Raw genomic sequence first — 288,358 nt, forward strand, 5'->3', positions numbered from 1 at the left:
TCGTCTTATTTGATGTCTGTTTCATGATTTTGTAGCAAGGTTGTGCAAAGAACTGGTTTGAATGAGTTTTCTACAGCCACTTCCCTCCGAAGAATGTACACTTTCAAATGGATATAGATTATTAGTATTCTGATGGCACCCTATAAGCAATCCCCATAGTAGCTCTGTGGAAGTTTAGTTTACGATACAATACACTTTATTTTCAGTGAATAGTAATCTACAATCAGATTAAAAGATACCAGTCAATAAATAGAAAACTGTCAATCAATAAATATAGCAATGTGCATTGGTAGCAGGTAATAAATACAAGATAAAAAAACAAAACAATAAAACAAACATATTACTACCCATTAAACATGGCCACATCTATTGCACTCCTGACAGTATTGCACCTGAGCAAATTATAGCACCTGGACGTTTTAAGTCTTTGTTAAGGCTGATGGAACAGGGCACAAATTAATTTTTAAAGCGATTAAGTCTGCATCTAGGCAGGTAAAATTTAGTTTATACACATATACAAATTCTACAGATTAATGTGCACATAATCAATAGGGGTGGGGGAAAAAGTTGGTCGGTTTGTCTGCTTGACGACAATCCCATTTTGCAGCAATAAAATTGAAGTGAGATGAACAAACAGAGAAATGTATCTTTTTAGATAAAACAGATGTTGACAAAGTTTCCTTTTGGGGACATCATTTGAAACTGGGAAAAATGTGAAGTTGGAAAAAAGGTAATAAATTGCAATATATCACAGAATATTGCAATATGTTTAAAATCACAATAATATTGTATCGCGATATAAGTATTGTGATGATATTGTATTGCGACACAAGCACCGCGATGATATTGCATCGTGGCATAATTATCGTGATGATATCGTATCGTGCCATAAGTAGCGTGAGGATATCGTACTGTGACATAGGTATCGCAATAATATCATATCGTGATGATATCGTATCGTGAGGCCTTTTGTGATTCCCACCCTTAGTAATCAATAAAAGTGTGATGTGATGGAGAGATGCAAAAATAAACCTCAGAGGGGCTTAATCTCCAATGCATAATCCAATTAAAAATAGAAATAAGACTGCACAATATATCGTCATTGCAATATCAACTGGCGCAATATACACATTGTGAAAGACACTCAAGAGTTTTTTTTGTGTTATTAGGCAGAAAACTTTAAGGTTCATTAATATTACATTAAAGTACACTTTAATGTCGGTTTATCCCAAGTAATATCGTTATCTCAATATTCAACATTATCTCATATCGCATATTTTCCTCATCATGCGGCCCTAGAAAGAAACTAAAATACTGAAAAGAAAAGAGAAAAACTAAACTAAAATTACACACCATATCAAGTAGCATTGCCTCCCCAGTCAAATGTTTTAAGATGGCGCAGAAAGTGAAGCCTCGGGTCTGCATTCTATATGTATACAATGTATACATGGCTGTATATAGCTGGTGTTGGCCTCCCACTTCAGAGTGTGACATATGGTGGTGCCAAGGAATTTTAAAAGTGTCAACCCTCTCCATTATCTGGTTATTGATTCCCAATGAGGGGAGACCCCTTTCCCCCGTTCTGGAAGGCAATTATCATTCATTTTCTCTTAGCAATGTTAAACCAGCTTGTTTGCCCTACACCACTCCACTAGGGCCCCCACCTCAGCCCTTTATGCTGACTCATCCCTTTCCTTATTATGCCTGCCACTGTTGTGCCATCTGCATCTTTGAAATCTGCACAGATTCAGAATGGAATACACAATAGTAAGTACAGCAGAGGTGAGACAACACAGCCCTGAGGGGCCCCAGTGTTGAGAGTCATAGTCCAAGAAAACATAGTACCTATCTTAACCACCTGCTTCCTGTTGGACAGAAAATCTTCAATCCAGTTGCATTGGAAGAGATCTCGCGAGAGAGATTAAAATGTGACGAGACTTGTTGTCAAGGTAAACATTGTCTCGCACCTAAGACCCTAAGACCACAGCTCCTCGCCGCAGCTTCAGCAATGGAAACTTTGATCATTGTCCACTCGGGTTCAATGCCCCCAGCCTCCACAGAGATGCACGAAAAGCTCCGCCGGAGGTGTGAGTTGAAAGTCTGTCGGACAGTGGCCTCCTCCAGACGTTCCCAATTTACCCGCACTACCCGTTTGGGCTTACCAGGTCTGTCCAGAGCCTTCCCCCACCCCGTGACCCAACTCACCACCAGATGGTGATCAGTTGACAGCTCTGCCCCTCTCTTCACCCGAGTGTCCAAAACATACGGCCTCAGATCAGATGAAACGATATCAAAATCGATCATTGACCTTTGGCCTAGGGTGCTCTGGTACCAAGTACACTTATGAGCATCCCTATGTTCGAATATGGTGTTCGTTATAGACAATCCATGACTAGCACAGAAGTCCAACAACAAACAACCACTCTGGTTTAGATCAGGGAGGTCGTTTCTCCCAATCACGCCTCTCCAGGTGTCTCCATCATTGCCCACGTGCGTGTTGAAGTCCCCCAGCAGAACTGGAGCCCCATACAGGACTCCACTCAAGGTCTCCAAGAAGGCCGAATACTCCAAACTCTTGTTTGGTGCATATGCACAAACAACAGTCAGAGTTTTCCCCGCCATAACCCGCAGGCGTAGGGAGGCGACCCTCTCGTCCACCGGGGTAAACTCCAATGTAGCGGCTCAAAATCTTAATAATCGGGCTAATAAGCGGGTTTTTTTTCTGCCAGTTGCAGATTATCTGTATGTACTAGGGCTGGGCAATATTTATATTATGATGTTATATTGATATTGTGATATGAGACTAGATATCGTGTTACATCATAAATGGCTTAGTCATTATATCTACATTACTGAAGATTATTTATCTTAAATCTCATTGTGAAGATATTTCGTTAAAGCACCAATTGTCAACCCAATAATATCGCCACAATATCGACATTGAGGTATTAGGACAAGAATATCCCCGTATCTGATTTTCTCCATATCGCCCATCCCTAATACGTTTTATTTGTCTGATAACCTATAAAGTTAATGAATTAAAGTGTTCTACTTTGGCTTGGCTAAATCTCTGGGTCCGTCCCTCTGCTTCGGTTTCACTCATAGACTGTTAATGGTTTCACTCCAGTCCCCACTGAGTCTGACTTCATTCCCCCCCACAACATTATCTGAATCTCTGTTACTGGCGATTATGGTGAAAGTTTCTCATCTATTAAGTAATTGCTTAAAGCATTTAAACAAAGTTTGGTTTTGGAGTTTAACGTTAAAGTTTTTCATTTAAAAAACATTTTTCATTTATCTGTTCCAAATATCGGTTATTGGTTTCATTAAGTACTAATAGTTATACAAATAATTAATAATTGAAAAACCAGCATCTGTCGATCCTTATATGATATAGATAGAGATCGATTCTGGATTTTATCAATTGATATTGGATAATTTTTTTTTTTTTTTAAACCCAGCCCTACCTGATGGGTGGGTAGGTAGGTGGCGGGGGGCTCTAAGTGCTGCAGGATACTGTGTAGGAACAGAGACGCAGCATAACAGACCTGTTAGCCTGACAGGCAAACTGAAACATGTGAGAGCAACGGGCCTGTAATCATTCACACTGACCGCATTAGACTGAGTGGGTACTGGGAGGACAACGGCACATTTCAAACATTTGCTGACAATAAGACAAATTTTACAGTAACGCCAACCTTGAAACATCTTAGGAAACTGGAAATTGTAAACAGCATGCATGTATAATGTCTAATAAAGCTGCTTTAAGTCCAATAACAGAAGCCCTAATCCCTAAGCAGCCCTAAGCAATGATGAAGCTCAGACATTATATTTGCTGTCTGTGTTATACATTTTTAAAAGTCCAAGAGCATTAACAGTCAAAGTAAAAAAAAAAATGACTGTAGAAGAAATTTTACTTTAACGTGTGGGGTTAAAGCCAAACTAATCTATCCACAGCTCTTCGATGCAACATACCATAGAGCTGAGCCATACCTACCGTCAACATGGAGTAGATCATCCACACAGAAATCATATCCAGGCAACAGCTTCCAAATAACACAAGAAACAATATAGATCAGATAGAAACAAACTACACAAAACACTGCTACTGTATACTGCCCATATGGTAAGGCTCTGTTGGAGTGGTGAGTGAGTGGCAGGACACTTTGGTGGCTTTGTGTGTGGACACTTGTTTTACACACACACACACACACACACACACACACACACACACACACACACACACACACACACACACACACACACACACACACACACACATGAGTATTGGTAGAACTGCCATTTAGATGAAGTTGGGAGTGGAGATGAGTCTCCCTAAGGCTGTTTCCTATTGACACACACACACACCCACACACCACACACACACACACACACACACACACACACACACACACACACACACACACACACACACACACACACACACACACACAAGTAAAGTATTTGTCCCATTTTTGCAGTGAGAGCCATAACTATAAGCCTAAAAAATCAAATATATATATATGTATGTATGTATGTATGTATGTGTATATATATATATATATATATATATATATATATATATATATATATATATATATATATATATATTTTATATATATATTATAGATTTATGTATTTGATTGAACTAACAGAGAAATAAAACTTAGGACAAGCACAAACAAAGCAAAAGGGTAGAAGCCAGGGCAGAGAGAAAGTACAGTTCCTATGTCCACCCATAAAGACTCCATCACACGCTCCCTACAAGTCCATAAAGCTTATAGCTCTCTCTGTGAAATGAGAGGTTTATGAGTCCTTTCTGTACATTTTACTGTTGAGACCACAACCCAATAACCCACGATGCAGAATGTTTTGATGTAAAAGCAGTCAGTGTGTTCGGCCGGATATCCATCACCTTCCACTTTCTTTGTGTAAGCGTTCATATCTCTGGTCGATTTATGAGTACTATGGTTAACTGCTCCTTAGGTAGCCGTGTGACAGTGGGCTTTCTCTAGTAAGCTGATTTTTTATTTATTTATTTATTTTTTATTTAAATGTGATGTAAATGAGAACCCTGGCTTATGGGATAAGGAAAACCTGAGTCCCCACGGTAAAAGTCTTCCCTAGAACGTTGATCTTTATGCCACGTGTATGAAAAACAGGGTTTTAATCTGGTTTTGTTAAGTATGCGTGTGCATGACAAAGACTGTAAACGGGGAAAGTACAGTTACAGCTGAGTGAATGGATGGAGGGGAAGATCATCACAGATTGATGTGTCTTTGTATTGTAATGATTCCATCCAAAGTCTGATAGACTGAACCTAAACTGATGCCGACTTTACACCAAACGACTTTTCAAGCGAATCACTGTCTCAGACCAATTTCCAATATCAGAATATAATGATGAGAGTCTCGCTAGAGTTGGGGTGCTCCCGTCGTCTCCATTGTTTGGTGTAAGGTGGTCATAAAACTCAGTCCCAGTCAGTCTTTTTACCGTCTGGACGTTCAGTCAAAATCAAACATATTTGATATTATCCTAAGTTTGAATTCTTGGTAGTGAAGTTAAATCACGTGGACATTGTCAACAACCAATGGATGCTCTCCCTCCAGCACCAAACAGGAAGCAGCAAATGGCTAGAGCCAGTGTTGTTTATGGTTGCTATGGTGCTAAGCTAAATGCTAATAGGGTAAGTTGCCGATTTTCAACCCTTCTGAAGCGAGTCATCCAACAGGAGTTTAACCAGCAGATAAACACAGACCTCTGGGGACTGGAGACATTCATCTGCATGTACGGCAGAACAGAACATCTGCAGACTTTCCCTTCAGTTACCAGCTTTTCAAAACCGATCTAGTTGTAGTCTTGCAATGTGTGACCCTGCAAGATCCCCAGTCTTTACATATTATAATAGCCTTTAAAGTTAGATGTAAGATGATTGTCTTTAGATGTGAGATGGTGTCACACTTTAGTCTTTTCAAAGTCTGTTCAGAGTCTTCTAGTGGATGGTATAGGCATAACATGCATTTAGACTACTAAATATGTCTGTTTAATAAGGCTGGGAGCCGAATGCAATAACTTTTTAAGAATTGACCGAATTGCCTCTAAAGTATCCAGTATTTAAAAATGCCTTGTCATTCAATACCCAAAAGGAGTAAATCTAGAGTCAAGGAGTAAATCTCATCAGAGTCAGTGAGCCAATCAGCATGCAGCATGCTTCTACCAAGATCTAATAATGTCTGTGATTGGCTCTCTTACGTTACACGTAGTAGAGACACGCAGGAAAAACTGTGTTACACAGAGACAGCTCACGTAGTAGGATCTAATAAAAAAAAAAATACGAAGATGTGTGCTGTAATGTGTATATGTTTTAATTTCTTTTCATTTCATAATACTGGTATCGAAAAAAAGTATCGTTTAAGAACCGGTATTGAAGTCACGGTATCAGTATCGGTACTGGCATCAAAAAATGTTGAACGATACCCAGCCCTACTTTTTACACAGATGAACATTCAACTATCTGTAAAATACAGATACTTCGAACTGTGAGGAAAAGCTCCACTCTGTCTGTCTGTCCTCTTCTCACTGTGGTGTCCAAAGAACAGTCAGTCAGTCAGCATGGGAGCATCTTCTTTCACTACTGTACTACGGTTAAAATAAATAATCCATGCATCCAAAAATAAGGCTGAGGCATGGGTGGAGAATCTGATTACTGACATGCAGCATATACACAGATTTCTACTGCAGTGCAGTAAATGCATTCTCACTGAGCAGCTCACATCATTGTTTTGTAAAAGCTCTGTTGAGCCCATAAACACTGAAACACCCACCGGCACTAAGATTCATACACTGTGGAGGGCCTTTTGGAAGAACTTGTTGGGCGAGACAAAGGTTATTTTAGTGAGGACGGAGGGTTGAAATGGAGAGAAAAGGATGCGTTTACAAATTCAACCAGGTTAGTGTGTGGATGTATTCCTAATGACCCTACACAGCGTTGTCCCCCCAAGGTTAATAAAAACTATTTGGTTACCATTCGACCACTATTGCGGTCATGGTTGAAAGTAAAACGTCTAATATGAGGATAGACTGATTATGGGTCCTTGCCGATTATCGGGCCATATTTTTGGCGGTTTGCAGATTATATGTATGTACGTTTTATTTGCCTGATAACCAATAAAGTGAATGAATTAAAAAGTGTTCTATTTTGGCTCTGCTACAGCTCTGTTTCTGTCCCTAAGCTTCAGTTGGACTCACCACGGAGTCTGACTTCATGTCCCCCCCCACCACACTATCTGACTCTCTGTTACTGGGTGTTAGGGTTGCACAATATTGACAAAATGTGATATTGCGATATCGATTATGAATATTGCGATATCAATATTTAATTTAGATATTTTTAAACATATGTAAAATTACAAACGTTAAGGGAAAATGCATCAAAATGGATTCATAACAAATTAAACAAGTTTTCTTACAACAAAAGGTTTATTTCAACTGACGGTCCTATTGGACTGGTCCAACATGAATAAATAAATAAGGACCATGTCTACAGAACAGGACATGTTGTACTGGTTGGACAGTATGAAATATATAAATAAAGAGAACAGGACACAACTTTTCTTTCTCTTCTCTGATTCGTTCCGTTTAGTTGTCTCTATCTATTTTTTCACTTACACTGTCACTCTGTCGAAATATGCACACACGTGGTACGCTCCATAGGGTTTGTCACGTAGTGGCCCCGTGCGCTGACGTGAACTAACATGTGCACGTGGCACGGTAACTGGCCAATGAAATGATCATTACAGCGTTTCAAGCTCTAAATCAAACGCAACCAAGCCACACAGCCAACGGACGGGACGCAGTGCTCCACAAAATAAACTAACCCTAACCATTTGTGTTGGAGTTTGTAACATTCCAAAATCTTAATTTTGACTTAAAGATTTTCATTTTCACTGTAAATGCCCATTGCTTCCAAATATCGGACTACTAATAATCGGTATCAGCATTGAAAAACCAGTATCGGTTGATTCCTAATTTAACGTTTCTATAAGATGCCGACAGAGACATCCAGTGTCAAAGTCTGAACAACTTTCATTCATTTGTGTTGCTTCCATCTCTGCTCTTGACAAACAACATTCATAATCCAATTGGCGCTAGAGGAAAATGTCACAGGTTGGTTCAAGTGTTTGAACAAACCACCGGTGCTGTTGTTTTTTTTTCTGGGGAAGAAAATCTGTTCAAGAAATATATAAAGCCACAGTCGACTGTCAGCGTCTTTATTATTACAGCTAATAAAAAAATATCAAAACGACCGTGCTCTGAAATCAAAGCGAGAAAATTGTGAAATATCACTTGAGTTGAATGCCCACTTTGGAAATAATGAATTCCAGAGCTCAGCGAGGAGCAGCGGAGAAGTTAAGCCCTTCATAACGTGGCACGTTGAAGTTGTGAGCCTGGACACGTGCCAACGTCCTCAGGAGGCTTTTATCTGACAAACTCAAAGCCTGGCATCTTTATGAGCAAACAGGACCTTGAAATGAAGTACAAGAGGCACTTCATTTCAGCCATGTGGAGTTTGTGTACAACATGTTGCATTACGCAAAACCTTTTTTTCCGCCTTTGTATTCTGGATGTGGAAGTCCTTTTTCCCCCGGTGAAAGACAGGGAGAATAAGACTGTCCAGCCTGTGTCATTGCTAGGCAAAAGGCATCAGAAGAGCACTCATTTCTGCTCTGAATTTATTCCATCAAGATTTAGATGAGGCTACACAAGGGTGGCAAATTGTATTCCGCCACTGAAAATAATGAATTCATTGAGTGTGTTTACCCACCGTTGAAACACTGCTTTTCTCTGAATGTGTTTCAACCTGTCAACACTAAACACAAAGATGAGGACTTTCAGAAACGCACACACACACAGACACACAGGCCGCATTAACTTGTATATGCAAATCGACGAATATGATGGAGACATCAGTGGTTGTGTATGTGTGTGTGTGTAGGTCTTTGTCACAGCTACACACACACACACACACACACACACACACACACACACACACACACACACACACACACACACACACACACACACACACACACAGGCACTGACACCTTTCTGTTTGTAAAGCCTTGAAATCGCTGGCTCCATCCCTCTCTACAAAAAGAATTCACATGCAATCATTGCAGCGGACTGAGCGAGACAGCCGCAGGTTCAACTGGAAATACAATACCATAATTTTATATTATTAAAATGAGCATCACTGTAATGAGTATTAAGCGTTTATCAAGAATTAAGAAATAAGAATGTCCATAATATGTATCTTCCTCTGTGCCATAGAGCTCAATCGTTGTCCAAAAAACATTCAAAATACATCAGTGAGCCGAACTGCGGCACTGGGTGACATGTTCCTTCATTACCACGACACCGTCCCGCTGCCCAAATACCAAGCACCTCTAGTGTCCAGCTGTTTTTAAAGATTCTAGTCTTCAGCAGGAGCCAATCAGCAACCAAGCTGAGAGCCACAGACAGAGTAGGAAAGTCAAAGTATTGAGGGACAGACTAACACATTGTTGGTTTGAGTTTTTTCATGACAATCAATACAAATACAGGAACGTGTATGTACAATTCTGATACCAAATTCCGATTCTTGCTTTCCATTCCGGGTTCTTATCCGATCTACCTACAATCGATTGTGAAATCTGCTGTAGGGCTGCGTATCAACAATGATTTCACAGATCAATTTGATTCCGATTCACAAGGTCCCGATTCGATATCAATTAGGGACATTTTCGTTACAATGCAAGTTTAACTTGGATATAAAAGAGATGTTCAGAGAACGTATGCTGTAAGTTGTAAAAGTAAGAAGTAGGCGTCAAATTTGAAGCAAATTGAACATAGTGGCCAAACAGGGGAATTGCAACTCCAGGCCGTCACGTGATGCCCTTATAGGCTACATCAAGGGTGAAGAGGCATGTATACTAAAAGATCTATTTCAGGACTTTATTAATCAATCAGTCACTCACTCAAACAAAGAAGTCATACTTTTTTTTTTATCTTCAAAAACCTCATTCCCAACTTTTTGTTTTGTTTCATGTTATCAGCATTAAAGATCACAAACACACACACACACACACACACACACACACACACACACACACACACACACACACACACACACACACACACACACACCTGCTACTCTTCAGGAATATCTTTATCTGGCAGATCTGCTGAAGTGAGCACTCACTAGAGGGTGCATCGTACTGTAGACATGCAAAAGCAAAATATCAACCTTAAAAGCTTGTTTCACAAATACAAAAAATATATCCTCAGAGACTGATATCGCCAACTAGTATACCACTAGTCAGATAAAAACATTTAAATTTGGTTCAACCAAAGGCATTTATTCAATCCATAAATGGGTCAAAAATTGAAAATGTTATCTCATTAAAAAACGTGAGCGTTTATCCACTCCATGTAAGGACAGTACACACACACACACACACACACACACACACACACACACACACACACATTATTAGAGGTGTGAATCTACACTGATCTCCCGATTCGATTATCATGTCAGCGATTCAATTTGATTCGATATCTCAAGGCATCCCGATGCGTCAAATACATTTTTCTATTAAAGCCATGTAGGAGATTTAATTCATAGCTTTTCAAGCTTAAAAAACAAAACCTTCTGCATTGCTCTAATACAAAATAAATTGGATGCATAAAACTACAGCACTGTGCACATGGCACTTCCTGAATGTGCAAAACATAACAGAATATGTAAACAGAAATGTTGTGAGGCCTACATTAAATTGTAAACAGAAATAATCGATTATGAGCCGGCTGATGCAGCATCGTCCATGTCCACGATTGGATGCATCGATTATTTTATTAATTTCAACACCTCTAACACACACACGCACACAGACTACTGCAGCTAGTCGATACACAGCATATTATCAACCCAATAACTACTCTGCTAGGAGGCTGGCGGCATCGCTCCTTCCACATCAATACCAAACACTAGGTGATTTCCATTTTAGTAGCCACGGCAGATAATGCAGTGTGGATCCATACTCAGACACAAAGGCAAAAATGTGAACTTTTAGATGTGTGTGAGTGTGTGTGTGTGTGTGTGTCTGTGAATGGACCTACCTGAGAGAGTGTGGCGGGCAGAGGACTCTGCTCTGTTTCTGAGTGCAGCCTCACACTGGCAGCTCTGCCTGGCTGCTGCTGCCTCTGATTGGACGGCTGGTGAAAGGGGGGGGTGTACTGGAGAGAGCCAATACTTGAGCTTTCTCTGATGAACCCACACACAGGCACAGAGGAGCTCATCGTGTGCTCATTCAAACACTCTGTCCCATAGCGGGATTGATTTGAACCGCCAGCTTATTTCTCTCTGCTAGTAGAAAGAACGTTATAGGCTCGTTTTTTTTCTTTTTTGAAACTACATTTATATTTAATTCAAGAGTTTGGGTTATAGTTGGAAAAATAATTTTGTGTTTCTATAGGGCTGTTTACATTCACCTAGATGCTTACATCTAGGTTACATTCACCTAGATGGAAAGAACCTGTGTGATATCACTTCATTAATTTGGCAATGTCTTTGGCAGGTCTCATATTCCAGACACTGCAATGTTTTGTTGTTTCGTACTATATATAGCTCAAATATGGGCTGTTTTACGAAAATTGATGGCTAATTGCAAATTTGGTAAGACGTCGGACTTTAGGAGCTCCACACAGTCTGACGAGCAAACGGCAACCCGCTTTGCTCCATACCCAGGGCAAAGTCACCGTTCCTGGGGTACTGGACTACCGGGGCTCCCCGGAGCTGGCCGGCTGCCGGCATAACTATAGTATATTTACAGTTTGAATTTCGTCACACCACTTATTACAGCTACCCTAAGGTCCCTTCAATCCTATGGGTAAAGATGGCGGCCAGCTAGCTACACTTTCGGCATAACTACAATATATTTACACTTTGAATTTTGTCACGCCACTTATATTAAAGCTACACTAAGGTCTTACAAAGCTAACACTTGTGTACGATTTCAATTTAAGATATTTTTGTGAATTTCAGAAGTCTCGTTTGGAGGTGGCTAGCTAGCTCTCATTGATAGAGCTCCATCCAGCTCAACGCAGGCACTATCAATGAGACTCGTGGACAAGAGGCGTTTATTTCCCCGATTGTTTGTTTAAATAACTCAACACACATATCAGTTATAAGATTAACTGGAACCTGTGCGGATGTAACAAGCTCGCTGACTGCGCTCTGTCACACACCAGCCATTTAGCAGGAAGAGGGGAGGGAGAACAGCAAGCTGCAGGCCCTGGAGCTCCGTCAGGGCCTCGGCATTTGGTAGTCCAGTAACCCAGAAACGGTGACTTTGTGCGGATATGGAGTGCTGCGGACTGCCGGCCGTGACGGAGCTCCATCTAACTCACAGCAGGCCGGGGTCTGTGAAGGAGGACAGGCTAGGCGGCGAGGCAGTAACCCAGGCAGCACCGGCCGCTCAACTCCGAAACACAGCTGGACAAAATTTGTCATTAGCCATCAATTTTCGTAAAACGGCCCATATACATATTTGACCTCTACATAGTTGATTTCTCGCAAAAAAAAAATCTCAGAAGTGAATTTAGTGGTTAAACAGCAGATGAACAATTTCTGAGATCTGCGCGACCTATTCAGAAGACTACCTGATCTCAGGTCAGTAGTGTTGCCTATGTAAATGTTGGGGCGTGACAAAGGGAGAGACTAGAGCCAAAAAAGGAGGAGCCACCGAGTTGACGTCAATTCGGTGGTTCGTTGAGATTCGCCCATTTTCAGAGGCAGTTTCAAATTGTGAGATTTGCAGAGGAAAGAGGTGTCAATGGGATTTTTAGGTTCTATGTATGTCCTATTTACTCACCAAACTGTCGTTATTCAACTATGACAAGGTAAAATCGGTTTTGCATTATATCACCCCTTTAACACGAAATTTGATGCTCCACGAAATTTGGTGCTCCATTTTCCACTGAAATTTGGAGTCAATGGGCCACTAGGTGTCGCTGTTTTTCTAACTTTTGAGGAGGCACTTTGTGGCACTTTTCTTGTTATTTTCCAAACTACTCTGCTCTGCACATGCAAAATACATCCTGTCTATGGGCATACACCTCCGTCTTGCCTCCAAGGTTCACCGGAGGGCGACTTGCGCCGGAGGGCGACTTGCGCCGAAGGGCTTGGACCCCTTTCACAACTGCTTGCAGTTCTATTTCTTTTTTTTCTTTTTTCGTTTACTTAAACCTGCACTAACTCTTTTTTTGTATCCTCGGGAACAGCAGAAACACGCTGTGAGATGTCATCACCTCTGAAGTTGAAGAACGTGCTAGCTAACGGTTGCTTTCTTACACATCCAGCAGTTGCAGAGCAACATTATCATTCCTTTGGAGCGGTCCACCTGATGAATATCATTAATTAATCATGAAATTCTCTCTCTTTTAGCTATGGTTTTTGGTCTCTACCAACTCCTAAGAGAAATCTCTGTCTCTTTAACTGCTTAATGTTTCAATATGTCCACCAGATAGTCTCGAACTGTATGTGTCTGCTCAGGGTGTTTTCATGAACCATTTGTACATAGCTGCGAAAAGTAATGCACTGCAATCCATTTGTATTCCCCTTATTTTTTGCTGCACGCACCACGCTGACTGCTGCTGTACTAGAACGCTGTGGACCGCATAGGGAGGAGGTCGAGGTGGATGTTTGGGTCCTAAAACACAGGGCTTTCAAGCCGGGGAGCGGAGTTTGCTTTCCTGGGGAAAACACTTTCACCCAGGAAACGCCTGTTTGTTCCTTGGGAGTGTTTCAATCCTAACCGCGATCTTTTTTTCCTAAACTTAACAAATCATTTTGGTGCCTAAACTTAACTGCCACGGCCTCTGAAAGGAACGTCATCTCACGGAACCCTGTCACATCTTGTTGCCTAAACTCAACTTGCAACGGCCACTGATACTACTGACAGCTCTGGAAGCTCTGTCAAAATGTAATTTCCTCTTGCGTGATGAATATATGTCTTAATCTTTACTCTCAATCTCAGCCGGCTGCCAGTAACCTATTGTCTTCTAAACTCAATTACCATTACCATCTGCCACTGATACGAGCGATGGCTCACAGAGCTCTGTAGCTGGCGTCCCGCAATCAGCCGGCGGTCGACGTTATTTAGTAGGATATCATACGAATTGGTGTGCATACATTTTCGTACGATATTGTACGAACCTGTTCATAAGTCCATCCCCATAGACCCCCATGTTAGAATGCCCAACGTTACACTAGAATAAATACAGCCTGGTTTAAAAAAAAAGAACGTTTTCTGTTCATGTACAGGCATAGGCCTTTAATGATTATTAAATAAGTATCTAACCCCAATTATTTTACATAACCATGATTATTTTGTATAACCGCAATAAAAGCATTAGAGCATTTTTTTTAATGAGATTGGTCACACTGTTGTTCGGAATCCATCAAACACGTTTACAATACCGGCATAGCGTCACCTAACAGTAACGTTAGCAAGCCTAATTTGTAATGATATAAGTGATCATGTGTATCACTATAACAAAAGATGTATCCTGGGATTGATTTGAACTTCAATTTGTTTGAAAAAGTAATAAATAAAAAAATAATTTCACTAAAAGAGAAAATTATATCGTTAATCGCAATTATTGCTGAGACAATTAATTCTCCAGCAAAATTTTTAATTGTTACAGGCCTAAGAGGGCATGACATTTTTTACAGCTCACCTGTTTAAATTAGATTAAGTGATGCATAATTAAGGGCGTGGCCGTTTTGAGTGACTGGTAGTGATGTCCAAATGAAGTCTCATGAAGTATTTTATTTATTCTTGGAGCCCACTTGATGTCTCGGTTTGTTCAACGAATGGTTGAAATTCCCTTGGGGAATTGCCATTCCCCAAGGCTTTTTTTTTCTTCTTTAAACCAAGAGAGCCATCTAGTGGGCTCAACAAATACACCTCATGGAAAGGAGGAATAATTATGACTAAAAAGTCATATAAAAAAAGCCCTGTCCAGGCACTCAAGGCTGGTTACAAAAAGTGAATAAAAAGGCCTTTAACTAACAGGGCAAGACATTGAAAATACACCGACGCGTATCAGCTTGAGCCTTCCTCAGGGTGTAGTGACACTCAGGGCCTTATCTTGCACCCGGCGCAGCGCAAAGCCTGACGAAAGGTGTCAATTTCCCGTCCAGCGCCCAAGTGGTTTCAATAACAAATGCACCTGCACACATCTTTGCGCCCATGGGCGTGCTGGTCTTACAGGGAGGTGTGTTCAGGTGCGTTCTTGGCATACTGCTATATAGGCAGTGGAAAGTGATCGCACTATTGACCAAAAAAAACCATCAACATGTCTTTCCAGAAACAATGTAGTTACGCTGGATAAGCCACAAACCCCTCAGTTGTCTTCCAAACTACTTCAGAGGTTGAGGTTACACTTTCTCCTGGATTTGTCTTTGTCCTCTTAAGGCTGTTAAGGAGAGAAGTGCTACCACATCCACAATGTGTGACTGACTCTAGTCCATCCATGATGAGTAAAATATGAGTCATCTTATCACCACAAAAAAAAAATTCAATTAACAAGACACGTGCATTCCTGATAGAGGAGGAGAGAAGAATATATTCACACAGTTGTTAAGTACACTTATTGAGCAAATGGAAAGACAGATTCACCATGAACAATTGATTGGTTCTACCTTTTTCACGTTTCAGGTTTTTGTCTTGCATACGAAATAGCCGTTATATAACTGTATCCTTTAAGCATGATGTCTCGGGTGCCACCTCGGTTTTTTTCCACCCTCCTCCATGTTTCATAATGCCACAGAGAGACGGAGAGGAAAAGAAAGCAACCAAGGACGAGTGTTACAAGAGGAGCGGAACAATAACAGTCCGTCCACCCAGCTGTCTGTCCTGGTCTCCAAGCAAACGCAATTCAGAGCCAACCTGCTGTGCTGGCTTAGACATACACATGTACCTTTTTTATGAGCTTATTCGTGTCCTTTTAAATTGTGATTTAAAGCTGTGCACTTGTTTGGGTCCCAGCATTAGGTCATTTATTTATTTTATTACATTTAAAATAATTCTCAGACGTACGTGTCATTTCTCGTTCTTGTAATTGAACTGGCTTCGGCGCTGAATACAGTCAAATACTTGGTTGCATTAGCATGAAGGAACGTCTTTTCATGCAGAGTCAGGTACCACTGCCAAGAACAACACTGTCACCGTTAGTTGATGAAGAAATATTTTTAATCACAGAAGGAAGTAAGTGCACACAGGCCAGTTAGTTTAAACAGTTTAAGTAGAAATTCAAACAACATCATGTCTTGTTCACTGCGGCATGATTTACACATTCATTTGAAAAAAAAGGCACCACTTTAAAAAAGCCATACTTTATAAATGTTTCTACGTTGAAACAGATATGTTTATTAATAGTGAATACATGATCTCTGAAAGCTTTTTATATACATAACAAAATATGTGGGCTCCTGAACATCCCTCTTATCATTTTAAAGCATAGAACCTAAAAATGGTCAGGTTTGAACATTGTCTGTGCCCATGTTAATATGACTGTCTAATGAAACTAACTTGCCAGGAGGTGGCAATAAAGCTTTCTGAATCACCAATTGGCAAAAAATGTCAGTAGCTGTCAGCTGCTTTCCTCAATTAGGACAGAGCACAGACATGGCAGGATAAGGTTGTTTTTTTGCAACAAATGGCACAAAAGGGAAAAGTTGTTGCCTTCCTATTGCATAAAAAAAGGCAATTTTAGTAAGGCTGAGAAGCACTGTATGTTGGATTGCCAGCAGGTTATGCATTTACCAGTCCATCCACGATTTTGCGATGTCGCGATCGCAACAATTCACACAAATTCAACCGATCACCGTGAATTCGGTGCAAATCGCAATTTTGACCAATCACCAGAGTTTCCCGCGTGCCAGACTTTGCGTCAGTATGTGACTCTGAGAGCCACTGACCAAGCAGGAGTGAGAACGGGTTGAAGTAACACGCACGTCGCCAAATTCATTTCCTTGTTTCTGATATGAAGGTGAGACGAGTGTGACTCGAACATCTCACATTTACCAACAAAACGTACTGTGAAAAGACATTAATGTACGCTGTAACATTATTTTCACTCTAAAGTCAGTGAAAGCTGCTGCTGTTTCAATCCTGTCGACTCTGCAGCTGGCGGGGGCTGACGCACACACGCACACACACACACACACACACACACACACACACACACACACACACACACACACACACACACACAGTGGATGCAGGAAAAACCGGAGATGACACTGCCCTAAATTGAGGACAGCTACGCTCGTTATTGTAAGTGCAATGATAAGTTAAAGTCCGATAGGAATTTGACAAATTTACTGTTTATCAGACCCCAGATGAGACAAGAAGCTAATGTTAGCAGAAGCTACGGTCCTTCTGCCTCTGACACCCCACTGCAGGAGACCCCCAACACGCTGTATTAACGTTACTGTTTAAAACGCTTTCCAGGTTAGTGGGGATGCATACCGCTCCAAACCAACATTGAAAACATAGTAATCTTCCCTCAGCGTTTAGTTTTGTTGCTAAACTGTGTATGAAATGAGCGGTGACGTTAAATCATCTCTTTCAGGTAACGGCACCCTATAGGTACTGTCTATTTGCTGGATTGTTCCGAGGTAACTGTCGGTAGCTAACGTTAGCAGATAAGCCCGTTGACAGCAACGGTAGTGTTCATATTTATATAAATGACAAATAAAGCAAACTTGCTTTTCAGGTAACGTTACTGTTGACGTTCAAACAGTGAGCGCTTGTTTAGCCTGGCTGGACATGTGGCACATGAGAGAAGAAACAGACTATCTGGTGATTGTGAAGAAAAACTTGCCATGGATGTACAAGTGATTGCAATAGGACTATGTGTGTGTTTTGAGAAATATCTTTATACTGCAAGGCTATATTTATTTTATTTTTATTTGTTATTTTATTGCCATTACCTGTTTTCCCTGTTTGCATACATAAGCTTAGTTTGCTAAATATATTAAAAAACAATTGTTGGATATTGGATGTGAAAAGAAGGAAATGGTTCTTCCATAACATTGCACTTTAGATGTGTGTGAATTTCCCATACCAGTAGTAATTTATATAGTTCTATTTTATAGCAATCGATTATCTGTTCAAAACGTTTTCTCTATTCTATGCAAAATGTCAAATGTTCTATTAACGAAAAGATAGAAAATAAATATTTGTGTGTGCTGTAAAGTGGTTAGAATTTCTTTTATTGGAATCAGCTAAAAACGGTATTGGCAGGTCAAACTCAATGAAAAATTGTAATCGGTGCATCTCTATTTTTAAAGAATTTATTTATTTTTTTGCAATTTTCACTGTCTCTCGTAACTTCATTGCCACTAATTTTTTATAAAAGCTCCCGCAAAATCATAGCTTCGTGAGACCGTCCTGATCTGGCGATCTCCAGTTTTCCACTTCAGATCAGTCTGGCATCTTGAGATAGAGAAAATTTGGAGCCGTTCGCCAAATGACCGACCAATCAGCGTTGGTTTTAAGGCGGGTTTAGGTGTGACGCAACAAGAGCGGATGAGATGAGCGTAACTATTGCACAAGTTTTATCCAAATTATAAAGTATTCCTTCAAAAGAAAGAAAAGCAAAAAACGGCACTGGAGTCTTTTCTTGGAGGAAAAGATGTTTTTGCTCTTCTCCCGACTGGTTTCGGCAAGAGTTTGATCTGACTGGTTGATTTGGCCCAACATAGGTGGTGATAGACATAGGTGGTGATAGACAGATGATTTATCCAATCAGCTAACGAGTATTTTCGCCCCTTCCCAAAAGTTCTCCAACGGAAAGTTCCCAGATGGATATGCCAAGCAAATGCGAAGCAATCCATCTGGCAGAGTCAGGTTAGCAAAATCAGGCATTTTGGGCAGCAACAATCTCAAAAAAAGGCCAAAATCCTGGAGGGACTGATTTACACACAAGATATGTTCAAATCTATAAAGACCTATGAACATTTTAAAGGACCAGAAAGAAATCACCTAAATTATATTTGTTCTTCAACAACCTGGTCTCACACCAGTGAAGTTCCATCTTATCTTCCTGTTGAACAGAGCTTCATTTTCTCCATATTAATGCTGCCGGTGTTTGCAGACTCATCCACCCTCTGTCCCTGCATGTAGGGACTTGGTTTCCCAGACTTGTGGGTGAATGTTGGCTTGTGGAGCCCTAAATCCTCCCAGTTTGTGTAGGTATCTTCCATAATGTCTCTGCAGCCTGTAACCTTGGCAATACCCACTTTGGGTTGGAAGACTTTGCTACTGTATCCCTCTGGGTGATATGAGAGACACTCTTCCTCGCCACTTTCATTTTCACCAAATTGGGCTTCGTCATCATCATCATCATTATCGCTGTTGCCTATGATCACCAGCTCAGCTTGGATGTCTTCTTCGTCCTCGTCCTCAGCGTTCTCATAGCCCATGAAGATCATGGTGACGGGATCTGATTCCAGCTCCTCTGGCAAGGCGTTGACGAGGTTCGGAGAGGCGATACTCTCTGCACAGAAGGGTGACTGTCTGTTAAAATCACCGGAGCTCTCTATCAAGGCGTCAGGATCAACGTCATACTTGTGGCTGGCTTGTGAAGGACTGCGGCTATCCACAATCCTGTAGGAGGGCTGTATGGGTGCTGGCATTCCTTCAGACCTGGCTTTGACTGAGACAAGAGTTGCCGAGAGTGGACTGCCCGCATCCATCTTGCTGTTGCTAAATCCTTGTGGAGTTTTAGCACCCAAAAGAGGCTGTGTAATCCGATGCCCGTCACCCGTCAATTGTCCTGGAATGTGGCAGTAGGGCAGTTTGGTTTCTTCCCTAGGTCTTTGGACTCTTGACTCAGAGTCTTGTTGGATGAGGCTTGGGCTGGGTGTTTTACTTGGGGTTTTCCATCCCTCCAGGTCTTGGCTGCACTGGCTTTCCTCTCTGAGGATTTGAGCTCTGGGGCTGGGTGTTGGGGTTTGCCTCGGTGTTTTATTTGGTGTCCTGGGTGTTGAAGGTGTGCTGCTCCCTGTGTAGGGTACGGAGTATACAGGCTGATGGTACTGCACCTCAGTGGGCACACTCTTATCTGTGGCCTGATGTAGCAGCTCTTCTACCTCTGTGGATGACATCTCTCCAACTGCTCCATTGTGCATTTTGCCTCCATCTGGGTGCAGTGCATATACCGACTTGCGGCCATCATCATACACCTTTAACCCCCTTTCCTGCATGGTTTCTGGGGTGATGGTTGCTGTCGAGACCACCTGGCTTTTGCCTGTTCTCTTATCATGCTCCACACTAATCTCCATAGCAAATGTAGCTGGAATGGAGAAAAGACTTAGATGAAGGTCTCTGGACAAAGACTAGAAGGTACATTTAGTTCAATGACAAGTCTTGATACATTGAACATTTCTTGATCTTATATTCTCATTTTCATAAAAAGGTAAAAACAAGGCATGCTTTTAAAACTGGCATAATGCTGTTTTACATAAAATACTTGCTTATACATTGCTTTTTAATTTAATTTCAAAGAGAAAAAGTGCTGGATCACAGTGAAGATTTGCAGGTTGCAAATGGTGCAAACAGACTCATGTTTTGACACTACGTTTTCTCCATCAAATTCAAATATACAAATGTAGTCAACCCAAGAATAGGTATACATTTGTAATTGGCTCAGAGGCTGAACAGAATTTTAAATCTATAGGACATGTGATACTCTTTTTAACTATACTGGCCTTGCTGGAGAAATTTCCTCTAATTGATGATACTAGTGCAATGCCCGTTTGGAGTGGATGCCTGTTTGGAACCGGGCGATTTCTTGGATTCCCAGTATTTTTCTTTCCACAACTTTATCTAACTATACGAGCAATTCAATCAGGCGGCACTCGGCGTAGTCCTAGTTACCCAGCATGCATGTCTTTCATGGTGGAAGGAAACCAGAGCACCTGGAGGAAACTCAAGCATACACGGGGAGAACATGCCCAAACTCCACACAGAAAGGCCCTGCCCCGACCGGGGTTTTAACTCTGCAGTGCCAACTTGCTGTGAGGCAGAAGTGCTAACCACTGAGCCATTGTGCTGCCTGTGTAAGGAGGCAGGTTGGAGTGGTGGATGAGTCAAACCACACAGGACTTTCACCCAGGAAACTTTGTTGCAGAGTCGTTGGATATCTATTTAATGCGAGACTAGCACTTCTTGTTCTCATTTTAATTCAACTTCAACCCACTCTTGAATCCATCACCAAATAGATTTGAAATCCCGTTCAACCTCTTGTATGACAAATTCTAGGTTGCCCTACTGACAAAGACACAGTGGCATCAAAACGTAACTCTGTTTGCACTATTTAGGGCTGCAACTCAGTCAGTGTGCTCCAGTCTTTTTTTTTTTTTTCCTGTGATGAAAACATTGCTGTCTCTGATGATTGACTTCAGCAAATTTCCAAAATGGCATGCATGGATTTAATGCTCAGTTCTCTTCACAGTAGAATCTAATTTGCATCCTGGTGAAATGTAAAATTACAGCTTTTAAAAGCAGCCAGTCTTAACCAGACAGCTGTGCCTAATAAGCACACAATGTTTTTTTCTCTCCCATCATGTACCACTTGTCTCATCATATTTTCAACAGATAACAGGGTTTTCCCAAGAAAAGTTGTTAGGCCTGGTGACAAGTGTCTTTTTGACGAGGTCACGGCTGGGGCCAGTAACAATGTAGCATCAATGTAGAGCCCAATAGTTTCATGGACGGAATCGTGAAATTGAGGATTTAAAGAGCTATGAGACAGATTCCATAGGCGCCATACATTAAATCAGTGCTAAAAGCTAACTGGAGATGTGAAAATATAACTAGGTCTAAGTTTCCGACGAGCCGCCCCACTGTATCTACGTCTTAAAAATACATTCAAAAATTTCCCCCCTGTGGCTTAGTCCTGGTGGGGGAAACTTAGGCCCGGTGGGACACCAGGCTTGCAACACAATGGTAGGAAACACTGAATACTCCTGACAGTCGATCAATCAGCAAAGCTGAAACAGATTTCAGCATATGCAGTAGTAATACCATGCCTGTTTACCTATACCTTTCTTTGGTTCTTCACTGGCAGGCTGATGTAAAGGAGGCTTTTTTGTTGGTGTCAGCGGGATGAATGATGGGATACCTGGGAGTGGTGAGGGGGCATGATGGGTCACATCTGAGGAGACAAATCTGACCAGTGAAGTATAAGAACACACTACAAACACAAAGAGAAGCTGTGTTTGCTAAAAGATCATCAGTAACACGTTCTAATAACCAACATTAACACATTTTACATTCATAGTTAATTGAAGTTTAGTCAATAGTTGTTTTACTGAAAACAAACGATAAAATGTTATTAAATTAATTGACGTATTATTAGTAATGGTATAACGTATGCTATTTTATCATTAGTTTTAGTTATATCAAATATTAGTTTATAAATATACACATTAACACAACAACTTAGCAATCAAAACTTTATTTTAAAATGTATTAATCACACATAATTCAAAATGCAGGGGTGGGTTACTTTAGAGGCACAGTTCACTTTAAAAGTATGAACCATGTTTTAAGCAATTGGAAGATTTAAAAAAATATCAATTGCAACTTTATAAAGGCCACCTACATTTATAGATGTACAATGGTATTTATCGATCTAGGAGTGTGTTCTTTGTGACAAGTCAGCCTTCATGGAGCCATTCTTGAGAGAAAGAATCTTGCCAGATTGTTTTCTCCAAAATACATTATTTAAGTAGAGAAAATCATGATCTCAAAATAATGGGCCTTTAAAAATGTGCAACCAGTCATTGCTGCCGGTGTCTGAATGATAACGTATAAGAGCTAAAGGTGAAATAGGTTAGTAGGCTATATCAACGATAAAGTAAACATTATGTCTATGTAAATCACCAACATTCATTGTTGTAGCTTAATAACATGTCAAATAATGCCCGATCTACTGTGTGTTAATACAGCCTAGTCAGAGACGTGAAAAAGGAAATCTGTTACAGAATCACAACACATCAAAATGCTACTAAAGTGTTTACCTGCCTGGAACTCTGCGTTTAGCTCCTACATGTGAAGACAGAGTAGTTGAGGGTCAAAGTGGTGAGAGAAGCAGGAAGTCAACATCACAGCACTGCTACAGAATAGTGGTGCATCAGCATTTCACAGTTATTTCACTTGTGCTGTGTCTCAAATCGCGCATTTCTGTACTCCCGCTTGCTATTTTGAGTACATAGTGCATTCACACTGGCAAAGTGTGGCCAACTGCAGCGCACTACGAGTTCCTGGTTGCTGCACTCAAAGTGGTCAAACCGTTGAGTGTGGATCGCTGGACACTACTCGCACTCAACGGCCGCCGTCTCTGCTACGGAGCGGAAGCTTCTGGACCACCAATGTATTTTAAAACTTGTGAACGTGACGGGCGAGAAAGCTGCATTGGTCATTATTGAAACGGAAAAAACACAAACTATACAAGTGTAATATAGTATAGACATGTCACTCAATATCACAATCATATCACAATATCATGCCGTCACGACAATAGATGGCGGTAATGCTCCGCTTGGCTGCAATTTACCATTAAAGCTTTAGTGCATAACATTTTTTTTACATTAATGAACGTCCGTTACATTTAAACCATTGCCAAATGAGTTGCTACAAAGCTAATTAAAACTGTTAGCTCCACACAACTCTCTCTGGATTTCTTGGTGTCTTCCGGCGACTTCCGCGCGCAGAAAATCCAGCAAAGAAAATTACCTCTTCTGAAGAGTCCATGTTTTTTTTAATCCTCCATGGCCTCCTTCATTACAAGGAACTATGTGGAGCGGAATCACGGAAGGGTTGTATCATGTGGACGCGCCGAAAGTTTTATTGTCATTACTTAGAAATCCTCATGGGGGAGACCCAAACTACGCACTATAGCTTTAAACAGAAGAAGAATGCATAATGGCTGTGCGAGATTTGAGACAACACTACCCTGTCGAAATGTACGCACTGATGAGTACATAGTGTACTACATGTAAGTGCACTCACGGAAGCATCCGAATTGAGACGCACTATTTGTCTTCCAGTCTAAGTACAGACAGCAACCAGAAAGCAAATTATGCATATTAGTCCTTGTGCACTGCCCGCCCACCATGTGAGAAATCCATTTACCTGCCACCTTATTCACTCAAAGCAGCCTCTTGTGAGCCAAAGCACACCCACACAGTCCTCAGTGAGAGCTTCTTGTTAGAAAACGAGCACAGATTAGAGGAAGAGCCACAGGCAGCATGTCGTGAGTAGAAAACAATGATGCTTGGTTTGAATTCAGTTTGGTATATTCACAGAAAGCGCTAGAATATGTTCACCAAGTTGAAAACCCAAATTCTACCTCCTATAACCCACACATGTGATACAACTTTCTAGAACCTCCGAGAATCACGTTACATACCCATTACATACTCATAGGTACACATGCAAACAAATGTTTAGACACACAATAACCCTGCACACACATTAGCGCTGACAGATGTAGAATTCTATACTGGAGATTCAAATATGAACAAACGTATATTCCAAAAACCTTTGTAATGTAAATACCATTATTTTGCTTTTAGTGGTGATCATGGAGTGGAGGATAAAATGATTGAAGTGTCTTAAAGCAGTGCTGTTGGACTCGAGGCGGGATTTTTTCTTCTTCTATTGTCTCGGACTTGTCTTGGACTTGTTGGTATTGGCATTCGGACTTGTCTCAGACTCGGCCACTGGACTCCTCAAATATTGTAGTTGGTCTCGACCGGGTCCAGCACTCTATGCTCTTTTTCTAAAGTTACTTCCTCCTTCAAGACAAGTAATAAGTTCAAGAATGGGAAAATATCAGTTTTGTAGTGTATTTGTAAATTGTTTTTCATTGGCAGTCCAGAATGTTCTTGTCACACTAGAATAAAAAGACTCAATGTCTAAAATTTAAAGTTGCACGTCAGCTTAATGTGAAATTGCTCTACTTAAGGAAAATAATATTGGCCTAATTTGATCCTACAGTGTTGTTACAGATATACTGTCTCTCAAATGACATAAATTGTGAACAGTAAGTAAGTGGTCGTAAAGAGGATTTCTTTTTTTTCTGTCTCAGTCTTGACTGTCTCTCATTTGGACTTGGTCTTGCAGGGCTGTAGTACTTGAGTCCGAGTCCAGACTCAAAGCCCATTTTCTGTTGTCTCGGACTTGTCTTGGACTCAATGGTATTTGGACTCTGACTTTGGACTCGCCAAATATTCTAGTTGGTTCTTCAAGACAAGTAATAAGTTCAAGAATGGGAACATTTCCATTTCATATTTTAAGTTAATAATATGGCCTAATTTGTTCCTATAGTGTGTTACTCTGCACTTGCTTTTTGATTATTACAAATAATAAAGCAAAATTATTATCTTAAAATAGAAGATATACTGTACTGTCTTTAACATCACATACATTATGAACAGGAGTCTTGAAGAGGATTATTTTTTTTCTGTCTCAGTCATGCCTGTCTCTCATTTGGACTCGGTCTTGACTTTGACTTGAATCTCTTTGGACTCGGTCTCGACTAGTCCTGGTCCTGGACTTGTCTTGGACTCAAACTGACAATCCTCGATCACCTTTCCCTGTTTCTGTACCTGAAGCAACATGGCAGCCACCAAAACGGGTTTATCAGTGTTTTAAGCCCCCTACGTCTCAGTTGTTCTGGTTAGGGTTAGGGTTAGGTGCCTTGAAGTCAACGGTCGCAGCGCTGCCTGGAAGGAGACGTTGGGGGCTTAAAACACCATCAAGCCCAAAACGGAAAAGCCCCCAAAAATTTTATTTGCAGTGCTTTTTTTTTCAGTCTAATCACCCAGTAACACCTACAGAAAGACAACCATTCACTCTCACATTCACACATCTACAGGCAATGTAGAGCTGCCAGTTCACAGTGTGAGGACTATTAATGATTAAAGAGTTCTTCCACAGCTGTTAATTCCTTACAAATGTATATAACTGAATAACAAATGTCATAGCTGAACGCAGTGATACGACTAATATCAGCAAGAGGGAACATATTCATCAGAGAAGCACAAGTTAAACAACCTTTAAGTGCACAGTGTTTTCTGCCTCAGTAACTGTTCACATTCAATTCAGCGAATTTTAGGCAAATGTTGCAAAAAAGAATTAGGTGAGTTTCCATCAAATGAAGCATAGCGCAAGTTCTGGCAGGTCATGGAGTCGAGCTCTGCTCATAGCTGACAGTTCCTAAGCCTTGTCTGACTTAATCAATGTCGTGTCTCTGTCATAGATGCTGCTCTGATCTGTACCCTATGGGGATCCTGCAATGCTGCTCGCTTTCCATATATGTACGTTGAAGGGCAGGGAGGTGTGCTCTCTGCCCCCATCCCCCTCCCCCCATCTATATATGGGCGTGCACTCTACCAGGTGAGCTACCCAGGCGCCCTTGTAGGTCTATTTAATTGCGTCCATTAGTCTGACTGTGCAAGGCTAAGGTTACAGTGTACTTTGGTCAGAAGTTGGCGCTATAGGCTCGGAATGGCTATAATCTAGTGATGGCCAAATGAAGCTTCAAGAACCATTTCCTTTAATTTCTGAGCCCACTAGATGGTACTCTCTCTCTGTTCAACAAAGGGTTGCAAGCTAAATTGCCATTCCTTGAAGCTTTTTCTTTAAACCAAGAACACCATCTAGTGGGCTCAGAAAATAAATAAAATGGTTCATATGGACATCACTACTATAATCTGCCAGTATACAGAGTAGAAGAAGAGGTTACCTACTGGAAACAAAAGTTTCCTTGGCAATTGTACCACATCTACGAGAGAACAATGAAAATAGGTCTTCAGGAATTTGGTTCAATTGGGAAAATTTGAATTGTTCTTTCATGCCAGCTACTATTGTATAGTCAGTCTGCCTGGAGATGACGACACATTATGCAAATATCCCGGAAGAAGCCGACAGCGGAAACAGCTGATCATGTTCTCTACAACAATTTATTCGAAAAAGGCATTTCCATATAAACACACACCTCCTTTTTATCAGGAAAACACCACAAAACTGTAGGAGTGCTTGGAGTGGAACATAGATACTAGCTTAATAAACACCTGATTGTTCTGTAAAGTACTTGTAGAGACCATAAAATCTGCAAGTCTGGCAGCAAGACGATCCGCTTCTGAGACGCTCCCGGTGTGGTTGTTTAAGCTAAAGGATTATTAGATCTCATCATGACTCATTGCCTCGAGATGAGAAGTTGCAAATTGCAGTAGAAGTAATCAGCAAGCAGCACAGCAGCAGTGTAAGTGAAGAGTAAAGCGAGCGCAGTATTACAGTTTTTTCCGATTGCTAAACGACAGTGGGCACAACTGGAGTCACATGTGCAAAACTCAAACTACAGTCTGCACTACCAACAATCACCTGAGCTAAACAGTTCACATCAGCTGCAAAACAGGCTCAGTGCAGCCAAACACTACGCACAATCCTCACTGAGATAACACACACTGTCACTCAGAACACACTGAGGGTAAAAACACTAGCATCAAACACCAATACAGAAATTACAAACTTTCTCATCTTTACAGTTTGAACAATTTGAGTGACTTGACACTACTCAATAGTTTATTTAAGTAAAGAAAGAAAGAAAATATATAGATTGTATAATATACCAATTTTACGTAAGGTAAACAAAAATCAGCAGTTTTCTTCAATATAGAATTTTATCTCTAGTAATTTATGGAATTACTGGGAAAAAAACTAAAGGTACATACGTAACAGTACCAAAGAATAGTGTGACTAATCCTGCCTCTCTCCAGCATCATGTGGCAAGTTTTCTTTATCACATTAGATGTCTGCATCATCTCTAAATACTAACAAATGTGGTGTTTCTATTGCTTTCACCTCCATTACTTTCTGAAAAACAGTAAGAACCCAGTTTTACTATTGTAAAGATATAGTGTTTTTCACTTTTTTTATAGTTGTGTATATTACCTCAGACATCTTACCTGGACATATTGGTATCTTTGCTCTTTTACCTGTTCCTCTCAAACGGTACAGTGTATAATTGTTTCATTCTTATTTGGTGTTTGTATACAAAAAAGTCTTTCTGAGCTTTCGCTATATAAATACCATATATGTTCACTAACTAGTCTAAAACAAGACACCTGCTTAGGCTTTCAGCTAAAATTGCAATCAGCAGTGTTTGATAGGCACCAGACTGAAATCTATTCTGTTTTGAATGCGTGGTTAACAGTTTTGACAGCATTGTGTTAGCATTTGAACAAAGTGCTGTAAAAAGTGTTGTGCACGTTGTGGTTAAAGTCATGGGATAAGTGTGTAGAGTTTTGAAAACTGTGTTCAAGCAATGAAAAACGAACTAGAGTTTGGTCCACATGAACTGCTGCTGTGCAGACTGTAGTTAGAGTTTTGCACATGTGACTCCAGTTGTGCCCGTTGTGTGTCATTTAGCAATCGAAAAAAACTGTAAAAGGCAGCCAGTTTACGCGAGCCTTACCTTGATAATGTCCTCGGCCGTCCTCTCCACCTCTTTTAATCGTTTCAGAACGACTTCTTCATTGGCAGAGATGTTGAGCTCCTGGGTTTCCAAGGCCTCAATCTCCTTCTCTATTCTGTACAGCAGAGTAATGGACTGTGTTGATTACTGAAACAAGCACTTAGCTGGATAGCATTTTCAGCAGTTCTTAAGTTCAGCATCATGGGTAGTATTGCTGTGTTCGCTTGTAACCTATTTCCAATTTAAAACATGGCTTTGTACACATGAATACAAAAAGGTTCTGCTGTGAAGTGAAGACTTGTTGTTTCAGCTTAGGTAATGTGTAACCCTGTTGGCATTTACACATCTTAGATTTGGTTTCTTCCATTTTTAATAGCCTATGTTTAGGGATTTCTTTCCTCTGTTTTACACCTGTTTAGAAACTAATTTCAATTTGACAATAGACTTCTTAGAAATTACAAACCTCTAGATATCTGCAATTCATATTTTTTAAACAGCGGTGATCTGCCTATTTCAGCTCGCCTCAGGGGCTATAAAAGTATCTTACTGCATTATTATGGACAACACAATAACAAACTGAATTGTAATTGTCATTTGCCAAATTAATGTAAGTGTATATAGATATGTTTTGTTTTCTTTTACTTTATCTATTACTTGAACCCCTTTTATAAAAATAAATAAACAACCTCTGCCCTTGTAATAAGAGAAAAAGTATAGCTTGTGTGAAGCATTCTATTTTCAATTAGTTGAAATGTATTTGCTTATGATTGAATTTTTACTTTTTTCCATTTCTACGGTGAGATTTCAGAGACCTCACAAGAGTTTAACAGGGCAAAACAACTCCTGGAACAACAGAAACAGACTCAAATGAGTTGCTCCAAAGTCTGAGTAATTGCTTCTGCAGCAACTGATTTTCTCCACTGGGATCACTGAAGTTTCCCTCAGGCTTTACATGCACCAGTGCACCAGCACCAAAATATAAATGCCTTCACCCACATGACCGGTTAGCTGTGCCAGCTCTCTGCCGGGTTGTGTGTGGGATGTTCTGTGGGATTTACTGCAGTTCTCAGGTTACCTGAGGATGTTGCTCTGCAGGTGATCACTCTGCTGCTGTTCGTCCTGAGCCTGAAGCCTCATGGCCTCCTGTTCCTCCTCCGACTGCTTACTCAGACCATCCATCAGCCATTGCTCCCTCAGGGCTTTCTTCTGTCAATCAAACACACCACCACACAGGCACCGCAGTATTTTGAGTTATTTTATTTTTATTTTCATAAAGGAGTTTATGACATAGTGACAACTGCTGTCTTCCAGACCTTGTCATTCCCCACTAGGGCTGCACGATATGGGGAAAATAACTAATTGCGATTATTTAGACTGATATTGCGATATGATTCATATATATAGAGGGAGTGATAATTTTTGTATCATTGTTCTCATTTTCATTGAAATATGAATATATATATATATATATATATATATATATATATATATATATACACAACGCTGTCCGCACTGCACTGAACGCAAGAAGCTTGAAACACCTTTTGTACAGCGCTGATAATTTTATATATTCATTTATATTCACTTTCACACAGACACACACATATTCCACAGATCTCCACAGTATGGAGTATGGTCTGGCTACACCTCCTATGTATTCTTGTAGGGAAAAAAACACTGGCTTTTTAGTATTTCTTTAAACCAATCACAACTGTCCTAGGTGGTGTAAAGTCACATCAGCGGAGATAGCATGAGCGGAGGTACATCCCGCGTGTAAGGGCCGCATGCTTTATCCTAAACTACATTCGTTAAGCAAGACTACTTCCTAAGGGACTCCAGACAGAAAGTTACTGACTATCTGACTATCTTTTGCAGTGTAAGTTGACCCCCACCACTGGGAATTATTTTTTGATGTATTTTTTAAACTACAGTTACAGCGAGTGGCTCAGTTGGAAACTTAGACATAGTATGCTGTATTTTCAAATCTCCAGTTAGCATTTAGCACTAACTTAATTATAGCCCCTATGGAATCTGTCTTATAGCTTTTACAGTTTTTTTCAATTGCTAACGTGGAGTCACGTGCAAAACTCAAACTACAGTCTGCACTACCTACAGTCACCTGAGCTAAACAGTTCACATCACCTGCAAAACTAATTCAAAGCAACACAACTCTTAACACACGTCTCAAACAGTATGCACAATCCTGACTGAGATAACACACACCGTCACTCAGAACACACTGAGGGTAAAAACACAAGCATCAAACACCAATAGAGAAATTACAAACTTTCTCATCTTTACAGTTTGAACAATTTGAGTGACTTGACACTACTCAACAGTTTATTTAAGGAAAAAATATAGATTTTATAGCATACCAATTTTTACATAAGGTAAACAAGAAGGAATGAAAATCAGCAGGTTTCTTCAATAAAGTATTTTGTCTCTAGTAATTTATGGAATTACTGGGAAAAAAAAAACTAAAAGGTACATAACAGTACCAAAGAATAGTGTGACTAATCCTGCCTCTCTCCAGCATCATGTGGCAAGTTTTCTTCATCACATTGGATGTCTGCATCATCTCTAAATACTAATGAATGTGGTGTTTCTATTGCTTTCACCTCCATTACTTTCTGAAAAACAGTAAGAACGCAGTTTTACTATTGTAAAGATATTGTGTTTACAGTGTAGAATTGTTTCATTCTTATTTGGTGTTTGTATATATTATATATATATATATATAAATAGCATATATGTTCACTAACTAGTCTAAAATAAGGCACTTGCTTAGGCTTTCAGCTAAAATTGCAATCAGCAGTGTTTGATAGGCACCAGACTGAAATCTATTCTGTTTTGAATGCGTGGTTAACAGTTTTGACAGCAGTGTGTTAGCATTTGAACAAAGTGCTGTAAATCTACAGTGTTGTGCACGTTGTGGTTAAAGTCATGGGATAAGTGTGTAGAGTTTTGAAAACTGTGTTCAAGCGATGAAAAATGAACTAGAGTTTGGTCCACATGAACTGCTTCTGTGGCGACTGTAGTTAAAGTTTTGCACATGTGACTCCAGTTGTGCCCACTGTCGTTTAGCAATCGAAAAAAACTGTAAAATTCTCAATTTCGTGATTCTGTCCATGATTCTGTTATCACAGAAAATATTGGGCTCTACATTAATACTGCCATCAGTCTGTGACTCCGGGCCCTATAGTTAAAAAAAAAAGACACTTGCCACCATGCTAAACAACTTTTCTTGGGGAAACTCTGCAGTGTATTAACAAAAGTCCCCACTACACGTTCAGTATCTGCAAAGAGGACGTACTCAGTTTGTCAGTAACAGGCCGGCTACAATGCACGTGCAACGTATGCGGAGCGGAGCTTCCAACACTACGCTTCCACTATAATCAATGAAACTGGCAATGCCAGGCAGAGAGCAGCGCGTAGTGGTGCGTATTCTCCACGAAGATCCGCTCTACACGTGTAAAAACAGGACAGTCTTGTATTTATATTTTTTATGCGAGTTGTGTGCGGTCCTTTTACACAGAAATGGATCATAAAGTGTCATTATTTCTTTTAAATTAAAATACCGATAGACAGGAAGCGACTTAATGACTCTCAGTGAGCGTGTTGTCAGTTTCATTTTGAGAGTTTCTGTTTTTATTTCTTGTTTCCCTCCCCTGCGTCCTCTGATAACAGCTGACAGTAAATTGACATTTTCACAGCTCTGTGGCGGCTCCAAGAAACTGAAGAAACAACAACAATCCTAGAAGAAAAGCTCTCCGTCTCGCCTGTGACTGGCACAATCTTACGCTGTGTGTGCGCAGAAGGTGTAGCCGGTTAAAAGATACATTCACATGCACATACGCTCTGCTAATGGTCCGCATACGTTACTCGTTCAATTTCAGACTTGAATAGTTCTATCACAAGAAAAATCACAAATGTAACATAAGACAGCAATTTTATTAAAGCTAATGTATTGGACAGGTTATTGATACTGTAGTATATTGTAAGGAGACAACATTGGGTAACACTTTACTTGAAGGTATCGACACAATCGTGTCATAAACATTGTAAACAAGTCATAAACGTTTATGACTTCTTTCATTACGTGTCATTCGGTTTTTGTCGTGACAAGTTGACATTGTTTGGGTTGTCTTGATTATGACAACTTGACATTAATCAAAGTGACGTTACCAGAAGTTGTCTTGGTCATGACAAGATGACATTACATTTGTTTGGGATGTCTTTGTAATGACGACTTGACATTAACCAAGATGATATTAGCAGAGGATGTCTTTGTCATGACAACTTGACATAATGTCATCCTGTTTAATGTTAAGTTGTCTTAATAAGGACACTCCAAAGAAATGTAATGTCTGAATTCTGATTCCAATTCCGATTCTTCCTTTCGATTCCGGTTCTTATAAATTCTCGATTCTGATTCTTTGAGGGGTAGAGTTGAAACGGGTCACAACAAATAAGAGGAAAGTTTTATTTTGATTCAAAGGTGGGTTGCAGTTGCTTTTTCAATGTAAAATAAAGCCACACTAGAGCACCGCTTACTGTGCTCTATGGCTGCAACACAACAAGCGCCTGGCCGCTACGGAAACCAAAACTTGCGCATGTTAAATTTGGAACCCATGATCAGATTTGAAACCAAATACTCCAAACGATTCCAATAAAGAAACGATTCCGATGGAATTTTTGAAATGATTCCAAGTAGGAATTGGTTCTCAATGCCCAACCCTACGTGCAAGGTAACAAAAGAGATTGACTGCCAGTAATAAAGGTGTAGAATAGGAACAATATTGCAAAGTTATATAATGCTGATGCAGAGAGACTCCAGTTAATACTTGTGAAATGAAGGCCTGGCCTTGCTCCAGGTTGCGTCTGAGTTTGTACAGAAATGACCCAGAGATTGTTGCGGTGTTATTAGCTAACACTAGCTAGTGAATTAAATCACAATAACTTCATTCCAGAGTTCCTCCTTGGAGGTTTTACAGTCTCCGTTCAGTGTCTGCTGGAGACATATTTCTATAATAAGATTTTTAGAACCACATTTCACACATTTGGTGCAGTACTATTTCTCCTGGATATTAAGTTTTCTTGTTGTCACAGTAAAAAGTACCTTTATGTACTGGAGTTTTAGTTTCTCCTCTTCGATCTGTCTCCTTTTCTTGGCGATGTTCTCCTGGATTCTTCTTTTGTCCTGTGGGGGCAAATTAAACACGTTTGCATCGCATGTACATTTTACAGCATGGAAACTATTCCATCTGTTGTCCTTTCGTGCTGACACTTCAACCATGAGCTGACAGCTGGACAGCCATGAATAGCTAAAAAGCAACACAACCTTTATGTCCTGACCCTACCTGTGTGTGTGTGTGTGTGTGTGTGTGTGTGTGTGTGTGTGTGTCCACCTGTTCTCTTTCCCTGCTGATAAACCCATCTATATAAGCACAAAATAGAATTCATCTTATATAAAGTTAGATTGACAGCAGGATATTTACAGTCATTGAATAATGGCCACATATTTGTCCTGATTGGATGATCACAGACAAACACACACTGCTTAATGGCTTTAACTCAGCATCAAAACACAAGCCCTGTGTTCCCTGATGTCACACTGAGGGGGGAGTCACTGCAGGCTAAAATTAGCCTCTGTGTTTAGGATCAGAGTGGCACTAAGCCCCAGTGAAAGGGGATCTCCCAGATGACGTCTGCTGGTATTTATAGCCCTGTCTCTGTCTGCGTCTGACTGTCAAACTCCTAGAGCCACACAGGTGTGTGTGTGTGTGTGTGTGTGTGTGTGTGTGTGTGTGTGTGTGTGTGATAATAAATTAAAGTATAATTATTTTTAGGGCTTGGCGATATGGAGAAAATCAGATATCACCATATTCTTGACTAAATACATCAATGTCGATACTGCAATGAAATTGTAGGGTTGACAATTGTTGCTTTGCCAGAAATATTTTTTTACAATGAGATTTTAGATACATAATCATCAATAATGTGGTAAACAGCCTCAAGTGAAATTATAGAGAAAAAAAAATTGTTTATCACCTATGTACTGACTATGTTTACATGCGCGCACAAAAATAGTGTGATGTTAAAACAAATCTGCAATTCTTCAAATGATATTCCCTCAAAAAATTCCACAACAGATTTCCTGAGAAAATGGAGTTAATACTGTATGTGCTTGTTATCTTTTTAGGCAACGTAATTGTATATTACGATATCTCGATATATGAATTAATCACGATATGATTTCATTGAAAGAAGATAAACTATCATATTGAATTATTGCCAAGCCCTAATTATTTTATATATAATTTGTAAAATGTACGCTTATGTTAAATAATTGTTAAATATCGCGGTCCAATCAGCCGCAGCGTCATATGGTGCTGTTTAAATTGTTGTATTTGCATGACTCTCTCCAACGTAGTCCCGTTGATGGAGATGGGGTCATATCCTTCACTTTGTCACTTCATTTAGTTCACAATCAAAAAAATATATAACTATATGCTTGTTGCTATATTGTTGTAGCGGCCCCGAAGGACTGTTAGCTAATGGGGAAATGGATTTGGACTGTGGGGCGCAGCAGCTGCAGGACACCGGCAGGCAGTGGATGGAGCGTGTTGCGTGGGCCTGGGGCTTGTCTGGGTCTCCGGGCTGGACCCACCACGAGACTACGGTAGCTTCTAGCTGCCCGGCCCGACTTGCTGCTACACTCCGCACCCGGGACCGGATCCCAGTATAGACAATGGACTGCTGATGGAGTAAGTTTTCAGGTGAGTCAAAGGTATAATGTTATGTAATGACTAGCTGCACAATTAATTGCAATTTTATCGAAATCGCAATATAGACTAGTGAAATATCCAAATCGCAGGGGGGTACAATATTTGTTAAAGGCAGAATATGTGTCCCACAGACTGAAGGAAAAAATCTGTTTGGTACAATCCTCGCAAAAATCACACTATAATTTATTTTTTTATTTTCATATTTTTCAATGAGAATAATATAACAATGATCATTCCCTCCATAATCGTCAAAATAATCGAAATTTTATATTCTGATATGGTGCCGCGCTAGTTATGATTGCTGTTCCTTAGGATCTTAAGTCGCAGAGACTGCAGATCAGTTTTTACCTCTGCACAATTGACAGTATTTCACATATTGCTGCACTGTGTGGTATTCCAGCTGCACTGCTGCCGACTAGAAAGACAAGGATTGTTGGTGTCCCCCCTCCCAAACCTGTGTGACATCTACTAAAGCAGTCTCCTCACACGGGCCACAAACATCCAGCAGGACCCCTCACACTCTGGAGACCTTTTCTTCGCCACCCTCCCGTCAGGTGGAAGCTGGCCTCTGGAAGATTTATTTTATTTCTTTGTTCCAACTTCCAAGTGGCCTATAGCTTACGTTAGTCATGAATAAATTATGTTAAAAAATGTATTCATGACTCATTCTTGGCAAAAGAGCTGTGTGCGTGCACACATTTGAATAATGTTGGGCTGTAAATGGGTTTGGGCTTTTAAAAAGCTGTCAATCAAAATGCAGTTGTCTCGCTCGGGCCAAATTCTGTCGGGCTCAGGCCTTGTCGGGCCTAACTTTTAAGGCCCGATTACATCTCTAGTGACAGCACCGTTTGGCTTAGTTATCAATGCCGTTAGCATCGTGGTTAACACTATTGTTACTAGTTTATGACAAATCATTTTGGCTGTGCTTTCTAACATGATGTCATTGTGCTAACCGAGCACCGTTACCCTTTACAAAAGTGCTGCTTCACTACACTTGTTAGATGATGTTTCATTACAGAGTTCTCTGTTGATTTGTGTCGTTGTGTGCTCGTGGTGAAAATGAATTTAAACAAAGTGGCGTGTGGGAAATGCAATGCGCCATGATTTAGGTCCCCTTCAAGGACAGGCTGATGTTGGAAGTCCCTCTAGTGGACAGAACGTTTAACATCAACCACATGCTTACAGTGGCATTGACAATGCATAAGCATGAGTAGTGTCGTACATATTAATAACAGGCTATGAAATTTGAATGGTTTTATAGAGGAAGATTGACAGCTCTAATGCAGACAAAAAACATAGTATTGTTGTTGCTTTAAATAAGTGTTGGAACCAATAGATACAGAATATGTAATGTTTTTTTGTAGTGAATAGTAAAACTATGAGTAGTTAAAGTTAGCAAAGCAGCTCCCAACATGTGACACATGGATTATTATTACGGTCCTTACCGTGATGGCCTGGAGCCTCTCCTTCAGCAGGTCGGCCTCCTCCATGATGGCCTGCAGGACAGACACATTACAATACAGTTATTCAACTGCAGAAGAAAGTGAAAGGACAAGGCAAAATCCAAAATATGATTTCCAAATAGGCTCAAAGCTCCAACTCACATTACTCAAACAGAAGGAAATGGCAGAGTAATACACATTTGGTGCTCTAGTGAGTGTTTCTGGCAGCAGGACGGTGAATGTGGGATAGGGCTGTCATCATATCAGATTTTCACGATCAATTATCACGGCCAGGTCACGGTTACGATATTACCGCCATATCTTTAGTCAAATTCTTCTTTAACTTTGTTTAGCAAAGGATAATTTACACATTATTCATTACACTCACAATATTGTATTCATATTGTTGGTTCATGCCCAAACAGCACAGATCTACTGACACTAGGATTGGGTGAGTGTCATGTTATTTCATCACGCGTGGCCTCTGAGAGAACTTTTACGCACACATGCCCAGAGAGGAACAAGGCCTTGGATTTGTCATACTTGACTCAGTGCATCATGGGACACATCTTGCCCTTCCATAGGCTTCAGCTAGTCTCGCATTGCCAGACTTTCCTCCAAAGGGCTGCGGAGGAGGGTATGGCTAGCCCACACAGCATTCCTGGATGGGAGAAAAATGTGCTCTGGTGTGCTCGTCTTGGGCCGCGTTAAGCTCCGGATGGAGCCACGGTGCCTCTAGGGATGGGTTAGAAATCTGTTTATCAATTAACTCGAATGCGTAGTTAACGTTGATTTGTTTAAATGAAAATCGGTTTTGTCCTTAACATCCGCCAGCGCTCCCCTCTGGGTTCCCATAGTTCTGAACGGGCATGGTATAAATGTTAAAACTTGTTTTGAACAATTTCTTTGTCATCTGCATATTGATCTTAAGTAGGGGGAGAAATAAATCGATTTAAATCTTAAATTGGATTTTTTGTGAAAAAATTGGGGATTTTTTTCTTAGGCCATATTGACCCAGCCCTAGGTGCCTCTGCAAAATAGCCTCGGGAAGGAACTTGTTTTGGTGTGAATGTTCAAAGGTTGTTTTTAGTCGTGCGAGAGAAAACTCAGATTGGACAGATAGTCTAGCTAGCTGTCTGGATTTACCCTGCAGAGATCTGAGGAGCAGTTAACCATAGTCCTCAGAAATGGTTAGAACGCCAACACAAAGAAAGCGGACTGTGATGGACATCAGGCCTAAAAGAGGGACATCCAGCGAAATTTCCGGCAGCACCGCAGCAATCCCAAGTGGAACGGCGTGGATGTAAACTAGGCTTCGGCTAACAGCTAATGACAACAACTCAGCCAGCTCTGCTGACAAGCTCCACTCCACACCAGCCTGAGCCATGGCGCGTAAGCAAGCACGAGAGCAGGCGGTCAGGACAACGCTCAGCCCCAGCCCAACCCCTACAACTAGAAAACTGCTACAGCATTCTGATGAACGACGAGGAGTTCCCTTTTCTGCCACGTCCCCACGCAGCTCATCCTGGTCCATCCACACAGTCGACGCGCCCATTGAGGGCGGACTCTCCCCCCTCGGACTCATCAACCTCCACGCTGGTCATCGGAAGCTCCATGGTAAGGGACCTCCACATTCCCCCTTTACCTAGTGGTCCCTCCAAGGTCTACTGCTTCCCCGGTGCCAAGGTCCGTGACATCCAGCAAAAACTTCCCGGCATCCTCGCCCACCACGCCAAGGTCGACAACATCATCAAGAATGTGGGCACAAACGACATCAGATCGATAGCACTCCAGGAAGATTTCACCACTCTCCTCTCCACCCTGATGGGCACAGGTAAGCGGATTGTCATCTCTGGGCCTCTACCTACCTACAGGAAGGGTGCAGAGAAATGGTCCAGACTGTTCTGGCTCCACACCTGGCTGGAACTTCTCTGCACTTCCCTGAGCGTTCCCTATGTCGACAACTTCAACTTGTTCTGGGAGATGCCCAACCTGCTGAAGCGTGATGGTCTCCACCCAAACCGACACGGAGCCAGGATGCTATCTGACAACATAACGACCACACTAAAAGGCAAGTATTGACATTACGTTGAAAATATCACAGATTCATGTCCCCCAGGTATTGATCCTGATAGCACTATACAAGTGGATGAATCTGAAAATGTTTTCTGCAGGATAACAAGTAGTACTATTATTATTCCAGTAACGTGTAGTACTAGTGCTATTCCAGTAACATGTAGTACTAGTACTATTCCAATTATAATCAACAACAGACCATACAAAGTGGTGAATAGAGGGGCAATACTTAACAACCTAATTGGAATTAAAACTACCACTGCAATGATAGAAAAGGATAGGAAAATTAGATGTGGATTAGTGAATGTCAGATCTCTGTCAGATCTTCTAAAGCAGTACTAGTAAATGAATTGATATCTGATAGTCAAATTGATTTATTCTGTCTTACTGAAACTTGGCTGGGCCATGAAGAATATGTTAGTCTAAATGAAGCGACTCCTCCCAGTCATATTAATACTCAAATTCCTAGAGGCTCAAGCCGAGGAGGGGGAGTTGCAGCCATATTTGATTCAAGCCTGTTAATTAACCCTAAACCCAAACTAAATTATAACCCTTTTGAAAGTCTTGTTCTTAATCTTCAACATCCAACACGGAAATCAGTACAGCCAATTATATTTGTTGTTGTCTACCGACCTCCAGGTCCGTATTCTGAATTTTTATCTGAATTCTCAGAGTTTTTATCATGTGTAGTACTTAAATCAGACAAAGTACTTATTGTTGGTGATTTTAATATCCATGTGGATGTTGACAGCAATAGCCTTACTACTGCTTTCGACTCACTTCTAGATTCTATTGGCTTCAGTCAGAGTGTGCATGAGGCCACACACTGTTTTAACCACACCCTCCATCTCGTGCTGGCATATGGTATCAAAATTGAAGATGTATTATTATCCCGCAAAATCCTTTATTATCAGACCACTTCTTAATTACTTTAGAATTCTTCATACCCGATTATACGACATTAGATAAAAGCTTCTATACTAGAAGCCTATCTGACAGTGCTATAGCTAAATTTAAGGAAGACATTCCAACAGCACTACAGTCATTACCTTGTTTTAATACAACAGAGGACCTGTATGTAAACTTTAGTCCCTCTCAAATCTACAATTGTGTAGATGGTGTTACGGCCTGCCTACGGACTACTTTAGACTCTGTTGCTCCACTAAAAAAGAAGAAGATGAAGCAAAGGAAACTAGCACCATGGTATAACTCCCAAACTCGTAAATTAAAGCAAAACTCGCGAAAACTTGAAAGTAAATGGCGCTCCATCAAAATGGAAGAGTCTCGTTTGGACTGGCAAGACAGTTTGAAAACCTATAGGATGGCCCTCAGACATGCCAGATCAGACTATTACTCATCATTAATAGAAGAAAACAAGAACAACCCAAGGTTTCTTTTCAGCACTGTAGCCAGGCTGACAGATAGTCACAGCTCTACTGAGCCATCTATTCCTCTAGCTCTGAGTAGTGATGACTTCATGAGCTTCTTTAATGATAAAATTACAACAATTAGAGATAAAATTCATCACTTTTTGCCCTCAACTTCTAATGGTTCACCTTTCAACGCAGGACTGCTAGAAAGAACGACTAGACCTGACATTTACTTAGACTGTTTTTATCCTATAGACCTTCAACAACTAATGGTAAAGGTATCTTCAGCAAAGCCATCTACCTGTCTCTTAGACCCCATCCCAACGAGATTACTCGAAGAAGCATTACCTGTGGTTAACACCTCTCTACTAGATATGATCAATATATCTCTATTAACAGGTTATGTACCGCAGTCATTTAAAGTAGCCGTGATAAGACCTCTTCTGAAAAAACCCACCCTCGATCCTGAGGTCTTAGCAAACTATAGACCTATATCTAACCTTCCCTTTCTCTCCAAGATCCTTAAGAAAGTAGTTGCTAATCAGTTATGCGATTTTCTCCATAGCAACAGCTTATTTGAAGACTTTCAATCAGGATTTAGAAAGCACCATAGCACAGAGACGGAACTGGTGAAAATTACTAACGACGTTCTAACTGCTGCAGACAAAAGACTTGTCTCCATACTTGTTTTATTAGATCTTAGTGCTGCATTTGACACTATTGACCATACAATCCTGTTACAGAGATTGGAACACTTAGTCGGAATTAAAGGAATTGCACTAAGCTGGTTTAAGTCTTATTTTTCTGATCAATCTCAATTTGTTAATGTTAATGATAAATCCTCTAAGTACGTGAGGGTTATGCATGGCGTTCCGCAGGGCTCGGTGCTTGGGCCAGTTTTGTTCTACTTGTATATGCTTCCTCTTGGTAATATCATTAGGAAACACTCAATTAACTATCACTGCTATGCGGACGACACCCAATTATACTTGTCAATCAAACCAGACGAAACAAGTCAGTTAGCTAAACTTCAAGCATGTATTAAAGATATAAAATCCTGGATGAGCTATAATTTTCTGATGTTAAACTAACAAAACTGAAGTTATTGTGCTGGGCCCTAAACACCTCCAAACTTCATTATCTACAGATATAGCTACTCTGGATAGTGTTGTCCTGGCCTCCAGGACTACTGTCAGAAATCTAGGAGTTATTTTTGATCAGGATATATCCTTTAACGCCCATCTAAAACAATCATCAAGAACAGCCTTTTTTCATCTTCGTAATATTGCCAAAATTAGGAATATCCTGTCTCAAAATGATGCTGAAAAACTGGTCCATGCATTCGTTACTTCCAGGCTGGACTATTGTAACTCCTTACTGTCAGGTTGCTCAAATAAGTCCCTTGAGACTCTGCAGCTGATCCAGAATGCTGCAGCACGTGTTCTGACGAGAACTAAGAAAAGAGATCATATTTCTCCTGTTTTAGCTTCTCTGCATTAGCTTCCTGTAAAATACAGGATTGACTTTAACTTTTCCTGACCTACAAAGCCCTAAATGGTCAAGCACCATCCTATCTAGAACAGCTCTTAGTACCTTATTGTCCCACTAGAGCACTCCGCTCCCAGAATGCAGAGTTACTTGTGGTTCCTAGAGTCTCCAAAAGTAGAATGGGAGCAGGAGCCTTCAGCTACCAGGCTCCTTTCCTGTGGAACCAGCTCCCAGTCTGGGTTCGGGGGGCAGACACCATTGCCTCATTTAAGAGTAAACTGAAAACTCTCCTCTTTAATAAAGCTTATAGTTAGGTTAGATATGGGTCTATAGTGGAGTGAGGAGTTGCAGCGTCTGCCTAACCCGGCCCACCTGCTTCTCTTCGTAGTCATCAGATTTATTGATCATATAATCAATAATATAGTGTGAGTAGAGGGGGGCAGGCCAGTACAGCTTCTCATCAATGTTTTTATTTGTTTCCTTTTGTATGCATCCTGTACCAGAACTGCTTGTTACTAACCTAGCTCTGCAATTCCCTTCAACGCCCGGCCGCGTCCTGCTGCGTCTGCTACACCCACCCGTGCTCTGCAGCGCCACGTTTCATCCCGCAACGTCCTGCTGTGACATGAACTACAACGACTACCTTCAAAGTCACTGTTCCACTATCTTCAATGCGACTATTATCGCCTTCACACCCCCAACCAGCCCCGTCAGACACCGCCTACCAAGAGTCTGGGTCTGCCGAGGTTTCTTCCCAAGAGGGAGTTTTTCCTCGCCACTGTCGCAATAGCCATTTATAATGCTTGCTCTTGAGGGAATTACTGTAATTGTTGGGGCTTTGTAAATTATAGAGTGTGGTCTAGACCTACTCTATCTGTAAAGTGTCTCGAGATAACTCTGTTATGATTTGATACTATAAATAAAATTGAATTGAATTGAATTGAAGTTAAAGGAATACGCCACCGTTTGTTGAAATAGTAGGTGGGCCAATGCATTTGTTGTCTCAGTGCAAGTAATTGGGTTGTTTTTTTGTCTTTTGTTGGCTCACTTTTACTCACAACATGCTAACCGGCAACATAGGATTCCATTCACTACGCTAAGCTAACTAGCGGCGGTGTTGCACTGGACTAAAACAATGCATGCACAAAAAATGCATTTTGTTTTATTTCAACAAACGGTGGCATATCCCTTTAATATAAAACTCACTGTGATTCTCTTCCATCGTTATACAACGGCACAGTGTTTAAATTTACACAAATCTATAATGCGACTGGATGTCTACTTGCAGACATTATATAATACACTGTAAATGGTTACACACATACCGTGGTGAAAGTTCAACTGAGGTGTGCCTGCCACCAATGATTTACTGCAGTACATTATAACAACTTTTGAGTGTATCAGCCCTGACAGGAAGAGAAGTAGCATGTGTGTGTCAAATGTCATGTGGACGAGTAATCCAGGCCTGAGGAATGGCACAATGACTGTCGGGAATGTAACATGACTGTGTTGGTGTGCTGTGGTATGATGCCACGGACCGTCTGCAGAGAGAGGGGAGCAACCTTAGTGGTCCCCTAATACTGTTGCTAAAGTCTCTTTTATATAGACTTTAGTGGTCCCCTAATACTGTATCTGAAGTCTCTTTTATATAGACCTTAGTGGTCCCCTAATACTGTATCTGAAGTCTCTTTTATATAGACCTTAGTGGTCCCCTAATACTGTATCTGAAGTCTCTTTTATATAGACCTTAGTGGTTCCCTAATACTGTATCTGAAGTATTGTTTCCGAAATTCAGCCTTGGTGCAGAATTACAGCCACTAGAGTCAGTCCCACAATGAGCTTTCCTTAGGATGTGCCATTTCTGTGTCTGTAGCTTTAAATGCTATTGAGGAGGAGGGAGGGGGGGGCAAGGTGGAGGGTGGGGGTGTGGCCTTGACCAACTGCCGTGCTTCGCTTTTTTAGCTATCGCCATTTCTAGCCACTGGGGGACCATAGGCAGGCTGGGGGAACTCATATTAATGTTAAAAAACCTCATGAAATTTTCATGCCATAGGACCTTTAAACAAGTTGAAAGCTTGTCTCATCTCTCTCTCTCTCCCGCTCCCTGGAGTGACGCCGAGATCACAAAATGGCTGATGATATGACCCTAGTGGTACAGCGCCATAAGCCGATCCCTACAGTGGCTTGTGCATTCGTCGGAGTGTTATGCCGCTTGTGTTCCACCGGCACATACCATTTAATAGCAGGTGGAAGTGGTACGCCATCGTCGGTGACAAACGGTCAAGTCTTTTCTTATAAGTAAATATTAGAGCTAGCCTGAGCTACAACAGTGGCCTACCACTTTCATCTACCATTAGGAAACGATATGTGCCGCTGGAACACCACCAGGTCCGTATCCAGGATTTAAGCAAATAGGAAACAATACCAAGGTCCGGACCGGTGTCTCAATGGTAGACACAGCCATGCATTCCACTCCAATGACATAAGCCGCCAGGGGATCGGCTAATGCCTATGTACCACTAGTGGCATACCATTCGCCACTTTTTGATCTTGGCGCTACTGCTCCTTTGCACTCTGTTCTTTCTCCTCATCTGTCCCTCCCTGTTCTCTTCCAACCCTATGTTGGATCCCCTCTCTGTCCATCAAGTTCAACAAACCCTCAAATACACGCCAGTAGACAAATTATGGATGGGGGTGGGGATTGCCACAAACAAACAGAAGCCAGTCCTGGGCAAAAAAAAATACATATAATGTGAATTCCATATAAAAATGAAAAAACGTTTCCATCGCTTTAATTTAAAGTAGGGCTGCAGCTATCGTTTATTTTAGTAATCGAGTAGTCTACCGATTATTCCATCGATTAATCGAGTAGTCGGATAAGAACTACTTTTGTTTTATTGAAGAGCAATAATATACAATAGTTCGGTTTAATTTTCGGAAATAGCAACATGTTTATTGCCTACGTTGCTTACAATGTCATCTCTCAAAAAACTAAACATATTAAGTGCATTAAAGTGCCATATCACATTGTTTTTAAAGAAAACATTTTCTGAAATGCAATAACAACCTCAAACTACATTAAACATACATAAACATTACCTTAAGTTGTGCAACTTAACTTTCAAAACTAAATTGAGGGAGCAAAAGCAATATCAGCTCCAAATATTGGCTCAAGAAAATTGGCAGCCCATATCAGTCATCGGCTAAGGCTGATAAAAAAAATTTGGTACCGGCATTGGCACTAAAAAATCCATATCGGTCGATCCCTAAGACACACTGTACAGAGTTTTTGTTTTAATTAGATTTGAACTGATTCCAAACTCTGTTGTTTTCTCCAGCCTGTCTCTTCTCTTAGCCCCTCACCATTTACGCTCTTTCTTCGTTTTGTAATCTGCGCCGGCAGTCTTCATGGCATGTGTCGCCTGCAGCGTCAGCCCGGTGTGCGACAGTAATAATCATCCGTGCGGAAACACCGTGAGCGATACAACGTTGGTAACATTGATTAAACGAAGCTTCGAGACAAATCATTTTGCATCAAGGTTAATATATAATATTAATCAAATAATTTGATTACTAAAAATAGTAATCAAATTATTCGAGTTACTTGAGGAATCGTTTCAGCCCTAATTTAAAGGCATAGGTGATAGAGCAAGCTAGAGAGTGAATGAAGAGAGGTTTTACTGAACCATAACCAATATCTATCAATCAATCAATCAATCAATCAATAAATCAATCAATCAATCCTATATTCTTACACAATCCACACAACACTTGTGTTTTTCTTTTCTTTCACGAACCTTATCTAAAGTGTTTTAGTTGTCTCAACTTCACCATACTTTGACCTTAGTTATTTTATTTGTCATAATCTTTCCTTAACCTTTACCATACCATAGTTGCCATACAGAAATATTACATATCATGCCAATTAATTATGCAATTCTAGGGTTGTTAGATATTTTACACCATTGTCCTCTTGTCCTTATCCTCTGCCCCATATTTAACAGCTTATATATCGCTTGTGAAATACATTTTATGTTGTTTTTTTAATGTAGATCCTTTGTGTGTGTGAGCAGAAGAATGTAATAATCTTTATAGAGGGATAATATCTCCACCCTGGCCCGGGAATGCCTCGGGATCCCCTGGTTAGAGCTGGTTAATGTGGCTCGGGAAAGGGAAGTTGGGGGTCCCGTGCTGGAGCTGCTGCCCCCGCGACCCCACCCCGGATAAGCGGACGAAGATGGATGGATGGATAGACAGCACTGGTTTGATTAAGATAGTGCACTGCAACTTTTTATGATTGAAATAATGAGGTGAACTGAGTTTTCTAAAGAGGAAGCTTGCAGATATGTTAATAACATTAATTGTGCCAACATCAGTTGCCTGTGAACCTGTTTATGTGATTTTATGTTTCTAGGCTATAAATAAACCACAGGTGGGGGGGGGCTCACTCTTCACTGGCCTGTTAACACCTCGGCAGCTAACATACAGTTTAGCTGTAGCCGGACCGGCCAAGTGAGTGGGTACACACCTCCAGTTGGTTGTCATTTTTCTCAAGGGTCAGCTTGGTGTGAGTTTCCCCACCAAACATATCAAATACTGTAATAATCTCAGTACAACAAGGTCCAAGCTACAGAAAAGTCTGTATTCAAAAGATCCAATGAAACTGCAGACAGGAAACGTGCTGTGGATATACATATAAACACAGTTTCATATCCCTTCAACTGCTCCGTAACTGTAATCTGATTCTTTCAACAATGTCACCCTGTGCAATGCTGCTGTCTTTTCTTAGATCCACCACACATAATTCCACATTAATGTCTTTTAATGTCTAATGAAATGGCCAGCTGCTGAAAATACATACTGTCGTACATACCCTCAGTGATAAATAAGCAGTGACATGTTTATTTATGTGGTGCTGGCGTTCATACTGCTAGTAGCACCTGAGCTGGGTGAATGTCATCCTGTCCATGTTCACTACTGTCTGCCTCCTCAGTATACCAGAGGGGATACATGGAGTCATGCTCAGTACAACTAGAAGCTGGTGCTATGTACGGCATTTCCTCATCTCCTTGTCAAGGTAATTGTAATGCATGAAGCTGTGGTGGGAAAATGGCAGCTTCTGTCTCACAGCAGTGGTGTAGTTGGTCGGTATGTACAGACACACTCACACACACACAAACACAACATGTATTTGTATAAAATAAGATGTGGGAAATCGTTGTCCTATAAAGAACTGTTACAATAATTAAATACAACATTATGACAAAAGTTTCCCGATGAACAAAAGCATTCTTTTTTAATACAAGCCACTGTCAAACTGGCATCGTCCTTTTAACTGCATCCATGTATGCTTCTTTTTTTTGGTTTAGTTTTTTAGTTTGGTAGCCAACCCGGATACATCAGACTTAAGAGCTGCATTTGAACACACCGGAAGTGCAATGAGTTAAACGTGATGTATACTCGCCGCAGCCGACCTGTCGAGCGCCAGTGTGACGTCATGGGAGCGCCGTAACTTTTTATTCTGGCGCGTGGTGGTCGTGACACTAGTTGCAGTCTTCTCCTGAACAGAGGTGGCGCTAATGACGAAAGGCTACCGACTTTGCTATTTCTATGGACTAGAAGAAGAAGAAAAAGGTAAACAACGGCAGAACTGGCAGCAGCACTGACGTCACTGGTTCGATTTGATTCGATGACCTACTTCGTTGGATCGATTCACCATAAAAGAACTCCTCTTCACCCAGTAAGTTTACATGAGAGACTTGCAGTCACTAAGAGTCTTGGCATCCCGTTGATCTCAATCTCGTTCATGCTTCCTGTTTCCGCTTTGCCCTCTGGTCGCACACTCAAAATCCTGGTGCGCCAGCGAGATCTACGTCATTTTGATGTCACATTGGCCCGCGCGAGCTCGGCTGTGGCGACTGTAAAACGGCCCTTACACTTGCACATAATATGTGCCATCCTACTTCCAAAAATGCACCTATAATCAAAACACAGAAGCGACTGAGTGAACTCACTCCTCAACAAGTTGTCTTTTCACAAGTTGGTGGCGGCTCTCGGCAGACCTCAGTTGCTCTGCTCCGCGGGGAGCTCCGTGCAGTGGTGCCGCAAAGGGAAGCCAAACACTGTTCATCTAAACCAAGAGGCAACCGACAGTGCTGTAAAATGAAGGCAATGGAAAGGGCCAAAAACTGCAGTTTATCTAGTGGCCACTTGAGGCTGGCTCCCAAAAGGGAGTCAATCCACATAGAACCCCATGTTCACTTTAACTTTTCAGCAGAATGTTTACAGCCTGGCTCAAAAAATGGTTTTGAGTGACAAGCGGGAAGCCTTCACAGGAGGCGAGCATAGACTGTAGGCCTCAATCAGCCTGCCTCAGCTTTATCCACGCTTATATGAAAGTGGTTTGGAGCGAGTGCATGTCACTCAAAAACCAGTCCAGCCCATTTTAGGCAATGGTGATGGTTAAAGAACAACAACGACGACTCTGAGTAGGAAACAGGAAACAAACAGTGATCTCTTTTGTCCATGTCACATACTTTGTTGGAATAAGATGCATTTTGGCCAATCCAAAGTATAAACAATAACTTTACTTATTCAGATATGAAATCTATTGATTCAGTTTACTGCTTAAAGGGTAACTACTGTTTTTTCTGATTGGAACAACATTGGTCCAGAATTAAGCGAGATCGCTGCAGTCGGCAGCCGTGAAACAAGCTACAATATAAGTTAATAGGACAATTGTCCAGCTTGTATTTACCTTCATAAAAGTGCTTGTTTTGCCACTGACAGACTCCGATTAATATTCCAAGTGTCTGACAACATTATGGAAAGGATTTCTAAGGAGGTCAACCTTTCTGTTAAAGAGTACATAACATAAAAAACATCCACGATATTGTGTTCGCTAAAGCCACCAGACTCCTTGTAAATAAACAATAATTTTAGCATCGTATAATAAACTTCATTCAAAGTCGACAGAAACTAAATAAAACTGTGAAAAGCCATTTTGGGTCGTCTTTCCACTTTACTGACAATCACAACTCTAGTTTTGGTTGAAATAAATACATAGTTTACCGATTTACATGTGAAAATATGTTGGCTCTATACACGCTAAAAGTATTGTTTTTTACATTATATATATAATATACCTTGCAGCCCTGTCTAGGGCTGCCTGTTACAACCGGACTAATTTAAAAGATTGTTGTTCCTATCAGTTTCCTACACACAAACGCATAGGAATGGGGTCCAGGTTGAAAACAACGAAATTACCCTTAAGCGTAAAGGAAATAACTATTATACTGCGAACACATGCAGACAGGATTAATGCAAATGTCCTTGACAGTCCACACTGTGTCCACACCGTTGTCAGCTGAGAGGGGACGGATGCCATGAACTCCAGTCATGACAGTACAAGTCTGTTCTAAATACCATATTGAATGCGCTTATATTTTTACACATTCATGCTCAGCCCCCTCACACACCCACACACATACCAACTAAAATCAGCCTTTCACCCACACATGGCCCAGGCACAGCAATCATGTCACACAGGGAAGACAGTATGCATTTGTCAGAAAATACTTCTCAAGTACAACTGCAGGGAATTATGTAATTCATATATACTACTTTAAAATACATAATCAAATACAATAATCACGGCATTTTTGGTCACATCTAAAACACCAGTAACACTAATGTTCATCATTGTGTGATTCTGCACCATCACAAACTTTGATGAACCAACCATCCATCCTGACCCCCTTCATTAAGAGGTTTTGTGGTGCTATAATAACGCCACTCTACAGTATGTCCGCCTTTGCTACTGACAGAAAATAGATGTAATTCTCCTTGTCTGGGAAACAATCAGGTATTTAAACAATCAACCAATGCTGTCTTCCTTAACCCATTAGCTGTTCCTGGACTGAAATTAATTTTCTGCATTTTCTGCACAGAAACAAATATACCATAAGTAGGCTACATATGCTATGCTATTTATAGTATGAAGATGCAGTGCCTGGAGATGCTTTACAGTTTAAAATTAAATCCCAAAACGTCAAGTCTATTTACCCTCAAAATAGGCATGAAACCTGAAAAAACAGCTCACACACACAAAGGATCAATTTGATATGAAATCAACATCTAAATTGTCACTGTCCTATTGATCCAGCGTTACAGAAATTATTCTCACTTGTAGTTGCTTTCAGTTGCACAAAGAAACAGAGGAAGGAGGAATGCTGAGATTGGAAAGAAACATGAACAACTGTCAACATCTTTCCTATTAAATCATCCAAGTCATCAACCGCCTGGGATTCACACGCACATCAAACAAGATTCTTTGCAAATGGAAAATGACAGCATGAGTCGTTTATTCAAATGTACAGGCACGGTGGAATGTAACACTTACACTTGAGTATTTCCATAGCCTTCCTGTCCATTGGAAACCATGTATCTCCAAATTACGTGATTTTAAATGTACATTTCTCCTGATAAACCTGACGGGTGAAGTGTAGTTTCTTGTACAAGCAGCGAACCGATATAATCAGGATATGATAGCATGTCTCGTAGTTCGTTAGTTTGGATGAACCACACAACCTTGGCTCCCCCAATAACACCGAGGTAAACAGTACAACCTTAATATTTCGTTACAATTTAGATGGCGTAACATTATTCATCATGTAACGTAGCTAAATTTAGTATAGCAGCACCCTCTCCCCTACAAAATATGTTAAGCTTGCCAGCGAACGTTAGCTAGATACAGTAAATTTTGCTCTTAGATATTTGCTGCTCAATATATAACGTTACCTTACTTTCTATATTACGGTTATTTTGAAATATTAAGCAATAGCAATGTGCTTTCCTCTGCTGTGACAAGAGTGTGTGGATGAAGCATTTAGCTGTGGAATTTGACTTATTTAGTGGCTGGCTAGTTAGCTAGCTAACTTGCTAATTACCCCATGCTTTCATGCTAGAGTGGTTATTGAAACAGGACATTTGCTGATCTGCCTGAGTCACGTCTGATAGATTTATATGGGCAATAAAGGCTACAAGTCATGATCCCACGCTACTTCACAACGTTATCAAGGTCTATTGTTTAGAGACCCCTAGCGGAGGGGGCCGTGGCCTGGAGCTCTGCAGCGGGCCTCTATTGGATTTGAGTGACAGAGGGAAGAAGGGAGGAGGAGAGGTCTGTCCACCTGTTGACACTATGGAGGCCTGATCCTACACTGCTGAAAATAGAGGCGGCCTGGCTCACAGCTGGACCAACCTGACACTGTGTGCATCAGCGAGTCTGCGTGTGTGTTTGCAGCAGGTGACACATTGCTCCTCAAAAAGAGCTGATGGTGGGAAGAAAACCCTCAACACTTGTCAATCATCGGATAAACTAGTGGTCCGACATGCACACCTTGAATATATAATGCCAGGTGTGTCAAACACAACTGGATTTAGACATAATCTGGATGTGTTTGGAGGTGTGTTATCAGTCAGAGTCAACTGGCGAGGACTAAAGAAGGTGCAGTCCAGTTTATTTAATGCCAGAAAACCTGGAAAGCTCTACCTAGACTGATGCAATGCCCGGACCGAGCAAGAACACCCAGGAGAAAAGAGCCAATAATAAATGCTATTGTGCACACGCTGGAGGACAAAGCCAAGGAAGCCAACACCAGTCTGTCGGTGCCATTACAGCACTGGTAGTCAACGTAGACTAATTGCAGTGCTCTAGTAAGCCAAAAGTACAGTTACTGGCATGCACAAACTGTTTGAGCAGTTTCCAAAGCTTTTTGGCTAGTAGACTACCTCTCATTAGATTAAAAATACAAATCTGGGACTTTAATTTTTGGAAATTCTCCAAATTGAAACAGTAAAAATGCTGGCCATTAGACAGAATGCAGGTTTAAGGCACTTTTGCATTAGCTTCACTTTTCAGACACAGAGGTTGCTGCTTGATCCTGGGTGGTTTGAATGCATTTACCATAAAGGTCAGAATACTGGTGCACTCCAACTTTAGTGGCAGCTGGTTTGACGGAGATGCGAGAGACGGCTCGCTTGACCGCAGTCTTTTTACTCTGAACGGCCTCGACCGCCAAGTTGATGGTGTTTGTCTCTTTCAAAGAACTTGAAAGTGTGCCATGCCATATATCCGTATGCTTGCACTGAAGTGAATAATGCGGCGTCTTTGAAAGACAATCAACTATATGAAAACATAAACAATCTAATTAAATAATAAAACCACAACATTCAGAAACACAATACTTGAACTAGAGATGCACCGATAGACCGGCCGGTGACCGGAATTGGCCAGTTTTCACGTGCTCGGCCATGACCGCCGACCGGCAGGTCAGTCTGACGTATGCCGATTTCATGCCGGTCAACGCTACAATTAACTGCCAACATAAGTTATACGAGTTACAGTTCTCAAGGACGCACGCACACACGGACGCAACCACACAGTCTCTTTTTCCTTTCTTTAAACTTTCCCACGGTGTGAAGCGCGTGTCGGCGCTATTCTCGCACATGTAGGGAACCTCGTGAATTAACTTGCAACATGTCAGCTGTTTGGACATTCTTCAGCGTGTGTGCAGAAGATAACAAGTTTGCAATATGCAACACCTACAAGGGAAAAGTAGGTCGTAGATGGATGACAACAAACACCAAAATCAAATTTTTTTTAGTTGGATATTGGATGTGAAAAGAAGGAAATGGTTCTAACATTGCACTTTAGATGTGTGTGAATTTCCCACACCAGGAGTCATTTAAAAATGTTCTGTGTTCTGTGCAAAATGTTCTATTAAATGTGCTGTAAAGTGGTTAGAAAAAATTTAATCGGAATCAGCTAAAATCGGAATCGTGAAAATAATGTAACCCACATTTAAAGGCTTGCTTATTCATAGTACTCGTGTTACGTCTTCTTCTGCCTTTAGAGGTCTGTCCATGATCCATTCCAGACTCCAGTCCCAATGACCTGACCCCAATATCTCCCTGTCTGTCTGGCTTTTCAGCCGAGGTCCTCCTGACTTCTAATCCCTGCTTCTCCTTCCTTAATCTGATCTCTGATGGATTAACAGCACACAGGCTAACACCAGATGCCTTCACTAGTCTACAGCATGGTCTGCTAAACACCAATTTATCCAGGTGATATTGGCCTTTGAATAACACTCAGATGTGGTCCATTTAGTGTTATGGACTTTAGATAGATATCTGGTTCTATCTTGTCATCCTAACAAAGATAGTAATGAATATCCGTTACATTCAAGCCATTACCAAATGAGTTGCTACAAAAGTAATTAAGTATTAACTCCACACAACTCTCTCTGGATTTCTCAGTATGACTATGGTCAGAAGATTGAGTCCTCCGGTGACTTTCCCGCGGAGAAAATTGAGTGAAGATAATGACCTCTTCTGAAGAGTCCATCATGTTTTTTTAATCCTCCGTGTCCTCCTTGGCTACTAGCAACTGTGTGGAGGAGGGGGTGGGGCGTGGTGCGCGGTCACGGAAGGCTTGTATCATATGGACGCGCCGACAGTGTTGTTGTCATTACTTCTATATAACTTTCAAGTTATATGAGAAAGAGTATGCTGATCACTGTTGAACAGTTGCCTATTTAGATATCCAGCAGACACATAACAACATTATCATTCATTTGGAGTTATGTGTTTGTTTTCCTGAGAAAATGATCTGGCTCTTTAGCTGCTAAATGTTGGCGCCTAGAAATAGTTCCAGCACTACCCATAAAACCTTAAACTGATATTTTTACATTTGTGTGTATGTGCCAATTGAACAAATACCTGTTTTAGAGGTGTTATATTTATATATTTTGAATTTTGGATGAAGCCAGGCTAGCTGTTTCCCCCTGATTCTAGTCTTTATGCTAAGCTAGGCTAACCATGTCCTGACTCCAGCTCTGTTCTTAACAGACAGACATGAGATTGATATCCAACTGAACATCTCACTCACAGAAAGAAAGCAAATGTGCATATTTTCCAAAACGTTACCTATTCCTCAAGGAACTCCTGAAGTATGCTATTAAATCTCTGAAGCAAAAATGAATCATGTTCTGTATTTAATCAGTTTATTCTGCATGTAGTTCATATGAAGATAACAGCATTGTGATTTCAGGTCCTGACAGAGGTGTGAAAATGAGCTCTCTACTTCATTAGCGTCCTCGCTCTGCTCTGCCACATGTGCTGGAATGTTGAAATGACTGGGCCGAGTGGGAGGGAAAGGGCACGAGGTGACCGGTTTCCTACAGGCAGCCCAGAACAACAGCATGTATGTGGGAGTGCATAAATGTGTGGCTGTGTGGCATACATTAATTACGCCCAAAAAACTTACAATTTTCAGCGTGCTGACTGACAGCTTGTCAGTTTGACGAGATGTCACGTAGATACTTTATTGACTACTCGACTGCTGTTTGCCTGTGTGTTCATCTGTGAGTGAAAGTCTTGTCATTTGAAGCCGGACCCCTGCTGGGAGGCTGCAAGTGGCCGACAGCTTAAACGAATTAAAAGATTATAGAATCAAAAGACCCCTTGTGGCTAATTTTAGCTCCCGTAACAACAAGTTGCCTCAGGATAACTGACTTATTGTAGAAAACTATGTACAGCGGGTTGACAACACATTGGTAATCTCTGTACATAGTAATCTCTCGGAGCTGAAGAGAGCATCTAACCCCTTGAAAGCCCTCAGCTTCAAATAGATGCACTACTGTACTTTAGTGTGGCAGACGCAAATGCAAACAGGAACAGTGAAATACAGAGGTCTACTCACCGGGTGTGTGCTGTGTGTGTGTCGCCGAGCAGGTGATCGCAGAGCGTGTGAGGAAGGTAGAGCTCACTCTTGCAGCGTATTCAACATTACTGAGCCCGGGGTTGTGTCGGGAGATTGTGTAGGCAGAGAGAGATTCAGACTGACTGCAAGACTTCCCCTCTCTCTCTCTCTCTCTCTCTCTCTCTCTCTCTCTCTCTCTCTCTGTCTCTCCATCTCTCTCTCTCTGTCTCTATCTGTCTCTCTCTCTCTCTCTCTCTCTGTCTCTCTCTTTATCTGCTCCTTGGGAGTATGTCATAGAGCCCAACCATGCGCTTAAAATACCTCTAACAATTGCTTGACAAATGTGCATACACACACACACACACACACAGACACACACACACACACACTTACATGTATATGTACATACATAAATGCTGCAATACACATGATTACAAATCTACCAAAAAAATGCATTCACAGTAACTTTTTTTACACATCAGTATTCCCAATGTGCATGCCATATTAACCATTCATCTTTGAGGGTTGGTGGGGGTTCTTTAAGACTATAGATTTTGCACTCAGGTTTTACTCTGGTAAAATGGCAGTCAGTAAATTTCTAAATTTTTTAATTTTGGACCATTATTATTACCATATCCGTGTCTAAATCGTTGGGAAGAGATAGAACAAATAATAAATATATAACACTCAAAAAGCGTACAGACAAAACTTTGTAATTTAGATACATCCATTTGGCTTAGGTGGTGCCCCAAATTGCTTGGGTGCTGCACCTAAGTCTTATAATGGTAAACCCTGCAACTATGTTAGTTTTAAAATTAAATGAACTCAATAATGGCGCCAATTCATTTGAATGACAGTTGGTCACCAAGCGGATAAGCCTCCCTCTTCCCAGAGATGGGGACTCGAGTCTGAGACTCGGACTCAAGTTGCACTTAAGTCGCACAAACAGCTGATTTCAGACTTGACTCGGACTCGACCCAAAAGACTTAAGACTTGACTTGTGACTCGACCCAAAAGACTTCAGACTCGAGCTTCGAGACTCGTCAACAATTTATTCATGTATTTCTATTTTCTTTTATTGGTGTGCGCACTCGCATATAAAAAAAATACATTGACGATGGCGACACCAAGTCCTCCCGGAGTTGTGCCTTTTCTCATTAGTTTTGTTTTCAATAACTTGGTAAACAGTGGCAGTAAGCCAACAGCTACATGCAAGGTGTGTGGCTAAAGATAAATGATGCCGGATCAACAACATCGGACTTCATCAGGCGTCTCAAAACGCACCTAAATATGTCAGTCACTCACACACTAATGTGAAAGAGACGTTACATTTAGCATATATCATCACAGGTAACAAGCTAACCATCGCAAAGTGTTATGCTAATGCTGGGAACAGGCAAATGATATTTTTATAGTTAGTAGTTGCTGAGGCTCAGACATCCATGGTGCACAGGAGGTGGGACGCACGGATCCATCTCCCCAGGAACAAACGCTTTGTCGGGGGGGAAAACTCATGTGATGCGTAATTGATCCTGTGGATGATTTGTAGACTATTAAGTGTACAAGGTGTACCCCAGTCCACTAAACACTGGGTCTTATTTCTGCACATATTTCTGTTACTGTAGTCCTATATACTATTTCATTATTTCATCCATGCGTGGCGCAGCGTCAGCTGCTGTGGAGACGCTGGCCTCACTAACCTCTCCTCCTCTGAGTCGGGTCTCCCTCGCACTGGACTCAGTTTCACTGAGCGTACTAACACTGAGAAAATAAATGGCATTACATCAATGAGTTCAAACTGCTTATTGTGCATAATTTGGACTGACACTGAGATGCATGTTGTTCTGTAACTGATGTGGCGCTGCCATTATTCTCTTGATTTCCACTTTGACATTAGAAATTTTTTTTTGTGAAAGAGACATTACATTTAGCATATATCATCACAGGTAACAAGCTAACCATCGCAAAGTCTTGTGCTAATGCTGGGAACAGGCACATTGTATCTTTATGGTTGTATCCATATAATGTGACAGACTTAGGTTAATATTTCACCAGGTCCGAGGGCTAGAGGGATGTGTTAAGTAGACCCCATAAAGTTATCCCACAACTGATTTTAATACTGTACTGTCTGGACATGCTTTGAATTCATAAGATTTATGGGACAGATCAGATGAACATAGACTTGAGACTTGACTTGAACTTGCCCCTCAAAGACTTGAGACTTGACTTGGACTCGAGGTCAAAGACTTGAGACTCGACTTGGACTTCCAAAAAATGACTTGTGAACATTTCTGCCTCTTCCTGGTTTGCTATCCACTGCACATCGGTATGAAAGTCTCTCCCCCTGGTCCCACCTGCTTTGTCCCGCTCGGCCCACAGACTTAAAATTGTGATGGCGTCACGCAGATGAACATAACATTTCTAGTCCAAATATGAAACTTTCCTGGCTGAAAACTGTTTGTACATCAAGCTGCCCTGTCAACAGACTAATGGGGGAAATGCTTTTTGGACCCCAGAGGATTTTCTTGTTGCAATCTCACAGTTGGCCACTGGAGCTAATCAGCAGTGAGACTGACTGGCTGAGCCATGTGTAGCTCTCTTAATAATACTTGTAGGATGGTGTGTGTGTGTGTGTGTGTGTGTGTGGGGGGGCTGGGGGGAGCACTGAGTCACAATAAACTACAGTATGTATGTTCATGGTAATGAAAGAACATGTCACCCAGAGCAACAGAGTGACTCACTTATGTGTTTCTAATAGTTTTTGGACAACAATGGAACTCTATGGCACAGAGGAAGATCAGGCTTTGATACACACATATGTTACTTGTGAGTAGATACATTCATTGTTGGTTTTGCATATTATTTGTTTATCCGGCGATGAGTAGTACAGTATTTGTCTCTGTTCTCTGTTTCCAGGAAGCAACAAATTCTCTGAAGAGCCTATCCGAGGGTCCGTTTGGTGGTTATAAAACATGCATGCACGATTCAAACCAAACAGGGTAAAACACTCGCAAAAAATATTGCTCCACAGCCTTACACATCATCAAAATCGGGCTACCTTTAAGTTAGCTTGAAACGGCCAGTACATAGGCTACTGTATATCTCTTGTTTTAACTGTTGGGAAAAACAGTGTTTTAGGATGGTATCTCTTCCTTATTTTGGTGGGGGGAAAAAATAGACCAAAGGGTATTGGTACTTATTTTTTAGACTATTAAAATACAGTTTGAACTGCAGCATCTGGCAAATCTCAATCTAGTATCAATCGAGTATAGGTGTGTGTGGTCAGCTGTCCATGGCCATGATGGACGTGCACAGACATCAGTGCTGACATACAATTAGTGTACCACTCCACCATATTTAGCTTCAAAGAATGTGAGCATGTCCTTTTCTTTGGGACTCAAGTCCACTTATCACAGGCCAAAAGTACAGCCAAAACTGCTGCTACTCAAACAATATAGTTAGGTTGTCAGATGGCCGTACAGCATTTGTTATGCAGAAGCCATGAGTCTATCTGAGAGAACTTCATTGTTAGAAAATGGTGGTTTATTCTTGAGGTCCTTTTTGAAATACTGCTCTACCTAAAAGCTTTAATTGGAGAGGTTGCTGTTGCCATAGCAACATTACCCACTCCAAATTTAGTAGACAGACCAGAGAGAAGGAATGCCTACCATAGATCTGCCTTTCAGGCAGTGTTTCCTCAGAATAGCAGAACGACTATATACGTTTACCAGTCTTTACTGTCACTGTTGAAAACTGTGTAGTAAAGATCACATCCTTGGTTTCTAGTTTGTCCCTTTGGGGCTTTCTGAAATAGGGTTAAATGCATCATGTATACAATTAAATATATTTCATTAGTTTTTTGATCAGAGAACAACATTCATTGAGCTGCAGGTAGGGCTGGGCAATACATTAAATACAAATCAATATCGTAATATTGAGATATTGTCTTACATTTTGGATATCGTAATATGACATAAGTGTTGTCTTTTCCTGGTTTTACAGGCTGCATTACAGTAAAGTGATGTCATTTTCTGAAATTTCCAGACTTTTCTCACAGTTCTATTATTTGCCTTTACCCAGTCATTATATCAACATTACTGATCATTATTTATCACACATCTCATTGTGTAAATATTTTGCGAAAGGACCAATTGTCAACCCTACATATCGTCGCAATATCGTTATCGAGGTATTTGGTAAAAAATATTGTGATATTTGATTTTCTCCATAGCGCCCAGCCCTAACTGTAGGAGACTGTAGACCTGTAGTATTGCAGATGGCCAGCGGGTCAGGTAGTAACAAATCTCCCTCACTAATTTGAATGGAGTCACTCAGATGATGCAGCAGGGGTGCCAATTCGAAAGGCTCTGGCAAAGAAAACTCAGCTGGCAAAAAGTTGCGTTGGCTACAAGAATGCCAGCTTGTGTGTACAGGCTGGCATTCCTCTAGATTACTTACTACAGAGTATTTCTACTGTTAACCATACAATTGTTGCACCAAAAGAAAAATAATTACAGTGACAACCTCCAGAGTTGTAAAATCCAGTCTTAAATAAATATAAATATAAATATTATTATCCTCTGTGCAGTGGTTTGGCATGTGATTTGCCTTTAATCTCATTAATCTTTTACTAAAACTGTAACGCCCTAATCCTCACTTATCCATCCATCATCTCATCAGTAAACCATCGCCCCCACCAGTGCAGTAGTCAATCAACTGTAGTTCCTCGAATGGCCCCTAGTTCAGGTTCAGATGGCCGGAGAGCAAAGGCATACGCATCATTGACAATCTGGCAAAGAATGCGTGGGGTGGAAATGGGCTGATAAATATACTGGCAGGCTGATTAGGGAAATGGGAAGCAGGTGAGAATGCGGGCGAGGAAGGTCAGGCGATGGAAAGGTCACAGGGGTTACTGCAGGGCAGGAGGGACTGGCCTGTATCGGAAACGACGAGGGACTGTGACAGGTGGGGAAGTCTGAGGGCATCTGTTGGATGGATGGAGAATGGTAATACAGGGGGGCACGGGACGTGAGGGAGTCTCAGAAAATAAAGAAAATGTTTAATTTGGCCATCACTAACAAATGCCTATTTTCATTCCTTGATGACATCAATGAAAGACTTGTGCCAGGTGAGGAAAGGGGGGAAAGGGAGGCAGAATTCAGAACGTTCAGCGTTTCCATAACCCAACCGTAACCATCCCGTTCTTCTTTTCCTAAACCCAACCCGTCCCGTTGTTGTCCTGCATATCATGGAAACGTAAGCCCACCCCCGACCATTTTTTTCTCCTATCTAATTTATGTTACGACCGGATGACTAGGGGTTATGCGGACGCAACATAACAGGTGCCCCTCCCACTCTTCCCACTTCCAAACATGGCCAGGACAAAGAAGTTCAAAGTAGCAGTTATCATTTATTTTGGAGAGGAGGCCCCAACACAACAAAGAAAACAATTCTAAAAGGCAAAGACAAAGCTCTAACCTAACCTTCTAATCACAAAACAGGAGAAAAAGAGAACAAACAAAAAAACGGACTCCTCCCTCCTACCAGGCTGCTACTAACAACATAAGACAAAGAAAAGTGTTCCCAACTAAAACAAAAATGGCTGAAGGATAATAACTCAACAAACTCAAAACAACCATCTTTACTCAAAGCTACTAACAGTACTCACAATAACTTGGAACACAACAAACAGGTTACACATGCACATGGTGGAAAATGGCAGGGTGAAGAGACGGAGCGGAGCTCCTGTCTGATGAGGCTTAAGATGGCCGCTGTCCTCCCAGCGACCAACCAGGAGACAGCAACAAGCTCTGCTGGACCAATCCGTTGCTCACACCTGCTCCACACCACATGTGCACCCTCAGGAGAAAAACTGACAGTGCAGGGCAAAACAAATTACAAAATATGACCTCAGGGTCATAACACCTCCCCACCCAAGATCAAACATTTTCCTCAAGAAAATGTTTGACTCAAAACCGAGATAGAGCATGGGAACAAGAGGGGGAATGAAAGGGAACTCGAACGGGAACAAAAGGGAACGAAAAGGAACTCGAAGGGGAACGAAAAGGAACGCATTCGTCCGCAACCGGATGTTCAATCACCTCGGGATACGGCAAAAATTTACCACCAGCCAAATCATTCCCGAGGATTAAGTCTACCCCAGCTATCGGTAACTGAGGACGCTTGGCGATACTAAAGTTGCCCGACACAAATCTGGATGACAACTGAATGGAGTGCTACGGCGCCCGCACTGCACACATGTTAACACCCAATGCCCACACATCTGTGATAGTACATCGGATTTCACACACTTTTGCGTCACCACATACACGCAGATTTTCCACCCCAAAACGCTTGACTAAACGTGGAATAAAAGTGAGAACGCGACGCCACTTTATCGTTTTCTCTTCAGATCGTATCAGTCTAAACATAGCCTAAAGCCAGCTACACATGATCTGCGGTAAAACCGCGAGGTAATGCGCAGAGCAGAGAGTCAATGCACATCGCAGGAATATGTCATCATGAGTGAGAAAACAGTTTTGGAAGATGTGGGTATTGCATGCATTTTGTGGAAAAGTATTGCTCATTTATGTTCTATTTATACTGCTTTGCATGGCTGATGTGCTCACTGTATCTCTGCATCAATGTTGTTTCTCCGTTTTGTTCTTCATGTCTACTGTCTTGTGGACGCTGATTATGTTGCTTTTATTGTAAGTTTTCCTCGTTTGTGGTTTATTGTCACTTCATTGGTTTTTGCCAATGGAATGCAGTTGAACATGATCCATCTGGCTAACACTGTAGCATTTATAGACAGGTTAATTATTGTGTGTTTTCCTTATAAATAAAGAAATAAAATGAATTTTCCCTAATGTTGTTTTTTCACTTCATTTGCAGACTACCATATACAATTGAGCTTTTGTCTTGACCTTGTAAACAGCAGTTTGTGATACAAACTCACCACAAGCTTCACTCAGTAACTAGCTTTTAAGTATCATGAAGAGATGTTGTCTATGAGAATGTGTTGGCTTAAACATTGGGATTGGAAGCTTTCTGGTCCTGATATGCTTAAAATGATCTTCTTGTGAACATGATCAACACAAACCAATCTAAAGGCACAATCATCCAATCACAATCACCCATAATGCAAATAGATAGGTTAACCTCCTTCACCCATTCAGTCATTCATAGCATAGCATTCATAGTCCTTTTCATCATGTCATCATTATGCCGTTCTCATCATCAACTACTCAAGTGCAGTTAGGCTGCACTCCCGTTTCCATGACAACCACTGAAGTGATGTTGGAGTGTCTTAGCTGCTCCAGTCTAAAGATAGAGCCCTTATAAACACACCATTTTGGCAGCCCAAACTCCGTGATCATTTCTTTTTAACAAAGATGGGGAAAGAGTGGCTCCACCAGAGAATAGTGTGGCACACACTGGGCGATACTCCATTGAAAAACAAAAATACTTTGTTTTTCACTACTATAATCATCACCATGGGCTGTATGGCAGATGAGAGGGGGGCGATTAACTCAGGCAGGTTACACACTCCATTGTCCAAATTATGTTTTACATGATGATCCATGATCTACCTCTAGTCGTCACCTCACTCGCGGCACAATACGTTTGTATTGGCAATATCAAAATGGCTGCAGCATTTTGCTCGCTTTATGTAGACTACTGTACAGGTCGCGTTTTCTAGGATGGTGAAAGGATGTCCCGCCCTACTCTGCTTTTGATTGGGTAGTATTCATTGCCTTTGTTGGTTGGAAGGGTTAGGTTTATGCAACCCGGTCTCACGGCAGTTCGTGTAAATGTCCACGTTATTCTTAATCTATTGATACGTGTTCACGGAGACGTTTTTCTCGTTTTTTTACATGTAAATGTCACGTTATTTTCTCGGGGAAAGGATGCCAGGAGGCGGCCGAAAAGGACGCTCCATAAGCCGGGAGGCGCCCGCGAGGCGGCCCCCTGGGGACCCGCTGGATGAGGCGGCCGAAAAGGACGCTCCATAAGCCGGGAGGCGGCCCGCAAGGCGGCCCGCTGGGGACGCACCACAATAACGGGATGGCGGAGGTTGGGTTTAGGAAAAAACTTACGGGGAAAGGGCGCCTTAAACGCCGGTAGAAGCGCCACAGTAACACGTGGCACAAAACGCCACAATAACGGGATGGCGGAGGTTGGGTTTAGGAAAAAACTTACGGGGAAAGGGCGCCTTAAACGCAGAAAGGGCGCCTTAAACGCCATGAGACGCGCCACAGTAACACGCAGGACAAAACGCCACACGCAGGGACGCCATCCCCGGGAAACAAAGCGCCACACGCTGGACGCGATACCCGCTCGCCCGGGTCAAAGTCCTGTGTTGTTCGACCCATCCACCACCCCGACCAACCTCCCTACGCGGATTTTCGGCTTTTTATATCACTCCCTACCATTTTCGTGCTGTGGCCACAAAATATGCTTCCCATTGAAATACATTACTTAACATTTTCGTGTTGTCCGCCACGTAAAAACCGACAAAAACGTCTCTGTGAACACGTATCAATAGATTAAAATAACGTCACATTTACACAAACTGCCGTGAGACCTGGCTGGTTTATGCATAAGGAGTGAGAGTGGTAAGGGTAAGGGTAAGAATACCAGGGCAGGTTAATCAGAGTTAGGCAGCGTAGGGGGGCACATTCCATCGCCATCCTAGGAAACAGATATTCGCGTACAGGTCTTCTGACTGTGGATATGTGCAATCTGGGACCCATCAGACCCTGACTCCATTCAACATTCAGCTTGAGATGAGATGTCATTTTGTGGTTGCTTACTCTCTGTGTCTGTGTCTTTGTGTTGTTAGGAAAAGATGGTTGGTGAAATTACAAAATGTACATGTAAGTGTCACCCAGGAGAAGAACAAGACCCAAACCCCAGTCTCCTGGGTATAAGTCATGTTTTGTTTGACCCATCCACCACCTCAACCTACCTTCTTACATGGATCTTCGGTCTTTCATACTACTCGCTACAGTTGTCGCTCTTCATACTACTCCCATACAGACGCTAAAGGGTTCCTTATGCGTCTGTATCTGACGCTGAGATCCATTGACCAAGCATCAGTAATTGACGAGTTCGAAGTGAAAAATTCTAGTTTTTACAATCACTCTTCATAAAGCTAGGCTAGTAGTCAAACGATAAATAAATGTCTTTAATGACTTGAGTCACATATCAACAACTCAAAATTCCATATCAATGTGGCCAGACCACAGGTTTCCAAAGCAAAGACATCTCAACTCAGCCACAAACTTCTGCTATTCAGCTAAGAACACTGAATCTGGTCACATCAAAAATAGCCAAAACCGATGATACTTAGTTTTAGGAGTTTTATAGAAATAGTTTGGATTCTTCATTTGTATTTATTCAGAACCACTAATGTACTTTGAGAACAGTAAAATCCCCAGAAATGTAGAACAGGAAGAGATTACTTCATCCATCGACTGCAACTCCACTGCAACATAACCACTCCACATTCTCCACTGTGTCTCTAATGATAGAAATATATGGAGCATCTGCACTGGCGTCGGTGAGCATAATGTAAGGCAAAGGCCTTCATAACACATCCACAGCCTCCCACCCACTCACATTCTGTCCTGGAGAGGAATTGTGTGCAGTTATGAACAACAACAAAGCAGAGAGGATATCACATGAGAGATCCACACAGAGCATGGCCAGTGAAAATGAATTATTATACTTTGAAAGAAGGATACTCCGTAGTTGAGGACACCGGCTCAACGTGTTTGTTTGTAACACCTGTTAATGTGAATACAAATCTATCTATAGACTTACAGGTGTGTAAGATGATGTAAAAAAAAACAATTATTTCCTGATCCTTTCTATTGTGAATACAGATTGATGTTTCACAAAACAATCACAAGGTCCACCTACACTTCTTCTGGAGTTCCAGCTAAGTCTCTAAAATCAGCAGTGCAATATTCATATATTGAATCCCAGTTAGTCTCTGTCTTTACACATTTCAATAATGTGTCTCTTTGAAATATTGTCTAAGCTTCTATTGACCTGTATATATATATATATATATATATATATAAAATACAAATTGAATTGACGTTGCCTGATCTGCAACAAACGTGTACGTACGGTGCTGTTTTTCAGCCCCACTGCTGAATAGTTACTGAACTATATTTTGAGTGTCTTGTGTTCAAGAACACAATGTGTCACTGTTGCACACGGTCTAGTTTGATAGATTGTGTGGCTGTGCCAGGCCTGTCACAGTTATTAGCTACAGCCAATCTCGCCTCAGTGTCATTTTTGGCTTCTTACTTCCAGAGCCTCGTGCCACTGACTGCAGTCTCATCGCCAGTCAGTTAGCATCAGCTGACAGAAATAGCTGTGGTGTCATACATTCTATCCGGTGAGCACACATGTCCTGCTGGTAATAAAGTGGTATGGTTGGAGATCACAGCTTCAAATTAGGGGTGGAAATGCTGTACACACACTTCCATTTTAGTGTCTGGTTTCAGCAATGATTAAACACTTCCCAGAGAAGAGAGTTGTGAAGGTGCAGCTAAATAGCTGCACCTTCACAACAACCTGGCTCATATTTCACCTCACGTACAGTTTAAATTTGGACCCATGCAAACTGAGTGGCTGTATGGATGGAAGTGATGGTTCGTCCACAACTTTGGTCCAGACTGAAATGTCTCAACAACTATTGGATAGATTGTCATGACATTTTGTCCAGACAGTCATGGTCCCCAAAGCATAATACATACTGACTTTGATGATTCCCTGACCTTTTTTTCCTCAAGCAATAATTTGAGTCAATGCAGTTTCCACATTTACTTCATCACAGCAACCAGTATGGATAACTCGAAATTATGTCCTTATGGAATAATAATGCTAGGTGACAGGTGGAGAAGAGAGCCTTTTCTATATAAGACTACACACTGTTACCATAGAGTATGTATTTTTGTGTTTTTAATTATATGATACATTATCTAATAAACTAACTGCACTGTATTATATTATTCTCTAACACGCTTCCATACGGTACAAACATCTCCTCCAGGCAGTGGGCACATGCTCTCTGTATTCTCATACCAGCACAACAGGTCAGCTTGTAGACCATCCGTGGGGGGGGGGAGAGTAGATGGAGATAAATGAAAGAGTAGCAGATGGATGATCTGTGCTCTAACAGCACATAGCAACAGGACAGCTGAACACAAAGCTGAGTAGGCTGGCCCCACACAAGCTCCGTCGTGTCATAAGAAGGCTAGAGCTGACAGTGATTTAATAATCGACTAGAAGGGCACTCTGAGAGTGCAAACCTGTGCCAAGCCATGCCATATCTCACAATGTTAATGCAGTGGGAATATTCACAGTCAGGAACTCATTTTTTCTGATTATTATGACACCACATGAATGCAGCACAAATGCCCTATTTCGCAATGTTAACAACATGAAAAATAATTTGTGCATCCGCCTGGTGATTCGGATATGCTCCAAAATGTAATGGGTTCTTCCTTGGCCCATGCTACATCTTTCACCAAAACTCTTTTCACAATTCTGCTAGCAAACAAACCAACCAACAACCAACAAACAAACCGACACACCTAGCCGGAAACATAACTTCATTGGCGGAGCTAGTTATACTTTACATTATCAGGTTTCAGGTTATTCACTGTCCCATCTTAATTGAATTATGTTTTATTAACCTTTATTGAACAGAGAGCAAGGTGGGGGCCTTGTGCCTTGCATAAGGTGAACTGGCATCAGCTACCTGTCAACATTCCATACCGATTCATGGACCCTCTGGTTCCCAAGCCTAGTCCCCACAGAGTGAGCTACTGCCGCCAAATGTAACAAAATATGAATCCATTCATCCACCCACGTGTGCATATATAAGGGCCCTCATTGCATCCCACAGCCCTCCTGCTGTCACACAGCCACTTAATCCCACACCGGCAGTATATTCATGTGACGTGAAGACATTTCAAACTGTGCTTGCATGAACATAAACAGTACAGTAGTGTAGTAGCTGTTGTAGAAGTGCCACAAATGCATGTTGAATTGCTGTGATCCATTCCATTCTGTTAAAAAAAAAAATTGTAGGACATGTCATAAAGGGTCACTCTGACGCCATTATGAATTTTAACAGAGACCCAAAACTAATCATAATGTTGTATAAGGAATCTTTTGAATGTGCGTCAATGCAAGTAAATCACTGCTTAAAGGCTTTAAATTCATTTTTTTTTATCACAAAATTAATATAGAATTGTTCTTTTAAAATGTAATATATAGTATCGGCTTACAGAGAAATCAAAGCACTCTTCTACTGTGATACATACTATATATTGCAGATTCATTATTTATGTTTATTTATGTTGGTATTGGTACAAGCTTAAACTGCTACTGTTTTATACATATAATGTGAATACAGATACTGTCTGCATTTAACTATTACTTGAAGACAAACAGTGCCCTCTATTGGCTCAGATGGTATCTGACACACACACACACACACACACACACACACACACACACACACACACACACACACACACACACACACACACACACACACACACACACACACACACACACAGAGGTTCCCTGATTTAATAGAGAGATAGTCCAATACATTTGTTTGCAATTGCAATTGTAAGTATATAAGTAAGTAAATATAGACATGCTATACTATGGCTTTTTTCACTTTATTCGATATACTATGACTTTTGTCTCGCTTTTTTTCGATATACTATACTATGTCTTTTTTCGACATACAATCCTATGGCTTTTTTATAACTATTATTGACATACTATACTTTGGCTTTTCATCACTTTATCGACACATTATACTATGACATTTTTATAACTTTTTTCAACATATTATACAATGGCTTTCTATATTCCGAGCCTTTTAACAAAATGATAAACTATGATATTTTTCGATACACCTTACTCTTATCTAAGCAGACGAGGTGGCCGAGTGGTTAAGGTGATGGACTGCTAATCCATTGTTCTCTGCATGTGTGGGTTCGTACCCCATCCTCATCGATACTGTATGTGTGTTCTGCAACAACCAAATCTTAACAATGTAACTGTTTGCATTCAAACAATACTCAACGATATTCTTAAAAAACGTTTTTATCAAAATAGTCATATAGTAGTATGAAGTAGTATACTATGACTTTTTTATCACTTTTTTCGACATACTATACTATGGCTTTTTTATTACTTTTTCGACATACTATACTATGTCTTTTTTTCCCTTTTTTTTCGACATACTATACTATGACTTTTTTTGTCATACTATACTAGGTCTTTTTTATTACTTTCAAGATACTATACTATGGCTTTTTTATTACGATTATTGACATACTATATAATGGCTTTTCATCACTTTATCGACATATTATACTATGACTTTTTTATAACTTTTTTCGACATACTATACTATGGCTTTTTTATAACTATTATTGACATACTATACTTTGGCTTTTCATCACTTTATCAACATATTATACTATGACTTTTTTATAACTTTTTTCGACATACTATGCTATGTCTTTTTTATGACTTTCGACATGCTATACTATGGCTTTTTTCACTATTTTCGACATACTATACTATGACTTTGTTATAACTTTTTTCGACATACAATTCTATGGCTTTTTTATTACGATTATTGACATACTATACTATGGCTTTTCATCACTTTATCGACATATTATACTTTGACTTTTTTATCACTTTTTTCGATATACTATACTATGGCTTTTTCACTTTTTTGACATACTATGACTTTTTTATCACTTTTGACATACTATACTATGTCCTTTTTTCACTCTTTTCAACATACTATACTATGACTTTTTTCACTTTTTTCGACATGCTATACAATTGCTTTTTTATCACTTTTTTCGACATACTATACTATGACTTTTGTATCGCTTTTTTTCAATATACTATACTATGTCTTTTTTCGACATACAATACTATGGCTTTTTATTACTATTATTGACATACTATGCTATGGCTTTTCATCACTTTATAGACACATTATACTATGACATTTTTATAACTTTTTTCAACATATTATACAATGGCTTTCTATATTCTGAGCCTTTTAACGAAATGATAAACTATAATATTTTTCGATACACCTTACTCTTACCTAAGCAAATGAGGTGGCCAAGTGGTTAAGGTGATGGACTGCTAATCCATTATGCTCTGCATGTGTGGGTTTGAATCCCATCCTCATTGATCCTGTATGTGTATTCTGCAACAACCAAATCTTAACAATGTAACTGTTTGCATTGAAACAACACTCAACAATATTCTTAAAAAACGTTCTTATCAAAATAGTCATATAGTAGTATGAAGTCACTGGCACATTCTTATCTATACTCTTGCATTTAACGACACACTATATAATAAATTTTTAAACGCACTATACTGAGGCTTTTTCATCACTTTTTTCGACTATGGCTTTTTACGACATACTATACTATGACTTTTTAATCACATTTTTCGACATACTATTCTATGTCTTTTTTATCACTTTTTTCGACATAGTATACTATGGCTTTTTTATTACGATTATTGACATACTATACTATGGCTTTTTTATTACTTTCAACATGCTATACTATGGCTTTTTTCACTATTTATACTATGGCTTTTTTATTACGATTATTGACATACTATACCACGGCTTTTATATTACGATTATTGACATACTATATAATGGCTTTTCATCACTTTATCGACATATAATACTATGACTTTTTTATAACTTTTTTTGACATACTATACTATGTCTTTCTTATTACTTTCGACATGCTATACTATGGCTTTTTTTCAATATTTTCGACATACTATATTATGGCTTTTTTTCAATATTTTCGACATACTATGGGCCCTATCTTGCACCCAGCGCAATTGCCTTTTTACACCAACGCATGTATCATTCCTATTTTGCACCAGACGCACAGCGGACTTTTCCCTCCACAGACGCACGTCGGTAAAATAGGGAATGTATTTGCGCTCCAGGGGGCGGTTCAGCGAAAAGAGGAGGCGTGTTTTAGACTGCCGGGGGACTTCCTTCCTTCCTTTGACACACTGAGCTGCTCTCTCCTCTCCCTTTCTATTACCATTTGTTTGCATCCCGTCCCAGAAATGCTTGTTACTAATCCTAGCTTCTGGGGAGTTTACTACCCGGAGTCCTTATGTTTTTTCACCCAGCGTATTTCCTTGGAGAACGTTGGCACCAAGATCCTGGTTCCAGCTGTCACCGTGGTCCTGCTGCACTCCCTGCTAAGCTCTGCGGTGCCCTGCAATGTCATGCTGCTTCCTGCTGAACCCTGCTGCTTCCTGCTACGTCCATCCATGCTCTGCTGGGCCACGCTACATCCTGTAACGCCCTGCAGCGCCCTGATATGACATGAACTACTACGACTACCATTTGAAGTCACTGTTCCATTATTAATTTGACTATTATCGCCACCGTTCATCATATCCCCAACCGGCCCGTCAGACACCACCTACCAAGAGCCTGGGTCTGTCCGAGGTTTCTTCCCAAGAGGGAGTTTTTCCTCGCCACTGTCGCACTGCTTGCTCTTGAGGGAATTACTGTAATTGTTGAAATTGTTGGGGCTTTGTAAATTATAGAGTGTGGTCTAGACCTACTCTATCTGTAAAGTGTCTCGAGATAACTCTTGTTATGATTTGATACTATAAATAAAATTGAATTGAATTGAATTGAATACTATACTATGGCTTTTCATCTCTTTATCGACATATTGTACTATGACATTTTTGTACCTTTTTTCAACATATTATACAATGGCTTTCTATATTCCGAGGCTTTTAACGAAATTATAAACTGTGAGTGTCAAACAGATGAGGTGGCCAAGTGGTTAAGGTGATGGACTGCTAATCCATTGTGTTCTGCACGCGTGGGTTTGAATCCCATCCTCGTTGATCCTGTGTATGTATTCTGCAGCAATTAAATCTTAACAATGCATATACTATACAAAACTTTTTCATCACTTTGTTTGACTATGACTTTTTTATTACTATTTTTGACATCCTATACTATGACTCTTTCGACATACTATGGCTTTTTTTGACATACTATACTATGGCTTTTTTTCGACCTTAACTTTGTTAGTGGGTGTTTATTAATGGTGTTGTTATTATGACTTTTCATAAGTTGGTTGTAGCCTCGACAGGGCTTATGCGTTTTCATTACTATTCAACCTTTCTCACTTTACTGCACAGCATGTGTCTGTGTGTGTCCGTCTATGTGTGTGTGTGTCTCTCTGTCTGTGTGTGGTCTCTGTGTGTGTATATGTCAGTGTGTGTGTTTGTCTCTCTGTCTATGTGTGTGTGTGTGTGTGTGTGTGGGTGTGGGAGGTGACTGAAAGGTGTGTCAAAAGTTGAGTGACCATATAGATGTTTGGGTTTTTTAATGTTGACGACGCAAGAACATTTTGCGTGAACAGACAATAAAGTTCTATCTTATCTTATCTTATCTTATCAACCACGTTTCCACAAACTTTTAAGACATCATCGTCATTCGGATAAACTACTGGGTCTTTAAACAGAAAAAAAAATTGCTCTTAACTTCACCCCGTTCTCTTAAATTAATATTAAGCACTTCCGAATCTCCAGAAACAAAAGCACACAAATTACTCACTAACCAATAGCATCTCTGAGGTCTCCTGCTCAAGTTTTCAGACTTAGTTTATTTGTCTTCTACTCTGTTCCATTCCACATCCTTCATTAAGTCAGCTTCTTTTCCCACCTGGATGAAGCGGAAGCTACCCGAGAACTTTCAACTTCGCTCCTATTTGTAACTCCCTCCGCTCAGAACTGCCCTCCTCTGACACTATTGGTATTGAAACCAAAATTAACAAAACCCAAAACAATTTGAAATTATACAAATCCCGACAGACTATCTGGCCAATCTGAGTTTTCTGTTGCACGACTAAAACAACCTTTGAACGTAAACATATTTCACCAAAACAAGTTCCTTCCCGAGGCTTAGCGCCGCCCAATCTGATTGTGATTGGTTTAAATGCCAATAAACAAGAGCGCGTTTTTCTCCCATCCCAGAATGCTGTGTGGACTAGCCAGACCTTCCTCCGCACCACTGTGGAGGAAGGTCTGGCAATGCATGACTAGCAGCTGGGCAGCAGACTGATACTTTATCATTCTTTAATCAAATTATGTATTTGTAAAGTATCTCTCTACTAGGATTTCAAGCAGTTTGAACAAACACAGCAGGTCAGTGGGGTTGTTGGTTTAAACACAGATATAATCAAACTAAACTGAACATCTTAAATGACAGATGACAAAGCATGTTTTATATCAGTATAGATTTATTTATATTATAACATTGGTTTGGTGGAAAAATAAATTTACAACAGATGTTTACCTTTAATACTTCATTAGGAAATAAGTCATCGTCTGCATGTGTGTGTGTGTGTTTGTGTGTGTGTGTGTGTGTGTGTGTATGTTTGTGTTTCAGCTGCTCCAGGTGAGTCTGAACCCTGAAGGCAGGGTGGTGTAATTGGCTTGGAAAACAACGTACACGTGATGGGAGGAGGCGGTGAACGGAGCGATGTTGGTTTCCTGAACAAACAACACAGAGAGGAGAAGTCACATTAGGGGGGTTGGAATGAGTCAATGCATGGATGCATCGCGACTCGCACCATTCTGCATCGCTGCAGTGACAGACCATTTTTTAGTTTAGCTGTGTTCAGACTCCGCTACATTCAGGAAGTGTCTGTTTTAAAAGCAGGTACAATAAAAAGGGGAGTTCATATACTATATATCTGACTTGAATTACTAGGCCTGTAACAATTATTAAAAAAATAGCTAGATAGATAGATTATTAGATAGATAATTAGGTAGATAGATAGATAGATAATTAGATAGATAGATAGATAGATAGATAGATAGATAGATAGATAGATAGATAATTAGATATATAGATTAGATAGATAGATAGATAGATAAGTATATATATATAGATTATTAGATAGATAGATAGATAGATAGATAGATAGATAATAAGTATATATATATAGATTATTAGATAGATAGATAATTAGATATATAAATTATTAGATAGATAGATAGTTAGTTAGATAATTAGATATATAAATTATTAGATAGATAGATAGTTAGTTAGATAATTAGATATATAGATAGATAATTAGATAGAAAGTTGATAGATAGATAGATAATTAGATATATAGATTATTAGATATATAGATAGATAGATAATTAGATAGATAGATAGATGATTAGATATATAGATTATTAGATATATAGATAGATAGATAATTAGATTGATAGATAGATAGATAGATGATTAGATAAATAGATTATTAGATAGCTAGATAGCTAGATAGATAATTACATATATAGATTATTAGATAGATAGATAGATAGATAGATAGATAGATAGATAGATAGATGGATAGATAGATAGATAATTATTATATTAACCCCAAATTGGGAAATGTCTCTGTTACAGCAGCAAGTTACAAGGACATGCACATAATGATAATGTATAATAACATACATGACAGTAACATAACCAAAATATTTTTACTAAAAAAGTAATGCATTGTTAAATATGTTTAAAGAGACAATTATATTGTAAACACAATTATTTCTGTATTGTAATAATTGTACAGCAACATTTGGAATACAGCTCTATGTGTAGCAATATATAATAATACCGAGGAGGTGAAGCATCATGATGCATCGTGATATCGAATCGATTTGAATCGCTGACAGGATAATCGTAGTGGAGTCGTGAGACCAGTAAAGAGTCACACCCCAAAGTCACATTATAAAGTAACATCACTGGAGCTCTTCGCTGAGCATCACAGCAATGCAGCAGCCGGTTATTTTTCCCTCAACTTGTTTTTGTGTTCACAGAAATGATATCGTCAGGTCCCAGGGCATGAACATTTCACTGAGGTTTTTTAACATTAATATGAGTTCCCCCAGCCTGGCTATGGTCCCCCAGTGTCTAGAAATGGTGATAGGTGTAAACCGAGCCCTGGGTATCCTGCTCTGCCTTTGAGAAAATGAAAGCTCAGATGGTCCGATCTGGAATCTTCTCCTTATGAGGTCATAAGGAGGAAGGTTACCTCCCCTTTCTCTGCTTTGCCCGCCCAGAGAATTTTGCCCACCCATGAGAGAGAGAGAGAGACATCATGCAAAGCAAAGTGATTCAGATCAGGACAACTAAGGTCTATATAAAAGAGACTTCAGATACAGTATTAGGGGACCACTAAGGTCTATATAAAAGAGACTTCAGATACAGTATTAGGGGACCACTAAGGTCTATATAAAAGAGACTTCAGATACAGTATTAGGGGACCACTAAGGTCTATATAAAAGAGACTTCAGATACAGTATTAGGGGGACCACTAAGGTCTATATAAAAGAGACTTCAGATACAGTATTAGGGGACCACTAAGGTCTATATAAAAGAGACTTCAGATACAGTATTAGGGGACCACTAAGGTCTATATAAAAGAGACTTCAGATACAGTATTAGGGGACAACTAAGGTCTATATAAAAGAGAATTCAGATACAGTATTAGGGGAACACTAAGGCCTATATAAAAGCATCCTAAGAGCACCATGTCATGGAACCTTTAAGATTTTCATGAGATCAAACCCTCTTTGTGATACTATTCATGGTCAGAAAGGTTGAAGTCAACTTAGTTTTTTTTGTACGTTATATGGCTGCAAAATATATTGTCTTTTTTATCATCATCAATGTCAACTGGGGCAATAAACACATCACAAAAGGCTGTGATTTGTGTTATTTGAAAGAAAATATCAGCAGAAAACAGCACTTTAAAATGTAACTGTCATTCTTTTTTTTTTAATGGTGCCTTTTACATTCAATTCAAGCAGCAGAAACACAGCGAGTGCTTTGTTGTTGCAGGAAACATTCAGCCATTGCACAAACTCCCGAGCAGTTCAGTGCTCGTTTCCCATTTTTTACCCTCATAGTGTGCCTGACGCAGCCTAACGCACTACCCCTGTTCAAAATGAATGGAAAGGCCTGCGTTTTTGCTGGAGCAACGGACAGCCGACGCAGGCAGTGTGAATGAGGCCTTACAGGTGAAGCAGTAACAGCTTTCTTGGATTACGTACCACTCCACAGTAAGGTCCAACAGGCAGCGAGGAGGTGTCCGGGCCATCATACAGCTTCAAGAAGTTGTTCTGGCAATCTCCAGGGTCATCAATACTAATCTGGGCAAAGGTGATGGTCACCACACGACCTCTGGGTGCCATGATGCCCCATTCGCAGTGGGTGCCGTTGGGATAGGTGCCTGGGTAGTTGGGACTTGAGAATGAGCCATGGTCTCCATACAGAGTACCACCACAACCTGGTACACAAACATAGTAAACAAAGATGCATCAGCTGAGAGAAAAAGCAGGGCAAGTAAACAGTAAGACATTTCTACTGATCCTAGACAGTATTATTACAAGCAGTTATGACCATGGAAAAAGTAGAAAAAGATTCAATATTTCAAAAACAACTACCACATGAGACACATAATTCAGCTCACCGTGAGGGGAGGATGTCCATGTGGCCTCAAAGCCATCACGAGCGCTGGAGAAGTCACTCTTGAAGCGTAAATAGAGCTGGTTGGATTGTGGGAAGATGGGGCTGGGCAAGGTGCTGCCGCAGAACCGACCAATCAGTGGTGAGTCCGCTGTGCTGCCATTACGGACCTGAGAGACAACAGAGAGTTCTATAAACATACTGTAACTAATACTACCCACATTATTATATATATTTATAATACAAAGTTGGCTGAAATTCGGCAAGGTATCCCTTTATTGTATACAGACTTGCTATATGGCCAAAAGTACATGGACATCCCTGTGCCTATGCGTTTGGCCTTGTAGTGCATCAAAAAACAAATAAAAATAATAAGCATATAGGTTTGTTTAAAGCATATTTTTAGACACATGTAAAAAACAATAATGAAACACCCACAAGTGACTCTATTTTTCCATTTGTACTTTGTTTTGACAATATCAAATCATTAAAAGATTTGACCAATTAAATATAGTTATTATTCATGTAGTTACCTCTATTTACAAAGAAAACAGTTCATGAGGTGAGCACGTTGGATGTGTGCTCATAACCAGGACGAGACCTTTTCTGATCATATTGCATAAAGTGGAGCAGAGCTTGTTGCCTTTGAACAAAACCTTGATTACAAACTTTATTTAAATATGTCCCTACGTGTGTGCTGGTTGTTTTACCTCCAGGTAGTCAAATTCACACTGGCTGTGGCTCTCCAAGTCGAAACTGTTAAAGAAGAAGGAGATGTAGCTGTTCTGGGGCGCTTTCAGGACGATGGTGCAGTCCTGGTTGTGGGGGTAGACGTCGGGCCAGCCCGGACTCTTCAGGTAGCCGTACTCCTGTTCATAGGTCCGGCTACAGCCTGGAAATCACCACCACAGACCCAGTCAGAGCACTGCTCTGGAACCAAGTCCCCTCAGTACCCATCATGTGCTACTATTTTATAGGGCTGTGCAATTAATCACATTTGAATCGCTAATACAATTTCAGCTCCTAACAATCACAAAAACAATGTAATGGAGGAAAACAGTAATTTTCACATTGTGTTTTGCAAGTAAACTCTATTTTTCTTTTGTTCTGAATGAGAAAAAAAGTTCAAACGTGAAAAGATTTCACAGTTCAACTGTTTCACCGTTTTTTTTGTTTTTTATAGTTCAGTAATTGAAACATCTTTCCAAAAGTCAATGAGTACTTGTGTTAAATTATTGTGATTTCAATGTTGACCTAAATAATCATGATCACGATTTTTTTTCCATAGTCGAGCAGCCCTACTATTTCAAAACCCGGTGTGCGGTGTTCATTGGGGCTATTTCTTCGGGAAAAGGAGTCAATGAAAACTGTGACAGTGCGTTCTGTGGATTATCCAGAGAAACATGGACGCCGTTTTTGGAAAAGAGATGACTTTTTTGAAATGCTGTGAGCAGCACAAATAAAATCCCATTAACCTCCATTGTATTGGGTTGAAGGCAAACATCTCAGAGCCAGATATCTCACAACCTGGAAAATGAAACCAAAACTATCTGCATGGATCGACCCCACTTATGGGAAAAGGAAAATTATGTATTTGTTCTAGGTGAACTAGGTGGAGGGATTATATCTCCAACCTGGCCTGGGAACGCCTCGGGATCCCCCAGTCGGAGCTGGTTAATGTTGCTCGGGAAAGGGAAGTTTGGGGTCCCCTGCTGGAGCTGCTCCCCCCGCGACCCGACACCGGATAAGCGGACGAAGATGGATGGATGGATGGATGGATGTATTTGTTCTGTAATTTGGGAAACCCAACTAAATTGAAATGTAATTTCCTGAGTGTGTCCGTAAAGCGGTGCTGACAGATGGAAAGCTGTGAATATGCTCTCCATTGGCAGCCAGTTACTGTATAAGTCAACGGTCCCAAAGATTAATTTAAATTCTCTTATATTTTTTAAAACCAAACTTGCACACATTTAATTAGTATTAGTAGATATTTATGTCTTGCTTCTCACCCTGCCACAGGTGTACTACAGGTACCTACTGGTGATCTGATAGGTGAACCTCAGGCCATTTCCTGTCATGAAGGTGTCAGATTTGAAGTGCAGGAGGAGTGTTCTGCTATAGCTGTAGAAGTCTGGAGGATGAGCATCTGATGGACAGAACTTATGTGACTGTCCATTGTCTCCCTGGAAACACAAGAATTCAGGATGGATATTACAGAATGGATATTACAATCAGTGTTTCCCCTAGGTTGACTGCTTTAGCCTGGTGGAGGGCCGGGGGAAAATATGTCACTCTTAAAGCTTGTTCACATGCTACTCGCGTTATTTCCTTACCAGCAGCAAGCAAACTTCACGGAGAACAACGAGGGCAAAACGGAATCACCGATCCGTTTTAACTGAACATTCTCTAGTCTAGCTCAGCTTAAAACACGGAATCCGTCAGTGTGGAGATCGGTCTGGCATTGCCAGACTACCTGTAGGGTTTATAGTTACAGACAATGTTATCTTCACTTCACCTGTTCAACTGACTTTAGCAGTTTAGATAACACATTCGACTGTCCTGCTGTTACAGACGTGAACTAACCACAGACCATTGTTGACCAGGGGTTCCTGTTGGCCTGGTGGTCCACCAGGTCTGTACAGTTTTAGGGGAAACACTAGTCTCGCTTTGCCAGACCTTCCTCCACAGCGCTGCAGAGGAGGGTCTGGCTAGTCCACACAGCATTCCTGGATGGGAGAAAAACGTGCTGTGGTTTATTGGCATTTTCTTTAAACCAATCACAATCGTCATGGGCGATGCTAAGCGGCAGATGGAGCAACGGCGCCGCCACTGCAAAATAGCCTCGGAAAGGAACTTGTTTTGGTGGAATATTGTGCACGTTCAAAAGTTGTTTCCAATTCTAATTTAAATATTAACTACAGTTAATATTGTATGTGGCGTTTTCTTTTGCGGGGTGCAAATGTTACACCAAAGAAAAGTTCCTTCACAAGACTATTCTGCAGAGCCACCGTACCTGCGTCCGGAGCTTGGCGCCGCCCAAGACCATTGTGACTGGTTTAAAGAAATGCAAGCAACCCCTGACGTTTATTCTCCTATCCAGGAATGCTGTGTGGACTAGCCAGACCTTCCTCCCTAGCACTGTGGAGATAGAGCTGGCAATGCGAGAATAGATGTTAGGTCAGCTGCTGTCCTTTGTAATTCGGTTCTACCTGGTGACTATGTTTACATGTACATAATATTCTGGTTTTTGCCATAATTCTGGAAAATACGTTATTCTGACTGAGCTGTTTACATGGCTAATGAAAGAGAATATTCCACTAATATTCCGATTTAATGCAGCCGTGCATTTTCAAAGTTCTCCACCGGTGGTAGACACAGCCTCCCTCTTTCATTCCTTTAACCAGCTTCTTCAAAAGGTCTGGTTGGATGGTTGGTTTTGTATACAACAACCATAACAACACACAGAGCTGACAGTTAGCCGTAAACTGTGGTAAAACCCCAGATTGAGACGCATTTTCCGAATGCAGTGTTTACGTGTCCAAAGAATGCCTCTGAATCCTGAATAATACCAGAATATCCCACGTCTTAATCAGAAAATGCTAAATTGGGAAAGACGCCTTATTGAGAATATCCAAAGCGAGTATGCTGTTTACATGACCTGGATCAAATTCAGAACATTGTCATGTTCGAAATAATGGAAGTGGAATATTAGTGTGCATGTAAATGTAGTCAATAAATGCCCAAACCAGGACTGACCTGATCTCGGCCTGAGCCTCCTCATGTATACACATTTAAAGGCCAACATGACACTCACCACAGGCCAGTCCTTTATGTCCAGGTAGTTTGTGGAGCAGCTCTGGCTGGGCTGGAGGACAAAGGTCTCAATTGACACTTTAATGCTTTCCTGGGCTGGAGCATCCAGAATCCAGCGGCAGGAAGTGTAAGGAGGATAGGCATTGGGGAAGGAAGGTGAGGTCAGGGTCTGGATGGAGGTGGTGGCATTCAGAGTCCCGCCGCAAAACACTGAGGGGGAGCAGGCATATTGAGAGGTTAGGTAAATGCACATAATTGAAAGTATAGCATCAACACAGACAGTGGAAATTTGGGTGAGAGTACACAGTACACAGTACATGTAAACTATGACTGGACTCCTGGCCAATGAGGCAGCTCCAGATGGGTTTTTGAACACATTTGTCATTTTGGGGTAAGTATTGGTTTTAAGTGAGCAAGATGGTGTTGTACAGCTTTAAGCCTTGTTTAGAGTGTAGTAAGAAGAGTGCGGAGTAGGAAGTGTCTTACATGGCAAAGCTCTGTAGGTAGCGTTGAAGCCTGATTTCTGTACTACGTTATCAGAGACAAAGTGAATCGTCAGGAAGTTTCCACTGGATGTAAAATAAGCAGGGATGGTGTTTCCACAAAATTTCCCAACCAGAGGGAAGTTAGTGTTGTCACCATCATACACCTGATGGAGATACACACACAGTGACAAACATAAACGAAAAGTAGCAAAAAGCTGCCATTTTTGTCATAGTGTTTTTGCCAATGTAGTTTGTCCTACAGTCCAAATCTGACAATGTTTAAGTGTCTCTGATTATTATACTTAGCATCATGAATTGCAGAAATGCATCAACACAGAAGCACATTTACGACCTAAGTTGAAATAACGTAATACCAATCAAAATGATCATTAGTTAGTAGGGATGTAACGATACACTCAAGTCACGATTTGATACCATTCACCATTCCATTCAGTTCACAATACGAGGGGGGGCTTTTTTCCCCTTTATTTGATAGTGGATAGACAGGAAAGGAAGGAGAGAGAGGGGTTGGCACGCAGTAAAGGGCTGCAGGTCAGATTCAAACCTGGGCCTCTGCAAAGGACTCAGTCTACATTGGGCGCACGGTTTACTCAGGGTGAGCCAGAGGCCGCCCCCATAATACTAACAATTCTAACAAATGTTTTTTACAGAACAAGCTGCAGCAAAATGACTTTTTCCTTTATTTATATGTATGTATGTATATAAATAAAACTGTACAAAACAAAAGACGTGTCCTCTTATCTAAAGTGACACTGAAATTGATTTTTATCTTAAATAACAAAAGATAAATAGAGAATGCCTTGTTCATTGTGGGCAAATTTTAGTGCCTTTATTCATCAGGACAGATATGCAGAGAGAAGAGAGAGGAATACATGCAGGAAATTGACAGATTTGAACCCTGGGCCTCTGCGTCGAGGAATAAACCTCTACATCTGGGTCTGCGCTCTACAAACTAGAGCGCAGACCCAGATGTAGAGGTAATCCTTGGCCAATTGCAATCTTTCCTGATGCATCGTTACACCCCTATTAGTAAGTTATCATTAGTTCACACTAGCAACCTACCGATTAAGCATTATGTAGTCTCTGCTGCCTACAGTTCCTACAGTTCATTGATTTTGTCACACCATTATCTGATCTTATGATTAGAATTTTGTAGTTTTAAATCATTTCTTTTGAATTATTGCAACAGCATCACACAACATAGCTATATCTGGTGTCATAGTCAGCTATGATGTTCTAATGACAGATGAGTAATATCTGCCATTAATATTTTGATGGCCGGGGGTTCTTTACGTTGACATAGTCGTAGCGGCAATTAGGGGAGTTCTCAATGTCGAAAGAAGTGAAGGTCAGGTTGATGGCCTTGTTGACTGGCATCTCAATGGTCCACAGGCAGTCCATCCTGGGCTCGTAGCGCCCATCCAGGTCTGGATCTGGAGAACCAAACATGCCCATGGGCATGGACAGGTAGCCACCACATCCCTGTGCTGGACCTGCAGGCAATTCAACAAACAAACAACCTTCAAAACTAAAACGTAGTAAATGATACATTCATATAATTTACTACATCAAATGCTAAAGTGTTATTGTATTGATACAAACTTCTTTCCACTATAATAATAATCCATATTTCACTGTCCAATAGTGATGGCCAAATAAAGCCTCATGAAACTTCGTGAAACATTTTTATTTTCTGACCCCAATAGATGGCACTCTTGGTTAAACAAAGGCAAACATAAGCACAAGGAATGGCAATTAAGTGTGCTTACAACCCTTTGTTGAACAGAGAGCGCCTTCTAGTGGGCTCAGAAAATAAATAAAATGGTTCACGAAGCTTCGTTTGGCCATCACTACTGTCCATCCATTTGTTAAGTATGTTCCAAATAATCTGAAATGTGAAGTGTCTTGTATAAAATTCAGATGTGATTTAATACACTAAACCATATACAGTACATGCGTCTCCATGGCCAGATCACACTGATTGCAAACCATTTTGGCGTTCCCGATCTACATGTAAATCAAGGCTCTTAGAAATCAAGGCCTAGAATGGTGGCGGTGGTACCTACTAGTGACGTCCAACTGAAGCTTCAAGAACCATTGGTTGTAATTGTTGACCCCACTAGATGGCTTGGTTTAAAGAAAAAGGCTCAAGGAATTGCAATTCAGCATGCTTTCAAACCTTTGTTGAACAGAGATCTAGTGGGCTCAGAAAATAAAGAAAATGCTTTATGAAGCTTCATTTGGACATCACTGGCAACTACTATCCATAAATTAACACATGGATAGATTGCATTTAACCACCTCTGGAGGCGATTAGAACAATTGGAATTCAATCTATCTCAAATGGGTCTTGGAAGCTTTTTTAGCGGAGCTATCAGACAGGCAACTGGATAGGTCCGCGCCTTCAAAAGAGCAATATCAATTAAATCATGAATGCCTTATGGATCGTCCTGCTTGTATCTCTGTCTTATAGCAGGGTCCTGTGTCAAAATCCACATGATACGTCAGTGAGTGCCCACAGCTCATTTTGCAGTGTAAGTTTATTGTATGCTTTTTTGCATGCATGAGCTGCTAACAAGTGGAAATAGCTACTCCATCCTTAACTGCCATCACAAAGTCAGTAACATTACCTACCGAGTGTCTCACTGTAAGTAGCCCTCCAGCCAATCCCATTCACTGAGGCATCTGTCCTGAAGACAATGAACAACTGGTTGGTGGAGGAGCGCAGATCGGGTGGGAGCACTGCACCGCAGAACTGCCCCAGCAAGGGCGCCAAGGTGTCCTGTCCGTCATACACTGCCACATAGTCATAGCGACAGGAAGAAGATACCTCCAGGTGGAAGGTGTTAAACCTACGGAGAGATAGAGAATAGGATATATTTTTTTTAGAACCAGTTCTCTGGAGATTTTAAAGTTATTTTGCAGCCTGATACCCCCCAGCCACCAGTTTGTACTGTGGCCACAAAGAGCCTGTCCAGTACAACCTTGATCCAGCCTAATGCTGTGTTCGCGTCACCTGCGTTTAGTCATGTATGCAAATATGCAAATCCCAAACCAGTGACACGATAGACACGAACACATGAAATTTGCATCATTCTCGGATCCGTATGAGTTCAAATATTTCAATTGGAGCGAAAATTGCATGAGTAACGCGATGTGAAGCCAATATCCGCAGCCGGTATGAACACAACATTAGCCCAATGGGGACCAACAGGGAATGCTTTGATTTTTTCAAAAATGTTTGTGTTCAAAAATTCCATAAAAATATGAAACAAAAATTCAAACTATGTTTTACAGGGTGCCTGGTAGCTCACCTGGTGGAGCCATCGCCCATATATAGAGGTTTTCTCCTCTGTGCAGCGGCCACAAGTTCAACTCCGACCTGCGGCCCTTTGCTGCATGTCATTCCCCCTCTCTCTCCCCTTTTATGTCTTCAGCTGTCCTACAGTATATAAAGTAAGGCCTAAAATGCCCAAAATTAATCTTTAAAAAATAAATAAATAAAAAGTCATGTTTTACATTACTTTCCTAATTGCCTCAGGTTTGTTTTCCTCAAGTGAAAAATATGGCGGCATTCAATTTGATTTGGTTATGTGTACATAGCAAGAACATAATCATAGAATATGGCAATAATCAGCAGAATATGAGAGTAATATTTTCACACTACTCTCTCTTCGTTTCTATATTACTCATAGATTTATTAGTACCAATTTATGCATAGTTTATGAATGCTAGATTGAAATGACATGCTAAAGATAATGTGTGTCATTTTTACAAAAAGAGATGTGTTTATGTTGTGAGTTGTATCTTTTCATTCAAAAAAGAAAAAAATGTTAATCACAAAAAAAAGGGTAAGTCTAAAATACACTTTCAGTTTTCCACTCTAGTCCTTTACTCCAAGTAATGCAGTTGGTGCACTCAGCACTCAGTCTTACTTGAGATCCATGACTCGGTTTGCACGGACCATGATATGGTAGGTACAGTTGATGTTGTGGTGGTAGTTGGTCATGGAGAGCGCTGGACTGCTCACTGTACCCGCAGTGCTGTTGAAGAAACCACCACATGCTGCATGCACGCACCCACGCACCCACCCACACACACACACACACACACACACACAGTCGTGTTTCCATCACTGTAGAGGTAATTGCATTGACTTGCATTAATTTCCTAGACACTGACCCTAACCATAACAGCTACTTGCTTAATTCTAACCCCCTTACCTTACCTCAAACCAAATTCCCCTTAAAATGTAATGATTTATGTTATGGGGACTTGCATTTTGTCCCCAAAAGGAAGGCACATCCCCACAATGTAACTGGGTAAACAGGTTTATGTCCTCAAAACATAAGTAATACACACACTGTAACCCTAACTTTGTTACTGTGACTTGTTTTGGATAAATACTGCATAGCATTGCATAGTGCAATGGTTTACCCGTGACCTGAACCTCACTATAAGTCATGCAGTGACCCTCCTGTAGGGTCATACCCGGGACTAGCCGCAGTTATAAAATTCCGTGAACCAATTCAACTTTAACAACATACATTTGACTGATAACTTTGTCACAAGTCCTTACATTCTCACCTTGTTGCGTTCACTACAACTGCCAATGGCTTTATTTCATCATTGGAATATAGTAAATATTTCTCCTCTTCATTACTTACGAATGGCACTGTATTCTGCCATAAAGCCACGGTCCTCGATCACGGAGTCAGAGAAGAAGTGGAGTAACATGGGGCCAAAGCTGAAGAAGGGCCCTGGGATACTGGTACCACACACAGTAGCGATTGCAGAGCCACTACTAGCCAGGCTGTAGATCTTCAGCCCATCATACAGACAGGTGGAGTGTGCTAGACAACAGAAAAACAGACCGTATTCTCAACACATAACTAGCAGTTTATCAGAGTACAAAACATTAAATTCCAAATGTTCCAAAAGGGAGATGAGACTTTTGCAGATGATTCGTTGTCCATATGCTACACTTGCCTTCTACTTGGAAGACCTTAAAGGTGAGGACAACCACAGTCTGTTGTCCAGCGTCTATGGTGTAGTTGCAGTTGGAGTAGTCAGGGTAGTCGGCTGGATAATTTGGAGAAACCACACGGCCGCTGGGAGCTGAGAAGTTTGCACCGCACCCTGATGAACAGAAGACATCACACTTGCTTTGCATTTTGTTGGGACTGGCCACATCATACCTCACTGCAACACTGAAGTACCCACCATCTAAGGCACATGTGTCAAAATCAAGGCCCGCAGGCTAAATCCGGCCCCTCTCAGATTTTTAGCCGGCCAGCATATCAGTTTAGGTTCACAGTACTTTAGTATCTTTTTCGGGAAGTTTTTGCCACTCTCTCCAAATGTTTAGTCACTTTTGAGACATGCAGTGGAGACATTAAAGAACGGCTTGTTTATTGCTAAGGCCATACGGTCAAAATTAATGGATGTATTAATATTTTAATAACAATAACTTGAAACAAAAACTTCATTCACCAGTAAATTGCTGGTAAATGACAAAAACAACCAACAGATGAGAAAATGGTATTTTACAATAACATTGAATGGACACAAGGCTTATGCTACCAGTTTCAGTGAACACACCGCTTGTGTTGTTTTTCCGACAGCGGCAGCTGCATACTATTGGAATCTGCTACTGTGAAATACAGTCACACTTTACACCGTTTAATGTTAAGCTGTCAGCATTTTAACCGTGTTTAATCCAGCTGCTAGCTAATGTTAGACTAACATTACCTGCTGGCAAGTGTCATGTCATGTTAACAAGCTTCACATGCAGTGATGCTTCTGTTGCCCCTAATGTCCGTTTCGGCGCAGCACAGACATTTAAGTAGCACCGAAATGAGGCACCAAAATCTGCGTTGCTATTCTGTCTGGTAGATACCGGTCGTTTAGGCACCATTGCCATAATAGCACCGGGTTTCAGTACCCAACCCTACTGCCTGGTTCTTACTGGTGCTGAAGGAGGCTGAGAAACCTCTGCCAGTGGCTCCAGTTCCCTGGAACCGGCTTGTGATGATGTTATATGGAGCAATGACGGGGCCCGGCGCCACCGAGCCACAGCCTGTTGACAGCAGAGCCTGGGTATTTTGGGTCTGACCTGACCACACCTGCAGGAAAATACATACTGATTCAGAAACGGTTGTCAAATGGAACATTGCTTTAAAGATACTGTACACATCTGTACACTCAGATTTACTTGGCAACTTTTGCACATTGCCATTTTCAAAATACAGTTTTGGTACTGTCTGAATTTTTAGGAACTTTTTTTAGAATCTGTGAAAGAAATCCTGTTCTTCTGCCTCCCCCTAGTGATCCTTATGGCACTAGGTTTCCCAGCGCCCCAAAGGAAAACAACCAATCAGAGCCGAGGAGTCTTTAACGCAGGGTCAATGACTGCTTGTGAACTGTGATCAAACTGTCAATCTCGGCAGTGCTGATCAAATATGAATCCAGATTATGTTACTGCATTGCCTATTTCTTACATCAAGCACTGTTCACTGGCTGGAACAAACTCTGATTTTACAGCTAAACTGTTTTTTTCACCAACTCCTGGCCATCGATTCTTTCGGTTATGATAACCTTGACATACTGCTCTGATTTGTTGGCATTTCTTTAAACCAATCCCAATCGTCTTGGGCGGAGCTATGCACTGGGCAGCGCAACAGTGTCGCTGCAAAATATCCTCAGGAAGGAACTTGTTTTGGTGGAACATGTGTACGTTGTTTTAGTCGTGCGAGAGAAAACTCAGATTGGACAGAGAGTCTAGCTAGCTGTCTGGATTTACCCTGCAGAGATCTGAGGAACACTTAACCATAGTCCTCATAAATCCACCAGAGTTTACAATGGTAACCCAAAGAAAGAGGAAAGGGACGGACATCCAGCAGAATTTCCGGCGGCACCGGAGCAATCCCAGAAGTGGAACTGTAATGGGAAAAATTACATTTAAGCATAATTCCTTATATTTTTATGTTTTATTTCTACTTTAATTCTCTCACAAATGCTGAGTCTATCTCATTTCCCACATGTAGAATTTGATTCTAACTTTGTGAGACATCCAGTCTGGAACATAATGTGAGCACTGTTTGCCTGAACCGATAAAGGTAAAAGGTCACCCTAAAATTATCTGTTTTCCCATGCCAGTTAAGATGTAACTGGGGGGTGAAAGTCGTACAGGGAGGAGGAGGTGAGATGACTCCAAGATGTCTCTTGCATTTCTCTGATTGTCTTCATGTGTATCAGATTGCCTGTCAACATTGAAGCGTCATAATAATCCAAGTGCGTGTGTGCTGTCACTCTGAAGATGCATATAAGCCTGGTGTTCTGTTCACTCATTGGAGAAACTGACTCCACACTGGGCTGCGGCTTTTTGTGAAATCATGTTGCTCCTATTTGCAAATATATATGTTTTTAATAAAATACAAAAACCCAACTTGGTTCTAGTCTCAGACTGTCTTATTTGTTTCATTTTACTACACTCTGAAAACTCTACCACTGCTGCAAAGGAAACTTCCACGACAAACCTGGCGACGAGAATGGGGATCATGTGCAGGGGTCAGATAAAAGAGACGTGGTTGACTGAGGACTCGCAATCTGAGATCCAACGATCTTCACCTCTACCTCGCCCAAAAAGCATTCAGAGAGAGAGGATCAGAAACCACGGAGGGCTCTACTGGCCCAACACTGATCTGTTAAGACGGAAGCAATTTCAAGCAGCAGGGTAAGATCAAACTTTAATTTAAATTGAATTAAGAGTAATTTGAATTGGCTGTAGTAAACTTCCAGAAACAAATACTGACGTTGGAAACTGAAATAGGACAACCATTTTGGGGTTGTTTGTATGTATTTTGGTGGTATTTTTAAGGTTGTGTAGATACATAATTGTGACCACTCCAGCAGTGTTTTTGCACCATAAAACTGATCCACGCACGGGTGTGACTTGGCTTTATAGATTTTCGGGGGACAAATCTAATTAGATTTTGAAGTAAATCTAGGTTTTTTTGTGCTTGGGTTTTTCTGAAAAAAGATAGAAACCTGGCCTTACAGTGACGATTGTAAGTAGGATAGAAGTGCTTCTTCCCAGTAAAATGGGTAATGGATTGAGCGGATCCGGGTCACACATCCCTATGGGAACCGTGGTGGATGACGTGGTGCGAAAATACGGCTCAAAAAGTCTGGAGTGTCTGCCGTATTGGTCCAAAACTTACGGTTTTCCTGAAAATAGGTCTTTTAGCACGTACAAACTCAAACTGTTAAAACAGGAATTAGAGGAACAAGAGAAAAAAAACTAATGAAAAAAGACAAAATTAAGGCACTAAGTTATTAAAGCCACTGAGTACAGGAAAAACAAAGAATGTTTTAACATATGGATAAAAGAATCTAAAGGTATGATTCAGGGAAAGAATGCAAAAACACATGCACCAATAACCTCCTCATCAGTTCTAACCAAAGCCCATGTGCTGAGCTTTCTCTAAAAACCAGGAAGACAAGCTGGAAAAACGGAGGGACGAAGAGGACACAGACTCAACTATCGGACAGGACCGACAACATCAGTCACACCTGCATCGGGTGGAAAGACCAACGAGTACGTGAGAAAACCATGTTTGAAGCGTTTGTCTGCATGTTACAACAGGCTGGTGGGCAACGTATGAAGCGCGGACCCGAAAAAGGCCGCTCCCACGAAGGACGTGGTCAAGCCAGAGAAGTGCCGAGGCGGGTACCGTGGGCAAAATGGTCAGCCCAACAAACCAGACCAGTGGACAGACTTTGGACATTGGGTATGTAACTGCCGGAAGAAAAAGCAAAAAAACACCTCAGACAAAGAACAACACTAGTCCCTCTGTTTGACTGAGTCCAAAAGCTGATAAGGAAGGTAGTGCTAACACACACACACACACACACACACACACACACACACACACACACACACACACACACACACACACACACACACACTTGCTTCATGCAATGAAGAAATGCTTTAAACTGATACACTGATTTTGTTTTTTGCTATTAGGGACAATTGATAGGTTAGAAAGTTCTGAAAAAGAATCTAATCAGTTAAACCATTATAGTATGTTATCTTCTGAAACCTACAAGAAAATGTCTACTACTGAGTGTAAAGTTAAAGGGGTTCCACTCACATAACTTGATTGTTAGAGCTAAAGTGCTAACCCAAGCACAAGAGCTGCGTGGCTCTGTGTTGCTGCAACACCACGGCGACAAAACTCCGTCCGGTTGCAAATTTCTCTGCTAAACTTGATTCTGCCACTCAAAGAATTAAATATGCCCTGTTCCACATTCTGTGTCACACTTTTTGTGGGAACAGAATGAAAAACTCTATTTATCTGTGGCCAGGTACCTTATATATTACTACTCTGTTATATTGCAAAATGTTACTCTAACAGATGTACTGTATTTAACCCTGATTTTCTCCACACACCAGCTGACAGAGAGAAACAATTGTGTTGCAGAGCTACAGGTGGTCTGAATACCATGACCTGACCTCTCTGACACACCTCTCACTAACCCTGATTTAATTTTTTTTAGGTTAACAGTTCTTCTTCCAGAGACTCTAGCAGTGGCCTAACCGTGTGGGCTTCTCTGTTGTAGGTGTTTCTGATGCTATCCAATTTGGACCTCTGCCATCTCATCTCTCAGTACAAGCAGTAGACCTCATTCTTCCTAACAGAAAGCTATCCAGAAAAACAGTTGTTTCACAATGGTGAAGCAACAATGGTTCACAAATGATTTCTTAGTAGAAGAGTAGAGCCACTCAGTGAGGTGATTGGTAACCCCTCAGTATAGACTAGGCTTACAGGGCAGCAAGGCCATAGCAACACACACACTCAGAGATAAGAAAAACAGGAGTTGTGCATGTACCAACCCGGTCTCACGTCAGGTCGTTAGTTACGTTATTTTGATTTATTAATTCGTGTACAGGTTACGATTTTGACGTTTTTTTCGTGTACATGCAACGATTTTTGTACAGGTCACGCTTTTTGAACCTGCTCTGGGGGACGCAACAACGGGGAAATGAGGCGCCACACGCCGGCCACAACAACGGGACGGGGCCGTCTACTCGGCCGACGCAACAACGGGGAAATGAGGCGCCACACGCTTGCCACAACAACGGGACGGGGCCGCCTACAACCGGACGGGGCCGCCTACTTGCTGGACGCAACAACGGGGAAATGAGGCGCCACACGCCGGCCACAACAACGGGACGGGGCCGTCTACTCGGCCGACGCAACAACGGGGAAATGAGGCGCCACACGCTTGCCACAACAACGGGGACGGGGCCACCTACAACCGGACGGGCCGCCTACTTGCTGGACGCAACAACGGGAAATGAGGCGCCACACGCCGCCACAACAACGGGACAGGGCCGCCTACCGCGGGACGCAACAACGGGAAATGAGGCGCCACACGCCGCCACAACAACGGACGGGCCGCCTACCGGCCGACGCAACAACGGGGAAATGAGGCGCCACACGCTGCCACAACAACGGACGGGCCGCCACAACCGGACGGGCCGCCTTACTTGCTGGACGCAACAACGGGGAAATGAGGCGCCACACGCCGGCCACAACAACGGGACAGGGCCGCCTTACCGCGGACGCAAATAACGGGAAATGAGGCGCCACACGCCGCCACAACAACGGACGGGCCGCTTACCGCCGACGCAACAACGGGAAATGAGGCGCCACACGCTGCCACAACAACGGACGGGCCGCCACAACCGGACGGGGCCGCCTACTTGCTGGACGCAACAACGGGGAAATGAGGCGCCACACGCCGGCCACAACAACGGGACAGGGACGCAACAACGGGGAAATGAGGCGCCACACGCCGGCCACAACAACGGGACGGGGCCGTCTACTCGGCCGACGCAACAACGGGGAAATGAGGCGCCACACGCTTGCCACAACAACGGGACGGGGCCGCCTACAACCGGACGGGGCCGCCTACTTGCTGGACGCAACAACGGGGAAATGAGGCGCCACACGCCGGCCACAACAACGGGACAGGGCCGCCTACTCGCGGGACGCAACAACGGGGAAATGAGGCGCCACACGCCGGCCACAACAACGGAACCGGGCCGCCTACAACGGGACGGGGCCGTCTACAACGGGACGGGACCGCCTACTCGCGGGACGCAACAACGGGGAAATGAAAAGCCACAACGGGGAAATAAAACGCCACAATAACGGGACGGTTATGGTTAGAAAAAAAGAACGGGGAAAGGAACAGTCACACGCGGGACACGCCGACAAAGGAACTGCAACACGCGGGACGCAATCCCCGGTCTCCCGGGTGAAAGTCCTATGTTTTCGCCTTATCAATAGTACTCGCTACCGTCAGCGTTCTGGGATCACGAAATATGCTTCCCATTAAAATGCATTGCTTTCAATTTCGTAATCGCCACACGAAAAAAAAGGCATTTACGTAATCGGTCCACGACTTAATAGATTACATAACGTAAATTTATAACAAACTGACATGAGACCTGGCTGGCATGTACAGTAAATGGTTCAGCAATGATTTTTGATATAGTTTTTGTCATACATAATAGAATGTGATATGTTTCCCATAAAAGGTAACAAATTGCATAAATAGATTTCAAATTAGAAGTAGGTTTGTTCTATAGGCCTAAAAACTTTAATTTATAATGATTTTTAGAAATACCAAAACAGCAAGTAGTATAACTTTGGGTTGCAAACTAAAGATAAAAATAAAATAAACAACATAATTTTGTTTAATTCGTCTTAGTTTATTGGTCATATTGAAACCAATACAGGTTGATATGAGATTTCAACCTAAAAACAGTTAATTTAATATTTTACTCTAGTGAGTTTTTTTTTCAGTAAAGCAGCACTAAAGACTTTGTTTGTATTTTGATTTGCTATATCACAAATAGGTTAAAACTAAATTATTAAATTGATGTTGAAAACATTTTTCTTTTAAAGGTGCAGTATGTAATATTGTATGTAATATTGGCAGCTAGCGGTTAAAATAGTTACTGCACTACCAATTTAAAATACTGGAGAGTCGTTTCCCCCGCCCCCTCCTGCCCAGACTCGGAAGTTCACGGGGGTGGCCAGGCTGAGACCGCAGCATTCACAACAATGTTGCTAGACGCTTTTCTCACATAGCCAGACGTTACTCCACAGCACAGTGGCGTAGCTAACGGTAGATGCTAGTCTCACATAGCCAGACATTACTCCACAGCACAGCCGAGTAGCTAACGTTAGATGCTAGTCTCACGTAGCCAGACATTACTCCACAGCACAGCCGAGTAGCTAACGTTAGAGCTAGTCTCACGTAGCCAGACATTACTCCACAGCACAGCGGAGTAGCTAACGGTAGATGCTAGTCTCACATAGCCAGACATTACTCCACAGCACAGCGGAGTAGCTAACGGTAGATGCTGGCTATATTGACAGTCATAAAAGCCCGTGCTCACGCGGAGCTCTGTAACCAACTGACAGACACACTTTTTCGGCTTAAAATTACAGTATGAACCGCTAAAAACACAACAACCTCACTGTCCTCTCCACACGCCAGTCAGGCACACTTCCTCGGCTTAGAATTACAATACGAAACGCTAAAAATACCACTACCTTGCCGACGGAACACACTTCATTGGCTTAGAATTACGGCAACAATCGCTAAACACGCTGCAAACTCACAGTCCTCTCTTTCCGATTTACAGCCCCCCTCTCGTGGCTTAAAATAACTCACCGTTTTCGGCTCCAGCTGCTGAACTACACGTTGTAAACAGCCATGGGCTGCATGCCTGGTCCTCCCGGTAACGTTAGCAGGGTTAGCATTTATGTCATGTAGAATCTATCTCCGTTGATCCTATTCGTTTATTTGCTGCTTTCATGGCTGTACTACCGTTACAGCTGTAGCGCGCTGGGTTTACGTTTTTACAGGTATATCTGGCAACCCGGCCTGCCTGTCAAACTGGGCCGTTGATAACAACACACAGATCAAAACATAAACATAAATTCCGTCACGGAAAGTAAATTTCAAAAAGAAAAAATACTGACATTAGCATTGTTGTCAGAAAAGATAGTATTTCAGTTTAACATGTTTCCTTAATATCTGATGAGGCATTGGTGTCATTTTTGGATTTATTACAGTACAAATATTACATATTGGACCTTTAAAGAAATGATTCATTGAACTTGAAGGTTTGAAGGTTTTGAAGGTTTTGCTGTGTAACACAGGACAGTGTAAATGGCTAAACCACTGAACAGATTATTTATATGGTCTGCGTTTTTGAGTCATGAGCTTGTCATGCCTCAAATAGAAGGGATATAGTAGCAATAATAAATGGGGTGTTTAATGAGTAGGGTGTTCACATAATTTTTTTAAATTTAAAAACTACTTAATACTACAAAATGTAGTTTTGTTTTGATTGACTTTAGTGCTGAGATGGTTTGAAAACATGATGATTAAATGTATCAACAACTTGGAGATATGATTAAGACTAAATATCTAAATGAAAATGTTTAATGTTGATGTGACTGCTTAATGATTAAATTATGAGTAATGTACTGAGACAATGGTATAAACATATTCATTTAATATTTACGCTCATATTTATGTTTACACGAAAAGTAAAATATAATATAAGTTAAAGATAACTCTTATAAACAGTAAAAGATAATACTTTTATACCATAAAGATAATAATATATAATATACTAGTATACTTTATAAATAGAAGGGATAACAATTCAGTCAGGAAAAGAGAGAAGTGCACTGGATGACAGTCTATGAGAGACTGGCTCAGGTTACAGCAGGCGTTTCCAGCAAGGAGGAGTCTGCCACAAGACCTTGTGTCTCTGAGCTTTCAGCACACCAACATAAAAAACTTGAATTGACTCAAATGCTTAAAAGTTTAGAAAAAAACAAGAAGTTGCCTTCCAGGCCAGTTCCTGCTGGTGCCAGAGAGCTAAATGTACTTTTGAATTAGGACAATGGGTTTCCTATTGATGGATTGTATAGGAGTTCAATTTAACAGTTACTTTCAATCGGAAGTTAATTATATTTGACCTACTTCTTGCTTTTATCGGAGGAAATTTCCCCAGTGGGGGCTAAATAAAATCTTTCTTATGTCATATAGGTGACGAACAAACAGTTGATTTTTTATTTCAAATACAAATTATGTCATTTTTAAGAATAACTAATTTGGATTTCAAAGACAAAAGAGTTAGTAGCAGAGTTTTGTCAAATGCTTACAGATGCTATTTGGGTTATAAAGAATTTGTTTATGAAATATGTTTTATTGTCATCAAACTGCCTGACAAATATGTAGGCCTACAAGTCCAGCTGAAATGATTAGTTGTTTCAATCAATTAGTTGATTGACAGAAAACTGCTTTGATTGTTTCCAGTTTCAAAAAATATGAGGACTTTTCTATATTGCAGATTTTTTGTACCTTAAGTACATATTTTTAATGGAATATTGGTGGTAACAGAACATGTTTACAGTTTGGAATGAGTACCTACTTTGTCCACTATAACTATCTGTATGAACCTTGTTTAATTGACTATTCCCAATGTAGCAATATTTTTGAATCAATGATGACATAGATCAAACTTTGAAAAGCAGTGTGTTTAAATGCTCCTTCTTACAGAGACTCAAAATAGCCAAGAAGGGGACTACACACACACACACACACACACACACACACACACACACACACACACACGCACACACAAAACAATGGTAAAGATTGTTTCCAACGATTTGTCAAGTGCTTGTGGACGAACCTCTGACAATTGAAGAACATGGAAGACGCTATTGGCAAAAATAGATATAATCATTAAAGTAATTTGTGTATTGTGATTAGGTTGTAATCAAAAGGGTGGAATGTAATGGGAAAAATTACACTTAAGCATAATTCCTTATATTTTTATGTTTTATTTCTACTTTAATTCTCTCACAAATGCTGAAAGAGTCTATCTCATTTCCCACATGTAAATTTTGATTCTAACTTTGTGAGACATCCAGTCTGGAACATTATGTGAGCTCTGTTTGCCTGAACCGATAAAGGTACAAGGTCACCCTAAAACTATCTCATGTTTTCCCATGCCAGTTAAGATGTAACTGGGGGGTGAAAGTCGTACAGGGAGGAGGAGGTGAGATGACTCCAAGATGTCTCTTGCATTTCTCTGATTGTCTTCATGTGTATCAGATTGCCTGTTAACATTGTAGCGTCATAATAATCCAAGTGCGTGTGTGCTGTCACTCTGAAGATGCATAAAAGCCTGGTGTTCTGTTCACTCATTTGAGAAACTGACTCCACACTGGGCTGCGGCCTTTTGTGAAATCATGTTGCTTCTATTTGCAAATATATATGTTTTTAATAAAATATAAAAACCCAACTTGGTTCTAGTCTCAGACTGTCTTATTTGTTTCATTTTACTAAACTCTGAAAACTACCACTGCTGCAAAGGAAACTTCCACGACAGAACAATGTGGATATAGACTAGTTTCTTAATCCATATGACCATCATAAAGAAACTGCAGTGTGTATTCCCTTACTAGTGCCTGAACTAACACATTCAACATGTTTCTGCTTTGGGTCAGTGTGGCACCTTGATGTAGCTGCTCTGGCAGGTCCCAGTGCTGTCTGGAATCTGGAAATCGCTGTTGAAGCTCATCTCCAGGTGGCTCCCCTCATGGGCAATGATACGCCAGGAACATTCCACATTGGCTGGGAAATTCTGGGGATAGTTTGGAGACTTGATTGTTCCCGTATCAGCATGGATCACCCCTCCACAGCCTGTACAGAGAAAACAAATTGACAGTAATTTATAAATGATCATACAAATATTATGACCGAAAGATTGAGAACACTGATACAGTTGGATTGACAGAGCTTTCTTTCACAGGGTTGCTGGTCGGTCTCACCCTGAGTGATTGATAATATCCTGGCTAGTTTGGATTGGCCTACGTCTACTTGCGAACTGAAGGGATTTCCAGAACGTAATGCTATCATAAACATGGGATCATCACATTACTTTATCATGGCGGAAACGGAATGTGTTGAAGGAATAGCTACTGCCGCCTCCAATGACCCATAGGTTCTAGGGTTGTTCCAAACTTCATGTGATGATTACATCCTATGAAACAAGCTATGTTTTGATGGATATGTGTACTCCTCATTGTATGTCATTCTATCAGCTAATCAGATCATTTTGCTTCACTTATACAGTCTATGCATCAACCCACCTGAGGAATCAGTAGACCAGGAGGCTACAAAGCCTCCACCGGACACACTATGGTCCGCCAGGAAGACTACAGCGAGCTTGTTGGATCCTGACTGGATGGTTCCTGGGGAGGTGGTCCCGCAGTACTGGCCAATAACAGGGGAGCCAGGGGAGCCTCCATTGAAGATGGTGACAGAGTCCCAGCCACATTGAGGGTGGGGCTCCAGGTGGAAATAGCTGAAGGTTAGCTGCAGTAAGACAGGGGAGTGGAAAACAATGAATTTATTAACAACATAGGTGGCTACTGAGCAGTAGGTCCTCAGGTTTAACAAAGTGTGATCTCTGCCTCAGCACACTGATTCTTACGTATTTCACTGGAGTTGATCAATGCCGATCCAGCGGAAGGTAATACTGGGAGGTCAACAGTGGTCATGTACAGTATAGCAGTGGTTCCCAAACTTTTTCATGTCAAGGACCGCTAAACTGACCCAAATTAAATCACGGATCCCCTTTTAATAAGATTTTGTCCCAAAAAAGAAAGGAAAAAGTCCTAATATTCTAAGAAAAAAAGCACGTAATATATGTTTTGTTAACTCCCTCCATTCTTTGAGTTCAGTCAAGGCACCAGGCCATGGTGCCGACTCACCGTAATAGTGTGGCCCACTGGGGCCTCGAGCAGCCAAGCACAGCGACTGGGGCTGGGGTAGATGTTGGGGTAGCCAGGACTGGATAACGCCCCTGCATCACCTGTCTGCCAGCCTCCACACTCTGCAGAGAGAGAATGATCCATATAAGGACTTTGCTGCTAACTATATGACAGAAGGATTAGACAAAGCTAATGCCATATTTAAGTCTACCCTCTGTCTGTCTTACCAGAGAACAAGTACTTGGCCTTGAAGCCCAGGTCTCCCTGGGAGTTGTCTGTCTTGAAATGGACCCAGAGCTCTGGGGTGAAGACCACAATGGGAAGGCTGGGGGTGGTCTGCCCACAAAACTTGGCCAACAGCTCCCCATCATTGTCACCTAAGGGAGGGGGTGGAAAGTTCAATAAAAGCCAAACATGAATACAGATATAATCCATCAATCCATCTATCCATCTATCCATGCATCCATCCATCCATTATCCATCTATCCATCCATCCATATATCCAGGCACTCAACTTAAAAGTACACCAACGCATGTTGGCCGACATGCTTTGGTGTACTTTTAAATGTCTTGCCAAATGAATTAAAGGCCTTTTATTTTCTGTAACCGACCTTGAGTGCCTAGATGTGGCTTTATTTATGAGTTTTCCTCCTCTCAGTAAACAAACGGCCAACTTCAGATTTAAGCTTTAATATTAAAGCTTAAATAGAAGTGGGATTTGGGAAAAGTCTGACTTAAAGTCTCTGAGCCTGTCACCCGTATCCCCAGTTTAGGTTTTCACACAGTGATTTCCAAGACGGTGGAGATTGATGAACTCAACTGTCAACTTCAAAACACCAACATTGCATACGCTCCAATATTATACACTACTTCTGAAACACTAGAATGACTAAAATGAAATGCATGTGTTTCTGTGAGGCACTCACCTAAGCGGAACTGGAGGTAGTCTGCGTCACAGGTCTGGTGGTTCTCCAGGTGCAGGTCCTCTAGCAGTACCACGATAGAGGAGTTGACGTGCTCTGGGTTCTGGATCAGCCACTCACAGTTGAGGTTGTTGCTGTAGTTGGACACCAGGTAGCCGGGGGACGTGAAGTTCCCGCCTGCTGGGTTGTTCAGGACTCCACCACACTCTGAGGAAAGGCAACATAGAATGAAGCACAATAAGAGATAAATGACAATTAGGCTAAATATTAAAAACAATATAACACAATACAATTCAACAGCAGCACAAACTGTATCCTGCAATTACCATAAAGTTGAATCAACACTTTTCTTTTAAAGTTTCAACAAAAACTGAACATTTATGAAGGATGTATTGCAGGCTGCTGTATTAGACTGTCTTAGGTAAGAAAAGATAAGAGACTTTATTGATCCCATACTGGGGAAATTCCCTTCTTACAGCGTTAAATAATCAATCCAAGCTATCTCACTCGAATACACATAAAAGCAAGCACGTTAATGAAGTTTTAATGAAATTAAGCTTCTCAATGGCCACAGGCATAAAAGAAGCCCTGGCACGCCTTGTTCTTATCACGGTGTATATTAGATAAGGTCTTAATGTGTGATTTTGTTTAGATATGCCAAAATTTATATAAGTGATTATTGGTCGGACTATATATTTTTATTTCAATTGTCAGTTGTTGGCACTTGACCCTAAACACGTTCATAGCAACAAAATTGACAAGGGGGGGATGCAGTTAGAAAAAATATGATTTGATAATAAAGAGGTGTTGTTTACTTCATAGGCTGTGTATTTGAGTTATTACAAAAGATGTATCCTGGAATTATTTAAAAAATTTAATTCGCAATTATTTCTGAGACAATTAATTGTACAGCAACATTTGGAACTGTTACAGCTCTAGTTATGGATTGAGGTAGGGATGAATATGCAGCACTGTTACAAAACATGTTTTGATTATTCTAAATAAGTATGTACTGTAGCTAGTGGTTCAGTTTGAGTTTTGGTCGCAGGGAGTATCTAACCTGCAGGCTCCTCAGAGGAGTAGGAAGCCGTGAAGCCACCATTGGAGACAGAAGCATCAGAGTGGAAGACGACGGTCATGGTGTTGCCAGAGGAGCGCACCTGCGTGTCTGCCGGTACGGTACCGCAGAGTTTCTGCAGGCGCGGGGCATCGGCTGCCAACCCGTTCAGTATCTACAACACACAGAGGTTATCGTGTAGACATCAGTGTGGGGTTCTGGGTCTCTAGGACCAGGTCTTCCTTTGGAATTATGCTGTAAATGTAGGTGTGAGTATTCTGAGTGTGGGTGTACACCAAGAGGACTGCACAGAACATTAAGACGTAGTTATAGGTTTAACAGGGATTACAAACAGTCACAATAAAGTAAGACACTTTGAAATATACAATTACTAGTGATGTCCAAATGATGCTTCAGGAACCCTTTTTGTTATTTTCTGAGCCCACTAGATGGCGCTTGGGCTTTTGTTTTTTAAACCAAGAGCGCCATCTAGTGGGCTCAGAAAATAAATAAAATGCTTCACTAAACTTCATGAGGCTTCACTTAGCAATCACTCGCAATGACGGTAATGTGGTTCCAATTTACAATTCCATTTATAACATCAGAAGTTCATTAATTATGGAGATTAGGCCTTGTATTATTGACTTATTTCAAACAATGGCTTGAAATATCAGCATATTATAATATATTATATATCTGTATATTACCCCTTTAAAACATTCTTCCAGTTAAACTGAAAGGTGACTAACTATGTTAATAGTTTGGGTTTTAAGATACTGTTTTTATTCCTTTGAGATATCTGCTGCTGATTCCTCTGTCACCACTAGAGGATGGATACCCAACCCGAGCCCGCAGGGACCCGGCGGGACCCAAGAGTACCCGATGTGCCGGGCTGGATTCTGACAGATATTTAGATGATGAAATGATGTTCGGGTTCAGGTCGGGCTCGGTCACATCAGCGCGATATGATTGGGCCTCTTGTGCGCCCCTGTGTTAACATGCGCTTCATGCCCCGTGTGCGCTGATGCGCTCATCTGTTGACATTTCCGAATGCCTTCCTAAAGTTGCTTAATAAAAGCGTGTTTTCCACATGAAAAAACGTACATGTGTCATTAGTATGAGAAAAAAATGAGATGTTAACTGTGTCGGGCTCGGACATAAATATCTTAATGCCTGTCGGACGCGGGCCGGGCTCGGACAGAAAAATGCGGCCCGATCCACACTCTAGTCACCACTTAAACACATCTGAAGTGAAGGAATTCATTTGTGGTGTGATAAGCATAAAGTATCAATAAATGACTAGGGGTGGGAAAAAAAATCTAAAATCTGTCGTGTATGTATTGTGATTTTCTTTGCAATGATTTTTAAATTTGATTATTTTCCCTAGAATCGATATTTTATAGTTTATTTATTTTTTACCAACGGTTCACCTAAATATTTTCCGTTTCTACGGTACCGCCTACGGTACCGCCCACGCGACTACGTAATATACACGTTTCCAGCAAAACAGAGTGAAAGAAGAAAATGCAGAACATCCATGTGGTGTACTTCTTTACAAATGAAATAAATGTCTGACTGACTGACTGACAGGTGACGTGCATTCTTCTTCGAAAACATTTTTAGAAACGTCTGATGATATATTGTCTTGAAAATCCCAATACTCAATACTATTACATCCCAATACTGCTAGAATCACAATAAATGAAAATCCCAATACAAAAACCAATCGGCACCCATGTATTGTGAAAGAATCGAAATAATCGGACAAAGGCATAACCTCCCAGCTCTAATAATTTATTACTACTACATATTTAACTCCTGTGGTGAGCGACTAGGCGAGCTCACCTGGGAAAAGAAAAGTGATGAAATGTCTGGAAATATTGGCAGAGAAGGACTCACCTCAACGTAGTCATATGCACAGGAAGTCCCTGAATCCTCCAGCCGCAGGTCATCGATGCTGAGCGTGACCCGGCGGCCGGGTGTCACCACCAGCTCCCAGCGACACACCCGGCTGTGGGGGTACAAGTTGGGATAATTGGGGGAGGAGATAGTCCCTGAGGGAGCATTCAGCTCTCCTCCGCAGACTGAGAGGAAAAGTAAAACAAAGTGAATTTCAACATTATTATTAACATTTTGTGAATGAATACATTAATGTATCTCTCTGAGCGTAAAGCAAAATAGACTCAATATTTATGTATTTTTATAATAATGTTTTAGGCATTTTAGGCTTTTATTGGATAGGAAAGAGGGAGAGAGGGGAGAACGACATGCAGCAAAGGGCCGTGGCTTGGAATTGAACCTCTTATTTTATGTTTGAAGAATTTATTTTTCAGTTTGTTGTGGGATTTGTTTTTAAAATCTAAATACAATTTTGCATTATATTATGTTGTTATTTAAGATTTGGTGTAGTGTGTTCCAGTTTTAACAAGAGGTCACATCTGTTGTTTTGCACAGTTCTTATAAATAAAGGAATATTTTTTGCCTGCAATTAAGGTTAAAAAAAAGTCGTGAACTCAAAGTCATGAATCGTGTCGAATCGTGAGTTGACTGTATCGATACATCCCTACACATCTATGTTTATTTATCATAGAATGTGAATATTACGCCCAACACATTTTTTAAATACAAATAGCAAAGGAACATCTCTATTTGTATATTAGTATCGGCTCTGATACTGCCTAAAACGCTGGTATCGGTATCGGGAAGGACTGGAGTTTATGCACCGATCCAATACCACGTAATAAAGAGTAAAAGAAAGTTCTGTGGCATTTGTTGTTTGTGTTTGTTCATGTTTCACCAAGAGTTAAACCTGAGCCAGACCGATAACAAAGATATGAATCATATCACATCCGTACAGGGATAGTAGCATACAGTTGTTAAAACATAAAATATATGACACACTGGTATCGGATCGGTACTCGGTATGGGCCGATACGCAAGTTCAGGTATCGGAATCGGTATCGGGAAGCAAAAAATAGGATCGGGCCATCTCTAGGAACAAACCACCAGAGAGAAATAGTACTGAGTCTCTGACTTTATCAGTGCTCCGTTACCATCATCAAAAGTACACTGCATGCAGGGTTCAAATTAGCAACTAACCAAATGCTTGTAGATAGAGTTGCTTCTCTCACCAGCCAAAAAAACAATTGTAATCTATTGAGTGTCTGGTAAAATTTGAACATTCACTAGTAGAGGTGTGACGAGATCTTGTCCCGTGAGACTTCTCGTCGAGGGAAAAATTGTCTCGCGATATCGGTCCCAAGTGCAGAGCAGCAGCCAGTAGACGGAGTCTGGCCTGGTTGGTCTTATAATACTGTACATCTGGTTTTGAAGCTGAGTCTGGCTTGGACCTCTAAACTAGCAGAGAAGATTACCCCCACCCCTGGTCGCCAAAGTTGACTCTGAGTTCACTTTTGTAGAGCGGTAGCAGAGTTGCAGTTGTAAAAAGCTGCGTGTAAAACCCAGCGTTAGAACGTTGGACGTTAGGGTATCTCTCTCTCTCTCTTATTCACACCCCCGACACACACACACAGACTGCAGCGTGTAGTTCAGTGTGGCGCTGACTCGCGCAGATCGCTCTCATTCTCTGAATTTTTGTTAATTGAGTCGGAAGCAGAAAGAAAAACCTAACTTTACTGTTAACGAAATTAGACAAAGAGAAATGTTCTCCCGTCATCTTAAAAGGGTCATAGATCAAGACAAGAGCAGCCTACTTCCTTGCTGCAATGAAACACTTGGTTACCTTGGTTCTCTGAGTAAAGACTATTTTTTCAAGTCATGTTTCTTAATTGAAGTTTTCTTTAAAATAGCGTTAAAATTTTGTCTCGTCTCGTGAACCCAATCTCGTGTCTCGTCCCGTGAACGGAGGGTCTCGCCACACCCCTATTCACTAGCCATTTGGCTGGTGGACAAAAAAGTTCATTTTGAACCCTGACTGCATGTGTAAATATTATGTTGATGCAATGTAGTTTGTGATTGTGCAACAAAACAATCCTTTTATAATAATCTCTTGAAAAACGATCTTACCTTCAACGCTGGCTTCAAACGTCAGACTGAAGCCGGGCGCATTGGCGCTGGTGTCGCTGACAAACCTGACGTAGGCGAAGCTGTCAGACGTGTCCATGGAAGCCGGAAGGTGACTGCCACAGTGTCGGCCGAGGAGGCGCCCTACAAAACACAGAACAACTCAGGAAATGCATCTGACAGTGGAGACTTGCATCTTTGCATCGCGTCACAGCTTTTGTCTCTGCAGTCCCTTCTTCTATTCATTTATTGCCTTTTCATTTCATTCACATAAAGAAATTTAAACTTATGCTGTGAAATAAACGTAAAATGCTTGAATTCATTTAAGAATCTTTTTTATGGGTTTTTCGGCCTTTATTTGATAGGATGGCTAGTTGAGAAAGAGGAGAGAGAGGGGAAAGACATGCAGAAAATCGTCACAGGTCAGATTCGAACCCTTGATCTCTGCGTCAGGGTATAAACCTCTCAGTATATGTGCACTTGCTCTACCCACTGAGCTAACCCGACCAACTTCAATGCATTCTTGAAGGCTAGACACTGAAACGCATTGAAGTAGGTTTTAAACTTATTCTGTTGAGAATGTGCCAGATGAATTAAAGGTAATTTAAATGTGTCCTTGGTGTCTATTGGATTTATTCTTTTGTTCACTAACACTACTTAGAAGCTCTCCAGTTCTTCCGTTCTACATTGCTAGATGTTTTTTTTTTAGATTGTGTTTAGTCGCCACTAACAGACAATGCACTAGTTACACTAACGGAAGCAAGCTAGCAACACACACAGAGGGTGTGTGAGTGAAACATTTTCAATGGATGCATCTTTGTGAAGCAACTCTAAAACTTAGACAATCATGCTTTTATTTTTTTAATTGTACAGTGATTGTAAGTGATCCTGTTGTTTTCTCACCTGAGGCATTGTACTCTCTGATCTCCACATAGTCGGCAGAGCATCCTGAAGAGTCCTGCAGGCTGAAGTTACCATAGCTGAGGGTGAGGTAGTGGCCCGTGGGCCCCTCCAGGTACCACTCACAGCTGGAGCTGTCGGGATAGTTGGATCCTGGGAAGCCAGGGCTGTGGATCGTCCCCCGCTGACCTATGTAGGTGCCTCCACATGTTGCTGCGAGGGGTTGGAGGTAGGGTCAGAAGTGTTCTTTTTCCTTTAAAATCCTGATATGAATACTAAAACTCATTTTCATTGTATCTCAATAACCATCAGTTTCCTATTTTGTTGAGAGGAAAATGAGTACAACCTAGCCAGGCATTGCCAGATTAATTTGCAAATGTGTATTTTCTCAGTTCATTTTCGATTTCCAAAGGGTATTCAATGGGGCAAACTAAAATGCCTTTGGATGCAATTGAAAAGACCTACAACCAATTGGAGCAATGAAGGAAGTTGGGGCGGTGCTCGGTCCGTTTTGAAGGAGGGTAAGGGTTAGGGTTAACCCATGTCTGGCTGGGTCACAAACTTTCTTAAATTACAGCTACACTTAAATGTGTTTTTAAAAACATGTAAGGCATGAAATGGGTAATACAGTAACAGTATATTGATTCATATTTGATCAACACCGTCTAGTTGACAGTTTGATCTGCGTTTCGTGAGCTTAGTGTGTTGTGTTAGACGGTTCCGTTCCGTAACTGCGTTCAAGCAATACGCTCCTTCGTCAGTCATCCGTCTTAAACCCGCCATGTGAGATAAACGGTTGTGATTGGTCCGCCCAGGTTCTATTCTGCTAGAAACCTGTTTGAATGGGAGGGGGGCAGACATTTTTGATGGCCAATGGAGGCCTTATGAAGCTTGGTGAACCATTCTCTTTATTTTCTGAGCCCAATGATGGCGCTCTTTGTTCAAGAAAGGGTTGGAAAAACGCTGAATTGCCACTGAGCCTTTTCCTTTAAACCAAGAGCACCATCTAGTGGGCTTAGAAAATAAATGAAATGGTTCACAAAGCTTCAAGAGGCTTCATTGGGCCGTCACTACCAGACTTATGTGCCAGAGCAAATGAAACATGAGATGGTAGATTATACTAAAACCGGTAGTCAAACCTCTGATTTAAAAAGTCTCTCTCGTTTCTCTCTCGTTGACACCACAGTATCACAAAAAAAATGGTAGCAGCAAACACAACAAAGTCTGAAATTGACATCAAGTGGCTCAAAGTGCATGTCTGTATGTGTCTCGATATGTATATAGGATATGATGTGTGTTTGTTAGGTCTGAGCCAACTATGTCATGATAAGAACTGGATCCAAATTCAAAAAACTAAAGCCCTGGATTTAGAGAAATGGTTTTGATTTGCCTACCTATGAAGTACTTTGCCTTGAAGCCTTTGTGTGTGATGCTGCTGTCAGTACGAAACCTGAGCAGCATGGAGGAACCCGTTGAATGCTGGGTAGATGGCCGGGTGTTGCCACAGAGGCGGGAAATGAAGCCAGAGTTGGAGGTCGAGCCATCACGCAGCTCCAAGTAGTCATAGGCACAGCTGAGAAACACATGATAGGAAACATGAAAACATGTCATAGGGCGTTTTCACACCTAAAGTTAATGGACTCGGTGCGATTCGGGGGTGAAGTTGCAACATTGTTGCATTTGTTATTTGGTTCAGTTTGCTTTCACACTGCACTTTGTCAAACGCACCTAACACTAAACACACGTCACGCAACCGAGACGGTCGTACGTTTATTGAACAGAATATCCGAAACTCGCAGACACTTCTGCTCTCAGAAATAACGGCGCAACACCACATTTATAAAATCTTGGGTTTTCTGGTTCTGCTTTAGTGTTTCTAATATTTTAGAATAAGGCGAAAATGAGCAGCTGACAGACAGCAAGTGAAGGAGAGAGAGATGATGATGTCACAGACGACCAGCGATGTGTGGTCATATTAGGTTATGGATCTGAAAGTTATCATCCCTTAAATCATAGGCTATAGAGGTCGGTAAATTGTGTGCAAGGTTGAAATTGCAGGTTAGTAAATGTTCTGTTTTTGGTTCACTTCCTGTATTTGGGTCGGATCGCATTCTCACTTGCAGTGACCTGAACTCTAGTTTACTTAGAAGTGAACAGAGACCCACGTTTTCAAGCGGACCAGAGTTGGTTTGTTTGATCCGCACCAGAGTTGGGATGAGCTTTAACAGCAGCCCAAACCAACCGGACTATCAGACCAAATGCTCCAAGGTTGGTTATAAACGGACCAAATGACACAGGTGTGAAAGCAACTTTATAAAAGGTATGATCGCCAATGCATTGCTAGAAGATGACAGAATGTCTTCAAATAAAAAATGTTCATTGTTTTTAAACTTCTCGATAAGATTTCCCTACTGAAAGTTCAGGTTTCCTCCAACAATGTCCTATTTAAGGTCTCCAAACTAAACGCTGTTGTTTGTGTTTTTTTGTGTTTTTTAGGGGGGTTTATCTGCCCAGATTATTTTGTTCTTGTTTTTGTCTAAAAGAGTCGATTTGTTCAAGCCACCTGAGTTGAACATGGACACTGATGAATGCGACTCGAATTTCTGTTATGAATAATGAACATTAAGAGGGGGTAGGATTAGAAAAGTTTTCAACTTCTCTGTACCCCATATAAACATGAAGAATATTATTTGTGTTGCTTTTTTGCTTATATGTTGCTGATGATCTCGTTTGTGTTTGTATTTTTATCAAACAATAAATTGTTGAATTGAATAAATTGACTAATTTAAAAAAATAATGTTCATTTTGTTGAAAAAAATCCTATTAGAAAAAGCAACTAAAACTTCCGAAAAACACGGAATGGATTGTGGGGGTTTGTAACATCCCCCATACGAACGAATATCACTGACATGAAAGTTTAGAAAAGAAAAGCCAATAAAAAAAGGCAGTTCAGTTTACGAATACTATACACACTAAACGCGCATGGCACTGAATTAAAGCAAATGAATGTGTAAAAATAACCAAACAATAGGATGGAGAGAAAGTAGCAGCTGTACCTGGTTGTGGGTTCAATGTAGAATTCATCCTCAAATTCTATTTGGACAGCCTCCCCATTGGGCACAGTGATGACCCAGATACAGTCAATGTTTTGGGGGTAGTTCTGAGGATAGTTGGGTGAAGTGATGTACCCTGGAGGATCATTATCATTCAGCTCAATGAAGCCTCCGCACGCTGCAAAAAGAGAGAAAGAACAACACTGTGTTGTTGGACCACTTCACAATATACCAGCAGCACTCATTGCATGTCCATAACCTCCCATGCTTGATAGCAAATACAGTACATACATCCATTAGGCCAATTCAGTTTTAGTGACACCAGGATTTTTAAAGTAGTAACACTGCTATAGAAACAAATGTTTCAAGTCACTTATTAGTCACGTACCTAAGTCGGGCAGCACCCAGTGATGCAAAAATGTCATAATCATTTCATTTTGCTACATAAATGTAATCAAATTTCTGGTCATGAGGCCATCTGAGGGTTGTCCCACCTTGAAAATATCATTAAAACTCAAGCTGTGTATTCTTAATAATATAATGATAGATACTTAAAATGATTGTGTAAGTAGTAAAACAATACAAATGCAAATGATGTATTGTAATGATGTATATATATATATATATATATATTAGGGGTGTGACGAGACACTCGCTCACGAGACAAGACGAGACACGAGATTGGGGTCACGAGAACGAGACGCGATCTTAACACTAATTTAAAGAAAACTTCAGTTAAGAAATATGACTGGGACAAATAGTCTTTACTCAGAGAACCAAGGTTACAAGCTAGGGGTGTGACGAGACGCTTACTCCACGAGACGAGACACATCACGAGATTGGGTTCACGAGAACGAGACGAGATTTCTCGTCGAGGTGAAAAGTTGTCTCGTGAGGCGATGTGATGTCAGCGTGATGGAGCGTGGAATTACTATTGAAGATCCCCCTGCCACTTTTAAATCATTTGTGTGGCAACATTTTGGTTTTCCTGCGGAAATAATAAACAGCGAAAGAGTGACAGACAAAACGAACACAATATGTAAACATTGTAAGAAAAAATGCCGTATACCGCGGCTAACACGAGCACTATGCAAAAACACTTACAGCACCACCACAGCTCTCTACTAACTACTGCACCCGCGACTTGCGGGTGCAGTAGTTAGTAGTACGGCATTTTTTTCTTACAATGTTTACATATTGTGTTCGTCTTGTCTGTGACTCTTTCACTCTTTTCACCTCGACGAGAAATCTCGTCACGTTTTAATCTCGCGAGATCTTGTAAAACGAGATCTCGTCACACCCTTAATATATATATATATATATATATATATATATATATATATATATATATATATATATATATATATCCATGGTATATGTGTGTATCATGTCTGTGTATTCCAATTTGTGTATATGTGTATTCCAATTTCTTTGGTTGAGTTATGTTATTACTCAAATTGCGGCAATCAAGCGTTAAGGGTTTTGAATAGGGCAAGGTATTGCCAAGGATTTTCCAAAATGATTTGATTACAATTCACAAGGTCCCAATTTGATTACACATCTGATCCAATTCACTTAGGTTAGGGATATTTCAGTTACGATACCAATTTTGCTCGGCTATAGCAGAGATTCTCTTAGGCTTGACCGGTGCCTTCAGTGGTGCAGCTTCCGCCATTTTTACTATTCTTTACTACTTTTACTATAGCCCACATCCTAGAATGATCTACAAGATCTCGTTAATGGGGTTAAAGCTTCACGCATCCGTGCGATACCATGCTCCCCAGGAAGTGCACCGGGCCTTAAAGGCAAATTGAACATAGTGGCCATTGGACAGTGGAATTGAAACTGCACATATACATCTACATGGCATATATTATAAGATACATTTTCTGGATTTCATTAATCACCATCACTGCTAGGCCATGAACTACTAGTTCTACTACTACTTCTAGTCATAGTTCCATTATGTTTACCGTGACTATAACTGCCACTGTTCATCACACCCCCAACCGGCAAGAGCCTGGGTCTGTCCGAGGTTTCTCCCTAAAAGGGAGTTTTTCCTCACCACTGTCGCACTAAAGGCTTGCTCTTGGGGGAATTACTGGAATTGTTGGGTCTTTGTAAATTATAGAGTGTGGTCTAGACCTACTCTCTCTGTAAAGTGTCTTGAGACTACTAATAACTCTTGTTCTGATGGGATACTATAAATAACATTGAATTGAAATAAATTGAATTAAATTGAATAACTCAAACAAACAGTTAGCCCTGATTTAAAATTACCTTAAAGCAACTTTTCCCTGTTCGGTACCCCTACAGGTTTTCTCATTGGAACTATAGCCGCCCAAGTTACATAGTGTTGCTTTAACTGCCTCTATGAGCTGTGGGTCAACACTCCACTGTGTGTTCTAGTGTCCTCTTTTTATATTACACATCTTGCTCAATTTATGTAGAAGCCCACCAGAAAACCTACTGTAAGTCCATCACACCATTTTCCATTCAACAGCCTTATTTGTAACAATCAACAATAGTTACACTGTTGTCATTCCATGGCCAAAGTCATTGATAACCTAATGGCATAATATGACACTGCTGAACGAACAGCAACCACGTTGATGTTGATGACTCCTATTGCTGAAAGAGAACATAGAAAACAGCGTTGTGGTTGTACCCTGACTGTGGGCTTCGAAGGTCAGTTTGAAGCCGCTGGCCTCGTTGGTGGCGTCGGATGCAAAGTGAATGAAGAGGTGGTTGTCAGTAGTCTGGAGGAGGGAGGGCACACTGGCACCGCAGAGACGCCCCCCAAGTGGTGGAGACGAACCATCTGGACCATTCCGGAGCTGTGGAAACAGCAGCGAGTCAATAACAACTGTGAGTAATGAAAAAAAATAATAATAATTTACCAACGGATCATTAATAGTGCTTCCAAAACCTCACACACAGATAAGTAAAACCTATAAGAAAAGAACAAAGTTGTTGAACGTGAGTAGTTTTACAAAAAACTTTTGTTTAGATTTTTTTATTAGCAGAACAAGTTTCCTGATCCACTTTTCATAATCTACTCCTTAAAACCAGGGGTAGATGCATAGACTGTATAAGAGAAGCCAAAACATCTGGATCGCCCCCTGGTGGCTGGCTGCAGTTTAGGTATATATTTGTACACTATATGTTTGCATGTTGTCTTGTATCTTGTTCTTTACCTGTTTTTGTATCTTGTTGTTTGCGTTTTATGTTAATTAGTTCATTATTTTGCTTTCCCATCAGGACCAAGGAAACACAATTTCATTACTGCACTGCACTGCACTGTATATGGATGGATGAAAATAAAGCCTCTCTTATCTCTATGTGTTACTTTGTATAAGAACACAGAAACAATCTGAATGTCAGGAATTATGTGTTCCAGTACCAGCAACTGGAAAACTTGTACCCAACTGAAAATCTTAAGTTGAGGCTGAAAGGTGAAGGTGAAAAACTAAACTGTCGCTTGTAGTAGTATGGATCTGGTTTTGAACTTTGATATAATATACAGATTTCAGATTTTGATTCAAGCTTCTAGATGTTGTTTACCTCCAGGTAGTCTCCTGTGCTGCATCCAGTTCCAAAGCCTTGGATCTGGAAGGGGCTCTGGAAGCTGACAGACACCCTGAAGCCCGGCGTCACCATCACATGCCAGCTACAGTCCAGACCAGGCCTGTAGTTCTGGGGGTAGTGGGGACTGCTCAGCACGCCTCGGTCTACATGCAGGAGGCCGCCACAACCTGGAAAGACAAATAATAGCATTACTATTCGTATATATATTAGGGCTGAACGATGAATCGTTTTTAAATTGAAATTTGAAAGAATGCAATTAGCTAACTGTGAAGACCGCAATTAATCAAATGTTTGGTTTAACATTTTTTGTTCCTCTTTTTATTATACTTACTTTTTTATAAGATAAATGCTGGAATAATGTTACATATCACAGAATGTTTACAGAAATGTTCTATTTTCAGTGGATCTTTCAATTAATTGTTTCTTTATTTACATGATGGTAGAAGGTGTAATATGTAGATGCTGAGGCAGATCAGAAATTTCAGTTTACAGTTAAGTACTGATAGTTTTTTATTGGAAGTGTTTTTTATTATTATAACTTTAGCTTTTGTGATAAATGTTCTGCTTATTAAAATAAAAGCACTTCATATCTAAACGATGTTCTCATCCTTACATAAGAATACAGAGCAGTTTGGATGGTGTCTCATAATGCTCCATGACATGTTTTATCTGATACATAATGAATATTACACAGTGAACTTTGGCTAAACTTTTAAGAAAAAAAAATGCAAATTGAATCGCAAACGTAATATCTGACAGAAAAATCGTAATTAGAATTTTTTCCCCAAATCGTTCAGCCCAATTAGTAGCCTTGATAGTAGTGGCAGTAGTAGAGCGTGACAGGAAATGTGTAGAAAAAGAAAAGTATTGGACCTGCATATCAAAATGGAAAGGCTAAAACGCTGGATGACCAACAACTTTCTCCAGGTAAAAAAAAACAGTGTTTCCCCCAGTAAAAAAATATAGTAAAATATAATGAATGCGTTTTAACCCATCCTAATAGGAGCAGTAGACAGATATACATACAGAATGCTGGGAATAACGAGGGGTTCAGGGTCTTGCTCAGGGACACTTGGACATGTGGCCGCAGGAGCCTGGGATGGAACCGCCAATGTTGTGGTTGAGGAGCGACCACTCTACTTCCCACAAAACCTACGCCCAAACGTGGGGCTCAAACCCACAACCCTGAGATTAAGAGTCTCACGCTCTACCGACTGAGCTAGTCAGGCTTACAGAGAGGCATGCTGTTTCGTTATATAGTGTAATGCATTTGCCGCGTTTCCATGGCACACATGTACACCACTTTCCGTTACCAATCCCATAATGCAAAGCGTTGTATAGATCAGGATGTGGGAAATTGAGCAGGGAAAGAGCCAGGCATACAAACATTTTGGAAATTGGTGATGTAGATGGCAAGGTACTGAAGTGAAGCCAAAATGTATAATTATTATATTATCATTTTATATCTACTTTGTCATAAACACTCAAGCTGAGTGATGTTATATTGTGTTTGTGCTTGCCACCAATAATTGCACAGGCACAGTACAAGCCGATCCAAAGCTTAGAGTCACAGCTGCACACTTCAGAAAGCAACTACTGACTTTAACTGACACGAGTAACAAATATATGTTCATTATTATTTTGTTTTTGGTGTCTGACCTCTGGAGTAGGAGGCATTGAAGCCTCGGCCGCCAATGCTGCTGTCTGAGGAGAAGTGGATGAACATGAAGTCCCCTGTTGAGTGGAGAGAAGCTGGAGGTTCCCGCCCACACACAGTGGCCAGCACGGGGGATAGACTGCTCGCACCTGAGAACACACACACACACATACACACGCACGCAGACACACACACACACACACACACACACACAGACACACACACACGGAAATCAGACCTAATTCAAAAAATATACTGGTGACTCCATTCAGGTTTGCTTTATGATCTTCAATGGTAATAACATTAATCATCAAAGGCTTTTTTTGGTGACATACTGTACATTTGACTTTTCCTATTCCTATATATATATTCCTTATACTTCCACACAACCAGATTCGATCAGTTGACAGTGTCAGCAGCACAGCATACAGACGAACATATAACATATGATACAACAAGAAATAATAAAAATATTCCTATTTCAAAGTATTGTGACAAAAAGCAGTCAAATTAAGCATAGGCAGTGATGTCCTACTTTTTAGTCTCGAGTAGTAATGTTCCGACAAACACTGCATACAATTTAAACTAGAACTGCAAGCAGTTATGAATGTCCAAGCCTCCCCAGAGCAAGTTGTTCCCGACCCGCAGAGCCCGCGAAAGCGGAACCCAAAACTGGACGATGGCAAAACAAACGGCAGTAAATATTGCAACCTGTGACGTGTTTCAAATGCAAAGTTCCCATTTACATTCGTTGGGTTAAAGGCCAAAACATGTCTACCTCGATTATAGCGCCCCACTAATCTGGCCAATCTTCACCAGATTTGGTACAGAGCCTCAGCGCTGAATGGAGAACAAGAATTTTCACATTTTTTAACCGAGCAAATTTATTCAAACATTTAATTTCTCCAAGTCCATAATTCTGATGACATCATCCATGATTTTTTACTCAGGCCTTAAAAAGCTCTTCACAGGCTGATTTTGAAGTTGCTCTGTAAATTCCAACAGCGCGAGAGGTCTAACTTCTCGTTATTTTGTTGATTACTATCTTATCCTGTAGGGTGTCATGGCTTACCGTCTCTGATGACGAGGCTGTCAAAGTAGCAGCTGGGGTAGTCCTCCATGTCCAGAGACAAGAGGTTCAACTCTACGATGGAGCCAGGAGAACGTATCAGCCAGGTACACTCCTGGTTAGGAGGGTAGCTCTCAGGCCAGCCAGGAGAAAAGAGGAAGCCAGGAGTCTCCCCGGCCATTAGCAATCCACCACATGCACCTGAGAGAGAGACATACAGACATACACACACACACACACGCACACACACACACACACACACACACACACACACACACACACACACACAGATGCATGCATGCACACACACAAACAGATGCACACACACAGAAAGACAGACGCATATACACACACACACAGACGCACGCACGCACACAGAAGCATGCGCACACACACACAGACAGACGCACGCACGCATACACGCACACACGCATCCACAGTCAAGCAAACACACACACGCACATACATGCAGACAGTCACACACATGCACACACACACACACACACACACACACACACACACACACACAGACCCGCACGCACACACAAACACACACACACACACACACACACACACACACACACATAGAGTTCTTTCAGGTGCTGCACATACTATTCTGAAAATGTATGACCATGCAGATATCCATCCAGATGATAACAGATCATTATTCATACAGACATACCTTTGGTGCACAGTGGACTGGTTAGGATATAGTTATTTACCCTTCAGTTCATAAATGTAATTTTACTTTTCACATTCACTCAAAACGTTTTCATGAACATAATCAAAATAAGTAGACAAACCCCTTAGCATATATTGCAGTCCTACTCAAACGTCACAAAAAAACAGAAACCATGGGCAAATTAAAGGAAAGGCTTAGTGAGCTGTTTAGGGTTAAAGGCATCAGGATGCCAATGTGTCCGACATTTTGAATTACTGGTCTTTTTGTTGAGTGTGCAGAAGCAGAATGCATGTCCACCACGTTGTGTGCTTTATTTAAAAGAGCTCGCTGTCTGACCTGGTGGGATAGTGGGTGGTGGTCCAGAGTCCTGGACAGCAGTCCATTCGAGGAGGAAACCTCGCCCCCCCACCACTGAATCTGTCTGGAACTGCAGGGTCAGCGTGCTTGCAGAACTTCTAATGGGAGGGGGCAAGGCCAGACCACAGAATGTTCCGATGTGGAAGTAATGAACACTGGGGCCGTCAAATATCTGGAGGGGAAAAAAAGGATCGAGGGCCGAATGAATGAGGGAGTGAGAGAGTTTAGAAAACCATCACACAGCTAACTTTGTAGAAGGCACAGTTAATGGGTAACTACTGTTTTTTTAACCCTATTGTTCTATGATTTTGTGTCTAAGTGACCGATGGTAACAACAATCCATGACATTGGTCCAACGACATCGCTGCAGTCGGCAGCAGAGAAACAAGCTACAATGTAAGTTAATAGGGCTTGTATTTACCTGTATTCACTGACAGACTCAGATTATTATTCTAAGTGTCTGACAACATTATGGAAAGGATTTCTAAGGAGGTCAACCTTTCTGTTAAAGAGTAAGATCCTTTTTTTAAAACATAAAAACATCCGCGAAATTGCGTTCGCTAAACCCACCAGACTCCATGTAAATAAACAGTAATTTTAGCATCATAAAATACACTTCATTCAACATCAACAGAAACAAAATAAATTTTGGGTCATCTTTCCACTTTTCCAACCATCACAACTCTAACCTGACTCCGCCAGAAGGATTGCTTCGCATTTGCTCGGCATATCCATTTGGGAACTTACCGTTGGAGAACTTTTGGGAAGGGGCAAAAATACTGGTTAGTTGATTGGATAAACCATTTGTCTATCACCACCTATGTTGGTGATAGACGGGCCCAATCAACCAATCAGATCAGCGAAGCGTATGAAAATACAACCACAAGCCCCTGCTGCTGCAGGCAAAGCATAGCTCGTTAGCTCAGCAAGCAAGAAACATGTCAGTAAAGGATATTTGCCGTTTGTGTAACGAGAATTTACGAATAAAAGACACCATTTCACGTTCCCGGTCCATATTCCAAAAGAAGGATCCAAGAGAAAAAAGCATTAGCGAGCTAACCACCTAAACCCGCCTCAAAACCAACGCTGATTGGTCGGTCGTTTGGCAAACGGCTCCAAATTTTCTCTATCTCAAGATGCCAGACTGATCTGCGAGTGGAAAACTGGAGCTCGCGAGATCAGGACGGTCTCACGAGGCTATCACAACTCTAGTTTTGGTTGAAATAAACACATAGTTTACAGATTTACATGTGAAAATATGTTGGCTCTATACACGCTAAAAGTATTGTTTTTGTAAATGGAGTCTGGTGGGTTTAGCGCTAGCGACCTCAGAGCTTTTTCTTGTTAAACAGAAAGGTCTCAAAGAGGTTTTAAAGGTCTATCTCTGTAGGGATCCTTAAAACAGCACTTTTAGTGGACCAAATAGACGATGCACATTTGCCCCATAGGGTTACATTGCAGCCCGGTCTGTGGCTGCCAGTCACAGCGTTCATGCTTAATACTGGCTGGACGAATGGCAAAGATTGTTGTTCCTATCAGTCACTTAGACAGAAGTCTGACTGTTATTGTTACAGGTTTAACCAAGGATACAAATGTGATTTCACAGCACGTGCAATCTTACTTTGAGATGGTCGTAGTAGCAGTTTTGCAGGTCCTCTATGTCCATGTCCAAAAAGCGGATCTGGATGTAGCTGTCCCCCTCCACAGTTATGGTCCAGCGGTAGTGGGCATTGTTGGGGTAGGTTCTGGGATACAGTGGGGATGCTATCTGACCAAAGTCCCCCACCACATCATTACCATACACTGAGAAACAGAGAGGAAGTCAAAGTTAGATTTCTCATTCTCTTTCTCTGTTTTCGTTTCTTTTTTTAATTGGTCAGACTAAACATAACTCAACATATGAATAAACAGACCTGTACACAACACAACTTAACGTACATTGAAACAATTACATCAGAAAAGATATTTCTAGGACTAATGCCAATGAGAAGGGGCTAGTGCGTGAGTTAAGAACATGCAATAGAACACAAGACTGTCCTCCCCGGAAAAACGGCCACATAGGTCATGTGTACAAGCAGAGTATTACTAACATTATTAACATATCAAGATTCAAGATTCAATATGTTATTGCCATGCAACTGGTGCTGACCTTCCACCAAACAACCTTTCAAGCAATTCCGCTGTCTCAGACTAATATCTAATATCAGAATACAACCCTGAGAGTCTCACTAGAGTCGGCGAGCTCCCGTTGTCTCCATCGTTTGGTGTAAGGTCCTAAACCACAGTCCAATCCAGTCTTTTTCCCCAATCACGTGAACATTGTCAGCAACCAATGGGTGCGCTCCCTCCAGCACCAAACAAGAAGCAGCAAATGGCTAGAGCCAGTGGTGTTTATTATTTCTATGGCGCTGTGCTCAGCTAAATGCTAAATAGGGGTAAGTTGCCGATTTTCAACCCTTCTGAAGCGAGTCATCCTACGGGAGTTTAACCGGCAGATAAACACAGACCTCCAGGTAGTGGAGACATTCACCTGTACGGCAGAACACAAAATCTGAAAACTTTCCTTTAAGTTACCAGCTAACGCTAGCGGTAGGTAGCTAGCTTGGTTGTAGTCTTGCAATGTGTGACCCTGTAAGATCCCCAGTCTTTACATGTTATGACAATCTTTAACGTTAGATGCAAGAGGATTGTCTTTAGATGTGAGATGGTGTCCGACTTTAGTCTTTTCTACAACGCAGACACTCACAGTGTGAGAAGGTGGCTCTGAATCCCTCTCCGCTGATGGCTGAGTCTGAGACAAACTTAACCCACAAGATGTGACCAATCACAGAGGTGTAGTTGGAGGGGAGCGAGTTTCCACAGAAGCGACCAACCAGATGGCCGGTGGAGTTGCCTTCTCTGATTTCCAGGTAGTCGTTTTGACAGCCAGAGTCTCCCTGAAGGTGAAAGACACTGAACAAAACACAAGCAGACGGTTACTGATATGGAAAATTCAATTCAATTTTATTTATAGTATCAAATCATAACAAGAGTTATCTCAAGACACTTTACAGATAGAGTAGATCTAGACCACACTCTATAATTTACAACGACCCAACAATTCCAGTAATTCCCCCAAGAGCAAGCATTTAGTGCAACAGTGGTGAGGAAAAACTCCCTTTTAAGGAGAAACCTGGGACAGACCCAGGCTCTTGGTAGGTGGTGTCTGACGGTGCCGGTTTTCACAAATTCATCACTAGAGATGTAACTGTAGCAAGCATCTCACTATCACCAGCGTCATCCACATTCATATTTAGACCCAACAAATGATATATTTAGATACAAAAAGCCTGGAAGTCAGAAGTTAGTAAGTGCAAATAGCTGCTATGGAGATGATACACCGTCTCGTCTCGTCCCATCGGTGTGAACTGGCAGCTTTCAGAACGCTGCAGAACCGACGGGTTGCAAGTAGCTGGAAGTATACACTTGTCTCGCTCTCGAATTGTTGGTCTGAACTGGACTTTAAGGCGCTGCGAGACTGACCATCGAAGCATTGAATATTCCACTATTCTGGGTCACCCCTAAATCTTTAGCCATCTAAAAAGCATGTTAGTGTAAATTTCAGACGCAACCTTACTAGCCTGACGTCGTCCTACTCAGATTCTAGTCAGAATATGAGTCTGATACCGCTCCATTGGGCTGTGATGTGGGGCGTGTTTCAACCGAACCAGGAAAGAAAATGCCTCTGCACTCAACTGGATAGACCTACAACCAATCAGAGCAACGGAGACGGACGTCACAGAAGCTGCAAGTCAAAGGGAGGCTTCGACGGAGCAAAGGCAGAGGCGGCAGTTTCCATGTCGTGCGGACGGGTTTGGCAATGTGTATACATACATGATCGCGGTTCTCTGTTCCTCTTTTAAAATGAATGCGCTCTCGATATCTTCTATAACAGACGCGATGGAGGAATCTACACATCTCAATTCTCCAGCGGGAGACAAATTCAACCCAAGCACTCTTTTGGGATGTGGTTGATTACATTACTGTTACATAATCTGTCCATCATCGTATAAAGCCTGCCCTGACAATTTGATTGGTCCGAGTGGCTCTGGTTCGAGCATAGTTGCCCCACAACGGATCAAGTCCAGACCGACTGGCATCCAGGCTACAACCTTACATGAATGAGAGCTGGAGACGGTTCCCTGGCGAGCTTCTGATGGTCCACACACACTCCACATTCGGCGGATAAGCATCCGGATAGTTTGGGCTGTTGAACGCACCGCTCTCCATCACCAGATCTCCTCCACAACCTGAGCAGAATGGGGGGAGAAGAATAAGTTGTTCCTGTCAGTGTCAGTGTGTATGCATGAGATCGTTCTGACTCTGAATTTGCAGTGACCAGGTACTATTACTATAGTGTGTTTAGCTAGACCGGTGAGCAGTACTGCTGTGTCTTACTGGAGGTGGATGCTGAGTACGTGGCTTGGAACCCTTTTTTGGAGACTGACACGTCGGTGACGAAGTTGACCACCATGGAGTTACTGAAGGATGTCACTGGGTGAGGTATTTCATAGCCACAGTAGCGCCCTGACAACATTGGACATCACATGTGAATTTGAAATGAAGGCTACACGTTTCTCTAAGAAGCAGTCGACTTATTACATTCAGTCATCACATACTGTGTCTTGATACTTATAGTTGAATGTATTTGATGTACGTTTAAAGGATATTTTTTACCATCGTCTCAGGTAGTGCACCTGAATCTCATTCTATGTAAATGCAATGACATAAAAGAAATCTTATCTTATCTGACTATTTTGAACATAATGTGCCCGGGAGAAAACAATTGAACACAGCACACAGTGCAGGCATACACATCCAGGCTGCTCTCTCACAAACAGCCACCCACCCACCCACCCACCCACACACACACACAGGGTCCGCTCAGAAACATAGTATAACTACCTATAGACGGCGCCTGGTAATTGTCTCCATCCAGGATCTCCACTGCATCATGGGAGCAGTTGGAGTTAATCCTCTCTAACTCAAAGTCGGTGAATGACAGGGTCACATGGTTAACTGGCCACAGAAAGAAGGTCAAAGGTTAAAAGAAGGAAGCCTTTTGTGCACAAGGCCATATGTATACCCGATGACATTGTCAATGATCTCTCCAGGATAAATAAGGTTGAATGAAATACAACAGTACCATTTTCTAGTCTAATGGCGTATGCAACTTACATGGTTCCTGTGCTCTGATGATCCAACTACAGTTCAGATTGGGTGGGTATTGTCCTGGGTACCGTGGCGACGCAATAGCCCCACCAATATCATCCGCCGTGATGGTTGCACCACAAGCTGTTGGAAACAAACAAACAAAATCACATAGTGTGTGTCTTCCAGCCCTCGGCCATCACAACATGCAAGTCAAGCCGGTTGACTTTAGGGTTGGGTATTAGGAACAGACCAATCATCGGCCCTGGCCGATTTTGGGCATTTTGAAGATTATCTGTATCGGCGTTTTATTTGCCTGACAACCAATAAAGTTAATGAATTAAAAAGTGTTCTACTTGGATTGGCTACAGCCCTGTGTCTGTCCTAATTACTTAATGTCCTGCCCACAACACTATCTGACTCTCTGTTACTGGGGATTTTTTAAAATAATTCATTAAAGCATTTAAACAAAGTTTTGTGTTAGAGTTTGTAACATTCCAAAATCTTAATTTTGACTTAAATATTTTCATTTTCACTGTAAATGCACATTGGTTCCAAATATCGGTTTCATTAACTACTAATAATCGGTATTGGCCTTGAAAAACCAGTATCGGTTGATACCTATTAGGTATCTTTTTTTTTCGATATCGGTGCTAAAACGATACTTTTGAAACGGTGCCAGTGCTAAAAAAGAAAAGAAAAGAAAATAAGAGCACAAAACAACAGCCGGTGACATTATAGAACTACTTCAAATTCTGGCTTTTTTTCGTGTTCTACCCACTGCCGCTTTGAGCTTGTCTTGCATAAAGCAATGGAATGTTGCACAGCTGTGTCTAGCAGCAGGCTCATGTGCCCAGTCTCTAAATGATGCTATGGTGGTGAGCAGATTGTTATGTAAATTGAGATATAAATCACTAGAATTCCTTTAAGTTTGTCCAAATCCCTGTGCAATGTTTATGCTTCTTCTTTTGTTTAATACTTAAAGCTTTAGTGCGTAACTTTTTGATATATTAATGAACGTCTGTTACATTCAAGCCATTGCCAAATGAGCTGCTACAAAGCTAATTAAGACTATCAGCTCCACACAACTCTCTCTGGATTTCTCAGCATGACTATGTTCAGGAGATTGTGGCGTCCCGTGACTTTCCTGCGAAGAAACTCGAGTGAAGATAATGACCTCTTCTGAAGAGTCCATCATGTTTTTTTTAATCCTCTGTGTCCTCTTTGGCTATTAGCAACTGCGTGGAGGACGGGTGGGGGGCTGAGTAAGCCCTGACCGCAATTGGAGGGGGCTGACAGTTTTGTTGTCATTACTTAGAATTCCTGGGGGAGACAGAAACTACGCACTATAGCTTTAAACTGAAAGTGTATGGGACAGTATTGCATCATAGGTGCAATCTGCCCGCACTGACTTCCTGTGTGTTGTAATATTATAATAAAATTGTAATAATTTGCTTCAGTTGTGGAAAGTGGATTCATCTTTTAATCTGTAACACCTTGTCCGATATCAGTTTTGCACTTTGCATGCCCTTACGGTGACATGACAGTCGTCTGAGACAAAATAAAATGTCTTGTGATGTTAGCAGCAGAGCAATTCTGAGATTTTGAAAGTCTAAGTGATAGAAGCATAGAGGTTAATGGAGGCCCACCCTCAGAGAAGCGAGCACTGAAGCCCCGGTGGCTGAGACTGGAGTCGGACCGAAAGCGGACATAGATGGTGTTCTGGGTGGAGGTGATGGGGGGAGGAAGAGTGGTGCCACACACATGGGCGAGCAGAGCAGAAGAGATGCTTGGACCATCATGGATCTACACAGGGACAGACATATGGTTTCAGTAAAACCATGTGACTTTAAATACTACGCACAAGCACTGCAGCATAAATGGTCATTAATGGTTAACAGCACAACAAATACACAAACAAGTCACTTTACCACTGCCTGTCATTCACACACATGCACGAACACAAGCATTCACACACACACACACACACAAAAACACACACACACACACACACATACACACACACACATACCCAATATACTGTAATAGTAAGTTAAATCCAGGCGACTTAATGCAAATCGGGGGGGACCAGCTCGACTCGCCGCCTCTCGAAAACTCACAAAAAACTTTTAAACTGACAACTGTCGATTAAAACAAACCTCAAGAACAGCCTTTTTTCATCTTCGTAACATTGCCAAAATTAGGAATATCCTGTCTCAAAACAATGCTGAAAAACTAGTCCATGCATTTGTTACTTTCAGGCTGGACTATTGTAATTCCCTACTGTCAGGATGCTCAAATAAGTCCCTTAAGACTCTCCAGCTGATCCAGAATGCTGCAGCGCGTGTTATCACAAGAACTAAGAAAAGAGATCATATTTCTCCTGTATTAGCTTCTCTGCATTGGCTTCCTGTAAAATACAGAATTGAATTTAAAATCCTTCTCCTGACCTAAAAAGCTCTAAATGGTCAAGCACCATCATATCTAGAAGAGCTCCTAATACCTTATTGTCCCACTAGAGCACTGCGCTCCCAGAATGCAGAGTTACTTGTGGTACGTAGAGTCTCTAAAAGTAGAATGGGAGCCAGAGCCTTCAGTTATCAGGCTCCTCTCCTATGGAACCAGCTCCCAATCTGGGTTCAGGGGGCAGAAACTGTCACCTCATTCAAGAATGAACTTAGGGAGTGAGGAGTTGCAGTGTCCACCTAACTGGCCCACCTGCTTCTCTTCATAATTGTTAGATTAATAACATATAACAAAAGTAGAGGGAGGCAGGCCAGCACAGCCCGATCCGGTAGGGGAGAGTTCTAAGCCCGAACAGGCTACCTCTCCTTATGACCTGTCTCTCTTAGTTACGCTGTAATAGTTTTAGACTGCCGGGGGACTTCCTTCCTTCCTTTGACACACTGAGCTGCTCTCTCCTCTCCCTTTCTATTACCATTTGTGTGCATCCGTCCCAGAAATGCTTGTTACTAATCCTAGCTTCTGGGGAGTTTACTCCCCGGAGTCCTTATGTTTTTTCCCCCAGCGTATTTCCTTGGAGAACGTTGGCACCAAGATCCTGGTTCCAGCTGTCACCGTGGTCCTGCTGCACTCCCTGCTGAGCTCAGCGGTGCCCTGCAATGTCATGCTGCTTCCTGCTGAACCCTGCTGCTTCCTGCTGAACCCTGCTGCTTCCTGCTACGTCCATCCATGCTCTGCTGGGCCACGCTACATCCTGTAACGCCCTGCAGCGCCCTGATATGACATGAACTACTACGACTACCATTTGAAGTCACTGTTCCATTATTAATGTGACTATTATCGCCACTGTTCATCATATCCCCAACCAGCCCGTCAGACACCACCTACCAAGAGCCTGGGTCTGTCCGAGGTTTCTTCCCTAGAGGGAGTTTTTCCTCGCCACTGTCGCACTGCTTGCTCTTGAGGGAATTACTGTAATTGTTGGAATTGTTGGGGCTTTGTAAATTATAGAGTGTGGTCTAGACCTACTCTATCTGTAAAGTGTCTCGAGATAACTCTTGTTAGGATTTGATACTATCAATAAAATTGAATTGAATTGATCTAAAATAAAGACAAATGTAGCAACTGTAGCTCATTTCTCGCATAATATGCTTTCAGAAACACATTTCGGTGAATTATGTTCATAAAATAAGGAAGGGTTTCCAAACGAGCATCCATGTTGGCCTGTTTTGTAATTCTGCTAGTGGCAAGCCCATCAAGCGTCCAATGCTGGGAAACGGGGCCATCCCACCCATCAAAAAACCACCTGCGTGGACCATAAGACTTTTTCAACTTCCACAGGAATCATGGAGCCTCATGATGATTACAGTTATCCAGGTTATGTAAATAGTAGTGGTAGTACAGTAAGTGACTTGCTATGTAAAAGATATTTCCCCCTTCACTGGACAGGCTGCATCAATGAACTCCTCAGTATTTACCCTTCGTCAGTGATTAAAATGCAATGAAAAAACACAAATAAAATAGGGGCTGGGAGCTCTAACAGGTCAGCGGTAAAACACAATTGCTTTGACACAACACTCTTAAACTACAAATGTTTGTAAATCAGTCACTCACAGCTACATAGTCCCAGGAGCAGTTGCTATGAGGTTCAATGTCCAGGTCAGAGAAGTTGAAGAGGACACGATGGTTGGGATCCACGCTGATGACCCAGGAACAGTCCACGTTGTTGGGATAGCTGCTAGGATACGAAGGAGAATGGATCTCCCCTGATGGAGCGGTGACTGGGCCTCCGCAGCCTGCAGGGGGAAAGGACAGGTGATTTACACCTTACTAAGCCTGCTGGTGAAAAACTGTCCAACTTGTCTCTGATCTGCCAGGTTTTCTCAAATAATGGCCAGCATCCAAAAAAAAAAGAAGTCGGCCCAAATACAGGTCAAGTGAAAAAAAATAAGTGCCTGTCAACTAGGCATGGGCCGGTTATCTGTTTCAAGGTATACCGCGGCTTGAAAAAGTCACGGTTTCAAAACTGCTAAAATATTCTGTCATATCGTTTCTGCGGAATGAGCTGTGTTTTTATGAGTTGCCAAGGACAGAAAGTTCAGTTTAGAAATCCGTCTCCTTGCCAGTGTGCAGTGTTTAAAAATGAAAAAAACATGGTGTTCACTGGAAAGAAAGTTGGGTAACACTTTACTTGAAGGTATATACATAAGAGTGACATGACACTGTTATGAACACACAAATGTTAACCCTAATACTAACCCTAACTCTGACTATAACCCTAACCATAACTCAAAAACCAAATGACACTTACTAAAAGAAGTGTTATGTCATAAACGTTTATGACTTGTTTATAATGTTAACGACACGTTCATGACAGTGTCATGTCACTCTTATGTAAATACCTTCAAGTAAAGTGTAAATGAAAGTTGTTGTTTTTTACCCACACATTTCAAAATAATACATGTTGAAGCTGTTGCAACCGTGATGTATTTTAGCTGAAGGTTATCATACTGTTAGAATCTCATACCGGCCCCATGCCTACTGTCAACTAAGCCTACACTATGTGGGGCTATGTAAAGCATCTTTGGGGGGTTTGAAATTTCACTTTAATTTATTCTATTCAACAACATAGTCTTGCTATTTTCACCCCCTTTGTCATTCCGGATCACTCATCTTAAGTGTTATTGTCCTGTGTCAGTATCCCAGCCAAATTGCATTATGTAGTAACGTACACCCGCCACCAGATGGCAACAGCAACATTTGAAGTGCTATAAGGAAACAAGTCAAACACATTCCTGCAAATGTTTCACAATTAAAAACTTTGGAAGGGATTATGTCCACTGAAACCTCTTAAAGTAGAACTAAAAATCTTTTGTTTTGTTCATCTTACAACAATACACAAATGCCCATTAATATATTACAAGAGTTTATTTTGTCACTGAATTTTCTTCCTCCTGTCCATACTAGCTGGAAAGAGGTCCCTTTTTTAACGTGATTCCAATGTAAGTGATTGGGGGTCTTGGGGGTTAAAGTTACGTTCAGCTGAAGCTAATATGAGGCTTCAGTAAGTTGTAAAAAACTAATTTGAAACTATCAAAGTTTCCAAATTCATAATCTTTCCTACCACCCCACCAAAGAAGTAAGTTGGTACTAAAAAGACTAACTTTGGAAGATACCAACTTTATTGGTCTAATTCAGACTTTTGAGACCTCGTATAAACGGTGGATTGTGTCCACATCAGGACGGAGGTACAATTACAGAGACAAAAAATACTCTTTCAATATACACGTGACAGACATGAAAAGTGAAACTACCTTAATGCACACAGGGTTTCTGCACTCAAAGACAAGTTCGCCAGTTTTTCAGAGCTTGATGTTGGCAAACGCAAGTTGCTTCTGCTACGACAGCGTTCTAAGGCCATTGTAGGAAAAAATAATAATGTTACGGACCCAGAAGAGAGGGATATCCCCTGGATTGCCCCCCCCCCCCCGAAATCTACGCCTATGTATTTATTGCTTCTATTCTCTTAACATTGAAAAATTCTATCACATTGTAAAGCTCTTTACTGTGCAATGCATTCCCACTGTATTTGTATTTGTAACCCTCATTTTTAAGTGCATTTCTATTGTATTGTAATTGTATCGTAGTTTGTTGTATTGTACTGTATTAACAGTAGTGTTTTATGTTGTAACACCTTAATTTCCCTGCTGGGAATTAATCAATATCTTCTAACAGACTGTTTTTTTTGTCTTATTTTATTTTATTGTATAATCTTTTTTATTTCAGTCGGTGTGCTTTTCTTTGCCCTTAACTCTTTTTACTTGACTCAAAGTCTGCACAAGAATCCCTATGCACCTCAACTGTTTGGTGTATGCACAAATGGCAAATACAAATCTTGAATCTTGAATAGTGGCATATGGGCATGCACTCAGCGAAGTCCACCCACCTCCCTGAACTTCGGCCCAGCTGGTGTTGAAACCCCGGCCGCTGACGTAGGCGTCAGACTTGAAGCGCACTGTGAGCAGGTTGCCGGTGCTGGAGACTTGCATAGGGCTGGATGTGGTGCTGCACAGCTGGGCCAGCCGGGGGGCCAACAGGTCCGGGCCTCCGTACACCTGAGGAGAAGTCAAACGGTCAAGTCATCTTTATTTATATAGCATATTTAAAACAGCATAAGCTGACCCAAAGTGCTCTACAACCAGGGCAGATGGGGTGAAGCCTCGATTCACAGATAAACAACAGCAGGCTACATAAATAAAAAAGTACATAACAAACACAACAACACAAAATGTAATACAAAACAACTTGCATGATGAAACCAACGTCAGAAAATAAGGTAGTTAGGAGAGCGAATTAAATTTGGAACGGCTTAAAAAGCAGTATAGGGAATAAAAAGACAGCTCAGGAGATGACTTGACAGAAGCCAAGCAGCCTCAGACTTCAATAAAAGCGAAAGTGAAAAAAGGGTCTTAAATTAGATTTAAAATTTGAAGTCGTAGAACATGCCTTAATATGGGACGGTATTGGACTATGTTGTTTACTGCTTCAAAAATAATCAATTTTACACTATAAGGGTAGCTTTGGTATTTTTCAACCTGGACCGTAGTTTCCCATGTTTTTGTGTCTAAGTCACCGATGGGAACAACAACTTTTGAAATTAGTATTGAGCACGACGGCTGCACCCAGCAGCATCGATACAGAACTGAACAGTAACTACTCGGGGAATTGCACCGTCAATCTTGGTCCACTAAAAGTTCTGTTTTTGCCACTGACAGGTTCAGATAATTATTCTAAGTGTCTGACAAAATTCTGGAAAGGATCCCTACAGAGATAGACCTTTTTGTAAAAGAGTAAGATCCTTTTTGTTTAACACAAAACAGTTCCAACTTGCGGCCCTTTGCTGCATATTGTTCTGCCTCTCTCTCCCCCTTTCCTGTCTAAGCTGTCCTGTCCAATAAAGGCCTAAAATGCCCAAAAAATTATCTTGTAACATACCGATTGAACAGATAGTCTAGCTAGCTGTCTGGATTTACCCTGCTGAGATCTGAGGAGCAGTTAACCATAGTTCCCAGAAATCCACCGGAGGTTAGAACGCCAACACAAAGACAGAAGAAGGGGACGGACATCCGGCCGAAAATGAGGGACATCCGGCGGAATTTCGAGTGGAACGTGAAGGATATAGACTAGTGTAGATGTTCTGTTACATTAAAGCCAGAGGCTGACTGCTGATGGGTCAAGCCTTCAGTGAGCAACGTGCACGGACATGAGGCACTATTCTGTTTTCTGTGCCAATCGCCATTTCTTCTTCTTCTCAAGCATTAAAGCAACACCAAAGCACTTTTCCTCTTCGGTCCCCCCTACAGGTTGGAAGCGGAATTGTCCATTACCGCTGTCGTAATGTCTCATTTTGTCTCATTCGAACTACAGATCTGCTACCCGATCTGGCAAACTTGCATAGTGCGGTTATAGGCGATAGAGGGACTCAAGGGGAATGCAGAGTTGATGAACCACTGAAACCATTTTGGAAACATTATTTTAAGGTACAAAAGAATCTTTGATGTTGCTTTAAGTGGCAAACAGCGGCATGTACTGCCCCCGTGGAAGAATTGCATCCCCCGGTAGCGTCATGTTTTCAGAATTGTGGTACCGACTTGCTACTGAAGTGACGGTTCTCGTGACATCATATCTTACTTCCAGCACATCGTAGTTGCAGTCTTGGTGGAACTCCACATCAAACTCATGGATAGTGAGGGTGATGCTGCTGCCAGCTGACGTGCTGATATACCAGATGCACTCCCTGTTTTCTGGATACCTGTTGGGGTAGCCGGGGCTGTTGAAGGAGCCACTGGGACCAGAGAGGACCCCACCACAACCTGCAGGGACACACAGCTAGTCAGGGGGGTATAAAGAGTCGGCTTCAAATTGTTCTAACCAGGTGTGTAAAAACGTCACCTAAAACCTAGTCTTGCATTGCCAGACCTGTCTCCACAGTGCTGTGGAGTATGGTCTGGCTACACCACAGATGCATTCTGGGATACACTCTGGGTTTATTTGCATTTCTTTAAACCAATCACAATCATCTTGGCACCAGGGGCGATTTTAGCCCTGTTGATTTAGATTTAGTTGTTTTAGCCCTAACTTGATCCCGGCACCCTTAAAAAATAACTGCTAAAAAAAATAAATAAATAAAAAGTCTGTGTGAATCTATTGTGAGCTAAGGAGTTCTGCTCTAGGAATAAACCCACAATCTAGACACCGAGATTACTCAGACTTCAGAGCCAATTTCAGAAAATAGTGCTTGTCAGCCATTAGTCAAAATCACACAAATCTCTAATGTTCAATAGTTATTGATACTGCATTTTGGAAATGTCTGCTTTTTTCCACTGATTTCATATGTAATACCACCTCACCTTTATAGTGATGGCCCTGTAGCTCAGCATTAAAGGAAGTTCTCTCAGAATTGTTGGTGTCTTTCTAGTTACATAATTCAGTGTTTCCCCTACCAAGATGGTCCAAAATGATGTTAAAATGCACAGTAAGCACAGTAGAAAAACGTAAAATGTGTATGTTAAAAGGGTTCCAGGCACCCTTAAAGCTCTGATCCTAGAATTGTCCCTGGGCGGCGCTTAGCTCCGGACGCAGCCACTCAAGAATTACTGCTATGCATGTCAAAGTAAAAATCCACAACAATCATGTCCTTCTTACCATTCTGGTACCACATCATCTGGAAGCCCGGCATGGACACAGAGCCGTCTGATCGGAACACGACGGTGAGAGCTGAGCTTGTGGTGGTGTTGGCCGGGGGGGGCGTGGCTCCACAGTAGGTACCAATCAGAGGGGCTTGCACGTTTGGCCCATTAAAGAGCTAGGACAGTAACATTTGGAGGAAGTGATAAGAGTGCAGTGTTATACAAATAGGGCTGCACGATATGAGAAAAATATGCGATAACGTTGTTGAACATCGCGATAACGATATTACTTGCGGTAAATGAACAGATATTCAAGTGTTCTCAATTCTGCTGCTTTCAGTGTCCTGCTAAAATACAACAAACTGCTTGTTGGATTAAATCAAATGAAAGGAAATCACTTAAAAAAAGAACAACATTTTTAAAGTGCAGTTTTCTGCTGATATTTTCTTTCAACTAACAAAAAAAATAAAAAATCTCTGAGTGTATATCGCGATATGTCGCAGCCTGTATGCGCCAGTTGATATTGCGATGACGGTAAAAAAACAATATATTGTGCAGCCCTAATACATAGTCACAAAAAATGTATCTGTATATTATGGGTTGACAAGAAATAACAGGAACACCTAACAGTATAATATTATGACAACATTGAACGTGGGACATCTGAGCTAGGGTCTTAAAAATGGAAGATTTTTAAGTTCACTACGGAAAGATGTATTTAATTGTACTGCATATGTTGCAGGTGTTCTTGTCAGTATATCTAGCCACTCTGAACAAAAGCGACAGTGACAATAATCAAAAACCATCAGAACAATATCACGTAGGGCGCGTCAGGTCCACTTCATACATTATTGAAATCTCCCGACACAGTGCCAGGATCAGTGGGGACCTAACGGTAACTAATATTCAGTGTTTCTCTATGGAGCGGACATTTGGAATAAATCAGCTGTAGGGCTGGGCGATATGGACAAAATCAGATATCCTTATTCTTGTCCAACTACATCGATATCGATATTGCGACGATATTGTGGGGATGACGATTGTTGCTTTCACAAAATATTTTTTTAGAATGGGATCAGTTAGATACATAATCATCAATAATGTGGTAAACAGCGTCTTGTTTTATAAAATTGGTATCGTTGAGGAACCGGTATCAAAGTCATGGTATTGGTATCGGTACCGGTATCAAACATTTCTGAACGATACCCGGCCCTACTCCCAACATGGCGCTTCAGGTGTCACACATCAGCAATACACGTGGTGCATACAGCAGTAAATATGTGGATTACACATGGTTTACAGTGCATTGCTTCACTGGGCGATATGTACGAATGGTTGATGAGAACAGCCTGAACAGTGTGCATCTGTGTACCTTGATGTAGTCATAGGCACAGGAACTGGAGGTGGTCTCCAGTTGGAAGGAGGTGAAGGTGTAGTTGACGGTGTTTCCACTGCTGGCCTGGATGGTCCAGCTGCACTCTGAGTTGGCTGGGTAGTTGTTGGGAAAGTTCAGTGACTCCACCACTCCTCTGTGTCGGCCTGAGATGAGCACGCCGTGGCAATCTGAAAAGAAACACAACCAAATAGGGTTTTTCCTGGCTCTGAATGTGCCTTTCAGGGGGCGGGACTATGCACGGATGTTAGCATTACCAGTCTGCGTATAGTAAAGCATGACTCTGTGTTACCAAATTTTACAGAAATCTTTGCATTTATTTACCTGTTATGTCTGACAATTTGATAAACAAAAATGTATATTATGCTTGAGTAAACTAAACCCCAGTTCACTGTGTGTGTGTGTGTGTGTGTGTTAGTGTTTTCGTACTGGAGGTGTATGATGCCAAGAAGCCTCCTGCGCTGATGCTGATGTCAGTGCGTAGCTTGACGTAGAGCTGATTGCTGGTAGAGTTGATGGTGCCGGGCAGTTGATTGCCACACAACTTGGCCAGCTCAGGAGAACTGCTGCTGTTACCATCATACACCTGAACCAACACACACACACACACACACACACACACACACACACACACACACACACACACACACACACACACACACACACATGCACACACACACACACACACACACACACACACACACACACACACACACACACACATTAAGTGTTGCAAGAAGGGAAACAAGAAAAATGACTTTAATAATTGTTCGATTGCATTAGCAAATAGATAAGGAAAATTAAAAGAAGAAAGAAAAACAAAATGCAAAAGACTTTGGAGATTCTTGTGGCGCAGTACATATATAAGGTCATATTTAAAAGTATACTAAAATCAGACAATCAACCTGTAACCTGTAATTCTCTGCATGTTAGCGTCACCAACTGTTGGTGGAATCTCGTTAAACCAAAAGGACTGTGTACTTACTGGGTCACCCACATACAGATGTGTGCGCACAAGCACACAAGCACACCCACAGGATCCTGACAAATGTGGCTCGATGGATTTTTAAGCCCCCAACATCAACTTCAAGGCACCTAACCCCAACCTTAACCCTAACCCTAACCACTGCCTAATCCTAGCGCCTTCCAGGCAGAGCTGCCTGGAAGACGACGTTGGGGGCTTAAATGAGGTTCTCAGAGGGTTAAATGAGGTGTACGTGAATGCACCAAGGAGCCACACAGGTGACTTCAGGGGGGGCGGGAGGATTTTCAGTTAGGCTGTGTCTTTAGCTGCATGCTACCAGCTGGTGAGCTACGCTACATGGAGGGAGGGTTTGGGGGCGTTGTTCATGTTGCGAGTTGTATGTTTTGATGTGTTAACATTTTTTTTTAAATCAACAACAAAAAAATGCTTAGTGCACATCACACACTGTGAGGTACAGTACTCACAGCCAGGTAATCAAAAGAGCAGGAGGAGCTGGACTCCAGGTGGAAATCAGAGAAGGAGAGGAGGAGCCGGCTGCCCTGGCTGGTCCTGATGTTCCAGTAGCACTCAGCGTTAGGGTGGTAGGGCAGGGGGTAGTTAGGGGAGGAAAACCCTCCGGACGCAGTTGTCAACATCCCGCCGCAGCCTTGGGAATAGGAATGAAATCAAATGAGCAGGTATAGGGAAAACAAACAAAGACATTAAAAGTGGTGTAGAGTGTGTGCTTAATATGGCTTGAACAAACAGTGGTTTGTTAGAAGTGGAGAACCATGCCTCTAAGCATAAACTGCCCACCATCCACTAGGAGACTTTGAACAGACTAAAGTGTGACACCATCTCACATCTAACGTTAAAGACTGTTATAATATGTAAAGACTGGGGATCTTGCAGGGTCACATTGCAAGACTACGACTAGATTCATTTTGAAAGCTTTAACCAGGCTAGCTAGCTACCGCTAGCGTTAGCTGGTAACTTAAGGGAAAGTCTGCAGATGTTCTATTCTGCCGTACATGCAGATGAATGTCTCCAGTACCTGGAGGTCTGTGTTTATCCGCCGGTAGAACTCCCGTTGGATGACGCGCTTCAGAAGGGTTGAAAATCTGCAACTTTCCCTCTTTAGCATTTAGCTTAGCACGACGCCATAGAAACAATAAACAACACTGGCTCTAGCCGTTTGCTGCTTCCTGTTTGGTGCTGGAGGGAGCGCACCCATTGGATGTTGACAAAGTCCACGTGATTTAACTTCACTACCAAGAATTCAAACTTAGGACATGTGTGATTTTGTCTGAACGTCCAGGCGGTAAAAAGACTGGGACTGAGTTTTATGACCACCTTACACCAAACGATGGAGACGACGGGAGTGCCCCGACTCTAGCATGACTCTCAGGATTTCATTCAGATATTGGAAATTTGTCTGAGGTAGTGGAATCGATTCAAAAGTCGTTTGGTCTAAGGTCAGCGTAAGCTATTCAGGTTATGCAGCTGACTTGTGGATTACCTAGCATGCACACTAGAGATGTTCAGATACCATTTTTGCCTTCCTAAGACAGATTCCAATACCTGAACTTGCTGTCAAATGTCATGTCATTTAGCTGACACTTTTATCCAAAGCGACTTACAGTTGCTTTACAGTATATATCAGAGGTTGCAGGCCTCTGGAGCAACTAGGGGTTAAGTGTCTTGCTCATGGTTTGATTGACACATTGGTTGATGTATCACAGTGGGAATCCACAACCCCCACACCTAAGGCATGTGTCATATCCACTGCACCATCACCACCCCTAACTTGCGTATTGGCTGATACCGATAACCGATCCGATAAGAGTGTATTAAAATATATATATATATATTTTATTATGTTTTAACAGTTGTATACTAATATCACTGTATGGAGGTGATATGATTGCGGTCATTCTTGTTAAACTCTTTGTGAAACATGAACAAACACAAACAATGAACACTGTAGAACTTTCTTTTACTATCCACTTTGACAGCGAATCATAACGGAAAAAGAACGTAAATAAACTACGTTGAAGTAGATTTTCTTCAGGGCTAAATTGCGTGGTATCGAATCCGTGCATAAACTCCAGTTCTCGCCGAAACTGATACCAGCATTTTAGGCGATATTGGAGGCTTTTCCAATACTGGTAGCAGTATTGGAACATCTCTAATATAATGCAAACTGACATTAAACAGTGTACTTTTCCCGGGTGAACGTTTGCTCCCCTAGCTTGTAAAGCAAGCCAAGAAGTAATTTGGAAAGAGACGCTATTGAACATGAAAAAACAGTGCCCACTCACCAGTCTGTGTGCCATCCCAGTGGGCAGTGAATCCACGATACGTGGCGCTGAAATCGGAGCGGAATCTAATCCAAAGACGATTGCTATGGGAGACCAGAACTGGAGGCCCTTGGGAGGCACAGAACCTACCAATCAAGTGAGATGTCTCGTAGCCCCCGTCCCTGCAAAAGGCGGTGGAAGTTCAGAATGGAATTGGCCACATTGAATAAAGAAAGACACAACAAGCGCTTGATTAAAGTCATTTTCTCCCAGTCTGCTTGGTTTCCTGCAACACTAACTCTGCTGTCACTTCACACATTACCATTGTCTTTTTGGAGCAGGAAACATGATCACGATTATCACGATTTAGATGTGTGGGGAAATCCAAATGAAAAACTGATTTGCTCTTCCTCCTCAATTCTGTAGCTAGACTCTTTGAAATAAGTCCTTCCCTATACATCAGCACAATCTAATTAAAATGTCTGTGGAGGAACTTTAGTCACATATGAATGGGAAGTAAGCCAAGGACCCCTTAACAGAAAGAGAGACGGAGAAGGGACCCCCCTACTACATATATTGTATAAAATGAAGTTGCATATTAAACTGGGCCTACAATAAGGTGTAGGGTGTCCTAAAGCCTTTACACATACCTTTTTTTGCATATGAATACTAAGCTATTAAAATAGCCTAATAGTTGGTACAGTGAATCCTTAAGATGAACTGTATCTGTGGATGGCTACGTCAGTGACTACCTTACCTATAGGCCAGTAAGCCTATCAGCAGTGGGGATTTATATCTGCTAATAATATGTTGGATTCATGTTAAGACCTAACAATAATTTGGAGGCCCACCTGCATTGAATCTGAGGATGCCCTAGTTGAAGATCCTTGTTCTAATGTGTCGGAGTATGTGCACATATGCACACAGCATATATATGCCCTAAACACCTCCGAACCTCATTATCTAAAGACATAGCTACTCTGGATGGTATTGCCTTGGCCTCCAGCACTACTGTCAGAAATCTAGGGGTTAGTTTTGATCAGGATATATCCTTTAACACCCATCTAAAACAAACCTCAAGAACAGCCTTTTTTCATCTTCGTAACATTGCTAAAATTAGGAATATCCTGTCTCAAAATTCAATTCATTTCAATTCAATTTTATTTATAGTATCAAATCATAACAGTCTAAAACTATAACAGCGTAACTAAGAGAGACAGGTCATAAGGAGAGGTAGCCTGTTCAGGCTTTGAACTCTCCCCTGCCTTTCTTCTATTAGTGATGAGTAATAGTCTGATCTGGCCTTTCTTAGGGCCTTCCTATAGGTTTTGAGACTTTCTTGCCAATCCAAACGAGAATCTTCCACTTTGGTGGAACGCCATTTACTTTCGAGGTTTTGCGAGATTTGTTTTAATTTGCGAGTTTGGGAGTTATACCAAGGTGCTAGTTTCCTTTGCTTCATCATATTCTTTTTGAGGGGAGCAACGGAGTCTAAAGTTGTCCGTAGGCAGGTCGTAGCACTGTCTACAAATGTATCAATTTGAGAGGGACTGAGGTTAACATAGAGGTCCTCTGTTATGTTAAGGCATGACATAGAGTCAAATGCTGTTGGAATATCTTCCTTAAATTTAGCTATAGCACTGTCAGATAGGCATCTAGTGTAGAAGCTTTTATCTAATTTAGTATAGTCAGGTAGTAAGAATTCCAAAGTAATTAAAGAATGATCTGATAACACCGAATTCTGCGGAAATATTATTAAATCCTCAATTTCAATACCATATGCCAGCACAAGGTCGAGGGTGTGGTTAAAACACTGCGTCGCCTTGTGAACACTCTGACTGAAACCGATTGATTCTAATAATGAGTTGAAAGCAGTACTAAGGCTATCATTGTCAACGTCCACATGGATATTAAAATCACCTACAATAAGTACTTTGTCTGATTTAAGGACTAAACATGATAAAAACTCTTAGAATTCAGATACAAATTCAGAATACGGACCTGGAGCCCTGTAAATAACAACAAATATAATTGGCTGTAATGTTTTCAATTTTGGATTGAAACGATGCTGAAAAACTAGTCCATGCATTTGTTACTTCCAGGCTGGACTATTGTAATTTCCTACTATCAGGTTGCTCAAATAAGTCCCTTAAGACTCTCCAGCTGATCCAGAATACTGCAGTGCGTGTTCTCACAAGAACTAAGAAAAGAGATCATATTTCTCCTGTATTAGCTTCTCTGCATTGGCTTCCTGTAAAATACAGGATTGAATTTAAAATCCTTCTCCTGACCTACAAAGCTCTAAATGGTCAAGCACCATCATATTTAGAAGAGCTGCTAATACCTTATTGTCCCACTAAAGCACTGCGCTCCCAGAACACTTACTTGTGGTACCTAGAGTCTCTAAAAGTAGAATGGGAGCAAGAGCCTTTAGTTATCAGGCTCCTCTCCTATGGAACCAGCTCCCAACTGGGTTCGGGGGGGGCAGAAACTGTCACCTCATTCAAGAATGAACTTAAAACTCTCCTATTTGATAAAGCTTATAGTTAGGGAGTGAGGAGTTGCAGTGTCCACCTAACTGGCCCACCTGCTTCTCTTCATAATTGTTAGATTAATAATATATAACAAAAGTAGAGGGAGGCAGGCCAGCACAGCCCAATCCGGCAGGGGAGAGTTCAAAGCCCGAACAGGCTACCTCTCCTTATGACCTGCCTCTCTTAGTTACGCTGTTCTAGTTACGCTGTTATAGTTCTAGACTGCCGTCGGACTTCTTTCCTTCCTTTGACACACTGAGCTACTCTCTCCTCTCCCTTTCTATTACTATTACTATTTGTGTGTATCCCGTCCCAGAAATGCTTGATACTAATCCTAGCTTCTAGTTTCCCCGGAGTCCTTATGTCATGTTCAAAGACAATCATGGGGCACTACATACTTCAGTGTTTAGAAAACCTACTGACAGGAACACTATTCTTCATGCTAGAAGCTTACACAAGTGGTTGAAGGAAAATGTTCCATACGGACAATTCCAGCAATTCAGGAGAATTTGTGACCTAGACAATTCATTTGAGTGTAAAGCAAAAGAGATGACGTCACGTTTTAAGGAACGGGGTTATAAAAACACAACCCTCCAGGTAGCATACAACAAATAGGATATCACTTCTACAAAGAAATCCACCTAAGCCAACAAAAGATAGACCCATTTTTGTTACCACATATAGTACAGAGGCAAACCAGATTAAGAGAATAATTAGAAAAAATTGGGGTATTATTGAAAGTGATGAGGTGCTTGGCCAGTTGTTTCCTGAGCCACCTTTGGTCACTTTCAGGAGATGTCCTACAATTCGAGACAAACTGGTCCGCAGCCATTTGAAAACAAAAGGCCAACAAACTTGGTTGGGATCTAAACCCAAAGGGTCATATAAATGTCAACACTGTAATCATTGTACAAATGTATTACAGTCTAAAACCTTTGTTGATACTATATCCCTAAAACAGTTTACTATCAACCACTTCATAAACTGTAAAACGGTATATGTTATATACAGACTGGAATGCCCTGAATGTAAAGTGTTCTATATAGGAAGGACTAAGAGGCGTTTACAGGACCGGTTGGCAGAACATAAATATGCAATTCGCACGGGCAACATGAACTATCCTATGGCGAGGCACTACAGGGAACACCATAATAGTGATCCATCGACCGTACAGATCTGTGGAATTGATCATATTCCATTGTCACTGAGGAAAGGGGACAGACAAAAACAACTAAACCAGAGAGAAAGTTTCTGGATTGATAAACTGCAGGCTACTAGTTATCCAGGCCTAAAGGAAGAGCTTGATCTCAGTGTTTTTCTCTAAAACTATATTGTTTATTTTTCAATTGGGTCCATTTCTATTTGTATTTGTGCTGTACATGTTTTGAATGTAACCTTGATTTGTAGTCAAATACACTGGTCTAATTAAGACCAAGGAAGACATATAGTGGTCTTTATAATCCTACAACTCTAATTAATTTGACTATTATCGGCACTGTTCATCATATCCCCAACCGGCCCGTCAGACACCGCCTACCAAGAGCCTGGGTCTGTCCGAGGTTTCTTCCCAAGATGGAGTTTTTCCTCGCCACTGTCACACTGCTTGCTCTTGAGGGAATTACTGTAATTGCTGGAATTGTTGGGGCTTTGTAAATTATAGAGTGTGGTCTAGACCTACTCTATCTGTAAAGTGTCTCGAGATAACTCTTGTTGATGATGATTTGATACTATAAATAAAATTGAATTGAATTGAATTGAATGTGCACTATTTTACAGTATGGGATATGCTAATCTAAAGCCACTCTAATGCCACACATTTCTTGCTGTGTAATCATCCTGCAAGACGCATCTAGCCTGCCAAGTTTGGGTTTGATTTTTAAGCGACACCCCGCAGGCATTACACTTTTCCATCTAGATTCTCTGCTTGGCAAGCTGTCATTTCAGACCAGTGGATGAAAGCCCACTTGTCTGACAGCCTGTTATCCAGAAAACAAACATACATTGCCCCAAGTCTGGCTTCAAGGCTGGTCACTCAACAGAAACTGCCCTTGATATGGTCAATCATGACAGACTGATTGCCAAACTGGAGGCCTTGGGGGCAGACAGCTCCACCTGTAGGTGGTTTAGGTCTTACCTATCAGGGAGCGAACAATTGGTGGTTTTAGGGGGAGTACTGTCTGACCCTAGTGTAGTTGAATGTGGCGTTCCACAAGGAAGTATCCTCGGGCCATCCTTATTTTTAACATACATTAATGATATGGCAGACTCCTGTTCATGTGAACTATTTTTGTACGCTGATGACTCGGCACTTTTAATGACTCATAAACAACAATCCACACTAAAGAGTACCTTGAGCTCAGAGCTATCTTCTGTAAACAACTGGCTGATTGACAATATGCTGTCACTACATTTCCGTAAGACAGAGGCCATCTTGTTTGGTTCAAAATACAGATTGAACAGATGCTCGGAATTTAGGGTCATTTTGAATAATGTTGTGGTCAGTGCAAAAACGTCAGTAAAATACCTGGGTTGCATCCTAGAAAACAACTTGGATGGCAGGAATATGGCCAATAAGGTCTTGAGTAAAGTCACGGGGCTCACAAAGTTTTTAGCCAGAAATTCTAAATTTTTAGAACGGTCAACAATGATCATCTTAGCTAATGCATTAATTTTAAATCACTTTGAATTTGCATGTAGGTCCTGGTTTGAAGGCCTAACAAATAGACTCAAAGGGAGGCTGCAAACAGCAGAATAAATTAATAAGAGTAATTCTGAATTTGGGCCATAGGTCTCACATAGGTAGGTCACAATTTGTTGAGCTCAACTGGCTCCCTGTGGAGTCTCATGTTACTATGTTAAGACTGACCATGATTCAGAAAATATTGTTTGGTAGTGTCCCAATTTTTTTGTCGTGTCTTATAACTAAGGTAAAGGACACACACAATATTAATACTCGTGGCAGCATATCTGACCTGTGTCCTTATAAATTTAAGACAGTGTTAGGGAAAGGAACATTTGCCTATATGGGGGCAGTTCAGTGGAACAAGTTAGATTGTCATATTAAAGTCATTTCCAGCCTGAACTCTTTTAAAAAGAGCATCAAGGTCTGGTTACTAGAGAGGGTTGCGGAATACATTAAAGGGCAAGTTACTATTTTTATTTATTTAAGAAAAATGTTTTTATGTTATGTCATTGAGTATCTTGTCTTGTCCTGATGTGTGTTGAGGACCACAATGGAAATAAGTCTTGGACTTTATTGTGTTTTTATCCTCGATAGTATTTGATGTCCTTTTATCATGTGTAAGGCACTCTCTTACAATTAAATAAATCAAATCAAATCAAATCAAAAACTCCTTGCTGTCACTGAGCAGCTTCACATCGCTAGAACAACCTCTCTCTCTTCCATTATCATCCTTCTGGACCTTTCTGCTGCCTTTGACACAGTGAACCACCAGATCCTCATTTCGACACTCCAGAATCTGGGTGTCTCGGGCTCTGCGCTCTAATTGCTCACATCTCACCTGGCAGACCGAACCTACCGTGTAACTTGGAGAGGATCTAGCTCAGAACATGTCTTCCGACTACACCTCGGATTAACAAAAAAAAAATAAAAAATCTTCAACCTGCACTTTCATATGTCTCTTTGTAACTTTGCTTATTTAAAGCTAATATACTTGCACTTACTACTTGTTGTCTGGAGTTTGAAGCTTCACAGTTGACGACGGGCTGTTCGGACAAATATACTTTTTCGGTCCAACGGGACATTTTTTTGGACAATCGGAGCTTCGCAATTATGAGCCATCGGAACAGGGGCATAGCATCCCAAAGATAGTCAAATTCTACAACTTTATTTCATCCTTACCTGATCTCGACAAAGTCAAAGCTGCACGAAGGAGGGGAGCCCTCCAGCTGAAAGTCGCTAAAGTTCAGCATGATCTGCATGTTGACTTCCACAATGATCTTGAAGATGCAGTCTCTGTTGTTAGGGTAGTTGGCAGGGAAGTTGGGTGAACTGAAGGACCCTGTAGGGGAGGTGAAAGTCTCACCACAGTCTGATGGGAGAGAAGGAGGGGGGGCAGAGAGAGAGAGAGAGAGAGAGAGAGAGAGAGAGAGAGAGAGAGGTTTAAACCTTGTGTGGTCTTCCTGTTGACCATGCAACTTTTTTTTTTCTTCTGGGTCAAAAGTTAAAATTAAAACTTTTTTTCAACGTTTTGGTCGTCTTTTTCAACACTTTAGTTGCCTTTCCACCGATGTGTTTTGTCACTTCTGCACCTTTTGACATTTTTGTGTTTTTTCCCCACATTTTTGAAGCTTTTTCCAACATTTTTGTCATTCTTTTATCTTCTTTTTTTTTCAAATGCTATAAAACTCAATAAAACACCCAGATTCAATTAAAGTAGTGGACCGACTTGTGAAGAGTGTTGTACGGAACCATCCAGGTTATTTTTATTTTTTTTATTTGGTTGAGAGAAACACCAAAATTTCTGATATAGAAACTTTTTTGAAAATGAGTCAAATTTGACCCGAGGACAACAGGAGGTTTAAGCACAACCTTGTATTCGGAGTACTGCATTTTCATTTCATCCAAATAAAAAAAATACCCTGTATGACTTGGAAAACTGCACAAAAATGCTGAGATTGATGAAAGTCAAGCTAGAAAAAAAATCAGATGCACCCTCCACGGCTGTACTAAGTGATTTTTCAATACCTGGGACCCATTAATAAACTATGTGAATAATTTACCCGGCCTGGAACTATAAACTCATGCATTTATTGGTGATCTGTCCTTCTTGCTTAAACAGACTCAGATTTTTTTTTTTACAGTTTTGCTGTATTTTGTCTTTTTTTTTTGTCTGTTTCAGATGTTGCTGTTGTTTGGTTTAGTTTTTGTTCTCTACCTAGTATTACTCATCTTCCTGTTTATTTTTTAGAACTTGGGGTGATATGTCAGTGTACTGTATTGTTTGATAAATGGAAAATTCGCAAAAATAAAGTGTTAAAAAAAAGAAAAAAGTCAGAGATTATGGATTAGAATATGAAAAAGGTTCTTGCATGAGGCCGACTGTATATGCTCATACTACTACAACCCTATATGTCACACTGCATTACACTTCATGTCAAACTTCATACTCATGTACAGTACATTTTGTGGAATTATCAGTTGTTTTTTTTTCCTGGATTATTTATTATTTAGGCCTCAGTGCCAGGTACCTCACTATGTAATGAATGAGAAGGCTGCATATTTTGAGTGTAGTGTTAATGTCAGTCTGAACATTCTCACTGACAAAGAAGTGAGACACACCTTTCAAGTTCTACTGTTAAAGCTTAATTAACTGCTGTTTACATCCGCCTAAATCTCTTTAATTTAATTACCCAATTCAAATGGATGCACACAAGGCTTGGGAGTTTTACTGTGCCACAGGTTACATCATTATCTAAATACTCCCCCACCAGTTCCCACCAGGTGTGGTTTAGCCACTGAATCTTCTGTGTACCTGTAGTGGCATTGATTGAGACATATCTGGCAGAGAATCCCTCGGTGACTAAACTTGAGTCCGACACAAACAGCAGGGTGAGCATGCTGTCAGTGCTGGTGATGGATGGAGGCACTGAACGCCCACAGTACCTGCAAAGAACACAAATCTCGTAACTCACCATAGAAAAATATACATACAGTATATATATATGTGTGTGTGTGTGTGTGTGTGTGTGTGTGTGTGTGTGTGTGTGTGTGTGTGTGTGTGTGTGTGTGTGTGATGTACCTGCCAATCTTGTTTCCTGTCTGCACAGTGCCATTGTCGTACACCTCCAGGTAATCGAAGTTACAGTTGGCGTGGTACTCCAGGTTGAAGGAGTCAAACGACAGGCGAACCAGGTTGCCTGGGGTGACACTGATGTACCAGGTACAGTTGGCACCGTGGGGGTAGTTGTTGGGGTGGCCAGGGCTTGTGATGGTGCCCGAAGGACTGGTCAGGGTATCCCCACAGCCTGGTACAGGACAAACAGGACAACTGGTCAACTTTAGAGATCGGTAGAATTTTGAAAATTGCCAGACAGTGCCACTGGCATGTAGATAAATATTAGTATTTTTTGTAGATTCTTAGCATTAATGGCAAATAGACCATGGCCCATGGTTTGCATGTTTCAGCACATTTACTATGCATAATTCAATCTCTTTAGTCTATAAAGCAAAACTGCCCACTTGCTGCCTGCCAACACCTTTGTTGCCATTTTCAACATACTGTTTGACGATCATTTTAGTGACAGAATCACTACATCATGGCATGTACTGGGAAATGGAGTGAAACTCCAAAGTGCAAATATAAGGATTTTAATTAAAGTTGGAGGATGTACTGTACATTTTTTTATTTTAACTAGAAGTTTCTCAAAGTTACTGAATGTTTAAAAAAGTTAAATGCAAGGTAAAGGCTGTCATTGCATCTGGAACTGTGAAATAGTGTGTTTGTGCAGTGTGGCTTTTAAAGTGTTAAAGAATATGTATTTTTGCTTCCCTATTTTTTCATTGTCAGATTGAAATGAAAACTAACATCTGCTGAAGAGAAAGACTCTTAAATCTCTTAAATCTCCTATATTACTGGAGAGACAGCATGCAGTAGTGTAAACCCGAGTTACAAGTTAGACCAAGCTTTAAAGCAATTTATGTGTTATGTGTTTAACTAACATGTTATGCATATAAAAAAAAACTCTCAGATCATAAGTCCACTCAGTAAGGGGATGCACATTTGTTTTTTGGTTGCCAGACAGTGCCACTGGCATGTAGATAAATATTAGCATTTTTGTAGATTCTTCTCTAAGTAGAACATGGCCCAGTTTGATAATAAGCTTTCGGTCCAATGGGACATTTTTTGGGACAATGAGCCATGGAAACAGTGGCACAGCATTCCAAAGATAGTCAAATTCTACAATTTTATTTCATCCTTTCCTGATCTCGACAATATCAAAGTTGCGCAAAGGTGGTGAGCCCTCCAGCCGAAGTTTGCGAGCTTTCTGCCACACCTCATGCTCTTTCTACGGTGAATGGAGCTGACTACAGTGATTTGTCTTTCAGTGGTTATCTTTGGTCAGACTTCATTTGTTTCCTTTTGTGTGCATCCTTGGCCCAGAATATTGCCTGGGATTAGGGTGGCACCCATAGGCGCGGGAAGTAGGGGTGCTGGGGTAGCTGCAGCACCCCTTGTTGGCGGCAGCACCCCTTGTTGGCAAACTGAGATCAAGCCCGTATTACCCAATGGGCATTAATCATTATGGTGATAATTATCCAATCAGAATAAAATACAAGTTGTTTAATGTAATGATTGGGAGAAGGCTGCATGCACTGTGTAGATTGGCTAAAGATAAAGGTGGGTGGGCATAGAGCAGGTTGTTTACATCGCACTGATCCAATATCAGCTTTCTAAGAACGCTTTGAGATTGAAAGAGTGGAATTAATTAGTAACTGATCCCCGGTCAGATTGGGTTGCATCAGCGAGTGAAAGTGTGGAAAAGAGAGAGAGAAAGCGGCTGCTATAAAAAGGTCCCGCGAATAAATAGCTTTTTAAAAAGAGCTGGGAATGACGAAGAGGAGGATGTCGAGGAGCTAGCCAACGTTAGCATGGAAGAATCGCTGCCTTCTACCAGCTACACTCAGCCACAGCTAACGGTGGCTAACGTTAGCTTTAGCGAAGTTGTTGTGGAAAAAGACAGAGATGAGGCCGGCGGTCATCAGCATTACAGAACAAGGTAATGGCCCCTCAGGTACCATCATCTCTGAAGACCCTGCACTACGGGGACCGATTACAGAGACCGTCCGGGAGGAAGTTATACCCAGAGGGATATTAGCCTTTCAGAATCGGGCGGCTAAATGTCCAGCATCTCGGAGGGAGAACAAGGCTGGCAGCAGAAAGACACGCTATCTCACTAACGAGGCACTGACCCGACACCTTCACAACGGTGAAACGGTACCACGGGAGTGGATTCTAGATCACTGTCCACCGGAGACATTTGTCGCGTTGCCTGTAAAGTGCTCCCAACACACAGCAGCGCATGTGTAGTAGGGTTTAGCGAGCTGCTGAGGGAGCTGGACTTTGAGGATTTGATCTGCGACTTTGCAAAGATAAAGACAAGAAATTAGAACTTCTAAAGGTAAGAGCTATTATGCTATCTGTACATTGAGTAGGTTAATATAATCTGTTGTGACCGTGTGACCAGATAATGTACATATTTAGTTTAGTTTATTGAAATGCCATGCATATCAGACGTATTGCATCATAATTTTGTGATGCTGCTATAAGCCTGTATGAGACAGTTATCAAGTGCAGTAGCCTATATGTTGGCTTTTGCAGTTTGTGAAGTTGCAGCTGACTAAGTGACTGTTATTTTGCAACCTGCACTCAGCTGTGTTGTGTGATGGCATTGTTGTATCTTCAGTCAATCACGTTTCAGAATTACTATTGTGCTCCTGCTGTGTCTTGCCGCGTCCTGCCGCGTCCACTACGCCCACCCATGCTCTGCTGTGCCACGCTACATCCCGAAACGCTCTGCTGTGCCCTGCTATGACATGAACTACTACAACTACCATTGTAGTCACTGTTCCATTATCTTTATTATGACTATTATTGCCAATGTTCATCACACCCCCAACCGGCACCGTCAGACCCCTCCTAGCAAGAGTCTGGGTCTGCCGAGGTTTCTTCCTAAAAGGGAGTTTTTCCTTGCCCCTAATAATCGTAATAGCCTCTGCTAATGCTTGTTCTTGGGGGAATTACTGGAATTGTTGGGGCTTTGTAAATTATAGTGTGGTCTAGACCTACTCTATCCGTAAAGTGTCTTGAGATAACTCTTGTTATGATTTGATACTATAAATAAAATTGAATTAAATTGAATTGTTAATTTAGATTTGTTTTTAACGCTGTAGGATGCTTGTGCTTCTTGCTGATTGATGTTATACTTGCCACAGTAGGATGTAAAATTTTATCATGACTAAAAGTCATAATGCACAAAAAAAGAAGACCAGGAACCAGGCACACCTAAAGCTTATTTCAAATTAAAATGATAAGAATGGAACTAAACAAGACCAAAATACCTAACAATAACTGAATAAAACCACATAAAAAAATGTAAAAGCCGAAGGGTAAAAGCTGTGTGCTAAAACAGTTTGTTACTATTTTTGCTAATAAACGTTATCGGTGGTGAGATACAGGAGATGTGTTTGTAACATACAGTAGGAAGGCAATCAGAGGCTTAAATCTTTGCTTAATATTGGTACTTGTCTCACCCTCCAAGGCAGAGTCGTAGGCTGCTTCAAAGCCATTGTTGCTCACAGAGGAGTCTGTCTTGAAGCGGATGTACATAGACCTCTGAGTGGACTGGAGCCGGGGGGGGATCTGAACACCACAAAATGTCCCCAGCAGAGGAGAACTGGACGTGGAGCCATCCCTCACCTGAAGGAAGGAGGAAACATGCACCTTCATAACTGATCATCTCCATCCATTATCCATCCATCTATCTCTCTCTGTCCACCCAGTTCTCTCCATCCATCCATCTGTCTCCATCCACCCCGTTCTCTCCATCCATCTATCCATCCATCCCTCCATCTCCATCCATCCATCCATCCATCCATCTCCATACATTCATCCCTCCATCTCCATCCATATCCATCCATCCATCCATCTCCATCCTTAAAGCTGCTAAATGCTAACTTTTTTTGTTTCAAATGTATGTGAAAGAGGTCGGTCATGGTGAAAAATCCACAGAGAACACCAAAAATTAATAAAGAGAAGAAGAAGAAGAAGAAGAAGAAGAAGAAGAAGAAGAAGAAGAAGAAGAAGAAGAAGAATGGTTTGGCTGTTTTTCATTTACCTCAACTGAGTCATAACTGCAGGAGGGTCCCTCCACGTCAAATGACAGGAAGTTGAGGGTGACCACATAACCCTCTGGCTGGTTAATGACCCACTCACAAACCTTGTTGTGGGGATAGGCATTGGGGTGGTAGGGAGAGCGGAACTGCCCAGTCCCAGACAAAGTACCTCCACATCCTGGAGAGAGAAGGGTTAATGGATGGTCAGTGGTGAATAGAACGAACATAGCTTTGACTTTTTTGTCCATTCAAATCTTTGCCTGGATCTGTGATAATTCCTTTATCATGGTTTCGTGGTGCTTTTTCAGTAACACTGAGCTGTTTCCTGGGGAAAACAAGAGATTAAGACCGCCTTGGCACAGCCATACTGCCAAAGACCTAGCAGTCCCCAACCGCCTTTAGGAAGTTCCATTCACCAGGGAAGAGTCCAACTCTGTTGAGCTGATCAGCTGATCAGTAACCCACTCCCATATTATCTTAGTCTCTCATCCCTTTTGGGAATGAGGAAACAATGTGAATATAACCAGAGACTATTTAGAAGAGACATGCCACTTCCTCAATCCTCAATACAACTATATAAGGAAAACCCGTAACGGCAAAGATGGCGCTTGTATGCACATGTCCCGCCCCTCCCGCTGGAAAGCCAATCATCTGCTTTTTAACAGTCAAGCCGGGAAACATTTAAGCCTATCGTCTGGTTCCACTGACGCATGCGCACAGTTGAGGTTTTGCGACAGCGGAGACGATTTGGCCACAGCGAGTTGTGGCGTGTCACGCCGCCTTCACACTGGCAGTTGAAATCAGCTCCGATACGGCCGGAAGTCATTCATTTCCTATGGAGATTCGCAGAGCGCATGCAAATGGGTCCAAACCGGGTCCGAACGAGTGCAGTGCGAAAGAAAATTGTGTCAGTTGGTCATCCGGATGCGTTCAAAAAATGTAACTCTTGCGAAAAGCTACGGACGGTTCCTTTCCGACGGAAGGTAGCGTTGCTATGGTACTGATAAACAAACCTGCTAATGCTAATTGGTTAGCTAGCAACAGACGTTTAACTATTGACATTATACCGCTATATCACATTTAACCGACGTGACATGTCAACGTCCTGGGCAACTTTACTCCACGCAGCAGCCTTTCTATTTATAGCTGTATAAGAGAGGTCAGAGAGAATCGGACATTCAGACACTTATCAGTCCTTCTAGTTGTTCTGCCATTTTTGTAAATCGCTTCAAGCTCTTCAACGGTGTAGTACGACGTCCGCTGGGGGCGACACGGAGCTGATTTCAACTGCCAGTGTGAAGGCGGGTGTGTGCAAGATCAGATGGAAGAGGATGATAACAACGCCAAGGCACCGGACTACCAAGGTAGTTAAAGCACAACACCGGCATTCTGGATAGAGACGTAAATGAAGTTGGTGTCGTGAACCCTTGCCCATGCGTAGTAACAGTATAACCTGTGGGGAAAAAAGCGTTTTAAACGTTATTTTGAGGCAAAGTCATCAAACTTTTTCAGCAATTTTTATCATATTCTACTGCTGTTTCTATACATGTAGTTTTTATGTCCCGATGACCAGTAAAAGTGCAGTTTTGACTCTCTGCCCATTTATTTAGATAGGAGCCTGGTCTTGTTAGTCCGAAATAGCTGCCCGGAGGCGTTGCCAAGATGGCGGCCGAGTGGCATGACTTGCCTAAAAGGACTTTGATATAACCCAGCTCACTGAATGCTCTGCTTCACTTCGCTGATCGCCTTGTTTTTGTCAACTCTAGAGAGTGAAGATCTAGAGTTAGATCTACACTAGAGTTGAACTAGAGTGTAGCTCTAGGGTTAGATCTATGCTAACCCATAACCATAACCATAACCCTAACCGCCATACCCAGGGTATGAAGGTATTTAGTCCACGACCATCCTCTATTGGTATCTTTATACCACATCCCGAACAGACTTGCCATTTTCTCAAAACATGTATCACAGAACAAGCGACACATAAACATGAAGTCATAGCACACGTGTGTGTAAATGTGGGGAGTCTCACCGACGGTGTAAACAGCCCTGAAACCAGCCCGGTTGATCGAGCCGTCGGACTTGAAACGAATCCACAGGAAGTTGGAGGAGGAGAGAATGGGAGCCGGCAGGGAGCTCCCACAGTACCTCCCTATAAGAGGATCAGTCTCCATTCTGCCATCACGAACCTGGAAAGAAAGGAGCGGAGAAGAAGAGGAAGTAGAAGTAGGTAAGAGGCAGTTTTAATGGTGTCAACAAAAACTATCACAAACAATATTTGTTGAATAACTATTTTTCATGATGAAAACAAGACTAAAACTAAATAAAAAGTAACCTGAGTAAATGAGAATTATGATGAAATGTATCACATTGTTGGGCAACACATAAAAGCTAAACAATAGAGTCAAAGATGGACGATGCACGATGGACAAATGAATACATTCAACCAGTTGGACTGGAAGAAAGCATTGCCAGTAAAGATAAAGAAGGAAAAAAGTATGTTTTAAAAAACGTATTTGAAAAAGCCAGTTGTGTCTCCATGTTTTTGTAAGATATGGGGTTGCAGTATTTATTTATTTATTTAAAGGTGCTCGAAGCGATGTCACACGTTTTTTAGGCTAGAACATTTTTTGTCACATACAGCAAACATCTCCTAACTATCCACTAGCTGCCTGTCCCCTGAACACACTGTAAAAAAAATGATCTCTGTAGACAGCCCAGGCTCCACAAACGGCAACAAAAACAAACTGCGCCAACCTGCACTACGAAACATAACTAACAGTGTTCCAGTGTTCCAGTGTTCCAGCCAACAACCGACAAGAAGGGTTTGGGGGGTGGGGGTTGGGGGTTAGTGAGCGGAATGGAGTGGGAGGGGACAAGATGAGGAGGAGGGAGGGGGGAGCTAGCCTCGTTTTGTTTGACAATACTTCGAACGTCAACAAGAAGTAACGTCACCCAACATCGCTTAGAGCACCTTTAAGCTAGAGAAATGAATCAGGATCTATGTTTCTGAGCCATAAAGAAGTCGTACCTCCACATAGTCAAAGGTGCAGCTGCTGTGGATCTCCAGGTCCATGTGGGTGAAGTTGAGGGCCACCTTCTCCCCCACTGGCAACCTGATCAGATAGATACACTGGCGGTTGTGGGCATAGTTGTTGGGCCAGTTGGGGGAGATGATGATGCCCTCGCTGTCGGTGAAGGTACCACCACAACCAGGGTCACCTAAGACACAACACATCCCTGTGTGAGCAGCTCCTTTACATTTTAAATTACACAAAACATTATCACAGAGTCACATTTACTGCGAATTTTTGGACAGAATAATGGTATTGGCATTCCAGTTTGATGTTTATAAAACTCTGTGTGATAGCCCTTCAAATATTTAACACTTCACACAAGTTGGGTAGGAGTCTTTTAATTTAACTTACGACAAACACATCAGATGGAATCTGTCTTTCTCTATTTGGTAGTGATGGCCAGATGAAGTTTCAATAACCATTTTCTTTATTCTGTGAGCTCACTAGATGGCTCTCTCTGTTCAACAAAGGGTTGAGAGCACACTGATTTGCCATTTCTTGAAGCTTTTTCTATAAACCAAGAGCACCATCTAGTGGGCTCAACAAATGCAATTCATAGTTCATAAAGCTTCATTTGGACATCACTACTGTTGGGACCTTTATCTGTGTTTGACAAATCATCAACTCAACTGTTTTAAAACCCAGTATCTGAACCAGGAAATAAAGAGAATACAATATGAGTATAAAAATAAGTCTTTAAACAACACTTAATGAAATCCCCTTCAAGAGACGATGGCAAGACTACTGACACATTTAAAGTTGACCTGTCCTGTTATTCTGCTCACAAGTTCAGAATAATCTTCCAATAAATGTCCTGTGACACAGTTGCACATGTTTAGTGTGGTGACATGGTGCGCACAGCTTCTTACTTTGTGATGTTGTGTATGTCATGTGGAAGCCTCGGTCAGAGACAATAAAGTCAGAGTGGAAGTGGATCCATGCTGCTGGACCGGTGGTCTGCAGGGGGGGAGGTGATGCAGTACTGCAGTACTTCCCCAGAACTGGGTCTTCAGGTAGAAGACCGTCCCGGATCTACAATATTTGGCCACACAAGAAAATAAATTAAAGGACAATCAATTGCTAGAACTTATACATAAGGCTATGCTGCATTGTGGGCTTGTTGCATAGACTGGTATCACTAGTGGCACTGTTACGGAGTATAGCAGCAAAATCACCAAAACAGCTTCTAAACCAAAAACTACACAATCAAACCTGTTCCTACAGGAATGTGATCCATAATTGATGATTAACAACATCTGCAACCAAGAGCCTATGTAAAATATAAACACCGCAGTAACATCTGATGACGTCTGGTGTTTAAGCCCAGGTGTTGACGCCTGCGCAGTATACGATATAGCATCTACCAAGAAATATGGTTAAGAGATGAAGTACTTTTTTATTAGACCCACACAATTTGGCTGTAACAGTTGAACTATAATTGAACGTGATTGTTTTATTGACTGATTGAATCTAATCCGGCATTTCTCACCTCTAGGAAGTCAAAGTTACAGTCAGGGTGGTGCTCCAGACTGAGAGTCCCGAATGCAAAGGTGATGAGCAAGCCGGGCTCAACCATCACTCTCCAATAGCAGTCTCGGCTAGGTGGGTAGTTTCCAGGGTAACCAGGTGAGTTAATGTTGCCATAGGGGTCAGTTAGTTCGCCTCCACACACTAAGATGAAAAGGAGATTTCAGGGAAAGGATGAACAATTATTTCACACTTTGGCATTTAAAAAAACCTTTGTGAGCTGCACCTACAGTTGTAGACGTACAAATATTTCACAAAGGAGGAAATCGTTTCATTGTTAACAATGTTATTATAATGTTTTCAGGGCTAAGTATAGTATGTACGATTTTCCTAAAAAATAACGAATGGACTTATATAAAAGTTATCCCTCTAAATCATTACTTATTAGAAGTGATGGCCAAATGGAGCCTCATGAAGCTTCATGAACCATTCTTTTTATTTTCTGAGCCCACTAGATTGTGCTCTCCATTCAACAAAGGGTTGAAAGCTCACTGAATTGACAGAATGAAGGTCTGAATTCACCCATATTCCAGCAATGTGGCATCTTCCTGTGAAATTGTGTGTGTTTATTCATGCTTTAGAACATATGCGCTGCTGCTCTCTCTTTCTCTCTCTCTCTCTCTCTCTCTCTCTCTCTGGTTCATTTAGCAAGGGAAGAGGGGCCATATTGGAAAACTACCAAAATATTGTAGAACACAATAATGCATGTCCACACTGTGTGCATGTGTGTGTGTGTGTGTGTCTGTGTGTGTGTGAGAGAGAGAGAGAGAGAGAGAGAGAGAGAGAGAGAGAGAGAGAGAGAGAGAGAGAGAGAGAGGTGTAGGCCCTATAAAGAGATGTTGATTTGTCTTTTATATGTTTTCTAATTTTTCTGGTTAGTCGCAGTTTGTTGTTTGTCTCATGGTGGCATCCACCTCCGCTTTCCATCATTTTCATGAAACCAGACATCTGTTCCCCTCTAAACCAGTCACTGTATGTCACATGTGCGGGTTCAAAAAGTTGAAACATTACTACTTAGTAACCTACTTTTTTTCAAGGATTTCTCATTAACCAAACCAAAACAGATGAATCAGCCCTACCTGGGTTCTGAGACTGCCAAGCAACTGTGAAGCCACCAGCACTGACAGAGTGGTCCGAGCGAAACCAGAAATACAGGGAATTGTGGGAGCTGTAGAGCTCCTGTGGGTTATTGTGGCCACAGTATTTGCCGATCATGTAAGAGGAGGCAGTGTCCCCGTCATGGATCTGAAGGAAGTCAAAGTTGCAGTTGGTGCTGCTCTCCAGCTCAAAGAAAGGAAAGGTAATCCGCAGAATCTGGAGAAGAGAAAACAAGTCATTCACCGGATCCCTGTCAGTCTGCTACATTTAAAACACAATCACATCCACTAATGCTAACGATGCCCATTTCTCATTTCTCTCTTTCTTTTTTAGCTCATTGTTTTCGTATCAGAGCGGGCCAGTATCCTCAGCTGACTAGAAACCAGACCCAGATTTGTTGAATGTGTTTGTAATGTGGCTCCCTGATTGCTAGATGCGTAAGCATTGTTTAACAAGTAAATATAATTTTGCAAGGCCAGCAATGCATGTCATGATCCATGCAGAGCATGTCGTCTGGACCTATGTCTTTTGGTCCTGACTGTACTGAATTAGGAAATGTTCGATTGATGTAAAAAAAAACAAACAAGCATTCATTGGATATCAAACCTACGCAGTGACAGAGATGTGGCACTCAAGTCTCACGACTTGACTGGAGTCTAACTTGAGTTGCCAATTTGAGGACTCAAGACTTGCTTCACTTACATTACTAATGACTCGACTTGACTTTGACTTGGTATTCAAGACTTGAGACTTGACTTTGTCTTGAGACAGATGACTTCAAAGGACTTGACTTTTTGTTAATATAATAGCCAGATCATACTCTTTTTTTTTTTTCAAGGTATTGAGAAGTTACGTTTTGTTTCCGGGAACATCTTCCTTGTGCTATACGTGCCACCCTGCCAAGTTGCTAGGCAACCTTCCAGAGCGTGGCGGACCAGCAGAGGCAAACGTAGGAGGCAGCCGTCATGAAAGGGATTATGCCAAAAGTTGAAGGAGCTTGTAGTCGATGCTTGTTGTAAAAAAAAAGAACAGCGATGTGCAAGGATTGCATCTCCAAAATTACGGACACGAAAACCACAACATCCAACTTCATCAGTCATTGCATGCAACACAAACAAAGGTACGTGAGTGTGTCTTTGAGCTAACGTTAATTTTTTGTATGACTTGACTTGTCCTCTCCGTGAACCATCACCTTATCGTGGTGGAGAGGTTAGTGTGTCTCTGTGAACCTGAGGGCTGTGTTGTCTGGAGCTGTGTGCTCCTGGTAGGGTCTCCCAAGGCAAAGTGGTCTCAGGTGAGGGGCCAGACAAAGAATGGTTAAAAAACCCCAATGAATAAACGAGGTAGAGATGGAGTGACCCTGCCCGGAGGAAGCCCGGGGCCCCCGTCTGGAGCCAGGCCCAGATGGCGGGCTCGTCGGCGAGCGCCTGGTGGCCGGGTTTGCCACGGAGCCCGGCCGGGCACAGCCCGAAAAAGCTACGTGGCACCCATCTCTCCAGCCCATGGGCCCACCACCTGTGGGAGGAACCGCTGGGGTCGGGTGCGTTGTCACACGGGTGGCAGTGAAGGTCAGGGGCCTCGACGGACCAGACCCGGGCAGCAGACGCTGGCTCTGGGGACGTGGAACGTCACCTCTCTGTAGGGGAAGGAGCCGGAACTGGTGCGAGAGGTGGAGCGCTACCGGTTAGATCTTGTGGGGCTTACCTCTACGCATAGTCTCGGTTCTGGAACCATACTCCTGGATAGGGGTGAGTTGCCCAGGGTGTGAGGCGCCGGGCGGGTGTGGGGATACTCACAAGCCCCCGGCTGAGCACCGCTACGTTGGAGTTTACCCCGGTGGACGAGAGGGTCGCCTCCCTACGCCTCCCTACTACTTCAACGCGCACGTGGGCAATGATGGAGACACATGGAGAGGCGTGATTGGGAGGAACGGCCTCCCTGATCTAAACCGGAGTGGTTGTTTGTTGTTGGACTTCTGTGCTAGTCATGGATTGTCTATAACGAACACCATGTTCGAACATAGGGATGCTCATAAGTGTACTTGGTACCAGAGCACCCTAGGCCAAAGGTCAATGATCGATTTTATAATCGTTTCATCTGATCTGAGGCCATGTGTTTTGGGGGCATTGAACCCGACTGGACAATGTTCAAAGTTTCCCTTGCTGAAGCTGCAGTTAGGAGCTGTGGTCTTAGGGTCTTAGGTGCCTCAAGGGGCGGTAACCCACGAACACCGCGGTGGACAACGGTGGTCAGGGAAGCCGTCCGACTGAAGAAGGAGTCTTTCCGGGATATGTTATCCCAGAGGACTCCGGAGGCGGTTGCAGGGTACCGAAGGGCCCGAAGGGCTGCAGCCTCTGCCGTGAAAGAGGCAAAGCAGCGGGTGTGGGAGAAGTTTGGAGAAGACATGGAGAAGGACTTTCGGTCGGCACCAAGGTGCTTCTGGAAAACTGTTCGCCACCTCAAGAGGGGGAAGCGGGGAACCATCCAAGCTGTGTACAGTAAGGATGGGACGCTGTTGACCTCAACTGAGGAGGTAATAGGGCGGTGGAAGGAGCACTTTGAGGAACTCCTGAATCCGACTAATACGCCCTCTATGTTAGAGGCAGAGCTGGAGGATGATGGGGGATCATTGTCAATTTCCCAGGCGGAGGTCATTGATGTAGTCAAACAACTCCACAGTGGCAAAGCCCCAGGGATTGATGAGATCCATCCAGAAAGGTGTGTGCCAATTACAGGGGTATCACACTTCTCAGCCTCCCTGGTAAAGTCTACTCCAAGGTGCTGGAAAGGAGGGTTCGGCCGATAGTCGAACCTCGGGTTGAGGAGGAACAATGCGAATTCCGTCCTGGTCGTGGAACAACGGACCAGATCTTTACTCTCGCAAGGATCCTGGAGGGAGCCTGGGAGTATGCCCAACCGGTCTACATGTGTTTTGTGGATCTGGAAAAGGCTTATGACCGGGTCCCCCGGGAGATACTGTGGGAGGTGCTGCGGGAGTATGGGGTGAGGGGGTCTCTTCTCAGGGCCATCCAATCTCTGTACAACCAAAGCGAGAGCTGTGTCCGGGTTCTCGGCAGTAAGTCGGACTCGTTTCAGGTGAGGGTTGGCCTCCGCCAGGGCTGCGCTTTGTCACCAATCCTGTTTGTAACATTTATGGACAGGATATCAAGGCGTAGTCGGGGTGGAGAGGGGTTGCAGTTCGGTGGGCTAGGGATCTCATCGCTGCTCTTCGCAGATGATGTGGTCCTGATGGCATCATCGGCCTGTGACCTTCAGCACTCACTAGATCGGTTTGCAGCCGAGTGTGAAGCAGTTGGGATGAGGATCAGCACCTCTAAATCTGAGGCCATGGTTCTCAGCAGGAAACCGATGGAGTGCCTACTCCAGGTAGGGAATGAGTCCTTACCCCAAGTGAAGGAGTTCAGGTACCTTGGGGTTTTGTTCGCGAGTGAGGGGACAATGGAGCGGGAGATTGGTTGGAGAATCGGCGCAGCGGGTGCGGTATTACATTCAATTTATCACATCGTTGTGACGAAAAGAGAGCTGAGCCAGAAGGCAAAGCTCTCGATCTACCGGTCAGTTTTCGTTCCTACCCTCACCTATGGTCATGAAAGCTGGGTCATGACCGAAAGAACGAGATCCAGGGTACAAGCGGCCAAAATGGGTTTCCTCAGGAGGGTGGTTGGCGTCTCCCTTAGAGATAGGGTGAGAAGCTCAGTCATCCGTGAGGAGCTCGGAGTAGAGCCGCTGCTCCTTCGCGTCGAAAGGAGCCAGTTGAGGTGGTTCAGGCATCTGGTAAGGATGCCCCCTGGGCGCCTCCCTAGGGAGGTGTTCCAGGCACGTCCAGCTGGGAGGAGGCCTCGGGGAAGACCCAGGACTAGGTGGAGGGATTATATCTCCAACCTGGCCTGGGAACGCCTCGGGATCCCCCAGTCGGAGCTGGTTAATGTTGCTCGAAAAAGGGAAGTTTGGGGTCCCCTGCTGGAGCTGCTCCCCCCGCGACCCGATACCGGATAAGCGGACGAAGATGGATGGATGGATGGACTTGACTTGTGACTTGCTTGACTTATAGCAGGGACTCGACTTGACTTGCTTGATTCTCACCACAATGACTTGAGACCTGATTGTGACTTGCACATGTGTGACTTACCTGCACAGTGAAACAGAAGGAGTAATACATTATTCAATCTAGAGGACCTCTACAGGAAGGTATTGTCAGCTGAGAAGCTAAAACAAACCGACTGTAAACTACCTGTCAAAGTAAACCAAAGACAGGAATCTCTTTTACCTAAGGTAAGCCCCTTTCACAAATGCACTACACACCTGTACACAATCTAGACATCGCCCACAGAAGCTGTATGTGAGAATGCAAATGTCAGAATCAGTTGGAGCGAACATTACACGGCCTTTAAGCCCTGCCAGCTCCCGAGTACTAAGTCTGTGTAATGTCTGATTGACCCTATTTATTTAGTTTATTGTCAGCAGAATTCACGGCGAGCATTTCTATCATTGTCTCGCATGAAACTGGAAGAAAACAAACGTGGTGGGGTGAAAAATAGCAGAAACAGTTTCTGCCTGTTTAAGGGTTTAGTTTTTCCTCGCCACTGTTGGTGGTCTAGACTTACTCTATCTGTAAAGTGTCCTGAGATAACTCCTGTTGTGATATGACACTATGAATAAAATTGAATTGAATTGATGGTTTGGCAAGAGACTTTGTTATTTATGACCAAATTACAAACCAGCTATGTGGCTACAGTGTAATCTGCATCATAACATGACTCCTGCATGCTCTACACAGACGCCGTCCATTGCCTAAACCTGAGTGTTTGCCGTAACTGAGAAGGTGTCTGACACAGGCAATCTCCTGTTGTGTGCTACATGTAAGAAATGGAAACCTTTGGTCAGTGTCCAGACCTGATTCGTTGGACACTGCTGGAGGACAAGGAAAAGGGCTTCAGAGAGACTGTAACTGACCTTGTTTGGGTCAACGCGGATCACCCAGGCACAGCTGACCTGGTGATCGTAATTATCATGCCCCGGGGTGTTGGGATAACTGAAGGAACCAGCAGGACCAGACAGGTAGCCTCCACACACTGGAAACACACATACATAGATTCAGAAAAAATAGATTACAGTTCATACTCTCAGGGGTCTTCAACGTTCTTTATGCCAAAGACAGACCAGGGACCCCCTACTACATATATTGTAAAAAATGTAGTTGCATATTAAATTCGGTCGGATGGATGAAAATGGATGGATCCATATATAAAGTGATATATATAACATATCATCAATGTTGTGTAAATTAAATGTTTTTTACCAATAGGCAGATTCATCTTTCCTAATATTATGTTGGATTCATGTGAATGTATATTTTCAGACATATTATTTTTGTAAATTACACTTCCAAGTAAATATGAAAAAAATGTTCTGCAGCCCCTCTGCAGTAACTCTGAGGCCTTCCTTGGTGTCACGGACTCCCTGTTGAAGATCTCTCCTCTATATCATTACAGTATATGAGTGATGATAAAATATGTCATTATAATAACACCCCTTATCACAGTCCCCAACATCTGCTAACTAGCCCATCCAGTCCTATCATTTTTTTCTGTCGCTGCACATCCACTCTACATTCTCTTTATCTTGCAGTTTCTGCACCTCCTTTTGGCCCTTCCCTCCCTAATTGTTCCATTCACCTCCCTTCCTTTGCCGTCCCAGTCCCTCCCTATTGTCCTATCCATACCTTGCTGTGGGGTCTGGCAGAGTGGGCCAGTCCACTGGGCGGTGCAAGTACATGTGACTCCATTTATGCCGTCGGTGCAGGTTCCTCCGTTCTGACAGGGGTTGCTTAAGCATTCATTGATGTTCTGGTCACAGTTCACTCCTTGCCAGCCAGGGTTGCAGTTGCAGATGTAGCCAGGAGACGAGGTGGTGGCCTGTGATAGCAGTAGTGCACTAGTCAGACATCATCAATTTGTTGTTACGAAGGGATTTGATTCTGGATTTTCTGTTCTTGGAATATCATTAACACAAAAGCAAGGTAGGGTTTTTATACACACACAACAATTAGTTAGTGGGATCAATTCCTTCTTGGTTTTGGGCTTTTCATAGAATTTGTTGAGTATAATAAAATATATTAACAACCTTATCCTTTAAAATGATTGCAGAAAAGGTTAGAGACTGTGTCATCTGTGTCATAATGGCCACACAGCATCCAACCATGTCCAAAAAGCCATACACACACACACACACAAACACGCACACACACGCATGCACACAAACACAAACACACACACACACACACACACACACACACACACACACACATATCACGCATGCATGCATGCATGCACGCACACACACACCAATATGTACGCACACAAACACACACACACACACACACACACACACACACACACACACACACACACACTCACTCACTCACTCACCACACACTGTCCATGGACACAGGGGTTGTTAGTCTGACAGATGTTGCTGATCTGGGTGCAACCACTGGGTCCATATCCGTTGCCTGAGTAGCCTGGAGGGCAGGTACATGTAGGGAGGCTGTTGCCTGGAGGATGTGGGAGGGTAGAGGGAGAGGAAGAGGGATATATGATCATGTCCCACATTACTTTTTGTTACCAAATCATACTTTGGACAATGTACAAATTTCCTTAAACCACGTAGAGTTAATTATTTTTAATAAAGTTAATGAATTACAGTTTTTTACAATCACTTTGGGTCAAAATCCAGTACATCCTCCCGGACCAACCAACCAGACGACATCTCTTTTCCATCTCACCCACCATCCAAATCAACTCCTATGCTGTTAACATTCAATATAATCAAGCATTCATTAAAATCTTTAAATTACATATTGTTAGTGTGGTCCTTGCTAGTGAATCAGTCATTGTATTGAGAAGCAATATATCTTGTATGTATAAATTGGATAAACAGGAGGAAAGTCCAGGTAAAAAATAATAATGAGGAAGAAAGTATTAAAAAGCCTTTATTATAGTGGCTTATGACAGTGTACCTTTGAGGTCTGGTGAGGGGAACTGTGGGAGTCGTTGCTAAAAGTCTTATATAACTGGAGTGAGAGCTGTGTCCGTATCCACATGATGCATTCATGAACGTATATCGACATTTTAAACTGTAAATAGCCGCAAATAAACTCATGCACAATGTCTAACATAGAAATGTTTTTCCGCAACTCATCTAATCATTGTTGTACAATCTCAAATGTCCCTTGACTGCTGCAGGGACAGTGTTGTGTTGCAATTATGTATGATTCTCTATTCCCTGTGCAGATGGTGAAGACAAAATCTTCAATTCTCAGAAGACGTAAAAGTCATAAAACCATGCATATGTTTCATACCTGGGCTGGAGGAGCAAGTGGCCAAAGGGTGACAGCCTCCATTGTTGCTGGCGCAGATATTGGTCTGGGTGCATGTTCTCCCATCCCCCTCATAACCTGAACAGACACAAGATTAAATCAGGCACATTGTGGCTTTTTGTACTGCTAGTTTGTGGCTTTTACTGCTCAGGAGCCAGGGTCTCAGAAACACTCAGGAGACAGTGTCCAAAAAGACAGTCTCCAAAAAGTTTGAATCTGATTCAGGGGAGAATTAACAGAATTAAACTAGAATTTAGTAAACTAGAATTAACAATGATGTCTTGTAGTTTGCTCAGTAGTTTCTCTCTTCAATACAGTCAAGTGACCTACAGTATATCACCAGTTTACTTATACAGTGTACAATTGTCTTGCCTTCTTTTCAAGTATATGAATACATACTTTTTGGGGGGTGATTACTTTTATTTTTGTTCCTGTTTTCTCCCAATAGCATTCTCCTACTGCCCAGCACAGTGCAGTGACCAATGAACACTGCCAAGCTGGAAGAAGTGCAGCTGGGGAGTGAACTCTGGGTAACTGTGGAGTACCCAGAGTTACCCAGAGGCACATTACCCATTGCATAGCTCCACCACATTTACAGTCAGGGCTGGGTAATATGCTTGAAATAAATATTATATATTATTTGTTCTAATTCAGATTATTGGCCCTGGCTGATTATTGTGCCGCTTTTTGGCAGTTTGCAGATGATGTGTACCTGTGTTTTATTAAAAAGTGTTCTACTTTGGCTGTGCTACACCTCTGTGTCTGCCCCTCTGCTTCGGTTTATCTCACCACTGAGTCTGATTTCATGCCACCCCCCACACACACACAACACTATCTGACTGTTACTGGGGATTATGTTGAAAGTTTCTCATTTATTAAATAATTGCTGAAAGCATTTAAACTAAGTTTTGTGTTGGATTTTGTAACAGTCAGAGCTGATTAATGTGGCTTGGGAAAGGGAAGTTTGGGGTCCCCTGCTGGAGCTGCTGCCCCCGCGACCCCACCCCGGATAAGCAGATGACGATGTATGATGGATATCCAGATATTCCGTCTCTGGCCATCATGCAGAATTCATAGGACTGTAGTTACATTCATAACTCTTGTTTTCTCCCCTCATACCTGGAGGGCAGACACCACAGTGAAAGGAGCCCATGGTGTTCAGACATGGCACCACGGGAGTGGTGGAGCAGCCGCCATTATTGATCAAACATTCGTCCACATCCTGACAGCTGTAGCCGTTGCCTTGCCAACCTGAGAGATATTAGAGGAAATCCACTTATTCAGGCTACCCGTTTAGCCACATTAACATGCACAGCCATACACACACTGCGACAATTCACAAAACTGCAGTATAAGATAGATTTGTTTTCATTTACAGTAGTACAAACGTCATGTGGCATGTCCAATATCAGTTTTAATGTGTGCAATTTGTTGTCCAGGGGTAGAGTACCAGTAATAGCAAAAGGGCTGGAGCATGTAAAGTAGCCGTCTAGCTACTGCAGTGTTGCTAGGTTGGTTCAATAACTTAATTATTAGTCAGCACTATAACAAAAAAAGGGCAAGATTTTGTCAACCCACCCAAGTTAACTTTTACCAACGTATTCCATCCTAATGCCGTCCAACTGGGCCCAAGCTGGCAACATTTCTTGGATAAAAAATGTTCCGCCCCACATCCAGTTACTTCCAGCATCTGGTCAACCAATCAGGGGCCACCAGGAATACCCGAACATATTACGCACATTCCACCATCATATGGGGAAATGTACGCACAGACAGCACTTTTTAATTAGTCATCATGTTTTTGTAATAATGTATGATTTATGTGAGAGTAACAAGTGTAATTTATACACACATAGCACAACAATATAAAAAAACGTTTTTTCACTAAAATATGTATTTCACAAGTGGAAATGTGGTGATCACACGCCACTGGGCATTTCGACGTTCGTGCCCACAGTGCCAGTGCTTGAAATAATCTGAGAAATGTTGATCTAATTAGGCAACAACTCCACATATAATCCCTGTTACATGACAGAAAATACCATCTAGAATGAACTATTGCAAATATTTGGGTTGTGCATATAGAATTAGAATTGTATAAAACAAAAATTAAAATATGCACTCAATTTTATTTGAAACTGTCACCAACTGTGATTTCTTTTTTGTTTTTTGGACAACTGCTCATCATTCTAATTGTTCCTGCTCCAACCCTATTTTCTGGATTCTACTTATATTGTGCTCAAGCTCCATGTGTGGTTCTGGTTTCACAAAAATCTGTTAGGGAACCCCAGCACTTGCAGCCTGTTTCATTTAAAATGTATTACATTTATTTAAAATAGTGTGAGTTGTGTTACCAGCAGGACAGGCTCCACAGTAGAAGGAGCCCTGAGTGTTGTAGCAGGGAACAGCAGGGTTGGCGGAGCAGGGTTTGTTGGGTAGGTTACACTCGTTAACATCAGCCACACAGGATGGGTTCCCAGCTGGAGCCTCCCAGCCACCCTCACAGATGCATTGATATTTAGGCTGTTTATTTGGGAGGGGGGGGTATAGTCACATTGTGAAAACTTTGTCTATAAAATCTACAGCAAAACAGAAGCAGACGCAGATTATGAGCTGCTGGTTTTTTTATACCTTACAATAAGCCACTTATTGTGTAAATTACTGAAATCAGATAGTTTCGAATGAAAACTAAACTTTTGGGCCTCCATAGACCATGGCAGAAAACTGTCACTACATGACATCACTAATTCACCTGCTATTCACACACATTCAATCTGGCATGCAGCAGAAGCTTCTGTTCTATTCCAATCAAATTTCAAATATAAAGTAAACCCTATATCCTCTCGGTTTCCCTTCTATGATGAAACTGGCAGTGCGTTGCTGTTTCTCCATGAAAAAAACTTTCATTACTGTGCTATATACCTGTGCCATATCCATGTTTAAAGGCCCCATAGCATGCTCATTTTAAGGTACATACTTGTGTTTTGGGTTTCTATTAGAATATGTTTCTATGCTTTAATGTAAAAAAATAGTCATTATTTTTCTCATACTGTCTGTCTGAATATACCTGTAGTCACCCTCTGTCTGAAAAGCTCTGTTGGAGCACCTGTCTCTTTAAAATCTGGGCAGAGAGTAAGAGCTACCTGAATTAAATCTATAGTGTTAAATATTGTTTAGTTGATACTGTGGTAAAAAAAAACAACAAAACAATATATTCTCTGCTATATATTTTTTGACTGTGTTAAGTAAACTGGTTACCTGTCCAGGTACAACCCGATCTGCATCGATACATGTGCCATGTACACACAGGTCTTGTCCTGCATTCCTGCAGTCATCATAACGCACCGTACAGAGAGTCCCGGACCATTCTGGAGAACAGTTACACCTGCACAGAAATGTCATTAAAACACCATAAAGGTGGCTGTTCAAAAAAGATTGTGTATGATAGACAAATAAATTGAGCAGTGGTGGAAGAAGTATTCCGATCCTTTACTTAAGTAAAAGTACTAATACCACACTGTTACAAGTAAAAGTCTGGCATTGAAAATGTTACTTAAGTAAAAGTATGTGAACATTATGAGGAAAATGTACTTAAAGCTATAGTGCGTAGTTTCTGTCGCCCCCATGAGGAATTCTGAGTAATGACAACAACACTGGCGGCGCATCCACATGACACAAGTCTTCCGTGATCACGCACCACCCCCCACCCCTCCTCCACGCAGTTCACTCGAGTTTCTACAGAGAGAGTTATGTGGAGCTGATAGTCTTCATTAGCTTTGTAGCAACTCATTTGGCGATGGATTGAATGTAACGGACGTTCATTAATATATAAAAAAGTTACGCACTAGAGCTTTAAAGTATTAAAAGTGAAGAAAAATCCTCACATTTTAGAAACTGGAAATGATTCAAACTGTTCTGTGTTTAATCTCTGCCCCATCTCAATACAATGAAGGTTACTGAAACATGGTCGCCGAAATAAAAATAATTCCGCTTCACGGCGCTTCAGCGTGCAATGTGTTACCAGCGTTAAGACAGTTGGTCCTGTGACATTTGCAGCAACTGTTGTGGTACAATACTGTCAATCACTTTATTTAGGAAACGAGATTTAGCTAATTGAGGTGTGCTCGACAAACTCTATAGAGGCAACTTTTTGCTTTTTTTACTGTTTCAGTTTTTCTACTCTGCGCTGCCTACAGGTGTATAGTCTGTGTGGAGTGGCAGCACAGCTGTATCTTCCGTCTGTTTGTGAGTGTCTGTGTGTCTTTGTATGCTCGTGTGTGTCATTTGGATAACATTAAGAGAGTGTCAGTAGAGTATTATGGGAGACCTAATACATACGTGAACGATCCAGGGGTGTTGACACAGGTTGCTCCATTCTGACAACTCTGAAATGTTCCCGCATATACCTGACACTCATTCACATCCGTTGCACAGTTAGGACCCTGAAACACACACACACACACACACACACACACACACACACACACACACACACACACACACCGTGTCAGCCGGATATATTATTAAGATCTTTGATTGTGCGGTCATTGAACGGGAATAGAACACAGCAAAGTGTTTTATTGACAATAGAACAAAAAGTTGCTTGGCCACACACACATTTTAAAACAATTGAGTGAATAGATATGCTGCAGGGATAGACACTTCTCATCTACAATACTGGATTTCAACCGCCGGTCCCGGCCCTGAAAGCCTTATACTCCCATACTCCCGTCATTGGATTTTTGGTTATATGATTAAATGCAAACCTATTTGGAAACGTGCCACTACAGTTCAATACCAGCTGAAATGATACAGGCCTTAAGGTGGGTCCCACATTGTTACCTAATTTGAAGGCCCTTTCTCACAGAATTGTGAGTCATATTTTTTGCGTTGTGCTCTATCTTTTGATTTATCCCACCAGTGACCAGTGGGATAGTTTAAAGTATCTTTTAGTTTATAATATATGATAGTTTATATTTAGTGTGCTAACTGGGTGTCTTCGTCTAGATAGGCATTTAACCGGATTACAAAAACCCCAAAAAACCTGAGTCACTGCAAACTTGACAGCAAATAGCATTGCAGGTAACAGTAGGTTTCTGGGGCTCTGGACAAAATATAATGTAGTCTGCTGTGTGAACTATTTGGAATTTACTTTTGTTTTAGGTAGACAACCTTATGCTTTTTTTTTTTTTTTTTTTTTTATTCAGTGCTTACTTTACTAAATTTGAGGACTCTTGTAATTGTAATTACTCATAAATTTGTTTTCCTTCTCTGCCTCAGGTGAGATTCCTTCGAGAAGACCATAGGAATTTCTTAATATCACCTGCACAATCTTTATATATATATTTTTCTTTCTTGTATTACTGTTTTTTTATACTGATTTTATTATGCAAAATAAACAAATTAAAAATTTAAATTTTAAGTATTGATATTTAATAATGCCTACAATTAATACATAAAAAACTCTAATAGTGTAACAACTAAAAAACCTATAATACACGTGGTACTACTTAACTCAGTATGGGCTACTCAAAAGCACCTTTGCCACTTGACAGAGCAAGATACATTTAAAAATAATTAAAAACGGAGTCGTATTGGTTTGGATGACTGTTATCAAACAGTCTGTTGTTATCCCACGTTCATTAAAGCTATGATATTAAAGACTAGTATGTCTTAGCATATTAAAGAAATTATTTCCATGTAACTGTCACAGTTTGGACTGTAGCAGCGACGTAAGCGGTATTAACATTATATTCAGCGATGTCCTGTATCCCACAGGAATCTACTCGCAGAGCAACATGAAGAAGTATAGATCCCTGGGGGCTCACAATGTTTTCACCGCTTTGTGGGAGTGGTTATACATCACAAAATATCACGGAGCAACATCTGTTTATTTCATTGTGATGTGAAGCCATCTTGGAGGGTTACTGCCCTAAAAAAAGCCCCATCAGACCTGATTTGCAAACAGGACAACACCGTCTGTCTATTCAGCAGTATATAAAACTTAGGATCAGGACTTTGTTTTAACCTGTTAGAGGCTCAGAACGCCAGACAGCAACTTTTCAGGCATTGTACCAGTCAAAAAAACAATCGTAAATATGACAAAGAGTAAAGATCAACTGCTAACAAGGTCTACGCTCCTTAATTCCAGTGGTTTGTTTTCCCCCACGGCATAAACAGAAATGATCCTTTTAGTGGGCGTTCCCAGTAAATGTCGACCAAGTCTGTGTAACAAACAGTATGGAACTCACAGCCCAGTTGCTGGGACACACACAGTGGTATGCGTTGAGTAAGTTCAGACATGTTCCTCCATTCTGACAGGGATTACTGCTGCAGGACACCTTCTGCACTGTCTGGAGGAGAGAAAGAGGAGAAGGAAAGCTAAGAGAAAAACATGACATGTATAGCACATAAAGGTCATCAGGTCTTCAGTTTGAGCCATTACAACAAAGAGTTTTTAAATGTCTTACCAATTCAAGTGCAGTCACTTTATTCTCAAGTGTTGACACCTGGGAAGCATGGGACATATGTTTTGATGCAGTTCAGAATAAGCAACAGTTATTTGGACAGAGGAATTCGAAAAAGTTATTATTATAAACCCACAATAGTCTGTTTGATTGCATCAACTGAAAGCAGAAATTAAAACCAAAATTGGAATTATTTTATAGAAATAAATCTTGCCTTACCCAAAGTTATAGATTGTTCAAGCTACATTTCTATCAGTTTTGGATTACAGGGATATCATTTATATGCATGCAGCTTCCTCTACATTAAAGCCACTTGATGCAGTGTATCACTCTGCCCTTAGATTTATATCTGGCGATGGATTCAGTACCCACCACTGTCTCCTTTATCAAAATGTAGGCTAGACTTCTTTGGCTCTAAGAAGGGAGCAACACTGCATTCTATGTATTTCCAAAGCCTTGCTTAACAAATTGCCTGTATATATAACAAGCTTGCTGAATTTTAAATTGTATCACTATGGCATTCGCACTATGGATTCCTTGGTCCTAAATATTCCAATTGTTAAGACAGAATTAGGCAAAACTGCATATGAATATTATGCTCCATATAAATGGAATAACATGCAGATTCAAATGAAATTGAACAGCCTGATTCAATTTAATCCCTTTAGGCCATGTTCACACTTGGCCTAAAGACACTCGTTTTTTTAAACACCACCGCCGACTTCTTTTCTGCAGTTCAGAGCGTCTTTTTGAAGTTGAAAAAAGTTCAACTTTTCGGAAGAAAAAAGAAATGCCCTACGTCAAGCACTTTTTGACAGCCGACCATTGACAAGCGGAGTAGCCAGACCTGGCATTTCCATAACAACAAGAAAAAATGGAGTCGGAGCACAGCAAGTTATATGATATGACCGGGTGCTCCCTGTACAGGGAATTCACTCTGTTTTATCTAACGTTAGCACTCTCTCTCTCTCTCTCTCTGTTCTTTCTCTAGCTCGTTCCACCGCTTTGTTTTTATCTAACGTTAGCACCACTCTCTCTCTCTGTTCTTTCTCTAGCTCGCTCCACCGCTTTGTTTTTATCTAACTTTAGCACCACTCTCTCTCTCTCTCTCTCTGTGTTCTTTCTCTAGCTCGCTCCACAACTTTATTTTATATAATGTTAACACCTCTCTCTCTCTCTCTCTCTCTCTCTCTCTCTCTCTCTCTCTGTTCTTTCTCTAGCTCACTCCATCACTTTGTTTTATCTAACGTTAGCACCGCTCCACATAGTGCTCTAGGATACTGTAGCATTAGCTGTTGTTATAGCAACAAAAGACACTCTCGGCTGCTTTTTGGAACCAAAACGCTGCCAGCTTTTTTTCTACTACAAAAGCGCCCTAGTCAACTTTATCTTATCAAAAAAGATGCCAAATGTGAACATAGCTTTAAATGTCTTCTTTATGATTCTGCGTATTCGCAATGTACATATGCACTTTGAGTTGTTTAACATTGTGTAAATGTTTCATGTGTGTACTGTGCATTGCAACTGTATATTGTATAATAATAACTATGTTCAGTAATTTTATATGTATTGTAATTTTATATGGCATGTAATCAGATAACATAATAAGATCACACAAGAACATGCAAATGAGCTAAAAGTGTAAAAGTAAATAAATAAGTATTAAAATAGCTATACATAAGGAACATGTTTGTGGTGCACAAGGAATTGTTAAAATGTGGTTTACAACTGGATTTGCTTGATTTCATTTTTTTTTTTTAAATGACTCAATGCATATAATATTGTCATCCAACAGGAAGTTGCTGTAATGTCTAATTTCTAACCTTGGTATCAAGCTGGTTCAGTTTGTTGGTGACATCAGGGGGAACTGCACCTCCGTGAGACTTTATGTCATTAATGTCTTCTTTGTTGGTTTTGATCTGAAATCAGACAGTGACAAATACTTCAGTAAGACAAAAGCTGAAGACAAAATTGTTCCTTGAAGAAAACCTCCACAAACATTAACCATCTGAGCAGGGGTGTAGCACTTTCACATTCTGGGCCATGTAGAAATCATTCTCTATGGGCCCCTCCCCACATCCACAGCTATTCATTCTAGCATCTTTCTGGGAACTCCGCACATGAGGGTCCTGGGTACTCAGTCCCATTTCCACACCCAGTCCGACACCCCTGCCTCTGAGGACAAAAGAAGAACCTGCAAGGCCAAGCGATGTTTGACAACACTAAAATTTCATTTTAGACATTTATTTACTATTTTATTCAGATATTACGCTACTTTTGTGAACCCAAGGCTTTTGTCATCTCATTTCAAGCACCAAAACATTGAGTGTAGGAATGTTTTAACAAGAGATTTGAAAAATATTTCCGCTTCAAGGCCAAATTATCTCTTTATAAATTGCTCTGGAACATTTTTGCGCGTCACTAGACGGGAAACTGCGTTAGTTCTGAACATTTTGATATGAAACACACAGGGATCAGGTTATATGCAAAAACCTTGAAAAGGAGAATTCAAGAAGATATCTTTAAATGCCCTAAGACCTCAGAAGGTTGACAAACTTACAACTTAGTACTGTATTTCGTACAGTGTGGTCTGAAAGCATACTGTGAATTATTTCTGTTTCATTCCTGGGAATGTATATTTCTCTTTCATGTTTGTTTTATTTTGTATCATTAATGTTGAATCTGACTGAGCACATACATGTTCTCCTTAAATTGCTGTCACTGTTTAATGTGTGTGTGCAGTTAATTTAAGTACCTATGTTTGCTCTGCCAAGCAAGCCCAATTTTAGCGCATTGTCTCATGATTTAAATGACATTGTATCTAATTTTTAAGTTTAAAAAAGCTGAAATTATGAATTACTTTGACTAATAGTCAGAGGATGTTGAGTGAATCACAGACTGGTTTATGTCAAAGTTTAGTCAGGATGCTATTTTTTATTTTTATTTTATTCAATATTCTATAAAATAGAATTCAATTTCAATGGAAGTAATTATGAATTTTACCTGCGAAGAATGTTGTATAGGTAACATACGTTTGTACAACGTACTTCCATGCATCATTGTTATTTTTGGGCAATTTGGTTGAAAGAAAAACAACACCAGGGTTAAAGTTAAACAATAAATACCAACTGCTTCCAACACTGTTCAAACCTCTCCTGTTCATTTTAGGTCTGAGCACACGTCACAAGGCTTCAGATGTTTAGTTAAAGGAGTGTGTTTGACTCTAATGAACCTCTAACTCTACGGTTTCTGATCTTTGGCCTTGTCCAAACTGCTGTGTTTGCTTCCTAATTTGTTAATCATTCATAGCCTCATATGAGAAGCAGCGTGCTTTCGGTTGTGTAAAGCTGATAAGAAGTTATAATGAGACAGTTAAGTAGGTGTTTGGATAGGCTAATTAGATTGCTGTTGTGATCATGCTGACGTGCTGGAAGTACAACCAGATCACTTGTTTCAACAGATAAAGCCAAGCCTCACAAACAGGAGCACCAAAGTAATTAAACATATCTATATTTCTGTATCTCTGTGTCCCAACAGATAGCAGATGGCCGCCCACCCAGAGCCTGGGTCTGTCCGAGGTTTCTGCCTAAAAGGAAGTTTTTTTTCTCACCACTCAAGGGTTCTGCCTAAAGCCTTGTGTTGTCTTCCTGTCGACCATGCAACTTCTTGTTTTTCTGGGTCAAAATTAAAAGTTAAAACATCAACATTTTTGATGTTTTTCTTGACACTTTTGTCAAGTTTTTTGTCATGTTTTAACGATTTTTTTCAACATTGTTTTATCATTTTTTACTTTAAATGCTATAAATATGAATGAAACAACCAAATCCAATGAAAATAGTGAATTGATAATTTATTTTACTTGTGCAGACCATTTTATGGAACCTTCCACGTTATTTTTTTTTGACAATTTGGTTGAAAGAAATCCAAATTTCTGAACTTTTTTGAAAATGGGTCAAATTTGACCCAAGGACAACAGGAGGCTAAAATTAAGTTTTTTCTTGCCACTGTTGCAGTAAATGCTTGGGGGAATTGTTGGGTCTTTGTAAAGTGTGGTCTAGACCTACTCTATTTGTAAAGGGTTTTGAGATAACTCTTGTTATGATTTGATACTATAAATAAAATAAAATTTAAATTTAATTGACAACCGGAACATTTTACAACTGGAGTTAACAGCCAGGGCTGTAGTCATATCCACCTTTGTTGAGTCCAAGTCAAGACCGACTCCAAATGAGAGACAGTCAAGATCGTAGAAAGAAAGGGTCAAATTAGGTCACATTATTTACTTAAAGTGCTCATATTATGCTCATTTTCATTTTCATAATTGTATTTAGAGGTCATATCAGAATAGATTTACATGGTTTAATTTTCTAAAAACACCAGATTTTTGTTGTACTGCACATTGCTGCAGCTCCTCTTTTCACCCTGTGTGTTGAGCTTTTTGTTTTAGCTACAGAGTGAGGCATCTCACTTCTGTTCCATCTTTGTTGGGAGTCACAGAATATAAATATATAGGATTACATATAGACTCAAACGTCAACTTCAAAACTCACATTAAAAAAGTTAGTAATAGGATTAAGTTCAGTCTAGCAAACTTCAGATTCATTAGAGACTTTCTTTCAACAGAAGCTGCTAAATTATACTTCTTTTCCATGATTTTATCCCACATAACATATTGTTTAATAAGCTGGTCCAATACCCACTCTACAACAATAAAACCATTAGAAATATTATACAAACATCATTCAAAATACTGGATAAAAAACCATACCATTATCACCACTGTAGTATTCTGAGGAAATATCAGTTACTTACCTGGGATAATCTCATTAAATTAAAAAATATCAGTTTAATTTATAAAATCAGACATGGTTTAGTGTGATTTTATAGATTTTATATCCAGTGAGGTTAGGGTAACTAGAGGGGCAGTGAGGGAAGACTGCATTATCCCCCGGAGAAAAACTGCTTTTGGTCAAGCAGTCTTCTCCGTAAGAGCAGTTGAGCAACCATTAGAGAGTCTTTGTCATTCTTTTCATTCAAAAAGAATGCAAAAAAATGGCTGGTAGAGAGCCACACTTGTGGCCACTAATGTTTTCTGTGTGTTTTTAAATGTTGTATTAGTATTTTATATGAATTGTATTCTTTAACCACAATGTGTTGCATGTAATTTTATCTTGTGATTTTATACCTATCATTATTTGGTCGCCGCCTAACAGCAAACATTTTTCATTTCATTTCATGTTTATTTGGAACATGAAATGAGATGCTAAGACATAGACATTTCTGCAACCAATCTCCAATGTACAGTACAGCATCACAGCATTTATAGCTCTTGCTAATATCCAATGCCCGTCCCTAGAAGGGCTTTTAAACATAAAAACAAATATAAAACAGTGCTACATTTTAATACATGAAGCACATAAACATACAAGGCATATCCATCTGTACCACCCTTACCCCCACCCCACCCTCATATGTGAACAGGTCTGATAATCAATTAAAAACTTCTTAAGTTTAATTTTAAAAAGCTTATGATTTTTGTATTGCTTTTAGCTCAATAGGCAGCTCATTGCATGCCTTAGGTCCTTTAATTGAGATTGTTGTAAGGAGTTTTTTCTAAAGGATTATAAATATAGGTGGTTATGAGCTGCTTGCAAACTCGACCTATACGGTCGTTTTCTGGGTGAGGACGGTCTGGTTTGATATTATGAAACACTGGACTTTATTCCATCACATGAAAGGGGCAGATTTTTGTTAGTAATGGAAAAAGTCTGAGCTTACCTGACTCAAAAGTTGGGTGAGGTCTTCATTATCCACTTTAACCCGGCCTGATGCCGACGTCTGGAAGCGGATCTCTTTATTGTCACCAGTTTTGAAGACAAGGTGACCATTATCTGACAGCATGCGAGGCCTATGGGTCAAATCAGCCAAATTCCATCAACAGACTGTGCTGACATATTTTGTACAGAGCAATTGTACTTAGGTCAGTCAAGGTTATGTTCATAGAATAGTATTCAGATAACTTATCATGTTCCCTTATTTCCCTGAAGGTCTATAATCAGTGGAAGCCCTGCAAAAGTAGAATATCCAACCACAATCCAATAATAACATATTTTTCTCCATTAGCTCCTCTTGCGGCATCAAGGCAGAATTCAAACATAAGTAATATACGTTATATACATGTAAAATACTTGTAATTAGTACACAGATAAAATAATCCAAAAGCTAACATCGCAAAGCATTACATTTGACAATTTATATATAAAAGACTAATTGTTCAGCTACTTTTGGCTATTTTCCAAGGACATTATTCTTTGCATAACTTGAAAACTGTAAAATAAAAAAAAACATTGAAAGAGAGGGACCGGGCTTAAATATCAGTTTAACTCATTTTGTATACCAACCAGCTGATTATAAACTGAAGTGAGTGCTGTTTTAAGTTTTTTTATAACAAAGCAATGTAAGATAAGTAATACTGGTGTAGTCAGGGTCCAACATTAGCACCATCTACTAGCCAAATGCTGGTAAAATACGCAAGAGACTGGTAGATTTGCCTCACTCACCAGCCCAAAAATAATGATAATCTATTGAGTGGCTGTTAAAATTTGAACATTCACTAGCCATTTGGCTGGTGGACACAAAAAGTAAATTTTGGACCCTGGGTGTAGGCCATCATTTATACCCAATCACTATATAAGACGAAAGATATTCTGATACCATTTCTTCCTTTCCGATACCGATTCCAATACCTGAACTTGCGTATCGGCCGATACAATAACCGATCCAATACGAGTGTGTTAAAAAATACATATATTTTATTATGTTTAAACAGCTTTATACTACTATCCCTGTATGGATGTGATATGATTGCTACCATTGTTGTTAAACTCTTTGTGAAACATGAATGCCGTAGAATTTTCTTTTATTATCCAGTTTGACCGTAAATAAACTACTTATTCTTAAATAACGTGGTATCAGATTAGTGCATTAACTCCAGTACTTGCCAATACTGATACTAGCATTTTAGGTAGTATTGGAGGCTTTTCCGATACTGGTATCGGTATCGGATCACCTCTATATAAGACAGACGTCCCTGTTTGAACACTAGAAACCCCAACTCACTGATCATTGCTGATGTCCCTCTTGTTCCGTCGCGGGGCTGTCTCTTTTAGCTCTCCTTGCAGTCCCACCAAAAGAAAAATTAGCCCGAAGGAAAGCCATGAGAGCCGCAGTGTCCAAGCCATAGAAAAGATGTGCTGCCTGAACACTCTAAACAGCGTTACTGGGATTTAACGGGCTGCCACACTTTAATGCTCATTGCCAAGACTTTGACCTGACACTACAACAATAAAGTACCTCTCAATTTACCAAAGCTGGTTAACTTTGTTAATGAGGAAGAATGTCCCTCGCATGACTGTAGGAGATGAGTAACCTGCTTCGTGTGACTTAACGTGCATGTGCACGCAGAAGGGGGTTATCACTGTGACAATGACATCAAATGTTTTTAGTTCTGTCTTAAAAGGCACCATAAAGACATGATAAATAGTATTTATTACTGACAGATTTTGAACATTTTCAACACGATCAGTAGGTGTAACAATTTAAAATGCTATTTTTTATTTAAATGAATCATCAAAGCGTTTTCTTCTTAGTTATTTGACTTTAAAAAAAAAAAGTCCCTTAACAAAATTGAAAAAAAAAAAAAACGTAGTAAATGGTGGAATCTTATCCAAATAATTCTGACTACATTGTGGGAGCAATGTCGATAGTGATAGTGTAACAACCACTTGAATTTCACAACTTAAATTAAATGATTTAATTAACCAATTAAAATCCATTACATTTTGCATAATAGTCCAGTGTCATCAAAAGGATAAGGCAGTAACGGTGAACCTATAGGAGCCATCTACCATTTAAAAACTGTCTTTATTTCAGGTTTAACTAAATGAATTCTGATTAAATACAGTAATACCTTAACACGTGTTGTATTTGTTTCTTATGATTGTTTTCCCAGTCATAAATTGGCCAGTTTAAACTGTCCTGCATAATTTAACATCATTATTACTGGTATATTTTCCTTTTATTATGTATTAAAAAACTCCTGTGTAGGATACAACATTTTCTCCCCATGCTGAACCATTGCTCCTTCAGGCTTGACCGCTCGTAGGCCAAGGAAATGATCCTGACCAGTTTTACACAACGTACAAAGTGCGTTTTATGCACTTTACTACTACTTACGAAGGAATATATCAAAATGTTTATGATTTCTTATAACCATCTGCATATTATTTACTTGACATTGTCTGAGAGACACACACACACACACACACACACACACACACACACACACACACATGTCATGTGTAACCTCCTGAATCATGTGAGCCAGCCAATAAAGGTAACAGCTTTGCTAAAATTTTGTTGTTTTTATGATGGAAATATCATTGGCACCTTTAAAAGGCACTCCAGTAGAGAGTTCACACAGTTCTCACAATAAAGTGGTTATGACTGGCTGCCTGAATATGTGTACGTATGTATGTATATATGTATGATATTAACGAGTAACGATTGACTAAACAGGCTGAGAGATTGAGCTTTCTTTTTTTAATAAAACCATAACTTCCATAACCATAACTCATTCACATTTTCATTGAACATTTAGTGATTTTTGAAAGGATCTGTACCAACAAATATTTTTTCTTTAGTCTGTAGGATACGATTTGTAGTTTGACACATCTTTTGCCTTTAACAAATATTGTGCTCCCTGCAATTTGGCTGTTGCGCTAGTCCATGTTGCGAGAAGGGCCACATCCAATTTCTACAGGGGGAAGCAGCACTAGAAGAGGCAGCACAAACACAACTGTTCAAAAAAATATATTGACGCACAAAAAAAAAAGTTCCTTAGTGTTTTAATGCCTTCATGGAAAGATGGAGGATACTAATGAAGATAAATGACACCAGCTTGGAGAAACTGCCACTGAGAGAGGATCCAGTCAAGATCCAGATCACCAATTTGAGATCCCAACTGAGGATGCCTCACTAGCGCTTAATGCCTTTGTGCAGCATTTTGCAGCTGCCAGATAAACTACCAGTCCCTCCAGGATTTCGCAGCCTTTTTTGAGACTGTTGCGTCCCAAAATGGCTGATTTCACGGGAGCTTTTGTAAAAAAAATTGTGATAAAAGTTGCAATGTCTTGTATGTCTTGTATGTTTGTTGCAATGAAGCTGCGGGAGACAGTGAAAGTTGCAAAAAAAGTTGCGCATTTATTGAATGAATCAAATCTGAACATATGTGTCAGTGACTTGTTTATCTTTGTATTGTTAGTTCATTTCCTATCCTGGGCCGGGACATACATTCATATGGTTTGATAAAGTAACGTTACTTATTATCATTGCACTTACAATAGTGTAGCTGTCCTCAATTTAGGTCATCGTGTCGTCTCATCTCCGGTTTTTCCTGCATCCACCGTGTGTGTTTGTGTCTGTGTGTGTGTATGTGTGCGTGCCTCAGTTGCGGGGGGAAGTGAGCAGCCCCGCCCGCTGCAGAGAGCTGACAGGATTGAAACAGCAGCAGCTTTCGGCGACTTTAGAATTACAGCGTACATTGATGTTAAAATGTATCCAGCTTGGCAGGAGGGTCGGAAATGTTTTGCAGTCACAGACGTCTTGTCTTCATCAGAAACAAGGAAATGATCAACCCGTGGCCGTTCTCACTCCCGCTTGGTCATTGGCTCTCAGAGTCACATAGTGACGTCACGTGGGACTGCTGGGATTGGTAGTCGCGGGAAACATCAGGTTATTGGTCAAATTTGCGTAAAAGTTGCGGTGATTGGTCAAAAGTGCGACTCGCACCAAATTCACGGTGATTGGTTGAATTCGCGTGAATTGGCGAGATTGTGACATCTCGAAATCCTGGAGGGACTGAACTATAGCCTAGCCACTTTCACACTACAATTGATTGATCTGCATTGGAAGAGTGATATGTTGTTGTCTCTTCAAAGGTCATTCAAAACTACTCCATAATAACACTTTTAGGACAACAATATAGTATGTAATAAAAAAAAAATACCAACACAATAACAATGTCAAAGGCCACACTACTTTGCATTTTATTTCTGTAATTACTGTAATTCAACAATCAAATGTTGTAGATACATTGTTCAGAAAAAGTAAACGTGAGTGAATTACACATGAAATGTACTGATACAATGAAATGTTAGGAACAAATTTTTGATACAAGAAGGCTCAAGGGTTGCTGGCATAAAACAGAAGACAGTATAATTTTTTTAACAGGAGGAATGAATTGCACATTATGAAAATCTATTGATATGTTGCGGGGGAGGAGGGGTGGGGGGGACAACAACCAGTGAGCATCTATTGGTGAATTAAGACTTGAAATGGTCATTACATTTCAGATTTTCCTGAAATTAAACCATTACTGACGCTTTTTGGGTATATACATGTTATCTTGCATGGCCGCCGGAATCTCGTGATATCACAAGATCATGCGAGAATCCTTCTTGTCAGGCATGCATTTGCATGTTTAGACCACCAGCAGTTCGGACCAATCAGCATCCGGTAAAGAGCTACCGTTCGTTCCAAACAACAGTAGCAGATTGTACATTCAATCACCTGCGAGCTAATTTTTTAAAAGTGATTGCTGTTTTCCGAGGGCTCCATTGACGGCTTTTCAGATGGTTCTGTTTAACAAACCATCTGGTGCATCAGGTTAGAAAAGGCATGCTTATTTTAGTTCTTAATCATTTAAAAATTTTAAACCGTGTATTGTGTATTTATGATTTTCTATATTCACATATATACAATAAATCACTATTAATAAAAATGTGGGGTTTATTTTATTATATTTTAGTGTGGCCTAGCATGTGCAGTATTGCAGCATGTGTTAAAGTGTTGGGTTTGTTATTGTAGTTTGTGTTTGACACCACCGGTGGTTATGTTATCCGTTTTTGGTTTAAATTAGAATCTTCTTTAGGTAAATTTAGGGGGAGGAGCTGTGTGCGACTAATTGTTTCATGCCATACTAAACATTAGTGATGTCCAAACAAAGCTTCGTGAACCATTAGGTGTACTTGTTGACTCCACTAGATGGCAGAGATGTTCACAACTCATTTTTTGGAAGACCTAGTCGAGTCTCAATTCTTTCAGCTCGAGTCCAAGTCAAGTCTCAAGTCTTTTGCCACGAGTCCAAGTCAAGTCTCAAGTCTCTGGGCATTTGATCTGTCCCTAACACTATATTGTTAAATCTTATAAATTCAAAGCATGTCCTGTAGCTATCATCCATACAGTACAGTATAAACATCAGTTGTAGGATGACTTTATGGGGTCTACTGCAATGCAATCTGAGGAAACACAAATTAATTAAGTAAACTGTATTTTTCAACATTTCAACTTATCGCGTATGCTTTAATGGAGCTAGCTTAACTTTGTTACATCCAGAACTTACATTGGGTCACCAACTTAGAACATCGTATAGTCTAATCTTCTGCTACTTAACACATCCCCCTAGCCCTCGGACCTGGTGAAATATTAACCTAAGTCTGTCACATCATATGGATACATCTATAAAGATACAATTTGCCTGTTCCTTGCATAAGCACTTTTAACACTTTGCGATAGTTAGCTTGTTACCTGTGACGATATATGCTAAATGTAATGTCTCTTTCACATCAGCGTGTAAGTGACTGATCTATCTGGGTGCGTTTTGAGATGCCTAATGAAGTTCGACGTCGTTGATCCGGCATCATTTATCTTGGTGCCACACACCTTGCATGTAGCTCTCCGCTTACTGCCGCTGTTTACGAAGTTATTGAAAGCAAAACTAATGACAAAAGGTACAACTCCGGGAGGACTTGGTGTCGGCATCGTCAATGCATTTATTGATATGCGAGTGTGCGCACATAAGGCGTAGCGCATGCGTTACGTTGCACATTATGGCAAAGGGCAGAGGATATGCAGCTCGTCATATATTTCCCCAATGTATATGCGCCAATAAAAGCGCTTTAGATTTAAAAAGCTATAACTGCATGAAAAGCGTTGTTGACAAGTCTCGAAGCCCGAGTCCGAGTCAAGTCTGAAGTCTTTTGGGTCGAGTCGCAAGTCAAGTCTGAAGTCGCTGTTTGTGCGACTTAAGTGCAACACATCTTGGACTCGAGTCCCCATCTCTGCTAGATAGCACTGTTGGTTTAAAGAGAAAGGCTCAAGTAATGGCAATTCAGTGTGTTTTTAACCCTTTGTTTGACTGAGAGAGTCGTCTAGTGGGCACAGAAAATGAAGAAAATGCTTCATGAGGCTTCATCTGGCCATAACTACTGTGTACAAGGAAGTAGGGGGGATTGGGATGGACCACGTGTGAGGCCCTGCTAAGGATCAGTTCTACAAGGGTGCTAAAGCATGCATTACACCCTTTGTTTAATATTTTGCACTTCCTGTGACTCAAGCTGTTACTCCAGCTGTGACTCCAGCTGTGACCCCACCTCCAGCTGTGAATCCCGATATAACTCCAGATGTGACTCCAGCTGGGCACCCAGCTCCTGCTGTGAATCCAGGTTTGACTCCAGCTGTGACTCCAGCCGGGCCCCTAGATCCAGCTGTGAATCCCGATATGACTCCAGCTGTGACTCCACCTGTGACCACTGCTCCTGCTGTGAATCCCGATATAAATCCAGTTGGGACTCCAGATGTGACTCCAGCTGGGCCCCTAGATCCAGCTGTGTATCCCGATATGACTCCAGCTGTGACTCCACCTGTGACCACTGCTCTTGCTGTGAATCCCGATATAAATCCAGCTGTGACTCCAGCTGTGACTCCAGCTGGGCCCCTAGATCCAGCTGTGAATCCCGATATGACTCCAGCTGTGACTCCAGCTGTGACCCCACCTCCAGCTGTGAATCCCGATATAACTCCAGATGTGACTCCAGCTGGGCACCCAGCTCCTGCTGTGAATCCAGGTTTGACTCCAGCTGTGACTCCAGCCGGGCCCCTAGATCCAGCTGTGAATCCCGATATGACTCCAGCTGTGACTCCACCTGTGACCACTGCTCCTGCTGTGAATCCCGATATAAATCCAGCTGTGACTCCAGCTGTGACTCCAGCTGGGCCCCTAGATCCAGCTGTGAATCCCGATATGACTCCAGCTGTGACTCCACCTGTGACCACTGCTCTTGCTGTGAATCCCGATATAAATCCAGCTGTGACTCCAGCTGGGCCCCTAGATCCAGCTGTGAATCCCGATATGACTCCAGCTGTGACTCCACCTGTGACCAATGCTCCTGCTGTGAATCGCGATATAAATCCAGCTGTGACTCCAGCTGTGACTCCAGTTGGGCCCCTAGATTCAGCTGTGAATCCCGATATGTCTCCAGCTGTGACTCCACCTGTGACCAATGCTCCTGCTGTGAATCCCGATATAAATCCAGTTGGGACTCCAGCTGTGACTCCAGCTGGGCCCCTAGATCCAGCTGTGTATCCCGATATGACTCCAGCTGTGACTCCACCTGTGACCACTGCTCTTGCTGTGAATCCCGATATAAATCCAGCTGTGACTCCAGCTCGGCCCCTTGATCCAGCTGTGAATCCTGATATGAATCCAGATGTGACTCCAGCTTTGACTCCAGCTGGGCCCCTAGATCCAACTGTGTATCCCGATATGACTCCAGCTGTGACTCCACCTGTGACCACTGCTCTTGCTGTGAATCCCGATATAAATCCAGCTGTGACTCCAGCTGTGACTCCAACTGGGCCCCCTGCTCCAGCTGTGAATCCTGATATGACTCTAGCTGCAACTCCAACTGGGACTCCATCTGTGACTCCAGATGTAATGCTGTCTGTGATTGGACAGATGTGAGGTGTTGTTAGTTTTGGTGAAAAGCATGTTATCATATCTGCTTCAGCTTTCAACATTTGTGAGTAAAATAAATTAATTAAAAAATGAATAATAATTAAAGCTGCAAGCAGCAATGAACAGGCCTTCGCCATCCCAGCATGTCCGGGTAATGGCGGGATGCCGGTTGATGTCGCTGTATATTTCCTATCCATCTGACACTGTGCACACGAGTTAGACATTATTGCTAATATTTTTAACCAACACATCTACCCCTGCTGCTCTCTCCTTCACCTACTCTTTCACCCACACACCCAGACCCAGTGGCAGAGGTGGTGGTACAGGCCACCTCATCAGCCCCAAATGGAGATTTTCTCTCCCTACATGCTGCCACATTTTACTCCACTGTCTTTTGAATTTAATCCTGTGAATTTAACTCATATGCTACAAATAAACATTGTTGTTGTCTACCGCCCATTACCTCCTTTGGGGGAGTTCTTGGAGGAACTATATGTCCTCCATTGAAACATCCCTGAAATTGGCTCCACTTGTTATTCTTGGCAACTTCAAAATCCAGACAGAGAAGCCCTACAGTGTTTCCCACACAGATTAATTTGTGGCGGTGCGCGATACAAACCCCAGCCGCCACATATTGCGTTTCGTTATTAGGGCCTGAGCGCCGGCAGCGGCGAAGGCCCTATTGAAACTGAAGGAATTATTAGGGCCCGAGTGCCGACAGTGGCAAAGGCCCTATTGAAACTGAAGGTTTATTATTATTTTCCCGTCAAATGAATTGGCTTTTTGAGGGGCTTAATATATTCAAAAACTCACGAAATTTGGCGGTCGCATCAAGTCTGGTGAAAATGTACGTATTTTAAGGGTTTTGGGAATAGGCGCACAAAAATGGCTCGCTAGCGCCCCCTAGAAAGTTAAGAAAATTGAGCCCCTACAGTGCGTTTAACGTAGACTCACGAAACTTGGTAGACATATGTAACATGTCAAGATGTACAAAGAACTTCATTAGAGCCATACCCTAAACCCAACAGGAAGTCCGCCATTTTGAACTTAATTAATTAATTGGTGATGGTTGAACCCGCCCCCTATGCTTTAGCCACGCCCCCTTTCACAGCTAATGAACCGTATGACGTAGAGTCTTGTGTGAGGTATCGTTGAACTGCTCTCTCCGTCTCTCTATCACTCACGTGTCTCTCTCACATAGGCCACACACACACACACACACACACACACACACACACACACACACACACACACACACACACACACACACACACACACACACACACACACACACACACACACACACACACACACACACACACACACACACACTTCCCTCTGTGCACACAGCGTCGGTCTCCATGAAAACGAGAAAGACGGCTGGCGCAATTCACAAGTTCACGAAAGGTTGGTATCTCGTGAACACCTTTAAACAATCACACATCAAAAAGTGCTATAAAAATATTTTATATTCTGAATACAATGTTGTCAGTGTGTTAATGTTGGAGTACCAACCCGACTCTTAGCTAACAAGTGATTGCGCCTTCTTTAGAAAGTTAACTAGTTGCAAGTTAAAAAATGCAGTTGGGTTGTCGAGGTCAAAACATTATATGTAGCAGTTGTGAATCAAATAAACTTATTACAAATAATCTTATGTCATTTTTTTTACTCTTACACTGAATGTTTGCTGCTTCAATCTAGAGGAGTATTAAAAAGTATTTTCCGCGACTGAAAAAGGCACGTGTTGAGGATGAGGACCAGCCTGAACCGGAGGGATCAGTCTGAAACTGAGCTGAACAGTCCGACCAGTGTAATTAGTTATGTTATTAATTTTTTTTCAATATTTTCAGGGTTCAACCAGTGCTGCTCAATCATAAAGACAGGGTCAGGGAGAGAAAGAGATAAATTTGTTAGGCATTGAAGAAAAAGTAGGAGAGGAGGACAGCATCCAACAGCGTGTCCTCCTCAGTTTTTGATACTTGATTGATACTTCACGATGGTCCCTCAAGGTTCCATTGTGGGTCCCCTATTCTTTTCTCTGTACACCAACTCTCTCGGTTCCGTTATTCACTTACATGACTTTTCCTACGACAGCTAAGCAGACGACACCCAACTGATTCTCTTTTTTCCCCAGTCTGAAACCCAGTTATCAGCATGAATCACACACCACTTGAAACTCAACCTTAACACGAACAAGCTGCTTCTCCCACCCAGGACCTTACTATCTCCATCAATACCTCTGCGGTAGTCTCCAACCAGACTGCTAAGAACCTGGGTGTTTGACGACCAAATCCCTTACTGCCAATATTGCTGTAACAATCCGATTGTGTAGATACACGCTGCACAAGATCAAGAAGATCTGGTCCCTTTAAACCCAGAAGGTGGCTCAAGTTCTGGTTCAGGCTCTTGTAATTTCCCCTCTGGGATTAATAAAGCACGTCTTCTTCTTTAAAGAGGAAACTGGGTCGTTCACATTGTCAGATATCCTTTTAAAACTTGTCAAATCCAACTGAACTTAACTTTTTAAAATGTCAGCATCCCCAACACGTAACAAACTAGAGCACATTTTAAATTCTACCGTCATTGGATCCGTGGCTCTGCGGTGGCATTTAACTGCAGATGTTACTAGGGCTGCTCCCTCTTAGTCGATTAGTCGACTAATCGGTCGTTTTGGTCTTAGTCAACTCAGATTTCTTTAGTCGATTAGTCATGTTTTATGCTTTTTTCATGCTGAATGACTTATTTCCAAGAAAAGTACCAGCACATCTCTGGTAAACACAAGCATTAAAGTGGTGCTTTTGCATGACTCTTTGCGGAGAAACTCAGATTTACAGATCTGTTGATTAAATCAACTAATCGATTAGTCGATACAACTGAATGAGTGTTAGTCGACTAAGAATTTCTTCAATCGAGCACAGCCCTAGATGTTACGGTGTGGATCACTGTGATGACTGGTTAAATCACGCATTATAAACACACAGAAAACACGGAGACTGTCGGATGTTCAACGTCTCTGGTAAAGTGAAGTTAAAGGAGTTGTGCGATCTCTGCACCATTTGTTTGAGCTGCTGTGTTCACATTTCAATGTCATGTGGATTTTGCTTGCTCTGCATGGTTTTATGGGTTGACTGTGAAACTTAAAAACAAATTCAAAGTGCTGCAAAACAATGTTATTCAGTAACTTCCCCCCCGCACTCATATTGGTAGGGAGGAGTTTACAAGAGCTTGTCTACTACCCGTACATCTAAGAGTAGAACAACTTAAGCTGAACCATATGTTTAACATTGTTAATGTTCATGCCCCCAAATATTTATGCTAAGGTAACCATGGTCCACACGCAGCATAGTCATAACACTATAGTCAGCATCCGCTCTTGCACAGTTCCTAGAGCTAATAATACAATTAAAACTTCTTTCTTTTACACTGGTATCATGGCATGGAATAGTTAGCCTACTGCTACAAAACTCCTATCATCACGAGGGATTTTTAAAAGACAGGTAAAGCAGCTTTTATGGAACATGGTGAATATCTATTGATTAACGGTAGTTTTTACAGCATTTTTTGTTTCTTATTTATTTTGTTTCATGTGATGGCTTTTTTCTCCTCCTAATACTGTATGTAATTTTAGCTTTTTGTCTATTGTTTCCTGTGCGTGAACACCAAGGACCGTGCTGGAAATAAGTATTTTACTTGAGCATGTCATCCTTTGGATTACTGTTCATCATCTTGATCAATAAATCAATCAATCAATCAATCAATCAATCAAAACATGTGAAATTCTGCAGGTCCCAGACAACAACACATTTTTCCTCTGACCAAAACCTTCCACAGGACGCAAAAGTAACAGTGGTGGCAATAGCCTTTTGTGAATTTCTACAAAAAAATGGATGTGACGTTTACATTAGGGCTGGGCAATATGGAGAAAATCAAATATCACGATATTTCTTGACCAAATACCTTGATATCGATACTGCAACAATAGTGTGGTGTTGACTATTGGTGCTTTCACAAAATATTTACACAATGAGATTTTTGATAAATAATAATCAGTAATGTAGATATAATGTCTAAGTGGGGAAAAGGCAAATAATAGAACAGTTACAACAGTCTGGTAAGTTCAGAAAATGACATCACTTTACTGTAATGTAGCCTTTAAAACCAGGAAAAGACAACACTTATACCATATTACGATATCCAAAATCTAAGACGATATCTAGTCTCACATCACGATAGATATAATATTGATATATTGCCCAGCTCTAGTTTACATATGTATGGTTTTGGAGCCACCTGGTGGGGTAATAGCGCAACTGCAGAGAGATTGTTTCCCCCAACTGTGCCTTCAGCAAAGAGCAATACATTGAAGTTGGGGAAATGAACACATGCATTTTGAATAGCACACTGTTGATTGTGTGCTGTTGGAATTTTGACACTGGATTAAACAGAGAGCAAGAGCAAGAGCCAGTCCTGTGAGGCCATTCCATCCTTCCTGCGCCATAAACATAAGGGGACACACATATTGACAAAATGCATTATATAAAGAATCAGGTAAACAGCAAAAGCACATACACCTCAACTGTAATTCTTATAAAAGATATAAATAAATAACTAAATAAATAAAACACAAAGTAATACAAACAATACAATTACACGTTCATTACGTATAATGAAAAAGAGGTACATGTAATATATAATATAAAATCACATCTAGTCAGAGGTTTTATCTATATCAGGGCTGTCAAACTCAACTTCACTGAGGGCCACACTAGAAAATAAGAATCACATCCAGAGCCAGACATGTATGGATTATTAACATGCTTTTATTTAAGAGAAAAAGTCTTTGGCTGTATTATTGTCTCATATAGTCTTCTCACTGACAGTTTGGTCACCCTAAAAAAAGTCTGCAAAAAAAAGGTTCCGTAGCCATCGTAGAGTTTAGCAAATCAAGCAAAACCAAGATTACATTTTTTTACAGCAACTTGTTTCACAGCCTGAATATGAAAACTCTCTGGTTATGTGGGGAATTTCGGAGTCACAAAGTCAGAAATCTGCCAAATTGAGCGTGCGTAGTTACACTTTGAAAACAGTTTCCTGCATTTTTGGTTCGGTGCGCAACTTGTGAATTCGTGAACCTAACTTGATATGCGGGAGCGGATCGTAATCTGCCTTGAGTTTGACACATGTTCTCTACAGTTTCCACAAGTTTAATACTCTTGTTGTTGTTTAACAATATAAGTAACTTGAGTAGAGATTTTAGTTCTATGAGAAAAGGTACAAAAGGGCGCCCGGATAGCTCAGCTGGTAGAGTGGGCGCCAATATATAGAGGTTTACTCCTCAATACAGCGATCCTGGGTTCGACTCTGACCTGCGACCATTTGCTGCATGTCATGCCCCCTCTCTCTCCCCTTTCACATCTTCAGCTGTCCTGTCAATAAAGGCCTAAAAAATGAAATTGCCCAAAAAATAATCTTGAAATACATATTTGCTTGGGAATATAAAATTTGGCCTACAGGATGATGAAATGAATGAAATCCTCAAGAGCACCATTTCCTGAATTATCATAGAAACAGATGATACCTTTAAGGTTAGACAAAGTTAGTGGATTCATCGTTACACAAAGCGGATGCAAAGCTATAGAGCTGGGCGTAAGCGTCACAGCTAGGTCTCTAACAATTATTACATAATTGTCCTTTTTTTTTTTTTTTACATAATCAGGGTTTCTTTGTTTAACCTGAATTGAATTGCTAAAATTAGCTAAGGTCTTAAGGGGTATGATTGGTAATTGTTGGTTTTGTTTAAATATGCCAAATTGTAATTATATAAGTGATTATTGGTTGGACAATATGTGTTGATTGATATTATTTCAATTGTTAGATTGTTTCCACTTGAGTCATTAAAATCGTCATCAAAACGTGCTGTTCTATGTACAATTTTTAAAGCATTAAATGAAGCATGGATGAAGTAGATCCTTACCTCTCAGAAAAATAAGTTTGGCACTTTTGGCCTCCATAGGTTGTAAAAGTAAAAATAAAATCATACTGGGGTACAGGACTTTTTTTGATGCTTTGTACAAATATGTTTTAAATCAAATTAATTAATTAAATAAGTATTAAAAAAAATAATAACTATGCATATGTTTTTGTTATGAGACACCATGGAAAATAAATTCAAAAAGGTTTTATTGTTTATTCAGATTTACAGAGCAGCATTGTTGGGAGGGACACAAAATTAAATGGCACATGTCCTTCATAGCAACAAAAATAACTGTGGGGGGGCAGGGGGGGTACAGTTAGAGGAAATGTTTGACGATAATAAAGGGGCGTGGTTTACTTCATAGGCTGTGTGTTTGTTATTACATTATCTGGGTCACCAAACAGAGACATATATCCTGAAGATGGATCCTTCAACACTTTATTTGTATAAAAGTAATTATTATTAATAAGTAATACATAAACATTTTGACTGAAAGAGACAATTCTATTGTGAATCACAATTATTTCTGGGACAAATGATTGCACAGCAACATTTTGGAATTGTCACAGCTCTAGTCCCAGAAACTGGAATGGGTTGTTTAGCCCGGCCGCCTCGTGACAAAGTGCGCCACAGGTGCCTGAAAGAGTCTGTCCTCGAACGACCAAAAAGCGCGTCCGGCGCGCTCCCGACAGGACACCTGACTGCGACCAGCGCGCGCCGCCGCCGTCTTAAAAGAATGAACACAGCCTCCATTCACGCGGACCGCATTATTTACACACACGTCTCACTTCTAACTTTCAACTACACAACTCCCGACTTTACATCCGTGAACTGTATTTATTCCAAAATGAACACGCGCGTGAGCGTAACCGGGACGTTCCAGTGCGCACGCGTACTGTAGAGATCTAACTTAGCTCTTTTTTTTTTTAAATACTTTGTGAAAAACTCTGAACGTGAAGTGTTAGTCCGGACTCCTAGTTTGATATTCTTCATGGTATTCCAAGGGACATGTGTGTCTCCGGTCCTCACTAATCCTCCAAACATAACCATAATCATAAACATGACGAGAGTCCAGGCTTACATACCTTCCAGATGGAGAGAAGAGACGCTGCGAAACCCACGAGCACACAGAGTGAAAGTTAACTGCAAACAGGAAGGAAACCACTGACAGAGTTTCAAAATAAGTGCGTTCCCCATCACGTTTTAAATATGTCCTGAACACATCATCAGACAGACACTCAACCAGAGGGGGGGGAGAAGTACTCTTTTCTTTTACTCAGCCATACCTCAGTTTGACAATACTCTGTTACAAGCTTTCAAAATCTGAAGTAACAGTGCAAAAGTGTTATGAAGAAAATGTACTTAGAGAATAAAAGTACTCACAGTAACGTTTTTTGGCACAGGCAAAGGGGTAACATTTTTTTCATGACACATGGGGCGGGGGCGGGGGCGGCATGAGCACTTAACACACACTTAAGAGAATCTAGTTATTTAAAGGGATACGCCACCGTTTGTTGAAATAGGGCTTATCACGGTCTACCCTGGCTGTAGATAGGTGGGCCAACGCATTTTTTGTCTCAGTGCAAGTAACTAAGTTGTTTTTTTTGTCTTTTGTTGGCTCACTTTTACTCACAACATGCTAACCGGCAACACAGGATTCCATTCACTACGCTAAGCTAACTAGCAGTGGCGCTGCCGGTGTTGCACCGGACTAAAACAATGCATGCACAAAAAATGCGTTGGCCCACCTATCTACAGCTAGTGGAGACCATGATAAGCCCTATTTCAACAAATGGTGGCGTATCCCTTTAACATTAGACTTTTTTCACAGCAGACATTTGGACTTGTCCTAGTAGGAAGAGCACAGTTGAAATTGATAACCTTAGTGTCCCAGTAAGATATTTCAGTGAGTCAGCATTAGGGTTGGGTACCGAAACTCGGTGCCAATAGGGAACCGGTGCCGACGTAAACGGTAGTAACGAGACCGAATAAGAACGAAAGATTTGGTGCCTCATTTCGGTGCTTGACTTTACGCTACACCTGACAGCATGTAACGTTAGCCTACCTTTAGCTAGCAGCTGGATTAATCACGGTTAAAATGCTGACAGCTAACGTTAAACAGTGTAAAGTGTGACTGTATTTCACTGTGGAGGACTTCAACAGCGGAATGTAACAGTCTGCTCTGCAGCGCAGCAGCTGCCGTTGTCGCAATTCATAGATATACAGTATGTTTATATGGTCGGAATTAAACAACACAGACGGTGCGTTCACTTGCAGCTGCCGTTGTCGGAATTAAACAACACAGACGGTGCGTTCACTTGCAGCTGCCATTGTCGGAATTAAACAACACAGATTCACTTAAAACTGGTAGCCTCGTGGTGCATTGACAGTAATTGTAAAATACCCTTTTCCCATCTGGGGTTCAACAGCAATTTACTGGTGAAATAAGTTATTATTATTGTTATAGTTATTACGTTATTATTAAATCTTTAATTTTGACCATGGCCTTAGCAATAAACAAGTCACTGACTGTTGTTTACTACCCTTATTTTTTATTTTATTTTTTTTAACTTTATTGAAAAGTACCGGTTCAGGCACCGTTTAGGCACCGGCACCGTTTTAAAAAGTATCGATTTAGCACCGGAATCGAAAAAAAAAAAAAACGATACCCAACCCTAGTCAGCATGCACAGTACCAGGGCCTCTCCTAAGTGGAATGCAGCCATCATTAATGGTTTTGAATACACCTGTGCTTTTCCTACTATGACATGTCAACATGTCTGCCGTGAAAAAGGTCTGTTGCAATTACAACAGGAAACACACTTTTTCAAAAGACAATGAACACAATTCTGCACAAAATATGACAGTAACATACCTATGTTATCAGAACTTAAAATAAACATACACTATAATATAGTAATTCTGCAAAATTCTGCTCGAAGGGGGTCTCGCTCTGGGTCTAATTCAATGTAGAACTGCCACTGCTCACTTAGCAGCCAACATGGGCTCTGTCATTGTTACATTATTGACAGTAAGTTGCATGTTCAAGCTGTCAGTTTGTATGAGCTAATTGTGCACATATTATATGGCTGACTGGTTTAATTTACTGTATCACAATGTGATATGCTCATTATAGTTTTTATGCATCTGCAAAGTAGGCCTAAATACTTATTCATTTATTTATTTATTTCAGGTTTATTTATCGGGAACAATGCACACTAATAAATACATCAAAGTAAAATGTGCCATAATAAGCCTGGAGGCTATTTTACGTCCGCTGTCCCTGGACTGGTGGTAACAGGTCACCCCAAAAAGAGAGGAAACTATTTAGCTATAAATAATACATACAGATTTGGCCCTGTACAGTGAAAGTTGATTATGCTAATGCTAAAAGACAACAATATTAAAACAAGAGCAGTTGGATAAGATCAACACAAATACACACACACACACACACACAACTCATACACACACACACAAGCTACGAAAAGTTAAGCACTGTAATTGTAATCATTCCACATTTGTTTAAGTCAATGGAGTAAGGAGTAATTAATGTGCTTACTATATAGGTACCTGTCTAATGTACTATATGAAAGCATGTTTTGTGTTGCATGAGAGTATGTGTTGAGAGATGCTTATTTTCTGTATTTTGTGTTGTCTTTGTAAAGCTGTGGAACGGAGAGAGTCCAAAACAAATTTCCCTTCGGGGACAATGACGTTTATCTTATCTTATCTTATCTATCTTATTATGCTGTATGCACCACATTGACGGCTGCTGTATAAGAACACGGCTGGCCGCGTAGGGAGGAGGATGGGGTGGATGAGTGGGCCTCAAAACACCGGACTTTCAAGCCGGGGAGTGGAGATCGCTTCCCAGGGAAAATAAAGCCTTTCACCCTGGAAATGCGTGTTCCTTGGGAGTGTTTTAATCCAAACCACGATCTTTTTCCTAAACTTAACTTGTCGTTTTGGTGCCTAATCTTAATTTCCGTGGCGGCAAAACGCTCATATTTTATGGACTAAATTTAAAAGCATTCTCTGCCGAAACGAGCAGCAGCTCGCGGTGTTCTGAACCCGGCTCAAAGTCACCTATTTTCGGCTAAACACATCTACCAACTCCCTAACTTTAACTGTAGCCCGCGTCGCCAAGCTCTGTAACTAGCAACTGCCGCTCAGTGTCATGGAGCTCGTAGCCAGCCGGTGTCATGTGACCAGCCGGTGGTCTCCTAATTTCGTAGGATGTCATAGGTTTTGGTGTGCATACATTTTCTTACCATATCATACGGAGCCGTTCATGAGAATGCGTTGCATTCACGCACAGCTGAACTGTCAGACCAGCTAACAAACAAGGCACAATATCACAGACATACATTTTGGTGCACATGCACAAAAACAACATTGCTGGGACATTAACAAGCAAAATACTATTTCCCTAAGTATACAATCAAGCAGAGCACAGGAATTCTACCATTTACAGGTTCACTGAGGCCTTTTGTCATTAATTGCAATATCTAAAGCTTGACTCTGGCTGGCTCGAAACAAAAACCTCTGAGTTTAAATGGAAATAAATTTGTTATTTTAAGGAGAATGGTTCTAATGGTTGACGCTGGTGGGACTCAAACCCACAACCTTTGAATCACGTCTTCAGAGCTTAACAAGAAGTCCAACATGCTGTCCATTGTGCCACAGAGCCCATGTGAAAGAAAAATAAATTGTCACAAAAAAAACACATAAAGGGATTAATTGAACCTATAACAATTGCTTACTATACCTTTAAGGTGCGACAGAACAAGGTGTTCTTTTGAACAAAAGTGGAAGCTACTTACAAAATGTTGTAAAACACAGTTATTGTTTTTAAGTCAAATTAAGTCATTCAACTTCATACTTCATTACAGATTTAAACAGTTTAAAAAATAAATAAATAGATTGACAAATGAAATTTCACCACCTGTAACCGTATAGCCTACTGGTGGCAGTACTCACTTAGACAATATAAGAGTAAAAAAATTACACCCCGGTCCCTAACATATCATTTATGTTTTATCATATCAATCAGTACTTAGCATCAACAATGGAGATACATTCATTTCTGAAACTGACCTGAGCATGTCTTGACACCCAGTGAATGTCCCTCCACCCTCTCCACCTTCTCCACCTTCTCTGCCCTCTCCACCCTCTCCACCCTATCGACCCTCTCAACCTTCTCCACCCCTCCACCCTTTCACTACTCCACCTTCTCCACCCCTCCACCTTCTCCGCCCATCCACCCTTTCACCCCTCCACCTTCTCCACCCCTCCACACTCTTCGCCCCTCCACCCTCTCCACCCTATCGACCCTCTCAACCGTCTCCACCCCTCCACCCTTTCACTACTCCACCTTCTCCACCCCTCCACCTTCTCCACCCCTCCACCTTCTCCGCCCCTCCACCCTTTCACCCCTCCACCTTCTCCACCCCTCCACACTCTTCGCCCCTCCACCCTCTCCACCCTCTCCACCCTATAGACCCTAAACCTTCTCCACCCCTCCACACTCTCCGCCCCTCAACCTTCTCCACCCTTTCCACCCCTCCACCTTCTTCACCCCTCCACCCTCTCTGCCCCTCCATCCTCTCCACCCTTCCACCCCTCCACACTCTTCGCCCCTCCACCCTCTCCACCCTATCGACCCTCTCAACCTTCTCCACCCCTCCACCCTTTCACTACTCCACCTTCTCCACCCCTCCACCTTCTCCGCCCCTCCACCCTTTCACCCCTCCACCTTCTCCACCCCTCCACACTCTTCGCCCCTCCACCCTCTCCACCCTCTCCACCCTATCAACCCTAAACCTTCTCCACCCCTCCACACTCTTCGCCCCTCCACCCTCTCCACCCTATCGACCCTCTCAACCTTCTCCACCCCCCCACCCTTTCACTCCTCCACCTTCTCCACCCCTCCACCTTCTCCGCCCCTCCACCCTTTCACCCCTCCACCTTCTCCACCCCTCCACACTCTTTGCCCCTCCACCCTCTCCACCCTATCGACCCTCAACCTTCTCCACCCCTCCACCCTTTCACTACACCACCTTCTCCACCCCTCCACCTTCTCCGCCCCTCCACCCTTTCACCCCTCCACCTTCTCCACCCCTCCACACTCTCCGCCCCTCAACCTTCTCCACCCTTTCCACCCCTCCACCTTCTTCACCCCTCCACCCTCTCTGCCCCTCCATCCTCTCCACCCTTTCACCCCTCCACACTCTTCGCCCCTCCACCCTCTCCACCCTATCGACCCTCTCAACCTTCTCCACCCCTCCACCCTTTCACTACTCCACCTTCTCCACCCCTCCACCTTCTCCGCCCCTCCACCCTTTCACCCCTCCACCTTCTCCACCCCTCCACACTCTCCGCCCCTCAACCTTCTCCACCCTTTCCACCCCTCCACCTTCTTCACCCCTCCACCCTCTCTGCCCCTGCACCCTCTCCACCCCTCCACCCCTGCCCCAGTTGAACTTTCCTCTTAAAAAAAGAATGAACCAAAGTGTTTTTAAATAGCATCGCAAGTGACTAATGACTGAACCACGCTAAAAGCCATCGCAGGAGAGATTTTCTCCGCAAGACAAATGGAATTTCAGCAGAATAATTAACTTAATTAACAAATTTGCATGCATATTCATCAAGCCATTGATGTCGCTCCAGCAGCAGCTTGATGAACTCTGCTGTAATAAGGATCTCATTTACATCTTGCTATGCACTGCCATTTGTAGATGAAGATGGGATGAACTGGAAAAAAAAAGAAAGGGAAAGAGAAATGAAAGCCAGACACTGGTTAGCCAGAATCTATGTCCGTACCATGAAAATGCATAAATGTTATTGTTAAAGGAGCATGTGGGTGATGCCGGCTGCCCAACAACCTATGCCAATTCTGTCTTGGGGCTACATGTTGTCAGCCAGGCTCCCCCTGCCTCTCGTGTGTGATAGAAATCTCCACTGAGAAAAACAGGCCAGTTAGCCTGCATGGCATTTAAACTAATGTCAAATCTGATCTCATGGGTAATGTACGTATAATGTGATAGTAAAAGCAATCTTCATGTCTATTGTGGGGGGAAAAAATGAAGATCATAGGGACTCAGATGATGTGGTCAGAATGTGATGCTGGAATTGTTTTGGGCCCAAGCGCCGACAGCGGTGATGGCCCTATTGAAACTGAAGGAATTATTATTCTTCCGGCAAATGAATCGCCTTTTTGAGGGGCTTAACATATTCAAAAACCATAAAAATCGGTGGTTGCATCAAGTCTGGTGAAAATGTACGTATTTAAGGAAGTAAAAGAACTGAGCCCCTGAAGTACGTTGAACGTAGACTAACGAGACTTGGTACACATATGTAACATATCAAGACGCACAGAAAATGTCATTGTAGCCATACCCTAAAACCAACAGGAAGTCCGCCATTTTGAATTGAAAGTTTGAAATTTGTGCGATTTTGGCCATTTCCACATGTCGTACTTTAACGAACTACTCCTAGAGATTTCATCCGATCAACTTCAAATTTGGTCTATGCCATCTTAAGACGTTAAAGATGAAAAGATGTTAAAAGAAAAACATATCGTCATAGGGCATGGCTGTGGCGGGGCGGGCCATTTTGTGCGTTTTGCCATTGAAACAGGAAGTGGGTGTAACTTGAGTGTACATTGTCCAATTGGCTCGAAAACTCCAACCCTGACGACATCTACAGGCCAACATTTACTTAAAGTCATAGCGCCCCCTAGTAGCAACAGGAAGTAGGCCTAAAAGTCAAGGTGCTATACTTGAACAAACTCCTAGAGATGTCTTCCGATGACCTTGAAATTTGGTCTGTACCATCTGAACACCTTTAAGATGAAAAGTTATTAAAAGAAAAACTTTTTGTCAAACGTTGTGGGCGTGGTGGCCATTTTGAGCATTATCAATGAACCAAGAAGTTGTTGTAACTTGAGTGTACATTGTCATATCTGCCCGAAATGTTTTTCCCGAAATTCTAATTTCTTCACATTTGACAAGGGTACAGGCCTGAGGATATCTAAGGGCCAAAATTGACTTTTGGTCATAGCGCCCCCCGCTGGCAACAGGAAATCCGCCTTATATGACAAAAATCATCCGATTTACATGAAACTTATAATGTGTGGTCTACATGTGATACTGAGCCGCCCCTTATAATTTAACCACGCCCACCTACTCAGGCCATGCCCCCTCTTATGGCTTTTGAACCGTTTAAGGTAGAGTCTTGTGTGAGGTATCATTGAACTCAACAGAGAGTTTCTTTTTGATTGGTGATGGTTTGGCCCGCCCCCTATGCTTAAGCCATAACTGGTGACCCGTTTAAGGTAAGGTTTTCATGAGTTATCAATGAACTCAGCAGAGACTTCCTTTTTAATTGGTAAAGTTTTGCCCAGACACCTATGCTTTGGCCACGCCCCCTTTTCACAGCTAATGAACTGTATGACGTAGAGTCTTGTGTGAGGTATCATTAAACTCAGCAGGGAGTTCCCTTTTCATTGGTGACGATTTGTCTGAGTGCCGCGCTAATGCACGGTCGCAAGGAGTGACGTCCGCCAGTAACCCCGACGCACGCAGAGGAGCGAGGGCCTGTCCAATGATGCTTTGCAGCTTTAATTTTTTTTTTTTTTTAAAATGTTATTAAATCAAATTTTTGAACACTGCATAACAATGGTGCTGGATAATTTTTTTTTTCGATAATTGTTTTTGCCATTTAGGTCACTTTTGTGATTTCCGGTGCTTAAAAATGAAGCCAATACTTAAACCTTTAGAGCGTAAGTTTTGATATTAATAAATGTCCGTTACATTCAAGCCGTTGCCAAATGAGTTGCTACAAAGCTAATTAAGACTATCAGCTCCACACAACTCTCTCTGGATTTCTCAGTATGACTATGTTCAGAAGATTGTGTCGTCCGGGTGAGTGAATCAGTCCCCATGTACCTCCATGTTAAAATGCCTAACTTTAGGGCAGAATTAAACACGTTTACAGCCTGGTACAAAAACGGTTGTGTTCCCTGTAGCTTAGTTCCCACTCCATGACAAATGTTCATAATGTGCATCTTTGAGAGCGTTTCGCTTTGAGAGAGGTGGGTGCAGTCACAGGAGTCAAGCATAGATTGTAGACTTCCTATGGGGGACGTCACAGTGACTACGTCCATATTCTATATATGTTCACAAGTCAGTTTCATTACCACCACACTCTGGACTGGGGTAGGCCTGACCCTCAGTTGCATGTAGCCCAGGAAAACCAAGTCAGTCATTGATGGTGCTCTGCGGGGGTTCAGGGCAGTGAGCCACAGAGGAATTATCTTACCTCTCTATCTTTTATGCAGGCAGTGAGTGATGCAGCACGGTGCCATCTGTGCTGCATGCCCTTCATTTGCATCCCAAACAACTGCTCGCCTGTTTTCTCCACTGACTGTTTCATTGTTTCACCATTCTCCATCTTCTTTTTCTTTATTTTGCACCATCTACGCAAATCTTCAACGTGACTTTAATTGTTTTGATTGCTGCCAAGTTGTGTGTCGGCGAATCAATCAAATTGATGTGTCTTCTTGTATGAAGGCATTCTATCTGTTAACACACACACACACACACACTTTGTTATGCCATCTTCAGCTGGTGATACATGCTTCATAATGATCCTGACCAAATGCTAACCAGGGTCTTCCCATCATCTGCACATATAAACCCGGTCAAATATTTCGGAGGATCGACACATATCAAAGCTAATCAATAGTTAATATAAAATTTTTTATTGATGTATTATTTCATTATTATTATTATTATTATTATTATTATTATTATTATTATCTCTGAGAATGTTATGGGCACTGCAAACAACACACAAAATTATAAATCCCCAAAGTTTGGATTCAAATTCTGTAGGTCCAGGTCTCCCTCGGAAATGACATTTATAATGTCAGTGGAGTTCCTGGTTAAACAAAAAAGTACCGACACACAAGGGATTCACAGCTAACAATGTAACAAAGTCAGTGCGGCGCGTTTCAAATAATTTAGAAAAAACAATACTCGATCATGAGTTAAGTATTTCTGTGTTGGATGACATTTCTGACTTTGATTCTTCAAATTACCCAAATGGACACAAATTCAGCCAAAATTTTGACCCGACAGACACGTCACGGACAAACGTTCAGAGTCGTGCCAGATTATAAGGGTTGGGCCTGACAAATGTGCGTCTTTACCTCTTGTAGTGTGACATAATCAAAGATCAGCGTTCTAATGTATGGGTGGCTTCACGACCACGACGCAGAAAGTCTAGCATGTCAGAATTTCTTTGTCTTTTTACGCCAATAGTGGGACCTAAACAGACTGTCTGGTGCACATACAGTATGTAAACATGGCGAAAAGAAAGAGAGGCGCTACTGCTGCTTTCCGCTGTAGCAATGAGATAAAGGAAAGATACATACAGTGCTCAGGCTGTTTTTTACAGCAGGGATCACCCCGCTTCCCAGCATTGCACTAGCAGTGCAAGTTTCTCTTCAATGACCACCGACAAGCAAAGAAAACAGCCTACACCCTCCTACAACCGCGATGGCTGCACCTGATTGGACAAACGCTCCACGTGGGGCTCCCGGATTTCAAAACAGACCAAAATGGTGGCTCGTTTTGGAAAACGATATCTTATTTTATGGAAATAGTTCACCGTAATGTGTTTCTGAAAACATTTCTTAACGTTTCTGAATCTGTATTTATTTCAGTTGACAACGGTCAGTTTAAAAGATTTTCGTGAGTTTTTGAGAGGCTGCCGCTCCTCCAAAGCGTCGACCAATGAACTTGCGTCGACCTATGAACGTGCGCTTGATGTTGACGACAACACGCGACAATCGGTCTGGGGGCTGATCTGCGTAAACGCTAGATCAGTACTGCTAGACGTGTCGATGCAGTTAGGTTTAGGCATGAGGAGTGGGGATTGGTTAGGGTTAGGGTAAGAATAACAGGGTAAGCCAATCAGAGGCAGAATAAGGCAAAAATAATGTGGGCCACAAGACACGTCCTGTGACGTTGACGCGTCTAGCGGATCCGATCTAGCATCTACCGCTGATCTGTGCCATACTTGTAGTGTTGCTTCTCTTCTGTCCAAGACACAGCAATAACGCATGGCACTATGTCTGACATAGTGACTGTGGTAAACGACAAAATAATTGTGTAAAATGATCCTGGCATTATTAAAACAAGACTCCTTTCAGTCCAGTTTGTTTGGCTGTTTTTTTAAAGAGAGGCACCAGTTATTCTTCTACTGTTGCATTCAAAGTAGCTGCTTACGGCAAAGTTGCTGGCCCCAGTGGTTGCGACGCATAGCATATCCAACAGAACTCTGGGAGCTGTATTAGTCATACAAATTTGCTGTTGTTTCACTCCAGTTAATGGGAAAACAAAGGGACACAAACCCCGGTCTCCTATGTTGTTTGACTCATCCACCAAACTCCTTGTGTGTATTTTCGGTCTTTCATGCTACTCACTACCTTTGTCGCTCTTCATACTACGTCATCTTACAACCCCGCGGTCGAGCTGCTGCTCTGCACGGTGCGTTCCATGCAGACGCTAAAGGGGGATTTTTGCGTAGGTATTTGACACTGAGAGCCACTGACCAAGCGTCAGTATTTTATGAGTTGGGAGTGAACGGGTTGGTAAAAGGAAGCATCTTATCAACATTCTGTAGAGTTTTCTTCAGGCTTGCCTCTCACAGGCAGTTTCACTCGGTCTGCTCTCTCACATTAAGCTCCAGATCATAGATGTAGGTTGACTGCCAACAAACCATTTGGTCTTTGCGTGGGCTGCAGAGACACTGTGTGTGCCCATCTGGAAATGCGTGGTACAAAGACACAAACACAGATACACATCCTCCCTTCACAAATGTGAGCATATTTACAACTGCACCATACTCTCACAGAGATGCCACAACAACATCCAACTTTACTTTTCCAAAGTTTTCAACACTGCTGTTTAAAGATGGTCTTGGAGGTTTTCGTCTGGTGCTCACTGATAGCTGATGTGCCAGCTGGTATTATCGTCTGACTCTGGGTAAGATCTGTGAAGATAAAGACCTAAGATTTGTAGATGTCTTTGTAGATGTAGTAAAGCAGACCTGTGTGTAGGTAGGGCCCCTCCTTCCTCTTCCTTTATTCCATGCCATTTAGAGTCGGAGCTTCTTGTCCATGGCCAAGCACTCCCGAGTGTGGAAGCCACATCAAAAAGTATTTAACATTGAAGATTAGGTGACTGTGCAGACATCACTTCAGACCAAACGCTTATTTACAGCTCCTATAATGTTTACTGTGTCCAAAAATTCTTTTTTTATGTAAAACTCTATGGGCATATGATGTTTAATAGGAATGCTATCTTGTGTATTGTCAAGCTACTGTTTTTCCAAAGTCAACAATGAACCCTCAAGTCTAACAAAATAAAGTTTGCTCTCCTATGTGAGCGTTTTATACATATACATATACATATACAAACGCACGCATGCACGGACATACGCATACACACACACACACACGACATTGTTTGCCAATAGTATCGAAAACTGTGTTTTGTGGGGAAAGTTGGGCAAAGGCCTAACTGATGGCAGCAGAAAAATCTGAGCTATCAACGGCTAACTGCTAGCTTGTCAGAGAAGATGCCTTTTTGATACCTGTGTGTGTTATTGGGATAGTATCTGGTCAAGAATAGGCTCTTTCAGGATCTCAGACATCTTTCTGAGAGGATTGCCCAACATGAAATAAGCAGAAAACGCCATTGGTCACCACTATGGTCAAGGTTTGGTTTAGTTCAGGCACCAAAAAAAAGGGGATGGCCAAATGAAGGCTCATGATGTTTCATGAACCATTTTTAGGGTTAAGGTTAAGGTTAAGTGCCTTGAAGTCAACAATCGCAGCGCTGCCTGGAAGGAGATGTTGGGGCTTAAAACACTATCGAGCATGCTTGCAACCCTTTGTTGAACAGAGAGAGTGCCATCTAGTGGGCTCAGAGAATAAAGAAAACGCTTCACAAAGCTTCACGAGGCTCCATTTGGCCGTCACTACAACTGTATCAAAGTCACATGCATTGGTGACCTTTTCCTCCTAAGAGGGTTTTTGTTGCTCTACCTCTTTCATCGCTCCTGACAAAGAATTCCCACAGCCGCCAGAGGTCTTCATCAGGTAAACACATCATAGGTCCCACATTACGCATTCCAACAAATGGCAAATGACTGCGTTTTTTGTTGGGAGGGTAGAACGTCTTAACCTCACGCACCAGATGGTTTGTTACACAGAGCCATCTGAGAAGCCGTCATTGGAAACGTTTGGAAAAGAGCAGGCACTTTCAAAAAATACTTGGCAGGTGATTGGATGAACCATCTGTCTATCATACTAATCAGTCGGGGAAAGGGGGGGAAACATCTTTTCCATCGAGAAAAACACCCTTCAGTATTGTTCTTTGCTCTTCTTGCTGGTTTCAATGTAGCAAAGGCATGAATTCTTCCTTTGTGGTTTGTGCTGTTAATCATTTGTTGTTACCAATACGTTATTTCCTCCACTCCCTATTCATTCTTATATTCCAAGTATTGTAGAAAAAAAAGACATTTTCTAAAAGCAGATTTTTTCTTTTTAATTTAAACTTAAATACCTCTTCTTAAATGTTAAATGGACGGAAGAAACTAATGGTATTTTTAGGGACTTTGATGGGGTCATTAGCAGTTAGTGGATGTCAGTATTAGCTGATATAAATGGCCTCATTGTATGACATGCCATTCCAAATAGCTCTTAATGTGGCCCTGATTAGCCTGAGTCAAGGACAGACAAACTTCATGTAATTTGTCCAGATAGGATCCGTTCATACATATTTGATATGTATGAACTGATATTTATTATTCATAGCTTCCAGATAGATGAGCTCAATTGTTCTCATTCCACGAGGCACAAGTGCACTTGTTGGAGTGCAGGCCTTTGGATGGACGTGTGATTGGACATTTTGCTGTCCTTTGTTGAGGAAAAGAGTTAAAAGTTTCTCAAAGCATGGGTCAGGATTCCCAGTGGGATGGAAAGAAATGCAGACACAATGATCTCATTTTCAGGGATATACTTGTATTTTGTGTTTCTATTAGACCATGTTTATATGCTTTAATGTTAAAAAAAAAAACACTTTGCTTTTCTCAAACTGTTTGTCTGTATTAACCCTCGTTCGGAAACGCCGGCTCCAGACCTCCGTCTCCTATGTCCACTATTGGCAACTAGAGGGCAAATAGGTTGATTGATTGTTAAGTGAATACATGGAAAGATGAATGTGAATGTAAAGTAATAATATTTCACTTTTTTTTATAAAGGCTTAAAATCGGAAATAATCTGTTTGGATATTTATATTTCATAAACACACAGCATTTCATAGTGTTTTTGATAAGCCTTTACAGGACAGCCTAACAGCCAACACCCCTGCCAAAACTACACGTGGGACGGTGCCAAACACAGAAATAGGGGGAGTTCTTCAGGGGCCAGGGAAGAGCAGGATGAATGCCAGAGTGACTCCAGTCTAAAATGCAAATTACTTGTTGGCTGTTACCACAGTGCTACTTCAGTTTTTGGAGCATCACCTGCACCCACCTCTCTTGAGAGCCACTGTTCTGAAGGGGCTTAGCATCGTAAACCTTCCACCAGGCTCCACAGCACCCTTCTCATCCAAAATCAGATTATTGAGAATTTAATGGAGGAAATTGTGTGTCCCACGCCATCTGCGTGACTCAGGACTTGTGGCAGGATTTTGAAAATGTTGACAGAGGGAGAGAATACAGTGCAGTTTCAACCAAAGTAATTGCTGAGATCTGGAAACACGATTACATGGCAACAACAATGTCCTGATCGGTGCGATGCTTAGACAGGTTCAATTTACCCCGATTATTGAAACCACATGTTGTATTGATGCCAAAAAGGTGAGAACAGTGATAATCTTAAACATAGGAATGATTAGTCTATCACCAGACCAAGCTCAATCTTTTAAGATTGAACATTAGTCTGGGGAAGTCTGCTCTGGATTTTCTACTGTACAAGAGGCGTGACCAACGGGCATAGTTCAAATGACTCTGTACGCAATTGGATAGTCCTTCAACCAATCAGACCAATTATCTGGGTGACGCAGCAGCGTCAGCGGAAACAATGGGTTGCTGCGCTTCGGTGGCCGCCACGTTGAATGTAAACAAAAAGCTGCTTGCCGTCGATTCTCTGTCGCCATCGTGTTAAGGTGTGGACACACAGGGCCGACAGCCGACCGTCGACAGAAAAGCCAGTTGAAATGATCAGTCTCCCCGTGTTGGTCCAAAAAGTGCCACAGAACACACCAAAAAGACGAGACGAGACGTAATACATCTCTATAACAGCAGGCGGCGCTACTCTGTATTATTGCCCAAGAAATGAAAACCGGCAGCTGATTGGACAAACGCGTCACATGGGTTTGTTTTCTCCGGAAATTCAAAGCCAGACTTCAGAATACGATCTCATATTGTACTAAAATAGTTCACTGAAACATGTTTCTGAAAACATTTTAAGAAAGAAATAGGCCATGCAGTTGCTGAATCTGTCTTCATTTCAGATCAACAAAGGTCCGTTTAAAAGACTTTTAAAACGATTCCGATTCCTAAACGATTCTTAAACCGATTCTTAAACCGATTCTTGAAAAACTGAAAAATGACATAAAAGAAAGGCTTTTTATGGAGGTTTTTTTTTTTTTATTGAAAATTATTTAAATTTAACAATATATTAACGTTTAAATATAATAACTAAACCTAAGTCACCTAACACATAAATACAATAATTTAACAAATAACAGTTACACTATTAACAAGTAACAACAAAATAAATGTTGAGTTGGTATGCCAACCAGCTTCAAACTTTAGCAGTTCTTTAGCAGAAAAATTACCATATTTGCCTTCTCTGGCAATATACTACACCTCTCCTGACTTATGGCATGTCCTGCACAGGAGAAAACTCTCTCAGACGGTGTCCAAGAGGTCTGTACACACCCAGGTATGAGTTTAAAAGGGCAGACAATTTGAGGAGGCTGTCCTGCCTCCACCACCACCAGGCTACAGGGTCCTGTCCTAAACGATAGACTAGCAGAGTAAGTGTAATGTTTACTAGCGATCACGTGCAGTCAGTGAATGGTTAATATGCTTTTACGACTGTTTTGGTGAGCCCAGAGCATGGACATATATAGAGGGAAAATATGACATTTAAAAGTAACCTACATTTACGGTAGCTAGCTAACGGTAGACTACAGAGAAAGCGGGCATGTGCGCCACACGGCAGAGAAGGGAGAAAGAAAAAAGAGTCTGCCGCTGTCCGGAGCGACAGGGAAAATATTTCAGTCGGAACCGAAATTCAGGTTCTAATCCGGTCCGAATACTACCGTTTGCGTAGGAACCGGTACCATAGTGGAACCGGGTTTCGGTACCCAACCCTAGTCCCGACTGCACTGCCGCCGACTGAACATGTCAGGTCGGCCAAAATGAACACTGACAGCCCCCCAGACTGACGACGGCATGGGACACACCGAACAGATGTCAGATCGAGTCACTGACCTCGCCAGACTGTGCAAAGGCCGATAATCGGCCCTGTGTGTCAGCACCATTAAACCCGCCAATAGCGCGCCAGGTGGATAAGCCAGTTTGTGATTGGTCCCCGCAAAATTTTAACGGAAGCAGGATAGAATAATGTACAGGTTTCCAGCCTGAGCTGCAGGGAGAAATCAAATCGCCGGCAGATCGGGCTGGGTTTACCCAGTCTAAGGAATGATGGTAAAAACTATGACTATTAGACCGTAGTTGTAAAAACTGGAGTCATCATTAAAAAAAATTTAACATCTGTACACGCATGATTTTGGAAATATATTTGTATCAACTGGGGCCACAGTAGTGATGCAGTCAGACATCTAAGAGAATCTACGGGGGGTGAGTTTCCTTTATCCCGACGTCCCACAGATGCAAACAAAGGGATGAAGCATGGATTGCAAAGAGCAGAAGCTGTTAATTCCTTTTGACTAATTCAGAAGATGATGCCTTGCAGCTAATGTTGGCATCAGTGAGCTATTAAAGGGGTGAAGACGAAGTGCTAGCTGTCACCCTGTCATAGTGAGATGCATATGAGAAAAGTGTGAAACTTCAGCTCTATGATGGCGGATCACACCTCACCCCAAAATCAGCCATCGTGTGGGGATTCAGTCCTCACCATCGAGTGCCTGGTGCCCCTTTTTAACGTAACTTTTTATGTAAAAGTGTTTCAATGTGTCCTGACTACATGTGATATGTTTTATGTAATATACCCTTTTTTTTAATAGCAGTCTTTGCACATGCAAACCAATGACAAATTCCAAGTCAGAAAGTCTTTTCTGTACTCCACAGATGTGGTTTTAATATGGATGGGCTGTACATTAAAAATGAGTCTTATATTTATTTCGTAATGTAGAAATCATTTATCGGTCCTCAAGTAAAAGTATTTATAATTATATCAACTGAAGTAGAAGTAAAAGTACTCATAAAAATAGCTTTTAAAAAGTGTGTGTGTGCGTTTGTGTGTGTGTCTGTGTGTGTGGATAAAACAATGCACACACAAATACTCAAGAGGTTAACATTGGAACTGCTGCTGCTGTCCTGGTTTTATTGGCTCCTTTATTTGGAAATTGAATTTGGATTTTGATGTTGACGTTTTATGCGCTAATCCCTTGATGTGTTTTATGCTTTTATTCGTATATTTATTGTTACGATTTTAATTCATTGTCTTTTATCTACAGTTGTATTTCTTGGCTGCATTTCATTTTTTTTGCATTTTCAGTTTTTACATCTGTGAAGCACTTTGTATTACTTATTTTGAAAAGTGCTATATAAATAGGTTATTATTTTATTATATCAGAGTTACTGACAAATAACTAATATTGACTAATAATAAAACTAATATCAGAGGTACTGACTAATGATGCCACAGGTTTGCACTCTTTGGTCTGTCATCCCCACACATACAACTCCAATGATTAAAATGTAGAATATATTGTGACTTAACCCTTGTGTTGTCCTCCCAGATACAAATCCCAGAAATCAACCCTTTTTTAGTCCCTTTTTCAGATCCCAGAAATCAAGCCTTTTTTAGTCCCTTTTTCAGACCCTCCACTCTTTCTTTTTCTGTCGCTTTTTCAAAGCTGTTGTTTCTGTTTTCGCTTTTTTTCCTTCACCACCGGATTCACCACTAACGCCAAATAATTAGTTTGACACTTATTTTTGGAATTCATGACCAATAAACCTCATGTATATTTTATATATATATATATATATATATATATATATATATATATATATATATATATATATATCATATATATAGGCGTCATACATTTTTGATATAGAAACTCTTTGAAAATGGGTCAAATTTGACACAAGGACAACAGGAGGGTTGATGTTCTGGTAAACAGAACATCAACCCTCTGCTGCAAGTCAAACAAAGACACAGATTGACTTGAAACTCTAATAGATATAGTAGCCCATACATGGAATACCATACCCACAGAACGAAGGAACATCGCATCCATCAAATCCTTCTCCAAATCCATAAAACATTGGTTATTGACTAATCAAATATGTTGCCAGAATCCAGAATAATGTGTTTGTCTTTATCGCTACAGTAGTGTCTCTGTGTGTGCTTCTGTGTTGTTGATGCGTGCTAATGTTTGTCTATGCACTTTCACCTGTGTCTACTGTGTATGATATTTGTGTTATGTTTTTCTCATGCCATCAACCTGCCAGTTGTGTTGATCTGGAATAGTGATTGTGTCATTTTACTTGTCTATGCCTATGTCTTTCTTGTTTTATGATTATTTGTTGTATTGTTGTAGCGTATCTATTTTTTTTAAGCCATCAACCTGCTAGGAACTGCAGATGAAAGTTAGCCTGTATGGCTAAATCACATTTACATGTTGGACTCTGTGCTCATGTTGATTAATGTGTGTTGTCCCTTTTTAAATAAAGAAATCAAAAAAAATATCATAATTATCCAACACCTCTAGCCGAAACACAGCGGAGTCATTAACAGTCTTATAACGAGTAGTTGTCTCTTCCAAAATAAAAAAATTAAATTAAATTAAAAAAACGTGCGAAGAATACAGTTTAGGAACACGCAGTATACTTTCATCACTTTAACTCGTGTTTTATTTGTTGTGTGTAACAAAGCCGTGACAAAGAGCTGAATAAAGCAAAAGTATAGTGCACCAGAATAGAACCAGTCCCCCAAAAAATCCCCTTCTGTGGAAATGTAAGAGTTAGCCTACAATTCCATTTGCATAAGTCATCTTTGTGATGCATTTCTCAAAATAAGGCTCTTCAGTAAAAAAAAAAAAGAAGAAGAAGAAGAAAAAGAAGAAGAAGAAGAGAGAAACAGCAGCAGCCCCCTTAACACTCACTGAGGGCCGAATAATGAGAGGAAAACCATATCACATCACATTTCAACGGCACATTCTTATATCGGCCCAACTGTGGCCAAACAAACACCAAACAATGTTTGTACATTTCATTTGACAGTAGATTAAGTCGGAATAAATTCCAATTTATTTTAAATAGTGGGGTATACTTATTTTGCTTTATTTAACTGTGAAGGAATCTTCTTATTAACATGGCAAGGCCTGAGTGTAAGGCAAAAGTATTACCACCAATATGTAAATCAGTGTGGGCCTAATGGCTGTCCAATTCCACTAACATAGTCTACAGTCGGGAAGAATTCCAGCTTCCCATATAAAAACATATATTAGTTATTTTCTTGTTTTTTCACTCAATACTTTTCATAAAATTACAGTTTTTTACAATCACTTTGCTACTAATTTCAGAACCTTGACGTCATTTTTCAAAACTCTAGACACAAAACTCACAACCAATGATCAAAATACACATTTTTCAATTGCTTGGATACAATACACAAAAACAAAAGATCATTTGTTCATTAAACAAAGATCACCTGTTCAATATGACACAACTTAACATCAAAGTACTACTATTTCAAAAAGCAATTCACACATTACATTTCAGGTAATTGTCTACTCATTTCATAACAATCATCTAACTATCAATCCATACAACTACTCAAAATGATAAGTAACTGTTGCATTACTCTTAATGCATAGTTGTATGGAAACAGACAAACAATATTCCATGTTTAGATCATGAAAATTTCAAGATAACAAGACTCATTGTCACCAGTTATCGTGGAGCATGAACCAATTAGAATACAGTATCTATGGATGTAATATTTCATCATCATTCTTTACTGTAATATACTACTGTAATGACAATGTTTCTATGGTCCCATGTACTACCTTCACTGTACTGTACTACTGTTTACCAGACACTGTTTCTATGGTCCCATGTACCAACTTTTCAGACAGTATTGACAGTATATATATATATATATATATATATATATATATATATATATATATATATATATATATGTGTGTGTGTGTGTGTGTGTTGTCGTTGCAAATGAGAATTGGTTCTCAATCGACTTACCTGGATAAATATATATATATATACTTATACCTCATTGGTCTGTAGTATTCTCTCTAATACTGCAGTACTTTTACAGGGATGTATTTACTTGTAGTACCATAATGAAACATGTATCACCTATTTTCTACTACAATATTTAATGATTGTACAAACAATGACCCAGTGAAATTATGGGTAGCTTGTGTGTGGGTGATCTAAAGTAATGTTTCAATGGTATTTCACAATATTTTGTTAAATTTGTTTTTTGAACCAGTGATTGTGCAAGTGCAAGACTTCTTTAAAGATATGAATGCACAATCCAATGTTTTGAACATTGGATAGCCTGTGTTACAAGTGATGACTGTTGTGAGTTTTGTGTCTAGAGTTTTGAAAAATCACATCAAGGTTATGAAATTAGTAGCGAAGTGATTGTAAAAAACTAAAAGAAAAAAAATCCATTGATTATTCTATAATGAATTACATCATTATTAATAATGATGAGAAATGCAGATTGCATAGTTCCCTGTGCCTTTCTTTTCTGTTATAGTAAAAATACCAGAGTCAACTAAACAACCAAACAGATCAAAACCATACAAAAATGCTAAATATGGTTGCCATGTGTCATGTGTGTCTACGTGTGTATGTAGGCATATGCACGTGTGTGTGTGTGTGTGTGTGTGTGTGTGTGTGTGTGCTTGTGTGTCTGTGTGTGTGTATGTATGTGTGTGTTGGTATGTGTGTGTGTGTGTGCGTGTGTGTATTTGTGTGTTGGTGTGTGTATGTGTGTGTGCGTGTGTGTGTTTATGTGTATGTGTGTGTGTGTGAGTGCGTGTGCGTATGTGTGTGTATGTGTGTGTGTGTGCGTGTGCGTATGTGTATGTGTGTGCATGTGCATGTGTGTGTGTGTGTGTGTGTGCATTTTCCTTCCAAGGCCACAGCATTCCTCGTCAAAAGGCGCTGCTCCCCAGACAATTAGCCTTCAGTTTAGATGAATTTATCAATTAACTATCATTCATCAGATGGCTGCAGCCAAGCGGTAGGGCTGCACGATATGAGGAAAATTTGTGATATGCTATAACGTTGCTGGACATCGCGATAACAATATTACTTGCGATACATAAACAGATGTTAAAGTTTTCTCAGTTCTTCTTTCAGTATTGTGATAAAAGCCAACAAACTGCTTGTTGGATTTGAAAACAAATGAAACGAAATAATTTCCAGCTTTCTTTTATTGAACAAATTGAACATTGAGTTAATTATGAAAGGCAGCGCTAAAAAAAAAAGAACAAAGTGCAGATTTCTGCTGATATTTTCTTTCAACTAACAACAAAATCTTGGCGTGTCTTTGGCGATGTGTCGCAGCCTTTCACCGTGTGTTTATTGTGCGGGTTGATATCACGATGACGATAAACAAACAACGATATATTATGCAGCCCTACCATGTGGCCCCCCAAAATATCAGCAGGATGATATTGGGGTTTCCAATTTAATCAACATCTCTATATACATAGTTCATTAATAAGTGAAAGGCTTGCTCAGTTCCTCCTGCGCCTGGTAGAACTGGCCCCGGAGGCGGACGTCGTACTGGCCTAGGTCTGCGGAGGAGCCCTGGCTGACCGAGCAGTAGCGGGGGCCGTAGTGACAGCTCCGGTAGTCCACCGGTTCCTCGCGTTTCAGGGAGAAAATCCCGTCGAAGTTGACGGCTGGGTTGAGGGTCCCTGCATCCAGAGGGCTGGAGCCGTCCGGAGAGGGACTGTCATACAGAGACTCATAGGGGCCGCAGAAGGAGCCCAGGGGCCTGCCGCTGTCTGCCGAGCTGCAGCCCACTGCCTCGGCCCCGTGGTGGTGGTGGTGGTAGGCTGGGTAGAGGGGGAAGGACTCCCCGCCTGGCTCCAAGATGAAGCTGCGGGGGTTGAGCTGCAGACAGCTGGCCACCAGGCTAGTGGTGGGCTGGGAGAGGCCCTTGCACAGAGTCTGGACGAACGTGAGCAGGTCCGGTCTCTTCCCGGTGTTTAGGATCTCGCTGAGGGCCCAGATGTAGTTCCTGGCCAGGCGCAGCGTCTCTATTTTGGACAGCTTCTGCTTCCTGGAGTGGCAGGGAACCACTTTCCTCAGCCGGTCCAGCGCATTGTTCAGACTGTGCATGCGGTTCCTTTCCCGCGCGTTGGCCTCGATGCGCCGCAGCCGGACACGCTCCAGCCGGGCCTGACTCGCTTTCTTCGTATATGAACCCCTTCTTCTCTGACCACCGCCTTGTTCCTTTTCTTCTTCCTCCTCCTCCTCGTCCTCCTCCTCCTCCTCCTCTCTGTCATTCCTCTCTCCGTTCTGTCTCCTGCACTCAAACGTGTCCTCCGGGGCTCTGCCAGGCTCTGGCTTAACCGATCTGACTAATTGGTTGGCGGCCCAGCCGGTCCGGAAGGGACTGCCGGTCTGGTTGGAGGGCGGCTCATCAAAAGGCAGAGTTAGCATGTTCTCCTGCAGGACATTTGGGGGGTGACAAAAGACAACCAAAAGCAAGCCAGCGAGTCAAAGTAATGATTGACAACACTCTATTAACACTCTACAAAATTTCATTTCATTTTAGACATTTATTTGCTACTTTATTCAAATATTATGCTACTTTTGTGAACACAAGACTTTTCAAGCACCAAAACAAGTGAGTGTGGGTTTGTTTTCACGAGAGATTTGAGAAATATTTCTGCTTTAGGGCCAAATTATTTCCTTACACATTGCTCTGGAACTATTTGGGGCGTCACTAGACTGAAAGCTGAGCTGCTGAACATTCTGATATAAAACACACAGGGATCAGGTTATATGCAAAAACCCTTAAAAGGAGAATTCAAGAAGATATCTATAAATGCCCTTAGACCTCAGAGGGTTAAAGGGCAGCAGGTGCATTGTGGATGCCGAATGGCAGCAGTAAAAATGATTTAGTGTGCCGATGGCTGTAAGGGAAAAAAAAAGTCTATGAAATGAATATAAAATAGGCTTAACAAAACGATGTATGCCTGACAGAGAGCAGACGTAAGATCAGATACAACTTTTCTTTTTCTATTGATCCCCAACAGGAAATATGACCTGTTACATACCTATTATTGTAATTATTGTAAAAAATAAATAGATAAGCTTGTTCCCACATGCATTTTCAGAAACAACCTATGTACATTCAACTAAGTGGTGAATGATCCCCATTATTTTTATCGAAGTAGGAGTCAGAAACGGATCTACACTCTAAGAAATAAATCTGTAAAATAACAGAAAAAGTAATTAAAGTTATGTGACACAGCAGATCACTTAAAATACAGAACATTTTGTTAGGCCTATGTATGAAATGCTCTCATACCAAGCTGCTCAGTTAGTAATCTCTTGAAAACGTTAGAAAAAAAAACTTCAAAAACATCCGAAAAAGCACCAAAAAGGTCAGAAAAGAAACGGCACAAATGTCATAAAAAAAGTGCCACAAAAGGTCTTAAAAAAGCAACAAAAACTTCGAGAAAAAAATACATGAAAAAAAGGTAGAAAAAAATAAGTGCCAACGTGGACTCTCTTTAATTTCCCAAACTCTCTGCGGCCGACGAAATTCATACAATTTGAACTGCGTAAAAGAAAAGAAAAATACAACTGCGAATCACATTCTTTTGACAATTTCTGTTAAAATATACAGACGTACAACTGTTAGTACACAGATATTTCTCAGGGTGTATCTCTAAATATCTAGGAGCATGCCTACAGTAAATAACATAACAGAACATAAACAAGGAGACATTAAATAAATAAAATAAAATTAAGACATGCAAAGAAAACCCCCAGGGGGCTCGGCATGCTGGGTTCCCTACAATTATCCAACAATACATAACGGGAAAAGACAAATACAAACAGACATATAGTCTGTGAAAAAGGGACGGGAGAAAGGAATGATCAAATGAGGAGAGAAAAGAAAGTGTGAAGACACACAGCAATGATTCTGGCACAAAACTGGGATAAATCATGAACCACGCGATGAGAGAACATAGGTTGGGAAAAAAGCAAAAAATGCCATATAGCTATACGAACATAACAAGCCCACCTTCTTTTTTAGCAGTATCCTATTATTCTTGTTCAATTAGCCAAGTCAACCTCAGGCAATAATCTGACAGACCGTGGTCCATTTTAAAGTAAATCTCCTTCTGTCAGTGGACCGAGGAGCTTCTCACCCAGTTTTGGTGTTACATTCCAGAGAGCATCCCGACACTCAGACAGGCTTTCAGCAGCAAACATCGGCCCCTCCTCCTCATCCTCCCTCCTTCCTCTCCTGTCTCTCTTCTGTCTCTCCTCTCCTCTTTAATGTCTCTCTCCTGTCTCTCCTCTCCTCTGTCTCTCCTCTGCCTCTCTTCTTCTTCCAGCAGGAAAGACATTGATGCCATCTGCTGCTGACGACGTCAGTGGGCAGGTTAACTCTCCAGGCATGCTCTCTCTCTCTCTCTCTCTCTCTCTCTCTCTCTCTCTCTCTCTCTCCCTCTGGCTCTGTGTCTCTCGCCCTCTCTCTCCCCAGCTACTCATCTCTCTCTCTCTCTCTCTCCCCCTTCCACATTTCTTTCCCAGTGCTCCCAGTCTGGAGGGATTCTGTGCCAGTCTGCTCAGGGGGGACTGATTGGAGTTTCTAGATGAAAGTCTGAAGCACGTGTCTTGGTCCAGCTCATAGTTCGACAAAAATAAAGGAGAGCACACCATAGAGACAGAGTGCATGACATCATACTCTGAAAGCCATGCCCACCGGGGGGGGGCAACTCTTTACTTGGATTGCGTGAAGGTTTCCTCCTCGTCAATTCCGTCTGCTAGCAAACAACAGAAAAATGCCTAAAAGCTGCTGTGTGGTGATATTCACTACCAACAGGGTAAACAACCCATAATTTAAGTTTTTATAAGCTGCCTGCCCGAAAAACTGAGCTTTTATGAAAACAAAAGTGGATATAGACGTGAGGAATCAGCAGAGAGAATGGAGAGACTGTGGGATCCTGACTCTAAAGCTAACGTTATGTCCCACGGTACGTTTGCAGCAAGCATTTTGTTACCAAGTCAAACATCCAAATGCATAGGCGTAATGTACAGCAGGGATGGGGGTTACACCTAGCCTTATGAGACCGTCCTGATCTGGCGAGCTCCAGTTTTCCACTCGCAGATCAGTCTGGCATCTTGAGATAGAGAAAATTTGAAGCCGGTCGCCAAACGACCGACCAATCAGCGTTAGTTTTGAGGCGGGTTTTGAGGCGGGTTTAGGTCTGACGCAACGAGAAGCGTCTATCACCAACATAGGTGGTGATAGACAGATGGTTTATCCAATCAGCTAACCAGTATTTTTAGACAGCGGTAGCCCTAATTCTGTTAGCCACTCGCTAATGCTTTTTTTCTCTTGGATCCTTCTTTTGGAATATGGACCGGGAACCTGAAAGGGTGGTGATAGACAGATGGTTCATCCAATCAGCTAATCAGGATTTTTGTCCCTTCCCAAAAGTTCTCCAACGGAAAGTTCCCAGATGGATATGCCGAGCAAATGCGAAGCAATCCATCTGGCGGAGTCAGGTTAGGTTACACCCCCCCCAATAATCAAAACTGTAACAACATACATGTGCACCATGACTTGATGCAGAAAAAGCACAAATTCTTGCAGAAAGAATTCACCAGAATGCAGACAATGAAGTGTTTGATATGCTGCAAATTTCAAGTTTGCTCAAAAGTGGAGATCTCAACCCGACCCCCAATGTTGAACCCAAAGTTACACCCTTTTCCAAATGTTAATTTTAGCTTAATTATCTGTCTGTAAGTTAAGCTAACACGAAACATTGTACATAGTCTATAACCTTGACGTTCCATTTCCAGGATTGCTCTGGTGCTGCCGGAAAATCTGCCGGATTTCACTCATTTCGGCCGGTTATCCGTTGCCTTGGGCTTCCTTTGTGTTGGCGTTCTAAACTCCGGTGGATTTCTGAGGACTATGGTTAACTGCTCCTCAGATCTCTGCAGGGTAAATCCAGACAGCTAGCTAGACTATCTGTCCAATCTGAGTTTTCTGTTGCATGACTGAAACTACTTTTGAACGTACACCAAAACAAGTTCCTTCCCGAGCCATGTTGCAGCCCATGACGATTCTGATTGGTTTAAAGAAATGCCAATAAACCAGAGCATGTTTTCCTCCCATCCCCGAATTCTGTGTGGACTAGCCAGACCCTTCTTCAGCACTCTTTTTAGGAGGCTCTGGCAAAGCAAGACTACGTTCGGACATAACGTTGGTTTAGTGTCAGGATCCTACAGTCTTCCTAACCAAATCTTACAGCAATTTGTTAGGTTAAAAAATTCATAAAAACAGAATGTTTCAGAATAAAAGCTTCCCAGTGGTTTCAAGGGTATAATCAACACAGTCTCACTCCCTACTTGTCAAATGTATGACGCATGGTCAAGGACCCTGGCGTCAAGTTTCAACGAAATAGGGGTACCCTTGACGTTATTTTTCGACGAGGGGGTCCGTCAGATAGACATTCATGTTATCGACGAAAGAAAAAAACACGCCCCCCGCCCCTTAACTCGAAATCTGTGACAGTTATTATTGGTATTTTTAGCCCAATAACCGCTGTTTTAATCAACATTATTCACGAGATATTATCATGGTTTATATGTATTTCTTTTAATGTTATTACTTCGGTCTATTTCGGCCAGGGAAGCTGGATTGCTTTTTTGTTGATTTATATTTTTTAAACTATAATGCTACATCTATCAACATTTATTTAGATGTTACCATGGTATTCATTTCTTTATTTTGGTCTTATTACCGGTGAAATATTACAGTAGGTATATGCTTTAATACAGAACATTACGATATGATCCGAGCTAGACGCATTCAAAGCCAATATCCCCCAATGCAATGCGGCCATTCATTTCAAAGAATTGGGCAGCGATCAGCTGGTCTTTAACGCCAGGATCGCTTCAATATTCATATATACAGTCAGTGATTGTGTCACCAGCAACAACACGTTGCTCAGTTTTGTTCCAGTAAGTTATGAACCATAATAATGTTTAAACGAATCCGCGGAAAACTTCGGAAGTGACGTAGTACGTCCCGCTCAGCGGATACGAAGATAAAAATATATAATATTCGTAATATTGATGTTTTTTTCTAACGGTGTATTTGAGAAGTTAAACAATAAAGATAGTTATAATAATAAAATACAGTTTCATGTTTGTCTCATATATTGTGTGCTCGGCCGGCCGGCGGGCGGCATCAATCTGAAATGGAATCAAGCCATTTTACGGCAGACAGCAGAAACAGGAGCCGAATGAGTCCCCTCACCCACCCGGAAGAACTACAAGTGCTCAAGCTTTGTAACAGCTTCTGTGGTGTTTCTTATGGGAGTTGTAGTTTTAAAGTATATTTCTCATAAGTAGAAGTTGGCAGTGTATAATTTTGGATACATCCTGGGGTTTTTTGGGATGGAGAACACACTGGTGTCATCAGATTTTAAAAATCGAATCGTTAAATAGGTGAAAATAGCTTATTACCATATTTGACAGTGCTTACAGTAGGTACAATTTGGTAACCATATCTACATGACAGCTGAGGTCCAGAGCTTTCTATAACAGCTGGTTTTATGTGTGTAGCACCTTCTGTTGCTAAATGACAGGCCTTCATACATGTACTGGGTTCAAGGTTCAGAGGTCAATATTTCAAAGCAGGAGTAATGTATGCTCTTCAGACTGACATATGTTACTCTCCAGGTTGAGACCTTTCCAACGATGTGTTTGCTATAGTCCTACAACAACGTTTTAATTTTTACACATCATGGAGACCACTTATCAGGTGATAGTTTATTGTCCCCAGAGGGATATTTGCCTTGAGTTCAAATGCTTCACAAATAACACTTGACATATTGTTTTATCATACAGCTGACATACTTACAATAAAAAACAACATGAACAAAGTGATATAGGCTAGACTGAAGCACATCACACAGCAACAATCTATTGCTCATCTTTCACAAACAGTGACAAGAGCAACACAACCATGCTTATCATGAAGCTATTGCACACCCTCATTCTCAAGCAACATTATTTAAAGTTTTAATTGAGGTAGGTCCAAATTAGGTTTAGAAATATATATACTTATAGTTTAGAAATGTTAAGTTTACCAATATCTTCTGCCAGAGGATAAGAGCTCATACTTGGCATGGAGAATAAAGATCAGACCATATTCTGTGTGCTTGCCTGGAGAGACTGGTTTCTATTCCTCTACACAACCTTCATGACAGTCATAATAAAATTCTCTGTAATGCAGCCTTGTATAACATAAACCATCTGATTCATCGTGGGTGTCTGCTCTAAATGATAACACACACTTTCAACACGGGCCTTCCAGCCAAAGCTGCATGTTGTCCATATGAACACCATTGGGCCTATAGGAGCAGAGCCGATGGATTGGTTCATCATTTATGACCTCTGATATCAGCTCTATCTCGAGAGTTACCTCATCTTCAGTTTCAAAGGGAGGGGGGGGTCAGCTTTTATAGACATGAGTAGGGGGGGCACCAAGGAAAAAAAGTTGGGAACCACTGCTCTGACCCATGTCATGAGCCTTTTCTCAGCTTGTGAAATGGTTGAATGAGATGTGTGAGTTTTGTCTTTGTGCAGTAGGGCTGAGGTAGAAGTGTGCCAAAAATGCCAAAACACATGTTGTATATGTATACATACCCAAACAAAGCTATATACATCTTACTCTGTGAACAAAAACCTCAGCAAAAATCTGCTTATCATTTTATTTTCCTGAAAATGCTTCCTAAAACTAGTCCCTTCTTAATTTTGAAAAGGTAGTCTCAGTAAAGGCTACAAAGGTTAGGATGGCTACAAGCTGTAACCACGGTGATTGATATGAGGATCATCTTCTGAATATAATAATTAATATGTTAGGCCTACCATAAATTGATATTTCAAAAAAGTAATTTATTTAAAACAACTAATAATGCAGTGTGATTTTAAATAAAACTAAGTCCCACACATAAATATACTCATGTTTTTTCCCCTTTAGTCTTTGCTAATTTGCTAATTTGCTAATTAATATTCATCAACTGCAAAATTAGAAAATTGCGTTTTTAAATAACTATGCATGGAAAATAAAATAAAAAAATGCTTCTCTTTGTATATAGTTTATTGTCTTTCACAACAGTACAATTCAAAACAAATGCAAATTAGTCAAACAAGCCATTAGGCTGTATTTCTTAACACTCAACTGTAGGTTTTTTATATAGTATATTTAAATCAGCAAATCAGAGTGCTAAATATAAAACACAATTTTTTCATTATTAGTATTTTATTGTGTAAATTCTCACGTACAACGTGGGACATTCTTTCACAGACGAGGTGTGGAATTTCTACGACACTTCTGCGGATTCGTTTAAACGTAGACAAATACATGAAACTGTATTTTATTATTATAACTATCTTTATTGTTTAACTCCTCAAATACAACATTAGAAAAAAACATCAATATTACGAATATTATTTATGTTTATCTTCGTATCCGCTGAGCGGGACGTACTACGTCACTTCTGGAGTTTTCCGCGGATTCGTTTAAACGTTATTATGGTTCATAACTTACTGGAACAAAACTGAGCAACGTGTTGTTGCTGGTGACAAAATCACTGACTGTATATATGAATATTGAAGCGATCCTGGCGTTAAAGACCAGCTGTTCGCTGCCCGATTCTTTGAAATGAATGGCCGCATTGCATTGGGGGATAGGCCTATCGGCTTTGAATGCGTCTAGCTCGGATCATATCGTAATTTTCTGTATTACAGCATATACCTACTGTAATATTTCACCGGTAATAAGACCAAAATAATACTATTAAAATAAAGAAATGAATACCATGATAACATCTAAATAAATGTTGATAGATGTAGCATTATAGTTTTAAAAATATAAATCAACAAAAAAGCAACCCAGCTTCCCTGGCCGAAATAGACCGAAATAATAACATATAAACCATGATAATATCTCGTGACTAATGTTGATTAAAACAGCGGTTATTGGGCTAAAAATACCAATAATAACTGTCACAGATTTTGAGTTAAGGGGCGGGGGGCGTGTTTTTTTCTTTCGTCGATATCCGACAGTGAGGGAATAACATGAATGTCTATCTGACGGACCCCCTCGTCGAAAAATAACGTCAAGGGTACCCCTATTTCGTTGAAACTTGACGCCAGGGTCCTTGACCATGCGTCATACATTTGACAAGTAGGGAGTGAGACTGTGCTGGTATAATCCTGCTTTCCATGGTAGGGGTTAGATGTAAAGTATCTGCAGGGAAGTTGTGATGATGGTAGCTTAACATTGGCAAAGAGCAGCATAGAGGCGTGGTGTTTGAATCCCTTATTTTTTTACATCAGGGCTAAATCTTGTTTTGCTGGACAATTTATGTAAGGCTTGAGGCCACAGGTGATTTTAACCCCTTTCTAAAACTTGACCCTGGCAACCTTAAAAATTAATTGCAAAAAAAAAAAGTCTGTCTGAGTTCTCCTCTAGGAATATCTCAGCATCACGAAACTAAACCCAGAATCTAGATGCCGAGATTACTCAGAAAAACATTCAGAGCCATTTTCAGAAAATAGTGTTTGTCAGCCATTAGTCAAAATCACATAAATCTCTAATTTTCTATAGTTATTGATACTGCATTTTGGAAATTTTTGCTTTTCCTAAATATGACATCTAATGCCCCCCAAACAGAACACTGAACACAACCACTCCCAATGAGAACAGACGCATAGTTAACTTCCATGTCCTTTATCCACAAACCGCTTTGCATCCATTCAGACAGAGCTCCAGAACCCCCACTAACACTGACCCCCCCCCCATCCCTAGTCAATACACTTTGCACTAACCTCCACTAACCATCGTCCTGGACTTCCTGCCCATTGCGTATACTTAATATTCTTTGCAATCTTGCACTCAACCCATTCAGCCTTTTTTCTTATGCAACAGTTACTTTGTGTGTACACATTTGTTTATTTTATATTCATGTTTAATATGTTCTTTTTTGTTTGTTTATGTATGCACCTTTCACCAAGGCAAGTTCTCATTTAAGTGTACTTATTGTTGCAATAAAACCTTTTCGGATTCTGATTCCGATTCTGCTGTGTGCACCCCGCCTCCCTGGATGCCTATCTTGGGTTTCTGGTTTTCTCTCTGGGTCTTTCCAGTACACACACACACACACACACTACACACACTACACACACGCACACCAACATCTAAACTCAAACTCCCTATCTCAAAGTAATTACTGCAGTAATTGCGGTAATTAATTCATTACTCTGTAAATTTTTTTTGGGACAATACATCGTCGTGCAGCTGATAGAAGACAAAGAGGAGTCACCATCCCATTCTGACATAACGAATTGAACACACACATCCACATGCAGGCTAATCCCAAAATAGCAGGTGAAAAAAAGTACCGTTGACACTGCTCACAGCATTTTTTAGCGGTTCACACAGACTGACTTCATTATCACATTCACTGCTCTTAACGACAAAGCGATGGGAGGCCAGTCTGTAAATGAAGCTAGTGGAGTTCACGCCCTGTGGCCCGGGCTTTCACTCTCCGGTATCAGTGGCAGCAGAGGTGTTTCAGTGTACCGTGGTAAGACAATGGTAATTACATGAGTCTGGAACTCTTTGTAGCTTCTGAGGTTGACAGTCTCTGATTAATCTTGCTTACTAGATGTGTGGGGCTGGGATAAAGCCCGACATGATGTACCTCCCCTCCCTGTCCACTATCTATTTCGCAAGGGTTGCTATCGCTGCATCCGGTGGATTAGTTTAAAGAAACCAGAGCATTTTTCCCCTTTTCCAAACTGTTAACCCGTGCAGCCAGATCCTACTCCAGCACTGACACGGCGCTGCAAGACCAGTTTCTGATATACTACTGAGAAATAGAAGATTCAAATCTTGTGATTTCATTTTTAAGTATCAACCTCTAAACTGCCCAGTGGTGTAGTCTGATGTATTGTAGTGGGTATACTGTACTGTATATATATTGGCCAAAAATCTGCTTTTGGGGGAGGGGTAGTTCATAGTCCCAAAAAATTTAATTAGACAAGAGTGAGAAATCAATTGTATAAAATGAAACTCTGCTTACACACACACACACATACGCATGCAAACAAGCCACCCTGAAGTAGCTCTGAGTCTCGCATTGCCAGACCTTCCTCCACAGCGCTGCGAAGAAGGGTCTGGCCAGTCCACACAGCATTCTAGGATGGGAACCATCCCACTTTAAACCAATCACAATTGTCATGGGCAGCGCTATGCGCCGGACGGTGCCATGGTGGTCCTCATAAACCAATCACAATTGCTTACCAGTGTATCTCCGTGTGTACTTCGTCCGCAGCAATCCCATCAATCGGCCCCAAAACGTCCCAGTTAGAGAGGAAATGCCCTAAACATATTCTTTGTAAATGACTACATTTATTCCCCGAAAGAACCAAGCAGGCCTGGTTATGTTTTTGACAGAATAGAAACCAATTGCAGACACAACTCAGAGCCGGAGAAGGGTTAACAGATTTATTCAAAGTTCAAGGTTTTACAAAAAGGGGATAACAAGTCCAGGTCCACAGAGGTGTACAGGTCCAGGGTTCTGAGCAGGAATAATACCGTGTGGTCCAAGTGGTGGTGTCGAGTCCGTTGAGAGGTCCAGTATGGCAAGCAGGAGTGGTGGGGGGCAGGAGTGAAGTGGAGGCAGGAGTCAGGTTCTGATATACTGCAGCACAAAAAGAACAATAAGAATAGGCCAAAAACACAAAGAGCAACTAGCAGGCATTATCAACAGCAAGACTAACATGTTGTCTAGACTATGATCCGACGAGGAGTGGAAGATTGACCAGGTATTTGTAGCAGAGGTGATTGGTGCAGATGGGCTGCAGCTGGAACCCTGACTCCCGCACACTAGACTTCACTCCTGCAATTAAGGACAGAGAGGGGAGGGGGAGAGCAAAGACAGAGAGCTGTCTAGCAGCAGCCACAGCAACCTAACAGGCCTGCCTTATTGCATGATCCATTCTTTTTTTTTTTTTTTTTGCATTTTCAGCACGTAGCTTGCTCGCTCAAAGTTTGTTTCTGTTTCCCGTAGGGAAGGGATTTTGAGAACAGCAACAAACAGAGAGCGGGAGGTGAGGGACATCAAGGCTTTATCCTGCACATGTACTTCCTTTGATCCAGACAACTCATTGCATAGTTTCAGCTTTTTTTTTCTTTGTACTGCACACTCCTGCACTTCTTACATTGCATCACTAAGAGGGACAAATGGACAAAATAAATATGGGTTACTACGTTATAACAAGCTAACACAACAACACTTTGACATTTGACTGGATCAAGCCGTGATTATTGGACAACCCGCTTTACCTCCTGAATCAGAGCTGCCTCCCCGCCCCCCCCTTGTGCCATGCATATCCATATGCAGGGTATGAAGCTTATATGAGATGTGCAGCAGAGAATCAACAGATGCTATTATGATGATGGCAGATAATAGGCAGAGGAAAAACTGATCCTCTCGTGCGTGAAGTGAAAGCGCTCGAGCAGATCACATCATAAAACAATTTCACATTGTAATATTTTTATTTGTAATCTTCTGCATGTGTGTGCTGCTGCACGTCTGTGTGTGTGCGTGTAACAAGCATAGTGTGCACGCGCTGTGCACGAGCCAAGGAGTATTTTACTGATGCGCTGTTAAAATAAAAATGAAATGCTGCGTTATTGACTTTAGACCAGGTTTTTGTTGGTCAATGGCACGATCACTTTCCGCTGCCTTAAGATAGCAATATGCCCAGAATGCACCTGGACACACCTCCCTGTAAGACCAGCACGCCCAGAATGCACCTGAACACACCTCACTGTAAGACCAGCACGCCCAGAATGCACCTGAACACACCTCCCTGTAAGACCAGCACGCCCAGAATGCACCTGAACACACCTCACTGTAAGACCAGCACGCCAAGAATGCAACTGAACACACCTCACTGTAAGACCAGCACGCCCAGAATGCACCTGAACACACCTCACTGTAAGACCAGCACGGCCAGAATGCACCTGAACACACCTCACTGTAAGACCAGCGCGCCCATGGGCGCACAGATGGGCGCAGGTGCATTTGCTATTTAAAACGCAGCGGGCGCTGGACGGGAAACTGAAAACTGCGTCGGTCTTAAACTAGCAAAGACACTTTGCGTCGGTCTATCCGCTGCGCTGTGCCGGGTGCGAGATAGGACCCTCAGAGTTATTGTTTGCCTGTGTAAAGGTATGAGCCAGGGTGGAGTTAGGTGAGGTTATGTGGACCCCAGCTGAGGAACTCGTGCAATCATGTACCATCAAACCCCTGTTCCGAGGCCAACCTAATTGTCAACATTTTTACATCCCCCCTCTTGAACCCGGCCATCATACAACGGGGGGCACAGTGTCAAGTATTGCTCTGGCTGGATTCCTGCTCTTTAGATTCAAATGCAATAACTGCTCAAACAGCACCAACCCCCACCATGTTGAAAATAATGAGTGTATAAAGAGCAATGCAATCACCTCTGACACACTTGCTATTCTTGTTATGTCTTTGCACTTCTATTTTGAGTGCTGTATAAGTGAATGATAAGCGTTATAATTAAATCCTGCTCACTGACACATCTTCTCTCTCCATGTTCCAGGGGGATGATGATTCTTTGGGCTTATTAAAAGTCTTGTGTTCTAATAGAGTGGCTTAATGATCCGTGTGACACTGAGGAGCTTGTTGGTGTGGCTTGCTGCCGCTTTTACAGTGATGGCTGCTGAGAAGCCAGTCCGCCTGTGTGCGAGAAAAACTTGGAAAAAAAAAATACATAATTGGTGGGGGGGGTGAAGGGGTCCTCGCCCAAGAGATTCCCTCTGCTTCTCCACCGCAGGGAGACTTCTTTGCCGAGGGAACAGATGACAGCCCTGGGAGACACACAATTTGGTCAGCAATCTCCCTGTGTCCGACCCCCCGGGGACGTAGGCTCTGTGGCCAGGAGGGCAAAGGCTGTTTTGTTGTTTGTATCCTAGCAACAGTTGGTATAACCGGTTTCTCGTTTTGAATGTACACCAAAACGTAAGATATCGTACAAAACTTGGAACTGGGGGAGCTGCTTTTGTTCCCTGGGCGTTCCTTTGTCTGACGAAAAAACTTTAGGTCCTGCCACGCGCCTGGAGTTTCTCGTGATTACCCTTGACTCCGTCGACATGCGTCTTTTTCAACCGCCGTTTCCATAACCAAACGCCAGTTGCTTTCCCTTTTGGGCCACCTAATCTTCGCCATGCGTGTTATCCCTCAGGGGCGTTCGTTCATATCCCGGTTATTGGATACGGCAGAGGGGACGTAGGCTCTGTGGCCAGGAGGGCAAAGGCTGTTTTGTTGTTTGTATCCTAGCAACAGTTGGTATAACCGGTTTCTCGTTTTGAATGTACACCAAAACGTAAGATATCGTACAAAACTAGGAGACCGCTGGTCACGTGACGGCAGCTACAGTTGCTAGCTGTTTTAACCCGCTACAGAACTATGTGACGCCGCTACAGATGTGGAATGCTTACGAATTATAGTGCTTAACTTTTTGTAGCTTTTTGAACGTATGGTTCATGAGAACAGGCTGACAGGCATAGGCGTAGGTTTCTGGGGGTGCACGGGGGACATGCCCCATTCAATATTTAAAACAGTTGCATGTGTGTGTCCCCCCCCTCCTCCCCAATAAAAACATTAAAAGGTAACAACCCCTTCTTTTCAACCTGGACCCTATTTTCCTATGTTTTTATGTCTAAGTGACTGATTGGAACAACAATCTTTGACATTGGTCCATTTTCAAAGTTTCTTATATCGGAAATACTGGAATTGGAAATGGAAATTGATTTATTTGAAACAGGGACAATGCACAAATAAACATTAAACTTGTTAAACAAGAGAATATGTCTTGGGCCAGGTTATAGCAACAATTGCTAATTTCCACCTGTAGTCCCTGGGCAGGTACAACAAATTTAAAAAACAAAACAAATTACAATTTTAAATAAAAATATCACAAAACTATATATAAATGACATGATGTGCATAGTAATTAAGAACAAAGTTTAGTAAAAACAGGGGCGCCATCAGCCCAATCACTCTCTTTCCCCCCCCCTCCCAGCACACACACTGAAAGAGTTCAGCAACAGCTTTGGCACATTAGAGTACATGCAACTCCAGATATTCATTCATACAAAGATACACACACACAGACTCACACATTCCCTCTCTCTCTCACACACACACACACACACACACACACACACACACACACACACACACAAATACAGTATCTTATAGATGTGAGCAAACTTGTTTACTCAACAACCAACACTTTGTTAGGCATGAGAAGGTGAATTATAGAATATGGGTTTCTTTCAACTAAAATGCCCCAAAATAACTTGGATGCATGCATGTACGTTGTATGCAACCCATAGAACATTCTTTGCAGGTAAAATTAATTATTATCTCCATTGAATTTTGGTTGTTTTATTCAATTGCATAGCATTTGAAAACAATTTTTTTAATGGTTTTAAAACAGCATCCTGACATTGATATTTTGATAATATAACAAAAGTATAGGGAGGCAGGCCAGCACAGCCCGATCCGGCAGGGGAGAGTTTCAAGCACCCGAACAGGCTACCTCTCCTTATGACCTGTCTCTCTTAGTTATGCTGTTATAGTTTTAGACTGCCGGGGGACTTCCTTCCTTCCTTTGACACACTGAGCTGCTCTCTCCTCTCCCTTTCTATTACCATTTGTGTGCATCCCGTCCCAGAAATGCTTGTTACTAATCCTAGACTCCCTGGAGTCCTTATGTTTTTTCCCCCAGCATATTTCCTTGGAGAACGTTGGCACAAAGATCTTGGTTGCAGCTGTCGCCGTGGTCCTGCTGCACTCCCTGCTAAGCGCTAGATTTTTTATAATTATGCTACCTTTCGTTGAAATATGTAAGGGAACGCAACATGCCAAGCCCCTTGATGGTTTTCAGGTCTTTCTTACCTTTTTTTTCGTAAATGTAACACTTTTGTTGTTGTTTTACATCTGCTTAATAAAATCACAGTATCCTAAACCCAATTTTAATGAATATTTTATTTTGGAAACAAATAAAAATGTTTCTTTTTTTCAATTGAACAACCAAATGGTGTCCACAGTTTTCTCTTTGTTGTTCTCTGTTCTGATTGGTTGGCCACCAGCACAGCCTTCCTAAGCCCCAGATGATCCAAAAGGCCCATCTGGCCGCCTGCTCAGGGTGCTGATTAGTCATGGACTCGGCCCCCATGCGCCCTGCCCAGTCCCCTACTGACTCCCATAGGTGTCATGCCACCCACATGCAACCTGTGCATATGGCAGCCTTCTCTGAGAAGAAATGTGAAGCAATGTGAATGTCCTTTATCAAGTCAGAGTAGCGGCTAGGAGTGTGTGAGTACTAGCATGCAGGCAAAACCTTGATTTATTAACCCTCCTGTTGTCTTCGGGTCAAATTTGACTCATTTTTCACCTACAACGCTCTTCTTAAGTAAAATAATTCATCAGTTCAATACTTTAATTGAATTTGGCTGTTTTATTCAATTTTATAGCCTTTGAGGAATTCTTTTTTAATAAAAGAACGTTGAAAAAACTGGCAAATGTTGGAAAAAAGCTTCAAAAACGTGGGGAAAAAACACAAAAACGTCCAAAGGCGCAGATGAAATCGACTAAAACATAGGGAAGAAGTGACGAAAAACTTGGATAAAAGTGATAAAAATGTTGAAAAAAGTGACGAAAACATTGGTGGAAAAGCAACAAAAACGTTGAAAAAAAAGTTAAAATTTTGAGCCAGCAGAACAAAAAGTTTATTTATAATTCCTTGTTATTTAAGCACAAAACGTCCCTGGGTGGACTTAAACCACCATCCTTTCAGTTAACAGCCGACTGCGCTGACCTATTGCGCCACAGAGACTACTCTAGTAAGTCTTTATTGGCAAGCGATTGATCTTCATGCCATTTCCACTTGTATTTGTTTTATTACTTTTCAAGGTTAAGCTGCAGATGTACGCTTGTAAGGGTATTAGACTGTTACTCAGAAATTGGGGAAGCGGACTCGTGGACATGTTGAAGCTGGCCGTGCATTGTATTCTTCTTACATTTCAATGGGACTCTGACTTTGATTTCCTATATTTAGCATACAAGAATATTCCGCCACTGACGATGTAGCAGTCATTTTGCTGCTGGTTTTTCGAACACATCAACTTGCATGTTCAATGACATAAAGTTACCCTTCATGTACCACAAACCTGTCGGATGGGGCCTTACACATTAGCACGCCACTCGTGTTATCTTTGGGGTGGTCTACATTCTCCTGCAGAAGGATAGTGCCCAGAGTTGGCACATTCCTTGTTATTTAAGCTCAAAACGTCCATGGGTGGACTTGAACCACCATCCTTTCAGTTAACAGCCGACTGCGCTGACCTATTGCGCCACAGAGACTAATCCAGTCTGCCTTTAATGGCAAGCGATTGATCTTCATGCCATTTCCACTTGCATTTGTTTTATTACTTTTCAAGGTTAAGCTGCAGATGTACGCTTATAAGGGTATTAGACTGTTACTCAGAAATCGGGGAAGCGGACTCGTGGACATGTTGAAGCTGGCCGTGCATTGTAATTTTAAGCTTCTACACTGTAAAAAAGTAGCCTGGATCTGCCATAACCAATCGTTAATGTTTGGTCGTGATGTCGGCTTAGCATTGCTAGCGTTCGCCTTAGCCAACTCCTTCACCACTAACGGAGCGAGCTGGAAAATCTAACTTTTCTCGAACGCCGTGGGGAGGAGGGCCACAACATCATGGCCACCAACACAACTCCGCAAAGATTGTTCAATGATTGTTGCACGACCTCAACGTCATCGTTCTCAGCCATCGTTCTCTGTTCGCTGATTGGACCGGTAAAGATTGGCCGGAGAAAACCCAAGAATATACCGCAATATACCGACAGAGTACTGAAGGAAAATGAAAATTGAGCCAAAGTACGTAGGAGGGCGGAGCCAGGCAAAAAATCACCCACACTTATAATAAAACAATATCAAAGGAGCTTGAAAGTTGGGGGGACACAAATGGGATTTTGAAAAGTGTGTGTGTGTGTGTGTGTGGGGGGATTACTCCTCCTCTATTTCTATGTGATGTGTAAAGTAATTAAAGCTAATACTTAATACTCAGGGCTTTAAATTAACTTTTTTGATCGCCAGACAACATGGCTGGTAGATTTTTAAAGCTACCAGCCAATCAAATTTTCCACTAGCCACGTTTGTTTGTTACCCTTACTGACTTTAACTTCATCTCCTCTGGTTCATTTGGCTCCGTTCCATTCACCGTCTCCATTTGGGCGTACCATTAAATCTCTGGGCACGTAGCTAACAGTTGTCTGACGCGTCACTACTTAGTGTTCATGGGAAATGTAGGATTAGTACAACAAGCAGCATTGCCACGTTTCCAAGTCGAAAACACACAAAACTTCCCAAATTTCTTGGCGGAAAACAGAACCAATCTGGACACCCTGACTTGTCGGATCATTTCTGCAGCTGGCCGATTCAAACAGACACTTCGCTTTATTCATCTCCGGCCGAATTGGCTCATAACTTCCAAATGTTACCTGCCAAAGTTAATGTTTATTTTATTGGATGGTTGGCATGTGTCAATTTAATTTATTTACTTATGCCTATACTATACTTATACTTGTGTTGCAAGGTGAGGTGCGTTGTAGCTCAGAGAAACCATTAAGCAGATAGAACATTGCACTGGCAGGAAGGTTTGCTGGGAAAACTGGTAGACTTTTACTTTTGAATTCATCCGAGAAAAACACGGAGGGAACTCCTCTTTACTCTGCTCATACTGTCCTGGTGCTGCTCCTCAAAACAAAACAGTCCATACAAAAAAACCCTCTCACATTCTACTCACACATATAGAATTAGAACCCGCCTCTCCAGTTCAAACTGGGCAATCAGGTCATTACTCAGGTCAGTAATCAGGTGTGCTACATCATCCAGTAATTAATATTCATCCATACAAAATCCATCCTTCGTCTTTGTTAATTGATGTAGGAACTTGAATGAAGAAAACAAAGAAAACCTAGTAAATGTCTACCTTTATTAACAAAATGATTAGTGAGGGAGTGGGTGCTTATTCACAACTTGATAATATTTGATGTGTGCATGTAGACTTTCATGTCATGTGTTGTCTATGTAGTTTTTGATGTAAGTGTAGGATCAGACTTCCCTTTACTGTTACCGGGTAAGTCAGGGCAAGCTTTAAAAGGCTGCCAGTGTCCATCAAGTGGTGATGCTGTCAGTACCACATGCTGCCAGTGCAGGGGTGGGTTTAGAGGTGGGGGCCCGGGGGAACACCTGCCCCCCCTGAAATATGATTCCCCCCCCCCCCCAATCCATTGGGCTAGAGTGCTGTCAATCTGACAAATTTGATTTCCTTTGGATCAGAGTACTGCCACTTTGCTGCCTGTTATATATGGCAACTGTTAGCCCTGCTATGCTCTGATGTGCCCTGCTACACCCTGTAATGCCCTGCAGTGCCCTGCTATGCCAGGAACTACTACTGCTATTATTTCTAGTCATAGTTCCATTATCTTTATTGTGACTAATGAAGCTTAGCGCAAATTCTTTCAGGAAGACGTCATTACCCCAATCACTACTCATTCTTAAATCAAATCAGCTGTTCAAGAAGTGACGTGTCAGTTAAACCAATCAGACTCGGCCACGAGATTCAAGGGCCAATCACAGCCTTACAACTCTGCTTTAAATCTGTTCTCTTCTTGTGCTGTCGGCTGTCGTTTCAGGCAAAGCGCTCGACTTTTGTCTGTCGGACGGATTTTGGTGATCGCTATGTCGGATTCCGAGCCTGCTCTTGTTTCGGACCCGTTTCCTGTACTCTGCTCGTCGCCGGAGGCGATTCCTGGTTCTCCGGACAGCATTCGCAGGAGCTCGCGGCTGGCTTCACTGCCCGGCTCCCGCTTGGATGGGTCGGAGTTGCTCCTTTTTGGCTCACCAGTTTTTGGTGGCTTTCGGCATATTTAGAGATGTGATTTGTTCAGTGTACCCGGAACGGCGGCAGGAACTTGATTCCTACCTTGCTCTGATTGGCGATCTCATCTTGAAGTATGGGAGGAATTTTTTCTACCGCTATCATAAGGCTTTCTCTAGTAAGGCTGGCTGCACCTCGCTCGGTCCAATGTCCGGCTGGACTGGTCCGTGGTGGATCTCGAGCTTCTGGTCATGCTGGTGGCCGGTGCGCAGGTTAATTCCTGTGCCACCTGTGGAGTCGTGGGCCACGTGGCTTCTCTGTGCCCTATGCTGCCGTTTCGCCAGGTCCCCGGCCCCTCCTCTCAGTCTCCTTGTCCCCGTTTCCCTCCCGACGCTGCTGTGCAGGGCCGCCAGCTTCTGCCGCGATGCCCAGTCAGCCCGCCTGCCGCCTCGCCGCGGCTCAAAGACATTTTGACTGTTCACCCATCCACTCCATTAAAACTGTGTGCATTGGCATATGAACTGTCTTCGCATCCTGATTCGGTGTTTGTTGATCACCTTCTCACTGGGCTTTCCCAAGGTTTTCGGGTGGGCGTGCTTACAGTGCCAACTGTTTCTTTCGTGGATAAAAATCTCCTTTCCGCCACTTCCGATCCCGACACAGTCTCTCAGTTGTTGGCGTCGGAGGTGGCTAAGGGCTACGTCATTGGGCCGTTCAGTTCTCTTCTGTTTTCCCTGTTTTGCGTCAATCCGATCGGCGTCGCTACTAGGAAGTATTCTGGCAAGAAGCGATTGATCTTCGATTTGTCGGCACCGCATAACGGGCCTGTTCCCAGCATTAACAGTCTCATCCCACTAGCCCCCTTTTCTCTGCACTATGCCACTGTCGATAATGCCATCAACATGATTAAACTGGCTGGGGTGGGCGCTTGGCTTTCCAAGGCGGACATCACCGACGCTTTTAAAATCGTTCCCATCCATCCTTCCCAATGGCCTCTTTTCAGAGTTAAGTGGGACTCAAACTTCTATTTCAGTGTGCGCCTGACCTTTGGGTGCAAGAGCAGCCCTTGCATTTTTAATCACGTGTCGGAGGCATTTTGCTGGATCCTGCTTGCCTTCGGTGCCTCATTTGCTGGACGAATTTTGCTTATCGACCCCCCTCACGATAGCTCAGGGTCGTCTCTGGGGGAGCTGCTTTTGTTCCCTGGGCGTTCCTTTGTCTGACGAAAAAACTTTAGGTCCTGTCACGCGCCTGGAGTTTCTCGTGATTACCCTTGACTCCGTCGACATGCGTCTTTTTCAACCGCCGTTTCCATAACCAAACGCCAGTTGCTTTCCCTTTTGGGCCACCTAATCTTCGCCATGCGTGTTATCCCCCAGGGGCGTTCGTTCATATCCCGGTTATTGGATACGGCATCTTCAGTTTCCCAACTACAGGTCTGGGGCCATCAATGGCAGCGCAAACGTATCTCCGTTTTGTGTGATAATTGAGCGGTCGTCGACATCTTAAATAGGGGCCGCTCTTCATGTAGTGCAATTTTGCCATTTGTGAGACGCATCACCTGGTCTGCCGTCATGCACAATTTTCTCATCACTGCCCGTCATGTTCCCGGTCATTCTAATGGTGTGGCTGATGCTCTGTCTCGTTTTCATTTTCAGGCCTTTCGGCGCCTGTGCCCTACCGCCAGCCCCTTCCCTGTCATTCTGCCTTCTCTCCAGGAGCTGGAGCTGTATTGAACCTATCGCCCCTGCATCATTATCTAGATTCTTCTAGGGAGTATAAGAGAAAAGGCTTGGCTGCGTCTACTTTGAAAACCTATGATTTTGCTTGGCGTACCTTCTGTTTCTTTTGTGTTTGTATTTCTATTCCTCTTAAACCCGTTCTTACAAGCAGCATTTGTGCATTCATTTGTTATTGTACTGACACTCGCAAATTTAAGTTGCAGTATACTCGAGGTTTGCTCGCCGGCGTTCAGTTTCACATCCGCTGTTACGACCCGTCGTTTACGAGCATTTTTTCTAATCAGGCCGTTAAATTGCTGCTGAAAGGCATTTCCGAATCCCATCCTTCTCCCCCCGATCCAAGGCAGCCTATCACTCTCTGTATTTTGCACGCTATGGTCTCGGTCCTTCGGGCAGGGGTGGTTTCTCCCTACGTTGACTCCTTACTGGAGTCCGTGTTTTTGCTGGCTTTTTATGCCTTTCTCAGATGCGGCAAATTTACTACCCCTTCTAAATCTTTTAAACCTGATAGTGATGTCACTTTTTCTGATTTGGCTTTTTATCCTGGTCATTATCGCTTATCTCTCAAACATTTTAAACACGGTGGCGCTTGCTCGGTCCTCGTCGCCCGCACTGATACTTGTTTTTGTCCCTTCAAATCCATGCTAAACTATTTACTGTTGCGGCCTCGCACTGGCTCCTTAGTGCCTCTGTTCCTCGTCCCCAGGGAATTTCCCCTGTCGAGAGCTTGGTTTGGGCTTCATCTAAAGCTCATTCTCCTTAGAGCTAATATGTCCCCTCAGCATTATTCGCGCCATTCGTTTAGGATCGGGGCTGCGACGACGGCAGCTAACCAGGGCATATCTTGTGCTTCCCTGCAACTGCTGGGTCGCTGGTCATCTGCTGCTTACTGCTCATACATTCATCCTGATGTCGACGACCTTCTCACCATCCAATGATCATTGAAGCCTTGATTCTGGTGAGCATGCATATAACTGGTGGTGGTGTGTTTTCACGTCTCTGTTATTGTGTCTCATTTAGGATGTTGTCCTGCTTGTGTCACATTTATTCTTTGCTTGTCATGGTTCATGGCCTGCATTGCACTGCCGGTCACCGTGCCGTGGTTCTTCAGACTGTTTAGGGTTTTACTTTGTTTGGCCAGTATCACCATTCCGGTCTCCGCGCCGAGGTTAATTAAATCAGTTAGGCTAGGGCTTTATTTGGTTTTGGCCAGTATTGCATTCCGGCTACATACCAAGGTTACTAAACATACTTGGGACTTTATTTTGCTTGTAGCTGGCCTGAATTTCCACCCCGGCAGGTATGCCGTGATTCGTCCTGCTGGTGCAAGGCGTGGAAGTGGAGTTAAATCCTATATGTAGTGGTAGGGCTCAGGGTTTCGTATCGCTTATGTTTGAGTAATTGCTAGAAATGTGTTTTCAATGTTTAGTCAGTCGATCATTACTTATTTCTGTTGCACGTTTCTTTGTCCCATATTTTCTTGTTTTCATATTTACCTCCGAACAAGGTGGTGTTGTTGTTGTAGGTGCCCAGTTACGTACCACTCGAGTAGGTCCTCAGTCTTGGTCCTGCTGTTGTCTGATAGGAGTGATTCCCCTCCATATATCAGGCCCTCGCGGTGCACGGGCCTGACTTGCCTCTCCGGCGGGCATACTGTGCTTGTCTTGCCGTACCGGCAGATATGCCTGCCTGTGCTGTGTCCCAGGGGAGATGCCGTCGGTATGGCAGCCTGAGTTGCCGATGCCGGCTGGTGTTGCCGATGCCGGCTGGTGTTGCCGACGCTGGCCTGAATTGCCGATGCCGGCTGGTGTTGCCGATGCCGGCCTGTCTTGCCGATGCCGGCTGGTGCGGCCGATGCTGGCTGGTGTTGCCGATGACTGACTTCCAAGATGTATTTTGCCTGCTGTATTAGGGATGGATCATTGCATTTGTTTTCTACTTCCAGATGGAGGTGCTGTGTTATGCCGGCCTGATTTGCCGATGCCGGCCTGAATTGTCGATGCCGGCTGGTGTTGCCGGTGTGGCTGGTGCAGTCAATGTCCACTTGAGTGGCCGATGCCGGCCCGAATTGCCGCATGTCATGCCTCAGTTTTTGCCTTTCTATGTTACTCCGTGCCTGTGCTGCAGGAATTATTTGCTTCTGTTTTGGGGGTGTATCACTTAACCGATATTTTTATTTTCAGATCAGTTGCTGCAAGAGGTACTGTATGTATTAAAGTGTCTATGATAGTTTGTATGTAGCCTATACCTTTAAGAATGCATGTTACACACATTTTTGGGGGGTTATGTTCCTATTCCCTACCCCTTTGAGAAGATTATTTCGATGGAGTACAATCTCCAAAAGACTTTGTACATTCAATATCATACAGTTGTACAATAAATATCTTTGCATATCTGCAAACGACGTCTCTCCTGATTGAATTATTGCCACTGTTCATCACACCCCCAACCAGCCCCGTCAGACACCACCTACCAAGAGCCTGGGTCTGTCCCAGGTTTCTTCCTAAAAGGGAGTTTTTTTCTCACCACTGTCACACTAAATGCTTGCTCTTGGGGGAATTACTGTAATTGTTGGTTCTTTTAAATTATAGTGTGGTCTAGACCTACTCTATCTGTAAAGTGTCCTGAGATAACTCTTGTATACTATAAATATAATTGAATTTTAAAAAAAGGTTTAAAAAGCAAGGTTTTCTTTGTTGAAGTTTGAGGCAAGTTTATTGTAAATGTATTGCACTTATTTTTTTTATCGGTTCTGTGACAAAAAAATCTTCCCAGCCTTTTGTCACATGACCAATGAATGTTTGCATGATGACTTTCCAAACGTTTGCCTTAAGAGCTTATAGAAAATGTGTTTGTTTGAACATTTGTTGAAAATAAAAACAAGTGAAATTAATAATTAACGGGATGTGTTTTATTTAGCAAAATGGTATTGTGTTGTTCTATCCTATCCAATATTTCCTATATTTCTAAGCAGATTTTCTATGCTGTATTCTGATAAAATCCCCTGCCCCCCTCCCGACTATTTTATGATTATTGCTCCCCCCCGTGCCACCCCACTTAAAAAATCCTGGAATCCCCCCCGTGCCCATGTCATTCATCTATGTGGTTATTGATGGTGAAGTAGACACAGACTCAGCCTCCTGCTTTGAATATCCCGACAACTGTTACCTTAACACACAATGCTCCCAAAACCACAATGTGCAGGATATGTAATGCTGATGTGAGCTGATGCATAAATTGTACAGTGTGTGTTTTCATTATTAGATAGGCTTTCATCAGTTCTCTCATTTCTCTCAAGTGGACTGTTTTGCAAATAATGTATTTCATTTTATGGTAAATAGGACAAGAAGAGTTTAGGAAAGCCACTGTGCGAAGATTAGAAATGTGTTGTCTCCCCCTAGTGGCACAAAACATAAAGGACAGCACTAACACAAACATACAGTGTAACACACATACAAACACATACACACACGCACACACACACACACACACACACACACACACACACACACACACACACACACACACACAGTATGAGAAGCCAGCTAGGCCAGAACTGAATACTTCACTTGCACATACAAATATACTGGTACTAAACACTTGCACATACATGCATACTTCACTTGTGCTTACATATGTACTTCACCTGCATATATATATATATATATATATATATACTTCACTTGCACCTGCACACACATAATTCACTTGCAGATACATATATACTACACCTTCACATACTGTATACATACACATACATGCATACTTTAGTTAGGCATACATATAAACTTCACTAGTATAGTATTGTATACATATAAGTATATGTATGTGCAAGACAAGTATTCAATTTTGGCCTAGGCAGCTTCTAACACACACACACACACACACACACACACACACACACACACACACGCACACACACACACACACACACACACACACACACACACACAAACACACACACTGGCTATTTCTTCCTTTTTCTGCTAATTTATTTCTTCTCTTGAGACACACATAGCCTGCTCTTAAAACCATTGAGAGAACAGTTTGCATTTCAAAGGCAGCCTATCAGCTCAGAGGCCTGCTGCCTGTGACAGTAATACAAAGTGTTGCTGATAGAAGACTCCCTCTGCAGACATGACCCAATACTCCAAAACATCTGTCATCTGCTCCAGCTTTTAGAGGCTTACCAGATCTGACGTTTTGGATCCACTCAAATCAATCAAGTTTTTGCTAACTTGTTTCAATCCGAAATGTCAGAAATATCAACGACAACAAGCATGTGTGTGTGACACGGTCTAACATCATACAAAACACATTTGCATGATGATATATAAATAGACGCAAAACAAATGCTCTTCTTAGGATTGGACAGAAAAAGGGGGTGTTATTGCAACAGGAAAAGACACTGTGTTATGGAAATAATAAACAGCGCATAGACAAAAAAACAGAAAATTGAAAAGAAGAACATTAACTCTTGCATTCAACTTATTTGACCCTCTATTAGGTACTTTTCCTGCAACATAAAAACGTTTCCTCCACTGGCATAAACTGATAAAAAAGGAGCAGGAAGCAATGGGCGCCTGACTGAATGTAATACTTCCTTGTAGGGCTGAGAAGTCTAACCAAGTCATTTGCATGTCCCTCTTTTGCTCTGGCATGTTTACCAAGCGGGACAGGAGCTGAATGAGAACTCGGGCTCAGCTCACTCTGCTGCATCTTTACCCAGGCAACTCGCTGATGCCATCCACTCAGCTGCTGCTGCTGCTAATGCCAATGTAAGAACCAGGAATTATCTGGGTCCTTGCGATTACACAGGTAAGTGTTGTTTGTATAGGTGTCTGTGCTTCTGGTGTTTATTTTTTTAAATTTTTTACAGTGCATCTGTTTAGAGCTGGGTGATATGGAGAATATCAAATATCACAATATATTTTGACGTTGGTTAGCAGTAGACCGGTGATGGCTTTGCCACTGTCGCAATAGCCACTGCCAATGCTTGCTCTTGAGGGAATTACTGTAATTGTTGGGGTTTTGGAATTTATAGAGTGTGATCTAGACCTACTCTATCTGTAAAGTGTCTCGAGATAACTTTTGTTATGATTTGATACTATAAATAAAATTGAATTGAATTGAATTGAATACAGAAACCGAGACCTTCTGACACATGTTTTGGAATGTCAGTCTACCAATAGTCATGAAGTAACGCTGCCATTGGTTTTGGTTGCAATTGCCTTCCATGTATTTTCATTGTCTGCACTTTATTTTATATTTTTTTGGGAAATGGGGAAGTATTTCTGCACTGTACAGAAACAATAGTTAAAGATCCCTATTCGGAAATCCAAGGTGTTATTGTTGCCTTGGCGCTTTTTAATGACATAAATTACATAATGTACAAGTCGTAATATAGAGCTGGGTGATTAAGGTAAAATATCACTTCACTATACTATTGGGGCTTTCACAAAATATTAAAACAATGAGAGTTTTGATAAATAGTCACCAATGATGTGGGGACATCACTTTACTGTAATGCAGCCTTTAAAACTAGGAAAAGACACCACTTGTGTTAATGTTACGATATCCAAAATGTATGAAGACATCTAGCCTCATACGTATTATATATGTTCATACATATATCTCCATATATTGCCCAGCCCTATGTCTGTTGCTTGATTTAATGAGCTGGCGATCCCCTCTGTGACAAAGTTGTAATAGTTTAGAATTTTCAATGAGTTTTGATTTGATCTAGGTTTTGACTTTTCAAATTGAGTTTAGTTTTAGGTACTTTTTCAGAGTGTGTTTTAGTTCAGTTTCAGTTTTTCAGAAAGGTTGAGTTTTTTTAAAATATTTATTTAGTTTTAGTTTTACAGTCGTTATAGTTAGGGTTAGGGTTTTAGTTAGTTTCATTGTTTTCTGTTAGGGCCAGGTCTAATGTCTCAGAAGTAGCATATGTAGCTACATATGCATACAAAATACATGCTTTGAGAAGTGTATAGGAATGGCCCTTTTTTTTACCTGACAATATAGTTTCAGTTTACTTTTTCTTGAAGGTTTTAGTTTTCATAAATGATTATTTAGAATATTATTTAGTTTACCAAAAAAATAGTTTTACTGCTTATTAGGGCTGGGTATATTTCAAAAAACTTTGGTACAGGTACCGATATCAAAATCCATGACTTTGATACCAGTTCCTAAACAATACTTTTTTCTATACCAATTTTATAAAACAAAACAAAATAATGGCACAAATCTTTGTATGTATTTTTCAGCTCCAATTATGTGAGCCGTCTGTGTAACGCAGAGTTTTTCCTGCCAACCTCTACAACGTGTAACGTTAGACAGCCAATCACAGACACTATTAGGTCTTGAAAGAAGCATGCTGCATGCTGATTGGCTTTCTGATACTGATGAGATTCACTCTTTAGGTATTGAAATTGGGTATTAAATGACGAGGCATTTTCCGATGCTCAATACTTTAGAGGCAATTCGGTCAGTACCTAAAAAGTATTGGATTCGGTAACCAGCCCTACTGCTTATTTTTAGTTTTCATTGGCGTTTACCAAATAACCCGGTGGTTATCCCTCCAGTTTCATGCCATGGCATCTGAAGGAGCTCCGGCCAAGAGGAGCAATCTAGTGGCATCCAAGGTCCACTGGAGCCCCATGGACCTACCTGAGTTCATCACAGCGCAGGTCCAGGACGCTCACGGTATGGATGCTACCAAAATGTACTTTGTCAGCAAGTGGTGTGTAACAGCGAGGGGGACATTTTATACAACATAGAAAGTCTGCTTATAAATATAGGAAATATTGGACAGGATAGAACAACATAATGTAATTATGTTAATACAACTTCACATTCATTATTTATTTCCCTTGTTTTCATTTTAAACAAATTGTATATCAGAATACAATACACATTTTCTATAGGCTCAGTCTGCCACTTTGAAAAAAAAAAAAATTCCAGTGCTGGTTCCATGGTACCAGTTATTTTGGATAGTTGTCATGGAAACATCAATTGGTCATGTGACAAGGGCTGGAAAGATTTGCAGATTGACAGGGGGGTGGGTGGGGGGGCACTGGCCCTTCTAGCCCCACCCCTGTTTATCAGCCCATGATACATACTGAAATCAAAGAATGTTACCAGCGAATTTACCAGTTTAATGCTATTTAGTATTAATCACCTATTACTAATGTGAAGTTAAACTGATATTAAAAGTTAATTGCAATCATTTTCAACAGTGCTCTTTTGTGTTTTTAAATTTTCCACGCATGACATTCAACCCACAGGACTGTAAAACTTGTACACACACATATGCAATGTGGATAAAACTGTGGTGGATTACCACAGTGGTGGAAAAAGTATTCAGATCCTTTACTTAAGTAAAAGTACTAATACCACACTGTAAAAATACTCAAAAGAGTAAAAAAGAAAAGTCCTGCATTGAAAATGTTACTTAAGTAAAAGTCTGTAAGTATCATCAGGAAAATGTAGTTAAAGTATTAAAAGCAAAGAACTCTCCTCCCACTGTAGAAAGAGTAAAGGATCCAACCAGTTGTGTGTTTAATGGTCTCATCATCTCAGCTGGACTTGTAGGCCGTTATATTGTTGGCTAAATAAATATAAAACATCAGATTTTATGAACTACATGGGTTTAGTGTACAGGAATCTTAATGTGTAAAGTAACTAGTAACTAAAGCTGTAACAGATAAATGTAGTGGAGTAAAAAGTACAATATTTCTATCTGAAATGTAGCGGAGTAGAAGTAGAAAGTAGCATGAAAAGAAAAGACTCAGGTAAAGTACAAGTACCTCAACATTTGTACAGTACTGGAGTAAATGTAATTAGTTACATTCCACCAACGGATTACCAAACTAAGTAAAAATGCCAGAGAAAATAAGGTTTTGAGTTTGCTTTTGAATGTGGACACAGTTGTGACGGGCCTCCCTACTCGCGTCACTCTGTGTTTGCTGTCAGCAGTCACTCGTCACCAGCCTTGTTATAACGTGTTGCATCATGTCAACCACAGGAAACTCGAGCCAGGACAGTGTCAGGAAATGGCTCACCACCACTGTGACTGAGTGAGTATCACAATGGGAATATAGGCTGCTGTGTCAAGGTTAGCAATCTGGTTTCATTTGTTAGATCGTTGAGATGACCAAATGTGACTTGACTGTGAATCTACACACCTTTCAATTCTTTTATGATTGGCAATAAAGCCGTATCTTTTGGCATGTGCAGACTTCATTACCCAGATAAGATTTAAAATCCTTTATTATTTCCCACAATGGGGATATTCACACTGTTGCAGCAGCAAGGGAAAGGGGGGAAACAATAAATAAGAAATAAGTATAGAGAAGAAATAGTAAAATGTATTTACAATGTGCAATGTATCCTGCACTTATCTGGCTGGTGTATGATGCTTCACAGAAAGTGTCACCTTCTTTGTGTTGTGTTCAAGTATTGAAACTTAATAAAAAATATGTATTCCTCTGATTTAATAATTTATAAATGAAAGGGACAGATGGCTTGTATTGAGAAATTTTTACTTGGCCTCAAGGCGGCCCGTTGTTATTAGTATTATTATTGTTCACAATTACCCTTAGTCATAAATGTACATACAGGAATATAAATGTAGTATTTAGAAAAACTCTAACTCATATGAATCAGGTATAGATTTGTTTTCTCCAGAATCAACAGAAATCCATGTGATTGTAGTCTGTAGCTGCTAGAAGATAGCATGCAACTTTGGTGCATCCACCAAAATGAAAATATAAGCAAGCATTTAGGTTCAGGCCACAAATAATGCACTGACTCCATGTTACTGTAACATTACACTTACACTGAACAAGATGGGAGTGACAGAATCCACTGAAATAAGCTTTTTCAGATTTTACAAATAGAAGAAGCATGGTTTGATTAGCCTAACTTATTCTGAAAAAAAAAAAAAATATATGACAGCTAGAATGCGTATTGACTGTTCCATAAGCATAAATGACAACCCAGAACAAACACAGTTTGCTCGTTAAAGGATCAGTACCCAGGTTTGCCTTAAAAAAACAATTTATAAAGTGACTAACTCAATTCATGGTATGAAGCACTGCAATCGAAAATAAAGAAAATGACTAGATGTGGCACTTATTACTGTAATTGTGTCAGTTAAATATTGACTTAAATAGAAGAATGTTTAAATGGATTGACATTTGGCATCGGTTGTACTGTGTCTTCCTATGATAGTCCTTACAATAAATATATATCTTCTGCTTTAATGTTTCTGTTATGTGATGCATTTGAAAGACACTGTATAAATATTTGGGTGGTACACTCCAGACACCATACTACAGTATATGTTTGTATTGCCCACATCACGTGTGTGTGTGTGTGCTTTCTCATACTTTGTCCCTCCTTCTAATAAAATGTGACCTGTGTTTGCAGGGAAGATGCAAAGCATGAGCCACTGCGGGAAGCTGCAGGTATGACCAATGGAAATCCCCGTCTCTATCTGATTTAACTGTGGAGAGGTGTCTGTCGCCTCTACTCTGTGTCAACTTCACATTGTATTCTTGCTTGTGTGATTCGGTGGTACACGATGGTGAGTACAGTGTTTGGTTTGCTTCGGAGCACTTCTGTAGCGTGGTGAGAACGGAATGAGTAGGATAGTTCTGGTTAAGTAACGGGCTGCGAGTGGATAGGTAATCAAGCCTGCGTGTATTATGTCACAGAAGTCATTAGTGAGAGAAGATGCAGACATACAGTAGCTGAAATGCAATATGTACAACATGTGCCGCTGTGCAGTGTTATACACCGACAGCCATTGTTAATGTGTTCCTGCTGCTTTAGTGTAGGGAATTCATTGTTTTGTGTGTGTAAAAGTAAACTTTTTTAAAGACTTTCTTTAGGCATGTTGTGCTTTATTTAGATACTGTAGTGACAGAGAGGAAGGGGTAGAGATAGGAGAAGACCTGCAGCAAAGGGCCAGAGGCCAGACTCTAACTCTACCAGGGAGTCCCTCACATCCACTCTAAACCCTTTTTTTCAAATTGAATTTTTTTTGCCACTTCTTTTTATCAGTTGCTACAGTTATTATTGATTGAGTGTTTTGACACTTTCATATTTATTTTCCATAATGCTGAATATAAATTGTTATTTCTGAATTCTAAATTAATGACACTGATGGGTGTTAAAATGTGTTAACATCACAGGCCAGATGAATTCACACGTTGCTTAGCAGTGTGTATTATCTAACCTACACATCCCCCCCGCCCTGAGGCCATTCCATTCAAACAGCATGCAAATGGTGGTTGAGAAAACCATGGGAACGGCAGATTGCTCCTCAGGCCTCTGCCTGCTCCTCTGACCTTCCAGTAAAGCAGCCCTGTTTGGCTGTTTGGCACCCAGCCTAAGACCTTACCTTTGTCCACTGTGCTGGGTTTATTTAAGGGTCTATAGCAGTTTTTCTCAATAGGAGTGGTACAGCCCCCCAGGGGGCGTTCAGAGGATGACAGGGGGCGCTGGAAGCAATATTGTGGAAAGGGGGGCGTTGAGGTGCCTTTGGGGGTGTTTATTTTAAGGCGAGTTTACACCAAAGCGTCACAACAATACGAGTTTACACTATAAACTACTTGCATAAAACGGTGGTCTGCAACACTAAAACTGGCCAGTTCACGCCACTGCCACTGGACGAGACGGTGGATCGCAACTCTTCTTCTCTTTAGTGTTTCTTTAGGCTTTGTGTGGCGCAGCTTCGTGCTGCCTTCAGGGGCACGGGACATCAGAGTATGATCTTATATAAACTCCGTACTGCAGCGTTATGAATCTGTCTTGTCGTGAACTTTATAGTCTATATTAAACGTTAACATCATTTCTCTTTAATAAATCTATGAACTTAGCTGTCGAACATTTTTCATTCAATGTGATTTTTTTGATGATTTTTGATAACAATAGTAACAACAATAATAGAACTAATAACAACAATAATAATTATCATCACAATAATAGGACCTAATCATTAATATTCAGGGCAGTTACCTACATCTTATTTGATGGGGGGCAGTTAGGGACCTGGATAATGGATAGGGGGGCGTCGATCTCTTTAAGAGAATGGCAGGACTGGCATGTGTGTGTGTGTGTGTGTGTGTGTGCGGTAGAGCGAGTGAGAGAATGACGATGAGTAGTGACTCTAGAGTCATAGTGGGAGTAACAAAGTGTCTCCCCTGTTATTTCTGACCACGGTGGGAAATATGGAGCAGGAGAATTTAACCCTGTCCTTGATTTCATGTTGTTGATGGAAAAGGAGAACCAGGAAATGAGTGTGTGTGTGTGTGTGTGTGTGTGTGTGTGTGTGTGTGTGTGTGTGTGTGTGTGGGGGTAGGGATGCAACGCTGCCAAGCCACGGTGTCAATTTAACACAGAAGCATGAATCAGCCTTTAACCTGTGCCTGAATTCTTTAATAATATAGATAGATTGAGTGCAAGTACTGACTCAATCTCCCAGTGACCCATTGAATGAGGGAATTCCCCAAAACAGTTAAAGGGAGGACACAAGATTCTAGCAGTGCTATGAGGCTGTACTTGGGCACAGTGGTGCTGTGAGCTTAATGCTAAAGACGTTGTCCAGCTGAGGATGGTGGGAATGTCATCAGTTTCGCGGGTATTTAGTCATGAGCCAAAGTATTAGACAAAATAAAATTTGGACCAGATAATGCCAGATGAATATGGAAAGTTAAGGGATAACCAGTGAAATAGTGTACTCCTAAAAATAAAGTGTTATATGACCTTTGTGTTCGTTTTTATCCTTGCTATATATCTATACGTCAATGCATATAGCAAACATAAGTAATATCCACAGGGGCGAGTCTAGGATCTTTTATGTGGGGTGGCACAATGGGGACCAATAATTAGTAAGTGTGGGGGCAACATACGTTTTCTATAGGCTCAGTCTGCAACTTTCCAGTGCTGGTTCCATGGTATCAGAATTGTGGATGGTCATCATGGAAACATGAATTGGTCATGTGACAAGGGCTGGGAAGACAGGCAGCCAAGTGACAGTACTCTGATCCAATAGAAATCACAATTGTCAGATTGACAGCACTCTTGCCCAATGGATTAGGGGGGACATACATAACGAATATGAGCCCATGCTGCTAAACAACACAACAAACATTCTGTTGCTGTCGGTTACAGTATTTTTCGGGCTCTCATGCTGCTCTGTCCTTTGTCCTGTGCAGAGCCTCTGAGGAGGAACGCCAGCGTTGACGATGACCTGGCCTTGGGTGTTGAAGGTAAACAGCCTCCTATTCTGGACTTGTAAGGTACCATCCTCAGCAGGCACACCCTGGAAAACTGACTCTACAGTTTAGGAAAGCAAGCCAAATATGTATCTATCAGTATGTAGCTTCCAACACCAGCAGAGAGAGCTTCCAGAATCTCTTGTGTATTTAAACTGAGGAGGGTACAGAGTGGGGTGGGGAAGTTCAAGTGCCCAGACCTCTGAATGTATTGGGTCTTCCAACACGATCTAGGATCAGAGCTGTAGGGGTGCCTTCTATTGTGCTGACTATGCATTTTAACATCATTTTGGAACATCATGGTAGGGAAAACACGGAATTATGTAACTAGAAAGACACCAACAAATTTGAGAGAACTTGCTTTAATGCTGAGCCACAGGGCCATTATTACAAAGGGCGGGGGTGGGGGGGGGAAGCATTTCAACCCTTTGTTGAACAGAGAGCGCCATCTAGTGGGCTGAGAGAATAAAGACAATGTTTCATGAAGCTTCATTTGGCAATCACTACCTATACGAGAATGATTTGCGATAACACGACTAGTTTGGATCCAGTCATGGTCCAGTATAGCCTAGAAAACTAGACGCACCCTAGCAGCAGCAAATTTAATTTGCAACAAGGGGGTCTAGGCACTCTCAGTTGGCTTGCGAGCTGAGAAAACCAAACTCTGGTCAGGCCAATCACATTGTGTATAGAGTCGGTGGGTGGGCTTATGGCTGCTTGTGCTTATGACTTGGAGTTCAGCTTTTCTTTGAGAAAAGAACAAAGAACGGCACATACATCATTCTTAATGAAGGAAAATGTGTTCGGAGTTTAAAGTTTAATCTATCAACTAGCTTCGCTACCTTCTTTGTTGCTCTATGGAGCTAAATCAGGGCCAAATGTTTTGTTCATTTGAAAAAAAATATATGTAGTTGAAAAAATAAAGCTTGAAATTGAAAATTTAAGTTTTGGTCAAAACTTGGAAAAAATAAAACCATGTATTCAAACTTAAAATAAGTGTACCAATTTTTCTTTCAGTTTGAATAAAATGTAGATTAAATTCTGGAATTATTTTGAATAAATTATAAATTTTCATTTTTCACTTTTATATGTGTTTTCAGTTCCACATTTCATGTTTTCAGATTCAAAACTTTTTTACGCCTTCAAATCTTTTTTTTCGGTTTCAAATCTTTCTTTTTTCGGTTTCAAATCTTTCTTTTTTCGTTTTCAGATCATTTTTTTTCGGTTTCAGACTTGGCCCTGATTTTGCGTGGCTTCAACTCAGACTTACCTGTGGGCTGGTGCCAGTGAATACTGTGGTGCTATAAGTCATACATGGAAGTGGGAGAAGTCATTGTTCCTGCTGAACTGCACAACCTGGCACAGTTTATTGCTCTTATAGTGTAATTGGTACCATGTGTTGTCCAAAACAATTTTTTAAATGGAAATCTTTGTCACTGGCATCAGTTTAAGTAAAAATCACATGTATATAGTGGATAGAAAGCATTCAGTCATAGTTCTCACATTAACACCATTTCCTGAAGGCAACACGACAGAGGAGTCTTCTGCCTTCTTTGATAGGCTGTCACTCATAATGCCACGCCCCTCTGAGTCGAAGCCACGCCCCCTACGCAAAATCAGGGCCAAAAGTCTGAAACCAAAAAAAATGATCTGAAAGTGAAAAACAGATCTGAAACTGAAAAAAAAAGATTTGAAACCAAAAAAAAAGATTTGAAGCCGTAAAAAAAAAAGATTTGAAGCCGTAAAAAAAATAAGTTTTGAATCTGAAAACATGAAATGTGGAACTGAAAACAAATATAAAAGTGAAAAATGAAAATTTATAATTTATTCAAAATAATTCCAGAATTGAATCCATATTTTATTCAAACTGAAAGAAAAATTTGTACACTTATTTTTAGTTTGAATACAAGTTTTGACCAAAACTTAAATTTTCAATTTCAAGCTTTATTTTTTCAACTATATATATTTTTTTCAAATGAACAAAACATTTGGCCCTGATTTAGCTCCATATTGCTCTGCCTGGTTGTAGCGCTATCCTATTGGCGTGCAGAGGGAATTTGAAAGACAACCGTTTATCCCGCCCCTGGGATTCAGCCCTGTCAATGGGGAGTTCCCAGACCCAACATCTGGATGTGGGTCTGGCTAGGTCCAGTATGCAACTTACACAAGTTTGATGTGGAACCTTTAAGCCCCCAGGTCACAGGATGTATTTTTCAGTGTCCAGCAGGTAATTTCTTTTGCATGTAGACAAAGCACATCAGACACAAAGCAGATCTTTATCTTAAAAAAATATTTGGAGTGATGAACAAGTAACATTTCACACGAAATGTTACCAAAATTAAATATGTAGGTGATACAGCTAGAAAATCCACTCCGAAAAAAAATGTAAAGGTCTTTTTCTACCGACGAATGAAGTTAAAAAAAAATTAAAAAATACATCCACTGATTATAATATCTGGGCTCCTTTCAACTGTCAACAAAGACCCTCTCTACCTTTGTGTCCTCCAGTGCCACTCTACCTTTGCATCTGTCTGGGCACTTATGTAATTGTAAACCACATGACACTTCTAAAGATCAGAACGCTGTGGACTACAACACAACTGACACCAGCCATTACCAGTCAGGAGTTGATTGTTTGACTTTTGCTCTTTAAAAGGGAACAGATTCATCTCTTGCAGACATGCCAGCAGGGGTGTCAGAGGTTTTTGGGTGTGTGCATTAAAAAAAATACAAGGTATGGCTCTCAGTGGTGGAATCTACCTTTACTCAAGTACTTAAAAAATGTGAGGTACTTGTACTTTACTTGAGTCTTTTCTTTTCATGCCACTTTCTACTTCTACTCTGCTACATTTCAGAGAGAAATATTGTACTTTTTACTCCACTACATGTATCTGTTACAGCTTTAGTTACTAGTTACTTTAGTTACTCCACTACATTTATCTGTACTAGTTACTTTACACATTAAGATTTCTGTCCAGTCCAGCTGAGATGATTAGGCCATTAAACACACAACTGGTTGGATCCTTTACACTTTCTACAATGGGAGGAGGGTTCTTTACTTTTAATACTTGAACTACATTTTCCTGGTGATACTTACAGACTTTTACTGAAGTAAGATTATCAATGCAGGACTTTGACTTGTAACAGAGTATGTGTACAGTGTGGTATTAGAAGTTTTACTTCAGTAAAGGATCTGAACATTTCTTCCACCACTGATGGCTTTACAGAAGGAGTAAGACTACTTTGTTCTTGACACTGTGCCAGTGTATAATGGAGTCCAAGTCTGGGAGAGGGAGGCAGAGGCAACTGCCAAAACCCAAACACACACTGGAGGGAAAAAAAAGAGGGAGGAATGGAGGAAAAGGAGGGATGGATAAAGAGAGAGAAACACTTTCCTAATATAGCTCAAGAAGCCCTGACACCAGACCTGGACAGGATATACTGGATTTGAACCAGCAGAAAACCAAGGAGACGTTTCCCTGTGTTCCGCCTTCCTGGCTTTTGCTTTTCTGCCTAAGTGTCATGTTTGGCCCCCGCGTGCCCTGTTTTGCTTCCTCGTCCAGATAACATGACATTTGTCTCCTGCAGCGTCTTTATATGGTAGCCAGGGAGTGAGGACGGTCCAGGAGTTTCTGAGGTAAGGGCGCCACTATTCTTCTTGTTCTCATCTCCTTTCACATGTACACAGCCACGCAGCCAGCACTGAGTACGTTAACATGCGCACCAATATTTCACTATCATTCTGAATATGACATTATGTCGAATTCGATACAGGTCATGTTAACAGCATGTTCCATTTGCTATTCCGAATTCTGAATTTAGCATTTTTGTTCTGATTAAGACATGTGTGATATGTTGGTGTTGTTGGGGGTTTAGAAGCATTCTTTGGACATGTTTACAGCACGGAATCTGCGTCTCAATCAGGGTTTTTACTAGACTGAGTAAACTTAGCCCGATCTGCAGCTCAGGCTGGAAACCTGTACATTTTTCTATCTTGCTTCAGTTACAAATCTGTGGGGACCAATCACAAACTGGCTTATCCACCTGGCACGATATTGGGATATACAGGATGACGATAGAGAAGCGTAGGCAAGCAGCTTTTTGTTTACATTCAACATGGCGGCCACCGAATCGCCGCAACCCGTTGATGCCGTTGGTCTGATTGGTTGAAGGACTATCCAACTGCGTACAGAGTCATTTGAACTATGCCCGTTGATCACGCCCCTTGTGCAGTAGAAAGAAGATTGAGCTTGGTCTGGTGATAGCCAGACTAGGTTTTTACTGCAGTTTGTGACAGTTTACAGCCTCTTGCCTGTTTACGTCTTACGGTCAGCTCGGTGTGTTGCTATGGTTATTGTACACAAATCAACCAGCTGACAGTTTGCAGTGCTGAGGTAGAGATGCACGGCCAAAAGAAAAGACAAACTCAGCTGCTTTTAAACATTATCAAAGACTTGGATATCAACAGGTTTTTGGATACGCGCAAACATCGTCACAACGTCAACTTTCTCCAGACAGTGGCTAAAGGAATTAAGGAGGGATGCTGTGTTAGCTCGGTCAAACAAGCCCGCCACCGCTGGAACACTTACTATTTTGCAGGCCTGCATGTGTACGGGAATATTATTGGAATATTCACTTTCATTAGCAATGTAAATAAGGGCAAAAAACGCAATAGTGAGATACGCTAGATAGAGTGATATCATGGAGCACAGTGCTGGGATTTATTCTAACACAGCTGTTAGATATTGATTGTTGGAAATGCAATTACTGTATGTGTGGACATTTTGATGTCAGTAATGATAAGTGTGTAGTCTTCAGTAGTCTAAAGCTTCTGTCAGTTTAAAATCAAAGTGTAGGTGTTCATGATCTTCAATCAAATTTGAAAACATTTCATTTGAAGGTTGTAATAACTTAAGGTTTGTGTTCTGTTGAAATTTAATCAGGCAGGCTGCAACGCAATTCTAGTTATATTTGAAACGTATTCATGGTTAATGTTTAACTGCTATTTCACCAGCCTTATTTTCAGTTTCAGATTAGTTTATACAAGTATCATAAGACATAATGAAGAAATGGCCCACCCTGCTATCTAAAGCTTGTTTATAGGGGGCCAGACACAAACCAGATACTAGACATATATTTTAAATACTAATACATTAACTAGGTAAAAAAAAATAAAATTAAGTAATTACTATACAGTAACATTTACAACCTATAAAAAACCCTTAGAACTCAATAACCACTAAATGTTCCCAAGTCATTTAATCAGTCTAAACCAGGGATCTTCAACAGGGGGTCCGGGACGCTTAGGGGGTCCTCTGAGTCAATGCAGGGGGGCCGCCAAATTATTGTTAATTTTTGAAAGTTTAAAAAAAAAGTCTTCACATAAATCCAACAAATTATTAGCAAATATAGATCACCACTGATGATAGGCTTACTGGCCTTGGTTGGTGGTCACTAAGATAGCCATTCTTTAGATACAGTTAATAAGGATTCAATGTATGTTTTAAAATTAAAACATGATTTATGAAATCATGCCAACAATTATAACTATTTTAAAAGCTTAATATTGTATGCAAAAGAAAAAGGTATATATAAAGGCTTTAGTCAGCTCTACACGTAATTGTAGGCCCAGTTTAATATGCAACTTCATTTTATGCAATATATCTAGTAGGGAGGGGGGGGTCCCTGCTCCATCTCTCTTTCAGTTAAGGGGTCCTTGGCTTAAAAATCTTTGAAGACCCCTGGTCTAAACATTTGTTAAATAGGTAAAATACAATACATAGAGACATTTGGCAAGTAGAAATAACTGTATAATTTAAAAAATAAAATCTCAGAGTGGGGGGAAACTTGTTTACAAGTCCCCAGCTGTTCCCAAACTTTCACACATTTTAGCATTTTGCAACACGACAGTGTTTCAGAGGCCTGTGAAACTCTAGACATCCCCTCAATCCAACCTACTGTAAAACCTATGTGAAGATTATAAGTATATGAATTCAATCATACATCAACAAATCTACAGCATCCCTAATCCTCTAAAGTCCTAATAATAACCTAAAGTTTTAATGCTTTATTGTTGGTGGAACAATCCTAAAGCACAGAGCTGCAGGTTTTATGTCTAACAACACTGCTGTGTTCAGGAACCTTGTCCTTAGTTGCACTGAGAGAACTGAGGCAGGAGATTCTTTCAGAACACACTCGTGTTTTTAAGGCTTCTACTTGGACTGATGTGATGCAGGATAGCTTTCACAAGCCCAGTGTGCTGTGTTGGTTTCTGAATACTAGTGTTGAACGACTCGGGCGGAAGGAATTGGTCATAATTTGTGTTCACGTTCACTACTGCCACTGGAATCAATACACTCCGGACTTGCCGCTAGTCTTCTAAAGAGGCGTATAGAGGATCTTTAACGATACCTGCCTATCACGCGTGTAGCACAACATTCTTGACCCTGTACGTAGGCATTCTCTATTGGCCCCTGTATACTGTACTCAGTCCCACTTTTTCGGTCTTGGTCTCAAGACCACTTTTTTAAAGTCTCTGTCTCGTTTTGGAATTGACCGCACTTTTTACTCGGTCTTGTCTCTTGATCTTAGATACAGAGGACCCTGGATTTTATTTCAAGACCAGAACTGCAGGGATTTCGCTAAATTGCCTGTGCATTACTGTAATCGGATGTAAAGCGTCCTGCTTCAAATGCAAACAATAACTAATGAAATAACTGAAATTTGTTACTGTTAATCACTTTCCCCCTGACCCGTTAACACACACTCCCAAGAAATAGAATGGTCTGGTCTTGGTCTTGGTCTTGACTTGGTCTCAACACCTCAAAGTCTTGGTCTTATCTCGGTCTTCAATACACTCAATACACTAGTCTTTCTTGGTGTTGACTCTGACACTGAACAGCTGAAAGCTATCTGCAGCACATTTTACGGAGCCCAGATCTGTCACATATTCAGCATACCTTCATAACAAACACAATATAATGGTAAACATGATCTCACAGATGTTTTTTGATTATAGTGTCTTGTTCATTACCCTGTTTTGCATGACAGGTTTTAAGGTGTTTTAAACATTGCAGTGTTCTCTCCAACCACGATGGATGGAAAATGTTGGTGTATAGTTAAGGCTTACCATCAAATGTTCAGACAGCTCACTGTCTGCTCACTGTTTGTCATGGTTTTGCAGGCAGCAGGAGCGTCAGACTGGGAGGAAAAGGGGGGACTGAGTACAGTATACAGGGCAGATAGAGAATGCCTATGTACAGGGTGCAGAATTTTGTGCTACACGCATGATAGGCAAGTATCTTCAAAGATCCTCTACACGCCTCTTTAGGAGACTAGCGGCAGGTCCTTGTTTCCAATGGGAGAAGTAGACGTGAACAAAAATTACGACCAATTCCTTCACCCCATAGTCACCAAAGTAAATAGTGGAGCCATTCTTCAACAAGCCACATATCTCCAGAATATTCTGACACTAAAATGGCATTTTCCAGACAGACACATAAGGAGAAAATTAACTGTGTTTGAGACCTGTTTCTGTCTCAGGACCAAACTCTCGCGAGATCTGGCAACACAGAGAAGCGAACGTCAGCTAACATTTTTTGGCCCTAACAAAACTAATCTCTGTGATGTTAAATATGTCTTTTAGCTGTGTAAATATCTAACATTAGCAAAAGAAGCCTCGAGTTTGGCAATATGGCTGTCGCAATCTTGATTTTTTGAAACCGGACATGGCAATTTTTGGACAAGAGGGTGGAGCAGGGGAGAATGACACGGCCAAGCTAGCTAGTGTTATGGTTGCAATGGAGCTGTGCTAAGCTAAATGCTAAATGGGGGAAAGTTGCTGATTTTCAACCCTTCTGAAGCAAGTCTTCCAGCGGCATTTTGCCGGCGGGTTAACACAGACCTCCGGGGCCTGGCGCCATTCATCTGCATTTACGGCAGTACAGAAAATCTGCAAACATTCCCTTAAGTTACCAGCTAACGCTAGCAGTAGCTAGCTAGCTTGGTTGTCTTTAGCTGAACAAGACATTTTTAGGCGACCAAAATTTTCCAGTTTACTTTGATAAAGAAAAAACACAGTGAGAGGGTCAAAGTTTAAGATGAAAACACAGACAACATCCAAAAACAAGTTCAGGTCTATTTTGATGTCCACAGTGCCATGGTTAGCATTGCTAAGCCAGATCATCCATTCTTTGTTTTACAGTCTATGGCTGGCATCCTTTCTTGCATATTATCTTTGTGATCCAAGTAACATGTGCATCATGTTTGGGTGCATCTTACGATTAATTCTGACTCTGCTAAGAGTTTACTGTAACTATTGTAAATAGTTGTTTATACTGTTCATTGCTTATGAATTTTGTACATAATTCAAACAAACCCTATTTTGAGATAATAAGATACTTTAAAAGGCAGATTAAATGGAACACAACAGCACTAGAGCCGTTTTTGATGAAACAAATTATAACGATAACACATATTACATAACATTCACTTGAAGCAGATAGTGAGCTGTATAAAGGCATTGCCTATAATTTGGTTTTAATTAGTATGACCTTATAACCTGATGCAAAATAGGAGTGATTAGAAGAAATTTCAATAGCTGTTCCTGTAACGTGCTATTATAGATATGCGCTTCACAAGTGCTACAAGGCCAACGTATTTCTTTATCAACTTTCTGATAAATTTTTTTTTTTTAGAATGAATAAGTGTTCTGTGCTTAATTTAAACACTAATAAAAAGTCACAAGGTAGCACTGCAGTGCCTCTCTGACTGACAGTTGTTGGTTCAGGCTGTGATAGCAGCCATTGGACCTGAACACATATAACTACAAGTTATATTTACCAGGCAAATAAGCCTCAGCTCCACCTATGCACACACACAGCACAGTTTTGCATAGAAAGCGATGGCATCCGAGAAAAGTTATTACAATGCTTGGCAGCTGTACAGAAAATATGAATCAGCTAAGATCAGAGGGGATAAATATGAAATATCAATGACAACAGGTTACACAGGATTCTGATCAACAAAGACCGGGCACAAAATGTGAGTACACAACAGCAGTTATTCACTATATGGCTGTCATGTTCTTCAGTTATACATTTTAATTCAATCTTAATCTCAATCTTGATCGTTTTGTATTGTTAACAAATCCCATGCAAGGAACAAAACCAACAATGTGTCGGCGTCTCAATACATTCTGACTTATACTCTGACTTACACTACTGTCTGTGGCTCTCAGCTCCAAACCCATTGGTTCCTACTGAAGATATAACTAACTAACTAATATAATTTAAAAATGTGTCACTAATTTCCTAAAACAGCTGGTCACTGTAGTTTTTTTATCTAACGTTACTCAAACTATTTGTTGGGGACTATTTTCAGCACCGGAGTAATCCACATTTGGTGCTGTAGTAAGGATTTGTGGCAGCAGGACGGTATATGTGGGATTGTGTCAAAATAAACTACAGTGTGTGTTCATGTGGGTGAAGAAGGAACATGTCACCCAGTGCAGCAGTGTGGCTCATTGATGTGCTTTTAATAGATCTCAATTGCACAGAGGAAAAATATACATCAAGCTTTGTCATGTTAACCGTGAACCATGTGTTATGTGCTGTACCTGTCCAGGTGGCGCAGGTCAAGTCCTGCTCTCAGCAGGTGGAACAGCTTCAGCACAGCAGCTTCAGCTCACTCTGGACCACTCAGGTTAGAGACACGCGCACGCATGCATGCACGCAGACGACACACACACACACACACACACACACACACACACACACACACACATACACACACAGGCAGACACAAACATGCATACACGCAGGCGCACACATGTACACACACGTCCACACACACACACACACACACACACACACACACACACACACATGCACGCAGGCGCATGCACACAGGTGCTTAAACATACACACGCATGCACGCACACATGCGCACATGCACACACACGTCCACACACACACACACACACACACACACACACACACACACACACACTGTTCATTAGTGTACACTAGAGACATGCCTAGTTCTTATGCTCCGTTGGCCCCCTGTTGGCAGTGTAATGGACGTACTCAACCTGTGGAATGATGACCCAGAGGAGGTTCTCTTGGACCTGGGATTTGGCTGTGATGAACCTGACCTCTCTGGACGCATCCCGGCTCGATTCATCAATCATCAGTCTCAGGCGAAAGGAATAAACCTCCAGGTGTTTCTGGAGGCCCAGAAGAGCCGGCTAGACCTGGAGAACCCAGATGTCAGCAGTAAGTTTAGGTTTTCATATCATTTAGGGGCGACCCTACTTGACAATGTGATCGAGCCGAATGACAAAGATAAAAACAGAACAACACCGAAAACACCATCATAAGACAAATAGAAAGACAATAAAACTTTCTGAATTAGAAAAATGATTTGATAGATACATTAGGACAATAAGGATGCAAAAGAGTGTACAGTTATGTGAAACAATTACAAGTAGAAGTTTGCAGGTAATTGATAGGATAGCTTAGATATGAAAGGGGATGAAAGGAGACTTGCAGGAAAGTTCAAATCCTGGGCCTCTGCGTCAAGGAATTAACCTCTATATATGGGCACGTGCTCTACCAGGTGAGCTACCTGGGCGCCCCCTGTTTCAGATTTGTTGTCAAACTTTTTTCTTCTTTCTTCTCCTCCTGTCTCCTTCAGATCGTTTTAGACAGCTTGAGGTTCTCCAGCAGGTAACTACAGCATTCTCGTCCTTGATGGGGTCTTCCTCGTCCTCCCCTCTCACAGCACCACTGGGGAAAGCCCTGACTCCTGAGGCCCGGGAGAGGAGGCGGCGCATGGGCATGCTGCTCAGACGAGCGTCAAAGAATTCACTCAGCCAAATCCGCAACCCTCAAACCCAGGACCTGACTACACCTGCTACCACCTCTTCTCCCTGTGCTAAGCTTGAGCCACTGCAACCTCCACTCAGTCTTGGAGACAAGAAAGTCCTTTTAAAAAGAGTCAAACCTGGACTTTCGGAGACTGTGTGTCTGAGTCCTCTGGCAGAGGAGCTAGGTGCCGTTCCAGATCCTCAGCCCCAGCCTAACATGGCCCCTTTGATAGTCCAGGAGGGAGCACACTGGCCAATGACGGAAGCGCACCCACTGACAGCCAACACTTTTTCACTGAGGCGGAAGAGCCCAGGGCAGGCCAGGGAATCATTTGAAATGGAAGAGGCAAGTTGAACAGCAAATGCAACAGTTCTTAAAAGTTCATGAAAGGCAACACTTACACTATTATAGCAAGGACATGAGGCCCCTGCACAGGGCTCGCTAGTAGTAATTAAAGTTATGATAAAGTAAGATTATTTAAAGGGTAATTTTGTTTGTTTTTCAACCTGGCCCCTATTTTTGTGAACACTGTAACTGGTCTGCAATGTAACCCTATGGGGCAAATGTTCAGCGTCAGTTAGCGTCCACCAAAGTTCGTTTTTTGCCGCTGAAAGGCTCAGATTATTATTCCAAGTGTCTGACAACATTATGGAAAGGATCCCTTCAGATATAGTCCTTTAAAACCTCTTTAAGACCTTTCTGTTTAACCAGAAACGTCTCTGAGGTTGTTAGCGCTAAACCCACCAGACTCCATTTAAAAAAACTATACTTTTATCGTGTATAGAGCCAACATATTTTCACATGTAAATCAGTAAACTATGTGTTTATTTCAACCAAATCTAGAGTTGTGATGGTTGCAAAATTGGAAAGACGACCCAAAATGGCTTTTCATAGTTTTATTTTGTTTTTGTCGACTTTGAATGAAGTGTATTTTATGATGCTAAAATTACTGTTTCTTTACATGGAGTCTGGTGGCTTTAGTGAACGCAATTTCACATGTTTAAAAAAAGGATCTTACTCTTTAACAGAAAGGTCGACCTCCTTAGAAATCTTTTCCATAATGTTGTCAGACACTTAGAATAATAATCTGAGTCTGTCAGTGGCAAAACAATAACTTTTGTGAAGGTAAATACAAGCTGCACAATTGCCCTATTCACTTACATTGTAGCTTGATTCTCCGCTGCTGACAGCAGCGATCTCGCTTAATACTGGACCAATGTCAAAGATTGTTGTTCCCATCAGTCACTTAGACAGAAAATCATAGGAAAAAAGGGTCCAGGTTAAAATAAAAAAATGGTAGTGAGCTTTTAAGTAATACCCAAAGTTCAGCTATTGAATGCTAAACCTTTACTCCCTGTAAACATTTGTTCTTACTCTTACTTATTCTTACTCTTATGGAGAACAGAGGCTGTGGTCAGATTCCATTGGTTACCAAAATGTCCAAAGCACTAATTTTACCAAAAGACTAGTGCACTGTGTAGTGTAAGATTTCATACGAAGATATTTGTTTGACAGTTGATTATACGGAAAAGAAATGCTTTCTTGTTATGAATTTCATGTAAATTGAAATAATTTGATTGAACCTACATGCAAAAGTTCATGTTTTTCATTTCATTTGTTTTACCTCCAGTGTCCGCTCCTGTAAATAAAGCATGATGTCAATGTTTATGGTTCTATTTAGGCAACTCAAAACACTTTGTTAAGTGCAGGAAATGATGGTGGTCTTATTTAAAGGTCCTATGACATGCTGCTTTTTGGATGCTTTTATATAGACCTTAGTGGTCCCCTAATACTGTATCTGAAGTCTCTTTTATATAGACCTTAGTGGTCCCCTAATACTGTATCTGAAGTCTCTTTTATATAGACCTTAGGGGTCCCCTAATACTGTATCTGAAGTCTCTTTTATATAGGCCTTAGTGGTCCCCTAATACTGTATCTGAAGTCTCTTTTATATAGGCCTTAGTGGTCCCCTAATACTGTATCTGAAGTCTCTTTTATATAGACCTTAGTGGTCCCCTAATACTGTATCTGAAGTCTCTTTTATATAGACCTTAGTGGTCCCCTAATACTGTATCTGAAGTCTCTTTTATATAGACCTTAGTGGTCTCCTAATACTGTATCTGAAGTCTCTTTTATATAGACCTTAGTGGTCCCCTAATACTGTATCTGAAGTCTCTTTCAAAAAATTCAGCCTTGGTGCAGAATTACAGCCACTAGAGTCAGTCCCACAATGAGCTTTCCTTAGTATGTGCCATTTCTGTGTCTGTAGCCTTAAATGCAATTGAGGATGAGAGAAGGGGGGCAAGGTGGAGGGTGGGGGCGTGGCCTTGACCAACTGCCACTTTGCTTGTTTGAAAGCCATGATGTCTCTCTCTCTCTCTCTCTCTCATGGGCGGGCCAAATTCTCTGGGCGGGCAAAGCAGAGAAAGGGGAGGTAACCTTTCCCCTTATGACGTCATAAAGGGAAGAGTCTAGATTGGTCCATCTTAGCTTTCATTTTCTCAACGGCAGAGCAGGATACCCAGGGCTCGGTTTACACCTATCGCCATTTCTAGCCACTGGGGGGCCATAGGCAGGCTGGGGGAACTCATATTAATGTTAAAAAACCTCAAAAAGTGAAATCGTCATGCCATGGGACCTTTAAATATAGAAAAAGTCAAAGGATGCCAAACTCAGTTTTTGGTGTCAAAGCTATGTGCTTTGTGCTTTTACTTTTCACTGTGGTACAACAACATCACACTACTTCCTGCATTATAACAAAATGTTGCCAGTAAACATTGTGTGTCCTTTAAAAGTATGAAATAGTACTGACCATGCTAGTTGCATATTAATGCAGTTACTATGAGACAGGGTTGACATGAGAGTGGCAGAATATGAGAAACACATACCAACAAAAAATTATTTTTGTACTAATATATGATTTGTTGTAGAGCTTTTGCAATCGGATTGCATTAGATTATAAAATGCAATAGGCTGATAACTCCTGTGTTCTAAAATTTTCCCTGCTGTTGTCATATTACTACCCACTTTCCTTTGTTTGTTAACGTTGTCTTATTTAATTTATCATTCCAGATCCACAGTTGTGATGAAAGTAGTGTCACAGGGAGCTACACAGGAGGAGCAGAAAATTTAGGTGGGTCATTAAGCATATAATTAATTATTAAAGTTTTCACATGTTCTCTCTCTCGCCCGCTCTCTATCATCACTTCCCAGCACAGGCAAACATTATCATCCCCAAACAGTATGAGACTTGAACGAAACTTATACAACACATGCAACTTATTTGGCTTTGAGGAGTGTTAGTTTTAGATATGCAATCAATAGGCGCATGAATATATAAATCGTTTGCATACAGTTTCAACATCATGGAATGGTCTGGCACGATGCAGAAATGCAAAGTGATTAAAGGCTTTGGTAATTTTCATATTGGGATCATTGCTGGTTATACAGCATTTAGTCTATATCCCCATGTTCCACTTCCGGGACAGCTCCGGTGCTGCTGGAAATTCCGCCGGATGTCACTCTTTTTGGCCGGATGTCCGTACCCTCTTTCTTTGTGTTGGCGTTCTAAACTCTGGTGGATTTCTGAGGGCTATGGTTTACTGCTGCTCAGATCTCTGCAGGGTAAATCCAGACAGCTACAGTAGCTAGACTATCTGTCCAATCTGAGTTTTCTCTTCCACGACTAAAACAACTTTTGAACGTACACATGTTCCACCAAAACAAGTTCCTTCCCGAGGCTATTTTAGAGAGGCACCGTGGCTCCGTACGGTGCTTAGCACCGCCCAAGACAATTTTGATTGGTTTAAATAAATGCCAATAAACCAGACCACGTTTTTCTTCCATGCCAGAATGCTGGACTAGCCAGACCTTCCTTTACAGCGCTGCGGATGAAGGTCTGGCAATGCAAGACTATTTAGCATGTGATGGGTTTTCTGTCAGGGTAAGATGTTAGTGAGGCAAATTTCACCAGTTTTGTATTGCATTTTCTATTATGCCAAACTTGATGATATCATGATTTTTCAAATGCAGTACCAATGTGTGATAGCAAAAGCCCTTATTGGTTTTCCTGTCTTGCTCTCCCTCTGGTGTAGGGACTACAGTATAATGTACATTACAATATAAAACATTATTGACATTAGGGACCACATCTTAAGGGACCAATTGATCCGGTTTGTTTTTCTTATTGTGTCTAACCAAGTCAAGTTTTCATGGCACTCATTCATGGCAGAATATTTAGCTGATTTTAAACAATGTGGGAAAAGCCACTCGAGATTCCAGAATGAGACTTCTCCGTGAGAGAGACTTGGTTGGACACAATGACAAACAGACCAAATCAAGCAAAAGGTACAGAAAAACATTTTATGTCACTGTAGGTTCCAGTGGCATGTCTAGACCATTTCAAGTGAGGGACCAGGTTGGGGCCACATGCGATTTAGGGGTACCAAATATATTAAGCACGTGTTACATACTATCAACCCCACATAGGTTTGGTTCAATAAAAGACTAACGATACACATAACAATAAATACAAGAATACTCACTCAGAGTTAACCTACATTTTATACATCACTGCACTGCATGAATATTATTCCCTCTTTGGGGATAAAGGTGGGGTAAAAATGTATGTAACTATTTGCCAAAGTTAGGGGGGCAAGAGGGGGGTTGACGCATATTATTAAGGGGGCACTGGCCACCCTTGCCCCCCCCCCTACAACTGCCACTGGTAGGGTAGACAGTGGAAGCAAAACATTGCAGCCCGATTCTGCAGTGCTCTCGCTCAATACTGGGCCAATTTAATAAAATTGTTGTATGAAAGATTGAATAATTTTATTAATGTGTCATACACACAAAAAAGTATGCCCAGCCCAGAAGGGCTTCCGACACACCATTATTTATAACAAATGACCAGATACCACAATTAAACAAATAAACCTTTTGCCATGCTTCAGAGACAATAGTCGCCAACTTATATGTATTAAATTTACACAACTACTCCGTTTGGTTGTCATCAGTACACCAGTCCATTTCAGGATTTTGAACAGATAGAAAGATAGGTGTTCTTAACTCATAACACGGAAAATACCACGGAAAATTGGATTAATTCTCAACTTCTCCTTATTCACATAGTCTGCACAACCTTTTAAATTCTTGGATATTTTTATGTTGTAAATAAGTTTCCCTTTAAGTTATGATAATAATGCACTGTCTCTCCCTTCCGTTTGTCTTTCCTTTCCTCCCTGGTGTGTGAGCAGCGCAGTGTGTAATACGGAACAACAGCTGCCAGTCAGACAGCAGTGGTTTTTTAGAGGAGCCCTTCATTCCCTCGCTCTCTCAGCAGGCGTCACCGGGACCCGATCTCATCAAGGTCTCCTCGCTTACTAATGCACACTTCTCATGCAATGCTTAATCGCTGTAACCCCTTTCAATAACTCAACATTGACTAGATTGCAGAATGTGCTAAGCAGTGGTGGAAGAAGTATTCAGAGTAGTACAGGTCATGCATTGAAAAAATTACTCAAGTAAAAGTATGTAATTATCATCAGGAAAATGTAGTTAAAGTAAAAGTACTCAATGCAGAAAATTCCTCACATCTTAGAAACTGGAAACGATCAAAACAGTTCTATCAGTCAACTAAGTGTTTCTTTGGCTAATCATTTCAGCTGGACTTATACATTATTGGGTAGTTTAATTTATAATGAAACATTGTATCTTATAAACACCATGTGTTAATTAATTTGTAAAGTAACTCAAGGTGTCAGATTAATGTAGTGCAGTAATATATTACTATAATATTTCTCTCTGAAATGCGGAGTAGAAGTCGAACGTGGCAAAAGAAAAGAAAAGCCTCAAGGATAGTACAAGTAGCTCAACATTTGTACATCAGTAAATGTACTTAGTTACATTCCACCACTGGTACTATGTAACTAAATCATGATGTATGATATGTGTAGATGGGTCCATGTGTCTGGTTGTTTGACTGTCTGCATTGTCTGTTTGGTTGCAGGCTCTGTCGGGCCTGTCAGGCGGGAGCACTGACAGCCAGAGCAGTGAGAGGCCGGGCTCCCCCTCTCCTTCGCCTCTTACCCCTCCTCCATCATTTCTGACCTCTTCTGGAGTTGACAAATCTCTCCTTTCCCCACCCAGTCCTTCAGCAGAGCCTTCGTTAGTCTTCAGCCCTTCCCCATCTCCTGTCTCATTGTTTCCTCCAAAGTCGGACCTAAAAACATCTCCAGGGACGGAGACAGCACCAGATCAGGATCGGTCTCCACCTGCTCCACCGCCTGCATTAGTGTGCGAGTTCCTTTCTCCTCGCTCTCCCTCGCCCGGGTTACAGAACGAAACTCACTCCCAATCTCCAACTCTCCCTTCGCCCGCCGCCTTTACCTCCCACTCCCCTACATCTTCCCCCATGCAGCCTGCCTCATTGATTAGAGGGTCAGAGGAGATTAAAACTGAGGACAAGGATGCTCCACGCCCCCACCTCTCTACTCTGTTTTATGAGTCTGAAGGCCCAGCATGCACCTGTTCAAGTGTCCCTCATACTGCCTCATCTCCTTCTCCCATTCAAAATTTGGATTGTCTGTTTTCTGCGTCGATTGCCATGCCTTCTACACAGCCTGTTTCCTCTGGGAGTCCTGTGAACACACAGTCAGAATGGACTGATGTGACTTTGCATGGAAACTCCCTATCCGCATCTTGTGGCGTATCATCTCTGCTTCCCTCTTCCCCTCCCGGTTTCCATTGTCCATCCTATTTAGCCTCTCCCCCACTTGTTGAGTCCCTCTCACAGAGTCCCGAAAACAGACATAAAGATTCCCTTTTCCCAGACTCAGATGGAATAGGCCTCTCTGATCCACTGACCAATACACAGAAAAAAGGGGAAGAAACACCCTCCACTGTCTCCTTGCAGGTGGACAAGGAAAATCCCTCAGCTCTATCCTCTCTCATTCTGGACTCCTCTGAGTTTGAGACAAGTTGTCCCACGCTGCCCTGCCGTTCCCCTAACCCTTCCATTTCAGTTTGTCAGTCTGCCATGTCATCGCTATCACATGATTCAGATGGTCCGATAGATCCAGCTGTTGGAAGAATTTCAGACCTGACGGAGCAATCCATCTCCCAACAGGACAGACCATGTTCTCATGATGACACAGATGATGATAACACAGACCCTGCTCCAGCCTCTCCTGTCCAAGATGTTATTAATTTTAAGATGAAACACCTTTCCTTAGACCTTGAGGATACCCATCAGAGGAATGGAAAGGGAGAGGCAGAGGTTGAGAGACATACTGACACTGTGCAGACTCAAGAGGCTGTTGTTTACATCACAGATACAGACAGTTACGCAGGCCTGTCAGAAGGTTCTAGATTAGTCTCCAAGGAAGTATGTAACCAAACCGAAATAGATCCACAGGTTCTGCCCTGTAGTTTGCACGATGAGCTTTCAACTGGAACCCAACCGGAAGAGTGTCAAAGGGAAATGAATGACTCAGAAAGTGAATCACTTAGAAGTTCTTCAGTTTTACCTGAAGATGTGCCAGAAGCACACAGTAGAACTGAAGTGGAACCAAAGGATCTAATTAGGATTGAGAGCTTAGATCAGGTATTTCAAACCTCAGTGGATGGCTCCGAAAGTGAAAATGGAGACATGGATGCCTTTTTTCAACAGCTTGATACTGAAGGGCGCGTCTATTGGGCAGAACCCATACAGATTTCCAATCCATCCAGCTTTGAAACCTCAGACGGATCTCCTGGGAATTCTCTGTTGCCAAGTGGCCCAGCTGTTCAAGATTCATTTTCATCCACAGGCAGAGCTAGGTCTTTATCTTTGTCATCCTCAACAACAATGGACACTGACCAAACGTCAAGAAATGCAACTGCCTCCTCAGATACACCCTCCTCCTTTTCCCTAGCTCCATCCTCATCCCCTGCCGCAACCCCAGATCGCAAGCCATCAAGCCGCTCGGTTTCTGTCCAGATGTCTTCATCCCTATCTTCTCATATTGTCCACAGGAAGGATGTTCCCTTCATGACCGACTCAAAACGCACCCTTCTCACTAGTGTTCTCCCTTTGGACACCTCCACCCCTTTCCGTGCTGTCCAGTCATGGACAGACCTGCAGATTCAACGAAACACTCTCACCAACAAGTTATCACATGGAGCTCTTTATACTGCCCCAAAGGAGATAACCGTATCCACGGGTGCCTCAGAAGTGACAACTGCACTGAACTTCTCTTCATCTCCGTATTTCCCTCTGCTGTCACATGACTGTGTCCCTTGGATGGAAAGAAACGACAGTACCATGTCAGTCTCTGTGGATAAAGGACTGTGGCCTGATGAGGAGGAAGAGGAGGACGGGATTGGAAATGAAGATGAGGAGACGTTTTGGGAGGGCAATCAGACAGCCACAGTGGCATGCTGCTGCTCCTGTGACCATCAGTGTACCCAGAACACTCTGGGATACACTCCTGTGAGTAATACCACTCTTTCCATATTGTAGTGTGTCCTTATTTCACTTCATGTATTGTATTCAGTCAAACATATTCACGCCGACAGCTTTCCAGTGTGTCACGTTCCGGTTGCGATCCAGTTCAGTCACAGGTCTATTAGATTTCAATGTCCACTGGAAGCGTTTTAGAATTGGAGACACATTTAAATTACAGTTTAGAGTTGTATTACAGACATACTTTTTGTGTTTTAAAGCATAAATACAAGTGTGCAGCCCAGTGTGATGTGTTACCGAATGCGTTTATGGCTGTACTTGAATATGAACATCTTTTGTTGATTCTAACTTTATCTCTGGTCACTCATTTTAAATGTCAATACAGCCAACCAGACAGCACAACTGCTGTCATTAACGTGTATTTTTAAAGCCACACGTTTAAGCTTCTTACAGTAATCTCCAGCCTCATAAAATCCAACATGCTGTAAACTTATCTGCCTCCCCCCCCATCCCTCTTGTGTGTAGGCTATTCTACGTATGCAGTGAGGAGTCCCAAAGCAGCTTGCGAATTGTCTCACTGTATATGTTTAAGTTTGAGTCTATTGAATTCATGCTCACAGTTAAACAACAGGATAAAAAGCAGAATTGACATCAGCTTAGGAAAATAGGTCTAGCCCTATAAAAATAGATAAGTATACATTATTACACTTTTGCACCCATACATTTATATTCACACACAAACAGTCATCCACTTAAATTATTCATATGGTCTACGTAAGTGCCTTGAATACAGTAACATGAGATATCATTCACGGGTTGAGCTGGATACATAATCCAAATGTGTTACACACAGGTTTATAGATATTTAAAATATATTAGAAATATTCACACAGTGCCACAAGTCACGGAAATGTTAAACATGATGTAAAATTATGAAGGAAACGCATTTTCAAATGTCGAAATATCAAACAGCTGCTGTCATTAACGACAAAACCAATCAGCATCATTTTGCTCAGTGAAAGGGTTTCTTTGGACTATTCATCTTGATATTTTTATATTCACTGATGTTAGAAACACGGAGAGAGCAGTGAGCTGTGACGTATCCGTCTTCCAATGAGTCACGGCGTTTGCACTTTGATATAAGCAGTATATTTGTTGTCATGTTAAAATAGTTCTTGAGATGGAGGCCCTTTCAAAGCAAGGACCATATTAACATATCAATGTCTTATTTGCATGTGGAGCTCTCTGAGATTTGGACAGAGGTGGGTTTGTGCACAGGCTGAACGCTGCCTCACCAGGTTTAGTTCTGACCCTGGGGACTGTAAGGTTCATAATGAAGCTGCGGATCAGAAATATTTCAGTGCTTTATAATCCAATAGCAGTATTTTCAAACTATGTGACATACATAAAGCCAATGCAAAGACCCGAGAACTGGACTGATGTTGTCCCCTTTCCTGGTCTTAACTAAAAGTAGTAATACCGCTGTGTAAAAATACAACATAATAGTAATGGTTCTGCATCCAAAACTTTACTTAAGTTTAAGTTATCCAATTAAAAGTATCAAAAATAAAAGTACCGAAAAAAAGCTCACAGATCGTCTGCTGTCAGGTGCACATTTAAACAAAAGAGAGTTTATTGGCAGCAATGAAGATGGTATTGATAGATAATTTCTTTCTATACATGAAAGGAAAATACTTCAATGAAAATATTACAAATAAGGATTACATTAATGCCGAATAATAAAATAAAGCAGGTCATGATATTGACTTTTGGGTTGCAACACCCTTTTACATCATTAATACATCCATAATCTCAATAATGTACAGGTTATCTTAAGGCATTACTTAACAGCACCCAAAGATAAAGGCAAAACATTTAATTAAACACTCAACTTATGTGACTAATATTACATGGATTTTCTGTCATTCTTGAATTTTGATATTTTCTGTTATCTGCATATGTGGTTGCACTTGTTCCCCACAGTACTCTCTGGATGAGTTGGAGGAGATGATGATGTGTGTGCAGCAGTTTCGCTCGGTACTCAGCAACATGGAGGATAAGCTCTCTGAAGACCAGGCTGCAGTTTACAGTGTTCTCTCTGAGCAGGACAGGTACACAGTCCAGTCTAAAAAAGCTTGTTAAGACCCTGACATCTCAAGATTAAAGATGATGACATTTATTGATCCCATTTGCAATAAGCAAGATGTTTTATTCAAGAATACTTAAAGCAAACAATAAGTATGTGTGTATGTGTGTTTGTGTGTGTGTGTAGGGAGAATGTTCGGGAAATAGAGGAGCTGCGGCGAGCAGTGAAACAGGAGGCTGGAGAGCTGGAGACGCAGTTGAATGAACTGGCACATCACTATGATGACAGCTTGAAAATGGTAAAACTCTCAGTCATCCCTGTCTGCCGGCAGAGTAGTCCCTATAGAAAAGATAACCCAAAAGAAACCAAATGCCATCAGCACAAAATGCACTGATGTTAACTGATTGCTCCTGTAAACTATACCGGCTCAAATGTAATTAAATGCTATACATTTTCAAATAATGTATCATTATTCTGATACTACGGTAAGGGGCCATTGAGGGAACAATGTTCAATACATCCCACAATACAAGAGAGTTGAGCAGAGCATACTGAGGACTTTACTCCTATCTGGAGTTTTATCAATGTGTCCTGGGGATGGCACTATGGGTGGCACTACGCTCACATCAGTCTCGCATTGCCAGCCCTTCCTCCACAGTTCTGCTACTGGAGCTAAAACTTTATTGTGGACGGAGATTGTTTTTGTCTCAAAACGCCGCTTAACAATGAAAACGTAGTATGGTAGATGTAGCCTAATTGCCCTGACACACCAACCCGATAGCCGACCGTTGGCAGAAAAGGCAGTCGGGCTGACTGCCTCCCTGAGTTGGACAAAAAAGTGCCTCGGAACACACCGAAAACACCCGGAAATGACGAAACCATCACGTGGGTCTGGCATGATGCCGACTCGTTCGGAAATACAATCTCGTAAAATGAAAACCGGCAACTGATTGGACCAACGCGTCATGTGGGTCTGGCTTCTCCCGGATTTCAAACCCAGACCATAATGGCGGCTTGTTCCGAATACGATCTCATATTATATGAAAATAGTTCACTGAAACGTGATTCTGAAAACATTTTAAGTGAAAATCGGCCATACAGTTGCTGAATCTGTCTTCATTTCAGATCGACAAAGGTCGGTATAAAAGATTTTCATCAGATTTTGAGAGGCTTTCGTTCCGCTCACCCCACTCGTCATTTCCGGGTTAGCACTCCACCAACCAAAACCAATTGGTCATTGAGTCTGACTGCCCGCCCTCCAATTCAACATGTCAAATCGGCCAAAATGAAGGACAACGGCCCCTCTGACGGATGACGGCACGGAACACACCGAACAGACTCGAGTCACCTACCTCGCCAGACTGTCAGACGGCCGACTATCGGGTTGGTGTGTCAGGGCCTTAAGTCTGTACTGGGTTGTAGTCACGTTTCATGTGTGCAATTTATTTTTAACATCTAATGGTAGTATCATAAAACAAAGAATATGAGGACCAAAAGCAATGCACACGTTTGCATTCGTTATGTAAGCGATAATGTAGAGCAAGCCGGTCAATGCAAATTAGAAACACGTCGGAATTGACCAATCAGAGTCAAGTATTCTACAGAGTCGTGTAGTAAGCCACTTTGTTTTGATGTGACTGTATATAACAGAGAAACAGGGAGAGAGAAGGGGAGATAACAAAGAGTCTGCCAAAGTCTCAGTTACCTATACTGTATGTCTTAACCAATCGACCACCAGGACACCACACTGTTGCATTTATATGTTTTTGCTAATGCATTTTTTTGTTTTAATCTATTTAATCTATTTTCTGCTTTTCTGTCTTGTTTAAGTAAAATGGTATTCTTTCATAAAATTTTGTTTGACTGTGTACTGCTGTGTTTTCTGATTACCATTCTTTGTTTTTGAGTAGAAGATGCACAGACTGTTGGATGAGCAGTCCCTGCTCTGCTCTCAACTCAGAGTCTTTCTGCCTGAAATGGTGCCCACAACATCCAGCCCCGCCCCCCACAGGACAGTAGCCACTCAGTGCTGTCTGCTGCCCGGCATCCCACCAGCTAACGTGTTGAGCGGTCACGTCTCTGCCTGGAGCACCTGGAATGCTGACTCCCTTAGACAGTCACCGCCTGGATCAAAGTGCATCTGTGAGGGCCTGGGCTGTTCTCCCACTAAGAGAGACAAGCTGGACATGATGGGCTTCCTCCAGAGAGTAAGAACATCACATTATTATATGAAGGGAAACAAGTACAGAGTGAGGAATCAGCTACGCTTACCTCCTAACCCTAACCCTAAGAGTCTCAATATTTCTGAACCAATATATTTGAGAAGATGGTATATTTTTTAAAGAGCCACTATTAAACTAAGCAACTTCAGCATTACACTTATACTCTTGGGGTATACTAGAATAGCTTTACATGCTTTGATGTTCAAATAACATATAATGTTTCTCATATTGCCCATTGCTGCAGCATCTCCACCTGAAACACTCTCGGTGAATCTCATAGCCCTTAAATTGCCTCCTCGAGTCCTCCACTTGCCTCCCTTCCTCGCGTCTTAGTCCCTCCCACTGAGGAGGCTAGGGAGAGACGCAAGGAGCTTTCAGGCAGTATATAGATTTATACATCTATTACATACACAAACAACAATACAATACACAAAAAACAGGAAAACCTATAAAAACATAATAGGGGCTCTTTAAAAAGTTGAATTCACAATCATGGAGATATTAAAATGTATGAGGTAATCCTTATACTGTACTCTATAGGGATCATATGAGTTAATGGGAGAGACAACAGGAGACAGAAACTGATGCAAGTAACCAAGCAAAATGGTACATGATATGACCAAAAATGTATGTTTCTGTGTCTGGGCTGCTGTATATTTAATAATGCACAATAATAAATATACACAATAACCACATTTGCATTTAAAATTCACTATAAGGTATACAAGTTGGATTTATGTATATTATTTTAAGCCAAACACCGGGCCGATACACATTAATCAATAATGGGGGAAGGGTCAGTGTCAATCACTGAACATCCGTATATACAGTATGTAACTGCTGCTTTTAGCTATTCTATATACTTTTGTCTATAACCTTTACTGTTCCTGAGCTGAGGTCATATTTAAACAGAGAAAATTATACTGTATACTACGCCGAGGGTACAGGAATAGAAGTAGTAACAATTGTGTAAACAGAATTATTGCTGTGTTCAACGGTCACCATTTTGCCATAAGAAAGCAAAAGAAATGTCCATTAACTGCAGGTTAACTGCAAAACATGTTTCTGGGGTCAGTTCAGTATATCAAGCGATGTAGGCTAATTTACAAGCCATCAGATGTCTATAAAATCATGCTGCCGTCTAAATGTTGTGTGTCCTGTTTTCCAGTTGAAGGAGTCTTTGCGTCATTCTTTGAACACCGACTCCTTGGAATAAAAGGTGAGTTTAATGTCTTTACATTAAATGTTTAATCATTGTTCAACAGTCTACTCTTGATTCAAAGGTCATCTATTTTCTCCATAAATGAGACTCATTGGCATGCACATCACATAACGCCATCCAGTATCATTAAATCAATGCAAGTAGAACTTACTAAAACGTATAATTAATTTAAAAGGTCATTACAGAATTGAGTGTACCAATTTAAGATTTTTTTGGGCATTTTAGGCCTTTATTTGTGATTTGATAGGACGGCTTAGACATGAAAGTGGAGAGAGGGGGGGAATGACATGCAGCAAAGGGCCGCAGGTTGGAATCGAACCCTGCGGCTGCTGCGTCAAGGACTGAGCCTTTGTATATGGGCGCAGTCTACCAGGTGAGCTACCCAGGCGAATGAACAACTGAATGATGGACATTTCACTAATGTAATATTTTCCAAAAAACTCTATACACTAAATTGACTCAAACTATAGATAATACCTTAAAGTGCTCATATTATGCTCATTTTCAGGTTCATAATTGTATTTAGAGGTTGTACCAGAACCAGTGGTTTAATTAAAAAAAATATATATATTTTTGTTGTACTGCACATTGCTGCAGCTCCTCTTCTCAACCTGTGTGTTGAGCTCTCTGTTTTAGCTACAGAGTGAGGCATCTCACTTCTGTTCCATCTTTGTTGGGAGTCGCACATGCTCAGTAGCTAGGTAAGGACTACTAGCCAGTCAGAAGCAGAGTATGAGGCCGTGCCCTGACAGTAGCTAGGTAAGGACTACTAGCCAGTCAGAAGCAGAGTATGAGGGCGTGCCCTGACAGTACCTAGGTGAGGACTACTAGCCAGTCAGAAGCAGAGTATGAGGGCGTGCCCTGACAGTACCTAGGTGAGGACTACTAGCCAGTCAGAAGCAGAGTATGAGGGCGGGCCATGCTACCAGCTAGGCGAGCATTATAATGTGTGTTACAAGAGTTGCACGTTCGTCACGGAAGTAAAGGCTGGACTACAATAGAACGGTTTGGAGCAGTTTGTGAACAGTGTTTTCTGTTGGAGATGGAATTCACTTTATAGACACTTCCGCTATATATCCCTACAATCAGGGCTTTAAATTAACACCCGCCAAATGCGGGTAAAAATTAAGTTGGCGGGTAACATTGCAAAGTTACTAGCCGTTTTGGCCAGTGATGAGTAAAGCGAATAACTGCGTCTGTCTGAATCACTAAAATCAATTGTGTGCACGGAGATTGCTTTTGGCTCAAAACTCCGCTCAAAAACCAAAACGTAGCAATGTAAATGTAGCCTAAGATTGGATAATGATTAAAATTTTATAAAAGGCTATGGAACCCCAACCCAAGTTCGCACCATCAGACAACTCAAGATGGCATTTTGCTAGTGTTACTAACAATTGTTAAAATTTATACCCTCAATAATCCATAATTGTATGTTATTTGCCTTTGTATTATCCATTATTGGCCTTTAAAAAACAAATTATTTGTGCTTATTTCACAAGCTTTATATCATCCTGTGTTTCAGGTGTCCACGTGCTGCATGGGGATTGTATCTGACTCCTGAAAATCCAAAGTTTCCTGTAGTCTTCCATCCACTGAAGAATATGCCTTATTTTTTCGTATTTACAGTTTTGTGATAAATGTCTCACATGTGACTGTAGAACCACTACAAGCTGCATGACATGCAAACAGGAAATATGTAATAATCCTAGGACCTAAAACAAAAAGCAATAGTAACAGCATAGGGTATGCTGTTTGTTCATTATTTAAAATTCTTATTGACATGGTAAAATGATGGAGGATGTATTTACTGTATGTTATTACACACTATGCCTCTGCTTAGTGAATGCACAATGCTTCATATGAATAATTGCACTACACTCTACCTAAGAACCGTGAAACATGTTTGTGTTGTTGTTGTGTTCAAGTACTCCGTGAGTCTTTGTTTCATTGTCTAAAAACACATTGGGGCTGTCGTGCTGCAGCACACACTTGAGAACGGGATGTACCAATTACCAGAGTACAATCGCTCATCAAGACTTCAAAAGGCTTTGGTTTATTTGGAGCATCACAAGTGTTTTATTTTGTAGGAAACAGAGCCAATACAACTCACCTGCCTTAGAAAGAACATGACCAGAACCATACACAATGTCACTTTCCTAACAATTAAGATGATATACTTCTGCAATATCAAAAAAAGTGTCAACGTTTTTATTTTCTTAATACTTCTTTGGTTTTTGGTGAGTGTAATGATACATGCATTTTATTGGCGTAAACAAGGGCTGTAACTTGATATTGGTTAATCTAGTCTCTTGGACTTTGAGGATTTTTTTTTTTTTTAATACAATTGGTAGATTAATAGCATGAGAGTTCAATCTGCCATTCAAAAAACATGCAATTGCTTTATGATTTTTAAAGGAGGTAAAGTTGATTCACTTTATAGCATGTTCCTAAATCAGACATCATGAAGTGCTTCAAAATATGCGACTAAAGCAACACCTAACATACAGACACATTGTAATGAAACAGAGACCAAAAAGTTCAGGGATAAGGACTTTGTTTTATCAGCATTAAGCTGCCCAAACAAATCCCGGCCCTTCATAGGTTTGAATCTGGCCCGCATATTAATTTAGGTTCACAATAAATGTAATCTAGTTGTGCGCCAAACGAAAAGGGATCGGAAACTGTTTTTCAAACTGCAATTACAATTACACTTAAGTCTGGCATTGCCAGACCTTCCTTCACAGTGCTGCGGAGGAAGGTCAAGTCCACACAGCACTCCTGGATGGGAGAAAAAGGTGCTCTGGTTTATTGGCATTTCTTTAAACCAATCACAATAGTCATGGGCGGTGCTAAGCGCAGGACGGAGCCACGCTGCCTCTGCAAAATAGCCTTGGGGAGGAACTTGTTTTGGTGGAACGTGTACGTTCAAAAGTTGTTTTAGTCGTGCAACAGAAAACTCTGATTGGACAGATAGTCTAGCTAGCTGTCTGGATTTACCCTGCAGAGATCTGAGGAGCAGTTAACCATAGTCCTCAGAAATCCACCGGAGTTTAGAACGGCAACACAAAGAAAGCAGAAGAAAACGGACATCCGGCCAAAAAGAGGGCGATCTAGCAGAAATTCGGATGTGGAACGTCGTGGAGTTTTCATATTCTGGTATATTCAGGTTGCTGTGAGTCAGCTGTTTGGTAACCTGCTTTTAAAAATGAAATCTTTGTTTTGCTTGGTTTGCTAAACTTTGTGATGGATAGTGAACTGTTTGCAGACTTCTTTAGGGCTTTATGTCAACAAATATGGGAAAGAAGTCAAAATAAGTGTCGGAGAAAACAACAAAAATTATAAAAATGTAACCAATGCAAAAGAAAAGCGACATGCAGTAATACAGTCAAAGACATTTGACTTTTCTCAAAAAAATCTACATATTCTGGGCCTTGATGTGATTCTCATTTTCCATGGTGGCCCTTAGTGAAGTTGAGTTTGACCACCCTGTTCCACCATGACATTTGCCCCAATGCCATCAATGCTGTCTATTATACAGTAGTTATAGCCTACTGTAGTAATTGTTCTCTAGTCTAGCTGTTCTTTTTAGTTAGTCTATTGAGTTATTGTAATTTTGCCATTAATAAGGCCTACTTTTGTTTATTTTACCTGTGCACGGTTAAAATGCCGCAACCATGTTACTACTGTATAAATTTTACATACATAATAGCCAAATTAAATTATAAAATGAAAGGATGTTTTGCTGTTTTGTTATCTTTACTCGTTAATATAGAATTCATACTTTTTTAGACTGAGAAAAATATGAATTCACTGTGCTGCTCAAAGGCTTCCACTGTCAGCTACTGCAACATTTAGGCCACGTCCACACGTACCAAAACAAGCTTTTTTTGCCCCGTCTTCCCTGGCATTGTTTCAAGAATGTTTGCGTCCAAACGGATCCATTTGTAAATGACTCGACACGCTACTTCATATCCCAGGCCTATAGGGGGTGCTGTTTCTGCTACAGAAATTCACCAAAAACGGACAAGAAGAGGCAGAGCATGCGCATAAAGCTTGCACACTGTATACAAACAGACAGTAGAAGAAGAAACCAACCAGCCCTAGTAACCCTAATAGGCTCAATATCTTCTTCAGCAGGAACACAAGCATGTAGTCCGCCATTGTTGTTGTTATGAGACGTTGCGGGATAAGAGGTCGAAGTTCAAACTTTTTCACCCTGGGACCAGGTTTCAAAAAAGTGCGTCTTCTTGCATTGTGTTTACAGGATTCGTTTGGACGATTGGCCAAAACAATGCAAAACATGCGTTAACACCAAAAAGCGTCTCCATGTGGATGGCCCCCTAGGGTGAAATGTTTCTTGCATGTTACTCAATAACAGTGCCCAGAACACACAATGCCCACCATACATTGCCAGATAGTTTATCAAACAGCTTAACTGGTGTAGTCTTAGCAGTGTAAAATTTACAATTTTAGACAAAAATATTTTCACGCTGCCAGTTGGTGCAGTAACTGTCCTGATAATTTACACATAGGATGATTACTGTGAAGATCAATACTGTGGGCATATATACCTTAGTGTGATTATGAATGACTGTAAGTACAAGTGAGTAAATATTCTTAAAAAATATGAATTCAATTACATATTATGTATAACTCCCAAACTCGCAAATTAAAACAAATCTCGCGAAACCTCGAAAGTAAGTGGGGTTCCACCAAAGTGGAAGAATCCCGTTTGGATTGGCAAGAAAGTCTCAAAACCTATAGGAAGGCCCTAAGAAAGGCCAGATCAGACTATTACTCATCACTAATAGAAGAAAACAAGAACAACCCAAGGTTTCTTTTCAGCACTGTAGCCAGGCTGAGAGATAACCACAGCTCTACTGAGCCATCTATTCCTCTAGCTCTGAGTAGTGATGATTTCATGAGCTTCTTTAACGATAAAATTATAATAATTAGAGATAAAATTCATTACCTTTTGCAATCAACTTCTAACAGTTCACCTTTAATTGCAGGACCACTAGAAAGAACAACTAGTCCCGACATATACTTAGACTGCTTTTATCCTATAGACCTTCAACAATTAATGTTAAAGATATCCTCAGCTAAGCCATCTACCTGTCTCTTAGACCCCATCCCAACAAGACTACTCAAAGAAGCGTTACCCGTGGTAAACACTTCATTACTAGATATGATCAATATGTCCTTATTAACAGGTTGTGTACCGCAGTCATTTAAAATAGCTGTGATAAAACCTCTTCTGAAAAAACCCACCCTCGATACCGAGGTCTTAGCAAACTATAGACCTATATCTAACCTTCCCTTTCTATCCAAGATCCTTGAGAAGGTGGTTGCTAATCAGTTATGTGATTTTCTACATAGCAATAGTTTATTTGATGACTTTCAATCAGGATTTAGAAAGCATCATAGCACTGGTGACGGCACTGGTGAAAATTACTAACAACCTTCTAGCTGCTGCAGACAAAGGTCTCCATTCTTGTTTTACTAGATCTTAGTGCTGCATTCAACACTATTGACGATACAATCCTGTTGCAGAGATTGGAACACTTAGTTGGCATTAAAGGAACTGCTCTAAGCTGGTTTAAGTCCTATTTCTCTGATCGATCTCAATTTGTTAATGTTAATGATAAATCCTTCAAGTACGCTAAAGTTAGCCATGGCGTTCCACAAGGCTCAGTGCTTGGACCAATTCTATTCTCCTTATATATGCTTCCTCTTGGTAATATTATTAGGAAACACTCAATTAACTTTCACTGTTATGCGGATGACACCCAATTATACTTGTCAATCAAACCAGATGAAACTAGTCAGCTAGCTAAACTTCAAGCGTGCATTAAAGATATAAAATCCTGGATGACCTATAATTTTCTGATGTTAAACTCTAACAAAACTGAAGTTATTGTGCTGGGCCCTAAACACCTCCGAACTTCATTATCTAAAGACATAGCTACTCTGGATGGTATTGCCCTGGCCTCCAGCACTACTGTCAGAAATCTAGGGGTTATTTTTGATTAGGATATATCCTTTAACGCCCATCTAAAACAAACCTCAAGAACAGCCTTTTTTCATATTCGTAACATTGCCAAAATTAGGAATATCATGTCTCAAAACAATGCTGAAAAACTAGTCCATGCATTTGTTACTTTCAGGCTGGACTATTGTAATTCCCTACTGTCAGGTTGCTCAAATAAGTCCCTTAAGACTCTCCAGCTGATCCAGAATGCTGCAGCACGTGTTCTCACAAGAACTAAGAAAAGAGATCATATTTCTCCTGTATTAGCTTCTCTGCATTGGCTTCCTGTAAAATACAGGATTGATTTTAAAATCCTTCTCCTGACCTACAAAGCTCTAAATGGTCAAGCACCATCATATCTAGAAGAGCTCCTAATACCTTATTGTCCCACTAGAGCACTGCGCTCCCAGAATGCACAGTTACTTGTGGTACCTAGAGTCTCTAAAAGTAGAATGGGAGCAAGAGCCTTTAATTATCAGGCTCCTCTCCTATGGAACCAGCTCCCAATCTGGGTTCGGGGGGCAGAAACTGTCACCTCATTCAAGAATGAAGTTAAAACTCTCCTATTTGATAAAGCTTATAGTTAGGGAGTGAGGACCACCTAACTGGCCCACCTGCTTCTCTTCATAATTGTTAGATTAATAATATATAACAAAAGTAGAGGGAGGCAGGCCAGCACAGCCCGATCCGGCAGGGGAGAGTTCAAAGCCCTAACAGGATACCTCTCCTTATGTCCTGTCTCAGTTACGCTATTATAGTTCTAGACTGCCGGGGGACTTCCTTCCTTGCTTTGACACACTGAGCTGCTCTCTCCTCTCCCTTTCTATTACCATTTGTGTGCATCCCATCCCAGAAATGCTTGTTACTAATCCTAGCTTCTGGGGAGTTTACTCCCCGGAGTCCTTACGTTTTTACCTCTCTGTCCTCTGACTGATGGGAGCGTTTCAGCGCCCTGTCTCTGCAGCAGATAGCATCGCTGGTGTTGGTACTTGCCGTTGGTCTATCGGTCTGCCCTGTACTGTAGCCTGAAAAGTCTATCATTGAGGGTATGGCCTCAGGTTTCAGTCTGTTGGACTTAACCCTCACCAGTGACTCTGTTGTATCAAAAGTACAGCTCTCTAAATAGTCTGTCGCTAAAAAATGCTGGCTAAAGCCAGGGGCTGTTGGAGGGCTAGCCAGTTTTAAGGCAGCTAGCCATGAGTTGAGGAGTTTCCTTGTCAAAGGTAGCCTGTGGAAATGTATTGTAACCCCAGCTGCCTTAGCCCTATACAATTCATTACTGTAGCCAGGGGCAATTCAGTATGAACCCCCCTAAACCTGTTGGTTGCCGTTTCCTCAGCCATGTCCGTTAGCCTCAGACTGTTTACGTTCTATGGCTGCTTACCATGCCAGTGACGTAGCAGGTTGTGGAATTCCAACATGGCGGCGCCCATGTAACAACAACAACACTTTCAATGTACCATTTCATCCCTTTTAACAAATTCAGCCATTTTAATCATTGTACCAACGAGAAGAAATAAAATACATCTGTTATATAACCTTTACTCAAATTCCAGTTCAGTTCATCTTTAAAGCATTAAAACAAACAAGCCATCTGTAGTTAATCAGGGTTTTTACAAAATGCTTCAGCAGAATATTTTCACGTCAACATTATATGATAAAGTAGCTTTAGCTTTTTTTACAGATTTTTTCATCTGTAGGCTCCATCAAATATGATAACAGCTGATTTCTTAGGCCAATAAATGGCTTGTCCATATCACTGCTCTCCCTGGTGGATAGATCAAACATTGCAACAATCTTTCTTACACACAGCACTTAGGCATTACCAGTCGGCCCCAAGCTCACTATGTCATCGCGGGGGATTTTCTTCCAGCCACGGCCCGTCCAGGAACCCGTCACAGACCTGCCGGGGCCCCAACATGGAGGGAGCGGAAATTTAAGGTGGTTTTATCTGAAAGTTGAATATGGAACAATATTATCAATTGAAAAGCAAGTTTAATATGATCAACCACAAGTAAACACATAACACAATCAAATAGTCGAGTAAAAGTACAAGTATCTTGCCAGAAAATTACTTTGGTAAAAGTTAAAGTCACCTTTTAGAAAATAACTCAAGTCAATGTCTTAAAGTATCTGATACTTACTATATTTAATTATCAAAAGTCATTTTCTGAGAACATTGTCCTTGATTATTAGACGTAAAAGTTAAAGAACTTTGATTATGAACTTTGTGGCTTCCTTACAGTTAAACATAATATTCAGGGTTCCCACACCTTGTTAAACACCAAATTCAAAGTCTGACATCAACAAAGAGAAAAGCCTAAACAGAACAGAAACATTTTTTTGTGAGGAAGAATCTTTCACGGCAACTTGCTCAAACATTTCTTGCAAATACGGCCACAGGTGTGTAACGTTATCTTCCCCACAGTCGTCATTGTGGTCAGTGCTTTGGATTTTATAGTAATGAGTAACAAAGATGCTTAGGGGAAATGCATCGGAGTAAAAGTAAAATTATTATTTAGGAAATGTAGGGGAGTAAAATTAAAAGTCACCAGAAATTTATAAAACAAACTAAAGTACGGATACGTACTTAAGTACAGTAACAAAGTATTTGTACTGTGTTACATTACAACACTCCACGCAGAGCTTTTGCCGTAGCTTACGTAAGTGGCCTGAAGTTTATACTTGCGCTGGTGTGTGCGGCGAGTTTGCGTGTGTGTGTATGTGTGTGTGTGTGTTTGTGTGGAGTGGGTGATCGAGCGAGGGATCAGTGAGAGAGTGCCGGCGATTAGCTTTGCAGGGAGTACCATCGCTAGAGTCATAGTGAAAGAAACTCTTTGTGACCACGGTGGGAAATGTGTAGCAGGAAAAGTTAACCCTCTCCTTGATTTCATGTTGTTTATGGAGAAGGAGAACCAGGAAATAAGTCCAGGGAAATGTAACACGAAATGCAACGCAAAATGCAACGCAAAATGCAACGCAAAATGCAACGCGACGCAACGTGTAGTTACATTTTTCGAGAGGTGCACGTCAGGCTACGGCATAGGGTCCGGCGTAGGTTTGTGTCTTCACGTACCTTCCTGCGTAGCAACGGCGCAGATTTTACGCAGAAGTATAATTTAGCATTAATACTCCACTGGATTGCTGGCTAGAATGTGTAAGAAGAAGGTGAAGTAGTGAGAACAGTTGAAAAAGTGAGAATGTGTTTAATTAGTATGAATGTCATTGAATATATTGAAGTATTACTGGGATTTGAAAGTTGAATACTACCCTGAATCAATGAAAGATGCGGAACGTTTTAACGTTTGAATGGTGTTTCTCGGTCAATGTATGAATGAGTACAAAGCGGTTGAAAATGTGTGAATCTGTGTCAAACTCGAATAGGTCAAATATGCCTGCAAAAATTTGTATATTATATATTATATATGTTTGAATGAAGTTTCTATTTTGAAAAATGTGGAAGGAGTAGAAGAACATAGGTTCCACATCGTTCTAATTAGCTTGTTTATTGGTGGGAATGCATTCCCACCAATAAACAAGCTAATTAGAACGATGTGGAACTTCTTTCGGAATTTAACATTTGGAAACGTACATAACAATATGTGTCACACATTTCATGAACACGAGTATAATATGAGGGTGTATTCAGACGGCCATTCTCTTGGGAGGAGCTAATAAGATATCTATTGATATTGAGCAGCCCTTCCGTAGCTCGTAGCTCTCCTGCCTGTCGGAGGGGGGTTGGGCAGATAATAGCTGCAGAGGAGAGAAGATGCTCCTCCTCCAAGCTTTATAACCCAGAGGGACACCGCTCCAGCCCGTCAGTCTGACACAGCTGAGACTGAGGTAAGAACACACTTTCATTCTCTCTTTCGGCAGGGCTGTTTGTTTTTTTGTCTTCATTTTTATGTGTATTCCTCTTTTAGCTTGAGTTTTCTCATGCTTTTGTTTTCCCTTTTGTTGCTTCTCTGTTGTTTATTTGCAGCCACGTTCTTTGTCACTTTACCGCTTTTCTTTCTTTTGTAGTTCTTCTGGGTTTTCTCTTCCTTATCCATTCGGAAAATCACATCCAATTGCATCTACTTACTTGACAAAATGCTAAAACACGTGTTGTATTTGGACATGTTAAATGTTTAAAGGTATAAAAAGGGAGGTATATAAGGCAATGATGAAGCTCGCAGAGACAAAGAACTGCCATGTGAATGTGGTGATTTGATCAAAGCTTGTGTTGATGCAGTTTCGTCTAAAAGTAAAGCAGATGTGTCAGAGAGGCAGACACCCATGCACACATGCAGACACACATGCACACACAGCCCTAAAGTGCGTTATCCTTTGTTAGTGTCATAAGGTCCACTAATGAATAATGGATTGTGATTGTGCATGTGTGTGTGTGTGTGTGTGTGTGTGTGTGTGTGTGTGTTATGTGATCTGTGCAGAAAGCCCCGAGGGCCTCAGAGATGACGACTGGCTGTATGAGGTCGACCCTGGAGCCTGAACAGCGACTGATGACACAGGAGAGCAAACACTGTAAGCGCAGCGCTCTGGCCATCTTTTCTTTCAAATAATAGTCATATGTTTCAATTCAATTTTATTTATAGTATCAAATCATAACAAGAGTTATCTCGAGACACTTTACAGATAGAGTAGGTCTAGACCACACTCTATAATTTCCAAAGCCCCAACAATTACAGTCATTCCCTCAAGAGCAAGCATTAGCAGTGGCTGTTGCGACAGTGGCGAGGAAAAACTCCCTTTTAGGAAGAAACCTCGGCAGACCCAGACTCTTGGTAGGAGGTGTCTGACGGGGCCGGTTGGGGGTGTGATGAACAGTGGCAATAATAGTCATAATAAAGATAATGGAACAGTGACTTCGAAGGTAGTCATGGAAGTTCATGATTTCCAATTTAAACACAACTTACATTGAGATTGTGATTTTTTTTTTTTTTTAAACATACTAAATATCACAAAGAATAATCAAATAATGGACCGATTTCTTATGATTTTCATATTTTCCGTATAAATAATTCTGCATCTTTAAAAAAGAAAAGTAAAAAGTGGTAATAAAAATCCTTACAGATAAACTGCATCTCTGCCAGTTAGGTATGGGTATTGTTAGGATTTTATCATTACCAATATCTATATGCTATGCTTAGCAATATACTTATCTCTATCTATCTATCTATCTATCTATCTATCTATCTATCTATCTATCTATCTATCTATCTATCTAGATAGATAGATAGATAGATAGATACAAAAATATAGGCATGAGAAGATGTTATTTTATTTTTCACAGTAATAAGTTAAATTGTTTCCTGTATAATGAGGGAGGAGCAATTGCTACAAATGTCTGGTCTAACAACTATAATCAATAGAAAGTGTTTTTAGCTCACACTAAGTACAGATGAGCAGCTTGTGACTAAATTGAGAATCGCTGGTCCACCTTAAAGGTCAGCCCACCTTAAGTTAGCATTAAGGTGGACTCAGATAACCTGACGCGCAAGATAGTTTGTTAACACTAAAAAATCTAAGAAGCCCTCTTTGGAAGCTGTTTAGAAAAGGGGCGGGCAGGTGACCGCGATGGCTGTTTGAATCACGTGACCGTTGTATTTAACTAAATGGTCTCAATTTTACTACTACTACTTGAGTTTAGGCAACAAAAATGAGTGGTTAGGGTTTGGAAATGTTCATGGATCGGCTTAAAATGACAACAACAAACCAAGCTGAAACTAATAGCTAGCTGCATGGCTTGATGCAGTAGAGTAAATGGGAAAATAAGTTTAGTTTTGTTGTGATCTGGATGAACTGACTCTCTAACGGCCCTGACACGCCAACCCGATTATCGGCCGTCGGACAGTCTGGTGAGGTCAGTGACTCGAGACTGTTTGGTGTGTTCTGTGCAGTCGTCAGTCGGAGGAAACATCGGGCTTCATTTGGGCCGATTCGACATGTCAAATCGGAAGGCGGTCAGTTGGACTCAATGGCCAATCTGATTGTTGGAGCGCTATAGCTACTCTGGATGGTATTTCCCTGTACTCCACCACTGCTGTCAGAAATTTAGGAGTTATTTTTGATCAGGATATATCCTTCAACGCCCACTTAAAACAAACCTCAAGAACAGCCTTTTTCCATCTTCATAACATTGCCAAAATTAGGAACATCCTATCTCAAACGATGCTGAAAACTGCTTTCGTTACTTCCAGGCTGGACTATTGTAATTCCCTACTGTCAGGATGTTCAAATAAGTCCCATAAGACTCTCCAGCTGATCCAGAATGCTGCAGCACGTGTTCTGACGATATTTCATCTGTATTAGCTACTCTGCATTGGCTTCCTGTGAAATCTAGGATCTAATTTAAAATCCTCCTCCTGATCTACAAAGCTCTAAATGGTCAAGCACCATCATACCTAGAAGAGCTCTTAGTATCTTGTGGTTCCTAGAGTCTCTAAAAGTAGACTGGGGGCCAGAGCCTTCAGCTATCAGGGTCCGCTCTTGTGGAACCAGCTCCCAACTTGGGTTTGAGGGACAGACACCGCCACCACATTTAAGAATAAACTGAAAACCCTCCTCTTTGATAAAGCTTATAGTTAGGGAGTGAGGAGTTGCAGCATCCGCCTAACAAGGCCCACTTGCTCCTCTTAATAGTCGTCAAGTTAGGGAATGAGGAGTTGCAGCGTCCGCCTAATCCAGCCCACCTGCTTCTCTTCATAGTCATCAGATTCATCTATCATATAATCAATAATATAGTGAGAGTAGAGGGAGGCAGGCCAGTACAGCCCGATCCGGCAGGGGAGAGTTCAAGCCCGATCCGGCACCTCTCTCTAACCTGCCTCTCTTAGTTATGCTATTATAATTCTAGACTGCTGGGGAAGTTCCTTCCTTCCTATGACACACTGAGCTGCTCTCTCATCTCTTTTTTTCATTTGTTTCCTTTTGTGTGCATCCGTGTCCCAGAAAAGCTTGTTACTAACCTTGCTCTGGGGAGTTTACCTGCTGCGTCCACTGCGTCCATCCATGCTCTGCTGTCCCACGTTACATCCCGCAACGCCCTCCTGTGCCCTGCTATGACATGAACTACTACGACTACCACTGTAGTCACTGATCCATTATCTTTAATGTGACTATTATTTGCCACTGTTCATCACAGCCCCAACCGGCCCCGTCAGACACCGCCTACCAAGAGTCTGGGTCTGCCAAGGTTTCTTCCTAAAAGGGAGCTTTTCCTCGCAATAGCTACTGCTAATGCTTGCTCTTGAGGGAATTACTGTAATTGTTGGGGCTTTGGAAATTATAGAGTGTGGTCTAGACCTACTCTTTCTCTAAAGTGTCTCGAGATAACTCTTGTTATGATTTGATACTATAAATAAAATTTAATTGAATTAACCCGGAAATGACGAGCGGGATGAGCGTGACTAACGCCTCTCAAAATCTGACGAAAATCTTTTAAACTGACATTTGTTGATCTGAAATGAAGACAGATTCACCAACTGCATGGCTTATTTGTCGCTTAAAATGTTTTCAGAAACATGTTTCGATGAACTATTTTCATAAAATATGAGATCGTATTCTGAACAAGCCGCCATTATGGTCTGGGTTTGAAATCCGGGAGAAGCCAGACCCACATGACGCGTTGGTCCAATCAGTTGTCGGTTTTCATTTTTTGGGCGACAATACAGATTAGCGCCACCTGCTGTTATGGAGACATTATTATGTCTCGCGCATGCGCAAAACGTACGCTGAAGTCGGCGTTGCTTCGTTGTCTTCCGAGGCACTTTTTGACCAATTCGGGGAGCCTTTTCTGCCGAAGGTCAGCTGTCGGGTTGGTGTGTCAGAGCCTGAAAAAGCAACGGTTCAACTCTGTGTTTTAGAACAAAAAAATAAGCAGAAATGCCATCTTAGAAAATCAGACGGCGTTTGCTGTTCTAGACAGAATGACCACCTTTTAAATATTTGCATTGTTTCATCCACTAACAGGTGTGAATAAAAACAGAGCTGTTATTTAAGTTCCCTTCTTCTGTAAAAGTCTGTCTCTTCTATGGATTTGATTGACAATGTTAACAGTTTGTCTGGCTGTGTGACAGACAAGGAGGCGCAGGAGAGCCTGGTGGACAGGAAGTCAGAGATGAAGGACGATGAAGAGGAGGCCCTTTGCACACAGAATCAGGAGGCAGATCAAAAGAAGAAACCTCGCAGAAAAGACACACCTGTCCTCAACTCTCATCCACATATACCAGGTCTGTGTCACCTAAGAATGGTACATGTATTTTGTGATTATTATTAACAGGGATCTGTGCTGCCTTTTGAAGCTTGTGTCTATAATATTAAATCTATTTGTGATTACCTTCCAAAACAACCCTTATGTGCACCACAGTTAAGCTTTAACTAGGATTAGACAAAATATATTTGTTAAAGTTAGGAAAAGAAAATGGTTTGGGTTAAAATATGTAATTTGTTAACATTAGAAAACTCTTCAACATGGTTAAACAAAGTAGTGGGTTATAATTTGTGCATTTTATACATTGGGTATACTAGGATAAAATAATCTTGAATCAGGGTTGACTTATAAGCTTTTACTGGGGCTTTCAACTACGTCTACTATGGTCGTCATCCGCTAATGACAATGGTTTGGCTGTCATCTTGTGATCTAAGTATGGAACTTTGGTCGCATGATAACTGGTGGCAGTACATGTGGAGAGAACTCTGACTCCTGAGCTGCATCTCATGTTGCTTAAATTGCATCCTTAAGTCCTCCACTTGCCTCCCTTCCTCGTGTCCCTCCCACCGCAGAGGCACAGGAGAGACGCGAGGATATCACAGGAGGAGAAAGGCAACGAGCAAATGTGTTTTAGAGGGATGAGACGATACATGAATTTGTCAGCTGTTTGGGCGGAGTTAGCAACTCCTTCAGCTGCACGGCTTCCAGAAAAGGCTGCTCTCGTGTATCCTCGGCTATAGCTCCTCGATGCTTGCTCCTCACTCCTCGGGGCAGAAATAAGAGCTTTGAGATGGCCTTCAGAGAGGAGGGACAGAACAACTTCCGGTTCAGCCGATGATCGATGAGTGATGACCAAGGAGCTATTAAATAAGGGCCATGGGATGTACTCCTAGTCGAGGACCTTTGAAGTGGATGCTGTGAGTGGTTTTGGTCTGGTGTTCAAAGTAGGGCTGCACAATACATTGTTTTTTTATTGTCATTGCAAGATCAACTTGTGCAATAAACACATCGCAAAAGGCTGTGACATATTGCGAAAGACAGAGATTCTTTTGTCCTAGTTGAAAGAACATATCAGCAGAAAACTGCATTAGAATGTAAATTCTGTCATTCTTTATTTAGTGCTGCCTTTAATATTCAATTCAATGTTAAATTTTTTCAATAGAAGAGTGTTGGAAATGAGTGCTCCTCAGTCACAGAACAGAAGAGCGAGGGGACTGTTTTGGCAGCCACAAGAGAGAAAGACCAAAGTCTCTTTAAGCTTCATGAACCATTTTCTTTATTTTCTGAGCCCACTAGATGGCGATCTCTGTTCAACAAATGGTTGAAAGCACACTGAATTGCTTCCTTGGGCCTTTTTATTTTTAAACCAAGACCGCCATCTAGTGGGCTCAACAAATACAACAAATGGTTGATGAAGCTCCATTTGGACAACACTACCCATCAGTTATGATGACATTGCAACCGCCAAGGTAATTGGTGAGATCTGGCCTGAGGACATGGCAAAATCACTTCAGCAAAGTCCTACAGGTCAAGAAACGATCAGACTATGTTGATTCACATGATCTAAGTCACTTAATTTAGGCCCCAAATAGAAAGTGAGTGAATTTTGCTAATCATCACTCACTGTATAGGAAAACCGCAGCAACTACAACATGTACAGCAGGCACGGCGCCAGGATTCCAGTTTTGGATGGGCCAGACCAATTGTGGGTGGGCCTTAACCCCTTGACGCCTGAATTTATTCACAATTATACAAACAAAATATTATGTGTGTTTCTGGCTCCAAGCTGATGCTAAATTAAGTTGAGATTGTTAATTTGTCTATAGCATATGGAATAGATATAAATTTAGGTATGATGCAAATTAGCGACAACAGACATTATGGTAAAATTCTTTACAAAATGGTAAAATTAATAAAACACATAGTAGATTTCATTCATGTCACAAAGTTGTTAGAACTTCTAAACTGTAAATGACAAATACATGGATCTTGACAACGGCAAGAAAGAAAACACTCTCCTACTCCCTAACATTGACAGTAGTTTCTTTAGGGGTAGGGTTAGGTTTAGGGGTAGGATTAGGTGTAGGGGTAGGGTTAGGGTTAAGGGTTAGGGTTAATTTCGCTTCCGTGAACCGGATGTATCTCCCACTCCAACCGGTCCTACGAGAAACCAGCGCATGCAAAAGGTTCCTAGGTATGTATCGCATCTAAACAAACCGGCATTGGGGGGAATACACACGCTATCTCGCCTGCAGTCGGAATGGAAGGGGTTTGATGCAAATTAGCGACAGTCGGCGTTAAGGGGTTAAATTAAAAACGTTATCAAATCCCTGTTTAACCTAATAAAAATGACTGGCTAATATACTGTTATATATATTATATGTGCTTACATAATAAAGATTGTAATAGCTTGATGCCATTTATATGTTGTTGAATTGTAAAAAGTTTCGGTGCAAAGGACGGACCTATCCACGATCGCTCTCCTTGGTTCTGACCAAAAGAAGAGCGCTTTGGAATCTCCATTACGCACCGTACCTGGCTGGGCTATAGCGCATCTCTCCTAACCTAAGGCCTATAGACTGTAAAAGTGGTCAGGAATCTAATATTTCCCCAAACATAGTTTAGTTCTGCTCGTATAACATGAGGCCGAATATTTCACAATTCTTTTCAACTGTTTTAAGTTTTCAACAATATACAAATCAACAACACTGCCCGACAGTTTCAATCAATACTCGGCCACAGAACGTGTTCATTGACAACGTCATCTGTCATGTAAAACAAGACTCAAGTTATTTCCTTACTTTAGTGTGATGATTCATGTTAAACATGTTTAACAAAAATAAATAAATCGCATTAATAGCCCTAAAGCATTATTGGCCATAACAAGAGAAAACCATGAGGGAAAAACAACTTGACAACAGTAACAATCTGTTATAGAAATAGAACTGCGCTTGCAGCTTCTGTAGCGGGTTATGAATTGATTATTATAATCCATATATCTCATATAACGACATAATACAATACAGGCAGAGTAGCCTTCACATACCTTACTGTTATCCTCTGGCGGTCGTACACAATTAAACTCCGCAGAAGAAGTGACCGGATACTTTAGCACTGGTTGAGTTGCGGGCTCATCCACGGAAGACCGATCCACAGGACTATATCCATAGGGGATATATCATCCACTCGCGAGGCAGAGGCAAAGGCATTAGCACCGGCGCTGGTCGCGCTAGCCACGTTAGCATCCTGCGGTGTCCGAGACAAAGATGTGCTCGGCGTTGTGGATGTCAGCTCTCCTTCATCTCCTGGTTGCAGCGATGACTCAGACCGTTCGTGCACGTTTAAGGTACCTAAACAACGACTGTTGCAACCTTGTCCTTTACTGGAAAGGATTTTCACACTCTCAGATCACTGGGAGCTAGCCTAGCATACAGACAGGCTACATCCGATCCGAACCTCACTGTCTGCTGAACTTGTGCAGAAACATAAAATTAGACATGACCAGTTTTTTTAAATTGTTTTTGAAAACATTTACACAATTTTAGCACAAATTATGAGATTATTTTCCGATTTTTAATAATTCTTCACCAAATTATAATATATTAATTAATTAATGTTTTTTGAGGAAATGTTTTGGGTGGGCCTGTTGAAAGTGGGTGGGCCTAGGCCCGTCAGGCCCACCCATAACGCCGTGCCTGATGTACAGTCATTCACAGTTGAAGCAGGAAGTAGCTTTCTAAGTGACAATATATCGGTATCATATCGGCATTGATATATGAGGCTAGATATCGTCTTAGATTTTGGATAGCGTAACATTGTAGTGTTGTTATTTCCTGGTTTTAAAGATTACATTACAGTAAAGTGGTGTCAATTTTTTAACTTGCCAGTTCTATTATTTGCCTTTACCCACTTAGTCATTGTATCCACATTATTTGGGATTATTTATCTAAAATCTCATTGTGTTAATATTTTGTGAAAGCACCAATAGTCAACCCTACAAAATGGCCGCGATATTGACATTGATGTATTTGGTCAAAAATATTGTGATATTAGATTTTTCCAATATCGCCCAGCTCTAAGTTAAACTAACCTGGCGATTTGTGTCGAACCTGTGAGATTGACTGCTCCTGTTACCTGTCACCTGTCCCCAAGCAAACCTCACAGGGAACTGGTTTCTTATACCCCGTTTACACGTACATGTTTATTTTGAAAAACAGACATTTCCCTTCGTTTGTGCCCTTAATTTACACGCAAAGAGGGAATTTGCCTCTGAAAACGATTCTTTGTAAAACCTCTGGCCAGAGTGGAGAGTTTGGAAAACTTTGTTTGCATGTAAACTGAGACAAGTGGAGGTTTAGGCAGCCGAGAGAGAGAAAGAGGAAACGATTGGTTGCTGTTGTTGCTATTTTTGGGATTCTGATTTGACTAAAGTGGGCTTGAGTTTTTTGTTACACTGCTACCTACAGGTTTGGCATGCTCTTGACGGCATATATACGCGGGTATGTGTTTCTGAAAACTGACAGCTGTGCACAATGTTATTTTGAAAACAGATAGGTTGAAATGTCAGTTTATGAAAATAGCCGGCCATGTGTAAACGTAGCAATAGTTTCAAGCTGACAACCTGTGTTTTCCTTCTCTTTAGGACTGAGACTGCTGAAAGCCGAGAAGCAGATGGTCCACTCAGAAGATGAGGAGAAAGATTTGAAGGAATAAAGACTTTATATAGCCTCACTTTTATTATGTTGTCAATAAATGTTCACAGTCTCACTAAATGTATTGAACAAAACATTTCATTTTCTATGGTTCACTGGCCACACACGAATAGTCTATATCCTTCACGTTCCACTTCCAGGAACACATGTTCTACCTTTTCCCTACTTCTACATCCTTCACAATTTTCTGATTCTGACTTTTTCAATAAGAATAATATACTTAATAATCCTGTGCTCCCTAACCTTAACCAAGTAAATGTGACATCTTCTTTTCTACCTTTTCCTTTACATCTTCTCAACCCAACCGCCTAATGAACTTTGTAATACTCTCTACCCTTTGTGTCTTTGTCCCAGATTTCCTGCTATTTAATATCAACTCTCTAATGAATGATTCATTTTACTTCCAATCGTCCCAACCTAATGTCGAGTATATTATTATGTTTATTAGCCATTTTGTCAGCTATCTCATTTCCCTCAATAGGCTACCCACATGTGCCGGAATCCAACAAAAATGAATGTCATCTGAAGGGCCAGCACGCTAATGCGTGTAAAGAGAGGGTGTAATTAGTCCAACAACAGTCAGCTGAGACAATAACCTCACCTGGCACTGCTCTCATGAGCCATCCCCACACCTGTCTCCACTGCAGCTGATTGCAGACCACGCCCACCTCCACCGTGTACAACAACCATAGCAATGCACATAAACAGGCAAGAGGCTGTAAACTGTAATGATACCAGCATATTGGATAAAGGTTGATAAAGGGCTATTCCGGCATTGTTATTACTACGTTTCCCTCCTGGGTGATATTTCAGAAAGCATGTTTAGTGAAAACTCTGAGTTTGTTAACCCTGAGATGAGGGAAACTCTGGGTTTTCTTTTTCAGAAAGAGAGGTAACTTCACCTCTGAGTCAGTTACTATAGTAACTGAGCCTGTGAACCGAGTTTCTCTCAGTCTCCTTCCTCTGACACAGCGCCCTTTCATTTCCTCATTCATTTATTCAGTCTGGATCAGGCACATATTAGCGCAGTTTGTTAGCGGCACGAATAAAAAAATATATATGTTGGTTTATTAACTATGTTAGGCAGACTATAAAACATTTTATTTCTCGAAACATGGCATTTCCTTTTGTCTACGATCCCATTGATGAAGAAGCTGCTTTACTTCACAGAGAGTTAAACATAGGTCTGGAGATGATATTGAAGCCCTGACATTTTAATTTTCAGGTAACTTCCTATTTGAGTGGTATCATTTTTCTTCCCAGTCGATCAGTTATGTAACCTAGGCTACATAACCTAATCCGTCCTCATGTCACTAACGTCACCCATCTATGCTCTTACATCCCAGCAGATTATTTGTGTCACATTAAGTTTTTTGGCAAACGGAATTTGTCTTTACAACATTGGTGATGCGGAGCATTTTAGTAAACCCACTGTATAGGAAAGCACCGTAAGAGTGTGACTTGATCTGAAACGTGTTTTAAAGGGGTAATAGAATGCAAAACCGATTTTACCCTGTCAGAGTTGAATAACGACAGTTCAGTGGGTAAATAGGACATACATAGAAGCTCAACAAAGCTAGTTGCTTACGTAAGAATCCCAAGATCTGTACCTTTGTCACGCCCATGGGTGTATTAAGAGAACGGTCACGCTCCAACATTTACATAGGCTACACAACTGACCTGAGATCAGGTAGTCTTCTGAATCTAGGTCACGCAGATCTCTGCTATTCCATTACAAAATTCACTTCTGAAACTTTTTTTATGCAAGAAATCAACTATGTAAAGCTCAAATATGGGCCGCTTTACGAAAATGGATGGCTAATTGCAAATGACTGTCTGTCGGAGTTCAGCGGCCGGTGCTGCCTGTGTTGTTGCCTCACCGCCTGGCCTGCCTTCCTTCACAGACCCCGACCTGCTGTGTGCTCAATTTAGCTCCGTTAGGCTGGCAGCCCACAGCACTCCATACCCGCACAAAGTCACCCTTTTTTGGGCTAATGGACTACCAAACGCCGCTGCTCTGACAGAGCTCCAGGGCCTGCAACTCCCCTCTTCCTGCTAGCTAAATGCCCGGTGTGTGTGAATGAGAGCACGGTCAGCGAGCTTGTTAAGCCAGCAATCTCTTACCACAGGTTCCAGTTAATCTTTTAATGTGTGTAATTATAATGTGTTGAGTTATTTAAACGAACGATTGGGGAAATAAACGCCGCTTGTATGCGAGTGTCATTGATAGAGCCTGCGGCTGGATGTAGCCCTATCAATGAGAACTAGCTAGCCTCCTCTTAGAATTCCTCTGAAATTCACAAATATTCATTAACTTGAAATCGGACACCGTTGTTAGCTTTATAAGACATTTAGGTAGATGTTGTATAAGTGGCGTGACAAAATTCAAACTGTAAATCTACTCGAATTACAACCAAAAGTGAAGCTAACTATCCGTGATTTGTAGCTACACAGAGCTAGGATTTAAGGGACAGTCGCAGCTAACGAAACGGGATAAAAAATGGGTTCGCCTCATCTGCCATTGTAGTTCTGTGGAAAATGACAGAACCTGGTATTAGAGGGGATACAGTGCAGGCTGGCAAGTTCTCCAGACATTCAAATCTGAAATATAACAGAACAAAGAGAAGCGTGCATGACTTTAGATTCACCTTTAGCATGCCAGTTCATTTCCACAAGAAAAATTAATTGAAATGTAAAGAAGGATTTGTACCCATTGATATATTGCACATGCGGTCTTCGTCAGTGTCCACAGGATTTTATATGTAACCAAGCAAGGCATTGCACACAGACCGAACACAGTACTCACTCCGTCTGATGACTGGTGGGGTGTTCTCAGAGATAAAGCATAAGGGGTCAGTTTCAGGAAGGAGGTTTAACAAACTGAGTCCAACCCTGATCTCTGAGTTGATTTACCATGAGATGGGAAACTCTGAGTTTTTGGTTCCAGAACAGCTGATTTGAGTTGGTTCAATCAACTCAGAGGAGGTTCACTCAGAGTTAAGCGCGTTCAACACCACATTAAAAAGGCAACATGAATGGAGCCATGATACCACGATTCACCATGATAACAACTAGAGATGGCCCAATACCATTTTTTGCTTTCCGATTCCGATACCTGAACTTGCGTATCGGCCAATACCAGTGTGTCATATTTGATTATGTTTTAACAATTGTATACTACTATCCCTGTATGGATGTGATATGATTTCTATCTTTGTCGGTCTGGCTCAGGTTAAACTCTTTGTGAAACATGAACAAACACAAACAATGAATGCCACAGAAGTTTCTGTTATTATCCAGTTTGACAGTCAGTTATAATGGAAAAAGAACATAAATAAACTACTTTAACATAGATTTTCTTTAGGGCTTTATTATGTGGTATCTGATCTGTGCATAAACTCTAGTACTTCCCGATACCAGTGGGTTCCGGGCCTTGCTGATAAGGCTAGTGGCAGAGGGGAAAAAACTGTTCATGTGGTTTTGGTCCTGATGGACCTCAGCCTCCTGACAGGGGAGTGGCTCAAAGAGTTTGTGGCCGGGGTGGGAGGGGTCGGCCACAATCTTTCCAGCACGCTTCAGTGTCCTGGTGGCGTATAGGTCCTTGGAGATTGCAGCCAATCGCCTTCTCTGCAGATCGAATGACACGCTGCAGTCTCCCCTTGTCCTTGGCAGTGGCAGCAGCATACCAGATGGTGACGGAGGATGTGAGGATGGACTCAATGATGGCTGTGTAGAAGTGCACCATCTTTGTCTTTGGCAGGTTGAATTTCTTCAGCTGCCGCAGGAAGTACATCTTCTATTGGGCTTTCTTGACGACGGAGCTGATGTTGAGCTCCCACTTGAGGTCTTGGAGATGATAGTTCTCAGGAAGCAGAATGACTCCACAGTGTCAATTGTGGAGCCACAGAGGGTGATGGGGGCAGGTGAGGCTGGGTTCTTCCTGAAGTCCACACCCATCTCCACTGTCTTTAGAGCGTTGAGCTCAAGGTTGTTTTGGTTGCACCAGGTCACCAGGTGGTCATCCTCCCACCTGACCATCAGAGATGAGTCCGATGAGGGAGATGTCGTCCGCAAACTTCAGAAGCTTGACAGACCGGTGACTGGAGGTGCAACTGTTTGTTTTATGACAGGCTTCACGTGTGATTCATGAAACTTTTTGTATCACACCAATCACAGCGTAAGAATGGTCGTACATTGATAAATGCAGCGGCTGGAAACGATCGTAATTTAAATATCACGCCCCAATATAATCTCAGTTTTGAGGCCTCGCCCCTGCAATTTACGACATGGCAAGACGTAATCCGGCTAAGAAGCGGCACTGTTCAGAGGTGGAGATTGAAACCCTGATATCTCAGGTTCATTTGCACTAGTGTGTGTACTATTTGGCAGCCTGAAAACTGGTATTAAAGGCTGTAGAAAGAATGCGGAATGGAAAGAGATAACTGATGCAGTAAACAGTGTTGCCGTGGTAAATCGGACTCCA

At 41.4% G+C, this 288,358-nt stretch overlaps 7 protein-coding genes and 4 non-coding genes across 13 annotated transcripts; 6 read left to right on the forward strand and 5 right to left on the reverse strand.

The window, feature by feature from the left end:
* Nucleotides 1–19,017: 19,017 nt before the first annotated feature.
* Nucleotides 19,018–54,606, reverse strand: LOC114549485 (palmdelphin). Its single transcript, XM_028569815.1, has 8 exons — nt 54,530–54,606; nt 36,836–36,886; nt 33,722–33,802; nt 29,678–29,808; nt 28,603–28,717; nt 23,141–23,165; nt 22,162–22,272; nt 19,018–20,409 (listed from the first exon to the last, which is right to left on the reverse strand). The coding sequence occupies exons 2-8, from the start codon at nt 36,878–36,880 to the stop codon at nt 19,151–19,153; spliced, it is 1,767 nt and encodes a 588-aa protein (XP_028425616.1). The 5' UTR covers nt 36,881–36,886; nt 54,530–54,606; the 3' UTR covers nt 19,018–19,150.
* Nucleotides 54,607–67,506: 12,900 nt separating this feature from the next.
* On the forward strand, nt 67,507–67,588 carry trnas-gcu (transfer RNA serine (anticodon GCU)). Its single transcript has one exon. It is a non-coding gene; the product is annotated as a tRNA-Ser (tRNA).
* A 1,127-nt stretch (nt 67,589–68,715) lies between these two features.
* On the forward strand, nt 68,716–68,797 carry trnas-gcu (transfer RNA serine (anticodon GCU)). The gene has a single exon. It is a non-coding gene; the product is annotated as a tRNA-Ser (tRNA).
* A 1,637-nt stretch (nt 68,798–70,434) lies between these two features.
* Nucleotides 70,435–70,516, forward strand: trnas-gcu (transfer RNA serine (anticodon GCU)). The gene has a single exon. It is a non-coding gene; the product is annotated as a tRNA-Ser (tRNA).
* Nucleotides 70,517–71,952: 1,436 nt separating this feature from the next.
* cubn (cubilin (intrinsic factor-cobalamin receptor)) lies at nt 71,953–172,026 on the reverse strand. Its single transcript, XM_028569959.1, has 67 exons — nt 171,983–172,026; nt 170,396–170,525; nt 166,441–166,536; nt 164,621–164,659; nt 164,402–164,503; nt 162,489–162,592; nt 161,409–161,535; nt 160,505–160,673; nt 159,270–159,401; nt 158,131–158,228; nt 157,201–157,320; nt 156,495–156,687; nt 155,726–155,844; nt 150,733–150,967; nt 149,616–149,797; nt 148,996–149,158; nt 148,081–148,271; nt 147,082–147,238; nt 145,052–145,227; nt 144,468–144,633; nt 140,982–141,181; nt 140,689–140,836; nt 139,056–139,245; nt 132,681–132,841; nt 130,845–131,026; nt 129,825–129,981; nt 129,375–129,565; nt 128,019–128,178; nt 127,005–127,186; nt 125,260–125,428; nt 122,928–123,109; nt 120,500–120,656; nt 118,878–118,994; nt 118,605–118,718; nt 118,098–118,226; nt 117,817–117,949; nt 116,407–116,612; nt 115,282–115,463; nt 113,640–113,832; nt 112,625–112,822; nt 111,555–111,701; nt 109,872–110,062; nt 108,976–109,144; nt 106,311–106,485; nt 104,649–104,827; nt 103,258–103,467; nt 102,358–102,498; nt 100,231–100,415; nt 98,335–98,506; nt 97,278–97,481; nt 96,579–96,728; nt 96,352–96,473; nt 95,728–95,953; nt 95,091–95,278; nt 85,431–85,587; nt 84,452–84,601; nt 84,130–84,315; nt 83,398–83,527; nt 82,097–82,314; nt 80,756–80,955; nt 79,443–79,605; nt 78,958–79,166; nt 77,182–77,326; nt 75,854–76,035; nt 75,148–75,313; nt 74,729–74,964; nt 71,953–72,172 (listed from the first exon to the last, which is right to left on the reverse strand). The coding sequence occupies exons 1-67, from the start codon at nt 172,024–172,026 to the stop codon at nt 72,065–72,067; spliced, it is 10,803 nt and encodes a 3,600-aa protein (XP_028425760.1). The 3' UTR covers nt 71,953–72,064.
* trnak-cuu (transfer RNA lysine (anticodon CUU)) lies at nt 111,051–111,124 on the reverse strand. The gene has a single exon. It is a non-coding gene; the product is annotated as a tRNA-Lys (tRNA).
* Nucleotides 172,027–175,949: 3,923 nt separating the features above from the next.
* On the reverse strand, nt 175,950–185,603 carry LOC114549388 (golgin subfamily A member 4-like). 3 transcript variants are annotated; one of them, XM_028569672.1, is made up of 3 exons: nt 185,532–185,603; nt 178,310–178,458; nt 175,950–178,135 (listed from the first exon to the last, which is right to left on the reverse strand). In XM_028569672.1, exons 2-3 carry the CDS (start codon nt 178,432–178,434, stop codon nt 177,076–177,078), a joined length of 1,185 nt encoding a protein of 394 aa, XP_028425473.1. In that variant the 5' UTR covers nt 178,435–178,458; nt 185,532–185,603; the 3' UTR covers nt 175,950–177,075. The 3 variants fall into 3 exon arrangements, with proteins under 3 accessions (XP_028425473.1, XP_028425472.1, XP_028425470.1); XM_028569671.1 differs by having other exon boundaries at nt 175,950–177,452; nt 177,615–178,458; XM_028569669.1 differs by having other exon boundaries at nt 175,950–178,458.
* Nucleotides 185,604–189,032: 3,429 nt separating this feature from the next.
* On the forward strand, nt 189,033–190,973 carry LOC114549583 (leucine-rich repeat extensin-like protein 5). The gene is made up of 2 exons (XM_028569960.1): nt 189,033–189,054; nt 189,568–190,973. Exons 1-2 carry the CDS (start codon nt 189,033–189,035, stop codon nt 190,971–190,973), a joined length of 1,428 nt encoding a protein of 475 aa, XP_028425761.1.
* A 15,510-nt stretch (nt 190,974–206,483) lies between these two features.
* Nucleotides 206,484–207,437, reverse strand: neurod6a (neuronal differentiation 6a). Its single transcript, XM_028569962.1, has one exon. The coding sequence runs from the start codon at nt 207,435–207,437 to the stop codon at nt 206,484–206,486; it is 954 nt and encodes a 317-aa protein (XP_028425763.1).
* Nucleotides 207,438–243,501: 36,064 nt separating this feature from the next.
* On the forward strand, nt 243,502–267,592 carry itprid1 (ITPR interacting domain containing 1). The gene is made up of 12 exons (XM_028569534.1): nt 243,502–243,713; nt 249,701–249,778; nt 250,148–250,350; nt 250,772–251,289; nt 254,017–254,077; nt 256,200–256,312; nt 256,952–259,414; nt 261,371–261,498; nt 261,660–261,771; nt 263,384–263,680; nt 264,864–264,914; nt 266,440–267,592. The coding sequence occupies exons 3-11, from the start codon at nt 250,152–250,154 to the stop codon at nt 264,909–264,911; spliced, it is 3,939 nt and encodes a 1,312-aa protein (XP_028425335.1). The 5' UTR covers nt 243,502–243,713; nt 249,701–249,778; nt 250,148–250,151; the 3' UTR covers nt 264,912–264,914; nt 266,440–267,592.
* A 7,125-nt stretch (nt 267,593–274,717) lies between these two features.
* ppp1r17 (protein phosphatase 1 regulatory subunit 17) lies at nt 274,718–283,912 on the forward strand. Its single transcript, XM_028568791.1, has 4 exons — nt 274,718–274,794; nt 275,385–275,475; nt 279,030–279,182; nt 283,806–283,912. The coding sequence occupies exons 2-4, from the start codon at nt 275,406–275,408 to the stop codon at nt 283,874–283,876; spliced, it is 294 nt and encodes a 97-aa protein (XP_028424592.1). The 5' UTR covers nt 274,718–274,794; nt 275,385–275,405; the 3' UTR covers nt 283,877–283,912.
* The last annotated feature ends 4,446 nt before the right edge of the window (nt 283,913–288,358 follow it).

Source organism: Perca flavescens, chromosome 22 (genome assembly GCF_004354835.1).
Source record: "Perca flavescens isolate YP-PL-M2 chromosome 22, PFLA_1.0, whole genome shotgun sequence".
Lineage (NCBI taxonomy): Eukaryota > Metazoa > Chordata > Actinopteri > Perciformes > Percidae > Perca > Perca flavescens.

What these genes read in the sequence shown, in the direction of transcription:
- neurod6a (XM_028569962.1), bottom strand. Translation starts at nt 207,437, where the DNA reads ATGCTAACTCTGCCTTTTGATGAGCCGCCCTCCAACCAGACCGGCAGT.
- itprid1 (XM_028569534.1), top strand. Translation starts at nt 250,152, where the DNA reads ATGGACGTACTCAACCTGTGGAATGATGACCCAGAGGAGGTTCTCTTG. An exon ending in GGAGAACCCAGATGTCAGCA is followed by an intron (nt 250,351 to 250,771) that starts GTAAGTTTAGGT and finishes TGTCTCCTTCAG; the next exon opens with ATCGTTTTAGACAGCTTGAG. An exon ending in GTTCTCTCTGAGCAGGACAG is followed by an intron (nt 261,499 to 261,659) that starts GTACACAGTCCA and finishes GTGTGTGTGTAG; the next exon opens with GGAGAATGTTCGGGAAATAG.
- cubn (XM_028569959.1), bottom strand. Translation starts at nt 172,026, where the DNA reads ATGCGAGGGACATTCTTCCTCATTAACAAAGTTAACCAGCTTTG. An exon ending in CAGGGCTGTTTACACCGTCG is followed by an intron (nt 145,228 to 147,081) that starts GTGAGACTCCCC and finishes TTCTCTCTCCAG; the next exon opens with GATGTGGAGGTACTTTGTCT. An exon ending in ATGGACATCCTCCCCTCACG is followed by an intron (nt 74,965 to 75,147) that starts GTGAGCTGAATT and finishes TTTGTGTACCAG; the next exon opens with GTTGTGGTGGTACTCTGTAT.
- LOC114549583 (XM_028569960.1), top strand. Translation starts at nt 189,033, where the DNA reads ATGGTTCTAATGGTTGACGCTG. An exon ending in GGTTCTAATGGTTGACGCTG is followed by an intron (nt 189,055 to 189,567) that starts GTGGGACTCAAA and finishes CTTGACACCCAG; the next exon opens with TGAATGTCCCTCCACCCTCT.
- LOC114549388 (XM_028569669.1), bottom strand. Translation starts at nt 178,434, where the DNA reads ATGGAGTCCCAGTTGGAGTTGCAGCTAGAGTCATATCAGGATTCACAG.
- ppp1r17 (XM_028568791.1), top strand. Translation starts at nt 275,406, where the DNA reads ATGACGACTGGCTGTATGAGGTCGACCCTGGAGCCTGAACAGCGACTG. An exon ending in GACACAGGAGAGCAAACACT is followed by an intron (nt 275,476 to 279,029) that starts GTAAGCGCAGCG and finishes GCTGTGTGACAG; the next exon opens with ACAAGGAGGCGCAGGAGAGC. An exon ending in CTCTCATCCACATATACCAG is followed by an intron (nt 279,183 to 283,805) that starts GTCTGTGTCACC and finishes CCTTCTCTTTAG; the next exon opens with GACTGAGACTGCTGAAAGCC.
- LOC114549485 (XM_028569815.1), bottom strand. Translation starts at nt 36,880, where the DNA reads ATGGAGGAGGCCGACCTGCTGAAGGAGAGGCTCCAGGCCATCACG. An exon ending in TAAAACTCCAGTACATAAAG is followed by an intron (nt 29,809 to 33,721) that starts GTACTTTTTACT and finishes TTTGATTGACAG; the next exon opens with AAGAAAGCCCTGAGGGAGCA. An exon ending in AAACGCAGAGTTCCAGGCAG is followed by an intron (nt 22,273 to 23,140) that starts GTAAACACTTTA and finishes TTGTCTCCTCAG; the next exon opens with ATGTGACCCATCATGCCCCC.